This window comes from Meles meles, unplaced genomic scaffold (assembly GCF_922984935.1).
Source record: "Meles meles unplaced genomic scaffold, mMelMel3.1 paternal haplotype, whole genome shotgun sequence".
Classification (NCBI taxonomy): domain Eukaryota; kingdom Metazoa; phylum Chordata; class Mammalia; order Carnivora; family Mustelidae; genus Meles; species Meles meles.
Window position 1 is genome coordinate 428,376 of NW_025721118.1, and position 288,358 is coordinate 716,733.

Here is a 288,358-nt window from a genome sequence, read left to right on the forward strand (position 1 = left end):
AGAAAGAATCCCAAGTATAAGATTTATATACTATCAGGACAAACACAAATACACAGAAACACAGGTAGAAGGAAAAGTTTGGAAAGTGGTTATAAATTCTCAGTGTGCGCGAGGAAGGTTACTTTGATTCTTCCTGAATATATCTTGATGTTTTTGTTAAGGGACTCAACTTTCCTAAGATATAGGGAGATTAAAAATTGGTTTGTCTATAGGGTAGCATTGATTGGGGAAAGGGGATTACCTTGAAGTTTAACTCTATATGTATATTAGAAAATAAAAATTAAAAAAGAAACCTGACTAAACTAAGAAAAAATTTTAAAATATTAAAAAAATAGAAAAGCAAAAGAAAAACACGGGTGTATGTATCTAAAAGTTCAGTTTAGAAGGTTATTAAGGAATTTGATGTACTGGACATCTCAGTGTGATAGTAAATAGGTTAAAAATTATCTGTTTGTATATAAAAAAAAAAGAACCAGAATGTTGGTAAAGAGTTAAAATTAAAAGTTGTATTTATGAAGTAGTGGTGGTTGTTCTCTTGTAGTCTTCTTCTTCTTTTTTTTTTTTTTCTTCCGTCCTGGTTGGTTTTCTGGGGGAGGGTCCTGACACTTGTGTTTTCATACTATGATGTTCCCTGAGTTAGGTCCTCCCACCCCCCTCAAGGGGGTGGGCTCTGAGGAAACCATTTTTTTCATGCTTTTGTTCTCTAGAGGTTTTTATGTTCTTTCATCTGTTTTGTCTTGCTTTGACAGCTTTTGATGGTTTTTGGAGGTTTAGAGGAGAGCAAACTGCACCCCGACCTCCCTCTCAGAGAGAAGCCTCAGAATGCTCTGCAGAGCTGCTGGCAGAGTAGGTTCTGACTCATGGTCCCTGGGGATGCAGGATCTCCTCGTGGTAGCCAATACCAGGGCAGCGTCGGCTGTCTGGGCAGCTCCAGACTGCCAGAGAGGTTCCAAGCATCAATCGCATACTGAGATTTTCCCGCTGGCCCAGGCTAGGAATGTCTGTTTTTTCTGGATGCCAGACCTCCAGGCTAGCACCTTTGAGCACCTCTCCCAGGGGAGGATGTGGGACGCATGCATTTCAGGATTGCTGTCTGGCCAGGCTCCCAGCTCCTCATGGGAGCCGGACTCCAGGCCTTCACGGACATGGAGCTGGTTGCTCAGGCCAGCTGGCAGGTCAGGGACAAAGACCTGGTTTCTCTGCTGCACTCTCTCTGGCTCAGCGCCAGGGGAGGTTGTCCTGGGTCCAGGGACTTAAGCCCCTGTTCCTAACCGCCCAGAATCCCACTATTTCCCCCCACGGTCCTTTGCTCTTTCTTTCTTTCTTTCTTTCTTTCTTTCTTTCTTTCTTTCTTTCTTTCTTTCTTTATTTTTTGTGCTTTCACCCAGGCTCCAAGTTAATGCTGGTCCCCAGATGCAGGGCACACTCGTATTGGGGTATTACTTTCCAATCGGTCACCTCTGGTGGCCCCCTCCCCCTTTTGTTTATCTTCCGATATCAGTCCAACGTTCCCACTCTGCTTTACCTGCCACTGGTGTCTTCTGCTCCTGTAGAGATCCAGACGTCTATTCTGATCTCAGGCTGATTTTGTGGGTGATCAGAGTTATTTGGTTGATAATCAGCTCACTTTAGGGTACAGGTTGAAACGGCGCCTCCTCCTACTTCCCTGCCATCTTGACTCCACCCAATGCTTTTCTGTTATTAATTGCTATTTTAATTCTCCTGTTATTGGATAACATACTCTGTATGATTTCTTCAAATTACTAGGATTCTGAATATGTAGATCAATCAGGGTAGAACTCATATTTTAATCATTCGGAGTCTTCCAACTCAACATGAACAAAATGGATGTCTCATTTATTTAGGTCTTCTTTATTTTTCCTCAGCGGTGTTTTATCTTTTTTGGTGTACTCATATTTTACATATTTTATCATATTTACCCTAAGCATTTCATATTAACTGCTATTTGTAAACAGAGTTTTTTTTTTTTTAAGAGTTTGTTGGTTGTATGCAGAAATACAGCTGGTTGTTGTTCTTTGTATGTTTTGTATCCTGTACCTTTGAAAAACTCACTTATTACTGTTATTAGATTTTTTTTTTTGCTTGTTGTATTGAACTTTCCACATAGATGATCATTTGTCTATAAACAAGGGTAGTTCTACTTCTTCGTTCCAATCTAGATTCCCTTTATTTCCCATTTTGTCCTGATTTCTCTGGCTGAAGTCTAAATATATTGTGGAAAAGAAGTGGTGATGATAAACATCATTCTCCTACACTTGCTATTAAGAGGACAGGGGAATTTCCCTTCTATTCCTCGCCTGCTGAATTTATCACGAATACTGAATTTTGTCAATTTTTCTATTGTCAATTGAAATAACCATATGATTTTTTTTATTATCAATTTGTTAATATGTAAATTCTGTTCATTGGTTTTAGAATGTTAAAGCAACCTGGATTCTTGAGATCAACCCCACTCTGTCATGATGTAACATCCTTTTTCATGTATTGTTGAATTCAATTTGCCAAAGAGTATTTTTAGAATTTTGGCATCTGTATTCCTGAGGGATACTGGTCTGTAATTTTCTTTTCTTATAATGTCTTTGTCTGCCTCTGGTAATCAGATTAATACCAGCTTCTATGAATGAGTTTCTGTGTCTTCCCTTTAGGTTTATGGAGCAGGTTATGTAGGGTTAGGTTGTTTGTTTGTTTGTTTTTCCTATCGTCCTTTCTTCCTTTTTTCTTTTCCTATCCTTTCCTTTCCCTTCATTCCTTCCTTCTTTACTTCTTGTTTTAGAATTCAGCTGTGATTGCTGTATGGGATTTGAGTTTTATTTTGGGGGAAGGCTTTAACTATATACTCAATGTCCCTTATAGGACTATTCAGGTTATTTGTTTGTTTCTGAGTAAACTGTGATAGATTGCATAGGTTATGGATTTTTTTCAATGTCCTCAACATTGTCAAATTTATAGCCATATAATTATTCATAATAATTCCTTATTGTCCTGTTAATATCTATAGAATTTGTAGTCATATTTTGTCACAAACTTTTGATAGTAGTAATTCTAATATTAGTATATTATATAGCAGTAGTGTTAGCATCTTTTTTTTTTAATGGTTGGCCAATCTACCAAAGGTTTAATAGTTTTATTTTTTTAATATTTCATTTCATTTATTTATTTGAGAGAGAGAGAGAGAGACAGCATGAGCATGGTGGAGGGGCAGAAGGAAGAGAAGCAGACTCCTTACTGTCCAGGGAGCCTGACTCAGGGCTTGATCACAAAACCCACACATCATGACCTGAGCCAAAGGCAGACACTCAGGATCCCAAAAGATTGAGATGATTCCCTCCAAATTATCAGAGTACAATGCTTTGAAACTGGAACTCACCCACAAGAAAATTAATGGAAACTAATGAGAATGCAGACACATTGTTCTAAACCCATGCGATACAGCAAAGGCAGTCCTTAGTCCTAAGTCCAAAAGAGGAAATATATAGCCACCCAAGCCTCACTCAAAAGAAAAAAAAAAGTGAAAAACCCCAAATACACCAAATCTCTTTATACCTTAAAGAACTAGATTCTTTCCATAGTCTGGCTATTGATATGAGGACATGGAGAAGCAACATGGGGGAGTAGGGGGATAGGAGAAGAGTAAATGAAACAAGATGGGATTGGGAGGGAGACAAACCATAAATGACTCTTAATCTCACAAAACAAACTGGGGGTTGCTGGGGGGAGGTGGGATTGGGAGAGGGGGAGCGGGCTATGGACATTGGGGAGGGGAGGTGAACCATAAGAGACTATGTACTCTGAAAAACAACCTGAGGGTTTTCAAGGGTCAGGGGTGGGAGGTTGGGGCAACCTGAGGGTTTTGAAGGGTCAGGGGTGGGAGGTTGGGGGACCAGGTGGTGGGTAATGGGGAGGGCACGTTTTGCATGGAGCACTGGGTGTTGTGCAAAAAGAATGAATACTGTTACACAGAAAAAAATAAATAAAATGAAAAAAAAAAAGAACTAGAAAATCAACCACAAATTAAGTCAAACCCACCTGTTGCCAGCTTTTTCCTGTGTTCCCCTTTGGTTGGTGTGGTGTGTGGCCAGGCCACACACTCTCTTCTTCTTTTCAAGGACCACATGGGGAAGCCCATCTGCTCCCGTTTCTTCCAGAGTACCTCTCTGTTCTCATTCTTCTCTCCCCTGAGCTCTAGAGCTTGTGTATCTTAACAGAGATGAGACGGCTCCATCTGACATCTCACTCGTTCAACAAGTACTTTATTGGAACTTCTTACGTGCTGGTGGGGAAGAGCTATGGAATGCCCCTGAAAATATTCTTTATTTTTTAAGTTTTGGGGGTTCAATTTAGTGATGCATCAGTTGGATATAATATGTGGTGCTCATTTCATCAAATGCCATCCATGATGCCCACAATTCAGTCACCCCATGTCCCAGCTTACCTCTTCTCCAGCAACCCTCAGTTTGTTCCCTAATGTTGAGTCTCTTATGGTTGGCCTCCCTCTCTATATGCATCTTTTTTTTTTCTCCCCCTCCCCTATGTTCATTGGTTTTGTTTCTTATAATATGCTTATGATAGAAATCATATGGCATTTGGCTTTCTGTGACTGACTTCTTTCCCTTAGCGTTAATACCCTCTGGTTCCATCCTCCTTCTTACAAATGACAAGGTGTCAATCTTTTGGTGTCTGAGTAATATAACAAGGTATCTAGGTACCACCTCTTCATTATCCAGACTTGAAAAAGTTCTGCTTTTGCACCCAGCTCTTTATATTATTTTGTGGTATCTTCCTGAAACAGACTGCCTCCCCTCCATGGTATCGTCAGCTCTACTACACCTGATTCAAATCTCCATCCTCCTGCCTTCCCAATGGCGGTCATGTTTCTACTTGTATACTTGGAGAAAGTATATGATCACACCTTTGATTGATTTCTTGAGTGTACAGAATGATTTGAAAAGTATGAACTTGTATTTGAGGGAGGAGAGCAATGTAATTCTTCCCCCCAGAATTTCCTGATTGGATGCTCGACATGAAGACTATGAACCCGGTGACAGGGTGTATTTTGTTGCCCCCCTTCTATGAGAGCTAAAGGACACTATGATATGGGCAAGCAGGTACTTCCTGGTGACACCACTTCATCCGCTCCAGGTTGACGTTTATTGTGGGAAGATGTCCTACACGTAATGCCTACCATTTTCTCCACGTATTATTTAAGCTTTGATGGACAAGCTGAGAGTAGCATTTTCTATGGACATGTGGTCTGACTTAAGTACAACTGTGACCTTTCATGGTGTCTAATGCTCCATATCTTTATTAATATCCACCTTAGTGTTCTAATTAATGGTGCCTCTGTGTGGCAGATTAACCTTTGTAGTCTTTGAATCTTTCAGCCTCGCTGTGCCCATCAGTCTAAATATAACTCAAATATTAATTTTTCCTCTTGAAGGACTTTTTGCCTCTTTTCCTTTTAAAACATGGTTTCCATGTGATGATATCAGTCAGGGGTGTCACTGAGAAAGCCATCAGTAATTGGCCAGCTGACCTGCTTGGTGATTGGTCACCAGTATGAGGCCAATCTGAGAAATCCCAGGTGATTGGCCAGCACACATTGGTGACACCACATGGTGGTGACATCACATGAAGAAGGCATTGTGATGTCCCAGGGCAGTTATAAAAGCTTGGCAACGGCCCAGGCTGCAGTGAGAAGAGAGATGGCGGTTCGCTCACAGCTCTTCCTGCTGCTCTTCCTCGACTTCTATGTCCTGTTCCCTGTCCCTGCCCATGGCAAGCCCCCTGCCCACTCCACCTGCCCCGGGCCTCTCTCCAATACGCTACACACCACCTTCATGTTAGCACCTACTTTTGCGCCCCTCTGTGGTCCGGATAGTCCCCGAACCCGTACACGCCGACTCGCTGACCCATTTCGCACTCGCAGGCTGGCCCAGGCCCTCAGGGAGACATTCTCATTTGGCACGTGGGAGTGGGACACTGTCTACCGGAGTACCATGGATTCTCAGCCAGCTGGGCCCCACACCTCTCGGGTCACAGGCGTGTTCAGTACAGGAAAGCTGGTTCCACATCCTGAGGGAACACTGGACACACTACTACTCTGGAGCCCTCCAACCTGGCCCAGCACAGGGCACATGAATGCTCTGAACATCCAGCCGACCCAGATGTGCACAGTGTGTGGAATGTCTGGAGACACCAGGCAGAGAGGGAATTTTACGAAACAAGTAGGTACTGGGAAAAGGAATCACCACATCTCTGTATGCAGTGTTAGTCATTGCAATAGTGACCCTCCATCCATGGACTGTCTGAAACAAATCATCAGTGGACAAAATAATTCCCCAGAAACCTGGCTAACCTGGAGCCTACAGACCATCAATCCTCAAACACAGCCTAAGAAAGAGAAAGTCAGGCCTCAGAGCAGAGCACCTGCCAAGATCCCAGAGACTGGGAGGCTTCTGATCCCATTTGAAACTGGGCCGATGAGTCACACAGACACTTGGTGGACAAGGAGCCTCCATACCTCAAGTTGGCCAGCCCAATGTAGCACAAGGCAAGTAAGCCCCGAGAACAGGTTTGCCAAGAGCCATGAAACCATGATTCCTGCATCCCAGCACTGTATCGGGAAAGCGACTCCACTCACCAGAAGCATGACCATGGGCCTTTGTACCCAGTGTACAAAAAATCAGCTCTCCCCTAGGCCAAGCAGGCACCTGGACAGCCCACTGACCAGGTGCTCTTGGACCAGGAGACCAACAACTGAGCTGTCTGACAAGCTAAGTAGGCACGTTGTCAGGGGGCTCCCCATGTACGCTTGGCCCTGGACCGCAACAACTCAGCTCTCTGCTTGGTCAAGCAAGCACCATGACCGTGGGTTCACTATGTGCCCATCGACTTGGAGAGCCACGGCTCAGCAGTCTGATAGACTGAGGAGAAACCTTGACACTGGGCTCAACATGTGTTCTTTGTCCTTGAGACCAACAAATCAGCTCTTTGTATGGCCACAGAGGCAACTTGACAGCAGGCTCACCATGTGCCCATGGACCTGGACACCAACAAGTGAGCTGTCTGGTAAGCCCAGCAGGCACCTTGAGAGTGGGATCACCATGGGACCTTGGATACTGAGCCCAAGAAAAGAGCTCTCGGGTAGGCCAAGCAGACAACTGGACTTGATGCTCACCATGTGCCCTTGGACCAGGCAACCAACAATGCCTCTCATTGCTTGGCCAAGCAGGCACCAGGACAATGTGCTCACCATATGCCCTTGGACCTGGAGACCAGCAATGCAGCTCCATGATAAGCCAAGTAGGCTACTTCAAAGCTGGATCACCATGGGCCCATGGACCTGGAAACCACAACATCAGGTCTCTACTAGGCCAAGCATGCACCTGGACATCTGGCTCACTATGTGCCCATGGACATGGAGACCAACAAGTGAGCTGTCTGGTAAGCCCATCAGGCACCTTGAGAGTCGGCTCACCATGGGCCCTTGGATACTGAGCCCAAGAAAAGAGCTCATGGCTAGACCAAGCAGACAACTGGACTTGAGGCTCACCATGTGTCCTTGGACCTGGCAACCAACAACGCCTCTCATTGCTTGGCCAAGCAGGCACCATGACAATGGGCTCACCATGTGCCCTTGGACCTGTCAATCAACAACACATCTCATTGCTTGGCCAAGCAGGCACCAGGAGAGTGGGCTCACCATGTGCCCTTGGACCTGGAGACCAACAATGCAGCTCCATGATAAGCCAAGCAGGCTACTTCAAAGCTGGATCACCATGGGCCCATGGACCTGGAAACCACAACATCAGGTCTCTACTAGGCCAAGCATGCACCTGGACATCTGGCTGACTATGTGCCCATGGACATGGAGACCAACAAGTGAGCTGTCTGGTAAGCCCAGCAGGCACCTTGAGAGTCAGCTCACCATGGTCCTTGGATACTGAGCCCAAGAAAAGAGCTCATGGCTAGACCAAGCAGACAACTGGACTTGAGGCTCACCATGTGTCCTTGGACCTGGCAACCAACAACGCCTCTCATTGCTTGGCCAAGCAGGCACCAGGACAGTGGGCTCACCATGTGCTGGACCTGGAGACCAACAATGCAGCTCCATGATAAGCCAAGCAGGCTACTTCAAAGCTGGATCACCTTAGGCCCATGGACCTGGAAACCACAACATCAGGTCTCTAATAGGCTAAGCATGCACCTGGACAGCAGGCTCACTATGTGCCCATGGACATGGAGACCAACAAGTGAGCTGTCTGATAAGCCCAGCAGGCAACTTGAGAGTGGGCTCACCATGGGCCCTTGGATACTGAGCCAAAAAGAGCTCTCGGCTAGGCCAAGCAGACAACTGGACTTGAGGCTCATCATGTGTCCTTGGACCTGGCAACCAACAATGCCTCTCATTGCTTGGCCAAACAGGCACCAGGACAATGGGCTCACCATGTGCCCTTGGACTTGGAGACCAACAATGCAGCTCCATGATAAGCCAAGCAGGCTACTTCAAAGCTGGACCACCATGGGCCCATGGACCTGGAAACCACAACATCACGTCTCTACTAGGCCAAGCATGCACCTGGACAGCTGGCTCACTATGTGCCCATGGACATGGAGACCAACAAAGGACCTCTGGGCTAAGCCAAGCAGACCCCTAGACATGTGGCTTACCATGTGCCCTAGAACCCTGAGACCAACAACTCAGCTCTTTGCCTGGCCAAGGGGGCACCTTGACAAAAGGTTCACGGAGTGCCCTTGGACCTGGAGACCAAAAATGGAGCTGTCTGGTGGCTTAGGCAGGCACCGGGATAGTGGGCTAAATGCGTTCCCTTGGACCTTGAGCCAAAGCAATGAGATCTGGGCTAGGACAAGCAGACACCTAGATAGGAGGCTCACCCTGTACCCCTGGACTGGGAGACCAGCAACTCAGCTCTTGGCTTGGCCGAGTGGCCACCTTGGCAACAGGCTTCCCATGTGTCCTTGGACTTGGAAAACAAGAACTGTGCTGTCTAATGGGATAAGCAGGCATTTTGACTGTCATTATGCCTGGTGCCCTTCAACCTGGAGAGCAACAATCCACCTCTGTGACCAGCCAAGGAGGCAGCTTTACAGCTGGCTCACCATGGGCCCATGGACATGGAAACCACAAAATCAGGTCTGTACTAGGCCAAGAAGGCACCTGGACAGCAGGCTCACCATGTGCCCTTGGACCTGGAGACCGACAAAAGAGTTCTGCACGAGGTCAAGAACGCACCAGGACAGCGAGTTCAGCATGTTTCCATGGACAGAGATCCTTCCTTCTCCCCAGAGGACAGGGCACTCAAACACTGGGCTTTCCAGCTGGCGGCAGATTAGGAGACCTGCAAACCTGATCAGCATTTCGCCGATTTGTCCAATGCAGCCATGGAGACCTGGGAGCCTCCAAACCATGAGCCCTCCATCCCAGGACAGCACGGGACTAAGAAGCCACTGGCACACCAACTTGACCCCCAAATCTACGACTGCATGCTTTTCACCTCTGCAGGGAAGGGAGCATTCGAGTCTCTTCTCACTTTCAATGTACTTCAGCCTAAGGTCCTTGTGGCCTGCTATCTCTGCATTATTCATTTTGTGGGGAGGTCTCCTCCTGATGAGAAAACTATGCCATGCCGTAGAAGGTGAATCAGGCCAGTGGTTTCAACACTTTGTTTTCGAATTCATGGCAGGAAATGAAGAGGGGCAATGGGAGGAAGTAGTGCAGGAGACCCAGGCACTGAACTATGTGGAGTCATTGGCAGAAATCCTCCAGTTGAAGGAGCAGTGTTCCATCCTCAAGGGAGAAGTGCAGGCCTTAAGGCAAGAAGCCAAGCAGTGCACTGAGACGCTGGCCCAGCTCCATGAGGTGGAGAGCTTCTTTATTCAAATGAAGGTCTTTCTCGATGTGTCTGCCTTACGCGCAGTGCCCAAGGGTTAGTGTTTGTGTACCTACCCACTATGGCATTGAAGGGGAGTTGGAAAATAGGTGTTCGTCTCCCCAATTGATGGTATGTTGTGAATTTAAATATTAGGCAAATAAACCGTTTAAAATAAAAAATTTAAAAGAAAAACAACCAAAATTGATGATTTCTAAATAACTGGTTTACAGAAAGCAAACCCTGGGTGATTATAAAGGGCAGCCTGTCTTACAGTCACTACTATCCCTTATGATCCATTGCATTCTTCTGAGGTTGGGGTGTCCATGGCTCTGAGAATATGTCGATTAAGTATGCAGAGTTGACATTGAGCACAACCTGCCTGTCTTCATCAACACGTTCAGACACACTGAACTCTAGAAGCAAAGCAGAGGACCTAAGTTCAGCAGCATTCTGATCGGAAGGAATAGAGAATCTGTGTGTCTGTTCACAGGTATTTCTGCCTAAAGCATTGGCAGAGACCATTTTTGTCAGATTTTTGCTAAGTGGGAGGTTGGCCCCTGATGTTATGGCTTCAGATTGTTGCCAGGAAAACAGCTGTTGGTTGGGGACAGATTCGTCTATGATGCAGTCCTTGGAAGAACAAGTGTGACAAGACCAGGCAGGAAGGGTAGAGTGACTCCAGAGGTGGGGGACGATGCCCTGTCTCTGGGTGAATAGGTTTGGGGTCAGAGCAGGAGGCAGAATGGTGGCCAGGCTGGTGGGCTCCATTCTGACCAAAAGGCACTGCAGGAATTGGGGGGACATGTGGGATTCACTTTGGGTGCTTTAGGTTTGCCCAGAGTAAGGTGCAGTGGGACAGAGGTGGGAACAGGGGCACCTTGGAGACTCTAGGGTCTGCTTGGGTATGAGGAATGGGGCCACTCCAGAGAGTCAGTGCTGATCTTCTGATAAATTGGACATTGGGGGTCAGAATGGAGTTGGAAGGTGAGATTCCTGGCTGACTCCTCCTGGGCTATGCTCCATCTTAGCTCCAGGGATGTGGAGTGGGAATGCAGGTGGGGTGCCACTAGCGTAATTTGGCATCTACATTTGACACCAACTGAGATTGTAGGGGAAATGCCTAGAGCTGTGTCTCCTGGGCTGACCTCCGTAATGAGAGTGTGCTCATAGCAACTGGGCATACACAGAAGGGAACCATGAGGAAGTTTCCTTTGGGGCTGTATTGAACTTCAAGGGAACTTGGAAAGTGGGAGACTTGCAATCATAAGATGGATGATGTCTGGGCTGATTGGAGGGGCTGCTTCCAGGAGCCTGGGTGGATGCTAGTTGAGTCCAGATCACTTAAATGTAAGGCAGGTATGGGTTGCTTATGTGATGCTAGCCCTCAGAAACTCCTGTGATTAGCTGCTCAGATCATGCTCACTGAACCAATGGTTCCACAAACATCAGGCCCCTGGGTGGGCTGGCACCCAAGAGCTGCTCATCTCTTCAGTCCCTCTTGCTTCATATGGAAAATGAGGGTAACTTTCGTAGGAGGTGATTGTGTGAGCAGGAGGCAGGAGAAGTCAGGTTTGGGGAGGGGATCTACAAGGGCAGGGACAGAGGCAGTCTAGAGGAGGGAGGGAAGATTGCATGGTAGACAGTGAGCTGGGTCCTTTTCCTGGCCTTTTCTCCCCAAAGGCAAAATATCACCTTTGGGAAGGTAGTTCGTGAGATGACTCTGTCCCATAACCAACCTTCTCTGCCCCTATGGGCTACAGGAAATCACAGGACAGCATCTGCCAAGTCACAGGCCAGCACCAGACCCACCCTGTCTCCTTCATTGTTGCTTGACAGCCACACCTTATGGTTCTGAGGCCTTCAGGGGCATTTCCAACTCCAGTGAGCCAGGGTGGCACTACTAGGCTTAGGGATATGCTGACAGGTAGAGCACTACTACATATAGGATGAGGGAGGTAGAGAGGTAGATTTCTAGATGACCAGAAGCCACAGGTATTTCAGAAGGTCCCTTCACAGAGGCAATCTTCACTCATTTTGGCTGCTTCCATTCTTTTCAGCAGTTACAAATGAATCTGAAGTGAAACATTGTGCACTGTGTTTCATGGCATCTCAAATTTTCATTCTCTGGGTTCAGGAAAGTGCTTGCTAGGTTACATGGTTTAGGTTTTGTTTCTTTAGAACCCATCACATGTTCTTACCAGAACGGCTCTTCCATTGACCTTCCCACCTTCAGTGTAGGAGAGCTGGCTCTTTCCAACATTTGATATTTGTACTGTGTTTTATATTAGCCAGCTAACCTAAAAGGCGGGTAGTACTGGTAAGTCCGTCAGGTTTTCAGTGGCATTTTTCTCATGGCTAGAGAGGTTGAACTTTTTTCCCCTTAGCTTTATGTGATATCTGCATGTTCTTTTTGGTATAATGTCTGTCCACATACTTCTGTCCATTTTCTCTTTAGTTTGTTTTTTTTTCCTATTAAACACTGAGAGTTCTTTACATGCACTCCATAGAAATTCTTTGTCAGATATGTGGTTTGCCAATATGTTCACCTGGTCTATAACTTGTATTTTTGTGACCCTAATAAGAACAAAGTTCTTAGTAGCATAAAAGTTTTTGATATTGGTAAAGTCCTGTCTATCAAATGTTTTCTTTTATGCAGTGTGCTTTTAGGGCCAGACAGAGATCACCAGTGGGCAGAGAGGCAGGCAGGGGGGGTGGGGTGGAAGCAGGTTCCCTGCTGAGGAGAGAGCCCGATATGGGGCTCGATCCCAGGACCCTGGGATCATGACCTGATCCAAAGGCAGAGGCTTAACCATTGAGCCACCCAGGCGCCTCCGTTCTGGTGTTCTACATGCAGCATCATGTCTTCTCATGAGGACAGAAATGTAAATATGTTAATTCCTTCATTGCTGACTTGGTCGCCTCTTATTTCCTTTTGTTGTCTGATTGTTGATGATAGGATTTCCGGTACAATGTGGAACAGCAGTGTTGAGAGTGGACAGTCCCTTTGTGTTCCTGACCTTAGTGGAAAAGTTCCAAGTGTTTTCTCATTGAAAATGATATCCCCTCTCAGCCTATCCTCAGGATATTGAGGTGTTTTCCCTCTATTCCGACACACAGTGGGATCTTTTCAAGAAAGATGGTGTGTGTTTTTTTCATGTGCCATTTCAGCATCCGTGGAGAGGATCATATGGTTGTTGTTCTTTCTTATGTTAATGTGGTGTATCACGTGGATCGGCGTGCAGATATTGAAACACTTCTGCAGAAGTGCAGGAATTAAACCCCCTTGGTCCTGTTGAAGAATCCTTCTAATGTACTCTTGGATCATCTTGGCTAGTATCTTTGTGAGAAGTTCTACACCCATATTCATCAGGCATATTGGCCTATAATGCTCCTTTCTGGTGGAGTATTCATCTGCATTGGGGATCCAGGTTATGCTGGCCTCTTAGAATGACTTTGGAAGGTGTGTTGTCACAAAATTGGTCATCATATTCTCTTACATTTTTTTCTATTTCTTTGGGGTTGGTTGTGATCTCTTTTCCTCCATTCCTGATTATGGTTTCTCAATCTTGTTAGTTCTTTCAAGGAACCAGCTCTTTGTTTCAGTGATCTATATTTTTAACTTCTGTATGTTGTGTAGTACTTTAATCTTTTTTTTTTTAAGATTTACTTATTTATTTGACAGACAGAGATCACAAGCAGGCAGAGAGGCAGGCAGAGAGAGAGGAGGAAGCAGGCCCCCTGCCAAGCAGAGAGCCCGACGTGGAGCTCCATCCCAGGACCCTGGGATCATGACCTGAGCCAAGGCAGAGGCTTTAACTCACTGAGCCACCCAGGCGCCCCTAGTGCTTTCATCTTTATCATTTCTCTCCACCTGCTGGATTTTGGCTTTCTTTGCTGTCATTTTTCCTGCTCCTTTATGTTACATTTTGTATTTCAGACTTGTTTTGTTTCTAAAAGAAGGCCTGTCCTGCTGTATACTTCCCTCTTTAGACACACTTTGCTGCACCCAAAAGCTTTTGCACTGTCGTGGTTTTACTTTTCCTTTCCTTCCAAGTATTTCAAATAGTCTTCTTAATTTCCTGGTTCTCCCATTCACACTTTGGTAAGACGTTCTTTGGCTTCCATGTATTTGTGGCCTTTCTACATGTTTCTTTTTGGTTGACTTCAGGTATCTATGCCATGTGGTCTGAAAAATGCATGGGTATGAAATCAATCTTTGTGAACCAGAGGAGAACTGATTTTTGACTTGGTACATGATCTATTCTGGAGAACATTCCTTGTGCACTCGAGAAAGTGGTATACTCCTTTGCTTTAGGGTGAAATGCTCTGGACATCTCTTTGAAGTTCATCAGGTCCAATGTGTCACTTAAAGCCCTTTGTTGCCTTGGTGATCTCCTTAGACAACATGTCCCTTGCTGTGGGTGGGGTGTTAAAGTACCCCACTATCCTTGAATTACTATCAATGTGTGCCTTCATTTGGTGATTAATCAGTTTATATTTTGGTTTCTCTAAAGATAGGGGCATCAGCAATGGCAATTGAATCATCTTCTTATTTCATAGACACCTTTATTATTATAGAGGGTCTTCCTTTAACTCTCACTACACTTTTGGCTTTACGGGTGACTACTCCAGCAGTCACTTGATGTCCACTACCATTATAAATAGTTCCTCAACTCTCATGTTGAATCTGGAAGTGTCTTTTGTCTAAAACGAGTCTCTTGTGCAGACCACATCAATGGGCCTTCTTCTCTTTTTTGTAAAGTTTTTATGTATTTATTTGCCAGACATAGATCACAAGTAGGCAGAGAGGCAGGCAGAGAAAGAGAGGGGGTTTGGGGAAACAGGCCTTCTGCCCAGCAGAGAGCCCAACCTGAGGCTCGATCCCAGGACCTGGGGATCATGTCCTGAGCTGAAGGCAGAAGGTATAGCCACCTGAGCCCCCCAGGTGTCTCTCAGTGGGTCTTCTTGTTTCATTTTGGTTTGTTTCATTCCATTCTGATACCCTATGTCTTTCAGTAGTTGCATTTTGCCTGTTTACATTCTGAGTAATTATTGAAAGATATGAAGTTAGTGCCTTTTAGAATGTGTAATGTCACTGTTTCTGTACCTCGTCTGTGTTCTCTCTCTCTCTCTTTTTTGATATGGCTCCCTCTCTCTGGACTCAAAGGATCTCCTTTAATGCTTCTTGCAGTGAGGGTTTATTGTTCAGAAATTCCTTTCATTTTTGTTTGTCCTAGACGCTCTCTACCCCTCCTTTCACTTTGAAAGATAGCCTTGGGGTATACACTTATTTGTGGCTGCATATTCTTTTCCTCCACTTAGTACATTTCCTATACCCTACCTGTCCTTTCTAGCCTGGTAAGTCTCTGTGGACAGGTCTGCTGCCAGCCTCATGTGCCTACCCTTAGGGGTGAAGAAACTCTTGGCCCTAGTTTCTTACAGGATTTTCTAGTTGCCTTTGAATTTCATACTTCAGGATTATATTTTTATACATTGACATATTTTTACTGATTTTGAGGGGTATTCTCTGTGCCTCCTGGACTTGTTTCCTTCCCCATATTTGGGAGATTCTCAACTCACTACAATTTGTTGAAATAAACCTTCTGCTCTTTTCTCCTAACCCTCATCTTCTGGGACCCCTCTAATAATAAGGATATCATTTCAGTTTATGGAATTCCCAAGCACTCGAAGTCTCCCTTTGTGACCCAGTAGCTTTGTTTCTCTCATTTTTTCAGCATTTTGATCCATCCTTTGATCTTCTATAATCACTGATTCATACTTCTCCCTCATTCATCCCCTTTGTATAGCCTCCACTTGAACTATATCTCAGTAATAGCATTTTTAAGGTGGACCTGAGTAGATATTAGTTCTTTTATGTCTATAGTGAGGGTTTCTCTTGGGCCTTCTATGCTTGTTTCAAGCCCAGTTACTATCTTTATAATCATTGGTTTTAATTCTAGTGCAGAGATCTTACTTATATCCATATTGATGCAATCCCTGGGAGTGGGGACTGCCTCCTGGACATTCTTTTGGGGTGAATTTCTCCATCTCCTCATTTCGCCCAGAAAATAATTATGAAAGCAAAATCAGCCATGACAGCCAGAGCAGAAAAAACAGGAATAACAAAAAATGGAAAACAAAGGGGCGCCTGGGTGGCTCAGTGGGTTGGGCCACTGCCTTCGGCTCAGGTCATGGTCTCAGGGTCCTGGGATCGAGTCCCGCGTTGGGCTCTCTGCTCAGCGGGGAGCCTGCTTCCCTCTCTCTCTCTCTGCCTGCTTCTCTGTCTACTTGTGATCTCTCTCTGTCAAATAACTAAATGGAATCTTTAAAAAAAAATGGAAAACAAAATAAACAACAAAAAATACAAAAAACTGGACCCAGTACCTGTTTTGGACTGTTCATGAAAAGAAACTAGATGCCAAAATAAGGAGAAAAAGAAAAAGAAAGAAAAAAAGAAAATCTTAGAAATATAAAACAATTTAATGAAAAGGACTAGAAAAAGATATACATGTACATAACTTATATGTAAAAATAAACATCAAAAATAATAAAAAGTTTAAAAAGAAAAAAAGTAAAGCACTAAAGAATACAAATGGATCTTTTCAAATGCACTTGCTGTCTCAATTCAGAAGACCTTGTGTTTCTTCTCTCTTTCTTATTGATTTGTTCTAACACATTGATTTGTGAATGTCGACCCACCCTTGTGTCCCAGGGAAAAATCCCACGTGTTCATGGTGGATAATGTTTTTCTGTGCTCTTTGATCCTATTAGCTAGGATCTTGTTGAGAACCGTGGCCTTCATTTCATCAGGACTATTGGTCTGAAATTCTCGTTTTGGATGGCATCTTTGCCTGGTTGCAGATCAGGATAATGTGGGCTTCATAGGAAGATTCTAGAGGTTTTCAGCATTCATTCCTGATTAAAACGCATCAAAGTACAGAAATAAAGGGACCATTCCTCAACTTCATAAAATCTGTCTATGAAAAACCCATAGCAAATAATCATTCTCAATGGGGAAACGCTGACAGTCTTTCCTTTGAGATCAGGAACATGAAAAGGATGTCCACTCTCACCAATTTTGATCAATATGATATTTTCCTCTGTGACCTTACAATCCCTTTTTTTTTTTACTTTCTCTTATTAGACACCCCGCAGCCCTGCCCTTATACCTAGTTTTATGTAAGTGTATCTCATTAAATTGGGAGCTCTTTAAAGGCAGGAAAACCTTAATGACATTGTATGTCCAGTCCTGACCTTACTTCATTCACGTAGATTTGCACATTCATGGAATTTGTATTATTAGGGGCTCGATAAATAAAATGTTGAACTGAATTTAATGCCCTATTTGCCCATCAGCTACCACTTCCTACTGGGAGTATCTAGATTGAGCAAAGCAGGATAGCTCGCGTAAGTGTGAATCTGGAGTAGATTCTAGTCAGAGTTTAGGATACAGCTGAAGCAGTAAACCGCAAGATTGGAGGAATTGTGTCTCTCATGGCCTTCTGGACAGGCTGAGGGTATATAGTCAAATTCAAACATTTGAGCCATGTTTCTGATACCAGTAATGGTCTTCTTACCTAGATGTCCCCCAAGAAGATTCTTTCAATGATTCTATTTGCCAAAACTTATTTCTCTACTTCTGGGCCCAGGGTGTTATCTCTTTAAGAAAACTGAACTCCAATGGGTAGGAAAAGAAAGATTAGAAATGACTTTAGAAGTGATAAGTGAATTTGTATCTTCCCCTTAATACTTATTTTTATATTACACATTTTAAAGAAAGATATCCACCCTTTATTTCTGACAGGTGGATTAGGAGATAATGTATTGGATAGAATATTTGACAACTTCAAAAGACTATGCCACATGAAGCTATTCTTCTAACAATAAAAATGCAGCCAGCTTCAGTTGCCTCTGTCCATGTCTTTTAATGCAAGGAATTTGTAAACTTGGATTCATATCCTGGAGCCAGCTCCTAAGTCCACCTGTCAGGAATGTCATAATTGAGTCATTGTGTTTGGGGGGAACCATCCTCCCATCCCCAGAAACTCCTCTCCAGTGCTCCATTAGTTGGACCTTTGCCTGCCTCATATCAATTATGCTCTTGAGCTTAGGAAAAATATAAACCATGTTTATACTCACTGGGGATGAACAGTTAATTCTGCATTGTGCTCCAGAAAGAAAAAGAGAAAGAAAGGAAAAAAGGGTGTGAGAAAAGTCCAGAAAAGTCCAGTAGGTATTAATCCCAATAATTGAAAATTCTCTCAATACAGTGGTTACTTGTACAGAATCTACTAGGAATATAGCATTATATAAGGGGTCAAATGAATATTAACCTTAATATCACCAGGTCCTTGTGTCTAGACATATACAAGCTTGCTGAGGAGTAAAAATTGTACCCATAAAATTGTTAGAAGTCCATCATTAAGTGCCAAATGCATCAAGTCACAAGAAATGCAATAGAAGGTAAAAGAAGGGATCCGGAAAGATAGATAGTCACAAAGAAGTTCATGGGGATAGGACCTCATTATATGTGTTTTGTGCCATAGACTTACGATGGCTCCAACTTATTTACCTACCCTTCTTTCCTTTATTTGGGATTTGTCCTTTTTTAATTTTTCCCATTTTGTTACATTTCCATTTTTTATGCCAACTTAAATCTTTTTGTTTCGTTGTTGATAAAAGGGTAAGGAAATGGAAGGAAAGAAAGAGGGAGGGGAGAATGGCAAGTATCTCCATTAACCCTTGGAGCTTACTATGCTCTAAGCTATGTAGTCCTGAGGCATACTATTATGTAGACACTACATAACTCTCAGCTCTACCACTCATAGGCATGTGACCTTGGACAAGTTGTTTCTTGAAAAAAAAACCTTGAAAGGAAAGTTTGGAAGTACTTTCTATACTGAGATTTTGAAAGTTTTGGTACATTGCTTTTCTGTGACCCTTATTTCATAAACCACATACTGAGGCCTCAGGTTCCTCCTCTATATAATGGAAATTAAAAATAAAAACTTTCTTCAATAGGTTTTTGGGAGAAAAAAGTGAGTGAATTGCATTAAAATGTTCCGGGAAGCCTCTACACATAATTATTCATTAGTCATTCAACAGCTATTTCCTGAATAGTTGCTATATTCCAAGAATGGAGCTAAATCCTGGGAATATATAAATAAAGAATTTATAGTCCCTATGTTCAAATATTTCATAGTCTAATGGAAAAACACTAAGCAAATCATTTTAATATAGCTTGGTATTTGATAAGTGAGGAGTTTGTACAAGCATATCTTCATGATATACTTTTCTAGCAGAGCATACGAATGCCTTCACTTTTTACTAGCTATATCAAACCACTGGCTAAAATTCAACTTGTGGTCAACTAAAATGTACAGATTTTGTCCTAGGAACCACTGATTATTGGTATAACACGTAATCAAATTTATATATATATATGTATATATATATATATATATATATATATATATATATATATATTACTGCATTATATCTCATCTGCTTTAAGCACATTGTTTTAACTTTTCAGGATGGTTTGAAATCTAAGTGTCCTTGTGGACCCTAGCTCCCCCCAACAAGGTTTGCCTCTTCTGTAGATTCAACAAGCATTCCTTCCACATTGTTTCTAGGTTTACTGAACAGTCATGAACAGGAACTCATAGTACCATGAAAGACACCCTTTTATGTAAATACCTAGTTATTAGTTACCCTTTTGAAATGGAACCAACTCTAAATTTTACCTCCCTGTGCTATCAGTCAATCCATGTTTTTCAGTTTTGCTCACCAGAATATTTCACTGAGGAACCATGTTAGGTAAGAAGGAACCAGGGTGTTTTGTTAAAATTAAGGTATATTCTCTGTACAGTACTCCCTGGTCTACAATGAAGGAACATAAACCCTTTTTTATGGTTCATTCTGCCTCCTGACAATCACAATTTTCTTTTCTAGTTTTAAAATGCCTAGTGATTATCCCACCTCTCCAACTCCGCATCCCTCCCCTTCCTACCTCCTAAATTGTGAGCTCTTCTAGGTCAGGACCACATAACTTTTTGTCCATAGTGCTTAGCATAATTCCTGACATGGAACAGATAATCAATAAATAGTTGTTGAATAAATGAGTGAAACCATCTGCCCTCTTTGGTTTTTGTACAAGTTATATCCAGGATAATTCTTTGTTTAATTGCAATAAGTGCTCCATGTGTACTCCAATGTGATCACATTTTGGAATTTATTAAGTTATGGGTTATTAATAAAAATACTAAATACTACTTTTAATAATAATAATTTCAGACATTAACTTAAGAATGACGGTGAAATATTAATGGATAACAAATGAAAAAATAGAGTGCAATTCCTGTTTTACTTCTTCCTTTTCAGGCAAAATTATCTCTCTATTGAAAAAGAGTGAATAAAATGGGTGAGGGAGATATAGAGATTGTAAGAAATCATCGGCCATTCCCAGTGAGTTCAAGTTCCCCAGTGGACTAAAACCAGGGGACTCAGAAATCTGCAGGCAAAATCATTGTATCAATACTAGTGAACTCTAAAGTAGAGATGGATCTTAGCAGATAGAAGAAGTAAAGGTAAATAGAACTCTAATTTTCTAAAGGGGAAAGAAAGTGGATTGGAATTTTATTCATTCAATCTCTTTCTTTGGTATTTTATTTAATTTATTCTCTTTGCCCAGATTTGGTCATTATGATTGTAAAGGTCATTTAATATTATAAAATGAGTTGGGAACTTTTTTCAATTGTTTTTTACTGTTGTTTTGATCCTCCCCCCTGCACTCTATTGCCTCTGTCTCTGTCAAAGAAATATATAACTCTTTAAAGATGTTAATTCACTATATTGTACACCTGAAACTAATATAATACTATGATCCTAGCTATCCTGAAATTTTTAAAAAAGTGCTAAATGTTCTAGGAAAAATTAAATAAGAACTAAATAAAGGTAAAGATACACCATGTTCATGGTTGGAAAGAATAGAGACTATGAAAAGATCAACTCTAAACTCCTTAATTGATCTATATGTCCGATGCAGTCTTAATTAAAATCAAAGGAGAGGTTATTGGTTTGTTCGAAAATTAAAAGCTAATTCTCAAATTTTGAGGAAATTCAAAAGACTTTTGAATAGCTAATACAATCTTGAAAATTGGGCACCTGGGTGGCTCAGTTGCTTAGGCCTCCAAATCTTGGTTTCAGCTTGCATCATGATCTCATGATTCACAGGACTGCATCCTGTGTTGGACTCCCCACTCAATGGGAGCGTTCCTCCCTGCTATTCCTCCTCCTACTTGCATTCTCTCTCTCTCTCTCTCTCTATCTCTCTTTCCCTCAGTGTTTTTTCCTTAGTGTTTTTTTGGAAACACTAATCTTGGAATTAGTCAGAATGAAAAATTTATCCATAAGACTTTAAAATTTCCTATAAAGGCGGAGTAATCAAGATAGTGTTCTGTTGACATAAAGATGGAGACATAGATCAATGTAACCAATTAAAGAATGAAGAAATAGGGCCACATACACATAATAATTGATTTAAGCAACAATATTAAAAAAGAGTTAAAAAGTAGTTAAAAAGAGGGAAATTTTTCACACAATTGGATATATAGATAGATAGATAGATCTAGATATATCTATATATAGATCTAGATATCTATCTATATATCTATATCTATCTATAGAAATAGATATCTATATATCTATATCTATATCTGTATCTATATCTATCTATCTATCTATCTATCTATCTATCTATCTATCTATTTAAATTACCCTCAGTTCCTCCATCTTATACCATATACGTAATTAATTTCAGGGATGCCTGGGTGGCTCGGTCAGCTGAGTGTCTGACTCTTGGTTTCATCTCAGGTTGTAAGCTCTGTGTCTAGATTTTTTTCCTTTGGTGGGGGCCAGAGTGAGTCTAGTTGTTCCAACACTGTTACTAAAGAAACTATCTTTGCTCCAGTATATTGCCTTTGCAATTTGATCAAAGATCAGTTTGCTGTATTCATGAGGGTCTATTTCTGGGATCTGTATTCTGTCCCATCAATGTATTTTTATTTATCAATATTACCCTCTCTTGATTACTGAATCTTTACAGTAAGTCTTGAAATCAGGTAACATCAGTCCTCCAACTTTATTCTTCACATTCGGTATTGTGTTGGGTCTTCTGGTTCTTTTGCCTCTCTGTGTAAACTTTAGAATAAGTTTATCAAAATTCATAAAATAACTTGCTGGGATTTTGATTGGGATTGTACTGAATCCATAGATAAATTTGGGGATAATTGACACCTTGACAATATTAAGTCTTCCTATAAACTAATAAGGAATATCACTTCATTTGGTTAGCTCCACTTTAATATCACTTATCAAAATTTTACAGTTTTCCTCATATGGATCTTGTGTATATATATATATATTTAATGTTAGAATTCTACTATGTATGTCATTTTTTTCTTTTTTCTTTTTTTAATTACTTTATTTATTTTCAGCTTAAGAGTAGTCATTGTTTTTGCACCACACCCAGTGCTCCATGCTATATATGCCCTCTCTGTTACCCACCACCTGGTTCCCCAACCTCCCACCCCCCGCCCCTTCAAAACCCTCGGGTTGCTTTTCAGAATCCATAGTCTCTCATGGTTCATCTCCCCTTCCAATTTCCCAGAACTCCCTTCTCCTCTCCATCTCCCCATGTCCTCCATGTTCTTTGTTATGCTCCACAAATAAGTGAGACCATATGATACGTGACTCTCTCTGCTTGACTTATTTCAGTCAGCATAATCTCTTCCAGTCCCATCCATGTTGCTACAAAAGTTGGGTATTCATCCTTTCTGATGGAGGCATAATACTCCCTCGTGTATATGTACCACATCTTCCTTATCCATTCGTCCATTGAAGGGCATCTTGTTTCTTTCCACAGTTTGGCGACCGTGGCCATTGCTGCTATGAACATTGGGGTACAGATGGCTCTTCTTTTCACTACATCTGTATCTTTGGGGTAAATACCCAGCAGTGCAATTTCAGGGTTATAGGGAAGCTCTATTTTTAATTTCTTGAGGAATCTCTACACTGTTCTCCAGAGTGGCTGCATATACCTAAGTATTTCATTTTTCTTTGGATGGTAATGGAAATGTTACTGTGTTTCTAGTTTCAAATTTCACATGTTCATTGTTGGGACATAAGAAATCAATTGACTTTTGTACATTAACTGTTTATTGTACACCCTTGCTATAATAACTTATTGGGTCCACAAGTTAGCTGACTGATTTTTTTTTCAATACTCTGCATAGACGATTGTGCCACTTGAAAAGAAAGAGAGAGAAAGAAGGAAAAATTATGTCTTCCTTCCAATTTGTATACCTTTTTTCTTTTCTGCCTGAACGCATTAGCAAAACTTCCAGTATAATGTTGAAAATGTGTGGTGAGATGGAACATCCTTGTCTTTTATGTGATCTTAGTGGGACCTCTGAGTTTCTCACCATTAATGTTCATATTAACTGTATTTTTTGTGGATATGCATATATGAATATATATATGCTTATGCATATGCCATATATATAGCATATGCATAGGCATACATAACTGTGTACATCACTACTATTATTTTTTTAACAAACTGTTATGCCAGATTAGTTAAAAATAAGTAAAAAGAATTTATTTTATCTTCACTTCTTCTGTTTGATTTTTTTCCTTTCTCTATGTAGCTCTGAGTTTCTGATCTGCATTATATTCTTTCTGTCTAAAGAATTTCTTTTAACATTTCTTGTAAGGCATGTCTTTTGTCAAGAAATTCCCTTAATTTTTGTTTGTCTTTTTATTTCTCCTTCACTTTTTAATAAAATATTTTCAGGGTGCACAATTCTATGTTGGCATTTTCTTTTCTCTCAATACCTTAAATATTCCACTCCACTGTCTCCAGAGTAGCATGGTTCCTGAGAAATCACATGTAATTATCTTGGCTTTGCTTTAAGTAAGGTGTCTTTTTCCTCTGGCTTCATTTTCTATTTTTTCTCCATCTTTTATGTTCTGTGATTTGAGAAGGATACACTTAGGTATAGTCTGTTGGTATTTATCGTCCTTGGTGATGGATCTGTGGTTTCATGTCTGACATTATTTTGGGGCAATTCTGTGATTATTGTTTCAAACATTTCTTCTGTTCCATTCTATTTTTGTTCTCCTTCCCACTGGGTTTTCTGATGGGTATCCTCATTATGTGTATGTTACACTTTTACAGTTGTCCCACAGTCCTTAGAAACTACATTCTTCTTCAGCCACTGTTCTCTTTCTTTATTGATTTTCAGGTATTCTGTTAATATATCCTCTAACTAAGAGTGTTTTTCCTCAGCCATGCCTAATCTACTAATGAGCCCATCAAAGACATCCTTTCTGTTTTTTGTTTGTTTTGTTTTGTTTGCCTCTAGCATTTCTTTTGGTTCTTTCTTAGGATTTCCATCTTTTGGCTTACATTGTCCATCCATTCATGCATTGTCTGCTTTATCCAGTAGAGCTGTTCCTAAATAACTCATAGATGTTTTAAATTCCCCGGCTGATAATTCAATGCCCCTACCATGTCTGGATGTGATACAAACTCTGTGTCTCCAGGTTGTGTGTGTGTATGTGTGGTGGAGGTTGTTTTGTTTCCAATTTTTTAATGCCTTATAATTCCATCTTGATAGCTAGACATGCTGTACTGAGTAAAAGAACTGCAGTAAGTAGGCCTTTAATAATGTGCTGGTGAGGGGCACCTGGGTGTCTCAGTGGGTTAACGCCTCTGCCTTCATCTCAGGTCATGATCCCAGGGTTCTGGGATCAAACGTGGCCTGGACTCTCTGCTCAGTGGGAGCCTGCTTCCTCCTCTCTCTCTTCCTGCCTCTCTGCCTACTTGTGATCTCTCTCTATCAAAAAAAGAAATTAAATCTTTAATAAAAATAATGTGCTGGTGAGGTGTTGGAAAGGGAAAACATTCTATATTTCTACTATGAGTCCTGTGTTTTAGTGTGCCTGTGCTTCTGGACTGTGAACTTCACAAGTGTTTCACAGGGATTTTTTCTCCCCCCCACCCCACTAGCTTCACTCCTGTGGGCTGGGCCTATCTACTAGAGTCACAAACTTTTAAGGTAGGTAGGTCACCTGTCCCTTAGTAGATCTCTGCAAGACGAGATAGAAGCCAGTCCTACCAGCGTCACAGTCCTAGGAAGCCCCTCTGAGCACCATGGTCCAAGGAGGGCCACGGGGGAAGGTCCAGGCATGGAATGTCCTGCGTGGAGGGGGCACGTCTGAGCAGGGTGGGCCTCAGAGACCTCTGGTGGTCATGGCCACATTCCCTTGCAGCCTGTGGTGCCCAGCATGGGGTGGTGAATGGCAGCAATGGTACGCGCGCCATCAGCACCAGGAGCCCAGCTCCCTACCTGGTAGGGACAGCAGCCTAGGGTCCCGTGTCCTCACCTGACCCACGGGCTCCCCCAGGACACAACTGTGTAGCCTTCTCTTGGGCTGGGATTTGTGGGAAAGTCTTCTTCATGGAAGCAATGTCCCCCCAGAAGAAGACTCTAGGGGGCAGTGGGGGCAGCTCCTCTTCTCTCACAGGCTTGTCTCAGCTAGCAGGCCCAGACACCAAGAATGTGAGGATGCTGAGTGGTGCCCTGCCCCTGCTGCCTCCATTGCCCCACCCCCCAATCCCTGCCCAAAATCGCCAACCCTCTGAATCTTCACTGCCTTGCCTGAGCCAGCTGTGACAGGTATTTAAGGCTCTAGGCTCATGGCCTGCTGCGTGTTCTCTGATCTTCCTGCCTACCCTGTCCTCACAGGACAAAGGCTTGAAGTCACACCCTGATCCCAGGTTTCCCATCTAGAGTCCTAGAGGGTCTCTGAGCAGACCCACAAGCTCCCTCCCCTTCTCCATTCACCAGGGCTTGCCTCCTGTGGCCAGGATCCCCCTTCATTCAGGGCCCATGGGCAGGCATTGGGTCCTTGCCTTTCTCGGGCACCACCCCTCCCCAAGAGCTTGGCCTCTTGGGTGCCTCCGAGGTCCCTGGGCACTCACTGTCTGGGAACACGTTCCCCTCCAAGTCCTCAGGGCCCCTGGCATCAGCCAGGGAGTGGCAACACATGCTAAGGAAGTTAGGTGGGGGGGGGGGTGCTGTGGTGATGTGCCTTGCACCTGGACGCTGAGGGACAGCCACTGGGTACTTTTTTCTGGTGGATGGCATGTGACGGTGATGTTCCTGACCCCGCACCTCGCTTCCAACAGACTCAGGGGCTCCTAGGTAGTGGTCAGACTCTCAGGTGTGCTTAGATGTTCAAGTAATACATATCCTAAGCTTTTGGATGTTGTAACAATGTATATGTTTTATTTCTGACAGCTCAGCATTTTCCCCCAAAAAAGTCATTTATTTATTCAAAGACTGCCCACCATGAGGAAAGCACTCTTACTAGATAAGAGTTTCTCAATACTAGCCTTCAAGTAGTTAAGGGAAAAAAAAAAGGTCAGAAATAAATTACTTTAATAGACTATAAGTGCTATCATGCAGGTAGAAAAAACAACAACAAAGCAAATGCCTTAGGCCTTGAGGGAAAGTCTCCTAGAGGTGATATAGTCTATGCTAGGGTTTGATGGATAAGTAGGAGACTTTTAGCAGAGGGAACAGGTGACATAGTGTACTATTAGAATGCTCAACGTTCATAGGAAGGAATGACAGGTGATGAGGATAGCAAAACAAAGTCCAGATGGGGAATCACCTTTGTCAGCTCAGAACTCAGGATTTCTTGATAGTAGAGCTATAATCTAAGAAAACCAGAGTTAATCATGTGATTTAATTTTTGTTTTTAGAAAGACAGTTCTCTCAAAGAACTGATGGGAAGAGAGATGGTCCAGACAGGTAGGAGATAGTTGAAAAATATTCAATCAAATGTTAATGAACAGCTTGCATGTTGAAGGGGAAAATTTAGAGAGTGAGAATTAGATGTGGATGAAAGAAAGAAGGAATTAAGAATGAAGTTTTAGCTTTTGAAGCCTGGATAATTATGGTGACATTAACAGATTGGCCAGTTGAGCAAATTTTTAACATGGTGAATTTTAATGGTATAGGATAAAGTATTAGTATTAGCAATACAATGAAAGTTACAATTTAAATTGAATGCTAACCATTTACCAGGTTCCCAGTTAAGCATTTGTGTGTGTGTGTATGTGTGTAGGTATATATGTATATGTATATATAAACATTTTAATTTAATTTTATTTTTTCATGTTTCCAATGTTCATTGTATATTCATTGTTTATGCACCACACCCAGTGCTCCATGCAATTTGTGCCCTCCTTAATACCCACCTCCAGGCTCGCCCAACTCCCACAACCCCCTCACTCCTCCACCCCCTCACCTCCAGAAATCTCAGTTTCTCTGTGATCTTACATTTTGTGACCTTACCCAATGTACTTTATATTACCTCAATATAATCATTTCAATTTTGAGAATTTCCTATCTCATATGATAAAGAACATTTTTAGAATCTAGATTTATGAAACTGCATTATCACTATTATAATCTCTTTGTGGCCATTAGATTCTGTCTGATGTAGTTGCACATGACAGATGAGAGACCATCACTTAAATGAAATTATAGAATGGCTTTGAAATGATTCAGTGACTTTTATCTCCAACTTAAAGAGCCTAAAAATTACATTGTGTAATGGAATTAGTTACTTAGCTCTCAGAATTTTCTATTATAAAGTAGGGAAGTTGAAATGTGTATTTTGCATTTATAGTTCTTGGGTTTATTTTCACTTTTTACTGTAATTTTTAATGTTACCATCTAAGTTTCTGGCCTATGCCAGAGAATATGATTGCATGGTATATGATTTATAACTTTCTTTGTGACTTGTTGCAAACTCAGATATTGAGAAGTATGGCATGTGTTTTGAAAAGGATATTACCAGTTATGTGAATCATCAGTCCCTTCCTAATATTGTGTCCTCTTCTTCTGTCCCTCACTAAGAGAGCTGTGTGTTGTTTTCCACTTCAGTTGTGGGCATATCAATTTCTTCTTGTTAATTGATTAGTTTGAAACCTATATTGTGATGTCCATAAAGCTCAGGATAGTTCTACTTTTTATCAAGTAGAAATATGTTTCTTTTGTCCGATTTTTGTTTTTCGTCTCTGTCTCCCTTGGCTCAGTAGAATGTGTCTGAGATTCTTCCATGTTACATGCATCAGAAGTTTGTTCCTTTTTATTTCCAGGCAGTATGCCATTTGTGGATATACCACAGTTAGCTTCTTCATTCGCCTGTCAATAGACATTTGAGTTGTTTGCACTTTAGGGCTATTATGAAGGAAACTGCAGTGAATGTTTGTATCCAAGTCTTTTCTGTTTTCACTCTTTTGGGTAAATGCAACAGAGTTAAATTACCGGATCATATAGTAAGTGTTTCTGTACCTTTAAAATAAACTGTCAGACAATATTCTAAGGTGTTCATACTATTTTGCATACCCAGCAACAATGCATGAGATCTCCAGTTGTTCCCCATCTTGGCCAAAACTTAGTAAATGAATGACAATTTAAAAAATATATATGCTTTCTATTGGGTATATAGTGGTATCTCAGTGCAGTTTTCATTGCCATTTTCCTGAAGACTAAGATATTGGACATCATCTCATGTAATCATTGCCCATTTCCTTCGTGAAGTGAACTTTTGTGCATTTCTTTACATGCCAACCTAGGGAATTATAGGAGTTCATTCCATATTCTGAATATATAGGTCCTTTGTCAGATGTATATAGTGAAAATATTTCCTCTAAATCTGTCTTTTCATTTTCTTTAGTACTCGTTTTTGAGGGATAAAACTTTTTAGTTATGATAAAGTCCAATTGGACAAGATTTCTCTTTCATAGCTTACATGTCTGTGCCTTAAATAATAAATATTTGAGTATTTGAAAGTTCCACATATAGTATCCTATGTTTTCTTCTGTGCTAAGACTATGATAGATTGGATTTCATTTTTGTGTATGGCATAAAGTAAAGGTAGAGGTTTCTTGTTTATCCTTACAGATATCCAGTTGTTGCAATACCAATGACTGTGTAGAGTTTCTTTTGCCAATTGGATAAATAGGGTCTGTCTTCCTTCTGGAAACTCTGTCCAAAACCAGCTCACCATATTTGTATAGGTCTACTTCTGAACTCCATTCTCTTCCATCACTCTATATGTCTATTCTTGCCAATAACATCATATTTCCTTACTGAACTTTCTAATAAGATGTTCATGTTTTTTTGTTGATATTGAGACTTTTTATTGCATGTTCCATTTGATAGTTGCTAATATGTAGAAATACAACTGAGACTTTTTTATTGACCTTTAATCTTTGATCTTTCTAAATTCACTTGTTAGTTTTCTTTAAAAAGCGCTTTTAGTTTCATGTAGATTTCTCAGAGTATTCTATGTACACATTCATTTCCTTTATGAATAAAGTCAGTTTTACTTCTTCCTTTCTGACCTGTTCAATTTTCCTTTTCTTTTCTTAATTTAATGTACTAGCTAGAACCTCCACTATATTGTTTAATAGAATTGGTGTGAAGAGACTTAACTTTTTTAGTTCCTTAGTTTAGACAGGAAAATAATCTTCCACCATAACGTATGATGTTAGCTGACTATAGAGTTTTTCTGTAGATGTCCAGTATGAAATTGAGGAATTGTCTTTTTAGTTTTGTAGGGTTTTGTCGGTATGGGTGTTGAAGTTTGACAAATACGTCTCTTGCAACTTTGGAATTATCATATGTTCTTGCTGCTTCCTTTTTTTAGTATTAATATAGTAACTAGAGTGATTTTTTTTTAAATAAACTTTTAGGGGCACCTGGGTGGCTCAGTGGGTTAAAGCCTCTCCCTTTGGCTCAGGTCATGATCCCAGGGTCCTGGGATCGGGCCCCATCTCGGGTTCTCTGCTCAAGGGTGTGTCTTCTTCCCCCTCTCTCTTTGCTGGCCTCTCTACCTACTTGTGATCTCTCTCTGTCAAACAAATAAATAAAATTTTAATAAATGAACATTTATTTTTTAAATGTTTATTTTAGAATAGATTCAGATATACAGGAAAGTTGCAAAATGTTTGTAGAGTTTCTGAGTACCATCTACCAGTATACCTTATAAACATCTTAAAATACTGTAACACAATTGTCACAACTAATGAACCAGCATTAATCATTGTTATTGACTGAAGACTGTAATTACCAGACTTTTACCTAATGTCCTTTTTCTATCTCTAGATCTTATCCCAAGTACAATATTAGATTCAGTCATTATATCTTCGTTAAGCTCCTCTACAGTATGACAGCTGTTCAGACCTTTCCTATTTTTGATGACCATGACAATTTTGAGGCATTTAGTAGAATGACCTTCATTTGGGTTTGTCTGATGTTTCCTTACAGTTAGAGTAGTGTTATGTGTGGGTTTATTAAGTATTTTCAGTCCATACACATTAGGGATAGGTTTGCAGTTTTCCTGTCCTGTCTATGTTTGGTCTTGGAACCAGGATAATGGTGGACTCATATATTGAGCTGGGGGGGGGGTGTTCCCTCTTCCGTCAAGAAGGGCATAGAGGGAATGCCAGTATTTCCTCCTAAAATGCTTTGTTGAATTCACTAGAAAAGTGATCTAAGATTTGAGGGGTTTCTTTTCTGGAATGGTTTTAAACTATGATTTTAATTCCTTAACAAGAATAAAACACTCCTTCTTGAGTTAGTGTTGGTAATTAGTTTATTTCAAGGAATGTGCACACTTCATCTCAGTTGTAAACATAATCACCACAAAATTAATCATAATATTTTTATGAGTTTAGTATATATATGAACTGTCATTTTAGTTATTTCTTTCATTTATTCTTTTATTTTGGATATCAGTAATTTCTGAATTCTTTTTTCTTCCTAGATCAGTCTATGGATGAATCAGTTTCATTTATTATTTTTAATTAACTAATTTATTTTTTCAGCAAAACAGTATTCATTGTTTCTGCACAACACACAGTGCTCCATGCAATACGTGCCCTCCCTACTACCCACACCTGGTTCCCCCAACCTCCCACCCCCGCCCCTTCAAAACCCGTTCAAATAATCTTTGACAAAGCAGGAAAAATATACAATAGAAAAAAGACAGTCTCTTCAATAAATGGTGCTGGGAAAACTGGACAGCGATATGTAGAAGAATGAAACTCGACCATTCTCTTACACCGTACACAGCGATAAACTCGAAATGGATAAAAGACCTCAACGTGAGACAGGAATCTATCAGAATCCTAGAGGAGAACATAGGCAGTAACCTCTTCGATATCAGCCACAGCAACTTCTTTCAAGATATGTCTCCAAAGGCCAAGGAAACAAAAGCAAAAATGAACTTTTGGGACTTCATCAAGATCAAAAGCTTCTGCACAGCAAAGGAAAGAGTCAACAAAACAAAAAGGCAACCCACGGAATGGGAGAAGATATTTGCAAATGACAGTACAGACAAAAGGTTGATATCCAGCATCTATAAAGAACTTCTCAAACTCAACACACACAAAACAGATAATCATATCAAAAAATGGGCAGAAGATATGAACAGACCCTTCTCCAACAAAGACATACAAATGGCTATCAGACACATAAAAAAATGTTCATCATCACTAGCCATCAGGGAGATTCAAATTAAAACCACATTGAGACACCACCTGACACCAGTTAGAATGGCCAAAATTAGCAAGACAGGAAACAACGTGTGTTGGAGAGGATGTGGAGAAAGGGGAACTCTCTTACACTGTTGTTGGGAATGCAAGTTGGTGCAGCCACTTTGGAGAACAGTGTGGAGATTCCTGAAGAAATTAAGAATAGAGCTTCCCTATGACCCTGCAATTGCACTGCTGGGTATTTACCCCAAAGATACAGATGTAGTGAAAAGAAGGGCCATCTGTACCCCAGTGTTTATTGCAGCAATGGCTACGGTCGCCAAACTGTGGAAAGAACCAAGATGCCCTTCAACGGATGAATGGATAAGGAAGATGTGGTCCATATACACAATGGAGTATTATGCCTCCATCAGAAAGGATGAATACCCAACTTTTGTAGCAACATGGACAGGACTGGAAGAAATTATGCTGAGCGAAATAAGTCAAGCAGAGAGAGTCAAGTATCATATGGTCTCACTTATTTGTGGAGCATAACAAATAACATGGAGGACATGGGAAGATGGAGAGGAGAGGGAGTTGAGGGAAACTGGAAGGGGAGATGATCCATGAGAGTCTATGGACTCTGAAAAACAACCAGAGGGTTTTGAAGGGGCGGGGGGGGTGGGGGTTGAGGAACAAGGTGGTGGGTAATAGGGAGGGCACGTACTGCATGGAGCACTGAGTGTGATGCCAAAACAATGAACACTGTTATGCTGTAAATAAACAAATTAAAAAATTTAAAAAATTTTAAAAAAAAGACTGTTTAGGCTATCAGGATCCCTTCCATTTCCAAATGAATTATAGGATTTGGTTGTCAGTTTCTGCAACAAACGAACAAACAAACAAACACAGCGAGGATTCTGAAAGGTGCTGTGTTGAATCTGTAGAACAATTTGGATAGTATTATCATATTACTAATATTAAATCTCTGAGCCATGAATATGGAATATCTTTCTATTTATTTAGGTCCTTAGATTCTTTCATCAACATTTTATACTTTTTAGTATACAAGACTTCTTGTACTTCATTTTTAAAATTTATTCCTGAGTATTTACTCTTTTTGATACTATTCCAGATAAGAATTTTTCTTAACTTAGAGTTCAAATTATTCATTGCTAGTGTACAGAAATACCATTAGTTCTTTATAGATTTTAAATCCTATAAACTTTATGAATTTATAACTAGATTCTAAGTAATTCTTTTTTTAAAGATTTATTTATTTGACAGACAGAGATCACAAAGAGGCTGAGAGAGCAGAGGAAGCAGGCTCCAAGCTGAACTGAGAGCCTAATGCAGGGCTTGATCCCATCACCCTGGGACCATGACCCAAGCTGAAGGCAGAGGCTTTAACCCACTGAGTCACCCAGGCACCCCTAAGTAATTCATTTTTAATGGTTCTATTTATTTGGCAGGAGAGAGAAAGAGCAAAGACAAGCAGGAGAAAACCAGGCAAGGGAAAGCAGGCTTCCCGCCCAGGAAGAAGCCTGATGCAGGACTTAATCCCAGGACCTGGGGGATCACAACCAGAGCTTAAGGCAGATGCCCAACTGACAGAGACACCCGGTGTCCTGAGTCTATGTGATTTTATCTCTAACCCTCACAACAATGATATATAAAGGATGTTATTATTATGTTTTACAGATGTTGCTAAGAATAGGAAAGAAGAATTATGAGACTAATAGAAATTAAGAATAAATTTTGACAAAATATAATACATTGTAAAGACTATAAACAAATCGACAGGTGAAATGAACTCTAATATCAAATGCTTTCTAATATGCCACGTGCCCTCCAGTGACCCTGGCTCTCCTTAACCTTAGTAATTTATTCTTAACACCACCTTATGAACAAATAATCATTTTGCCTATCTGCGCACCTCAAGTATGCCTTATCTTTCTGTTTCACTCTGTAAATCTGCAAAATGAAAACCATTTGTATTTTCTAAAATGACTTCATCCTTAGTAACATATCCTACTGTGATTCATTACTCAAGAGTAAAAACTACCTGCTATGTCTTAAGAAAGACATTTGTTTTACAATAATTTAAGCCTCTTTGAAAGGCTAAAATTACATTATGCTTGAAAATGAGGGAAAATAGATGAAAGAAATCATTTAAAATGTTCACAGAATCTTTAATGTTATTGATTTCATTTGCTTCAGATTAAACCAGGAAGTTTGTAGGACTGTGGGAGTATGGCATGCCAGAAACACCAAAAATTAATGAAAGGTCAAATTATAATCTTGATAGGAGTTACATAAAACTTCTGCTTTCTCGGTTTTTATTTCAGGCAACTGGCTGTCTCAGACTTCAAAGTCCAGATAGTGATGTAGACTCAATATAATGAAACCAGATTCCAAGTAATATTTTATTTTACTGGACGTTAAAGTAACCTCTTTTATCTGGAATCCATGTGAGAAAGATAGCCTGCCACTGCTCAGAATAACAAACAAATACCCTGGCTATACCCACCTCTATGCTGTATACTGCCTAAAGTCCCTTGGAAAAGGAAATGGGCTGCATTACAGTTTCAAAAATAGCCAGAGATTGAAAATCAATGCACCACAGAGCACTTTGTTTTGACCCTTTGTCTAAAGGGCAAATGCAGACCGATCAGATTCTAGAACTGAGTGCCATATACAGGGATTTGTTTCCTGCACAAAACCTCAAAGAAAACAGTGCATTCAAATGGTAATGAAGAGAGGGCCTGAGTGCATACAGTGGTATATTAAACTTGGAGGAGCTAATGTACATTTTCCTGTGAATCAGCCTCCCCATAGGACTCATTAGGAATGCACATTAAAGATACAGACAAGTGTGCCATTTTTAAATCAAGTGTCTTATTTCTTACAGCACTATTAGTATTGTACGCATTCTGGTAAGTGGCATTTTTGACTGCAATTTAATTGTGCAGCTGGGAAATCTGATTCCATTTCCAAGCTGTAAAAATATCTTCCTATTTTCAACATTTTGAGGAACCTCCATGCTGTTTTCCAGAGTGGTTGGACCAGCTTGCATTCCCACCAACAGTGGAGGAGGGTTCCCCTTTCTCCACATCCTCTCCAGCATCTGTCATTTCCTGACTTGTTAATTTTAGCCATTCTGACTGGTGTGAGGTGATATCTCATTGTGGTTTTGATTTGTATTTCCCTGATGCCGAGTGACGTGGAGCACTTTTTCATGTGTCTGTTGGCCATCTGGATGTCTTCTTTGCAGAAATGTCTGTTCATGTCCTCTGCCCATTTCTTGATTGGATTGTTTGTTCTTTGGGTGTTGAGTTTGCTAAGTTCCTTATAGATTTTGGATACTAGCCCTTTATCTGATATGTCGTTTGCAAATATCTTCTCCCATTCTGTCAGCTGTCTTTTGGTTTTGTTAACTGTTTCCTTTGCTGTGCAAAAGCTTTTGATCTTGATGAAATCCCAATAGTTCATTTTCGCCCTTGCTTCCCTTGCCTTTGCCGTTGTTCCTAGGAAGATGTTGCTGCGGCTGAGGTCGAAGAGGTTGCTGCCTGCATTCTCCTCAAGGATTTTGATGGATTCCTTTCTCACATTGAGGTCCTTCATCCATTTGGAGTCTATTTTCGTGTGTGGTGTAAGGAAGTGGTCCAATTTCATTTTTCTGCATGTGGCTGTCCAATTTTCCCAGCACCATTTATTGAAGAGGCTGTCTTTTTTCCATTGGACATTCTTTCCTGCTTTGTCGAAGATTAGTTGACCATAGAGTTGAGGGTCGATTTCTGGGCTCTCTATTCTGTTCCACTGGTCTATGCGTCTGTTTTTGTGCCAGTACCATGCTGTCTTGATGATGACAGCTTTGTAATAGAGCTTGAAGTCCGGAATTGTGATGTCACCAACTTTGACTTTGTTCTTCAATATTCCTTTGGCTATTCGAGGTCTTTTCTGGTTCCATATAAATTTTAGGATTATTTGTTCCATTTCTTTGAAAAAAATGGATGGTATTTTGATAGGGATTGCATTAAATGTGTAGATTGCTTTAGGTAGCATAGACATTTTCACAATATTTATTCTTCCAATCCAGGAGCATGGAACATTTTTCCATTTCTTTGTGTCTTCCTCAATTTCTTTCATGAGTACTTTATAATTTTCTGTGTATAGATTCTTAGTCTCTTTGGTTAGGTTTATTCCTAGGTATCTTATAGTTTTGGGTACAATTGTGAATGGGATTGACTCCTTAATTTCTCTTTCTTCAGTCTTGTTGTTGGTGTACAGAAATGCAACTGATTTCTGTGCATTGATTTTATATCCTGACACTTTACTGAATTCCTGTACAAGTTCTAGCAGTTTTGGAGTGGAGTCTTTTGGGTTTTCCACATATAGTATCATATCATCTGCGAAGAGTGATAGTTTGACTTCTTCTTTACCAATTTGGATGCCTTTAATTTCTTTTTGTTGTCTGATTGCTGAGGCTAGGACTTCTAATACTATGTTGAATAGCAGTGGTGATAATGGACATCCCTGCCGTGTTCCTGACCTTAATGGAAAAGCTTTCAGTTTTTCTCCATTGAGAATGATATTTGCGGTGGGTTTTTCATAGATGGCTTTGATAATATTGAGGTATGTGCCCTCTATCCCTACACTTTGAAGAGTTTTGATCAGGAAGGGATGCTGTACTTTGTCAAATGCTTTTTCAGCATCTATTGAGAGTATCATATGGTTCTTGTTCTTTCTTTTATTAATGTGTTGTATCACATTGATTGATTTGTGGATGCTGAACCAACCCTGCAGCCCTGGAATAAATCCCACTTGATCGTGGTGAATAATCCTTTTAATGTACTGTTGAATCCTATTGGCTAGTATTTTGGCGAGAATTTTTGCGTCTGTGTTCATCAAGGATATTGGTCTGTAGTTCTCTTTTTTGGTGGGATCCTTGTCTGTTTTTGGGATCAAGGTGATGCTGGCCTCATAGAATGAGTTTGGAAGTTTTCCTTCCATTTCTATTTTTTGGAACAGTTTCAGGAGAATAGGAATGAGTTCTTCTTTAAATGTTTGGTAGAATTCCCCTGGGAAGCCGTCTGGCCCTGGGCTTTTGTTTGTTTGGAGATTTTTGATGACTGTTTCAATCTCCTTACTGGTTATGGGCCTGTTCAGGTTTTCTATTTCTTCCTGGTTCAGTTGTGGTAGTTTATATGTCTCTAAGAATGCGTCCATTTCTTCCAGATTGGCCAATTTGTTGGCGTAGAGTTGCTCATAGTATGTTCTTATAATTGTCTGTATTTCTTTGGTGTTAGTTGTGATCTCTCCTCTTTCATTCATGATTTTATTGATTTGGGTCCTACCCTATGACCCAGCAATTGCACTACTGGGTATTTACCTTAAAGATACAAACATAGTGATCCGAAGGGGCACGTGTACCCGAATGTTTATAGCAGCAATGTCTACAATAGCCAGACTATGGAAAGAACCTAGATGCCCATCAACAGATGAATGGATCAAGAAGATGTGGTATATATACACAATGGAATACTATGCAGCCATCAAAAGAAATGAAATCTTGCCATTTGCGACGACGTGGATGGAACTAGAGCGTATCATGCTTAGTGAAATAAGTCAATCGGAGAAAGACAACTATCATATGATCTCCCTGATATGAGGACATGGAGAAGCAACATGGGGGGGTAGGGGGATAGGAGAAGAGTAAATGAAACAAGATGGGATTGGGAGGGAGACAAACCATAAATGACTCTTAATCTCACAAAACAAACTGGGGGTTGCTGGTGGAGGTGGGATTGGGAGAGGGGGAGCGGGCTATGGACATTGGGGAGGGGAGGCGAACCATAAGAGACTATGGACTCTGAAAAACAACCTGAGGGTTTTGAAGGGTCAGGGGTGGGAGGTTGGGGGAACAGGTGGTGGGTGATGGGGAGGGCACGTTTTGCATGGAGCACTGGGTGCTGTGCAAAAAGAATGAATACTGTTACGCTGAAAAAAAATAAATAAATAAATAAAAAGGGAAAAAAAGAATTCAAAAGGGTAAAAAAAAAAACTAATGGCTAAATGAACGTAATAAAAAATCATAACAACTAAAAAAAAAAAAATATCTTCCTGAGAGGGTAGAATGGGGAGAAGTGTGGGGGGGGGCATAAAGAGAGTGGATTAGAATAGGAAGTGATCGATTACTTCCTTTTCTTTTAAAAACTAAATATGCTGGTCTTTTGAGCTCAATTCTTACTTAGAATCCATACGAATTCCCACAAAATAGCAGTCTACAAATGGTGCTGAGGAAATGACAGCTGCGACCACACCAGCAATGCTTAGGAAAAGTTGAGAGGCACTTCTGCAAGAGGGTGATTGAACCCATGGGGAGTTTCAGATGGAAAGATGTCACATACGGGGCAATCTGCATGGAGAAGAGCAGAAAAATACTCATATGATTATGATTAGACATGTAGCAGGAAAGCAAAACATAATTTAGCTTATGAAGAAACTGAAATTCAAGTGGGTCAGCCTTGAAGTTCTAAAATTCCTTGCAGGGGCACCTGGGTGACTCTGTGGGTTAAGCCTCTGCCTTTGGCTCAGATCATGATCTCAGGGTCCTGGAATTAAGCCCCACATCAGACTCTCTGCTCAGTGGGGAGCCTGCTTCTCCCTCTCTCTCTGCCTGCCTCTCTGCCTACTTGTGATCTCTGACTGTCAAATAAATAAAATAAAAATCTTTTAAAAATTCCTTGAAGAACAATATCCACTTTTTTTTTTCAGTTCTTATTATACCATGCTTGTAAGAGGCAAACACTTAAAATCTGGTTGCATTTAATTCCAAAGTGTGTTAAAGGGATAAAAAAAAAAAAAAAACACAAAAAAAAAAACAACAAAAAAAAAACAAGCATAAAAGACTTCTTTATCTTACAAAGATATGTCTAAACACTGAAGTCATTCCTCCAGGATTCTAGGGCAATGGCATGCTGGTCACATAGCACTACTCCAACTTCATTGTCAATATCCTCTTTCTAGAGAAGGTGATAGACTCAGATAAGCATGTTGTTGGTTAATCATGAGGGTCCAAGGACACAAGTCCTGCTGGGATTTATTTTTTTTTTTTTAAGATTTATTTATTTGACAGATAGAGATTACAAGTAGGCAGAGAGAGAGAGAGGAGGAAGCAGGCTCCCACCCTGCTGGGATTTCTGAGGAAGGAATTTAAGGCATGGTTTCCTTCTCCAAGGGATCTGAAACAAAGGACAAGGTTTGTCTCTCTTCAGTCTGAGGAGAACACTTCATGAGTGATCTCAGATGACTGGATCTTGGGATAAGAGGCAGTACATGTCTATTTCTTGTGATCATTAGAATGGCTACTCAACTGTGTAAACCTTTATGAGCTCTGGTGGAAGCAGTGCTGAGGGCCAGGGCTGTCATCTGGGACATGGTAGCAACCCCTTAGAAAAAGAAAGCAGAGTGGGATCCTCCCCAGCCATAAAAGAATGGTTAGAGTCTACAGCTTACTCAGAGCTGCAAGAAACTGCCAGGCATTCCATCACCTGCTAATTTGCCACAGTAAAAGAGAATGTGTATGTCAAGGGATATAATTAAAGGGATATACAACCATGAGTAGGTTTAGGAATGCACAGATCATCTGTCATATGACTTTAAAAAAGAGATAAACTGAAGGTACATAAAGGTGGGTTTATAGAAAACAAGGTATCAGAAGGATTTAAGATATAAGAGCAACTGTGAGACACCAAATGAAATCTTGAGGAAAACTATGAAATTTGATCCAGGAGATGAATAATCTTCATGGACACACAATCACAGAATGGGCCATTAATTAAAAATCTACCTTTCAGATGACCTCACTCCAGTGGGTTTTATAGCTGATTCTACCAAATTTTAAATATTTTACCCTTTCTTTCTAGGTCATAGGAAAATATGGAAAGAATTTCAATTTGTCCTATAAAGCCAACCTTTGTGCTAATGATATTAAAGGAAACTTAGCCTTGGTCTCAAAGTATAAAAATAAACTTCACAATAAAAAAGTATGACAGTTGTTTTAGAGAAAAAAAATTTGTAACAGACTGTAGTAGTCAGTATTCTCCACAAAACTAGAGCCAGAAGTATAGACAGTAATATCTATAAGAGATTTGTTATAGGAATCTGCTCAGGCAGTTATGGAGGCAAGGAGGCCCACAATCTGCATCTGCAAGCTGGAAATCCAGGAAAGGTGGTGGTATAATTCAGTCCGAGTCCAAAGGCCAAAGATTCAGGCTGCTGTTCTAAGCCCTGGGCTGAGTCTGAATGCCCAAGGGAGTCCAAGGGCAGGAGAAGATGGATGTCTCAGTTCAAGCACAGAAAGAAGTTGCCCTTCCCCTGCCTTTTTGTTCTGTTCAGGCCCTCAACAGATTGGATGATGACCACCTGTAATCTTCTTTACTCCTCCTATCAGAAATGTCTTCTGGAGAAATCCTCAAAAACACAGGCAGAAATAATATTGTGCTAGTGTCTGGACATCCTTTAGCCTTGTCATGATGACACATAAAATGAACCATCACACATACTGAAGGGATCTTCCTAAGCAAACTCTATTTTATGACAGAAAATAATTATTTGCCAAAACTTCTATGAAAAATGTAAAAGATAATAGATTGGGAAAAGTATTTATTCTGAATGAATATGACCAACAAAAAGGTAGTACTTTTTAAAGATTATATGTATTTATTTTAGATATGAGGAGGGGCAGAGAGAGATGGAGAGAAAGAATCTCAAACAGACTCACCACTGAACTGTGTGCCCCCCAATGGGCTTGATCCCACAACCATGACATCATGACATGGCACTTAACTGAATGACCCATCTAGTTGCCCCCCAAAATAATATTTTTAATATATACAAGTTCTTCTAATTAATAAGAGTAAACTAAAAAATAAAAAGCAATAGAAAATTTAGTGAAGGATATTAACAGACAAGCCACAAAGGACATATAATGGTCCTTATAATTACATTATATAGTTTTATAATTCAACATATAAACATATGTTTAAACAGAAAAAGATTTTCAGCATCACTAGACATCCAAATTATGCATCATGAGGGCACCTGGGTGCCTTAATTGTTAAGTGTCTGCCTTTGGCTCAAGTCATGATTCCAGAGTCCTGGGATCAAGCCCTGCCTGAGGGTCATAGCTTGGTGGGGAGCCTGATTCTCCCCCTTCCTCTACCCCTGCTTGTGTTCCCTCTCTCACTGTGTCACTCTCTGTCAAATAAATAAATAAAATCTTTTAAAATTTTTGCATCATAAATGGCATACAGTTTTTCACTCAACAGATTAGCCAAAGTTTAAAAACTTTATGGTATCCCGTGATTTTGAGGAGAAAAGGCATGTCCACCATTGATTTGCAAGTATGAATTGCAAAACTGTTTTGAAAAATAATCAACCTCTGTAAATTTAAAAGGCACCTCTTATTTAAACAAGTTATCCTATACTTTGGATGTCAATTCCCTCCTCTGTCACTCATGAATAAACAAAATCGTTTTTAAAAAGTCTAAAAAAATAAAAATGAAAGAATAAAAAATAGAAAAAAGAAAAACATGTGAGGACAAAGAAAAGAATACTTGCATATTCCTCAAATTATCAAGAGACCTGGGGGAGGGTAAGGGAATACTGCAAAGGTGATTATTACATTTATTTTTAAACACTTCTACTTTTTTCTCTAAGCATTTCTATTTACAACTATGAAATTGTACTTTTTTCTTTGTGATAAAAAAGTATTATATATATAAACCTAAACATAAGTATATCTTGTATAAGTCATATATATCACTATATCATATAAATATATTGTATATACCATGCATATTATACATGAATTTTGTGCTAAATCTCTGTCATTCATTTATTAATTATAGTTCTTAATCACTGAAATAAACAGTCACAAAAACTTACAATAAAATGTTCCTTGGACTCAACTAAAGATTTGGGAAGTATGAAGATGCCTTGATGTATCCTTTCTTGACTGCTGACAAGGCAACTTCCCACTCTGTCCCATGCGAGATGAGACATAACGAAACTGCCTCTTCTAGTGATCTGCCTCTTGATCTTGATTTAAAACAGTTTCCCCAAAATTATACTATCTAAGCGAGGATCGTTTGGATTATTTCTACAACCCAAAGATCAACTGTTTTAAAAGGACCCAGAATTTACATAATGCACTTTACCAGGAATAATACAGTTAATAATAAGGCATGTGCTTGCAATTTGTTTAAAGGAGCATAGATAGTAAAGGAACCAGGATTTATGGTCAGACCTGAATCTGGGTCAGGTTGGGCCCCTAAAGTAAGTGACAGCACCTCTGTCAACTGCCAAACTTAGAGAATAACAGTAATTCCCCTGTTGGTTGCACAAATGCTTCACATTGTTGGTTTCATGTACACATTAGGGGAAAAAAATCTAAGTAAAATCCCTAGTCCAGGATTTTGTGGTTGCTCAATGACTCAATACATGGTGGTTACTTGATTATTATTAGGTCGTGGCTGTACAGCTATGGGGTGATACCTAATAATGTCATCTCATCGAGGTAAAAACTGATTATATTTTATTTCAGTTTTATGGTATTTTCACTTTTATTTAAAGAAATGTTGGGCAGAAGGAAGATTAGACATGTCCTATGATGGCTATGTTGGGTAGAATTAGGAATCTTGCTGACAGTCACCAACCTGATTTCTAACTCAGTAAAAAGAAAACTTGGATTCACCTAAGAATGTAATGAGTGATTCTAGAACTCAAGGATTTTCTTTAATGGAAGGTACAGAACCAGATGAGGTACTAGTGTCTTTCTCTTCCTGAGATTCTGATTCTATGTCTTACTCTCTCCCAGCATCTAGTCAGGGAGGCAGCTCAGACAGAAGGTATAACATAAAGGCAAGACTGGTATAACACAATGTTCCTAAACGAAAAGATTATAGTCTCAGAGAAAATGTGAACGACAATTAAATATAGCTGGCTACTAGTTACCATATATTGGTGTTTGGATCTCATTAAATCTCATAGTCCCATTTGAAACTTAATCTTTTATAGACTTCTGTTTACACTTTCTTCAGCACTTTTAGCACTTTCAATAGGATTTCCTTTTTAAAAAAATTATTTTTATTTATTTGACAGAGAGAGAGAGAGAAAGATCACAAGTAGTCAGAAAGGCAGGCAGAGAGAAAGAGGGGGAAGTGGGCTTTCTGTAGCCAGCCCAATGAAGGGCTCGATCCCAGGACCCTGAGATCATGACTTGAGCTGAAGGCAGAGGCTTAACCCTCTGAGCCACCCAGGAACCCCTCAATGGGATTTCCTAAAAGCAGCTCACTCATTTGTTTCTCTAAATCCCTTTGTGTTAGTCTAGACTTTTGTGAACATTCATAACACAACCATAAAAGCTAAAGTTATGGTTTATTCCCCATCTCAAGAAATGAATTTACCTACATTTTTAAAATTTCTTTTCAGAGTAACAGAATTCATTGTTTTTGCACCACACACAGTGCTCCATGCAATACCTGCCCTCCCCAATACCCACCACCTGGTTCCCCTAACCTCCCAACCCCCACCCCTTCAAAACCATCAGGTGGTTTTTCAGAGTCCATAGTCTCTCATGGTTCACCTCCCCTTCCAATGTCCCTGACCTCCCTTCTCCTCTCCATCTCCCCATGTCCTCCATGTTATTTGTTATGCTCCACAAATAAGTGAAACCATATGATACTTGACTCTCTCTGCTTGACTTATTTCAGTCAGCATAATCTCTTCCAGTCCCATCCATGTTGCTACAAAAGTTGGGTATTCATCCTTTCTGATGGAGGCATAATGCTCCATAGTATCTTTTCTTTCACATTTTCAAAAATTCCAAGTCTGCTTTGTTGATTCTTCCCACAAGACACAAGACACTTGTGTTTTAATAGAAAATACAAACAGCAAGAATGAGAATGGAATGCTCATTGTTCTTCATAATGAGTTTCATTATCATAAAGCTTGTTCATGCTGTGTCCTCTCAGTAAAGGCAAGTCAAGGCTATCATCTTTTCTTAACTCACGCTGTGTCAGAACTGAGTATCATGAGACTCTAGTAACTAGACGCTAAGAAATGGGAAATCAGAATAATCATAATGACTTGTTAACTTAGAAATTTTCTATGTGGGGACACCTGGGTAGCTCAGTCTATTAAGCATATGACTCTTGATTTCAGCATCTGACTCATAATTTCAGCGTTGTGAGATTGAGCCCCATGCCAGACTCCACAGTAGACCTGCTTATATTCTCTCTCCCTCTCCCCTCATCTTACACTCTCCCTCTCATTGATTAATTAATTAATTAATTAAAACACAATAAAATAAAATACATAAAAGTTCTCTATGTGAAGTAGCAAACTGAATGGGACATGGATACAGTATAATCAATAAACTAGAACAAAATTAGGACTTCTAATTCAAGGAAGCAAGTCTACTATCGAAATCGCTCCTTAACTTCTTTGAAGTTAGAATAATTCTTAATTTCAATACTAAGAAGCCAAAAACTCCTTACTGAGACCTTTATCTTGGTTCTAAATTTTATAGGAAATGTTCATCTAGGACCTAAAGGTATTGGAGAACAATTAACACTCCTGACAATATCTTCAATGGCAGATCTATAAAAAACATTTAAATTTTTAAAATTTATTTATTTATTTTTTCAGGGTAACAATATTCATTGTTTTTGCACAGCACCCAGTGCTCCATGCAATATGTGCCCTCCCTATTACCCAACCACCTGGTTCCCCCAACTTCCCACCCCCACCCCTTCAAAGCCCTCAGGTTGTTTTTCAGAGTCCATAGTCTCTTATGGTTCACCTCCCCTTCCAATTTCCCTCAACTTCCTTCTCCTCTCCATCTCCCAATGTCCTCCATGTCATTTATTATGCTCCACAAATAAGTGAAACCATATGATACTTGACTCTCTCTGCTTGACTTATTTCACTCACCATAATCTTTTCCAGTCCCGTCCATGTTGCTACAAAAGTTGGGTATTCATCCTTTCTTTTCTTTTTTTTTTTTTTTAATAAACATATAATGTATTTTTATCCCCACGGGTACAGGTCTGTGAATCACCAGGTTTGCACACTTCACAGCACTCATGATAGCACATACCTTCCCCAGTGTCCATAAACCCCTCCCCCTCTCCCAACCCCACCTCCCCCCAGCAACCCTCAATTTGTTTTGTGAGATTAAGAGTCATTTATGGTTTGTCTCCCTCCCAATCCCATCTTATTTCATTTATTCTTCTCTTATTCCCCTAACCCCCCATGTTGCATCTCCATGTCCTCATATCAGGGAGATCATATGACAGTTGTCTTTCTCTGATTGACTTATTTCAATAAGCATGATACGCTCTAGTTCCATCCACGTCGTCGCAAATGGCAAGATTTCATTTCTTTTGATGGCTGCATAGTATTCCATTGTGTATATATACCACATCTTCTTTATCCATTCATCTGTTGATGGACATCTAGGTTCTTTCCATAGTCTGGCTATTGTAGACATTGCTGCTATAAACATTCGGGTACACGTGCCCCTTCGGATCACTATGTTTGTATCTTTAGGGTAAATACCCAGTAGTGCAATTGCTGGGTCATAGGGTAGTTCTATTTTCAACATTTTGAGGAACCTCCATGCTGTTTTCCAGAGTGGTTGCACCAGCTTGCATTCCCACCAACAGTGGAGGAGGGTTCCCCTTTCTCCGCATCCTCGCCAGCATCTGTCATTTCCTGACTTGTTCATTTTAGCCATTCTGACTGGTGTGAGGTGATATCTCATTGTGGTTTTGATTTGTATTTCCCTGATGCCGAGTGATGTGGAGCACTTTTTCATGTGTCTGTTGGCCATCTGGATGTCTTCTTTGCAGAAATGTCTGTTCATGTCCTCTGCCCATTTCTTTTTTTTTTTCATTTTATTTATATTTTCAGTGTAACAGTATTCATTCTTTTTGCACAACACCCAGCGCTCCATGCAAAACGTGCCCTCCCCATTACCCACCACCTGTTCCCCCAACCTCCCACCCCTGACCCTTCAAAACCCTCAGGTTGCCCCAACCTCCCACCCCTGACCCTTCAAAACCCTCAGGTTGTTTTTCAGAGTCCATAGTCTCTTATGGTTCACCTCCCCTCCCCAATGTCCATAGCCCGCTCCCCCTCTCCCAATCCCACCTCCCCCCAGCAACCCCCAGTTTGTTTTGTGAGATTAAGAGTCATTTATGGTTCGTCTCCCTCCCAATCCCATCTTGTTTCATTTACTCTTCTCCTATCCCCCTACCCCCCCATGTTGCTTCTCCATGTCCTCATATCAGGGAGATCATATGATAGTTGTCTTTCTCTGATTGACTTATTTCACTAAGCATGATACGCTCTAGTTCCATCCACATCGTCGCAAATGGCATGATTTCATTTCTTTTGATGGCTGCATAGTATTCCATTGTGTATATATACCACATCTTCTTTATCCATTCATCTGTTGATGGACATCTAGGTTCTTTCCATAGTCTGGCTATTGTAGACATTGCTGCTATAAACACAGGGTATCAGAATGGATAAAAAAACAAAACCCATCAGTATGTTGCCTACAAGAAACTCATTTTAGACGCGAAGACACCTCCACATTTAAAGTGAGGGGGTGGAAAACAATTTACCATGCTAATGGGCATCAGAAGAAAGCTGGGGTGGCAATCCTTATATCAGATCAATTAGATTTTAAGCCAAAGACTATAATAAGAGATGAGGAAGGACACTATATCCTACTCAAAGGGTCTGTCCAACAAGAAGATCTAACAATTTTAAATATCTATGCCCCTAACGTGGGAGCAGCCAGCTATATCAACCAATTAATAACAAAATCAAAGAAACACATCAATAATAATACAATAATAGTAGGGGACTTTAACACTCCCCTCACTGAAATGGACAGATCATCCAAGCAAAAGATCAACAAGGAAATAAAGGCCTTAAATGACACACTGGACCAGATGGACATCACAGATATATTCAGAATATTTCATCCCAAAGCAACAGAATACACATTCTTCTCTACTGCACATGGAACCTTCTCCAGAATAGATCACATCCTGGGTCACAAATCAGGTCTCAACCGGTATCAAAAGATTAGGATTATTCCCTGCATATTTTCAGACCACAATGCTCTGAAGCTAGAACTCAATCACAAGAGGAAAGCTGGATAGAACCCAAATACATGGAGACTAAACAGCATCCTTCTAAAGAATGAATGGGTTAACCAGGAAATTAAAGAAGAATTGAAAAAATTCATGGAAACAAATGATAATGAAAACACAACAGTTCAAAATCTGTGGGACACAGCAAAGGCAGTCCTGAGAGGAAAATATATAGCAGTACAAGCCTTTCTCAAGAAACAAGAAAGGTCTCAAGTACACAACCTAACCCTACACGTAAAGGAGCTGGAGAAAGAACAAGAAAGAAATCCTCTGCCCATTTCTTGATTGGATTGTTTGTTCTTTGGGTGTTGAGTTTGCTAAGTTCCTTATAGATTTTGGATACTAGCCCTTTATCTGACATGTCGTTTGCAAATATCTTCTCCCATTCTGTCAGTTGTCTCTTGGTTTTGTTAACTGTTTCCTTTGCTGTGCAAAAGCTTTGATCTTGATGAAATCCCAATAGTTCATTTTTGCCCTTGCTTCCCTTGCCTTTACCGATGTTCCTAGGAAGATGTTGCTGTGGCTGAGGTCGAAGAGGTTGCTGCCTGTGTTCTCCTCAAGGATTTGGATGGATTTCTTTCTCACATTGAGGTCCTTCATCCATTTGGAGTCTATTTTCGTGTGTGGTGTAAGGAAGTGGTCCAATTTCATTTTTCTGCATGTGGCTGTCCAATTTTCCCAGAACCATTTATTGAAGAGGCTGTCTTTTTTCCATTGGACATTCTTTCCTGCTTTGTCGAAGATTAGTTGACCATAGAGTTGAGGTTCAAAAACATTTAAATTTTAAAAATTATGTTTCTTTATTTTAACTTCTCTTCATTTACTTTTTATTTGAGTTCCAACAGTTTTGTTTCTCTGTCGGCTCAAAAAATCTATGGATATGCTTTAGTAGAGCCAGTTTTTCAACAACAGAACACACAGTATATAAAATGCAGTGATTATGCATCTATAACTTACAAGGAGGGAAAATCTCATTTGTGTTTTTGTTTATAACCTTATGCAAGAGTCATTACACTTTTTGCAAAAGTATCCTTTAGTAAGTATCAGAATGGAAGAATGAAACAGTGGCTTTTAAGGATCATTGGTCTCAAGGTTATAATTTATAATGAATCACATAAAACCCCACCATCACTAAAATAACAATCCTGTGATCAGGAAAAGGAGATAGGGGATTGCTATCATAATTGGTGCTTAGATTTTGAATTCCACTAGTTTCTCACTAATGATACAACAAATTCCAAACTCACTATATATAAAAAAAGCCTCATTCTATCATAGGCATATCTGTTCCTCCAAATACATTAATCTTGCTGTAGCCAACTTTATGTTACTGTGACATGCACAGAGAAACCTCCCATCATATCAATTATCTTTATTAAGAACTTATATGGATTTGTGCTTCTTTTACTCAATATCTGACTCACCAATAGGCAGTAATAGCTACATCTATTTTTTTGCCCATCGTAGTAGCCACAATACCTGATTTCTTGTAGGTACCTCGTGTATATTTAAAACAAATCAGTGAATTAATAAATCTTGTGTTTTCACCACCTTCTTTCAGTTACCATTTTTATTTCCTTCATAATTTTTCATGTTACAAAAGCTCCAGTAATCTTTAGTTTCACATTCCTCAAATCGTCCTAAACTCTGCTGACGGACAGTTAAATTTACCCCAAACATAGCTTTATCATGTCACACTTAAAATCACATGTTTTCCACGGCTCCTCATTACCTAGAATCTAGACTACACTTTCTCACTTGAGGTTCTCAGAAGGAATTAAATTAAATCCAACCACCCCAGGCACCCATTATATGTAATGAATTAACTTCTCTCCTATGCCTCTAAATTGATGGTATCTATGCAGTAATTTTCAGAGAGTTGAGAAAATAATTGCTCAATTTAATTTATGTAAGGCTTTATTGTCTTGTGGAACCTCAGTTGAGAAGGACTTGCTCCAGGAAAACAATGTACACCTGCCTTAATTTTCTGATCTACTCTCCCATAACTACTCCTCACATTCCCTTGGCGTTATTCAAGTTGAACTCTTCCACAGTCATCAGGCATTTCTGTCTCCACCAGTTAGTGTTCTGCAGTCCTCACATATCCACTGTGCATCTCTTTGGATGAAATCTTGACCAGTCTTTAAGATTACTCACCAACAGCCCATGGATAGTTCTTTGGCCTTCCAGCATAGTGTTGCACGTATTACCTTTAATTTAACATTATTGATAGTTTTGCATTTTTTAAACGTCTCTTATGAGTTCCTTGGAAGCTGAACTTCTGCCCACAAAAGAGAACATCATGTCTTTTGCAGAGTGAATGCCAGATTTAGAGGGTAGACCATTATGCTGCTGAAGGAAAAGATCTAAGCAAAGCAGCCGAATCAGGAAAAAATATAAGATAAAGAGCAAGTGTCCTCTGATACAAAGTGTCAGTTTTCCACCACTGCCTGACATAAAGAACCAGTCCTGAGAATGAGCACCAGCATGACAAGGAATTAAACACCAGAAGAAAATATCCAAAAGTTATTACTCACTCTTTCTTTGCAAGTGTGTGTTCTTAAATTAAAATACCAGGATCCAGTCAGGATGGCAGAGAAGTAGCAGGCGGAGACTACATCAGGTAGCAGGAGATCAAACATTTCAAACAAGTAAAAATCCAACAGGAGATCGAAGAGAAGAAGAATAGCAATTCTAGAAACAGAAAATAAACCACTTTCTGAAAGGTAGGACTGGCGAAGTGAATCCAAAGCGACAGAAAGATAGACAGCGGGGTGAGGGTCTGGCTCCCGGCAAATGGCAGAGCAATGGAGCACAAAATTGGGACTTTTAAAAGTCTGTTCCACTGAGGGACATTGCTCCAGAGGCTAAATCAGGGTGAAGCCCACGCAGGGTCAGCGTGGTCTCAGGTCCCGCAGGGTCACAGAAGGATCAGGGGTGTCGGAGTGTTGCAGAGCTTGCAGGTATTAAAACAGGGAAGCCGGCTACAGAGACAGAGCTGAGGAGTGAGCTCTCAGCTCGGGGTTACCTTGAACTGGTCGCAGGTTGCTTGAGCATGGAGTGCGGCTGGAGGCTGGGGATATGGGAGTGATTAGGCACTGTTCTCTGGGGGCGCACTGAGGAGTGGGGCCCCAGGCTCTTGCCCCCTCCAGGCCGGAGATGGGAGGCTGCCATTTTCAATCCCATCCTCTGGAACTCTACGGAAAGCGTTCAGGGAACAACAGCTCCCAAAGCGAACCCAAGCAGATTATTTAGCCCGGCCTCTGGTAAGTGCGGTTCAATTCCACCTTGGGCAAAGACACTTGAGAATCACTACAACAGGCCCCTCCCCCAGAAGATCAACAAGAAATCCAGCCAGGACCAAGTTCACCAAGGAGAGTAGGTGCAATACCAAGGACAGCAGTGGAATTCCAGAGGAGGAGAATGCAAAGCACGGAACTCATGGCTTTCTCCCCATGATTCTTTAGTCTTGTGGTTAATTTTTTTTTCAATTTTTTTCTTCTTCTACTAAATTTTTTTTAACTTTTACCCGTCTCTTTTTTAACGTTTTAATTAGTTTATCTAATATATCATATATATATATATATATATATATATGTTTTCTTTTTTATATTTTTTATTCGTTTGTTTTCTTTTTTTAATTTTTCCTTTCTTTATTTCTGAACCTCTTTTTATCCCCTTTCTCCAGCCCACGATTTGGGATCGCTTCTGATTTGGTTAAAGTGCATTTTCCTGGGGTCTTTGCTACCCTTTTAGTATTTTACTTGCTCCTTCATATACTCTTATCTGGACAAAATGACAAGGTGGAAAAATTCACCACAAAAAAAAAAAGAACAAGAGGCAGTACCAAAGGCTTGGGACCTAATCAATACAGACATTGGTAATATGTCAGATCTAGAGTTCAGAATGACGTTTCTCAAGGTTCTAGCCAGGCTCAAAAAAGGCATGGAAGATATTAGAGAAACCCTCTGTGGAGATATAAAATGCCTTTCTGGAGAAATGAAAGAAGTAAAATCTAACCAAATTGAAATCAAAAAATTTATTAATGAGATGCAATAAAAAATGGAGGCTCTCACTGTTAGGATAAATGAGGCAGAAGAAAGAATTAGTTATATAGAAGACCAAATGGCAGAGAATAAAGAAGCTGAGCAAAAGAGGGACAAACATCAAATGGACCACGAGGGGAGAATTTAAGAGATAAGTGACACCATAAAACGAAACAACATTAGAATAATTGGGATTCCAGAAGAAGAAGAAAGAGAGAGGGGAGCAGAAAATCTATTGGAGAGAGTTATTGGAGAGAATTTCCCAAATATGGCAAAGGGAACAAGCATCAGAATCCAGGGGTACAGAGAACCCCCCTCAAAGTCAACAAGAATAGGCCCACACCCCGTCACCTAATAGTAAAATTTACAAGCCTTAGTGACAAAGAGAAAATTCTGAATGCAGCCTGGGAAAAGAAGTCTATAACATACAATGGTGAAAATATTAGATTGGCAGCAGACTTACCCACAGAGACCTGGCAGGCCAGAAAGAGCTGGCATGATATGTTCAGAGCACTAAATGAGAAAAACATACAGCCAAGAATACTATATCCAGCTAGGCTATCATTGAAAATAGAAGGAGAGATAAAAAGCTTTCAGGACAAACAAAAACTGAAAGAATTTGCAAACACCAAACCAGCTCTACAGGAAATATTGAAAGGGGTGCTCTAAGCAAAGAGAGAGCCTAAAAGTAGTAGATCAGAAACAAACAGAGATGATATACAGTAATAGTCACCTTACAGGCAATACAATGGCACTAAATTCTTATCTCTCAATAGTTACCTGGAATGTTAATGGGCTAATGCCCCAATCAAAAGACACAGGATATCAGAATGGATAAAAAAAACAAAACCCATATATATGTTGCCTACAAGAAACTCATTTTAGACCCAAAGACACCTCCAGATTTAATGTGAGGGGGTGGAAATCAATTTACCATGCTAATGGACATCAGAAGAAAGCTGGGGTGGAAATCTTTATATCAGATCAATTAGATTTTAAGCCAAATCCTATAATAAGAGAAGAGGAAGGACACTATATGATACTCAAAGGGTCTGTCCAACAAGAAAATCTAACAATTATAAATATCTATGCCTCTCACATGGGAGCAGCCACCTCTATAAACCAATTAGTAAGAAAATCAAAGAAACACATCAATAATAATACAATAATAGTAGGGGACTTGAACACTCCCCTCACTTAAATGGACAGATCATCCAAGCAAAAGACCAACAAGGAAATAAAGACTTAAATGACACACTGGACCAGATGGACATCACAGATATATTCAGAACATTTCATCCCAAAGCAACAGAATACACATTCTTCTCTAGTGCACATGGAACCTTCTCCAAAATAGATCACATCCTGGGTCATAAAAAAGGTCTCAAACAGTATCAAAAGATTGGGATCATTCCCTGCATATTTTTGAACCACAATGTTCTGAAGCTAGAACTCAATCACAAGAGGAAATTTGGAAAGAACCCAAACACATGGAGACTAAAAAGCATCCTTCTAAAGAATGAATGGGTCAACCAGGAAATTAAAGAAGAATTGAAAAAATTCATGGAAACAAATGATATTGAAAACACAATGGTTCAAAATCTGCGGGACACAGCAAAGGGAGTCCTGAGAGGAAAATATATAGTGGTACAAGCCTTTCTCAAGAAAGGTCCCAAATACACAACCTAACCCTACAGCTAAAGGAGCTGGAGAAAGAACAAGAAAGAAACCCTAACCCAGCAGGAGAAGAGAAGTCATAAAGATCAGAGCTGAAACCAATGAAATAGAAATGAAAAAAAAAAAAAAAATAGAACAAATCAACAAAACTAGAAGCTGGTTCTTTGAAAGAATAAGATTGAAAAACCCCTGGCCAGACTTATCCAAAAGAAAAGAGAAAGGACCCAAATAAATAAATTCATGAATGATAGAGGAGAGATCACAACTAACACCAAAAAATACAGACAATTATAAGAACATATTATGAGCAACTCTACGCCAACAAATTTGACAATCTGGAAGAAAGGGATGTATTCCTAGAGACATGTAAACTACCACAACTGAACCAGGAAGAAATAGAAAACCTGAACAGACTCATAACCAGTAAGGAGACTGAAAGAGTCATCGAAAATCTCCAAACAAACAAAAGCCCAGGGCCAGATGGCTTTCCAGGGGAATTATACCAAACAGTTAAAGAAAAACTAATTCCTATTCTCCTGAAACTGTCCCAAAAAAATAGAAATGGAAGGAAAACTTCCAAACTCATTTTATGAGGTCAGCATCACCTTGATCCCAAAACCAGACAAGGATCCCACCAAAAAAGAGAACTACAGATCAATATCCTTGATGAACACAGATGCAAAAATTCTCACCAAAATACTAGCCAATAGAATTCAACAGTATATTAAGGCCTGGTGAGAGAGTATGTATAACTGCATGTCTCAATCCAGACACTGTAAATAATCTTCCTTCACTCTAAATGAATCATATCCTTCCCTGAGAGGCATGAAGCTCCCTCCTCTGTCCTAGGCTCCCCTGCCTGTTCTTAATTCTCCCAGGGAATCTGTTCAATGTTCACTCCTCAAGACTCAGCCCACAACCCAACTCTGTGTCCTCTTCTGGTCAGTCCACAAACCCCTGAGCACTGACTCCTTCACCTGTTGGCATTTTAGCAAAGATTGCCATAGTCTCCAATCCCACTTATTAGTTCCTTGTCACATAATTCTGTTGGTTTGCTTTGCATGCTTTATGTCCTGAAAGCAGTGATACCTCATGTTTTTAGTGGTTGGTCTAGGAAGGTATGAGCATACATAGTAGATCATTTGTTACACAATTGACAATTTTCTTAGGAAAAGTAAAGATAAATTTAAGTGTAACTTAAACCATAATTCACACAAGTATTGCAATGAAATACATAGGTGGTAGGGCTCACCTTGGATTCATGCCATGAACTTAAAAATACACTTATTTCTCCTTAAGGTGAAAATTGAGGCAATTCTTCAATTTTCCTTCATTGTATCTTGACAAGATCACCTTCTCACCAGTATCCTTCCTTAGAAAACAGATTGAGAGCTCATTGTCAAGGTATAGCAATATTTTCTAGCAACATCTAGTTAACATCACAACCCTCAATAACTATTAGCAACATAAGCTCCCCAATGTACCTTAAATGTGAAAGAAAACACAATAGCAGAGCTTTTTTGTAAATTTAATTTATTTAATTTCAAATATAACGTATTATTACTTTCAGAGGTAGAATTCAGTGAATCAAAATTTGCAAATAACACCCAGTGCTCATTATGTCAAGCTCCCTCCTTAATGCCCATCACACAGTTACCTTTTCCCCAATGACCTCTCCCTCCAGCAACCCTCCGTTTCTTCCCTAATGTTAAGAGTCTCTTATGGTTTGCCTTCCTCTGTGACTTCCTTTTGTATTATTTTTTCCTTTCCTTCCCCTAGATTTCCTTCCCCCCTTTTTTTTCCTAAATAGTGTTTCGAAATACCATATGAGTGAAATAATCAGATATTTCACTTTCCCTTATGGACTTATTTCACCTAACAACACCTCTATTTTCATCCATGTTGTTGCTAATGGCAATGTGTCATTCTTTTTATGGTATAGTAATACTCTATTGTGTATGAACAAATGGCCAACAGACATATGAGAAAATGTTCAACATCACTCAGCATCACGGAAATACAGATCAAACCTCAATGAAATAGCACCTTACACTGGTCAGACTGGCTAAAATTAGTAAGATTGGAAACAACACATGATGGTGAGGATTAAGAGAAAGGAGAACCTTCTTACAGTGTTGGTCTGAATGCCAGTTGGTACAGACACTCTGGAAATGGTATGGAGATTCCTCTAAATGTCAAAAATAGAACTACTCAGGGCTCCCAAGAAGTAATCCTAACAAGTACTCAGTGACTCAGTTAGTTAAAAAACCTCCCTTTGGCTCAGGTCATGATCCCAGATTGAACAATGCCATGGATTTCATGCTCAGCAGTGACTATGCTTCATCCTCTTCCCGCTCATGGTGTCTTTATCAAATAAATAAAGTAAAAGATAAAAAATATAACTACCCTATGGCCCATCAACTGCTCTAACATGTATTTATCCAAAGGATAGAAGGATAGTGATTCAAAGGGGCACTTGTTTCCCCAATGTTTATAGGAGAAGTGTCCACAATTATCTAAGTATGTAAAGAACTCTGATGTCCATAATCACATGAATGGAGAACAATGATGTTGTATATACATTTAATAGCGTTTTAAGCTCATCTTTTCTACTTATAAATTACATTCCACTTAGTACAGCAGAATCCAATCCATTTGGATGCCACAGAGATCTTTCCACTTTCAACCCTTTCTCCTGATTATAGGGTTCCAGGAGGACCAAGTGAAGTTTGCATTTTTAGCATCTGGTGAAGGGTCCAAAGTATTCATAGTCTCTATTACCAAGACCCAGGAACAGACTCCAATCACTACCCCCTGTTTGCCACTTTACCCTTTTTTTAAGTTAAGATCGGGATCTAGAGAACACCAGCAGATGCCCCGCTCCACTTATTTCAGATAAGGACTGAAACTGGAGCTTGTCCCCAGCACTTTCTACAATAGCTCCAACCAGAAGATAGTGGCAAACCTATCGGCGACCAAACAACTCTGAAGTATGAGTCCTGCGCATGGAAGTGGCTCTGTCTCCTCCACTCACCAGACTGACTGCATCTGGTTATGACAGGCAGTATTCTCAGCAGTAATAATGACAAGACCTTCGATTTATTCATTTTTTCACCTGAAGTTATATATAGAATTATAATGTCTTCAAGTCGATAAAGGCATAGATGAGGGAAAGCACATTCCATGAACTTTAATCAGTGACTAGGGGCTGTAAAAGGTAGAGGACAACCCTAAGATAGTTCTCCCACCACTAGAAAATGCTTGCACCAATCAGACAGGTAACTGTGGTGCTGGCCCAGGTGTACTGAGTTTCTTTCTCTTCTTGCTCATCCCATCTCCATAGAGGACAGGATTTGATGTTTTTGCTAGTGCATCCCTGGTGCAGATTCTGGTGTGGGGTGTGAGTTATTTTAAGCCCTCAGTTACTAGGGAAATCCACTTTCCCTTTGAGCATTTCCTCTGATCAGGTTTGGGCACTGATGAGAACTTGGGGGTTGGATCATGGAGAAACTGGTGGGTGGGATAATGAATTGCTCCTGGGAGTAGGTCGGATCCCTGTCTGCTGTGCATGAAGTTTGTCTCCATGGGGAGAAGAGGAAGATGGGAGATACCTGCCCTGATATGAAACAAATCCAAATGTCCACTGAAAGCCATTCTTTCCTGAGGTTCATTTGAGACCCCCCAGAGTTCCTACCTGATCCCTGACCTGTACCTGGGATGACAGGACTCCTATCAGCAGGGGACACCCACCATACCTAAGGAGGCAACAATTTGGGCAGCAAAGGCATAGTGAACCTGGTGCACCAGTAGGAAAGAGAGAGAAGGAATGGGTGATGACCCCATTCCCACCATCCCCTTGCCCTGGGGGCCCCTTAAGGCTATGTCCAGAACCCTTGTCCAGCAGTGTCCCAGTCTCTGACATCATTCGTGAATGCTTAGTCCAGTGCACATTCATGTCACCAGCCACGTTGTCCTCCTCACTCCAGCAAAGCCACTCAAGGCCACAGGCCTAGCAGTGTGAGACCTGGCCACGGCAGCTCAGAGGCCCATCCTGGGGAGCCACTGGCCATGGTCCTTGCTGGGGGGCTTAGGGTCTCCTATAATGGGTTCTCAGGAGCCTCCATGACTCTCCCAGGGCTCGTGTCCCTGTGGCACCTGCTGCTCTCCTCCCACCCCAGAGCTCTTGCTCAGCTGGACTTACTTTGCTACTTGCCAGCAGGACTATTGAGCTTGCATATGGGAGGGACATGGCTGTTGCTCTTTTTCTAAGTGATCGTTCTCTTTATTTGTTCTATGGGAAGGAATCCCAGGAGTCTTGTCAGCTTCCTGCCAGACCCTTTCCCACTCCCACACTGCTGTCCGAGCTGAGGGGCGACCTTCCAACTGCTTTTCTCTCTCTGCACTCCTCTCTGTCCTGCTTCCTTCTGGTTCTGCAACCCCCCTGTGGTGACCTTTTCTGGCTCTTGACTTTGCTCCTTGCACATCTTTGGGGACAAGTTCAAAATAAAGAAAAATAAATACATAAAATACATATATATGATGCATACACATCCTTTCCCAGCTGGGAGAACTAGTATCTATTGAACTGCTCTACGTACTGGAGATTGATTGGGAAGCAGCAGCCGTTGAGCTCCTGCTCTCCTGAATCTCCCAGGCTTCCTGATTCATGCTCGACTTTCACAAAACTTGGTTCCCACATTACAGAACCACTTATGAAGTCACTTACTTTGGTTTACAATTACAAATAGCTGGTAATTGAAGGCAATATATTTTATTTTTTAAATAATATTAATTTCTTGGAGGTGGCTTTTGTATAAACTCAAGTCTGCAAAGAATACCTGGAAGGTACAAAATATCAATGTGCTGTTTCCAGGAAGAAATTCAGTAATTAAACATGGTTAGCAATTATCACTTCCAAAATGATCTTTTTGGTTTGCTATTGAATAACATAAACTAGGAAATGACTTAGTTTTGTTTATTAGGTTACACTGTTTCTTTGGTAGAAACTTATTTTGATGTTACCCTCTGAGTGAGAAATACAAAACACTTTGTTAAAGCAGTTTTTCAGTTAGGTTCCATGACCACACGAAAATATAAAACCAGCACAAACACAATCTGTGTCAGATGCTCCAATCAGATAGGAACAGTGATATGGGGCGAAGGGAAAAAGGAAGGGAAGCAAGAGGCATCTGCATAGAGGAGACATTAAAACACATCTAAGGAAAAGGTGCACTTAGTACCATCCCCTTTTCACATGTTTATGCTCAAAACTTTACAGCCTTGTGGTGTGTTTCTGTGACAACAGCACATTCAAGGGACCCCTTGGCATACCTGTCCATCCCAAATGTAGGAAACTCAAGTGGGACCCAGTGGGTGGATGAGAACTCCCATTTCTGTTCTTCTCTGAGTACAGGCTGCATTTCTGGTGAAGAGCAAGTGCTTCAGTTACTGCCCTGTAACCCCAGTCTTTCCTACTGGTGATCATCATGAAAACTTCTCATTCTCAGGGATCTAAATTTTAAAAGTGTTCTCAGCATGGAAAGAGTGAAGGGCATTTCTGGTTTCAGCGGGTCCTTAGAAAAATCACTCTTAATAAGACTCTAACTCAAATTTCTGGGCTGAAAGCCATATAGAGTAATTTATATGACCTTTTCATCCTTTTCTATATGAAATTATTATAATATTTTTATTGAATATATTTGGCTTACATTTATGAAAATGGGAACAGTGTTTTCCTGGGCTAGGTCTAAATAAAGGAGAAGATGTTCCAATAAAACCGGTGACCAGGCTGGGTAACCTCATCCTGAATTACTGAAATGGACATCTATGGCTTGCTAGCACTGAAAACAACATAGGGTTATATGCAAAGCTGGCATCCCTTTAAAATGATACAGGTTTTTTTTGTTTTTTTTTTTTACTATATAAAGAATATAAAAATATGTACACATGTTAGTTTTTATTTATTTATTTATTTATTTACTTTTAGGGGACTAGGGAGAAGGGAAGAGGGAGAGGGAGTGAGTATCTTAATCTCATACCACACAAACCTTGGAGCTCAATATTGCAGTCACATCTCACAAGACCTGAGATGAAATCAAGAGTTGGATGCTTTACCCACTGAGTCACCCAGGGAAACCAATCATTGGTAGACTTATATTAAAAAAATGTTGGAAATGCTGTTGTACTAAATCCCTTTTATGTGTATGGCTGCAGATGACAATGACTTAGCCACATTGGTGAGTATCATAAGGTGACCATTGGTATATTAAGAGCAATGGGCTTTAGAATTCTGATGGCTACTAGTTATTTTCTATTTATAATTCTACTGAATTAACAAACTCTAAGCAGCAATGTTGATGTTGTCCAGACAAATAAGGATGGTTATTATTAGGATAGGAACCACTGGTGGCATGAAGAACAGAGAATAACCCCTTTCTGAAGGTCATCAAAATAGAACAGAACCACCACAGTTCTATAACATGTCCATCTACTGTAGGTGGAAATGGAAACTCACAAAACCATAGCTATGATAGGGATTGGCTATAATCCAGGAATGCTCCACTTTTAAGAGTGCTAAATTAATCCTTTCAATATGATTCAGTGTTTTGTATTTTATGTTCATATGTTTTATGTTTGTGTGTGTGTGTGATTTTTATGGCTATATATGTTCATTTTTCAAAGGAAAGTTAAGCTATATTTCTTTATTAATTGATCAATAGTAGGATTGGTCATTGATCTAGAACTTTTTTCTTAAACCCCTGTTTCCAAGCATAAACAGTGAGAACCAATTGCAACAATTAAATGCAAAATGAACTGCATTATACACTTCAGTGTCATTGAAGGGGGTTATTTTGGAAACATTCTATGCTTGCTAAACAAATTGTCCATTGTAGCTAAAGTTTTGTCATTAGTCACCACTTAACATGTTTTTTTTTTAATTTGTTTATTTTCAACATACCAGTGTTCATAGTTTTTGCATCACACCCAGTGCTCCATGCAGTACGTGCCCTCCCTATTACCCACCACCTGACATGTTTTTAAGATTTTATTTTAATTCCACTTAGATAATACACAACATAATGTTAGTTGAAGATATATAATATGGTGATTCAACACTTCCATACAACACCTGGTACTCATCACAAGTGTACTTGTTAATCCCTATCCCCTATTTAATACCTTCCCAACACCCTCCCCTAGGTGATCATCTCTTCCTTCGTTGGAGTTATGGGTCTGTTTATCGGTTTGCCTCTCTCTCTTTTTTCCCCTTTGCTCCTTTCTTTTTTGAATTCACATACGAGTAAAAACTTAATGGTATTTGTCTTTCTGTGGTTTATTTCACTTGTCATAATACTCTCTAGATTCATTCATGTCACTGCAAATGGCAAGAATTCATTGTATTTATGGCTTAGTAATATTATATTATATACCTATATCTGATGTCTAATATGTATTACATATCTATATATCTATACATATCTCTATATATGACATATATTATATATCTATAGATTGTTTATCTATATAAATATCTATACACATGTATAGATATAATTTATATACCTATTTATACACATATATATATATATTTATACATCTGTATAGATTTATATAATGGTATAAACACCTTTTCTTCTTTAGTCATTTATCTGTTGATGGACAACTGGACTCCTTCCATATTTTGGGTACTGTGGTCAAATATACAGTATTGCTTATGTATGCAAACTATTGAGAATGTCTGTGGCTTTTAGACATCAACTTACATTTTATAAGTTACTTATAAGAAAAAAAGAAAAATTACCACAAAAATAGAGTGACTGGTACTATATAATTATTTTGTCAAATCCCTATTATTTATTTTTCTGAATTAATGGAACCTTTGTCTTAAATCCTGAAATAGGATGGAATGGCATTGTTCTTAAAGAGTTCACAAGGTGAAATTAATGGACTCCTAAGAAGCAGGACTAGTGGGAACTTTGTTACATTTCTACAGAGCAGATCCTCTGAATTACTCTTATTATGGTCCCCATCATCTTGTTTCTCAGGCTGTAAATGATGGGGTTGACTACTGGGATCAGGATAGTGCAGGAGACAGCAAGGACCTTAACCTCTCTGGAGTTTGGAAGGATCTTGGGCATAAGTAAGTGTAAACAAAGATCCATGCAGGCCAGAGTCAACATGACTGGAACATCACAAAAGAAATGGTTGATGGTTTTGGATCTATTCTAAGGGATTTGGAAGTCATATGCAGTGTGGGCATAGGAGTTGATTGAGCACAGGATCAAAGATCCTCTTATGGTCACCACACAAACTCTTTTGCTCATACAAACAGCATAGTGGAGAGGAAAGCAAATTTGCTGCATAATGATCATAGGCCACAGACGTCAATAAAAATCCATCTGCATCAGATAAATTAATGAAAAAGAAACTCTGAGTTGCACATTTGTTTCCAGAGAGATAATCAGAAACCATCTTGGGGACATTCCTGGAGATATAGTTCAGGTCCATGAGGGAGTTGACTAAGTAGAAAATACATGGGTGTGTGGAGGTGGGTGTCCAGGATGATCATGGACAGGTTACCAAACAGAGCGACCATTAGGAAAAGGAGAAAACTGAGAATGAAGAAAAACAGGACAATTCTTCATGGTGAGAATAACCCCAATAAGAATAAATCAGTTGATGTTTGGTTAATATTTTCTGTGTGTCATTAATTTAGTTTCCCCTAAAGGGAGACACATAATAAGTACAGAAAAAACAATCTCTTATTAATTCATTATTTTAGTTCCACTCTGACTTATTCAGGACACATTGCCTCTCTTAAAAAAATTAGCACATATCTTGAAAAAAATCTCCTCATAGTTAAAAATCTTGATGTCATACGAATATCAAACTCCAAAATATTTCATAGAAATGTGTAAATTTGTAAGGATAATATATTTCTGTGACTTTATTAAGATACCCATATTTTATTTTTCTGTATAAGTTTAGTTATTATCAATGGCAGTCTTAGTACTTGTTATATATGCATTGTAAGGCAGTGTAAATGCATAAATTATAGACCTGTACATAAATATAATTTATGACACACAGGCAGTGATTTTTTTTTCTCTAATTAAGCCCTAAGATTTCTGAAATTATAGTAGTCTATCAGGACACGGTGTAGATATATATCCTTTTGGTTTGTTCATTTGTTTGTTTTGGTGCCAAGACAATTATCTACTTCATTTTCCCCCAGAAATCTACAATGAAGAGTTATTGACAACTATAAGTTATAAGAAGCCGATTTGGTCCTCCTCACTCTATATTCAAATGCTTTAAAGAAACTCCTTTCCTGACAGTTTTCTCTAAAGTTTTATTTTAGCTCCTTGGTTCTGCTTACGCTCTCTGAAAATATCTGTATTATTCTTCTGCTTCTCAATAATTATATAACAGTTAGCATTGCTTTATGGCACCTCTTCTTATTCTGTTTGACCTTTTGATTTTGTGTATTTAAAACACTTTCAATTTTTTGATAAGTGTGAGTTTAGCTCCTATATGTATCAATCTCTGTCATAAAAATCAACTAACATAATACAGAAGTAAATCTACATAACTTTAAATGAAGTGGGAAACAGAGTAGAGGGTGGAATCAGAGATAGAAAGGTTACGGACATATTGGGTGAAGAGGTTTTAAGGAACAGACACTTAAAAAGAGTAGGGGAAATGGCATTTTGAGAATATTCTAAGTAGGAAGGAGTGGAGAGAATCTTCTCCAGAAGGAATACCATCAGTGAGTAAAGCCCAGCATGCTGTGCCTACAAAGGATTGTAGTGCTTCACTCTCTCATACTTTTCTAGGATCAAAGCCATCAGAATATTGAGGAATTCTTTGTATGAAAGATAGACACACACCCATATAGTTATACTGAATTAAAAATGACCTACATAAATGCCTGGTTGTGGATATTAAGGAGGTACGTATTGCATGGAGCACTTGGTGTGGTGCATAAACAATGAAACTTGGAACACAGAAAAAATAAAATTAAATTTAAAAAAAGATAAAGGCAAGACCCTTTTGCAACAAAAATGAGAGAATTTGTTAAATCCATACTAAAAATGTCATGTGTTATTTAAAATGAAGGGTCAAATAATAACCTTTTTTAAAATAAATGATAATAATTAATGTAATAAATGTAATGAAAGTTTGAAAATATAAATTGGTGAAAATCGACCAGAAAGCACAGTAAAACACAAAATTTGACACTTAGGACAGAAAATAGAGTGAGAGGAATAATAAAAGATGACCCAACATATATTTATGGGCATTTCTGTAAATGTGTATGACATTCATTTTTTTTGACACAATATTTATTTATTTTTAATTTAATATTACAAAAAGACCTTTTTTCTTTCTTTTTTTGTATCTATGAAAGAATCATGTTTATTTAAAATTAACACAATTTAACAATTGTCAAATGGGAAGAAAGAAATTACAGAAAAAAAAATATAATCATCTATATATGCCTGGTTTGCTTATTTCTTTCAAAGTGAATGGGAGTCTTAAAATTGGGCTAAAGGTCACTTTACATGTTATTTTCTGTATCTTTTGAAGTACACCATCTATAATCTAATCATTTCTGGAAAGTTTTGTTATTTTTCAGGAAACATTAGAAATATAGTTTCATGAACAATAAAGATATACATCAGGCTCCATATTCTGTTATTTGGTGTTGTTTTTGTTTTTTTGCGGGTTTTTTTTTTATTTTTTCAAATTTTTAAAATTTTTTTTCAACATAACAGTATTCAGTGTTTTTGCACCACACCCAGTGTTCCATGCAATATGTGCCCTCCCTATTACCCACCACCTGGTTCCCCCAACAACCCAACCCCCACCCCTTCAAAACCCTCAGGTTGTTTTTCAGAGTCCATAGTCTCTCATGGTTCATCTCCCCTTCCAATTTCCCTCAACTTCCTTCTCCTCTCCATCTCCCCATGTCCTTCATGTTTTTTGTTATGCTCCACAAATAAGTGAAACCATATGATACTTGACTCTCTCTGCTTGATTTATTTCACTCAGCATAATCTCTTCCAGTCCTGTCCATGTTGCTACAAAAGTTGGGTATTCATCCTTTCTGATGGAGGCATAATACTCCATCATGTATATGGACCACATCTTCCTTATCCATTCATCTGTTGAAGGGCATCTTGGTTCTTTCCACAGTTTGACGACTGTGGTCATTGCTGCAATAAACATTGGGGTACAGATGGTGCTTCTTTTCACTACATCTGTATAAAAGAACTTTTTTCTAAACCAATATATGATTTACAATATTGAATGATGATATAATGAACACAGAAAATTAGCATAAATAATCATTAAATGGTATTTTCTTGAAAATACTCAATATTGGGGTGCTTGGGTGGTTCAGTGGATTAAGCCTCAGCCTTCAGCTCAGGTCATGGTCTCAGGGTCCTCGGATGGAGCCCAGCATCAGGCTCTCTGCTCAGCAGGGAGCCTGCTTCCTCCTCTGTCTCTGCCTGTCTCTGCCTACTTGTGATCTCTGTCAAATAAATACATTAAAAATCTTAAAAAAAAGAAAATACTCAATATTGTCTTGAAAACAATTTCTTGATAATCCTCAAAATGAGGTAGACTGGTATTCTAAATTCACCTTGAGAGAAATTATGATAATATGCGAAGAAATCTAGACAGCCATGCATATAAAATAACATCACGTTTCAAATACTGTTATATATTTTATATGTGAACAATAAATTCTAGGAGATGGAATAAAGCTCTAGATGCATATCCTCAAACATAACATGGTATGTAGCCACGTTGACAGAATGGGAAGGGGAGGCAAAAACGATGATGTAGGAATGGGATGACTCATCATTCACAGTGGCCTGAGTTACAAATCATGGCCTGGTATTTTGGATATTTAGAAATCAAATATTAGAGATGAGCATATTGTTTTAAAAACTGAGAAAGTATTGGGAATAATTGTAAATGAATTTGAAGTATTTTCCCTGGGTGTCAAGAGGCACAGGTTATAGGATCATAATTTTATCCTGTGGTTTGCTGATGCCATTCCATACATTCTTGGGATAATACACTAAAGTGATAAAAAAGTTATTTCAGTTAGTAATTTCCACGTACTCAAATTATTGCAGATGTTCATTTCCTAAACTACCTTGAAATACCTACATCATGGATCTGGGTCTATGTGAAGCAACTGATTTTCAGTTATTGGGTGGTCATGGTCAACTTGTAGAGGAAAAACTGGGAGAGCTGGTTGTGTTCATAAGTTAAATAGATATTGCATTTGACACAGAAGCCACATTAGATATTGAATATCTGTTTATAAATTCTGATCTGTAGAATTATATTTTTTATTAAAATACTTAGATTATTTCCCCATTAATTTTACTCAACGATGTAAAGAAAACCATTCTATTTACTTTGCAAAAGATTTGCACCTGCTTCAATCTTTTAAACTTCACTAGAACTTTTGGGTCTAGCATCGGCATTACTGACAATAGACAGTGGAGAAAAAGGGAAAGAGATGGTTTCTTAATGAGTTGGAGAACTAAGGCTTGAACCTGAAGGAGGTTCATACATGGCAGAGAAAATAGGACTATACGCTTCCATTGACCATGTCAAGATTGGTGCCAGGAGTTAATTTTATTTAATCCTGACCAAAGTCTCTTGAGGTTGAGACTACATCAATATGAGTGCAGATAGTCGCTGTTGATAAATCAAGTTTCAGAGATTTAAAGGGAATTCTTTGGATTTCTTGTATTAACATTGGTGGTAAATAGATGCAGATATTTATATGTGAAATTTCTATTTAAAAAGAATACTATCATAACACTAAATATTTTAGGCAACAATTAGGAAATAACAAATGGTTATTTTTAACTACGCAGTACTAAATAGAAATTAAAAGAAAATTTAAAAGCTATTAATTAAAAATGCACTATTGATGAAAGAGTGTGAAGAATACATACATGTTATTTAAGCCTAAGTAGCTTGGTTTAGTGCTTCTATATTGTCATTTCAAGAAATTTCTTGTTTAAAGAAGAACTAATTCCTATTCTCCTGAAACTGTTCCAAAAAATAGAAATGGAAGGAAAACTTCCAAACTCATTTCATGAGGGCAGCATCACCTTGATCCAAAAACCAGACAAGGATCCCACCAAAAAAGAGAACTACAGACCAATATCCTTGATGAACACAGATGCAAAAATTCTCACCAAAATACTAACCAATAGGATTCAACAGTACATTAAAAGGATTATTCACCACGATCAAGTGGGATTTATTCCAGGGCTGCAGGGTTGGTTCAACATCCACAAATCAATCAATGTGATACAACACATTAATAAAAGAAAGAACAAGAACCATATGATACTCTCAATAGATGCTGAAAAAGCATTTGACAAAGTACAGCATCCCTTCCTGATCAAAACTCTTCAAAGTGTAGGGATAGAGGGCACATACCTCAATATTATCAAAGCCATCTATGAAAAACCCACCACAAATATCATTCTCAATGGAGAAAAACTGAAAGCTTTTCCGCTAAGGTCAGGAACATGGCAGGGATGTCCATTATCACCACTGCTATTCAACATAGTACTACACATCCTAGCCTCAGCAATCAGACAACAAAAAGAAATTAAAGGCATCCAAATTGGCAAAGAAGAAGTCAAACTATCACTCCTCACAGATGATATGATACTATATGTGGAAAACTGAAAAGACTCCACTCCAAAAGTGCTAGAACTTGTACAGGAATTCAGTAAAGTGTCAGGATATAAAATCAATGCACAGAAATCAGTTGCAATTCTGTACACCAACAACAAGACAGAAGAAAGAGAAATTCAGGAGTCAATCCCATTTACAATTGCACCCAAAACTATAAGATACCTAGGAATAAACCTAACCAAAGAAGCTAAGAATCTATATGCAGAAAACTATAAAGTACTCATGAAAGAAATTGAGGAAGACACAAAGAAATGGAAAAATGTTCCATGCTCCTGGATTGGAAGAATAAATGTTGTGAAAATGTCTATGCTACGTAAAGCAATCTACACATTTAATGCAATCCCTATCAAAATACCATCCATTTTTTTTCAAAATGGAACAAATGATCCTAAAATTTATATGGAACCAGAAAAGATATTGAATAGCAAAGGAATATTGAAAAAGAAAGCCAAAGTGGGTGGCATCACAATTCCGGACTTCAAGCTCTATTACAAAGCTGTCATCATCAAGACAGCGTGGTACTGGCACAAAAACAGACACATAGATCAGTGGAACAGAATAGAGAGCCCAGAAATAGACCCTCAACTCTATGGTCAACTAATCTTCGACAAAGCAGGAAAGAATGTCCAATGGAAAAAAGACAGCCTCTTCAATAAATGGTGCTGGGAAAATTGGACAGCCACATGCAGAAAAATGAAATTGGACCACTTCCTTACACCACACACGAAAATAGACTCCAAATGGATGAAGGACCACAATGTGAGAAAGGAATCCATCAAAATCCTTGAGGAGAACGCAGGCAGCAACCTCTTCGACCTCAGCTGCAGCAACATCTTCCTAGGAACATCGGCAAAGGCAGATTTCAGAGATTTAAAGGGAATTCTTTGGATTTCTTGTATTAACATAGGCGGTAAATAGATGCAGATATTTATATGTGAAATTTCTATTTTAAAAGAATACTATCATAACACTAAATATTTTAGGCAACAATTAGGAAATAACAAATGCTTATTTTTAACTACTCAGTACTAAATAGGAATTAAAAGAAAATTTAAAAGCTATTAATTAAAAATGCACTATTGATGAAACAGCATGGAAAATACATACACGTTATTTAAGCCTAAGTAGCTTGGTTTAGTGCTTCTATATTGTCATTTCAAGAAATTTCTTGTTTCCTCTCATTTTCAGTCTGAATCATATTTTCTCTTGTTCTTGGCAACCATAAAACTTTAATCAACAGTGTAGAAAATACACACATCACTTCCAGATCCTCTCAGTGAACTCTGACCCATGTCCTGCTCCCATACCAAAGTTGCCCTAGGTGGGTTTGCTTACAAAGATCAACCTTCTCTTTATTACCTCCTCTGTAAATTGCTTTGTAAATGTATATATTCAGTTTATTCCTCCATCATAATGAGAAAGTTCCTCTAAATAATGGTATTTATAAATAATTTGCGTATTACCATTTTTATTTTAGTTTAAGAATATTTAATAAGCATTATATTACATATGTTATTTTCCTTGTTTTCCATGTTTGTATTCAATTGCAAATAAAATTTGAAAAACCTCTCACTTTATTGATGCACATATTTACAGAATAAAGCGATTTTTCAAATATAAGATCATTATGATAAAGATTAAATGTGGATTCCAGGTGATGAGACGTAATTTAGTTAAAACTGTATAGTGATCCAATGTCAGATCTGGAAATGTGTCCTCTAGATACCAGACAATGAGGAATTTTCTTCTGAAGCAGACAAATCTCAAAGAAGGATCATTGGGATCTCTAAATAAGTGTGGTCGCAATCATTTTTGTTGATTGCATAGTTGGAAAAAGAATGTGCATTTAACAAAGAAATTTCTAGTTTTTGCCTAAAATGTTTTAAGAATTCTCAGACTAATCTTTTATAATCTTTTATAATCATCTGAATGTAAAAAAAAAAATAGCCAGCAGTTTTCATATAAATTTGGATTGCTTCTTCTCATTTCAAGAACCCTGTCATACTTTTATGTGAACTTTACCAAATTAAGGTTCTTTATGGACCTATAGGGGAAGAGTTCTCTAAAAGACCCATCAGATCTTTTTCCCCAGGACTTCCTTAAAAGTACTGGCTGCATGAAGTCCACCTTGGTTCTTTGGAAAATGTGTTCATACTTGTATCTGTATGTCCATAGATAATTATTTTGCATTGCTATTAGTTATCCAGATTTTACAGTATCGTGAAATGACTTTCCTAGAATGAATCAGATTACTGAGAGGAGAATCCACTGGAATCTAGCCCAGCACAGGTCCCTACAGTATCTCTGCAATTTCATATATGGACTTTTTCATGCCTTCTAATATTTCACAACAGTTTCTATTAAAATGGACAAACAGTACAGAGTTCAAAATGCTTTAGTGACTTAGGAATTAATGTGCTTCTTAAATATTTAAGTAATGTGTATTTTCATTTGTTTAGATAGATATAGAGCTTGTAATCTTAAGAATTTTATTGTACACAGAGATCTAAAATGCACAGTATTTGTATGTGCATACATCTGTGTGCTTCTATATATACCTTCATGAAATATCACAATAGCAAATCAGCACTGAAAAATAGGTAGGTAGGTAGACAGATGTATGGAGTTATATCTGATTCACCAGTATATACTTTGACTTTGGATTCAGATTGAAAAGAAGTTTATTTTGCTTTATTGCAAAACAAGCTGCAGATTTTTGGAGTCAATGCTAAATCTAATGCTAGCTGTCACTTACTAGAAATGTAAACACGGATTAGTGAATCCAACTCTCTGACCTTTACCTCATAAAGGTCATAAAGTGTGAGATATGATCTCACACTTCCTAGAATGCCTGTAATTAATAATTGAAAAAATTATGAATTGAAAAAATAATGAGTTTTGGAGAGAATGTGGCGAAAACACAACACTTGAGCACTATTGATTGGACTATATATTACTACAGCCTTTATGGAAATTGGTATAGAAGTTCTTCAAAAAGTTAAAAGTAAAACTCCCATAGTCCCACCTCTGGCTATATACCCAAAGGAAGTAAAATGATATGAAATCAAATTTGAAGCTATACTTTACTCTTGTAATCATTATTGCGGTGTGACTCATAATGGATAAAATATGGAAATTAATTTTACATGTTCATTGACAAATAAATGGAAAAATGAAATAAGAGCAACATTTATGAACCTGAAGGACATTAAAAGGAGTGAAATAAGCCAAACACAGAAAGACAGACACTTACAATAATTACAATTGTATATGAAATCTAGTAGTCCATCTTTAAAAGTAAAGAGTAGAATGGCCATTGTCAGTGACTGAAGGCAGGGAGAAATGGGAAGATGTGGGTGAAATGCTAAGTTTCCAGTGTACATGTTGAATAAGTTCTATTTAGAGCAATTTATATGTAGTTAACAAAATTGTATATTGGAAATTTTCTGTTACTATGGATCTCACCAGTTGGTAGTATTCATACACATACACACACACACACACACACAGACACACAGACACACACACACAAGCTAAGTGAATTTGTGGATATGTGCTTTGTAGTGATTATTGGAAAGTGTAGTGTAGTGATTATTGGAAAGTGTAAGTATCTTAAATAAAGCTGTGCACCATATATATGTGTGTGTGTGTGTGTGTGTGTGTGTATTATATCTATATCTATATCTATATCTATATCTATATCTATATCTATATATATTTGTCTATTATTCCTAAACAAATCTGAAGAAAAAAAAACAAAGAAATGACAAGACTGAATTATATAATTTATACTGGATACGTCAAATCTGAGTGGCATGAGTGACCCATGCACACTAATTGTGACATTTTTTACTATCTTCACTATTGCCACTAAAATCAACATAGTTACCATCATACATTTTTATCCATACACATATCATCTTTGGATTTCTCAGGGACATTGTTCCCAAAAAGTTTCAAAACACTCATTGATTTTCACAAAGCATCCTACTTTGCTATCACAGATGTAATTATTACTCCACTGGAGACTTAGTGATAGGCAAATAAATTTTTATTTTATGTCTTTATTATTACTTATTTTTTAAGTTAACTTTAAAAAAAAGATTGTATTTATTTATTTGACAGAAAGCACAAGCAAAGGGAGCAGGAGAGGTATAAGCAGGCACCCCTCCAACCAGGGAGGCAGATGCACGGCTCACTATCAGGGGCCTGGGATCATGAGCAGAGCCTAAGGCAGAAGTTTAACTCACTTAGCCACCCAGGCGCCCCAAAGACAATTTTTTTAATACCATAGTTAAATACAGAAAGCAGTAAAATCGGTCAAAATTTGTGTTAAAAAAATAATCCTATCCCTTTGGGCCCACCCATTTCCTTCATATATGGACCTGCACATAGAAAAAGTTTACATTTTTGAATAAAGATGCAAAGTATGTAAAAAACTTTAAACTGATGCAAACAAAAACAAAAACAAAGGAAAACCAAGGCAGAGGAAGGTGTTTAAACTTTCCTTGACTTGTTGGAATGGTGGTAACAGAGAGCTTTATGAGGGAATCTGTAGGGAAGGAGGGCAAACAAATTCTCCACTTAATAAAAAGTAAAAAAAAAACAAACCAAACCAAACCAAAAGAAAACAAAGCTTTAAAATCGATCCCTGGTTGTAGACAAGTTCTCCAAAACCAGTAGCTGGCACCCCTGCAACAAAGAGGGAGAAAATTTCCTGGGTTATCTCAACAATCAGGTCCTTTTCCTCTGCTGAGGGTACTGGGGGGTTTCCGGACTGTACTCAGTTGGGTCGCCAGTGCAGGGGCTGGGCAGGCTGACCAAGCTGACCAGTCGGCTCCCTTCCTGATGTTGGGCTCCTGTGGGTCGCCCCAGCTGCTCCCTCCTACCCCGCTGCCCCCTCCCGCCTGGCCTGCCACCTGCTCCACCCAGAGGGCAGCCCCATCTCTGTGGCAGCTGAAGCTGTGCCCCTGCCCCTGGAGGCCTGGTCCATCTGGCCTTCAGTGGAGGGTCTCCTGGCCCCCGAGGCCTCTCCCGCTCTCCTGTGGCCTCGCTGCTCTTCCTGAAGGAGAAGCCCCTCCACCAGAAAGACTTCTGAAAGGAAAAGTGCTTCTTCCTATTTCTAGGGCTCTCTCGCTACTGGGTTAGTGCAGGGCTGGTCCCTGGCCTTTGGGGGAGACATCCAGCAGGGGACCAAGGCGGCCTCCCTGTCAAAGGGCGCAGCCTAGCATGTCTTGGCGGCCTCCCCACTCCCAGGGCTCCTCCTTCTCGGCGAGGTAGCCTGACTTCAGGGGTAACCATGGAGGCTCCTACTTCTGGGCCATGGGTGGGACCCCGCCGTGCTCCCAGCAGCCATGGGCTCCTCCAGGTCTGGGCTCCAGCACTGCCCTTGGCCTGCAGCTCATCCTTTGGAGCCTGGCTAGGCCGGGATTGGGAGAGGTGGCGCCTTTACCTGCGGGTGATGGGACTGGTGGGGAAATGGAAGGGGTGCATGACAGCGCCAGGAATAATGGGACACTGGAAATAACAGGGGGAGGCTTAGTGTTTTTTTTTTGTTGTTGTTGTTGTTTTGTTTTGTTTTGTTTTTGTTTTTGTTTTTTTAATAAACATTCTTAGGATGTATTTTGTGAGGCAGATTTACAACACTACTGTCTTGATTAAGAAGGAAAGGGGGAAAAAACACACAGAAAAAACCAATACCCACATTTTTAAAAAGATCATAGTCTTAGGAGTTAATTTAAACCACAGGAACTTTTCACCTATCTCATCTTAGCTGTACCAGTCAGTGATAATATGCCTCTTTCAAATTCAATTATTTTACTAAAAATACCTTGGTTTGGACAAATTCTCACATTTGCAGGTCCATTACCATTCATACATGTGCTGTGTATTTTGTCAGAGAATTATAATTATTTAGTGACCGTATTTACGTGAATATGGTATTAAGTGTAGACCTTAGTTTAATTTACCATAGAGAAAAGAAGTGCATTGATGATTGTAGATGTCAGCCATTGATTAAAATATCAATTCCACTATATTTACTACCATTTTACAGTAGAATACAAGGTACAACAACAATTCTTTCAAGAATTCTATAATGTTTTGTCTAAGGCTTAAAGAGAGTTTCATTTTTTTTAAACACACAAGTATGTAAAAATTTATTTACTTTTTTTTTTTATTTGACAGAGAGAGATCACAAGTAGGCAGAGAGGCAGGCAGAGAGAGTGAGAGGGAAGCAGGCTCCCTGCTGAGCAGAGAGCCCGATGCGGGACTCGATCCCAGGACCCTGAGATCATGACCTGAGCCGAAGGCAGCGGCTTAAACCATTGAGCCACCCAGGCGCCCGGCCATTGTTAATTAAATGCTTAAATCTATCCATTGTTGGGGTCGCTGGGTGGCTCAGTGGGTTAGGCCTCTGCCTTCAGCTTGGGTCATAATCTCAGGGTCCTGAGACAGAGCCATGAATTGGGCTCTCTGCTCAGCGGAGAGCCTGCTTCTCCCTCTCTCTATGCCTGTCTCTCTGTCTATTTGTGATCGCTCTCTGTCAAATAAAAAAAATTCTTTAAAAAAATCTATCAATTGTTAATTCTAATATTTTATTAAATAGTTTCTTTATTGATTCTAATCAAAATTATCTTAAGCATTTAAATGATAAGTAACAATAAAAATACCCATAAGACATGTACCCTTTGTTATCATGCATAGTTACAAACATACTGGTTTCTCAAGCTGATATTGGTCCTCCCATCATCCTATCAATGAAGTCATTTTTCTGAATAGAGTATTTTTCAAACCACTGTGTATACTTTGCTCTCATCCCTGCTCTTGCCATTTTAGATAACTCCATAAAGACTCATGATCTGGGGACATCTTTGGAGATTAAGAAGAATACTTGATGTTTTATGAGTGTATTTACTCATAAACTCACTCAGTGTGAGAAGTGAATACAATTCTCATGTGTCATTCACTGAGATATGAGTAACATTAAAATAGCAATTGCTCATCATATCTCTAGGACAAAATTTAGAAACAAGTTCTGATAATTTGTGTAGCTGTTTTAATAGTTGAGTTCAAGTTTATTCAGTGGGTAAACAAATATATTTATTCAGATCTTGAATATTATGTCTCTCATGTATAACTTCTTTCTTTATTGTGGCTATTAATTCCTTATTGAATATATCATTTGCAAATATCTTCTCCCAATCAGAAGTTATGTTGATTGTTCGCTTGGCTGTGCAGAAGCTTTTTATCTTGAGAAACAGTAGTTCATTTTTCTTTTGATTCCCTTGCCTTTAGAGACCTGTGTTGCAGGAAGTTACTGTGGCTGAGGTTGAAGAGGTTGCTGCCTGGGGTTCTCCTCTAGGATTTTGAAGGATCCCTCTCTCCCACTGGGGTTTTTCATCCATTTTGGATTTTTTGTTACATGTGGTAGAAGAGAATGGGCCAGTGTCGTCCTTCTGCATGTGACTGTCCAATTTTCCCAGCATCATTTATCAAAGACATTGCCTTTTTTTCCATTGGATATCCTTCCCTGCTTTATTAAAGATCAGTTGGCCTTAGAGTCAAGGGGTTTTTTTCTGGGCTCTCTGTTCTATTCCATTGAGTGATACGTCTGTTTTTGTGTCACTAACATGCTGTCTCGATGATCACAGCTTTGTAAACTTGCTTGCAAACAGAAATTGTGATGCCCCAAGCTTTGGTATTCTTTTTCAACAATCCCCGGGCAATTAGGGGTATTTCTGGCTACATGCAAATTTTAGGATTGCTTGTTTTAGCTCTGGGAAGAATATCAAGTTTATTTTGATAGGGATTGCATTGAATGTGTAGATTGGTCTGGGCAGCTTAGACGTTTTCACAATGTTTTTCTTCCAATCTATGAGCATAGAAGTTGTTCCACCTCTTTGTGTCTTCCTCAGTTTCCTTCATAAATCTTCTGTAGTTTCTATGGTACAGATCCTTGACCTCTTAGATTAGGTTTATTCATAGGTATCTTATGGTTTTGAATGCTATAGTAAATGGAATTGAAACCTTACTCTTTCTCCATTCAGATTGTTAGTATATAGAAAAGCAACTGATTTCTGTGCATTCGTTTTGAGTCCTTCATGTTGCTGAATTGCTGTTATTTCATGTAATTTAGGGGTGGAGTCTTTTGGGATTTTCTCATAAAGTATATTGTCATATGCAAAGAGAGAGTTTGACTTCTTTGCCAGTTTGAATCCATTATCTTTTTGTTGTACAAATGCTGAGGCTAAGACTTCTAATACTCTGTTGAACAAAAGTGGTGAGAATGGGAATCCCTGTCATGTTCCTGACCCAAAGGGAAAAGCTCTCAGATTTTTCCCATTGAGAATGACATTTGCTGTGCGTTGTTCAGAGATGGCTTTGATGAAACATGTGCCTTCTAACCCTATATTTTGAGGAGTTTTCATCTGGAAAGGATGTTGTATTTTGCCAAATGATTTTTCTGCATCAGTTGAGAGGATGATATGGTTCTTGTCATTCTTTTGTTAATATGATCTATCACATCGATGCACTTGTCTATGTTGAACCTTCCTTGCATCTCAGGAATTGATCTCCCTTCATCATGAATAGCTCTTTTAACATTCCATGGGATCTTGCTGGCTAGTATCTTGCTGAGTATTCTGGCATTCTTGTTCATCAAGACTATTGGTCTGTAATTCTCCTTTCCAGTGGGGTGTCTGCTTTTGGATCAAGCTAATGGTCGCCTCATAAAATGAGTTTGGACACTATCCATCCCTTCCTTCCTTGCTTGCTTTCTTTCTTTTTTTTGAAACAGCTTCAGTAGAAGAGGTATGATTTATTCTTTCAATGTTTGGTAGAATTTCCCTGGGAAGCTATCTCACCCTGGAATCTAGATTTTTTGGAAGCTTTGTGATCACTGCTTCAATTTCCATGCTGGTTATGGGTCGGCTCAGATTATCTATTCTTTCCTGTTTTGGACTTGGTAGATTACAAGTTTCCATGAATGCATCTATTTCTTCCAGATGGCCTAATTTGTTGCTGTATAGTTGCTGATGATATGTTCTAAGAATTCTCTGTTTCTCTTACATTGGTCATGATCTCTCCCTTTTATTATTACTATGAATCAAACATAATGCCTGTTATTTTCTACACTTACATTTAAGCCGTGATGGATGAGTTGAGAGTAGCATTTGCTCTATTGCCACGTGGTCTGAGTTACCCGCAACTGTGACCTTCATGGGGTCTAATGGCCAATGTCTTCATTAATATCCATGTAAGTGTTTTAATTAACGGTGCCTCTAAGTGGCACATTTAGCTTTGCGTTGGTTGAGACTTTCAGCCTCACCATGACCTTCAGTATAAATACAGCTCAAATATTATCTTTTCATCTTGTAGGACAGTTTACTTGTTTTCCTTTAAAACATGGTTTCCAGGTGATAATATCAGTCAGGGGTGAAACTGAGAAAGCCAACAATAACTGATCAGCTGACCTGTATGTTGCTTGGTCACCAGAATGAGGCTAATCTGAGAAATCCCCAATGATTGGCCAGGGCATAGTGATTACTTTGCATAGTGGTGACATCACATGAAGATGGCATTGTGATGTCCTGGGGCAGTTATAAAAGCTTGGCAACAGCACAGGCTGCAGTGTGGAGAGAGATGGCAGTTCAGTCACTGCTCTTCCTGCTCTTCCTTGACTTCTCTGCCCTGTTCCCTGCCCCTGCCCATAGCAAGCCCCTGCTCATTCCTCCTGTCCTGGGCCTCTCTCCGATACTCTACACACCACCTTCATATCAGCACCTATGTCTGTGCCCCTCTGTGGTCCTGAGAGGCCTCAAATCTGTGCATTGTGTTTCGTAGACACATTTATCTTGGCATTGGATGAGTTATAAATCATGGCATGGTATTTCGGATTTAGGAATCAAGATGAGAGATGAGTGTATTATTTTAAAAAACTGAGGAAGGGGACGCTGGGTGGCTCAGTGGTTTAAAGCCTCTGCCTTTGGCTCAGGTCATGATCTCAGGGTCCTGGGATCGAGCCCAACATTGGGCTCTCCGCTCAGTGGGAGCCTGCTTCTCCCTCTTCCTCTGCCTGCCTCTCTGGCTACTTGTGATCTCCGTCTGTCAAATAAATAAATAAAATCTTTAAAAAATGAGGAAGTACTGGTAAAAATTGTAAGTGGGTTTGAAGTATCTGCCTTGGGTGTCAAGAGGCATAGGTTGTGGGACCAACAATTTATCCTATGGTCTGTTGATGCAATGTCCATGCATTCTTGGAATAATATCCTAAAGTCATAAAAAAGTTATTTCACTTAGTAATTTACATGTTCTCAAATTATTGCAGATGTTCATCTCCTAATCTACTGGGAAATACCTACATCAGGGTTCTGGGTTTATGTGAAGGAGTTTATTTTCAATTATTGGGTGGTCACTGTCAACTCGCAGAGGAAAACCTGGGAAAGCTGGTTGTGTTTATAGTTAAAGAGCTATTGCATCTGACACGGAAGTCACTTTAGATATTGAATATCTGGTTCAAAACTCTAATATGAAGAATTATATTTTCATGTAAAAATAATTAGATTATTTCTCCATTATTTTAATTTTACCCAATGGCATTATGGAAGCCAGTCTACTTACTTTGCAAAAGATTTGCATCTGCTTCAATCATTGAAACTTCACTCGAAGTTTTGGGTCTAGCCTCAGCATTACTGTCAATAGGGAGTGGAGTAAAAGGGAAAGAGATGGTTTCTTAGTCAGGTGGAGAATGAAGGCTTGAACCTGAAGAAGGTCCATACATGGCAGAGAGGATAGGACTATACACTTCTATTGACCATCTCCTCAGGGTGGAACCTACCATATGTGAGATTGATGCCAGGAATTTATTTTATTTATTCCTGACCAAAGTCTCTTCAGTTTGATACAACCATCAATATGAATACAGAGAGTTGCTGATGATAAATCAAGTTTCAGAAATTTAAGGGAATTCATTGGATTTCCTGTCTTAACACAGATAGTAAATAGATGCAGGTATTTATATTTTTAATTTGTATTTTAAAAGAATCCTATCTTAGCACTAAATATTTTAGGCAACAATTATGAAATAAAATTGGTCGTTTTTAACTGCTCAAAAGTAAATAGAAATTAAAAGAAAAGTATTAAACCTATTAATTAAACATGTTCCAGAGATGAAAGAGAGTCAAGAATTTATACAAGTTATCTATGCCTCAATAAATTGCTTTGTTTCTTCTATATTGTCATTTCAAGATATTTCTTGTTTCCTATCTATTTCAGTCTTAATCTTATTTTCTCTTGTTCCCTGCAATAATACAGCTTTGATCAATAGTGTAGAGAATACACACATCACTTCCAGATCCTCTCAATGAACTCTGATCCATGTCCTGCCCCAATACCAAAGTTGCCCTACGTGGTTGTGCTTACAAAGATCAAACTCCTCTTTATTATCTCCCCTGTAAATTGCTTTGTAAATGTATATATTCAGTTTATTCCTACTTCACAATGAGAAAAGTCCTCGAAATAATGTAACTTATACATAATTTGCATATTACCATTTTGAATTTAGCTTAATATAATTTAATAAGCATTATCAATATTACAGATATTCTTTTTCCTAGGTTTCAAATGTTCCTATTCAATTGCAAATAAGACTTGAAAAACCTCTCACTTTATTGATTCACATATTTACAGAATAAAGTGATTTTTCAAATATAGGATCATTATAAAGATTAAATGTGGATCCCATGTGATGAGAATTAATTTGGTTCAAACTATATATGATCCGTTGGCAAATCTAGAAATGTGTTCTCTAGATACCGGACAATGTAGAATTTTATTCAGAAGCAAACGAATCTCAAAAAAAGATCATTCAGATCACTAAATAAGTCTGGTCACAATCCATTTTGTCTGATTATTGCATAGTTGCAACCAGAATGCGCCTTTAACAAAGAAATTTCTATCATTTTCCCTAAAATTTTATAAGAAATATCAGGCTAAATTTTAATAAGCATCTGAATTTAAAAAACAAAAATCAATTTTCATATAAATTTGGGTTATTTCTTCTCTTTTCAAGAACTCTGTCATAATTTTGTGTGAACTTTATCAAAATAAACTTCTTTACCCACCTATGGGGGAAGAGTTCTCTAAAAGACCTAGCAGACTTTTTCCACAGGACTTCCATGAACCTACTGGCTGCTCAAAGCATACCTCCGTTCTTTGAAAACTTTGTTCATACTTGTATCTGCATGCCCATAGATATTAATTATTTTGCATTGCTATCCGTTACCTAGATTTCATGGTATTATGAAATGACTTCCCTAGAATGTATCAGGTTGCCGAGAGGACAATCCTCTGGAGTCCAGCCAAGCACAGTTCCCTGCAGTATCTCTGCAATGAGTCATACATGAAATTTTTCATGCCTTCTAATGTTTCCACAACAGTTTCTGTTAAAAAGAAAACAACTTATTTGTGAAGCATAACAAATAACATGGAGGACATGGGGAGATGGAGAGAAGGGAGTTGAGGGAAACTGGAAGGGGAGATGAACCATGAGAGACTATGGACTCTGAAAAACAACCTGAGGGTTTTGAAGGGGCAGGGGGGGGGGGGTGGGAGGTTTGGGAACCAGGTGGTGGGTAATAGGGAGGGCACATATTGCATGGAGCACTGGGTGTGGTGCAAGAACAATGAATACTGTTACGCTGAAAGGAAATTTTAAAAAAAGTAAAAAAAAAAAAAAAGCAAGAAGACAAACAGCAGAGTTCAGAAAGCTTTCATGACTTAGGGATTAAGACTCATTTAAAATAGTTAACCAATGTGTATTTTTCATTTGTTTAGATGGTTATAAAGCTTGTGATCGTAAGGATTTCATTGTACACAGAGATCTAAAATGTATAGTATTCGTATGTGCCTATATCTGTGTGTTTCTGTATATATATCATCATGAAATATCACATCAGAGAAGCAGTACTGATAAATAGGTAAGTAGGTAGAGAGATATATGGAGAGATATCTGATTTATCAGCATATACTTTGTCTTTAGATTCAGACTGAAGAGAAGTTTATTTTGCTTTATTGTAAAACATGCTGCAGATTTTTGGAGCCAATGTTAGATCTAATGCTAGCTGTCACTTACTAGAAATGTAAACATGGATTAATGAATTCAACTCTTTGAGCCTTTAACTCATCAGAAGAGCAGATCAGAATCATGAGATATGATCTCACATTTCTTGGAATGATTGTTATCAATAATTGAACAAAATGATGTCTGTTGGAGTGGATGCAGATAAAAAACAACACTTGAGAACTATTGATGGGAATATAAATTAGTACAGCCATTATGGAAAATAGTATAGAAGTTTTTCAAACAGTTGAAAGTAAAACTATCCTAAGTTCCAACAATCCCACTTCTGGATATCTATGCAAAGGACATAAAATGATATGAAATCAAATTTGAAGCTATACTTTACTCGTGTAATCATTATTGCAGTGTGACTCACAATAGCTAAAATGTGGAAATTAATTTGACATATTCATTGACAAATGAATGGAAAAATGAAATAAAAGTATCATGGATGAACCTGGAGGTCATTGAGAGAAGTGAAATAAGCCAAACATAGAAAGACAAACACTTTATAATTACAATTGTAAATGAAATCTAAAAGTCAATCTTTAGAAGAGTTGAATGGCAATTGTCAGTGACTAAAGGCAGGGAAAATTGGGAAGATGTGGGTCAAATGCTAAGTTTCCAGTATACATGTTGAATAAGTTATATTTACAGCAATTTATATATAGTTAACAACATGGTATATTGGAAATTTCCTGTTACTGGAGATCTCCCCAGTTGGTGGTATTCTTACACACACACACACACACACACACACCACATACACAAGCTAAGTGAATTGGTGGATATGCACTTTGTAGTTATTAGGAAGCGTAATTCTTTTTTTTAATATTTTATTTATTTGACAGAGAGAAATCACAACTAGGCAGAGAGGCAGGCAGAGAGAGAGGAGGAAGCAGGCTCCCCGCAGAGTAGAGAGCCTGATGTGGGCCTCAATCCCAGGACTCTGGGATCATGACCTGAGCCGAGGGCAGAGGCTTTAACCCACTGAGCCACCCAGGTGCCCCAGGAAGTGTAATTCTTAAATGAAACTGTGGACCTTATATATATGGAATATTTGTCAATTATACCTAAATAAATCTGAAGAAAAGGCAAAAAAAAAATGACAAGACTAAATGGGATAGTTTATACTGGATGTGTCAAATCTGAGTGGCATGAGTGACCCATGCACAGTAGCTGTGATATTTTTTTTACCATCTTCACCATTGCCACTAAAATCAGCATAGTAACCATCATACATTTTTTATCCATACACATGTCATCCTTTCATTTCTCAGGGACTTTGTTCCCGAAAAATTTCAGTACACTCATTGGTTTTAATGAAGTATCCAACTTTGCTCTATTATTATTGCTGTCACTATGACTGCACTGGAAAATTAGTGACAGGCAAAGAAAATTATATTTCATTTTCTTATTTTTGCTTATTCTTAAAATTAACTTAAAAAAAGAAAAAGATTGTCTTTGTTTCACAGAAAGCACAAGCAAAGGGAGCAGGAGAGGAGTAAGCAGGCACCGCACCAACCAGGAAGCCAGATGCAGGGCACATTATCAGGACCCTGGCATCATGAGCTGAGCCTAAGGCAGAAGTTTAACCAACTTAGCCAACCAGGGCCCCAAGGACATTTTTTTAAATATTCTAGCTAAGTACAGAAAGTAGTACAACTAGGTAAATTTTATAAGAAATCATCCTATCACTTTGGGCACACCCATCTCCTTCATATATAGGCATGTCCATAGATTGACAAAGTTTATATTTTAGAACAAAGATGCAAAATATGCAAAAAAATTAATAATGATTCAAAATTTAAAAACAAAAAAGAATCACAGCAGAGGAAGTTGTTTAAGTTCTCCCGGACCTGTTGGAATGGGGTAACAGTGTGATTTAGGATGGGATCTGTGGGGAAGGAGGGGGAACCAAATCTGTCACTTAAAAAAGAAAAAAGAAAAAAAAAAAGACATCCTTGAAATCAATCCCTGATTGTAGACAAGTTCTCCAAAACCGGTATCTGGCACCCCTGCAACAAACTTGAGAAAAGTTCTTGGATTATCTCAACAATTGGGCCCTTTTCCTTGCTGCATCCACCATGGGGCTTCTGGACTGCAGTTGGATGGGCCTCCTGTGTGGGGGGCTGTGAAGGCTGACCAGAATCACCTGACTCTCCCCGCCTTTTGGGGCTGGAACTCCTGTGGGTCACCCCCGCAGCCCTCATTCTGCACAGCCCACCCCATGCCCAGCACCAATGCCAGCTCCCCCAGGCCAGACCCATCTCTGAAGCAGATGGAGCAGTGCCTCTGGAAGTCAAGTCCACACCACGCCCTCCCAGATCTGCCGCCACCTGCTCCCAGAGGCAGTGCCCATCTCTGTGGAGGCTGGAGTGGTGCCCCTGGAGGTCTGGTCCTCAGAGACTCTGGCCTCACCGGTGGCTCCCCCTCCCCAGCCACTTTCCCGCAGTCTTCCTGCTCTGCCTGAAGGAGAAGCTGCTCCCCTGGAAAGACTCCTGGAAGGAAAAGCACTTCTTCCAATTTCTCGGGGTCTTATTGCTGGGTGAGCCCCAATCCATTCCACAGCCTTGTGGGGAGACTTCGAGGAGGCGGCTCAGGTGGTCTCCCCATCAGCGGCACAGCCTAGCCCGTCTTGCTGGCCTCACCCTAGGGCATCACAATGCCTTCTTGTGATGTCACCACCATGCCCTGGTGAATCACCCAGGCACTCACAAATTGGTCTCATTCAGGTGGCCAGTCACCATGTAGCTCAGCTGGCCAATGACCAAGGGCTTTTTCAGTGCCCCTTCTGACATCATCGAATGGAAAACAGGTTAACTTTCTTTCAGGATGAAAAATTCATCTTTGGGATGTATTTATAGTGAAATTCATGGTGAGGCCGAAAGACTCAACCAGTATAAAGCAAAATGTGTCACTCAGCGTCACCATTCCCTGAAATGCTATCGCCAGTATTCATGAAGACATGGACCATTAAACCCCATGAACTGTCACACTTCATGGGTAAGTTCATAATATGATGCTACTTTCCACTCCTCCATTAAAGCTTAAATATAAATGTAGAAAATGGTAGCTATTATGTTTGCTACGTCTTCCCAAAATAAACTTAAACCAAGAAAGGATGATGCTGTGTCCCAAGTCATTACCTTCTGCCAAAACAATATTTAGCTCTCATAGACGGGGGAGAACAAAATCCAGCCTGTCAGCAGGTTCACTGTCTTCATGTCTAGCTTCCAACACAAAGCAGTGGGAGGAGGACTTAAGTTTGTCTCCTCCCTCAAATACAAGTCAATATTTATCAGGTCATTCAGAACACACAATAAATGAATCAGAGATCTGAGAAAAAAAATGCTGCAGGTCTATAAGTAGAAAAGGGCCCACCATTCGGAAGGGAGGTGGTGTTCAGATTTGAATCTGGTGTTATATAGCTTAGGGGTGGGAACCTGCCTGGGGAAGCTACCACAAAGTCTTCTTAGCAGCAGATCAGAAAATGGTAACATTTAGAAGTCTGCTGCTGTGGGGGTGTGCCTGGCTTAAAAATGCTCAGGTAAGGAAGCCAGGTGGAATCCTGAGTGTGACAAGATTGGTCTCAGGATCCCTGGGGTGACATGAAAATGGGTGCTGCCTGAGTATGGCAGAGTTCCCAGACTTAAAAAAGTTAAAAACAAACAAACAAAAACAAAACAGAAAAACAAAACAAAACAAAACAAAAAACAAAACAAAACGAAACAACAACAAAAAAACCCTACCTTACCACCGAGCTTTAGGAGCAGGAAACCTGCCTGAGAAGAGAGTGTCTAGATGCCAGTTTTCTGCTCTGTGTTGACATAAACTGCTTGCTACTGCATGGTTGTAGGATTGTTTTCCAGGGATAGGGAGGCAAAAGGCAGAAGCGTAGGAGATCTGCTATGAGAGGAACCACACATTTCCATGCTAAACATTTGGACATCGGTGGTGAGAGTGGACAAACCTGGTGTGTTCCCGAACGTAGGGGAAAATCAGTCTTTCTCTGTTGAGGATTATATCTATTGTGGGTCTTTCATATATAGTCTTTATGATGTTGAGTTATATTCCCTCTCTTTCTACGTGGTAGCGAGTTTTTTCAAAGAAGATGCAGTATTTTGTGAAATGCTTTTTCTGCATCTATGGAGAATGTCATATGGTTCTTGCGTTTGTTTTTTATTTTATTTTTTGTCCATTTTTTAATGTGGTCTATCCCATTGATTGACTTGCTGAGGTTGAGTCACTTTTCAGTGCAGGAATAAATCCCTCATGGTCATGTTGAATAATCCTTTAAATGTACCATTGGATCCTGTTGGCTAGTATCTTGGTGAGACTATATGCATGCTTGTTCATCAGGGATACTGGTCTGTAATTCTTTTTAGGGGGCATTCTTCTGTGGTTTTGGCCTCAAGGCAATGCTGGTCTCATAGAAGGAGTTTGCTGTTTTCCTTTTTTCTATTTTTTTTTATACTTTCAGAAATATGGGCATTAATTCTTATTTTATTACTTGGCAGAATTCCCCTGGGAAGCCATTTGTCTCTGGATACTTTTTGGGAAACTTGGTAACTAATTCAGTTTTTTCCCCTTTTTGCTGGTTTTGGGTCTGCTTAGGTTTTCTGTTTCTTCCTCATTGAATTTTGGTAGATTATGTTTCAAGGACTGTATCCATTTATTTCAGCTTGCCCAGCTTTTTTGGCATGTATTCGCTCATAATATTTCCATATGATTGTTGCATTTATTGGGTTTTGCTGTGTTTTCTCCTCTCTTGTTTATGCTTTTATTTATCTGGGTCCTTTCTCTTTTATTTTTGGTAAACCTGATTAGAGGATTAACAATCTTATTAATTCTTTCAAAGAACCAGTTCCTAGTCACATTTCTCTGTTCTTTTCTTTAATTTCTGTTTCTTTGCTTTCTGCTCAGATCTTTTTTTTAAGGTTTTATTTATTTATTTGACAGAGATCACAAGTAGGCAGAGAGGCAGGCAGAGAGAAAGGAAGGGAAGCAGACTCCCTGTTGAGCAGAAAGCCCGATGTAGAACTCAGTACCAGGACCCTCGGATCATGACCCGAGCTGAAGGCAGAGGCTTTAATCCACTGAGCCATCCAGGTGCCCCTTTGCTCTAATCTTTATTATTTCTTATCTCCCACTGGATTTATGGTTTATGTCCTTTTTATCTCCAGTATCTTTAAGCATAAGATTAGGTTGTGCATTTGATACATTTCTTGTCTCTTGGTGGGGGGGAGGGGCTTGTATTGCTATATACTTACCTCTTAGAACTGCCATTGCTGCTTCCCAATGGTTCACAACTGTCATGTATTCAATTTCATTTGCTTCCATGAATTTTTAAAGTTCTTCTTTAATTTTCTGGTTGACCCATTCATTCTGAAATAGGATTCCTTTTAACCTCCATGAATTTTTGGTCCTTCTATGTTTTCATATGTTAGATTTCAAGTTTCATAGCATTGTGGTCTGAAAATATGTATGACATGATCTCAATCTTTTTCAAAAAGTTGAGGTCTGATTTATGATCCAGTATGTAATCCGTTCTGGAAAACTTTCCATGTGCACAGAAGAAGAATGTATTTCTGAATGCTTTAGGATGAAATGCTCTGACTATCTGTTAAGTCCAGCTGGTCCAGTGTGTCAAAGCCCTTGTTTCCTTGGTTATCTTCCGCTTAGACGATTTGTCCATTGCTATGATTAGGGTGTTAAAGCCCACCATTATTGTAGTATTTTCAATGAAATCCTTTAAGTTTATTATTAATTAATTTATACATTTGACTACTCCTATATTATGGGCATAAATATTTACATTTGTTAGATCTTCCTTTTATATAGACCCCTTTATAATCATATACTGTCCTTCTTCATCTCTTATTGTCATCTTTGGTCTAATACTTATTTTCTCTGGCAAAAGGATGGTTCCTCCGACTTTCTTTTGATGTCCATTAGTATGATAAATCATTCTCTACACCTTCATTTGAAATCTGGAGGTGTCTTTCTGTCTGAAATGAATCTCCTGTAGGCAGTGTACATGAGTCTTTTTTAAAATTTTTTAATCAATTATGTTATCCTTTGTCTTTTAATTGGAACATTTTATCCATTTATATTTAGAGAATTATTAAAATATAAATTTAGTGTCATTTTATTACATGTAAGGTTGCCATATCTGTGGATTATCTCTGTTCCTTTATGGATTTTTTTACTTTTGGGATCTCTTTTTGCTTTATGTGTCCCTTTAATATTTCTTGCAAGGCTGGGTTAGGGTTCATGAATTCCTTTATTTATTTATTTGGTCTGAATGACAGCCTAGCTGGATATAGTGTTCTTGGCTACATATTTTTCCAACTTAGCATATTGAATATGCCAGTCTTTTCTGGCCTGCTAGGTCTCTGTGGACAGGTCAGCTGCCAGCCTTATGTGCCTCCATGTGTAGGTAAGTACATCTTGTCTCAGGGTGATTTTAGGATGTTCTCTTTATCTTTGAAATTTCACTTTGAATTTTCACTCTAGTATGTCGTGGTGTTGACTTATTTCTGTTGATTTGGGGGGAGTTCTCTGTGCCTCTTGTACCTGAATACCTGTTTCCTTTTTTGGTTTAGGTAAGTTCTCAACTATAATTTCTTCAACTAAACCTGCTGCTTCTTTTCTACTCTTCTTCTGAGACTCCTACAATACAGATATTCTTTCACTAATGGAATGCTGAATTCCCTAAGTCTACCTTCATTATCTAAGAGTCGTCTATCTTTCCTCTGATCAGCTTCATTAGTTTCCATAACTTTGTCTTCTATATCACTAAATTCCTCTTCTATTTCGTTCATCCTCACTTATATGGTCTCCACTTGGGACTGGACCTCAGTGATAGCATTTTTAATTTCAGCATGTCTATATTGTAGTCCTTGTATGTCTATAGTGATGGATTTTCTAGTACCTTCTATGTATTTGTTTTTCAAACAAAGCTAGTATGTTTATAATCTTTGCTTTAAATTCTAGTTCAGACTTCTTACTTGTAACTGTATGATTAAATCTGTGGCTATGAGAACCACTTCCTTACTCTTGTGATAAATTTCTCCATCTCATTATTTTTTTTTCAAGATGAGAAAAGAATAAGGAAGAAAAAAACACAAGAAAAACAACAACCAAAACAAGAAACTAGATATCTTTGTGTCCTCATCTGCTTGTTTAGAGAAACTAAATCCCAACATGTTAAAAAAAAATAAGAATTAAAATATAGTAAAAGCAAAAAATAATAAAACATATATAAAAATTAAAATTAGAAAATTGTTCTGATTTTATGCTCCACTACTTCTAGTACTTTGCAATAGTATCTCTAGGAGGACTTCTTTCCATCCCCTGTATCTTTAGCTGTATCACAGCATTTTCAAGTCTCTGCACCTTCTACCTTCCAAAAGGAGGTCACTTTCCTACCTGTAGCCCTGCAGCATTTCTTTTCTCAGATCTCTACTTGATTTATGAGGTTTCAGAATGATTTGATAGGTATCTAACTCTATTCAAGAAATGAGAAAAACTTAGAATCCCTTCTCCTCTGCCCTCCTGTCTCCTATTTATCCTTTTCTTGAAGAGAAAGTGTGTTCACTTTGGTTTCTAGTGAAGAAATTTTGAGAATTTGTGTTCTTAGCTGAATCTCAGAATGCAATTGCTGTAGTAAAACATTGCTCTATAATCACCTGATATTAATGATTTTATAAGGTGGGGCACCTTGGTGGCTTAGAGGGTTACGCTGCTGCCTTCGGCTCAGGTCAGGATCCGGGGTCCTGGGATCAAGTCCTGCATTGGGCTCTCTGCTCAGTGGGGAGCCTGCTTTCCTTTCTTTCTGCCTGATTCTCTGCTTACTTGTAATCTCTGACTGTCAAATAAATAAAAATAAACTTATATGGTCTTTATTGAGGTTTGTTCCCTCTAAACTTACTTTATTGAGGCTTTTTATCATAACTGGATGCTGTCTCTTTTCCAAATATATTGTTTTCATTTAATCAAATGATCATACAGTCCTTATCCTTTCTTTTATTATGTGGTGTATCAAATTGATTGATTTGTAAATACTAAACAATCATTACAACACAGGAATAAATCCCACTTACGTATGGTAAATGTTTTAAGGACTTTATTTATTTATTTGATAGAAAGACTGTGAGAGAAATCATGAGTAGCTGAAGAGGCAGATGGAGAGGGAGATGCAGACTTCCCTGTTAAGCAGGGAGCCCAAAGCAGGGCTTGATCCCAGGTCCCCGAGATCATGACCTAAGCTGAAGGCAGAGGCTTTACCCACTGAGCCACCCAGTGCCCCTAAATCAACAATTTTAAGGATACTAGCTGGGCTTAAATAATGCTAATAAGATCTAAACAATGCCTTACTGAAGAGACCAATGAACTAAGTACCAGTCATGCTAAAATGAAAAAGAATTTTATAATTAAGTCACAAAACCAACTGTATGTAATGACACTGAGGATGGATGAAACAGGAATGAATCGTTGACATGAAGATAACATTATGGAAAATAAGGAAGCTGAAAAGAAGAGGGAAAGTAAAGTATTGGCTCACCAATGTGGACTTAGGAAACTCAGGCAATTCACAAAACACAGTAACATTCATTTCAAAGGAATCCAAGAATATGAAGAAAGGGACAGAAGGCTTATTTGATCAAAGGGTATCTGGAAACATTCTCAAATTTAGGAAGACATAAACATCAAAATCCAAGTGGCACAAATAAGGAAGGAATCCTGAAAGTAGCAAGTGGAAACAAACAAACAAAAATTCTACAAGGACAACCAAACCAGGTCTATAGAAGAGATGTCCACAGAAATATGATAGGCCAGAAGAAAGTGACATGATATATTCAAAATGCAGAATAGCAACACTATTCATCCAAGAATACTTTATCCAGAAAAGCTGTCATGTAAAATAGGACTGACAAAAAAGTCCCAGAAAACAAAATTAAAGAAGTTCATGAGTACTCCAGTCCTGTAAGAAATAATATGGGGGACTCTTTGAGAGGGGAAGACCAAGAACATCAAAGACTAGAAAAGGAACAGGGAAAATCCCCAGAAACACTAAATTAGAGGCAATGAAATGGCACTAATTTCTTTTATTTTTAAATTTTATTAATTTATTTGAGACAGAGAGCAGGAAGAAGGGGAGGGGATAGAGAAAGGAAGAAGCAGACTCTGTGCAGAACAGAGAGTCCAACGTGGGGCTCAATCTCAGGACCCTGAAATCATGACCTGAAGTAAAGTCAGACACTTAACTGACTGAGCCACCCAGGGGCTCTTTGGTGACATGAAATTCTTATCAAATATTCCTCTGAATGTAAATGGAATAAATGTTATAATAAAAAGGCACTGGTATCAGAATGGATTTAAAAAACAGATCTATATACTTCTTACAAGAGACTCATTTTAGATATAAAGATACCACCAGATTGAAAGTGACTGGATAGAGAAAATCTACCATGATAATGAATGTGAAAAGAAAATCAGAGTAACCATATTTATATCAGAATAACTAGATTTTAAACCCAGGATTGTAATGAAAGATGAATGAGGACACTATTTCCTGATTAAGGAGCCTCTCCAACAAGAAGATCTGACAAATGTACATTTTTTTGCTACAAACATGTAAACATCCAGATATATAAGCAATAAGTCACATAAAGAAACTGATTGAAACCAGTATGATAAGAGTGAGTGTCTTAGAAGAGCGAGGTGTGAGGTGACTGGATGATGGACAGTGTGGAAGGTGTATGCTATGGAGAGTGCTGTGAATTGTGTAAGACTGATGAATCAAAGACCTATACTCCTGAAACAAATAATACATTATCATTAATAAAAATATAAATTAAATAAAAACCCCTCAACAACATTGTTATAGAAAGAATATAAACCAACATGATAAAAGTCATATGTAAAGACCCACAGTCAATATAATCTTCAAAGCAGAAAAACTGCTTCACCGTTACAGTTAGGAATAAGACTCTGTCATAAATGTTATTTAACATAGTACTGCAAGTATCAGACTTAGCAGTCAGGTAACAAAAAGAAAAGAAAAAGCACAAAATAAAACATCCAAATTGACAAGGACCAAGTCCAAACTTCAGTGTATGCAGATGACATGATACTCTATGGAGAAAACATAAAAGACTCAGTGCTGCAGGATATAAAATCTGCATACAGACATCTGTTGCATTTCCAACAATGAAGCAGCAGAAAGGGAAATCAAGGAGTCAGTCTCATTCACAATGGAACCAGACACAAGATACCTAAGAATAAACCTGATGAAAGAGGTAAATGTCTCTACATTGAAAACTATAGAACACGTAAAGAAATTGTAGAGTATACACAAAGAAATGGAAAAACACTCCATGCTAATGGATGGGAAGAATAAATATTGTTAAAATGTCTATGCTACCAAAACCAATCTACCCATTTAATGCAGTCCATATAAAAAACCACCAGCACTTTGAGCAGAACTAGATCCTAAACTTTTTAAAGAACTACAAAAGACTCTGATAGTCAAAATAATTCTCAAATTCCATAAAGAATGAATCAAACTCAGCATGCCAAAATTTAATATTCCATTTAAGAAATGGGCAGAAGATATGAACACACATTTGTTTGTTTGTTTGTTTGTTTTTCCCAAGGAAGACATACAGAAGACTAACAGCCAGAGGAAAATATTCTCAACATCATTCAGCATCATGTAAATGCAAATAAACACCAGGATAAGATACCACCTCACAACTATCAAAATGCTAAAATTAACAAAACAGAAAATGACGAATTTCAGTGATGATGTGGAGCTACAAGAAGCCTCTGTCATGTTTTGTGGTTATGCAAACTTGTACAGTCACTCTGGAAAAGTGTATGGAGGTTTGACCGCAGTTAAAAATTGAACTACCCAATGACACAGCAATCACAGTGCTAGGTATTTACCTGAAGGACAGAAAATTACTGGTTCATAGGGGTACATACATCTCAATGTTTATAGTAGCATTATCAACAGTAGTGAAATTATAGAAAAAGACATATGTATGTGTAATATAAACACACACACACACACTACACACCCACCCAAAAGAATGAAATCTTGTCATTTCCCATGACATTGACACAGCAAGTGTTTGTTATGATAATGAAATGTTGTAGTCACAGAAAAGCAAATACCATATGATGTCACTCATATATGGAATTTAAAAACAAGACAGATAAAAATAGGGATATTAAACACCACCAACAACAACAAAAGGGAAGCAAGCCATAAGGAAATCCAAAATGTAGAAAAAGAGACTGAGGGTTGATGGAGGAAGTTTGAGGAGGATGTGTTATGTGGGTAATGTGTATTAAGGAATATATGTGCTGCGATGAGCTCTGGGTGATATGTGTAAGTGATAAATCATTAACTTCTACACCTGAAATCAATTTCACCATATATATTACCTAACTAGAATTTAAATAAATATTTGGAATAATAATTTTAAAAATCTGCATAATGAACATGTATAGACATATTCCAATATCATCAACTCATATATTATTTCATACTTATATGGATTATACACCAAAATAGGTCACATTCTGAGCTGTGAAATACACCTTTACAAATGTTAATAGAAGTCATATAATGTCTGTTCTCAGAATATAGTGCAATGCAACTAGAAAGGGAGTACTGGGTGTGGTGCATAAACAATGAATTTACTGAAAAGAAATAAAAAAAAATGAAAAGGTAAAAAAAGAAATCAATGTTGAAACCTAAAGTAAACATTTCAACATGTAAGGATTAAACAACATACATTTAAATAACACAGGCAAACACATAAATCTCAAGAAAATTGTATTTTTTAAAGTTTATTACTTATAATCTATACAACCAGATGAGGGATTGAACTCATGACCCCAATGTCAAAAGCCACATGTTCTTCTAAGTGAGCCACCCAGTTTCACCTCAACTGTAGCAACACATAAAAAAGAAAAAAAAAACTTAGTGAATTTTATTGAATGCGGAGACATACAGCTTACATGTAAATATGTTGTGTTGAACGCATATATTAAGAAAGAAAAGTCTAATATCAATAATTTACATTCATTTCTAAGGAATTATAAATACTAGATCAATAAATACAATGCAACAAAAACTAAATTAATGACAATGTAACAAAAGATAAAGAAATGATAGGAATAATAAATACTAGAGCAAAATCAGTTAAATCAATAGAGAAAAATCAAGAAAAGGAAAAAAATAATTCAAAATTAAGTGATTTGATTAAAAAATGCACTTTTTTGGTGATGAGCACTAGGTGATGTATAAAAGTATTGAATCACTGTATTATACACCTGAAACTAATATTATGCTGTATCTTAACTAAGTGGAATTTAAATAAATCCTTATAAAATGATTAATGAAATTGATAAAACTCTAATCAGGCTAATGAAATAATAAGAGAGGGAGAAGACACAATTGATTAATATCACAAATGAAAGAGGGGAACATGAATACTGATCCCACTGAAATTAAATGAATAGAAAAGGAATACTATAAATAACTCAAAGGTGACAGGTTTGATAACTTAGTGGAAATCGAGAAATTTTTGAAAGACACAGTTTGCTAAAGCTCATTAAGAAGAAAGAGACAAAATGAATAGGACTTTATCTATTGAATAAATTGAATAATCATTAATAAACTTCCAAAACAGAAACTACAGGCCCAGGTGGGTTCACTGGTGAATTTAATTAAACATTGAAAGAACAGATTAAATTAATTACCTACAATTACTTTCAGGGCATAAAAGCAATTGGAATACTTCTGATTCCTTCGATGGTATCATCATTACCCTATTATAGTTAAAACAATGCTATAAAAAAGACACATCAGATTCTCTTATGAACATAGTTACAAACATCCTCAAAATGCTATAAATTGATTACGTAATGTATAAAAGAATTATATATCACAATTAAGTAGATATATTGCAATTATGTGAGATTGAACATTCAAAATCACTTAATGCAGTTCATTATATCAAAAGAATAAATAAGAAAATAATCACCTCCCATATAAATACATACTTAAAGAGCATTGTACAATATATGACACCCACTCACAATTAAACCTCTTAATATACTAGAAATAGAGGTAACAGTTCATCGTGACAAAAAATATCTACAAGAAACCTACTGTGAAATTTATAGTTAATAGTGGGAAACTAGAAACTTTCACACTAAGATCGGGAACAATACAAGTATGTTCCCTCTCATTAGTCCTTTTCAACATTGTGCAGAAAGTGTTAGGAAATTCAATTAGAAAAGCAAAAGAAATGGAATATATATAAATTGAGAAGGAAAAATTAAAAACACTTTTGTTCATACATGATCTATTTATTGGGTAGAAAATCTAAGAGTAGACAAAAGCTCTCATGAAATAATAAGAAATTTAGCAAATTTGCAAGGCAAAATTTTAATATAGAAACTGCAACCTTGCCCTATGCCATATGGCATCAATGAACAAGTGTAATAGGAAATATTAAAAACAATATCATTTACTTTAGCACCAGGAAAGAAAGAAGAATGAAAGAGAAGAAAAGAGGGAAAGAAAGAGAAAAACATTGTTAGGAACAAATAAAATAAAATAAAATATGTATCATACCTCTAAGGAATATGCCACAAAATTCTGATGAATGCAGTTAGAACTAAATAAATGTTTAGATGATCCAGTTTCATGGATAGGAAGATTTAAAGTTGTGAACGTACTAATTTTGCTAATTTAGATTTATAGATTTAATGAAATCCAAATCAAAATTATATCAAGTTATTTGTGGACATTGACAAATTGATTATAAACTTTATGTGAGAGGAAAAAATAAGCCTAGAATAGCCAACATTATATTGAAAAGGAAGAAAGTAGAAAGACGGATGATGTCCAAATTGAAGAATTTATACAAAGTTGGAGAAATCATGACTGGTAGTTTGGTGTGATACTAGATGAAGATATCAACGGAAAAAAAGAAGACTAGAAGAAACCCAACATAAGTGTAGTTAACTGAATTTTGTCAAAAACAAAGACAACATGATGAAGCAAATACTGTCTTTTAAAAATGATGCTGGAACAACAGTGTCCTGTTGCAAATAAAAAATCTAGAAAAACACATAAACTAAAAAGCATTGTAGAACTAACTGTAAAACTACAATGTTTGTAGACAATAACACAGGAGAAACCTAGATGATGTCGAGTGTGAAAATGATCATTAGATACAATGCCAACACATAACTTATTTTTTTCAAGAAATCTCTACACCCAAAATGGGGCTCAAACTTAAAACCCTGAAATCAAGTGCCATGTACTACACTGATTGAGATAGCATAGATCACAAGGCATAATTTATTAAAAAAAAATCAATATACTGCATTTACTAAAAATAAATAAAAAATAAAATAAAAAAAATAAAGATTTACTAAAAATAAATCTTTTGTTCTATGAAAGAAAGAATTAAAAACAAACAGGAAACCCCAGATTCAGAGAATTTTGAAAGAATCACTTCCTAAAACATATATGTGATAATTTTTTTTGTAAATATACAGAAAACTCTTGGAATCAGCAATGGAGAAAATAACTTGATTAAGAAAACAGAGGGGGTACCTGGGTGGCTCAGCAGGTTAAGCCTCTGCCTTCAGCTCAGGTCATGATCTCAGGGTCCTGGGATCGAGTCCTGCATCGGGCTCTCTACTCAGCAGGGAGCCTGCTTCCCCTTCTCTCTCTGCCTGCCTCTCTGCCTACTTGTGATCTCTCTCTCTCTCTCTGTCAAATAAATAAATAAAATCTTAAAAAAAGAGAAAACAGAGGAGTCCCAAAGACCCATCACTAAAGAAGATAGATGGCAAATAAGCATAGCATACAATGTTTCACATTACATGTCATCTGTTTTATGCAAATTAAAACATAAATAAGATATTACTACATATCTCTTGAGTGGTCAAAGTCCAGGCAACAACAAGACTAAATGCTGATGATGATGTGGCAAAGCAGAAGTGATATTTTTACTGACAGGATTGCAAAATGACACAACCACTTTGGAAGATAGTTTGACAGTTTTTTAATAAAATAAACTTATCTTAACCATGCAATCCAGCAGTCCACAACACATGAAAACATATCCACGTAAAAACTACACTTCAGGATGCCTGGGTGGCTCAGAAGTTAGGTATCTGACTTTTGATCCAGTAATGGTCCCAGAATCCTGGAATCCAATCCAGCTTCTTGCACAATGGAGAACCTGCTTCTCCCTCCAACAGCATCTCTCCCTGCTTGTGCTCTCCCTCTCTCTGACAAATAAAATATTTTTAAAAAAATCATTACATAGATATTTATCATAGTTTTATTTATAATTGCAAAACTTGGAAGCTAACAAGATGTTAGCTTATCAGTCCATGTTAAGGCATGGAGGAATTTCATACACATATTTTTAAGTGAAGGAAGCCAATCTGAAAACCCTATATACTGTCTAATTCCAGCTACAACATATTCTGGAATGAGCAGACTATGAAGACACTGGAAGTTCAGTAGCTCTCAGGATCATGTGTTGGGGAGAAATAAATTGGCAGAGCACAGAGGAGTTTGAAGGCAGTAAAACTACTTGCATGGCTCTTTGATAATGGACATAAGTCTGCAAAAAATGGGAGAGAAGGCAATTTTTTTTTATTTCCAATGCCTATTTTTTGGCCAGTAGCAACAACAACAACAAAATCTCAAGGATCACAAAGAAGTAGGAAAACCTAGTCCTTATGTTGATATAAGGACTATATTGATAAAAACTGTCCTTTAGGAAACACAAAGATGAGAATTGCTAGATCAAAAAAAAAAAAAAAATGAATACAATCAAATGAGTAAATAAAAAAAACAGTAAAATACCTAAAGGAATTTTGTTTCAAATATCAGGTAAATAAAATGAGAATATCACCAAAGAGCTATGAATTCTAAAACAAAACAACAACAACAAAAAGAAAGCAATCAGAAATTCTAAAGTTGAAAACTACAAAACCTACAGTAAAAAAGTTACTAGGGAGATTCAATGGGACATTTGAACAGTCAGAAAAAAAAATCACTAATGAAAATGAAGGCAGGCCCATATTTGTAGATTCTGATGAGCAAAAACAAAAAAGCAAAAGAGCAAAAAGACAAAAAGACAAAGGAGATGTGAAGATAGCCAATGGTATAACTGGATCATCATGAAGTAGAACAATATATGTGTTATAGGAATCCCAGAAGAATATTAAAGTGAAAGAGGCAGAGAGACCATCTATATGAAAAAACTGGCTAAATTTCAAAATTGATGATAGATATAATTATACAATTCAAAAAAACTTAACAAAATCCAAGCTGGATACCCTTAGAAAGATCCACAAAAAGACACAAAGTATCAAAATATGAAATAAGATATTGCAAGCAGCAAGAAAAATGCAACTTGTCATGTAAAAGAGAACATCAGTAAAATTATCTTCTGAGTTCTCAGCAGAAATTGAGAACTGAGCACAGGGAAAAATACATTCAAAGTGATGGCAGAATAAAAACTGTTAACTGAAAATATTGTGACTGTAAAGTTATCCTTCAAAAGAAAAGAAAAGAAAAGAAAAGAAACTAAGACATACATACAATCAGTGAAAGGTTTTTATTACGAGGCCTTTCTTACAGGAAGTGTGAAAGGAACACTTTATTTCAGGTTGAAATAAAATGAAGTAATATGGATTTGTAAACTTAATTTAAATTTCCTAAAGAGATTAGAAGACATACATATGAGATTATTATTAGTCTGTACATGAAAAATGAGGAATTAGTGTGTGAGGAAGAAATTAATACCTAAAGTGAGGAGAAATTAGGTATACTAACAGAGTTTATAGATGTGATTAAATTTAAGAAACAAACCAGATGCATATAGGGGAAGCTAAGAAAGAGAGAGATGGAAGCAAAGCATAAAAGATTCTTAAATATAGTTAATCAACTGAGGGTTAATGGAGAAGTGGGTTGGGGTTGGGCTCAATGAGTGACAGGAATTAAGAAGGGCACTTGTGATCAGCATTAGCTGTTATATATAAGAGATGAATCAGTAAATTTACTCCTGAAACCAAAATTGCCCAATATGTTAACGAACTAGAATTCAAATAAATAATTGAAACAAAATTTAAGTATCAATTAAAATTCAATTTTTTTTTATACTTTATTTATTTGACAGAGAGAAATCACAAGTAGGCAAGCAGAGAGAGAGGAGGAAGCAGGCTTCCCGTGGAGCAGAGAGCCTGATGTGGGGCTCGATCCCAGGACTCTGGGATCATGACCTGAGCCGAAGGCAGAGGCTTTAACCCACTGAGCCACCCAGGCGCCCCTAAAATTCAAATTTTAAATCTGTAGTATGTTATATGTAATCCCCATTATAACTTTAAAGAACATATCTTTTCTTAATTCTTATTTTGTTATTATCATGTTCAATTAGCCAACGTTTGGTACCTCATTAGTTTTTGATGTAGTGTTCCAAGATTCATCAGTTGAGTATATCACCCTGTGCTCATCACATCACGCACCCTCTTTAAGGTCCATCACCCAGTTACCCCATCTCTACTATGTATTTTATAAAACACTACCTCTGAAACAAATACTACACTATATCTTAATTAAATTTAATTTAAATTAAAAATGCAATATATTATAAATATAATGATTACCAATATGGTATATATTTTGTTCACCATTTTAAGATTTTATTTATTTGGCAGAGAGACCCTGAGAGAGGGACACAAGCAGGGGGAGTGGGATAGGGAGAAGCAGGCTTCCCACTGAGCAGGGAGCATTATGAGGGGCTCAATCCCAGGACTATGGGATCATGACCTGAGCTGAAGGCAGACGCTTAGTGACTGAGCCACCCAGGTGCTGCTGTTTTATTCATTCTCTGTGCTTTACTTAATAAGACCATTTCTACTTCAAGGTCATAAACACATTTCCCTTTTATATAAGAAGGAAAAGAAAGGGAATTTGACCATGCCATTACAAAATAAAATCAACTGCACACACACACACACACACACACACACACAAAATACTGGGGAAGTTAAGAAACAAATTATATGACGTACAGAAAACAAATGGCAAAATAGCAAAATATATTCCATATTTATCAGAAATTACCTTAAGTGTAAGTTGGCTAAATATCCTAGTTACATCATACGTTGTCAGAATGGAATAGGTATAGATGATATAGATATAGATATATATACACACACTATAAGACATTCAGTGTACATGGATGAAGTTTCAATACTGTGAAAAATAAAAGGATATGAATAAAAGATAACCCATGCAAAGGATAGTCAGAAAATATGAAGTTGTAGTAATATGAGAGAAAGTGGACTACAAGTCAAAAATTATTCATAAGAGTTGAGTATTCCAATTTTCCGATAAAGATGTAGGAGTCCATTATACATAGGGACCATATCTTCTTTATCCATGCATCTGTTGAAGGGCCTCTTGGATCTTTCCACAGTTTCGTGATTGTGACCATTGCTGTTATGAACATCTTATTTTATTCTTATGTATTTTTAAGTTAACTTTTTTTAAAATATCATATTTATGTATTTGGCAGAAAGCACAAGCAAAGGGAGCAGGAGAGGGGTAAGCAGGCACCGCACCAACCAGGAAGCCAGATGCAGGGCTATCAGGACCCTGGGATCATGAGCTGAGCCTAGGGCAGAAATTTAACCAACTTAGCCACCCAGGAGTCCCAAAGACATTTTTTTTAATACTATAGTGAAATACAGAAAGCAGTACAACTAGGTAAAACTTGTGTTAAGAAATAATCCTATCACTTTGGGCCCACCCAACTCCTTCATATATGGGTATGTCCATAAGTTGACAAAGTTTATATTTTTGAATAAAGATGCAAAGTATGCAAAAACCATTAATACTGATGAAAAAAAAATAAAAACAAAAGAGAACTACAGGCGAGGAAGGTGTTTAAGCTCCACTGGACCGGTTGGAATGGGGTAACAGTGATTTAGGATGGGATCTGTGGGGAAGGAAGGGGAACCAAATTTGTTGCTTACAAAAGAGGAAAAAAAAAAGAAAAAAAAAAAGACATCTTTGAAATCAATCCCTGGATCCCTGGTTGTAGACAAGTTTTCCAAAACCAGTATCTGGCACCCCTGCAACAAACTTGGAGAAAACTCTTAGATTATCTCAACAATTGGGCCCTTTTCCTTGCTGCCTCCGCCAGGGGGCTTCCGGACTGCACTTGGCCTGGCCCCCGCGTGGGGGCTGTGCAGGCTGACCAGGCTGACCTGGAGCTGGGCCTCCTGTGGGTCGCCCCCGCAGCCCCTCCTCCCGCGCCACCCCTTCCTCCCACGAGGCCTCCTCCCCGCCCAGCCCAATGCCTGCTCCCTCGAGCAGCGCCCATCTCTGCAGAGGCTGGAGTGGCGCCCCTGGAGGCCCGGTCATCCCGGCCTTCAGGGGAGGCTCCAGGCTCGCCGGCGGCCTCCCGTCGCTCTCCCGCGGCCTCAGCCTCCCCGCTCTTGCTGAAGGAGAAGCCGCTCCCCAGGAAAGACTTCGGAAGGAAAAGCGCTTCTTCCTGTTTCTCCTGGTCTCGCTGCTGGGCCAGCACATGGCCGGGTCCCGTCCGCGGCCTTCTGGGGAGATGGGGAGGAGGCCTCCGAGGCGGCCTACCCTTCAGGGGTCAGGGCCCAGCCCGTCTTGGCGGCCTCGCTGCCCTGGGGGCCTCTGTCTCTGCGGGGCGCCAGGCCTCCAGGAGGGCAGCAGCGGCTCTTCCTTCTGGGCCCCAGCGGGTGGAGCAGTTCGACGCCCAGCTCCAGGCAGCTGCGGGCTCCTCTGGTCCCCGCCAGGGCGCTGCCCTTGGCCTCCAGCTCCTCATTGGAGCCAGGCTGGGAGGCCTCCGGAGAGCGGGTGCCTTTACCTGCTGGTGATGAGACCTGTGTGGAAAGCAAGGGGTGCGTGACCGCTCCAAGAATAATGCATCACTAGAAATGACAGGGGAGGCTTAGTCTTTTTTATTTTATTTTATTTTTAAGAAAAGTTATTATGATGTATTTTGTGAGGGAGATTTACAACAGTACGGGTCTTAATTAAGAAGGAAAGAGGGGGAAAATGCGTATCACCAAACCCAATTTTTAAAAAGATCATGATCTCAGGAGTTAATTTAACTTATAGGAAATTGTCACTTGCCTCCTATTAGCTGTACCAGTCAGGGATAATCTGTCTGTTTTGAAATGAATTGTTTTTCTAATTATCTCTGGATTCAGACAAATTCTCATATTTGCAGTTTCATTTGATTTATTTACTACCTATTTTATCAGAGATAATTATTGGTATTTTAAAGTGATCATATTTACATGAATATAGTATCATTTAGTGTAGACCTTAGTTTGATTTACCATAAATTAAGAAAATAAGTACATTGATGCTTGTAGATATCACCGTTGATCAAGAAAACACTTTCAGCACATTTACTACCATTTCATAAGAGATAAGAAGGTACAACACGAATTCTTTCAAGAATTCTATCATGATTTGTTTTAAATTTAGAGAGCTTCGTGTTGTTTTTTTTTTTTTAAAGCACACAGGTATGTAAGTAATTGACTTACTTTTTAACATTTGATTATGTATCTATATGAAAGTTGAAATATATAAAATATACCCTTAAATTGACTTTGACAAATAAGAGTTTCCTTCGGACTTCTGTAGTTAATTAAATACTGGAATGTACCAATGGTTAATTCTAATACTTCATTAGAACAATTTTTTATTAGTACTAGTTAAAATCATCTTAAGGATTTGGAGAAATATATCAACCTTAAACAATAAATAAAACTAAAAATACCACAAGACATATACCATTTATAATCTTGCATATTAACAAACGTATTGGTTTGGAGAGCTGACATTGGTGCTCCTACCATCCTATGAACTCATTTTTCTGAATAGGCTTCTTTGAATATTTTTCTGCCAGTGCATATACTTTTCTCTCATCCCTGACCTTTTTAGATAACTCCATAAAAACCTAACAGCCGTCATGAATTCAAGACATCTTTGTGGATTAAGGAGAATACCTGTTGTTTTATGTGTGTACTCACTTGAGAATGTCCACAGAGACATGAATAACGTGAAAATACCAATTGCTCAGCATGTCCCTAGGACAAAGTTTAGAAATGAGTTCTGATACTTTGTGGAGCTGTCTTCATAGTGGAGTTAAAGGTTAATTCATTGGGCAAAGAGATATATTTATTCAGACTTTTTGAATATTATGTCTCTTGCATATAAGCTGTTTCTATATCTTGGACATTAATCCCTTATTGGATATATCATTTGCAAACATCTTCTCCCAAACAGAAGTTCTATTGATTGGCCCCAGTGCTGTGCAGATGATTTTTATCTTGAGAAAGAGTAGTTCATTTTTGCTTTTGTTTCCCTTGCCTTTAGAGACACGTGTTGCAAGAAGTTGCTGTGGCTGAGGTTGAAGAGGTTGCTGCCAGGGTTCTCTAGGACTTTGAAGGATTCCTGTCTCACACTGAGGGACTTAATCCATTTTGAATGCACCATTGCAGATGGTGTAAGAGAAGGTCCAGTGTCATCCTTCCGTATGTGATTCCAATTTTCCCAGCACCACTTATTGAAGACACTGTCCTTTTTTCCATTGCATATTCTTTCCTGCTTTGTCAAAGAATAGTTCTCCATAGACATGAGGGTCCATTTATGGGGTCTCTAATTTGTTGCATTGAGCGATGGGTGTGTTTTTATGCCAGAACCATGCCTTCCTGATGATCACAGCTTTATTAACTGGCTTGAAGTCAGGCATTGTGATGTCCCCAGCTTTGGATTTCTTATGCAACAATGCCCTGGCTATTTGGGATCCTTTATGGCTACATGCAGATTTTAGGATTGTTTGTTTTAGGGCTGTGAATAATTTTGAGGGTATTTTGATAGGGATTGCATTGAATGTGTAGATTGCTCTGGACAGCATATGCATTTTTACAATGTTAATTCTTCCAATCCAGGAGCATTGAATGACTTTCCATCTTTTTGCGTCTTCCTCAATGTTTTGTAGTTTATACTGTGGAGATCATTTACCTCTTTGATTAAGTTTATTCCTAGGTATCTTATGGGTTTGGGTGCTATGGTTAAGGGGATTGACACCTGAATTTCTCTTTCTCCATTCCCATTATTAGAGGATAGAAAAGCAAGAGAATCTTGTGCTTTGATTTTGGAATCCTGCACATTGCTGAATTCATGTATGAGTTCAAACAATTTAGGGGTGGAGTCTTTTGTGTTTTCATATAAAGTATATCGTCATATGCAAAGAGAGATGATTTAACTACTTCTATGACAACTTGAATGCCTTTTACATGTTATTGTCCAAATGCTGAGGCTAAGACTTCTAATGCTGTGTTCAATAAAGTGGCAAGAGTGGGCTTCCCTGTCATGTTCCTGACCTTAAGGGAAGAGCTGTCAGTTTTTCCCCATTGAGAATGAAATTTGCTGTGGGCTCTTCATAGATGGTTTTTATAATATGAGATATGGTCCCTCTATCCCTCTATTTTGAGGAGTTTTAATAATTAATAATAATAACATTATTATTAATAATAATAATGAGAGGAGTGTTGTATTTTGCCAAATGCTTTTTATGCATCAAATGAGAGGATGTTATGGTCCTTGTCTTTCTTTTGTTTATATGACTAATCACATCACTTGATTTGGGAATATTGAACCTCCCTTACATCCCAGAAATGAAACTCACCTGGTGGTGGTGAATAACCCTTTTAATGTACCTTGGAATCCTACCGGCTTTTATCTTGTTGAATATTTTTGTATTAGGGCTCACTAGGGTTATTCATCTATAATTCTTTTTCACAGGGTCTTTGTCTGCTTATGCATCAATGTAATGCTCTGCCTCAGAAAATGAGTGTGGAAGCTTTCCATTTATTTCCATTTTTTGGAAGAAGCTTCTATAGAATAGGTAGGACTTATTCTTAAAATCTTTGGTAGAATTCCACTGGGAAGGTATCTGGTCCTGGACTCTTGTTTTTCTGGGGGAGGTTTTTGATTCCTGATTCAATTTCCTTGCTGGTTATTAGTCTCTTCAGATTGTTTATTTCTTCCTGTTTCAGACTTGGTACATTACAAGTTTCCAGGAATGCATCTATTTCTTCCAGATGGCCGAATTTTTTGGCATATAGTTGTTGATAATATGTTCTAACATGTCCCTGTTTATTTTGCATTGGTCATGATCTCTCCCCTTTCTTTCCTGGTTTTGTTAACTTAAGTCTTTTATCTTTACTTTTGGCTAAATCTAGCCAGAGGTTTATTGATCTCATTAATTTGTTCTGAGAAACAGCTTCTAGTTTGTTGGTGGGTTCTGCTATTCTACTAGTTTCTGTTTCATTGATTTCTGCTCTCATCTTTATTCCTTCTTCTCTCCTGCTTGGTTTCAGCTCTATGGGCTGTTCTTTTTTCCAGGTGTAAGGTTAGCATGTGCATTTGGATTTTTCTAATTTTTTGAGACAGTCTTGGATGGCTAAGCAATTCCCTCTAAAGACCAAATTTCAGTATCACATAGATTCTGAACCAATGTGTTTTCATTTTCATTAGTTGCATTGAATTGTTTAAGTTCTTTAATTTCCTGGTTGTCCCAACCATTTCTTGGCAGGATGCTCTTTGACCTACAAATGTTTGAATTCCTTCCAAAATTCCTCTTCTGATTCAGTTCCACTTTCAAAGCACTATTGTCTGAAAAAATGCAGGGGAAAATCTCAGAAATTTGGTATTGTTTGAGATCTGATTGGTGACCCAGTATGTAATCCTTTTTTTTTTTTTAAATTTTTGAGTATGTAATGTTAGTCACCCTAACTATGAAATATGTTCATAACTACTAACTATGAACTATGAGTTCATAGACTCATGGTTTAAGTATAACAACCAGTGTTTCATTCAGTACATGTCCTCCTTAATAACCACCACCAGCCTCACCAATCTCCCTAACCTCTTTGCCTCTAAAACCCTCTGTTTCTTTGAGTTTACATTCTCTTGTGGTTCATCTCTCCCTCCAATTCCCCCAGCTTCACTTTTCCCTTCCTTCCCCTAATGTGGTCTCTGTTATTCTTTATTTTCCCAAGTAAGTGAAACCGTGTGATAATTGACTTTCTCTGCTTGACACCTTATAATCATTATAATTTCCAGCAATCCCTTCCATATTGATGCAAAAGTGGGGTATTCCTCCTTTCTGATGGCTGAGTATTATTCCATTGTATATATGGACCACATCTTCTTTATCCATTCGTCTGTTGATGGGCACTTGACTCTTTCCACAGTTTGGCTTTTGTGGCCATAGCTGCTATGAACACTGAGGTTCATATGACCCTTCATTTCAATATATCTGTAGCTTTGTTGTAAATAACCAGTAGTGCAATTGCAGGGTCAGAGGGTAGCTCTATTTTTAATATTTGGAGGACTCTCCACACTGTTTTCCAAGGTGACTACACCAACTGGCATTCCCACCAACAGTGTAAGAGGGTTCCCCTTCCTCCACATCCTCTCCGGTACTTAGGGTTTCTGGCCTTATAATTGTCATTCTAACTGGTAAAATGTGGTTTTGATTGGAATTTCCGTGATGGCTAATGATGATGAACATGTTCTCATGTGTCTGTTAGCCATTTCTATGTCTTCTTTGGAGAAGTCTCTGTTCATGTCTTCTTCCCGTTTTGGGACTTGATTATCTGCTTTCTTGGTGTGGAGTTTGAGAAGTTCTTTATAGATCTTGGATACCAGCCTTTTGTCTGTAGTGTCATTTGGGAATATCTTCACCCAATCCATGGGTTGTCTCTTTGTTCTGTTGACAGTTTCCTTTGCAGTGTAGAAGCTTTTTGTCTTAATGATGACCCAAATGTTCATATTTTACTTTTCTTACTTTTCTTTCCCTTGCCTATGGAGATGTGCCTTGAGAGAAGTTGCTATGGCTGATGTCGAAGTGCTTACTGCCTATGTTCTCCTCCAAGATCTTGATGGATTCCTGTCTCACACTGAGGTCATTTATCAATTTACAGTTTATATTTGTGTCTGATGAAAGAGATTGGTGGACTTTCATTCTTCTGAACATAGCTGCCCAGTTTTCCCATCAGCATTAATTGAGGAGACAGTTTTTTCCACTGGATATTTTTTTCCTGCTTTGTTAAATTTTAGTTGACTGTAGATTTGACCATCTATATCTGGGCTCTCCACACTCTTCCATTGGTATATGTGTCCGTTTTCATGCCAGTACCATGCTGTCTTAGTGATCACAGTTTGTTATACCTTGGAAGAAACCTAACCAAAGAGGTAAAGGATACATACTTGTGGAAGCACCTAACACTCAAGAAAGAAAATAAAGACACACAAAATGGAAAAACCATCCATGCTCTTGGATCAGAAGAATAAACATTGATAAAATCTCTATGCTGCCCAGAGAAATCTGTACTTTCACCCCCATCCTGATCAAAATATCATCAGCATTTTCCAAAGTGTTGAAACAAGCAATCCTAAAATGCACATGGAACAAGAAAAGACCCTGAATCACCAACAAAATGTGGAAAAAGAAAACAAAGCTCAGGGCATTTCATTGCCTGATTTCAAGGTTTATGGCAAAGCTCTGATCAAGCAGTATGTAATCTATTTTGAAGAAAGTTATATTTGTACTTGACAGCAATGACAGTCTCTGTTTTTAGGACTGAATGTTCTGTTTTTATCTTTGAAGTCCAGCTGTTCCTGTGTGTCCTTCAAAGCTCTTGTTTCTTTTTGAACAGTCTTCTACTTAGGTGATCTATTTCTGTGTGTGGGAAGTTGTGATCTCTGCCTATTCATGTATTATTATGAATAGGATTCTTTATTTTGTTTAATAGTTGGGTGATGTAGTTAGCTACTCCCATGTAGGGGGCAGAGATATTTATAGTTGCTAGATTTTCATGTTGGATAGACCCTTGAGGTATGATACTGTATCCCTCTACAACTCTTACTACAGTTTTTTAAAATATTTTAGATTTTAGATTTTAAAATTTTAGATTGTAAATTTTAGATTTTAAAAATCTAACGTCTGATATGAGAATTGCTACTCCAGCTTTCCCTTGATTCTTTGGGATGAAGAATAGGTTTCAGTCCCCTTTCTTTCAGTCTGGAGGTATCTTTAGGTTCAAAATGAGTGTTTTATATACAACATGTGGACGTGTCCTGTCTTTTTCTTCAAATCGGAAACCCTACTATGTTTCATGGGACCATGTAGCCTGTTCACGTTTTCAGTAACTGTTGGGAGATAGGACTTTCTTGCCATCATGTTGCCTGTGAAGTCCCGGTTTCTATAGATTGCTTCTGTAAGTGTCTGATCCATATTACTCTTGGGGTCTTTCATCTTTTAAAGAAACCCCCTTAATCGTTCTGCAGCACTGGCTTGGTTTTCACGTATTCGTTCAGTGTCTAGGAGTCCTGGAAGTCCCTTGTCTCTCCATCCATTCTGAATGGCAGCCTTGATGGATAACATATTTTTAGTTAGCATGTCTCCTATAGTACCCTAAATATGCCTTGCCAGACCTTTCTGGCTTGTCAGGTCTCTGTGGATGGGTCTGATGTTATTCTAATGCTCCTCTCACTGTGTGGAATACATCTCTTCTCTGTAGCAACTTTCAAGGTAGCCTCTTTGGCTCTAAGATTCACAAGTTTCACTATTATATGCCAGGACTTTGGCCTATTTTTATTGATCTTTGGGTGGGTCCTCTCTGCTTTATGGAGAGGAAGGCTTGTTTCCTTCCACAATGGAAGGAAGTTCCCTGCTATGATTTACTCAAATATATCTTCTACTGTCTCCCTACATTCCCACATGGATCCCAATAATTCTGACACTGGGCCAAATTTATGGTGTCATTGTTCTCTCTATGTCTGTTCTCATGAGCTTCTAACTGTTTGTCACTCTCCTCCTCAGCTTCCTTTCTTTCTATCAGTTTACCTTTTAGCTCACTAATTCGTTCTTCTGCCTCTTTTACCCTGGCTGTTTGAGTTTCCACTTTAGACTGCATCTCATTCATAGCACTTTAATGTCATCCCGATTAGATCTCATTCTGCCCTTGTAGATTTTATGTTGTCTCGAATGCTTTTCTCAAGCCTAGCTATGGACTTTGTGATTGCTCCTCTGAAGTCCATCTCTGATATCTTGCTTATAACCACAGCCATTAGATCTGTGGCAGGGACCAGTGTCTCTGGTTCTTTTCATGACTAGACGTTCTTTCCCCTTGTCATTCTGCTAAGGGCTGGTTGAGGGAATATACAGAGTCCAAAATATCAATCACAACCCAACGAAGTGCACCTATGAAAAAATCCAAAGTGGTCAATACTATGTTGAATAAAAGGGTGAGATTGAACATCCTTGTCTTCTTCTTCTTCTTAGAGTCTAAGCTCTTAGTTTTTCACCATTGAGTATAATGTTTCCTGTAGGTTTTTTATAGATAGACTTTATTATGTTGAGGTATGTTCCCTCTAAACCTACTTTGTTGAGGGATTTTGTCATGAGTTGATGCTGTACTTTGTCAAAAGCTTTTCCTGCACTATTGAAATGATCATATGGTTGATGTGATATATCATGTATAATATGTACTCTTGAAACACCCTTGCATTTCATGAATAAATCCCACTTGATTGTGGTGAATGATATTTAAAAAAATATACATTGTTAGATGCAGTTTGCTAACATTTTTGTTCAGAAGTTTCCATCTATGTTCGTCAGAGATATTGGCCTGTAATTCTCTCTATTTCTTTCTTACTTTCTTTCTTTCTTTCCTTTCCTCATAGTGTCTTTATCTGGGTGGGTTTTTGTTGTTATTGTTGTTGTTGTTTGTTTGTTTGTTTTGTATTTTTGTTTCTTTGCTTGTTTGTTTGCTTTTGGCATCTGCGTAATTTTGGCATCATGGAATAAATTTGGAATCTTTCCTTATACTATTTTTTGGAATAGTTTGAGAAGAATAGGTGTTCAGTCTTCTATAATATGTGGTAGAAATTGGCTATGTAGCCATTTGGTTCTGGTTTTCTGTTTGTTATGTGTTTTTTGATTATTGATTCAATTTCATTGCTGCTAATAGGTCTGTTCAAATTTTCTATTTCTTCTGGATTCGGTTTTGGGAAATGATATGTTTCTAGGAATTTATCCATTGTTTTTAAAGTTGTCCAACTGGTTGGCATATAATTTTTCATGATAATCTTATAATCCTTTGCATTTCTCTGGTGTTAGTTGTTATTCTTCCTCTCTCATTTCTAATTTTGCTTGAGACTTCTGGCTCTCTCTTCCTCTTTCTCTCCCTTTTGCACTCTCTCTGGCTAAAGGTTTTTAGTCTGTGGCTGGCTAAAGGTTGATCATTTGTTTTTAAATCTTTTCAGAGAAACAGCTCCTGGTTTCATTGATGTTCTCAATTGGTTTTTATTTGTTTTGTTTTTTAGTTTCTGTTCCATTTATTTCTGCTCTAATCTTTTTTTTTTTTTTTTTGCACATCTCTCATTTTATTTATTTATTTTTTTCAGCGTAACAGTATTCATTCTTTTTGCACAACACCCAGTGCTCCATGCAAAACGTGCCCTCTCCATTTTATTTATTTATTTGACAGAGAGAGAGGTCACAAGTAGGCAGAGAGGCAGGCAGAGAGAGAGGGAGAAACAGGCTCCTCACTGAGCAGAGAGCCTGTTGCGGGGCTCGATCCCAGGACTCTGAGACCATGACCTGAGCCGAAGGCAGAGGCTTAAACCACTGAGCCACCCGGGTGCCCCTATTTCTACTCTAATCTTTATTATTTCCTTCTTTCTACTGGTTTGGGGTCTTGTTTGTTCCTTCTCTAGCTCCTTTTGGTGTAAAGTTCGGTTGTTTAATTGAGATTTTTCTAGCATCTGAAGGTAGGTGTGTATAGCTATTAACTTCCCTTTTAGAATAACTTTTGTTGCATCTCTAAAATTTTGGAGCATTGTGTTTTCATTTTCATTTGTCTCTATGTCTTTATTGATTTTCTTCTTGATTTCTTGATCCATTTGTTGTTTAGTAGCATATTATTTAACCTCCTCATATTTCTGTTATTTCTAGATTTTTTTCTTTGTGGTTAATTTCTACTTTCACAGCTTTGTGGTAGGGAAAGATGCATAGTATGAGTTCAATCTTTTTGAATTTGTTGAGACTTGTTTTGTAGCCTAAAATGTGATCTAATCACTAGAAGGTTCCATGTGCACTTGAAATGGATGTGTATTTTGCTGATCCAGGATGGAATGTTCTGACTATATCTGCTAGTTCCATCTTGTCCAATGTGTTATTCAAAGCCACACTTTCCTTGTTGATCTACTGATTGGATGATCTATCCATTGATGTCAGTGTGGTGTTAAAATCTCCTACTATTATTGTAGTATTTCTCTTATGTTTACTATTGGTTACTTTATGTATTTGAGTGCTCACAGATTCTGTGCATCAATATTTGCAATCATTTTATATCTTCTTTTTGAATTGTTACCTTTATGATTATATTGTGTCCTTCTTTGTCTGTTATTACAGTCTTTGTTTTAAAGTCTATTACTTCCAATATAAGTATTGCTGTCTCAGCCTTCTTTTAACTTCCATTTGTATGACAAATGAATTTCCATCCCTCATTTTCAATTCACATGTATTTTTAGATCTGAAGTGAATCACATGTAGGCAGCATGTTGATAGGTCTTGCTTTTTTATCCATTCCTTTTTACCTGTGTCTCTTGATTGGAGTATTTAGCTCATTTCCATTCAGGATAATTATTCTTTCTTTCTTTTTTTAAATTTGTTGATTTTCAGCGTAACACTGTTCATTGATTTTGCACCACACTCAGTGCTCCATGCAGTACGTGCCCTCCCTATTACCCACCACCTGGTTCCTCAACCTCCCACCCCCCAGCCCCTTCAAAACACTCTGGTTGTTTTCAGAGTCCATGGTCTCTCATGGTTCATCTCCCCTTCCAGTTTCCCTCAACTCCATCTCCTCCCCATCTCCTCATGTCCTCCATGTTCTTTGTTATGCTCCACAAATACGTGAGACCATATGATACTTGACTCTCTCTGCTTGACTTATTTTGCTCAGCATAATCTCTTCCAGTCCCATCCATGTTGCTACAAAAGTTGGGTATTCATCCTTTCTGATGGAGGCATAATACTCCATTGTGTATATGTACCACATCTTCCATATCCATTCATCCATTGAAGGGCATCTTGGTTCTTTCCACAGTTTGGCGACCGTGGCCATTGCTGCAATAAACATTGGGGTACAGATGGCTCTTCTTTTCACTACATCTGTATCGTTGGGGTAAATACCCAGCAGTGCAATTGCAGGTCATAGGGAAGCTCTATTCTTAATTTCTTGAGGAATCTCCACACTGTTCTTCAAAGTGGTTGCACCAATTTGCATTCCCACCAACAGTGGAAGAGGGTTCCCCTTTCTCCACATCCTCTCCAACACACGTTGTTTCCTGTCATGCTAATTTTGGCCATTCTAAATTGTATAAGGTGGTATCTCAATGTAGTTTTAATTTGAATCTCCCTGATGGCTAGTGATGATGAACATATTTTCATGTGTCTGATAGCCATTTGTATGTCCTCATTGGAGAAGTGTCTGTTCATATCTTCTGCCCATTTTTTGATATGATTATCTGTTTTGTGTGTGTTGAGTTTGAGATGTCCTTTATAGATCGTGGATATCAACCTTTTGTCTGTACTGTCATTTGAAAATATTTTCTCCCATTCCGTGGGTTGCCTTTTTGTTTTGTTGACTGTTCCCTTTGCTGTGCTGAAGCTTTTGATTTTGAGGAATTCCCAAAAGTTCATTTTTGCTTTTGTTTCCTTGGCCTTTGGAGACATATCTTGAAAGAAGTTGCTGTGGCTGATATCGAAGAGGTTACTGCCAATGTTCTCCTCTAGGGTTCTGATAGATTCCTGTCCCACGTTGAGGTCTTTTATCCATTTCGAGTTTATCTTTGTGTATGGTGTAAGAGAATGGTCGAGTTTCATTCTTCTACATATTGATGTCCATTTTTCCCAGCGCCATTTATTGAAGAGACTGTCTTTTTTCCATTGTACATTTTTTCCTGTTTGTCAAAGATTATTTGATAATAAAGTTGAGGGTCCATATCTGGGCTCTCCACTCGGTTCCACTGATCAATGTCTGTTTTTATGCCAGTACCATGCTGTCTTGGTGATCACAGCTTTGTAGTAAAGCTTGAAATCGGATAATGTGATGCTGCCAGTCTTCTTTTTGTTTTTCAACATTTCCTTAGCAATTTGGGGTTTCTTCTCTTCTGATTCCATACAAATTTTAGAATTATTTGCTCTAGCTCCTTGAAAAATATCGGTGGAATTTTGATCAGAATGACATTAAAAGTATAGATTTCTCTAGACATTATAGACATTTTAACAATGTTTATTCTTCCAATCCAAGAGCATGGAACGGTCTTCCATCTTTTTGTGTCTTCAATGTCGTTCATGAGTGTTCTGTAGTTCCTCGAGTACAGGTCCTTTACTTCTTTGGTGAGGTTTATGCCCAGGTATCTTATGGTTCTTGGTGCTATAATAGTAAATGGAATTGATTCTCTCATTTCCCTTTCTGTATTTTCATTGTTAGTGTATAAGAAAGCCACTGATTTCTGTACATTGACTTTGTATCCTGCCACGTTACTGAATTGCTGTATGAGTTCTAGTAGTTTGGGGTGGAGTCTTTGGGGTTTTCCATATAAAGAATCATGTCATCTGCGAAGAGAGACAGTTTGACTTCTTCCTTGCCAATTTGGAAACCTTTTATTTCTCTTTGTTGTCTGATTGCCGTTGCTAGAACTTCTAATACTATGTTGAACAAGAGTGGTGAGAGTGGGCATCGTTGTCGTGTTCCTGATCTCAACAGGAAGGCTGCAAGCTTTTTCCCATTGAGGATGATATTTGCTGTGGGTTTTTTCATAGATAGATTTTATGAAGTTCAGGAATGTTCCCTCTATCCCTATACTTTGAAGCGTTTTCATCAGGAGTGGATGCTGGATTTTGTCAAATGCTTTTTCTGCATCAATTGAGAGGACCATGTGGTTCTTCTCTCTTCCCTTATTGATTTGTTCTATCACATTGATTGATTTGCAAATGTTGAACCAACCTTGTAACCCAGGAATGAATCCCACCAGGTCATGGTGGATAATCTTTTTAATGTGCTGCTGGATCCTGTTTGCTAGGATCTTGTTGAGAATCTTAGCATCCATATTCATCAGTGATATTGGTCTGACATTCTCCTTTTTGGTAGGATCTTTGCTTGGTTTGGGGATCAGGGTAGTGCTGGCTGCATAAAACGAATCTGGATGTTTTCGTTCTGCTTCTATTTTGTGGAAAAGCTTCAGGAGAATTGGTGTTATTTCTTCTTTGAAAGTTTGGTAGAATTCCCCAGGAAATCCATCAGGTCCTGGCCTCTTGTTTTTTGGCAGGTTTTTGGTCACTGCTTCAATCTCATTACTAGATATTGATCTATTCAGGTTGTCAATTGTGTCCTGGTTCAATTTTGGGAGTGTATAGTTTTCCAGGAGTGCATCCACTTCATCTAGGTTGCTTAGCTTATTGGCATAAAACTGTTGGTAATAATTTCTGATGATTGTTTCTATTTCTTTGGTGTTAGTTGTGATCTCTCCCATTTCATTCATAATTTTATTAATTTGGGCTTTCTCTTTTTTCTTTTGGATTAGTGTGGCCAATGGTTTATAGATCTTATTGATTCTTTCAAAAAGCCACCTTCTAGTTTCATTGATATGTTCTACTGTATCTTTGGTTTCTACCTCATTGATCTCTGCTCTATTCTTGATTATTTCCCTTCTTGCATGTGGAGTTGGTTTAATTTGTTGTTGATTCTCCAGTTCTTTAAGGTGTAGAGACAGCTGGTGTATTCTGGATTTTTCAATTTTTTTGAGGGAGGCTTGGATGGCTATGTATTTCCCCTTAGAACCGCCTTTGCTGTATCCCATATGTTTTGGACCAAAGTGTCTTCATTCTCATTGGTTTCCATGAATTGTTTAAGTTCATCTTGGATCTCCTGGTTGATCCAAGCATTCTTCAGCAAGGTGGTATTTAGCTACAGGTGTTTGAGTTCCTCCTGAACTTTTCCTTCTGATTGAGTTCCAGTTTCAAAGCATTGTGATCTGAGAATATGCAGGGAATAATGTCAGTCTTTTGGTATTGGTTGAGTCCTGCTTTGTGACCCAGTATGTGGTCTATTCTGGAGAAGGTTCCATGTGCAATTGAGAAGAATGTGTATTCTGTTGTTTCAGGGTAGAATGTTCTGTATATGTCTAGAGGTCCATCTGGTCCAATGTTTCATTCAATGCTCTTATTTCTTATTAATTTTCTGCTTCGATGAGCTGTCTATTTCTGAGAGAGGCGTATTAAGATCTCCTCCTATTATTGTATTCATATCAATATGACTCTTTATCTTGACTAATAGTTTTCTTATGTAATTGACTGCTCTCATATTGGGGCGTAGATATTTACAATTGTTAGATCATCTTGGTAGATAGTCCCTTTAAGAATGATGTAGCGTCCTTCTATATCTCTGACTACAGTCTTTAGTTTAAAATCTAATTTATCTGATATGAGAATCGCTACTCCGGCCTTCTTTTGAGGTCCATTGGCATGAAAGGTGCTTCTCCATCCCTTCACTTTTAGTCTGGGTGTATCCTTAGGTTCAAAATGGGTCTCTTGTAGACAACATATGGATGGGTCCTGTCGTTTTTTCCAATCTGCAATCCTATGTCATTTTATGGGTGCATTTAGGCCATTCACATTTTGAGAGATATTGAGAGATAGGTTTTTATTGACATCATGTTACCTTTGAAGTCTTTCTGTCTGTAGATTGTTTCTATATTTCTGTTCAATGATATTCTTAGGATTTTTTCTCTTTTAAAGGCCCCCCCTTAGTATTTTCTTCAGTGTTGGCTTGGTGGTTGCATAGTCTTTTAAGCCTTGCCGGTCTTGGAAACTCTTTCTCTCTCCATCCATTTTGAATGTCAGTCTTGCTGGATAGAGTATTCTTGACTGTATGTTCTTCTCATTTAGTACTCTGAATATATTTTGCCAGCCCTTCCTGGCTAGCCAGGTCTCTGTGGACAGGTCTGATGTTATTCTAATGGGCTTTCCTCTGTATGTAAGGAGCTTCTTTGCCCTAGCTGCTTTTAAGAGGGTCTGTCTTGATACATAATTCCTCATATTAACTATAAGGTGTCGTGAGGACTTTGAGAATCTAAAATCTTGGGGGGAAATCTCTCTGCCTCTAGTACATGAATGTTGTTTCCATTTGTGAGATTGGGAAAATTTTCATAGACAACTTCTTCCACTATATCTTCTAGACTTCTTTCTTTTTCCTCCCTTCAGGGATTCCAATAATTCTGACGTTGGAATGTTTCATGGTATCATTTATTTCCCTGATTCTGTTTCCGTGGCTTCTGAACTGTTTGTTCCAGGCTTCCACCTGATCCTTTCTCTCTATCTGTTTGTCCTCCAGATCACTAATTCTATCTTCTGTCTCAGTTACCCTCGCTTTTAGAGAATTTAGATTAGATTGGAACACATTGAGACCATTTTGAACATCATCCCTGTTGGCTTTCAGTTCTGCCCTAATCAATTCTGTTTGGTCATCCATGGCTTTCTCCAACCTAGCTATTGCCTGGATAATTGTTAGTCTGAATTCCTTTTCTGACATATTGTCTTTGTCGATAGCCATTAGCTCTGTTGCAGAAGGTCCATCCTCTGTATTTTCCTTCTGTTGGGTATTCCTCCTCCTAGTCATTTTGGTAAGAGATGACTGAACAGATGCAGCTGGATGTATTGATTGTGGTGCAGTCAAGGTCCACTATGGAACACTTCTGTGCAATCAGGGTTCCACACCCAAATGAGAGAAAAAGGAAGTGAAAAAGAAATAGAGAAGAAAAAAGAAAAAAAAATGGAAAAGAGAAAAGGCAAAAAAAGAGAGAGAGAGAGACGGGGGGGCGGAAAGGGACGATAAAAGAGAAGGCTCAGCCCAAATGGGCCCCAAGGTAAGATTTATGAATTATACAAACAAAAACAGACAAACAAAAGACTGATAAAAGTATATGACAAGAGAAAAAAATATATATATAAGCAAAAAAAAGGAAGAACCTCATCAGAAAGAACCCCAAGTATAAGATTTATATACTATCAGGACAAACACAAATTCACAGAAACACTGGCAGAAGGAAAAATTGGGAGAGTGGTTTTAAATTCTCATTGTGGGTGAGGAAGGTTATTTTGATTCTTCCTGGATGTATCTTGATGTTTTTGTTAAGGGACTCAACTTTCCTAAGTTACAGGGGGATTAGAAACTGGTTTGCCTATAGGGGTAACATTGATTGGGGAAAGGGGATTACCTTGATGTTTAAATCTATATGTGTATTAGAAAATAAAAATTAAAAGAGAAGAAACTAGACTAAACTGAGTTAAAATTTAAAAAAAATAGAAAAGCAAAAGAAAAACACGGGTGTATGTATCAAAAAGTTCAGGTTAGAAGGTTATTAAGGAATTTGATGTACTGGACATCTCAGTGTGATGGTAAATAGGTTAAAAATTATCTGTATGTATTAAAAAAAAGAACCAGAATATTGGTAAAGAGTTAAAAATAAAAGTTGTATTTATGAAGTAGTGGTGGTTGTTCTCCTGTAGTCTTCTTCTTTTTTTTTTTTTCTTCCTTCCTGGTTGTTTTTCTGGGGGAGGGGCCTGCCACGTGGGTTTTCAGACAATGATGTTCCCTGAGTTAGGTCCTCCCGCTCCACTCAAGGGGGTGGGCTCTGAGGAAACTGTTTTTTTCAGGCTTTTTGTTCTCTGGAGGTTTTTATGTTCTTTCATCTGTTTTCTCTTGCCTTGACAGTTTTTGATGGTTTTTGGAGGTTTAGAGGAGAGCAAACTGCACCCCGACCTCCCTCTCAGAGAGAAGCCTCAGAATGCTCTGCAGAGCTGCTGGGAGAGCCGGTTCTGAGTCACTGTCCCTGGGGATGCAGGAGTTTCTTCGTTGTACCCAATACCAGGACAGCGTAGGCTGTCTTGGCAGCTCCAGACCGCCAGAGAGGTTCCAAGCAGAGATCGCACACAGAGATTTTCCCGCTGTCCTGGGCTGGTAATGTCTGGTTTTTCCAGATACCAGAGCTCCAGGCTAGCACCTATGAGCACCTCTCCCAGGGGAGGGTGTGGGAGGCGCGCGTTTCAGGATTGCAGTCTGGCCAGGCTCCCAGCCCCTCATGGGAGGCAAGTGTCCCTGGACCTAGGCTGGGTCTATCTCTGCAGGTATCCAGGGATCTAGGTTCCCCTATCTCTGCATGGTCTGCTGTTATGCTGTCTCTTTAAGGGTGAAAACTCATTTTCCTCTTGCTCTCCCACTCTCCCAAAGCCAAGCACCAACTGAATTTTAAAGTTCCAGTTGCAAAACACCACTGATTGTAAGAACTCAGGTAGCCAGGCCCCTCCAATTCTCAAAACCAAATGTTATGGGGATTCGTTTTCCCCGTGTGGGTACCCTACATTTGTGAGCTACATGTGGGGATCTGTACCTCTCCCCTCTCCTTACCACCATGTCCTGCCCTTACATGAGCAGTCCTATGGGTCTGTTTGGCTCCCAGGTGTGTCCTCACACCTCCTACCCTTGTTTACTTGGGCTATTCTCTACATTTATCTGTGGAGATTGTGTTCTTCCAGTCTTCCAGTCATTTTCTAGGTTTTTTACACTAATGTGGCTGTAATCTAGTTGTGTGCATGGGAGAAGGTGAGCTTAGGATCGTCCTACTCTGTCATCTCCCCCAGAAGTTCCTCAATGATGATTTACATTAATCAACTCAATAAATTTTATCCACTCTTGAATTTTGAGGTTAAGGTGACCGGCTTGTTGTATAGTGTTCTTTTAATATTTTCTTAAGGATTTTGCATTGACATTCATGAATTGTATTTTCTTTATTAATGTAATCTTTGTTGTTGTTGTGAATCAATGTTATAGTAGTTTAAAGCAGAGGACTGAAAGTCTTCTTTATCCTTCCCTGATGTAGAATAGTTTGAAAGTACAGTGGCATTATCTGTTTCTTAAAGGAATGATAGAATTCCCTTGTCAAATCATCTAAACTCACTGATTTAGGGAGCCGTCAACAGTATCAATTTTTTGTATTTCCTCTAGAGTAATTGATTTGAATTTCCACTTCTTATATAAGTTTTGGCAATTTATATTTTGAAGAAAATGATTTCTTCAGATTTTTAAAGTCACATTAAGTTCAGGCTTAGGATTCCTAAAGTTCCTCCCCTTATAATTTCATAGATTGTTTATTTGTGCTTTCTTGTTTGTTGAAATTAGACTAGGTAACAGTAGGTGTCTGTATGCCTGTATATATGTACTGAAATTCTTGGACTTATCATTACTATCATTTTCACTTTTCTGTTTGTTTTCAGTTTATGCTTACTAATTCTCCCATTACTCTTGGTTTTCTTTTCTTATCTATTTTCTAATAATTTTTCTATAATTTCTATTTTCAACCATTTGATAATCTACATGTAAACCCTGCATGTAATGAAAGATGGTCAACATGTAAAAATACATGTATTTTTATCTTTTCTGTTTATCATATACATATAAGACTATGCATTTTTCCTTGAGCTCTGCTTTAGATGTAACCCATAGGTTCTTCTAGGCATCCTTTTAATTACTGCTGTTTTGTAGTTATAGCAAAAATTTAGTTTTTATTTCTTCTTTGAATATGAACTGAGTCTTTAAGTTTCCAAGTGGTAGAGACTTTGTTAGTTTTTATTTTTATGTTTTGGTTTCATTATTAATTTCTTTGTTCATTGTGATCAAGGCATTTTGTCTTATTATTTCTACTTTTGGGAATGACTTGAGGTTATCTTTGAGGCCTGGTGTTTTGGTATGTGTATATTTCTTTCAATATTTTCCAAGATTTGTATTTTTATTCTAATGTTCCTTTATAAAATATACTTACTACTTTCTTTTTTCAGTATGCATGTTGCATCTGTCAGTTTTTCCTGAGACATGTCTTTTGATTCTGCAGATTAAAATCTTTTATTTCTGGAATGTTTCCTTAGTATATCTATCTAACTTATGTATTTGAGGGGCACCTGGGTGGCTCAGAGGGTTAAGCCTCTGCCTTCAGCTCAGGTCATGGTCCCAGGATGCTGGGATGGAGCCCTGCATCAGGGTCTCCACTCAGTGGGGAGCCTGCTTCTCCCTCTCTCTCTGGCTGCTGCTCTGCCTACTTGTGATCTCTTTCTGTCAAATAAATAAATAAAATCTTTAAAAATAAATAAATAAATGGATAAAAGACCTCAACGTGAGACAGGAATCCATCAGAATCCTAGAGGAGAATATAGGCAGTAACCTCTTTGATATCAGCCACAGCAACTTCTTTCAAGATATGTCTCCAAAGGCAAAGGAAACAAAAGTGAAAATGAACTTCTGGGACTTCATCAAGATCAAAAGCTTCTGCACAGCAAAGGAAACAGTCAACAAAACAAAGAGGCAACCCATGGAATGGGAGAAGATATTTGCAAATGACAGTACAGACAAAAGGTTGATTTCCAGGATCTATAAAGAACTCCTCAAACTCAACACACAAAAAAACAGATAATCATATTTAAAAAAAAAATGGGCAGAAGATATGAACAGACACTTCTCCAATGAAGACATACAAATGGCCATCAGACACATGAAAAAATGTTCACCATCACTGGCCATCAGGGAGATTCAAATTAAAACCACATTGAGATATCACCTTACACCAGTTAGAATGGCCAAAATTAGCAAGGCAGGAAATAACCTGTGTTGGAGAGGATGTGGAGAAAGGGGAACCCTCTTCCACTGTTGGTGGGAATGCAAGTTGGTGCAGCCACTTTGGAGAACAGTGTGGAGATTCCTCAAGAAATTACAAATAGAGCTTCCTTATGACCCTGCAATTGCACTGCTGGGTATTTACCCCAAAGATACAGATGTAGTGAAAGGAAGAGCCATCTGTACCCCAATGTTTATTGCAGCAATAGCCACAGTCGCCAAACTGTGGAAAGAACCAAGATGCCCTTCAACGGACAAATGGATAAGGAAGATCTGGTCCATATACACTATGGAGTATTATGCCTCCATCAGAAAGGATGAATACCCAACTTTTGTAGCAACATGGATGGCACTGGAAGAGATTATGCTGAGTGAAATAATTCAAGGAGAGAGAGTCAAGTATCATATGGTTTCACTTATTTGTGGAGCATAACAAAGAACATGGAGGTTATGGGAATATGTAGAGGAGAAGGGAGTTAAGGGAAACTGGAAGTGGCTATGAACCATGAGAGTCTATGGACTCTGAAAAACAATCGAGGGTTTTGAAGTGGTGGGGGTTGGGAGCTTGGGGAACCAGGTGGTAGGTAATAGGGAGGGCTGTACTTCATGGAGCACTGGGTTTGGTGCAAAAACAATGAATACTGTTACACTGAAAAGAAATTAAAAAAAAAGTGAAAAAAAAAGACTCAAAGCTTAAAATACCAGCAATGGTAAGAGATTTGTTAATCATTCATTCATTCAGCTTTGAACTTTCTCTTTTATCAAGCTCTCTGACACTGGTTTCTAGGCACCTACCTGCCCTTTTAAAACTTCTAAAAATAAAATATGTTTATTTCATTGGTACAGAAAAAAAAGAAATTTAAAAAATAAAAACTTTTAAGAAATCATGTTGTTTTGGGAAAAATAATAATGTAATGAAATGTTTATTATATAGTAATTATAAAACGTTTTGAAGACAAAAAAATCTTAAATTGAAAAGAAAATCCAAAAGGAAAAAAAATCACCCTATGCTCAGTCTATGTACAATATGGACATTTCCAGAGGACTTTTATTAGAAAACATTGTTTCTTGGGCAAGAGGGCAGCTGAGTAGGGAGGTCGTTTAATCTGGCCTCAAATTTAGCTGGATATCTATGAAGCCATTCTGAACAGACACAAATTCATCCTGAGGTGGAAGATTTATCTGGATCTCCACAAGCAGAGAATTAGGTGTGGAAAGTGGAGTCTTCTGAGGAAATAACTGAAGATAAATGGAATGTTGGGGCACCAGATAAGCTGGCTACCCGAAAGTGATATAACACAGGAGAATACAAATGGAGACATTGGAAATCTGCTCTGGTTAGTGACACCTCCTTCTGAAAAGAGCATAGGGAACAAGTAGGGCAGAACTCTTTGTGGTAAGAAGATTTTTAGCATGAGATCTACCCTATTAACATGACTTTAAGTGCACAACATTTTATGGTTAATATAGCTTCCAAAGTTACAGTTACGCAAGATGAATAAGCTCTGGAGACCTGTACAACATAGAGTTATATATATTTTTTTAAATATTTTTTTATTTATTTGAGAGAGAGAGAGAGAGATCATGAGTCAGGGAGGGGCAGAGAGAGAGGGAGAAGCAGACTCCCCTCTGACCAGGGAGCCTGATGGAGGGCTCAGTCTCAGGATCCTGAGATCATGACCTGAACCAGTCAGAGGCTTAGCCAACTGAACCACTCAGGTGGCCCCATGTTGTATGATTTTTAAAAAAATGATGGTAATTCACTGTAGTGTGCTTTGATGGGGCCAGTTGATCCAAGTGTAATGTACTAGGAAGGAAAGAACATTAAGAGTCGTGACCTTAAAACAAACAAACAAACAAAAAAAAAAAAAAAAAAAAAAAAAACACCGGGTGCCTGGGTGTCTCAGTTGGTTAAGCATCTGCCTTTGCCTCAGGTCATGATCCTGGAGTCCTGGCATTGAGTTCCATATTGGACTCCTGCTTGCCAGGGTGTTTGCTTCTCCCTTTGCCCTTCATCTCATTCATGGTCTCTCTCTCTTTCTCACAAATAAATAAAGAAAATTTTAAAAAAAATCAGAAACATGGAAGGTTGGTAAGAACCTTAGATGAACACAAAAAACAACCACTACAGCAAAACAGAATGTGGAATGGAATAAAAAATACAGCAAAAAAATTATACCATTATAGTTTCATTCACATCATAAATATTTGAAAACTGATATTAATGTTTCTTAAAATTTCCATAGTTCTTTCTGCCAAAGTAATTTAAAAAGTTACTTTTATAGTGTCCTTCATTTATTGAGCTTCATTTATTGAGAACAAGCAATGTGGCAGACAGTATTCAATCTTACAGTGAATAAAACTAGAGCTTTAAATGTTTAAATAAAACATCTTGGGGGCACCTGGGTGGCTCAGTTGGTTGGGCATCTGCTTTGGGCTCAGGTCATGATCCCTGGGCCCTGGCATCAAGCCTCACATCAGGCTCCCTGCTCAGCAGGAGTCTGCTTCTCCCTCTCCCTCTCCCTCTCCCTCTGCCTGTGCTCATGTTCTCTCTCTTGATCACTCTCTCAAATACATAAATAAAATACTTAAAAAATTTAGGTGGGGCAAACGGGGACAGTAAACAAACACACAGTATGCTTATAGACACTGGGAAGTACTATGATGGCAAACAAAGGGCTTAGAGGTTACTAAGGGGTACTGGTCTGTTGGAGATATGCTGAAGGCATATCTCAGGAAGGCCTCCCTGAGGAGGTGACATTGGAGACAAACCTAAATTAAGTAAAGGATGAAGGCATATGGAGTCCTGGAGGAAGAACATTCTAGATACAAAGAACAGGAAAAACAAAGAAATGGCATTTTTGCAGATAGGAAGGAGCATGTCACATACCCAGAACAAGAAGCCCAAGTGGTTCAAAGAAAGGATAAGGGGAGAGCAGAAATGTAGAAAGAGACCTATAGGCCATAGGTTTTTGTTCTGAATTTTTGAAGCTGTCATTGTTAATTTTATGTGTGAACTTCACAAGTCTACAGTGCCCTATTGTTTGGACAAACACCAGTATAGACGTTGCTATGAAGGTGCTTTTTAAAATATGATGAACATTTAAATCAGTAGACTTTAGGTAAAGCAGATTACCCTCCTTTCTGTAGGCAGGCCTCATTTAATCAGTTGAAGGCCTCAAGAGAAAAGAATGAAGAGGAGGGAATTCTTTCTCTAGCCTGAAACACAGTAATTCTTCCTGAGCTTTCAGTCTAGAGATGGCAGACTACTACATTACCTCTAGCTGGTATTTTTAGGCTGCTGGCCCACTCTTCAGATTTTGAACTTGCCAGTATCCAAAAATGCATTAGTCAACTTCTTTCTTACCTTCCTCCCACTCCGCATGATTTTATTTATTTATCTGACAGAAAGAGAGAGAGAGTGATGGAAAGGAGAACAAGCAGGCAGAGTGACAGACAGAAGGAGGCTTCCATCCAAGCACAGAGCCCAACGTGGTGCTTGATCCTAGGACCCTGGGATCATGACATGAACCAAAGGCAGAGGCTTAACCAACTGGACCACCCAGGCATCCTGCCAATTTCTTGAAATAAATAAATCTCTGTCTCTCTGTCTCTTGTTGTCTCTCTGTGTCTCTTTCCATCCTATTGTTGTTTCTCTGGAGAGCCCTGACTCATAGAGAAATTGTCAGATTGACTTGAACAAGGGGATGATATGATCTAATTTGCATTTTGAAAGATCTCTCATACTTGGAAGAGGGAGAATTGACTCTTGGTAGCAAGAGGGAAGTAGAGAGTCTAGCCAGAAGGCTGTTCTGTCTTGTGGGTGATACCTGACAGCAGTCTAGAAGTGACTGGAGATTGCGGGATATGAGAAATATTTTGCAGGATTTTCAGACATATCAGATGAAGGCTGTGAGAGAGACAGATAAATCAGAGCTTATGTTTTGGGCCTGAGCAGCTGTGTGAAGGGTATGCAATTTATAAAGACAGTCCTGGGAGCCTGAGTGAGGAGCAGGTGTGCAGAGGTGGAAAAGGTAGGGAGGGAAGATGTATTAAATATCCGAAGTTTTACTTTAAGCACAATAAGTTCATGTTGCCCGTTTGCTGTCCACGTGGAGATAATGGGAAGATTGTTAGCCGCAGGCCCATGACTCTGTACAGCCGTAGTTAAGTTCTGGAGCTGCAACATCTGGTGTGGAATCCCAAGTCCACATTTCATGTGAACCTCAATGTCTTGGTCTTCTTCTTTTGGAAAACGGGTTGATAATTAATATAGTTTATTGAAGTGACGTGAGCCACTGAATCACTCAACACTTGTAAACTCTTAGAATGTGCCTGGATAATCACAGAAAATGTTATATAATTATTAGCTATTATTACAGTGAGAGTTTTATTTTTCTGGCCCATCAAATAAATTTCCAGATGGAGACAAGGGCCTGGGAAATGTCTGCTTTGCATAGTTTTTGGTTGCCACCTTGGAGGTCAAACTGTAAACTGAATTTGAGTGAATCCCAGGGATTTTCTTCCCTTTGCCTGGACAGTGAACATTGATGGTGTTACTGAGAGTGGTGGCATCTGAAAATTGTGCTTTGATATCATATTTTGTAGCTGATTGCAACATGGATTGCTCTGATGCAGCCCTACTCCCCCCAGATTACTTCCCTGCCTTTACTGTTTTGGTTTTTCCATTGTGCTTATCATTTTCCCATATACTATGTATGACATGCTTATTTATTTCTTTATTTTCTGTCTCCTCTTGGTGGAGTATGAGCTCCAGGAAACAGGGATTTTTAACTTTTGCTCACTGTTAGCACCTGCAAGAGTGCCTGGAGGAATGAATGATGTTTCCTGGTGCTTACAGTTCCCCTTGTCTGTTTCTTATTCTATTTTGTCAAGTATTTTTTCCCATGAGAAAACCATATCAGAAAGAATGCCAGACATTGGCATGATTCTCTGGACCTTTCCAACTTGGACAGAATGCTATTTTAATTGAGACAAACGTCTTCCATGAAATGGAATTTCAGAGGTAGCCTCTGATGGCAGTTTCAATTTTGACTTTGGAAATCAGTTTCAGAATTAACATAGTCTCCTGAAAATGATGGTACTTTTTGCTGTTGGTTGTCCATTCGGTTTCTCAGCCAGTCTATGTGTGGGCACTATTCCACTCCGATTGTAGATTCTGATCACACATTTTTATTCAGCAATGCTTGTCGATGAGGGGCATTGAAACCTATGCAGGGCGGAGGTTGATACATGGCCCAGTCAATGTATGACTTATGAAACCTATTGCAAGTCCAAGGCACTGTATTGATTCTGCTGAATGGACTGGAAAATGACCTTCATTGCACAGAACCCTCAAACTTGCTCCTTGTCTGTTTCTACCCAGTGGAGCACTTGCATCATGCAGCTTTGTTCCAGGATCATTACCAGTTATTTCCTTTAACGTTGCATCCTGATTTTACCATAAGTGTGAAGAGTGGACAAACTGATGTCTTTATTTAGCACAAAAACTGAAGTCCTGTTTCAGTGTCAGCTTTTCAGAGACAATTGCTTTTATCTTCTCTGACTGCATAGTTATGGCACATATATAGTTTTTTCTTGGACATGCAGGCCTTGTGTCAATATAAATTAGAGTTAATCATTATTCTGTTTATACCACCACTTATTATCACCCTGATCATATTGTATTGGATGGAGTATTTAAAGAATATTTTTTCATTTGTCCTGATCATATTAGTGTTAGAACTGTTTCCTTATTTCTCATGGTGGTTAAACCAACCAATGCATCATGGCACATGGTTGGAGTTCCACAAATGGTGGTTGAAGCGAGTTAATTATTCATTCCTGTGGCTGTATGGGAAGCGACACACAGTTTGCTCTCAAGTCTTCCTTTATCATTAGAATGAATTATAGTATGAAATAGGACATTCCTCATCAGCCATTATCTTTGCTCTTGAGAATGGATGTGGACTGGACCTCAAGATACCACAAGGAAAAAATAACTTCTTCCAGGATTAGGTTACAGTTCTTTGTGCCTTTGCATTCCAAGCATGTTTTATTTCATTAGAGAATGGTTATTCTGTTCTAATGACTAAAATTATAGGGATTTCTAGATGGAAGGAAGCTTACCGATCTTCTACCAGAGAATGTTCATTATACAGTTAAGTAGTTGGGACTGAGAATTTAGGGACAGACTCCAGGCCACGGGCCATCAGCTCATGTAAGAAGGAAATGGATGTCTTCTGAGCTCCACCATGATATTTGAGTTTGGTTTGGTGGTAGTTAATAAACTTATCTGAGGCAGAACATTACCATTCTAAGTATACTGATGTGCCTTATTTTTAATTGAGTATAGTTGATACACAATGTTATGTTAGTTTCAGGTATACAACATAGTGATTCAGCTTCTCTGTATGTTATACTGTGCTTGCCACAAGTGTAGGTACTGTCACCAAACCATGCCATTACAATATAGCCTGTATTCCCTATACAGTGCCTTTTATTCCATAACTTATTCATTTTATAATTGGAAGCCCATTTCTCCCTTTCATCTTCACAGATTTTTACCTGTCTCCCTGCCCTCTTCCTTCTAGCAACCATCAGTTTGTTCTTTATATTTATGAGTCTGATTCTGCTTTTTGTTTGTTTATTTATTTCAAACGTGCATTCTTTTGCAGAGATGACATGATGTGCCCACTGAAAGTGGTCAGGCAGGGACATTAGTCTAAGAGTTTGGTTTCTGCAGAACACATGCTCGCTCACATTCTTGTGGGTGTTGTTACTCAGAATTGTCCTGTCATCACCTAGGTCTTTGCTGTTATAGTTCAGTTGACCCTAGGGGAAGAAAATTGAATTGAGCAACAGAAGATGTGCAGACAGTAAGATAAATCAGATAAACACCACTACTCCGCAACACACCCTCAAGTGAGAAGGAAAGAGAAGAATTCAAATAAAGACTTCTAAGAATAATGATTCATTCATACTAAATGTCATATTCCTTGCCTTGGACCTATGATGTCATCATCATATAACATTCTAGACTGTAAAACTCATACTGTTTGATAGTGCATCAAAGGGCAAGGAGCCTCATGGCTGTTGTTATATGTTTGGAGTATAATCATTTCAAATGGAGTATAATCACTTATTTATGCACCAATAAATGGGCCTTTTATATGGAATATTGAATCGTAAGTGGTAGAGAGAAAACGAAAGTGAAGGAAGGGAGGTAACCTTGATGGATGGCCAACCTTGGACAAGTATAGGAACATCCTATATTATTAAATTAAATTAAATTAAATCTTTATTTTTTGAATATTTTATTCATTTGACACAGAGAGAGTGAGAGCACACATATAAGCAGGAAGAGTGGCAGGCAAAGGGAGAGGGAGAAGCAGGTTGCCCACTGAGCAGAGAGCCTGATGGGGGTTTGATACCAGGACCCTGTTATCATGACCAGATTGGAAGGCAAATGTTCAATGGACTGAGCCATCCAGGTTCCCCATGAACATTGTATTTTAAAAACACTTCCCAGGTTTGCAAGCTATATCCCAAATAGTCCATATGGAGCAGATATGGGCAAAGACACTGGCACTAAGAAAATGGGGTCATAACCATGAAGATGAGGTATTGGCCTTTTTGACATGCCCTTAGTCTTGTGCAGATTATTCAAAAGTAAATGAATTCATACTAGAAACCATTTTCTTTAAATGTACTGAATTTTAACATTCATTTTCATTTGCATCTAGAAAGATTTCAGCCATGTGAATGGATATGTTAGCTTTATTTTTCCAATACAAAAGCCAAATATTTGGAGATAATTTTTTTAAAGATTTTATTTATTCATTTGACACACAGAGAGAGATCACAAGTAGGCAAAGAGACAGGCAGAGAGAGAGGAGGATGCAGGCTCCCAGCTAAGCAGAGAGCCTGATGCGGGAGTCCATCCCAGGTCCCTGAGCTGAAGGCAGAGGCTTAACCCACTGAGCCACCTAGGCACCCTGGAGATGATTTTGATAGCGATTCAAGTAGTAGCTCAGTTAAGAAATTATTATATTTAAATTCATTTACATTTAAAGAGGAATCTTTTCTTTCCCACTTTTTATTTTTTAAAGTTCATCTAGGCATTATAATTTTTTTTTGGTCCTAATTGAAAACATTTTTGAAGCACCTTCCCTGGAAGTAGTCTAAACCAAGTTATTGCTTGCTTCTCTCATGTTTTTTGCATTTTATGGTTCTTAAAAAGGGTGTGTTCTGAAGGTATTGAATATGCATATTAGAAAATATAAATATAGCCTTGGGTCCTTTGTGGAGAATCTGCAACTGGATGGTGGCAAAGACTGGTCTTTATTAAGTGACACCATTTGCGTATCCACCAAATCTGAGAGGCTGAAAATCCAGTGCAAGTGAAAATGATAGTCCTTGTGCATTGTGCCATGACTTTCTCTGCATGACAGTGAGGAGAGGAGAAAGCCTGAATGTGCTACAGTAGTAGGATGCCCAGTCTGTGGACCACAGAGTTTCTTGCAGTAGTGTGGCAGACTGAATAATGGTCTTCTCAAATATGTCCACACTCTGTTCTCAGGAACCTGTGAATATGTTACCTCCCATGGTAAAAGGAATTTTGAAAATGTGATTAAGAGGATGCACCTAGAGATACATGGGGACCTTATCCTTAATGATCCAGATGGACCCAATATTATCTGGCTTGGGCATTGAGGGATGTAATGGAAGAAGAGGGAAGAATTCAAAATGTGAGAGTGTTGCATTTAAAGAAGGAGGAGTGGGCAATGAGCCAAGGAATGTGGGTGTCCTACAGAGGTTGCAAAATGCCTTCAGCTGCTTTCCAGGAAGGAGACAGAGATCTCAGTCCTGCAACTACAGGAACTGAATTCTGCCAATAACCTGTATGAGCAAGGAAAACGGTCCTCCCCTAGAGGCTCCAGAAAGGGACACAGTCCTTCCAGTACCTTTATTGTAGTCTAATGAGACCCTCACCAAATGTCTGACCTACAAAACCGTAAGTTGTTAATTTTGTGGTGATTTGCTACAGCAGTAATAAGAAACTAATAAAAATGTTATGGATCAAATGAAAAAGATTGAGAGAACACCCTCATTTGGGTAGGTCACTTTCAGCACTTGGAAGGAACTGCCACCGGGAATGAGGCAAAACGTTAATGACAACTCAGGCAAACACACAAGTCTGTTAAAATAATGAATAAAGACCCCATGCACATAAGAAACAGATGTTTTTTTTTTTTAATTATTTTTTTTCCATTTTATTTATTTTTTCAGCGTAACAGTATTCATTCTTTTTGCACAACACCCAGTGCTCCATGCAAAACGTGCCCTCCCCATTACCCACCACCTGTTCCCCCAACCTCCCACCCCTGACCCTTCAAAACCCTCAGGTTGTTTTTCAGAGTCCATAGTCTCTTATGGTTCGCCTCCCCTTCCAAATAAAAAAAAAAAAGCAAAAACTAAATAAATACATGAAAAGGCACTAAACCCCACTAATATATATAAATTAAAAGAGCGAAAAAAAAAAAAAAAGAAACAGATGTGTTACATTTTATTGTGGAATACAGGTTTTCATTTTCAGACCAGCCTAGGAGATAGGAAACATCCATATTGGTTAGATATGTATAAAAACTAATTTCATATTATATCAGTGAACTATTTCTTGTGTCTCGGTAAAAGTCATACGTAAATGTGTCCATTGTAGTTACTCAAACTAACAATAATTTGTCATGGAAAAATGGTGTGCCTAACAATTAGGTGAAGTTTTTTGTTTTGTTTTGTTATTTATTTATTTAAGTCAAGTGCTTGTTCTTTTTCTTTTTCTTTTTTTTTTTTAGGAATATAATCAATGGTATTATGTTTATTTATTTATTTAAATTTGTTTTCAGTGTTCCAGAATTCATTGTTTATGCACTGCACCCAGTGCTCCATGCAATACATGCCCTCCACAATACCCACCACCAGGCTGGCGAAACCTCCCAACCCCTGCCCCTTCAAAACCCTCAGCTTGTTTTTCAGAGTCCATAGTCTCTCATGGTTCATCCCCTTCTCCAATTTCCCTCAACTCCCTTCTCCTCTCCATCTCTGCCTATCTTCCATGCTATTTGTTATTCTCTGCAAATAAGTGAAACCATATGATAATTGACTCTCACTGCTTGACTTATTTCACTCAGCATAATCTCTTCCAGTCCCATCCATGTTGCTACAAAAGTTGGGTATTCATCCTTTCTGATGAAGGCATAATACTCCATAGTGTATACAGACAATATCATCCTTAACCATTCGTCCGTTGAAGGGCATCTTGGTTCTTTCCATAGTTTGGAGACCGTGGCCATTGCTGCGATAAATATTGGGGTACAGATGGCCCTTCTTTTCACTACATCTGTATCTTTGGGGTAAATACCCAGCAGTGCAATTGCAGGGTCATAGGGAAGCTCTATTCTTAATATCTTTGGGAATCTCCACACTGTTCTCCAAAGTGGCTGCACTAACTTGCATTCCCACCAACAGTGGACAAGGGTTCCCCTTTATCCACATCCTCTCCAAAACATGTTGTTTCCTGTCTTGCTAATTTTGGCCATTCTAACTGGTGTCAGGTGGTATCTCAATGTGGTTTTAATTTGAATCTCCCTGATGGCTAGTGATGATGAACATTTTTTCATGTGTCTGCCCAACATTTCTTTAAATAAAAGTGAAAATAACATAAAACTGAAATAAAATATAATCTGTTTTTCCTCGATGAGATGACATTATAAGGTATCACCCCATACCTGTACAGTCACGACCTAATAATAATCAAGTAACCACCATGTATTGAGTCATTGAGCAACCACAAAATCCTGGACTAGGGATTTTACTTAGATGTCTTTTCCCTAATGTGTACATGAAACCAACAATGTGAAGCATTTGTGCAACCAACAGGGGAATTACAGTTATTCTCTAAGTTTGGCAGTTGACAGAGGTGCTGTCACTTACTTTAGGGGCCCAGCCTGACCCAGATTCAGGTCTGACCATAAATTCTGGTTCCTTTACTATCTATGCTCCTTTATACAAATTGCAAGCACGTGCCTTATTATTAACTGTATTATTCCTGGTAAATTGCATTATGTAAATTCTGGGTCCTTTTAAAACAGTTGATCTTTGGGTTGTAGAAATAACCCATACGATCCTCGCTGGGATAGTATAATTTTGGGGAAACTGTTTTAAATCAAGATCAAGAGGCAGATCACTAGAAGAGGCAGTTTGGGTAAGTCTCATCTCGCATCGGACAGAGTGGGAAGTTGCCTTGTCAGCAGTCAAGAAAGGATACATCAATGCATCTTCATACTTCCCAAATCTTTAGTTGAGTCCAAGGAACATTTTATTGTAAGTTTTTTGTGACTGTTTATTTTTGTGATTAAGAACTATAATTTATAAATGAATGATAGAGATTTAGCACAAAATTCATGTATAATATGCATGGTATATACAATATATTTATATGATATAGTGATATATATGACTTATACAAGATATACTTATGTTTAGGTTTATATATATAATATTTTTCATCACAAAGAAAAAAGTACAAATTCATAGTTGTAAATAGAAATGCTTAGAGAAAAAAGTAGAAGTGTTTAAAAATAAATGTAATAATCACCTTTGCAGTATTCCCTTACCCTCCCCCAGGTCTCTTGATAATTTGAGGAATATGCAAGTATTCTTTTCTTTGTCCTCACATGTTTTTCTTTTTTCTATTTTTTATTCTTTCATTTTTATTTTTTTAGACTTTTTAAAAATGATTTTGTTTATTCATGAGTGACAGAGGAGGGAATTGACATCCAAAGTATAGGATAACTTGTTTAAATAAGAGGTGCCTTTTAAATTTACAGAGATTGATTATTTTTCAAAACAGTTTTGCAATTCATACTTGCAAATCAATGGTGGACATGCCTTTTCTCCTCAAAATCATGGGATACCATAAAGTTTTTAAACTTCGGCTAATCTGATGAGTGAAAAAGTGTATGTCATTTATGATCCAAAATTTTTTAAAGATTTTATTTATTTATTTGACAGAGAGTGACACAGTGAGAGAGGGAACACAAGCAGGGGCAGAGGAAGAGGGAGAATCAGGCTCCCCACCAAACTATGACCCTCAGGCAGGGCTTGAACCCAGGACTCTGGAATCATGACTTGAGCCAAAGGCAGACACTTAACAATTAAGGCGCCCAGGTGACCTCATGATGCATAATTTGGATGTCTAGTGATGCTGAAAATCTTTTTCTGTTTAAACATATGCTTATATGTTGAATTATAAAACTATATAATGTAATTATAAGGACCATTATATGTCCTTTGTGGCTTGTCTATTAATATCCTTCACTAAATTTTCTATTGCTTTTTTTTTTAGTTTACTCTTATTAATTAGAAGAACTTGTATATATTAAAAATATTATTTTGGGGGCAACTAGATGGCTCATTCAGTTAAGTGCCGTGTCATGATGTCATGGTTGTGGGATCAAGCCCATTGTGGGGCACACAGTTCAGTGGTGAGTCTGTTTGAGATTCTTTCTCTCCATCTCTCTCTGCCCCTCCTCATATCTAAAATATTGGGAGGGTGACAAACCATGAATGACTCTTAATCTCACAAAACAAACTGGGGGTTGCTGGGGGGAGGTGGGATTGGGAGAGGGGGAGCGGGCTATGGACATTGGGGAGGGGAGGCGAACCATAAGAGACTATGGACTCTGAAAAACAACCTGAGGGTTTTGAAGGGTCAGGGGTGGGAGGTTGGGGGAACAGGTGGTGGGTCATGGGGAGGGCACGTTTTGCATGGAGCACTGGGTGTTGTGCAAAAAGAATGAATACTGTTACACTGAAAAAATTAATAAAAAGGGAAAAAAAATTAAAAAAAAATAAAATAAAATAAATACATATAATCTTTAAAAAGTACTACCTTTTTGTTGGTCATATTCATTCAGAATAAATACTTTTTCCAATCTATTATCTTTTACATTTTTCATAGAAGCTTTGGCAAATGATTATTTTCTGTCATAAAATAGGGTTTGCTTAGGAAGATCCCTTCAGTATATGTGATGGTTCATTTTATGTGTCATCATGACAAGGCTAAAGGATGTCCAGACACTAGCACAATATTATTTCTGCCTGTGTTTTTGAGGATTTCTCCAGAAGACATTTCTGGTAGGAGGAGTAAAGAAGATTACAGGTGGTCATCATCCAATCTGTTGAGGGCCTGAACAGAACAAAAAGGCAGGGGAAGGGCAACTTCTTTCTGTGCTTGAACTGAGACACCCATATTCCCCTGCCCTTGGACTCTCTTGAGCATTCAGACTCAGACCAGGGTTTAGAACATCAGCCTGAATCTTTGGCCTTTGAACTTGGACTGAATTATACCACCACCTTTCCTGGTTTTCCAGCTTGCAGATGCAGATTGTGGGCCTTCTTGCATCCATAACTGCCTGAACAGATTCCTATAACAAATCTCTTATAGATATTACTGTCTATCCTACTGGCTCTAGTTTTATGGAGAATACTGACTAATAAAATCTGTTACAAAATTTTTCTCTAAAACAACTGTCATACTTTTTTATTGTGAAGTTTATTTTTATACTTTGAGACCAGGGCTAAGTTTCCTTTAATATCATTAGCAAAAACGTTAGCTTTATAGGGCAAATTGAAATTCTTTCCATATTTTCCTATGACCTAGAAAGAAATGATAAAATATTTAAAATTTGGTAGAATCAGCTATAAAACACACTGGAGTGAGGTCATCTGAAAGGTAGATTTTTAATTAATGGCCCATTCTGTGATTATGTGTCTGTCAAGATTATTCATCTCTTGGATCAAATTTCATAGTTTTCCTCAAGATTTCATTTGGTGTCTCACAGTTGCTCTTATATCTTAAATCCTTCTGATACCATGTTTTCTATTAACCCAACTTTATGTATCTTGAGTTTATCTCTTTTTGAAAGTTATATGACAGATGATCTGTTCCCTGTGGCAAATTAGCAGGTGATGGAATGCCTGGCAGTTTCTTGCAGCTCTGAGTAAGCTGTAGACTCTAACCATTCTTTTATTGTTGGGGAGGATCCCACTATGCTTTCTTTTTCTAAGGGGTTGGCTACCATGTCCCAGATGACAGCTCTGGCCCTCAGCACTGCTTCCACCAGAGCCCCCAAAGGTTTACACGGTGGAGTAGCCGTTCTAATGATCACAAGAAATAAATAGACATGTGCTGCCTCTTATCCCAAGATCCAGTCATCTGAGACCACTCATGAACTGTTCTCCTCAGACTGAAGAGAGACAAACCTTGTCTTTTGTTTCAGATCCCTTGGAGAAGGAAACCATGCCTTAAATTCCTTCCTCAGAAATCCCAGCAGGGTGAGAGCCTGCTTCCTCCTCTCTCTCTCTCTCTGCCTGCCTCTCTGCCTACTTGTAATCTCTATCTGTCAAATAAATAAATCTTAAAAAAAAAAAAGTATGGAGCACTGGGTGTTGTGTGCAAAAAGAATGAATACTGTTACGCTGAAAAAATAAATAAAATGGAAAAAAAAAAAAAAGAAATCCCAGCAGGACTTGTGTCCTTGGACCCTCATGATTAACCAACAACATGCTTATCTGAGTCTATCACCTTCTCTAGAAAGAGGATATTGACAATGAAGTTGGAGTAGTGCTATGTGACCAGCATGCCATTGCCATAGAATCCTGGAGGAATGACTTCAGTGTTTAGGCATATCTTTGTAAGATAAAGAAGTCTTTTATGCTGTGTTTTTTTTTTTTTTTAATCCCTTTAACACACTTTGGAATTAAATGCAACCAGATTTTAAGTGTTTGCCTCTTACAAGCATGGTATAATAAGAACTGGAAAAAAAAAAGTGGATATTGTTCTTCAAGGAATTTTTAAAAGATTTTTATTTTATTTATTTGACAGTCAGAGATCACAAGTAGGCAGAGAGGCAGGCAGAGAGAGAGGGAGAAGCAGGCTCCCCACTGAGCAGAGAGTCAGATGTGGGGCTTAATTCCAGGACCCTGAGATCATGATCTGAGCCAAAGGCAGAGGCTTAACCCACAGAGTCACCCAGGTGCCCCTGCAAGGAATTTTAGAACTTCAAGGCTGACCCACTTGAATTTCAGTTTCTTCATAAGCTAAATTGTGTTTTGCTTTCCTGCTACATGTCTAATCATAATCATATGAGTATTTTTCTGCTCTTCTCCATGCAGATTGCCCCGTATGTGACATCTTTCCATCTGAAGCTCCCCATGGGTTCAATCACCCTCTTGCAGAAGTGCCTCTCAACTTTTCCTAAGCATTGCTGGTGTGGTCGCAGCTGTCATTTCCTCAGCACCATTTGTAGACTGCTATTTTGTGGGAATTTGTATGGATTCTAAGTAAGAATTGAGCTCAAAAGACCAGCATATTTAGTTTTTAAAAGAAAAGGAAGTAATCGATCACTTCCTATTCTGATCCACTCTCTTTACGCCTCCCCCGACACACACTTCTCCCCATTCTACCCTCACAGGAAGATATTTTTACAGCTTGGAAATGGAATCAGATTTCCCAGCTGCACAATTAAATTGCAGTCAAAAATGCCACTTACCAGAATGCGTACAATACTAATAGTGCTGTAAGAAATAAGACACTTGATTTAAAAATGGCACACTTGTCTGTATCTTTAATGTGCATTCCTAATGAGTCCTATGGGGAGGCTGATTCACAGGAAAATGCACATTAGCTCCTCCAAGTTTAATATACCACTGTATGCACTCAGGCCCTCTCTTCATTACCATTTGAATGCACTGTTTTCTTTGAGGTTTTGTGCAGGAAACAAATCCCTGTATATGGCACTCAGTTCTAGAATCTGACCGGTCTGCATTTGCCCTTTAGACAAAGGGTCAAAACAAAGTGCTCTGTGGTGCATTGATTTTCAATCTCTGGCTATTTTTGAAACTGTAATGCAGCCCATTTCCTTTTCCAAGGGACTTTAGGCAGTATACAGCATAGAGGTGGGTATAGCCAGGGTATTTGTTTGTTATTCTGAGCAGTGGCAGGCTATCTTTCTCACATGGATTCCAGATAAAAGAGGTTACTTTAAAGAGCTGTTGACATCCAGTGAAATAAAATATTACTTGGAATCTGGTTTCACTATATTGAGTCTACATCACTATCTGGACTTTGAAGTCTGAGACAGCCAGTTGCCTGAAACAAAAACTGAGAAAACAGAAGTTTTATGTAACTCCTATCAAGATTATAATTTGACCTTTCATTAATTTTTGGTGTTTCTGGCATGCCATACTCCCACAGTCCTACAAACTTCCTGGTAGTCAGAATTCTGTTTAATCTGGAGCAAATGAAATCAATAACATCAAAGATACTGTGAACATTTTAAAGGATTTCTTTCCTCTTTTTTCCCCTCATTATCAAGCATAATGTAATCTTAGCCTTTCAATGAGACTTAAATTACTGTAAAAAGAAAAAAAAAAAACGTCTTTCTTATGACATAGCAGGTAGTTTTTACTCTTGAGTAATGAATCACTAGGATATGCTACTAAGGATTAAGTCATTTTAGAAAATACAAATGGTTGATATTTTGCAGATTTACAGAGTCAAAGAAAAAGATAAGTCATACTTGAGGTGCGCCGATAGGCAAAATGATTATTTGTTCATAAGGTGGTGTTAAGAATAAATTACTAAGGTTAAGGAGAGCCAGGGTCACTGGAGGGCACATGGCATATTAGAAAGTAGATGATATTAGAGTACATTTTAACCTGTCGATTGTTTTATAGTCTTTACAATGTATTATTTTTGTCAAAATTTATTCTTAATTTCCCTTAGTCTCATAATTCTTCTTTCCTATTCTTAGCAACATCTGTAAAAAATAATAATAACATCCTTTGTATATCACTGTTGTGAGGGTTAGAGATAAAATCACATAGACTCAGGACACCTGGGTGTCTCTGTCAGTTGGGCATCTGCCTTAAGCTCTGGTTGTGATCCCTGGGTCCTGGGATTAAGTCCTGCCTCAGGCTTCTTGCTGGGCAGGAAGCCTGCTTTCCCTTGCCTGCGTTTACTCCAGCTTGTCTGTGCTCTTTCTCTCTCCTGCCAAATAAATAAAATCTTTAAAAATGAACTACTTAGGTGCGCTGGGGTAGCTCAGTGGGTTAAAGCCTCTGCCTCCAGCTTGGGTCATGGTCCCAGGGTCCATGGTCCCATTGGGCTCTCAGCTCAGCGAGGAGCCTGCTTCCTCTGCTCTCTCTGCCTACTTATGATCTCTGTCTGTCAAATAAATAAATAAATCTTTAAAAAAAAAAAGAATTACTTAGGATCTGTAAGGACCTATTTAGAAACTGTCCCTGCTCCCCTTCCCCCAGGGGATTTACTTGGAGACAAGTCCCAGAAACCAGCTCCAGGTAACAAAGCCCAGATACAGGGGTGGGTCAGGCCAGGTGGAGACATCTGATCAGTGGGGGGGTTGCATACTGTCTCCCTAGCTACCAAGGAGTAGGGACTCCAGCTCTCTGGGAGCCTTTTTGGCACCAATCCTAATCAAGGTGTAATAAGCTGGTTCAAATGTCTGCTAGGGTAAATTGTAACTCAACTGGTCACCTAGTATCACTGTGGAGATTCCTGTGTGTGTTACAATCTCATTGGCCACCTGTGCGTGGCCAGGCCTGACTGCATGGCCTTTGCCCTTAAAAGCTAGTCTGTGAAACAGAGAAGGGTCGCCCTCTCTTGTAAGAGGTGCATCCCTGAATGTTCGGTTAGATTCTGGATGCTTGGCGTGAAATAAAGCTTTGCTTGTCCTTTGCTTTATATCAGTCTCCCTCCTTTAATCACGGACCCATTATTGGGACATAACAGAATCTAGTTATAAATTCATAAAGTTTATAGGATTTAAGATCTATAAAAAACTAACGGTATTTCTGTACACTAGCGATGAATAATTTGAACTCTAAGTTAAGAAAAATTCTTATCTGGAATAGTATCAAAAAGAATACTCAGGAATAAATTTTAAAAATGAAGTACAACAAGTCTTGTACACTAAAAACAACAAAACATTGATGAAAGAATCTAAGGACCTAAATAAATAGAAAGATATTCCATAGTCATGGCTCGGAGATTTAATATTAGTAATATGATAATACTATCCAAATTGATCTACAGATTCAACACAGCACCTTTCAGAATCCTAGCTGTGTTTTTTTGCAGAAACTGACAATCAGATCCTATAATTCATTTGGAAATGGAAGGGATCCTGATAGCCTAAACAGTCTTTAAAAAAAAAAAAAGACCAAATTTAGTGGACTTACATTTCCTGATTTACAACAAAGCCATGGTAATTGACTTTGTGGTACTGGCATAAAGACAGAGCTTTAGAACAATGGAACAGAATCAAGAATGAAGAAAGATATCCATGCATCTATACATCTAGTGGAGGTCAGGCAGTTGCCATTGTGAGCACTTTAAAGAAGTAACTGGTAAAAAAGTACCTTGGGGGAAGATGGTGCAGTGAGGACCCTAAGCTCACCTTGTCCCCTGGACACAACTAGATAACACTTTTCTCAGTGTCAATACCCAGAAAATGACCAAAATACTGGCAGAACAAATCCACAATTAAAGGTAGGAACAACAACAACAACAACAAAAAACAAACAAAACTACAACAAAAAAGAGGTCACACTGAAAAGGATAGGAAGGTCAGAGTCCTAGTGGGGACCTAAAAAGATGCTAAGGCCGTCATCGGAGGGAGACACCCCCAGGCCAAGAGAAGGGAGAGAAACAGACTATCTCACTGGGGTGCCTAACATTCCTCTTTGAAAGCAAGAGGGACTGACTCATCAAAAGAGAGAGAGAATGAACTCAAATAAACAAAATCACAAAAGAGAGAATTAACAACCAACACCACAGATTCAAACAATTAGAAGAGAATATTATGAAAAATTACCTGCCAACAAATTGGACAACCTAGAGGAAATAGATAAATTTCTATAAACAACAACCTACCAAACCTGAAGTAGGAAGCTTTAAGAAGAAAATTTGGACAGACTGATTACCAGCAATGAAATTGAATCAGTAATCAAAATAAAAGTCCAAGATCATATGGCTTCACAGGTGAATTGTACCAAACATTTATTTTTTTATTTTTTATTACATTCAATTAGCCAAAATATAGTACATTAATTTTTAATGTAGTGTTCAGCAATTCATTAGTTGCTTTTAACAGCCAGTGCTCATCTACCAAACATTTAAAGAAGAGTTAATATCTACTTTTCTAAAACTTTTCCCAAAAAAAGAAAAGGAAGGAAAACTTTCAAATTTGTTCTTTGAAGCCAGTATTACCCTGATATGAAACCAGATAAAGACACCATGAAAAAAGAGAACTACAGGTCAATAATTCTGATGAACACAGTTGCAAAAATCCTCAACTGACTATTACAAATTGAATCCAACAACACATTAAAAAAATCACTTACCTTGATTGAGTGAGATTTATTCCTGGGAGGCATGTGTGGTTCAGAATTTACAAGTCAATCAACATGGTATATATCATCAACCTGCAGAAGGAACTCAATGAAGAGGGTTTACTTATTGTGTCCCTCTGCTCTTTGTTCTCTCAGCAGAACACTGTGAGATCCACTTGCCAAATGGGAGAACTGGCATCCAAGATCAAGGAATGAGAACTCCAGCTGAGCTATTCCACAGATGAATCCAGGAATGCTCAAGGTCCAAGTGGATATAACCATGGATACTGACAGAATCAGTTAATTCCTCATGATTCTTGATGACTTGAGGAACATGCAATGTGGGAAGAACAGACAGAAGCTGTATGTGTGTGTGTTAGAGATTCAACTACTCAATTTGTGTCTGGAACTCCCCTCAAAGTTCACCTCTGGTGACCATTACTAGCAGGTGAATGTGGGACAAAGCAAGGAACAGGATCTGGGTGTTTGCTGAGAATCTTTTTACCAACAAAGAGAGATCCAGTGGTCGGCAGAGCTCAGTTCTGCACCTTAAGTTTGAGATAAGAAAGCTACTTGTCTGCCAGCACTAAGCTACGGAATCCCCTCCGGGTAAATGCCCAGTTATGCTACGTGGGAATTTTCCTGGGAATGGATTTTTGAAAATTTCCTTTTGTGACATTAGTGATGGAACCCATATCTTTACATTTACCATAATTTCAATTTCTGAGTTACTGTGCTGATCGTTTTAGTTTCTGAGCCCTCGTAATGGTGATCAAAGCTCTCTGAATGTCTTGTGAGAAACATTTTCCTCCTCCATCATGATGAGACATAGGCCAATAAATCCAAATAACAAAACACTTTTATAACAAATGCCTTTGTGCTCATAGCTATGATCTTTTTCAGTTAATTCACATATTGGACAAAGTATTAGTATAAAACTATGGAACATTCATGAGTCATGGACACAGATTCGGTTAATTGGAACATAAGTTGAATTTGAAGTGTTAAAGATCATGGTCAGAAAGTTAAAAATAGCATTAGTAGTACAATGAAAACACAACAAGTGCCAGAATAAGTGTGCTGAAGCTTACATAGACCATCTAAAAGAAAATTATGTAAACTGAGTAGTTACAGAAGAACACAAAGGGTGGGATATACCATGGCAAAGGGTTGGAAGATTTAATATTATAAAGTAGTATTTAAAGAGAACTATATAGATTTAATCAATCCACCATCAAAATTATTGATAGAATTTAACATGTTGATTTCAAAATATTGTTAAAATTGCAAAGGGTCATGCATTAATAAGAGAGTCTCAGAGAAGAATAAAGTTGGAAGAATTATTCTATCAAATACAATAGTCACAATAAAGCTATTCTAAATGATATAGTTTGGTATTGGTGCTACTCTAGACAATTAGAATTGAGATAAAACAGAATCCAAAAAGGAACCCACACTTATTTGTGCTATAGATAAAATTTACTCTGCCGTGACAATGGAAAATCTTTTCAGAAGATGGTATTGGGTCATTTGGACGTCCAAATGGAAAAAAAAAAAAAGTATTCCTATGTGACATTATAATCCAAAATCAATTTGGGATGGATCATGGATCATAAAATGAAAATGAAAACAAGAATATCTCTAGAATAGAGCATGTGAAAATATCTTTTTGAGCTATAATTATATGCAATATGATACGTACATCACATAAACAGAGTAAGTTTACCTTATTTTTTTAATATTTTATTTATTTGACAGAGAGAAATCACAACAAGGCAGAGAGGCAGGCAGAGAGAGAGGAGGAAGCAGGCTCCCTGCAGAGCAGAAAGCCCAATGTGGGGCTCGATCCCAGGACCCTGAGATCATGACCTGAGCCGAAGGCAGAGGCTTTAACCCACTGAACCACCCAGGTGCCCCAGTTTACCTTATTATTACCTTGTGATTATTCCTCTTGGCATATAGCTTATAAAGTCTTATTCCAAATATCATGAGTACTTCCTTCCCAGAAGGTGCTCTCTTCTTGGAATCAGTTGTATAACATCATGTACTTTTACATCATGAGATATTTTGCTTTGGAAATCTACTAACTCCTAACTTGAAGTGCATCATTTCCATACTTCTCATTTTATTTTGCAAGTAATTCAAGAAGCAATATCAATATACATTTGTAGGGAGGTATTAGTACTTTGGAAGCAAATATTTACATTTTATAACCTAGTATTTGCAATTTTTTCTTATCTGCCCCATTCAAAAGTAAAAGAGGGAGAGATAGCTCAAGATTCAGAAATCAATCCTTTCACAATTGTTTCATGATAGTTTTAGGGTGTACCGTTATCCTTAAACTCAATAAGTTGTGTACATTAAATATGGGCAGCTTTTCTATGTCAACTATACCTTAATAAAGTGGTTTAAAAATTGTGTCATGGAATCGGGATAAATATTTCATTTGCTCATCAGATCATACATGATGACTGAGCTAGGATAACTGGTTGAAGGGATAGGTTATAAGCAGGTCTTGGGAGAGAATATGTTTGTCACCTAGAAAAACTGCATGATATTAGTTATATATCCTTATTGTGCTTTCCTTTGTACTGATATGATGTAGCAGTACACTCTTCAGTTTATTTTGAGGGGAGTTTTTTCCTGGGAATGTATTTCTGTTTTGATGGAAAAAGAGGTCCTGAGCTGCGCTTGAGGGTAGCCTGTTCCAAAGAGGGACATTATGACGTCTTTTCAATAAGCTTTGAACAAAACTTAAAAGTTTTAAAAAGAAGTGCTAAGGGAACCTAAAACCATAATTTTTACTCCTGCAGAACATAGAACTATATTTTGTTTATTAGAAAATAACAGCTTAAGAGATGTCTTTGTGCGCAAAAGAATGCTATTTTGGGTGCCTGGGTTAAAGCCTCTGCCTTCAGCTCAGGTCATGATCCCAGGGTCCTGGGATCGAGCCCCAGGTCAGGCTCTCTGCTCAGCAGGGAGCCTGCTTCCCCTTCTCTCTCTCTGCCTGCCTCTCTGCCTACTTGTGATCTCTGTCTGTAAAATAAATGAATAAAATCTTTAAAAAAAGAATGCTATGTTTGGTGGATGCTGGGTTAAAATAATACACAAAATGTGTTCCCACCTTGCTATACCAGTTATTAATGCATAAAACAGGCTCTACCCTGGTTCATGATCTTATAACATGTCATAAAACTATACAGAATTTTGCAACACTAAAACCCAAAAGTTTTATTCATTTGAAGGTTCTATGACCAGGAAAGTCTAGGACTCTGCCTAACCTACATTCATACAGTGGATAGTCAGTAAATACATTTGAATGAATGGAGGTTAAATCTCTTCCCTAAGAGAAAGTTCCAGTTAGTGTCTGATCTAGAAGTAGTTGTCAAATCCAGCTTTCTGTTACATTAGACGGTTATGAATAAGGTGTTTGACTAAGATAAAAGGACAAAGAAACATAGTTTCTCGATGTATTTATTTTCAGGAACATTTGTCCTTTGATGAAATTATTTTAAAGTGGTCATTGGACCCTTAGCGTTTCTCTGACATACTTTATAGGTCAGAGCAGACTACAATCTGGTTATAGGGCCCCGATAGCAAACAAGTTTGCCATATACAACACTAGGTCAAAAATCAGTTTTGACTTCAGGCTCGATCCAGTTATGAGATTTCTTGGCATTTTTCCTGAAACTAGAAATGAGTCTGAGATCACTAGCTGGGCAGACTGGCTGATGTGAATACAATGCTAAGTTTCCTGCTCTGGAAATAAGGACAACCCATGGAAAGTGTGCATGTGCCTGCTCATTACCCAGGGCAGGGACTCTGTTACATATGTCAGGAGAGCTCTTGCAAGAAAGAAGAGACGTGAATTCTATCCAGAAAACGAATCTTTGACAGCCACCACAAACTCCACATTCGAGTCATCTGTGTTTTAATTTGGAGGGCACTATATTGTACAGTATAATTCAACCAGATTAGAGGGAGGGGTAAAGACAATTACTCTTGATGTTACTATTACTATACTAAGCACTATATTTACTACATAAATTTATGAAAATATTATTCTGCCTGAATCAAATCTTCTTTAAACGGTAAATAGATGTAGTATATCAAAGATCACAATAATCATCAGCAGCTATATAAAGCTGCCCCTCATCCAAAATACCCTTTACTTTCTTAAAATATTCTTTGGAATATAGTGAATAGAGCCGATTATTCTATAGGAAGCACATAAAAGAATAGAGAGTTAATGAGACAAGGAAGACAGACACATGTTATTGGGAAATTGAATAGTAAAAATAGACATTTGGATAATTGCAACAGATTGGCTTGACATAAAAGAGAACAGTGCCAATGTAGAGATTGCTGCATTTTCACGAACAGTACATAGAACTGTATTTATTTATTCAAAATATTCTATTTATATGTAGACAGACAAATGTTCAACAAAGTCATTTTGTTCAATACCATACTTACATAAGATAACCTAATGTATATGTGTTTGAAAATAAACACAATTATAAAAACAGAATTACGTGTGTATGTACCAAGGAATTACTACAAAAGATTTATAATTTATAGAAGGTTGTATCCTTTCCAAAGGTCAAATTGTATGTTTGTAAATATTTATATTTGCCTCAAATATGTGTGTGTGTAAATGCATATATTCTCTCTCTCTCTCTCTCTCTCTCTCTCTCTCTCTATTCTTTTAATTTTAATGTCAAATGACTTCTCTATGTCCAAGGTGACCCTGGGCTCTGGAGAACCAGTCAGTGGTTTTAGTTTTATCATTACAAAGCATGCTTGTTCTTTGGCCTATTCTTTTTTTTTTTTAAGATTTTATTTATCCATTTGACAGACAGAGATCACAAATAGGCAGAGAGGCAGGCAGAGAGAGAAGAGGAAGCAAGCTCCCTGCTGAGCAGAGAGCCAAATGCAGGGCTGGATCCCAGGACCCTGGGATCATGACCTGAGCTGAAGGCAGAGGCTTTAGCCCACTGAGCCACCCAGGCACCCGAACCCCATTCTTTATGTTTATATCTTCCTGGCCCCAGTTCCTGGCTTTGACTAGGGCCTTGTGTTGACCTTCACTTTTCTATACTTCCTCCTAACTCCTTGTGTGGTTCTGAGCCACTCCCTGCCTCATCTCTGCTGCAGAGTAACTTGTGAATCTGTACCATACTTCAGTCCTAATTCTTTGGAGGATCACTATGAATTGTTAATTTCACAACTAAGACATGAGTTGCCAATAACACTTATTGCTTTTTAGGCTGCACTTAGCAATATGGAGGTCATTTTTGAGCATAACAAGAGTGGTGTCTTTCGAGAAGTGGGGATGCAGGCTCGACTGTCCTGGGTTGGATGTTAGGAATTGGGCAACTTCTAGGGGTAACTCTGTTGAGACTTTTTGCTGTAAGGGGACAAAAAAGAACAAAAACATGTAAAAGCATATGTGTGCATATAGCTATCTCTCTATGTAATTTTATGTTGCTATTTTAATTTAGTTTAATTTATTTTTAGGTAATAGAAACTTAAGTGAGCTTGTTTGCAAATATAACCCAGTTTAAAGAGAAGGTGGAGATAACCACATGAGTGGAGGGTTTGGATGGGTCCAGGAAGTAGGTTTTGAGGTATTAAGTATTCTGTGCCGATATGAGGCACTTACTGCCCTGCAATAGGAAGGAAGGAGGAAATGGATTCAAGAACAGGTAGATACACAGATTGGTTGTTGGAAAATTGAGTGTGTTCATGTATGATTATTTTTGTTATCTCAATGAAATAGAAGGCAAGAAAAATCATTAATCATTTGTGAGGAGGATAAGTGAAATGGTATTAACAGGTAAGAGAATGTATGAAGTATTCCTCTAAGGGATGGGAAAGTAAGCTTATTAGTAAATAGCAGCATTAGTGAGTAGTACTAAGTTCACTCACAACTTGAGACTCACAATCATGATGATAAAGGGAACACATCACCTGGATTGTTGGTTGAGGTGCTCTGTAGGTTGATATTCTTCAAATAAGTTGTGGTTATTCCCAACACAGTGAAAAAAAAAAAAAAGTGTAGAGCACAAAGTCAAAGGCATTTTAAAGGAGTGATTGTAATCATGCACCAAGGAAAGAAGTTGGACAAGAAAGTGGGTGGGACCTGTTAAGGTGGGACCAAAAGCTGTGGGATTGCTATTGGGGGGTGTGTCAATGGATTGGAGGTATCAGGCGGTCATGGAATGTGCCTTTGATAGGGGTATACCTGAGCAAGTGAACTGGTGTGTTCAGAAATCCAGTTTTCAGAAGTGTTGTAAAGTCTGGTGAAGACAAGGTGCAGGGAGGTAGTGTGTAGGAGGTGGAGGTTCAAGGAAAAGGAGACCAAAGAACCAAAAGTGTAAACTGTTAGCCCACCAATGTGAATATTATCAATGCCGAGAATACTGGCGAGAAGCTGGGGGAATGAGGAAGACCCTGAGTCAGGACCTACCTAGAGTGTTTCGTTGATGAAGTATGTCTAGGAGATTAGCAGGAAGTACAATGAAAGAGGGGGTAGTAGTTATAGAGAGGATGCTGTAGCCAGAAGGATGAATTCCAAGGATCAGAACAAAGGGAAGTATGGACTGGAAAAAGCACAGGAAATGAGGAGGACCTCTAAATCTCCCAGATGGAGGTATGCAGAGTGTGAGACAGAAAAAAACTGTCCCTGGAAGACAGTCTTGCAGAGGAGTCCCAGTGAGGACCTGGGTTTCAGTAAGAAGAAATCATTCTTTAAGAGTTTCAGACATGAAGGAAGAGTACTGATCACAGAGAGGAAGTTGGAGAGCAGTGCATGAGTAGAAAGTTTTATAGGCAAAGGTCAATAGGGAATTAGATTAAGGAGAGGACAATGTGTTACATTCTCTCCCAATAATGCTTGTCTTGTCTACCAAGTTGTAGACGAAATACCATGCCCCTTTAATAAGGTGCTTGATAAGCAAAGTACTGTGCTATTTCTAAGCTGGACTCTGGCTCCTTTACAGAAGTTGGGTGGTAAAACAAATGTCTTTGAACTACTTCAAATATGAACTCAGAACAATTGCCATCCCACACTGAGATCAATACCTGTAAACAACTGGGGATTAAGGGACTCTGAATACTTATGGCACTAAACTATTCTCTACCTTGACCATTGCCTCAGCTTCCTAATTGGAAATGGATTCAGTTATGAGATGCTTATCTTCAACTATGGGGCAGATGGCATCCCAAGAATTCATGGAGTCACTTGTAACATAAATACCTGCAAAAATAATGAGAAGGGCAGAGTAACTAAAATGGTTTAGACCACTGTGTTTACCATAAAAAGTACATTATTTTTTACTGGGTAGATCAATATTAATGTTGGAATCAACACTTTGTGATTATATTTCTTTTGGTGGAGCAAATAAATGGATTTTTTTTTAATTAACAAAGTCGTCAAGGCTCAGTTTTGAGATTTTAAAAATAAAGACAGATTTTTTTCCAGCATTTTTTGTCAATAGCTATAGTTACATATCATCCTGGAGCCTGTTTTATGCCATATACCTGATCAATGAGATAGTGATAGTAAATTAAAGCTAAAACTAACTGTATGTATTAGGATATAACTTTCACTTTTTTCCCATAGCTTTCTAAAGTACCCTAGGGGAGAAAATTAGTAGGGATACAATGTCAAGCAAGGAAAATGATCAGACTTGTATGTGAAGTGGGGAGAAGCATTTGAAGGAGATGATATCTTCATATTCATTTAACTTATTTAATTCATTAGAAAAAGTCACTTTTCCAATCAATTTAAGGAATGAAGATCACATTTGCTTAGGATTAGTGGACAGGCATTTTGTGAAGTTGCAAAGATTCTGAATCTGGTTTCATCATTCTGTTTTGGTGGGGACTTGGAGTTAATGGTACTGCAAATGTGGGGAGAAAGAGAGGTTTATTGTTGCTTAAAGCTTTGGAAATAAATTTAGAGCAGTCTCAAAGGAAAACCCTTCCACGAGTGACCTGCTCTCTTTTGTACTTGCCTGTTGTTATTTCAAGATTCTGTTTTGTTATTGCTAAGAGTCAGTCAAATCTGATCCACAGAGGATTCTCTAGAGAATGTGGGTGTGCTTTTTATCTTTGGAACTATTCAGTTTATCTTTAACTTTAAACTGTCTCTGAGTAATTAGTCTGATTTGATGTTTTAACAGAAAGTAATCTTCAAAACCTTAATAGAGTAAAATACTGATAACAGCAAAAAAGGGAAAGATAATGAAATATTGCTCTTAATTTTCTCATTTTTAAAGAGTACAAAGTAATAGCTTTTACATACTCATAGAATTGTTATCGGTATGTGGAATACATACAGGAATGTGGATATAAACAAAAAGATTTTAAAAAACCAATAACAATAATGCTGAAGTATTAGCATGATTTTATATGTGTTGAAAATGTAATCATATGGTTTATGAACTTTTAAAAGCATTTTTCTTTTTGCTTATTCTTGCCACATCAACAATTGTCCAAACTGTACCTTGGATGTATATCGATTAGAGGGAGAGATACTAACTTATAAATTACTAAAATCAAGCTAATGTTTTAATTGAAGAAAAGTTGACACACACTGTTGCCTTTGTTTTAGGCATATGACATTATGATTCGAACACTCTAATTGTGATGCTATGTTCACCACAAGGCTAGCTGCCATCTGTCATCATACAACACTGTTATAGTACCACTGACTATATGCTCTGTGTTTTATCTTTCATCCCAGTGACTTACTCATTCTGTAACTGGAAGCCTGTATCTCCCACTTCCTTCACCCATATTGTCCATGCCACTACTCCCCTTCCCTGGGTCAATCAGTTTGTTCTCTGTATTTATAGGTCTGTTTCTGTGTTTTTTTTTTTTTTTTGACATTTGCTTTCTTTCTTTAGAAAAAAAATATATTAAATGATTTGTCTTTCTCTGCCTTATTTCACTTAGCATAATACCTTCTAGGTCCTTTCATATCATCACAATGGCAAGATCTCATTTTTTAAAGGATTATTTTATTTTATTTATTTATTTTAATTTTTTTAAGATTTTATTTATTTATTTGACAGAGATCACAAGTAGGCAGAGGCAGGCAGAGAGAGAGGAAGGGAAGCAGGCTCCCTGCTGAGCAGAGTGCCTGATGTGGGGCTCCATCCCAGAACCCTGAGATCATGACCTGAGCTGAAGGCAGAGGCTTTAACCACTGAGCCACCCAGGTGCCCAAGGTTTATTTGTTTTAGAGAGAATGGGAGAGACAGAGAGATTTAGTGAGCACAGCAGGGAGGGTCAGAAGGAGAGGGAGGCAGAGAATCTCCACCAGACTTCTTGCTGAGCAAGGAGCCCAGCACAGGGCTTGATGCTAGGACCCTGAGGTCATGCCCTGAGCTGATACTGAGAGTCAGATGCTTAACTGAATGAGCTGCCCAGGTGCTCCTAATTCTCTTTTTATGGCTGACTTATAGTCCACTGTGTGTGTATGTGTGTGTGTGTGTGTGTGTGTGTGTGTGTGTGTACACTAAATTTTCTTCAACCATTCATTCATCAGTGGACACTTGGGTTGATGAAGCTGATTTTTTTAATAGTAATAGAATTTTCATGTCATGTAAAACAATATTCCTTTTGTTGTTTTTAAAATGACTGATTATTCAGATAAGGGTTGATGGTATTAGGCATTAGGTATTAGTTAACCAAAGAAGAATCATCCCCATTCCTGCAGCCTGAGGTTTGCCAAACTCATCCCTTGGAGGTTGACCAATCTTTAAAGATGGAAACCACCTTATTCTGTGTTTTTCTAATGCTTTGGAGTTCTAGTGGATATCTGACTTTGCACAATCACTCTGGCGATCTCAGGGCAGAGAGAAATAAGTAGATTTTACTCATCACTTATTAGCGTCAACAACTTTTAAACAATTTGTTTATAAATTGTATTTGTATTATTTGAAGACATTTCCCACAGAAACTGAACAAGGGCATATGGAGGTTCCTGATTGTCTATAGCTCCCCAGTTACAAGCCAGTATATATGGCAGAATCAGGACCAGGTATTTGTTTGTATACATTATCCATCTTCACCTCTTTTTTTTTTAATTTTTGACTCCATTTACCTACCTGAGAGAGAATGAAAGAGAGCACCAGAAGGGGGAGGTCCAAAGGGAGACGCAGACTCCCCACTGAGCAGAGACACAGATGCGAATCTTGGGACTCCATGATCATGAGACCCAAGGAGAAGGCAGTCACTCAACTGACTAAGCCACCCAGGCATCCTCATCTCTTTCTCTTCTTACTCCTATTTCTTTATTCCTTTCCATATACCCTTCCCCTGTCCCTCCCTTCCTTGACTTCATTTGCCAAATAATGGACTCTGACAGTCACATTGCTTGCCCTAGAGGGCACTGAGATCTACTTAAAAAAAAAAAACAAAAAACAAAAAAAACACACACACATGATAGCGGCACCAGGGTGGCTCAGTGGATTAAGCCTCTGCCTTAGGCTGAGGCCATGAGTGCATGATCTAAGGGTCCTTGGATGGAACCCCACATAGGGCTTTCTACTCCGAGGGGAGCCTGCTCCCCCCACCCCTGCCTGCATCTCTGCCTACTTGTGATCTCTCTCTGTCAAATAATAAATAAAATCTCTCTCTCTCTCTGTCAAATAATAAATACAATCTTATAAAAATAAAAAGACACATGATAAGTAAGTCAATCACAAAACAATATGGCGAGCAGTAGAGCAAAAATATGAAGGAGATGAATATGCAGTTGACCGGGTTACTGTAAGACAAACAGTTGCCTTTCCTGAGTCCTGGTACAATACTTAGCATTTGAATTCTGCAATCAGATTTACTTTCAAGTCTTTTCTCAATCGCTGATTAATTGTGTGACCTTTGATAACTTTCTTATTGTGGATTGCTCAGGGAAAGACTTATGTCTATTGTTTTATTATAAAGGATATGAAAAAAGATACAGATGAACAGCAAGATAAAGAGGTAGTAGGGCAAGGTCTGGGAGCATCTCAAGTACAGGGACTTCTGTCCCCTTGATGTTGGGGTGTGCCAACATCCCAGCATGTGAATGTAGTCTCCAACCTAGAAGTTCTTAGTTTAGGTACTTTCATGGAGGCTTTTCACATAATCATGATTGATTTATTAACTTAATCTCCAGCTCTTCTTTCTTCCTTGGAGGATGGGGGATGGGGCAGAAAGTTCCAAGCTTCTAATCATGCTTGGTCTTTCTAATGACAACTCACCATCCAGGAGCACTCCAAGGGTTGCCTAATTTGAAATATAATCCTATCATAAATGATTTCTAAATGACTTGGAGCTCTTCATCTGGAACCAGGGACAGAGACCAAATAGACATTCCTTACTATGTCACAGTCCATACTCTGGTCTCAGGCCATGGTCCCCTTAGAGCAAAGTCATTAGATTTTTCAGAGCATTTATATTTGCTGTAGAACAGATACACCAGCGGTAGCAACATGGATATGCCTAATACTTGGAGAAGTCATTGTGAGAAAAGAGATGAATTGAGAGACAACTAATTTGCCTTACAAAACTATTGCATTTTCATATTCTTATACAATTTGATTATTCTCTCAGGCACCAACCTACTGCTCTTTGTACCTCATGATAATCTAATTCCGAACTATTGAGCACAGAAATCAGCTAGTGGTTAGCTAGATTCAGTTATTCCCCAGGCAAGTCATTTTCTAAGGGTATCACATCCTGAGGAGACTTTAATTCATTCTCTCAATACACTTGATTGTCAATATTGGTATTATCATAAGACCTATTTACATGAGGTGGTTGAATCTTACTAACTCTAATATTGTAACACATCACAGTGTGATCATAGTACAATGCAGTTTCATTACAGAACAAATCAATAAGAATTGCAGAGGTACTTGCTTTGCTGTTCCAATAAATCTGCCTTTCCCTGTATATAAGGTCTTATAAAGGACAAACATCATTGCTGTTGGCTATCACTCATTTATGTCTGGGTTCTAAGTTAATTAGATACAAAGCCAATCACTTTGTGTCATCTCAGAGGCTTATATGAAGACTGTTTTCCATTGTCTGTAGTTAAATAGCAGGACCCACCTCTGTCTTATGGGGAGGCCATGAACAGTACTTTGAAAAAGAAAAAAAAAAAAACAAATCATTATGCTGAAAAATATGCCTGAATTCACTCTGCGGCTCATCAGGTCACAATCTCTGCTCTAGAATATTCTGATACACTACAATGATTCTAATGTCCATCTTAGGGCTTACGAGCATGACAGCTGTGGACTCAACCTGACTATACTCGAAGTGCCTGGCACAGTGCCTGGCACATGGCAGACACAATAAATATACATTGGACAAATGAGTTGTGCAGACATCCCCTTTCATAGTTAAATTTATTCCCTATTTCTCAATCTAATGGTTGGCCAAACATTTTGGTTTCATTCTTAGAGGAGTTCCTGTTAAAGGTCTGGTGTTGGTATTTCCCAGCTGTTAATCTCTGCTATTCTTAGTACTTTACTTTACAGTTTATTTCAAAATATTCTGGATGCATCCTGCTTGTGTCAGACGTGGTCATCACACCCCTCCAGTTGCCTTTTTTATCAGTATTGCTTTCTGGCTTCACATTTTCTACAAGCTAAGATTCCCAGTGCAGGGAAAATGCTTTCACTGTCTAAGGAATGAGAGGACTAGTCTACCAATAATTCTCCCACATCAGAGCATCTTCATTAACCTGTATAGAGAATGAAAATGGTTATTTTTACTACTTCACTCATTCATTCAAAGCTAACTCACGGGGGGGGGGGTTGAATCATTGAGAGTCTAACTCTGTGCTTGTCACAAAATAGAGAGAAGAGAGGGAAGACAAAACATAACCTTTAATTTCAAGGAGCTTAAAGTCAAGTCAACCAGATGGTAACAGCCTAGTGTAATGTGTGCTGTAAGGAGAAGGAAGCACACAGGAGAGGCAGGATGGACAAGGGGTTAAGAGCACTGATTCTGGAGCAGACTCCCAGGTTCCAACTTTGGCTTCACTACTTACCAGCTGTTGGAACAAGTTATCTAACATCATTGTGACTTGGGTTTTTCCATGGTTAAAATGGGGTGTAAGGGACTCTAGCTTGTAGTTAAGATTTAAATGAATTAAAATGGGTAAAATGCTTAGATTAGTACCTGGCATAAAGCGACTCAATAAATTTTGTTACTAATACAGAAGGTGCACTTAACCTTGCGTGTGTGGTTGGTGTGTGGTGGAAGCTAGGTAAAAAGAAAGACAGAAAGAGTTTCTTGAGGTACTTATAGATATAAGCCTTAAAGATTTCTTTCCTCAACAAATGCATACCAGGTATTTGCTATGCAGCAGGCCCTAGAGGAATCCATGTAAAACAACAGGTTGAAATATATAGAAGGGAAACTTCCTAGGCAACAAGAACAGCAGGTTCAAAGCCATGACCATGGGCTAGATCAAGCCATTCCTGGAAGTGCACATAGTTCAGTGTGAGGGAGAACAGGGCTAGAGTTGAAGTAGAGCAGGTGATAACACAAGGGAGTGGGAGTGAGGTATCAGATTGTAGAGAGTCTTGTCTATCACACTGTAGCATTTGATATTTATCCCATAGACATAGGAGCCAAGGAAGATTTTAAGTCCAGGAGTGACTGTGATCTTATTTGTGTTCTTTCCAATATGACTCTGGTGATAATATTAATCTGAGCAAACACAATGTTCCTTAGGAAGTGAGTTCTCCCTCAAAGCTCCTTACAGGAGATGGGTGAGATGGGTCTTTTTATGCAAATCAAAACTTGGAATTTGAAATAAAAGCACTTACAAATTCTAAAGTGAAAGTGAGTTTTCCACATGTGATTAGAGCATGATGTATCATCTCCAAAAGAAAGCTTATAATCCATGAGGCTCTCAGCACAAAATAACCATCCAGGGTTGGTCCTTCTGGAACCGATCCCATATCCTTTTTGTGTCTCATTCATTCATTTAATCAAGAAACATTTATTGTGCCAGGCACAACTCTAAACAACAATAATAAAAATATTTCTGACCGCTGGAAGACAGACAGATAATAAATATTAAAGATAATAAGTTAATCACATGAAATATTAAAAAGAGATGAGTATAATTGAAATTTAAAAAATGAACCAGTGTAAGGAACCTGGGATTGTCCATTCATGATCGGAAACATAATAGCATGATTTCAGCCCAGATGAAAGGAACTGCAAAGCCATCTGCAGTATACAATCCTTGATAAACTCTGTAGTGGGTGCAAAGTCCTCTCAGTACACTTGGGTCTAAGCTGCAGAAAGACAGCTACCCCTGAAAAATTGCATCTGAACACATATACATACATATACATTGGAATAATTTAAGATTTTTACAGCCTGTGTAAGTTTGTTTTGAACAATGTGTGGACAAGGCTTAAAAATGGGCTGGAACATTTCATTTCTTTTGATGGCTGCATAGTATTCACAGACCTGTACGCCTGGGGATAAAAATACATTATATGTTTATTAAAAAAAAAAAATTTGGAAGGGGAGGTGAACCATAAGAGACTATGGATTCTGAAAAACAACCTGAGGGTTTTGAAGGGTCAGGGGTGGGAGGTTGGGGGAACAGGTGGTGGGTAATGGGGAGGGCACGTTTTGCATGGAGCACTGGGTGTTGTGCAAAAAGAATGAATACTGTTACGCTGAAAAAATAAATAAAATGGAAAAAAAAATGGGCTGGAACATTTTCTACCCATTACTTGCACAATAAACATTGCCAGTGACTGGGGGTGGGGGTTGTATGTAAATGTGTGTATGTGTGTATGTGTGTGTTTGTGTGTGTGTGTGTGTGTGTGTGTGTGTGTGTGTGTGTGTTGGATAGCATCTCTTGCTGGGAACCGAGTCTGCCAGAGCCCTATTCTTGTACAGCTTGTCTTGATAACAGCTGAACCCCACAGGAACCTCAATTAAAAAAAAAAATGACAAAAACAAACAAACGTCCTTCAACAACATAGTATCATGGAGGGTGTGTCCTTTGTCACTCATCTACCCTTCATGTAGACCTGACTCCAAGGAGGAAGGCCACCTATGGAATCATCTGCACCCATCAGTCAGTTCTGCAAAGTACAACACTCAACTCAACCTGGTTTGGTTCCAAATCCCCTTCCTGATTATTCTCTGGCAAAAACAAACAAACAAACAACAACAACAACAACAAACACCCACTATTGGGGCTGTCCGAAGTCATGCTCTCAGCGCAGATATCTGATAAACACTCCCACATATCATAGCCTTCTCAATGGCTAAGCCATATTTCAGAGTCCTTCTTGCCTGCATTTTCCCTAATTGCACTTTGAGGATTGGAATGCCCTTGTCTTTGCAGCCTCAGACAGCTGAAACCACTGGGGCAAATGGTGCAGAGGCTGCTGACCTGCAGCTGCAGAAATCGAGGAGGGCTACACAAATGTTCAGGATTGCTCAGGAGGCCAGGTGATGCCTGGGGCTTCCCAATTTGCACAGCCCTGGCACCCTGCCATGCTCAGCTCCAACCTAAGACCTCCTGAGTGGGGGCCCCGGGTCCGGGTTGGGGGGGTGGTTCTTTGGGAGGGCGGGCAGGGACGCGGCCAGGAGCTCTTGGGCTGGTCAGCGGGAGAGGCGCGCGTTGGTGCCCTAGAGGTTCCCATTCGTGACACGGGCCCCTGAGTCGCAGGCTAGCAAGGTCCGTGGGCTGCCTGTCCCCCAGCAGATCTCTGCAAGCAGAGAAAGACACCCAGCCTGGCTGCGCCCCAGTCGGAGGAAGCGGCCAGGACCACTGAAGCCGCAGAACGGGGGGCGTGTCCTGGCGATGGGCGCCCTGTGCAGAATAGGGACGCCCGAAGCCGGGCGGTCCCGGCGCCAACAGGCGGTCGCCGCTGCAAAGGCCTGCAGCCCATGGTGCCAAGCACAGCGGCGGTGCATGGTCCCGATGGGAGGCACGCCGGTAGCACCCGGAACCCGGCTCCCAGCCTGAGCGCGACAGCAGCCTAGACCCGCGCGTCCTCGCCTGTTTGGCCAGCTTCCCCCGGACATGACTGTGCGGCCTCTTCCTGGGCTGGGATTTGCGGGAAAGTCTTCTTCATGCAAGCGATGTCCCCCCAGCAGGACACTTTAGGGGAGCAGCCAGGGCCCTCCTCTTCTCTGACAGGCGAGTCTGGGACCTCAGGAGGCCCGGGCACCAAGAACGTGAGGATATGGAGCTGCTCCTGCTGCCGCTGCCGCTGCCGCCCCCACCCTCTCCACGCGGGAGCCCTCTGCGTCGCAACTGGCGCGCTGGAGATCGCCGCCTGGGGGATTTTATGCTCTGGACTAGAGGCTCCGAGCCTGCAGCCTGAGTTCCCCGATGTTCCGCCATCCCCGCCCTCCAGCGCCCAGGTCTGGCAAGTCACCCCGAGTCCCCGGGTTTCCAGTCTAGAGTCTTAAAGGCTCTCGGAGGGACCCCCAGTCTGGCTCCTCATCTCCGTCTGCCGCCGGACTGATGGCCGGGCCCCTCCTTCAATCTGGGCCCGCGGACGGACACTGGGGCTTCGCCTTTCCCCGGCCCCCTCCCTCCCTGAGGGTTTGGCCTCTGGGTGCCCCCGAGGTCTCCCTGGCGCTCACCATCTGCAGACAGGGTCCCCTCCAAGTCGTCAGGGCCCGCGGCTTCCGCTGGCCTCTACAACCGGCGCTGAGGAAAGTAGGCGGAGGGGCTGAGGCGCTGGGCCTCCCACCTGGAGGCTGAGGTATGGCCCCTGAGAGGTTTTTTTTGGTGGGTGGGGTGGGGGGAGGTTCCGGCGCCCGCACCGCGCTTTCGCCAAGGCTCCCGGGTGCGGAGGTGGTGGTCTGACTCTCAGGTGTGCTTGGGATGCTCACGGTCCATCCCGCAGGGGCACGGAGGTTTGGTTAGGCTGGAACCGGCCTGGCTGACCGGTGGACTGCGGCGGAGGGTCCCAGGCCGGCACAGGGGCCTTCGCCCTGCGCCCTGCGGGGTCCCTTGGTCCCCAGGCCAATGCGTGCTCCGTAGGGGCCCGGGCGGGGGCATGGGGCAGCCCGCGGGTGCTCTGTCAGAGTCTGGAGCGGGGACTCTGGCGACCACTTGGAGCATTTGGTCCCGGTGCACAGGGCGGCCCGGTCTGTGGCGTGCTGGTGCGGACCAGCCAGGTGTCTGGAAAGGGTCCCCTGAGCAAGAATACATGGCGCAGAGTCGCAGACCTCTGCAGCCCTGCTGTGTGCTGGCGGCCTTGTGGGCTTTCTGGCCCTGTCCACTCCTCCTCCACCCCTCCCCCAAAGACCTACTATTTGGACCCCCTATTTTGCCCTGTGTCCTGGTGGTGCCCCTCCAGTTTCTCTGGAAACCAACTGGGATTAGAGGAGTCACTGAACTGTTGCATAAGAAATGTCTGGAGGTACTGGGTGTGTCTATTGTGAGAACCTGGAGGGGCGATGGGGCGCTTCTGATGGTCCAGACCTCACAGCCTTTTCTGAGTCCACGCACCAGGATCCCAGGTTGGCAAGAGGTCATTTGAGGAGAGGGGAGATGCTGTTCTGAGTATGGAAGGGAATGGGCCTCCCTGGGATCTTGACTGTGTTGCGGGGCACCTAGGGATGCCTGTGCACTTGATGATGTATAGGCCTAAGTGCTGGTGTCCTTTGATATATTGAGACTGTGGAGTGTCCTTGTGGCTTTTCCCCTTCTGAGATGAGATGCGGGGATAAACGTGTGTGTGTGTGTGTGTGTGTGTGTGTGTGTGTGTGTGTGTGAGAGAGAGAGAGAGAGAGAGAGAAAATTCACCAAGTTAGCACCACATTCAGGAATGTTCGGAGTAATTGACATGGACTTTAAAGCACTTTTCTTTTATTCTTGTAAACTTAAGCATTTGGGGGAAAATCAAAGATTGATACTCCTGAGCAGTTTTCTTCCTTTCCTAAGGGAAATTAAGCATTCTGGCAAAGGATATTTGAGTAGCTTTATCATTTAGCAAGTAGTACTTATCCAATAAATGAAAGATTGCCTTGCATCTTAAGCCGTTGTCCTCAAGATGCTGTCTTTCATTATATATCTTAATGGGCTGCCACATTATCACCAGTCTCCTCTCTCTCTCTCTCTCTCTCTCTCTCTCTTTCTTTCCAAAGGAAATAGATATTGCTAATCTGGGCATTCTGTAGCTCTTTACTACCTTTGGGGCAAAGACAAGGTGAAGCACTTTTTTTTGTTGTTGTTTTTAATTTTTTTTTTCCATAATGCACCTCTCTCATTTTATTTTATTTTTTTTTTAGATTTTATTTATTTATTTGACAGAGAGAGATACAAGTAGGCAGAGAGGCAGGCAGAGAGAGTGAGAGGGAAGCAGGCTCCCTGCCGAGCAGAGAGCCCGATGCGGGACTCGATCCCAGGACCCCGAGATCATGACCTGAGCCGAAGGCAGCGGCTTAAACCACTGAGCCACCCAGGCGCCCCCCTCTCTCATTTTAAATATTAGCAGGCATGCCTTGATTTCAGACCTCCATATTAGAGATAGGAAATAATCATAATAAAGAATTTTTCTAAACTGTAGTTCATGCAATCATTGCCATTTATACTCTTACAGACACTAGTCCTCAGGTAACCCAAATACTCAGCAAACTCATCTATATGTTCCATCTTGCCCTTTTGGGTTTTGATAGTTTTTGTGAGCCCTGAGACTTATTTCCTAAAAAGTCTACCATGTGATTGCAGTATGTGTTGTAGTGTTAATACCAAAGTGTGGATCAATGTTGTTTAAATTGCTAGTTACAATCAAAATTATAAAAAAAAGAAAAAGAAATCCTAACAAATTAGTAATGGTGAGAACCGTTTTGTATTACTTCTTTTTCTCCATTTCACATATGTATCCGTATTTGGGGTAGTGATATAAAACACATTTTTGTTTGTTTGTTTGTTTGTTTTTCTGAACGGTCTGAATTTTTAAAGACACACTTATTGGCCAGATCACTACATAGAGTCAGTTCATCTGGCTTTTAGTTCTGGTTCTGTTACAATCTTGATGATCTTAAGGAAATCACTGGACTTGTTTCAGTTTCCTCCTCTGTAAATGGGAATCAAAGGGATAATGCTGCAGGAAGTGCTTTGAAAAATGCATAGATGCCAATTATTTCTTTTATTCTAAGAATACAGGGTGATGTTTAAGAGATAAAGCAGAACAGTAGCATCTTTCAAACTAGTCATTCTGAGAGACTGTTAATCCAGTGGTACCGCCATTGCCTCTAATGAAGTTCATATTCCCCGAAATTACTGTTAAGGAGGCTATTACATACAATGTGGTGAAATTTCGAGTGCGGTGACCCAGGTTCAAGTCTTCACTGTGTTGGTCCTATTTTTCTGACCTTCACCTTCAGTTTCCTATTTATACAATGAACATGACAGTAGTACCTATTATTCAAGATGGTTGGGAGTATTAACTGTGAAATGGAGTGAATACTGTCATAGAATAAGCACACAGTATTAGGTCTTACAGTTAGTAGTTTCTCCCATATTTGCGGTTCATACTGTTGTCCCACTCGTTCAAGCTAAAATCTATGGTTCATTTTTAACTCCTTCATTTCCTTACTCTACCACAACCACCAGAAAGGCCAGTTAACTATTACTTCACAACATAACTTTACTTTCTCCACTTCCTCTGTACTGCTGCCACGTAGCCCAAGCCAGACCACCACCGTCAATCACGTGTACCTTTCCAGAAACTCCGTAACTTTTCTAACACCTTCCTTGCTCTTGCCTGGCCCGGTTTTCACTTCACAGCACCAGAGTGATCTGTAAAAATGTGCACTGATCAGATTTCTCCCTGCCTTGAAGTCCTATAGTGGCTTTCCATCATACTTAGATAAAATTCAGACACCTTTTCTTAGCCTTCTCTATTTCTCTCTCCTTACCTACCTTTTCCACCTTGTGTATTCTCCAGCCACATGGGCCTTCTTTTGCACACATCAGGTCTTCCAATTAATTCCTGTCCTGAGGCCTTGGGTGTTGCTCCTCCCTCGGCTTCCGCCACAGGTCTCTGCAGTGTTGGCTCTCTCATGTTCAGGTGTCTGGTCCTCTCAGAGTTCTGTCCTGACTACCTAAGTGGAAGTTGCTGCCCTCACTCATGCTCCATACTTCTGTTTGATTTTCATCTTTTCTTATTTACTTCTCATGTGACCTGAACCCTTTGCCAGATTGTGAAAACCATGAGAATTGTGATCTTATTTTCTGTATTGTTGAAGACTGCCTCTCTAGTGCTTAGGACAGTGCATTCATGAGGTACTCCATAAACACCGCTTGGGTTATACAGCAGTGAACAGGACAGATGTAGCCCATGTTCAGAGTGTTTTATTTAGACCAGGATCAGCAAATCCTTTCTTAAAGGGACAGATAGCAAATTATCTAGATTTGTAGACAATAAGGTCTCTATTGCAACTATCGACTTTGCCCTGGTAGCACCATAGCAGCCACTGACAGTATGTAAATGACTGGGCATAAGTGTGTTCCAATAAAAAATGGGTTTAGAAGAACAGGCAGTGTGTCCCTGGTATATAGTTTGCTCACCCCCTGCTTTAGAGCATTGCTGTTGACTAGAACTATCTGTGCTGATAGTACTGCTCTTTATCTACAATGTCCAGTCTGATAGCCACTGGCTACATGTGGCTCTTGAGCACTTGACTTGTGGCTGGTACAACTGAGGAACAGCTTCATTGAGGTATAATTGACATACAGGAAACTGTACATATTTAAGGTCTATACACCAGGAAGCTTTGGCACATGTATGTATTGATGAAACCATCATGGTCAAGACAGTGAACATACTTATAATCTCCCAAATTTTATGTCCCTTGCAAATCAGGTGTTGCTCCCCATTCCTAGGAAACCACCAGTCTGTTTTCTGTCATTGAAGATTATTTTGCATTTTCAAGAATTATATATAAATAGAATCATACTATGTATTTTTTAACATCTTTAATTCAATATAATTATTTCAAGATTCACCCATGTATTTGCACTTATCAGTGGTTCATTTCATTGCTGAGTAGTATTCCATCATGCAAAGAAGCCATAGCTTGTTTATCCATTCACCTAGTAGTGGATATTCGTGTTGTTTCCAGGTTTTGGCTACTATACATAAGGTTACTATGAACATACATGTATAAGTCTTTGTCTGGACCAACACTTTCATTTCTTTTGGGTAAACACTTAGGGGTTGAATGGCTGGGTCATATTTTATCTGTAAATTTAACTTTTTTTTTTTTTAAAGATTTATTTATTTGACAGAGAGAAATCACAAGAGAGGCAGGAAGAGAGAGAGGAAGGGAAGCAGGCTCTCCGCTGAGCAGAGAGCCCGATGTGGGACTCGATCCCAGGACCCCGAGATCATGACCCGAGCTGAAGGCAGCGGCTTAACCCACTGAGCCACCCAGGTGCCCCTGTAAATTTAACTTTTTAAGAAAATATCCAGTTGTTTTCCAAAGTGGTTTTATATTCTCACCAACAGTAGTGTAAGAGTACAATTTCTCCACATCTTCACCCAGACTTACTGTCCTTTTGATTATAGCCATATAATCAGGAATGGTGTGGCAGTTCAATGTGGCTTTGATTGGCATTTTCCTAATGACTAGTGATGGTGAAAATCTTTTTATGTGCTTATCATCCATATGTTAAGTTGAGTGAAGTTCGTATTCAAAGATTTTGCCCAATTTAGTTGGATTTTTAGTTTTTATATTACTGAGTTTTGAGAGTTTTATATTCTGATTCAAATTCTTTATCATATATGTGATTTACAAATACTTTTTCCCATTATGTGGCTAGTCATTTTATTCTTCTCACAGTGTTTTTAAAGGAACAGAGTTCTCAATTTTAATGAAATCAAAGTCATCATTTTTCTGTAATTTTACTTAATTATAATTTATTTGAATTTAAATTGGAATTGCCACATGTGTCTATTGGATACTAGACTGGACAGTGTATGTTGGGAGAAAGAGACAAATGTTATATTAACAAGAATTAATAAATGGTGATAACTCTTATTTAAAAAAAAAACATGGAAATGGAGCTAGGCCACTCTCATTAAGGTTTCCAGGAAGGCCTCTTTTAAGTGAGGATTTACTCTTTTGTGAGTGAAAACAAGATGCTGTAAAAAAGATTTCAAGAAGTAGGAGTAATTATTCAAGGATCCTGTGGTAGGAAAGGAGCCAGTGTGTGGAGGCCATATAAGAAGCTATTCTCTTTATTTTATAGCCACATTTAGTATTTTAACCTGAAGCAGAATCACATACCTGGTTCATCCGCATTTATTCACTCGTCAGATGATTTGATTATTTCTAGAAATCAAGGATATTCTGTCACTTAGACTCTACAGAATAATGCACAAGAGATTTTTCTAGTCATTTCTAAACATATGGATCTAAAAGATAATAGGAACGTAGAGATAATGCTTTGGGATAATGCATTCTGGATAGAATCCTGGATTAATCCTTCTGGATAATGTATCCTTGAAGATATCCACATTTGGCTAGAACAGTTTTTTATAGAATGAAATGGAAGCACGTATTAGAGCAATTTCGGTTAGGGATCATTTGTGTCAAACTCAGTCACTCTGACCCTCTGGTTTCCCATAGTAATTGAAAACCCCTTGAATAAGATGGGTGCTGGGATGGGAAAGAAAGACTTAAAGGCAAAGAAAGTCAGTTGGAGCAATGGGATTTTGAAATAGCTCCAACATATTAAAATGTAGCAGCTGTTGTTGAAAACGTCATTCTGTCTAGTCTTTCTGCACTCTTTGGGTCCATATTTCTTTATAGCTGTTCATGGTAGAATACCCCCAAGAGCCAGCTTTGGCCATGTGTGTGTCTTATGCTGGGGTTTGAAGGAAACATCTTGGTGAGTAAGCTTTAGTTTTAGTCTATAATACTGAGAAAATATTATGCTTGTGGATAAACTGATATTTTCCTGAATTCTTTTCTTGTGTTAAATTCACAAAATGACTTGATAAAATCAGGCACATTTCTTGTATTGTCTCAGAGGAGTCTGAAGTGATCAAAATCTGAATTAGATTAGTCAGAAATGGCCTCTGTTCTCACTGGTGTGATCTCCAAACTTGTGAGTGTACTTTTTTTCTTTGTGAAATGGTGGTAATAATCGATATCTTGTATAGTTCACATTTGTTTCTTATGGGTCAGAAGAAGAATGTATATTCTGCACTTTTAGGTAGAGAAGCCAAATCATTATCTTTTACCTAGTGAAAGAAGGTGTAAACCAATAAAAAGAGTTTTATTTCTTTGAATTTGATAAGGGAACATTGACATGCAAATGAATGGATGCTATCTGTCTCATTCAGCTCAGGCTGCCATAACAAAATACCCTAAACTGTATGGTTTATACATCAGACATTGATTTCTTACAGCTCTGGAGGTGGTGGATGCCTATGATCTGGGCGCAATCCAGTTCCTGGTAGAGGGCTCCCCTGGCTTGTGGTTGGCCATCTTCTTCTGTGTCTCCATGGGACTGGGAGGATATCGGCAAATGGAGAAGAAAGGGAGAGAGGTGGAGATGGAACTAGATACCTCTGTTCTCTTCTTTTAAGGGCACAAGTCTTATCCTAGGGGGCCTCACTTTCATGACTTCATCCAAACCTAAATCAGCTCCCCAAACCCCTGCCTCCTAATACAATGCATTTAAAATTAGACCTTCGTCATATGAATTTAGGTGGGATAAGCATCAGTCCCTAGCACTATGCTCCAAGTGGTCAACTTTGAAGGAAAGAAATATCAAATAATGTAGAAACTTGAACAGAAAGATAACAATTAATGTTTATATTTTATGGGATAATAAGAGGAAATTTTAAAACTTCTTTAAGTGAATACCTAACTACATATAATCCACATCAATTAAATGAGGTAAGTTTTATTAACTTAATTCTTTTTTTTTGACGTTTCTTTTTTTTAAGATTTTATTTATTTATTTGACAGACAGAGATCACAAGTAGGCAGAGAGGCAGGCAGATATAGATTGAGAGAGAAGGAAACAGGCTCTCTGCTGAACAGAGAGCCCCATGCGGAGCTCAATCCCAGGACCCTGGGATCATGACCTGAGCCAAAGGCAGAGGCTTTAACCCACTGAACCACCCAGGTGCCCCATAACCTTTGGACTCTTAAAAAAAAAAAGAGTCCGAAGGTTAACCACTAAACCACCCCAGTGCAGCTACGACTTCTAATTACTTCCAAGAAGAATGAATCCCTTGAATCTTAAATTGGATCGTATAATGTTTATTTATTTTCTTGCATGCCCAGGGTATATCTTTGGTGGACATTCAACATGAGAATATCAGAAATAGAAGGGCTCTAAGAGACTGTGTAGTTCAAATTCTCTCATTTCCTAGATTAGTAGATGAAAGCCCAGAGAAGTGACTGAACTGCCTTGGGTTGCATATCTCAATAGTGGTGAGACTTACTGCAAACAGTAGGATCTCAAATAAAAATAACATTCTTCCTGTAGTTTGATTACATTCTGTTGCATGTGACTCCAAAAGATGAGGTAGGTACACTCTTCATTTCATTCCTTGTTCATCTGATAATTTTGTAACTAAGGAAACATGGTGAACTTAGCCTGGATATGGACCTCTGTGTTAGGTCTCCATGAGAAAATCCATGAGATTCTCCATGAAAAACTCCTATTTTAAAGACACTTTTACAGAAGAAGATTGGTGACCCTTACTTGATTATTCATTCTCATGTTTACCAGCCTTCGCTCTAAAGAAGATTTCTTTGTCCAAAGGTTTCAAATTTGGGGTCCATGAATCCCTAAGGAATCCATGTTATGCAGGTCTCTGAACCCTTTGGAGTTACATGCACAATGTAATTCACAGCTTTTTAAATTTTTCAGAGAACCTCTCCCCTAGGTTTCAATGTAGTTTCTCAGTCTACAGATTAGCAATGATTCTTTTTGTGTTGCCTTCCTTGGAAGACACTTTCTATCCTCCATATTATGACTCAGCATTAAAGTGAAGATTATTTCTCCTTCCAAATGAAGAACTTCAGATCATATTAGCGTTTCTCACAGACTCTTCTTCCCCCAACACTTTCAATACTATCTATGGTTGTCTTTTGAACATTTCTAAATTCTTTGTAAACCTGAAAGGTGAGGAGTGCAGAATTAGAAATCCTCTATGAATGAAGCTGCAGTGAGGAGCACGGATCTGCTGCATATGATGTCAGAGTTTTAGGGGCCACATAAGCAAGGCTGCTGAGATAGAACCAGGAATGTGGTTCTACTAAGATGGACTAGGCATATCCTAATCTAGCTCAACACGGAGTAAGGAACCCAGGGAAGACTTAAAGGATTCGCACATTTCAAAGTTCAAAGCGTGGTAAATAGATGCTGAATAAAGGGAATTTGGAGGATTGGTGTAAGGAATCTAGCACAGGCTCAAAGGTGAAACAGAATTATAAGAATATGTGCCTGTGAACAAACCGCTATCCTTCTTAGGAACATTAACCTGTCTTTTACAGTTGACATTCTTCACATGGGGACAAGCCACTGGACCTCATAGTGCAAGTAATTGTCTCCCAGATTTTCTTCTCCCCGCCACCTCTGCAGTCACACTAGACTCAGAATGGTGGATTGAGGAGAGTTATGTCCCCAAGAGATGTGAGTAATGGCAACAGTGGGATGGAGCTGACCATCTGTAAGATAGAACGTAGGTTATCAAACCCACAGACTTTTCTGGGAGTCTGATGAAAACTGTGGGTTCTCTCTCCAAAAAGAAGGCATAAGTACATACCATCTAAAAAGGAGAAGTACACAATTGAACCATCCCTGAAACTCATTCCTGGTTAATAATTCCTGACCGAGAAGTATGGTATTGTCTATTTCTCACCCATTTGCTTCCTGTCTTTTACTCATGGTTTATGTAATTGTGTCAGTTGCCCTCTGAGCTGTACTAAGGAGGTTGGGGCATAGAATTTCCATATGTGAGCTACAAGATTAAGGTGGGGATAGCAACACTGAGGCACTATGCTAGTGACAGTAACTATGGAGAGATCCTGAGGACACAGTGAATTTAGGGGATAAGAATTGTGCCAAAGAAGTCCAGTATCCCTTTCCAATGGAATGATGGTTCCCCTGTTCCTGTGCTAGGATCTAGGTTTGATTTTACTAGAAGCAGTTCCCTTATGAATAATGTAATGATGTGTGCTGATACTGAGCCAGTTAGTTTTCTCTAGTTCCCCCTAAAGCAACACCCAGTTCCCAGGATTGCTGACCTAGGCCCTCTGGTGGTAGGGGAGACCTCTGGCCAGTATAAGGTGAGAGAGTAGAGCAGGAAAAATGGCCAGAGCTTGAACTTCAGCACTGGCCATTGAGAAGCATATTGGTGATTTTACTTATTTGTTTCCAGTGGCAGGTCCGCTGACTCTATCTAGAATGGTAAATCTATAAGGTGTAATTTAGAGAGTGATTTATCTGGAATATACAAGTCAAATAATTCTCCACTTATCAAAAATCAGAGGTCCTCTGAAACAAAGTACTTGAATTATAGTTAATCCTATGTGTATATACCACTAAGAAAAAGAAAAAAAATATCTTTTTTTTTAAGTTACAGCAAGAAAAAAAATCTGTTTGGAAGATGGGATCCTAAATATGTAAGTATTTAAATCTATTAAATATGTAAGATAGTCTCTTTTGCTGTAGAGGATCTTTTGTCTCCCTTTACTTGATCTCTTCAAATCCTGACTTATTTTGAAGCCCAGTTTATGTTCTGTCCTGCCTATGAAAGAGAGATAATAGAGCTACTCAATGGCATTTTGGAATATAAATGAGATAATCCACTTCTGCCTTTAGCAGAGTGGCTGGAACATAGTAAACCATCTACGTATCTATTAGCTCCAGTTCATGATAATAGGTATGATACTACTTTTCCCAAATGCTCTGATCAACTTTTAACCTCCTTATTCTCTTTCCATAAAATATTTAAAGCCTCTTCCACTTTTGGACCCTTACTATCCTAGTGAAAATGTTAAGTTATCTCCACAGTGAGATTGGGGTCTCTTTGAGAGGTAAGGGCAGGCAATACAAAATTTGCTGAGTTGGTTTCAAAATTGGCACTTACTCACTTTACAAGTCACATGGTCTTCATTTTATTTAATTAGTTTTTTTTTTCTCTCAACAGAAAATGAAAACACTTGCAGAAAGGAGGAGGAGTGCCCCATCTCTTACCCTGGAATAAGCCCTACAGAAAAGGCCAAATAATACTTGTGCCTGGGCATGAGGCAAATTTTTCCTGTTTTAAATATGAAGAAAGATAACCAAAATGAGATTATAAAAAATGGAATGCTGATTTCTTATATGCATTATTAAATTAATTAATGAATGTATCAGGAAATTTGAAGTGGGAAAACAGGCTAACTTTCTATGGAAATGACCATTTTACCCATGAAGACTAAATATCATTTTGATAGACATTTTCAACAAGTCTTTCATAATATGTAGAAATTGAATGAATATTCAGTCATTAACTTATTCATTAATTTTTCAATGGCATTTTACACAGGAGGAGTTTTTATGTTCAAAGGAATCCTGTGATGATTTTCCTCTAATCTGTGAATCATTTTATATAAAGTGAAATCCTTATCACATTTTCTTAAAATAAGAGTATAACTGAAATTTCTGTGAATGATGTGCTAATTGAACATAAAATCAGTATGAAGTCGTGGTGGTCTTTTTTTTCAGTGCCAAAAATAAATTATAGAACCAAATCCCAATTAGTGAAACTTCTAGAGTACTGTGGCCACTCTCTTAGTACTCAGTATGTTCTCAGCTCTGGCAGTTCCCACACGTGTCCCTAGAAGACACATTAGGCATTAGGTTGAACAGGAAATATAAATTACTTTTGATTGAAGCCGAATCAAAATGTAATTAGAAAGATACTCTTCTTCCAAATAAATAATACTTTTCGGTGTTTATAGAAATGACTTCTGGATCATTGGCATTAATTTACCTTGGCCTTTGTGTGGAAAAAGATAACAGTAATATTTTCACAGTTTGACCATGATTATCTAGAAAACTCAAGAGTAAGTGTTGTTCGATAGAGGCAGACAGAAGAGGCAGAATTATTAGTACAACTGTATATATGGATATATTGTTAATACAAAAATAGCTTTATTATCTACTTTATAAAAACAGTGTTAGGTATAATTGCTTATTGGAAGCTTCTATGATAGATATGTTTCAGGCTTTTCAATGATAAGGAGTCCTTTTATCAGTGGAATTTTAGCCCAAGATCAGGGGTCATACTGGCCTACTTACCCCCAAGCTTGTGAGACTCTGTAATCGCAGGCATGTAGATACTTAAAGTTTGTGTTTGGAAGTTTGGAATATTGTGGAGCATTTGCATTGATCTCAGCGATTTAGTGGGCAATGGCCAGAGATGGTAGGCATCATGTAATGCACAGGGTATCCTGCACATCAACGATTTGTGGGAACCTCCATGGCTTTGAGGGTCCCATGCATGGCATGTTGTGTTCAGCTCCATGTTCAGCATGGAGCTGAAAAACTTTATGTGATTGTTTCTGTCTATAACTTCACTTTGTTTGAGGTATAAAGACAAAGTATTTTTATATGCTTTTGTTTTAATAATCACTAAATTTTCCAAAAGTGCCACTACCTCGCCTATCAAAAGTTAGTTGTACCTTATATTGTTTGGGACGATTTCAGGAAATCATTTGACTTCATTTTCCTGTACTTGTGTGGTATGGCTTCTTACCCTCTGTCTATTCTTAAACTTAAATGTATCATTTGAAAGTTCTATAACCATATGGGTCTGTCATTGTGTTTTAGTATAGTCCTGCGAGAGCATATACCTATTGAAATATATAATTTAGTAGTGATTACATTTATTTTAATTTCTTTGTATTGCTATTAGGAATTGTATTGATATTTTTGAAATTCTTTTAAATATGCCTGAATTTCATTTCATGGTAGAAAAGAAGGAATGGAAATGAATACATACATGTAGACATCACTATCCCATTAGGGATCTGGGTCTCATAGGGTTGAGAAGGAAGAGGCAGTTGAAGTACTGGGTCAATAATGCTGAAAACACCTACCCACCTTTGTGAAATTGTGGTGCGTTAGAGAACCAATGCACTAAGACACAACCGTGTCCTTCCCTATCCTACCTTCCCATTACCTCTGCAATAATTAGGGCTTACATTAGACCCAGTTCCTAAATTTCTGTCTCAGGAATAATGAAATATGGAGAACTTGTGTCAAGATAACCACAGGAAATAAAAGTATATTTAAGTTGAGGTTGTATATGTTTTAATCTTCAATTTATTTCTTACGAGTTTCTCCAGGTCAGGAAAGTGAGTGCATAGCACAGGGGAATAGGGTCTTCATCTATTGTACAGAAACAGTGTTTTTACTCTGTGCAGTGCTGGGCAGTCAATGTGTACAAAAAGAAAGCTGTTGGGTGTTGAATGTGTACAAGGTTTTTGTACATAATGTAGTCTCTGCATCGGAAAGAACCATAAATGTCTTCTAATCTGGTGGTTTCCAGAGCTTTCTAGTTAGTGTTCTGCAGTGAGATCCAGAGAATTGCACAATTGTCAGAGACTCCTCATGGTTGATTTCAATACACCCTTGGTGGAGAACCACTATGACAAGCTACAAAAGAATCCCTTTTATTCAAAGAGTAGTTTTAGGGAAGCCTGGATGGATTGGTCATTTAAGTGTCTGACTCTTGATTTCCACTTAGAAACATGGTCTAAGTAAGGGTTGTGAGATCAAGCCCTGTGTTTTGCTCCATGCTCAGTACTGAGTCTGCATGAGATCCTCTCTCTTCCTCTGCACCTCCCCACCCCCTCACACATGTGCTTGTTCTCTCTCTCTCTTAAATAAATCAATGAATACATTATTAAAAAAAAGAATTTTGCTTTACTGTCAATTGCACCCAGGAAACATGAAAACTTTACAAATGCTAAGCCGATAGCACACTTGTTTTAAGTCAAATTATGTAGAGTAAAATCTAGAACCTAGAAAGAAAGAAAAATAATATTTACTATTTCTTTATGAGTAATATCATGGGAATGATCCTGTAAGAGAAATAGACTTCTCTAGCACTTCATATTTCTTTTTTTTCTTTCTTTTCAGCATAACAGAATTCATTGTTTTTGCACCACACCCAGTGTTCCATGCAATATGAGCCCTGCATAATACACACCACCTGGCTCCCCCAACCTCTCACCCACTCCGTCCCTTCAAAACCCTCAGGTTGTTTTTCAGCGTCCATAGTCTCTCATGGTTCATCTCCCCCCTCCAATTTCCCTCAACTCCCTTCTCCTTTCCATCTCCCCATGTCCTCCATGTTATTTGTTATTTTCCACAAATAAGTGAAACCATATGATACTTGACTCTCTCTGCTTGACTTATTTCAGTCAGCATAATCTCTTCCAGTCCTGTCCATATTGATACAAAAGTTCCGTATTCATCATTTGTGATGGAGGCATAATACTCCATCGTGTATATGGACCACATCTTCCTTATCCATTCATCCATTGAAGGGCATCTTGTTTCTTTCCACAGTTTGGTGACCATGGCCATTACTGCTATAAACATTGGGGTACAGATGGCCCTTCTTTTCACTACATCTGTATCTTTGGGGTAAATACCCAGTAGTGCAATTGCAGGGTCATAGGGAACCACATGGTCCTCTCAATTGATGCAGAAAAAGAATTTGACATAATCCAGAATCTGTTCCTGATTAAAACGCTTCAAAGTATAGGGATAGAGGGAACATTCCTGAACTTCATAAAATCTATCTATGAAAGACTCACAGCAAATATCATCCTCAATGGGAAAAAGCTCACAGTCTTCCAGTTGAGATCAGGAACACGACAAGGATGTCCACTCTCACCACTCTTGTTCAACATAGTATTAGAAGTCCTAGCAATGGCAATCAGACAACAAAGAGAAATAAAAGGTATCCAAATTGGCAAGGAAGATGCCAAACTCTCTCTCTTCACAGATGACATGATTCTTGATATGAAATACCCCAAAGACTCCACCCCCAAACTACTAGAACTCATACAGCAATTCAGTAACGTGGCAGGATACAAAGTCAATGGACAGAAATCAGTGGCTTTCTTATACACTAACAATGAAAATACAGAAAGGGAAATTAGAGAATCGATTCAATTTACTATAGCACCAAGAACCATAAGATACCTGGGAATAAACCTCACCAAAGAAGTAAAGGATCTTTACTCGAGGAACTACAGAACACTCATGAAAGAAATTAAAGAAGACACAAAAAGATGGATGACCATTCCATGCTCTTGGATTGGAAGAATAAACATTGTTAAAATGTCTATACTGCCTAGAGCAATCTGTACTTTTAATGTCATTCCGATCAAAATTCCACCGGTATTTTTCAAAGAGGTGGAGCAAATAATCCTAAAACTTATATGGAATCAGAAGAGACCCCAAATTGCTAAGAAAATGTTGAAAAACAAAATAAATTGGCAGCCTCACATTGCCTGATTTCAAGCTTTCCTACAAAGCTGTGATCACCAAGACAGCATGGTACTGTTGTAGAAACAGACACATAGACAGTGGAACAGAGTAGAGAACCCAGATATGGACCCTCAACTCTGTGTTCAAATAATCTTTGACAAAGCAGGAAAAGATATCCAGTGGAAAAAAAGACAGTCTCTTCAATCAATGGTGCTGTGAAAACTGGACAGCTATATGTAGAAAATGATACTAGATCATTCTCTTACACTGTACTCAAAGATAAACTCGAAATGGATAAAAGACCTTAGTGTGAGACAGGAATCCATCAGAAACCTAGAGGAGAACATAGGCAGTAACCTCTTTGATATCAGCCACAGAAACTTCTTTCAAGTTATGTCTCCAAAGGCAAAGGAAACAAAAACGAAAATGAAATTTTGACCTTCATCAACAAAACAAAGAGGTAACCCACAGAATGGGAGAAGATATTTGCAAATGACAGTACAGACAAAAGGTTGATATCTAGGATCTATAAAGAACTCCTCAAACTCAACACGCACAAAACATATAATTATATCAAAAAAATGGGCAGAAGATATGAACAGACACTTCTCCAATGAAGACATACAAATGGCCATCAGACACATAAAATGTTCATCATCAATAGCCATCAGGAGATTGAAATTAAAACCACATTGAGATACCATCTTACACCAGAAAGAGTGGCCAAAATTAGCAAGACAGGAAACAACGTGTGTTGGAGAGGATGTGGAGAATGGGCAACCCGCTTACACTGTTGGTGGGAATGCAAGTTGGTGCAGCCACTTTGGAGAACAGTGTGGAGATTCCTTAAGAAATTAAAAGTAGAACTTCCCTATGACCCTGCACAGTCACCATAACATTGCATATTTCTTGTACTGTATGTTACTTAATTTTGGCTTTGTGACAGGGTATTGCTCTTTCTAATGTTTCCCAGTAATGCGTTGCTTAGTAATTAATGATGGTAAAATTATTGTCCAAGGTTTAGCAAACATGCACATGGGATTTATAAGAATCACTTCATTTGATAGCTGTTGCACCTCAATTTTTATTGAATGTAACGAATAAGATCTCATTTTATTTATGTTTTTAATAAGACAGTATGTTTGTTTATTTTTTGTATTTAATTTTTTTAACTTTATTTTTCCACTTACCAAGATTCATTGTTTATGCATCACACCCCATGTTCCATGAAACACCTGTCCTCCTTAATACCCACCAGCAGCTAGTTTTAAAAGACAGGAAGACTTAGGTTGATTGGTGAGTTAACTGTGTTGAAGTGTTATCTCCAGTGTTCTTCGATTAGCCTTTACAGTACATAAGGAGTGGTCATTTATAGATCTTTAACTTTTCTTTTTTGTATGTGGATACATTTCAGTTCAGCTAGAGGTGATTTCTGTAAGTAATTATTTTAGTTAAGTGTCATCGTGGTTCTCCAATGTGGCTGCATTCAGCTCTTTTTACTCTCAAATGTAACGGCTTCAGTTCTGTCTTTGAGAACAGCCTCACTTCATGTGCTAGCGTCCTCAGTAAAATACTGGGCACCTAATGAGAGGGATTAGTTTCCCTAAACATAAAATGAGAGTGTGTAGAACTTATCATGTCATAAAACCCTTCTACCTCCAGTTCTGTGGCTACATAATTATGATTTGTGAAAATAAGTGCATAGACTTCCTTACGCATACTCTGAATCCTAGTCATTCTTAATTACTTGCAGTGTCCTGGGAATACTGTACTCTCACGTTGGCTCAGCTGTCACTTCCTTCAGGTGCGCCTCTAACCCATTAGAGATAACATCCAGGCTTCTAGAGCATTTCATTGTAAGCACTCCTGCCCCTGATTTGACATCACCATCTACGCCATGCTCACTGGTGGGTCCCTGTCACTTAAAATGACATTTTGTACATAACTTGTGTTCAATTATGATTTGTTGGCTGAATTAGTGACTGAATAAGTGAGTCCATTTCCAGACCAGAACAGATCTTAGTAAGTTTGCACAATTTAGTAGTTTCTTAAGTTTCTGCCTTTCCTACCCTCCTGTAGGTAGTCAACACATGAGAGACTTTCCTTGTTCATCGGTATTATTGGTGAATTCTGGCTAGAGAGAAAGGCAGAGTCCTTTTGACAAAGTGACTCTGAGTTATTGTTAGGAAGTTTTTTTCATGCAGCAAAATACCCCACGAACTCATATATCTGATCTAGAAATACCACATTTATTGACATTCTCATCGTATTTCTTCACTGTTTACTCAGGGCGAGATTCAAGTTATACAGATTCAAATCATACAGAGATTCAAGTCATACAAAGTTTTCCCCCAGAAAATCACTTGTTTTGTTTTGATAGGTACCACCCTGTAGAAGTTACAGAGAAATGTCTCTGCTTTTGTTTGAAGTTGCCATCTGTTAGCACTTTTCAGTTGATATTCACCTATTACCATCCCCACATCCAAATTACTTGATTGTGTGTGTGCTCTTTGCAAGACTTTATGCTAGAGACTTAAATAGTTTCCCTTTTTGATCTAGCCTCCCTGCTCCTCCCTGCTGCTAAGAGGACAGGCAGGGAAGCATTGTGGTGTCACAGGAAGTGCTGGGGCTTTAGCTGCATTCCCATGCCCGCTGTCCATCCTTTGTGTGACCTTGGAAAAATCACCTAATCTCTGAGTCTCAGTGGTTTCCTCTGTAAGGTTTAAATCTAATGCTTGCATCACAAAATACAAAGTGGGAAAATTCTTAGAAGATTGACTTTGTTATTATTCGTTGCCTCTTTCCTTCCCTGAGATACATTTCATTTTCAGGCCTTAAACCTCCTGACTCATCCAGCAAAGTCAAATTTGTTAGTGAAGAGTCCCTACTTCATCATTATAGCATTGTGTAACCAGAAGAAAATCATTGAGCCTGGCTTCTTATGTGATGAACATTGAGTCAAAGATTGTCTCTAGGTCACATGCTTGATTAATAGACTTAGAGATGGGATTGGAAATGACAGTCCTCTGGTTTTGATGGTGTATTCTTTGAATCGTTCAAACAGAAGGACTATGGTCTAGAGTGTGAGAGCATGGATTCTTGAGCCAGATTGCCACGTGTGACTCGTGATACTGGTCCTTACTAGCTTTATGATATTGTAAGGTTCTAAACCAGGGATACTTAGCTATCTCTTAATATGGTAAGGAAGGCTCAGTGGGTCTTCCATATGAAAATTCCTTAGTGGAATCACCAGCATGTGATCAGTGCTCTGTGTATGAAGGTTATTGTTAGTAGTAGTAGTAGTAGTAGTAGTAGTGCTAGTAGTAGCAGTAGTAATAACAGAAGTAGAAGTAAATAGAACGCTCATAGGAAAACTGTCTGAGCCCCGGGGCAAATTAGAAATTAAAAAGGATGAAAGATGCAATCTAGAAGCTAAACTGAACTCTAATATTAATTTTTTTTTATTTATTTGACAGAGAGAGAGAGATCACAAGCAGGCAGAGAGGCAGGCAGAGAGAGAGGAGGAAGCAGGCTCCCTGCTGAGCAGAGAGCCTGATGCGGGGCTCGATCCCAGGAACCTGGGATCATGACCTGAGCCGAAGGCAGAGGCTTTAACCCACTGAGCCACCCAGGCGCCCCTCTAATATTAAATTTATTTTAAAAGATAATTATATTTCTGGATCTGGCCTGATGCAATATTGACTCAGGACATCTGGTATTTATTCTTGGTAGACCCTGTCAACTCCTCAGATCTCCCTAAGCAGAAGTTCAAAGTATGTGTGGAATGATTCTGGGAAATAAGGTGCTAAGACAAGGGGATTGACGTGATTTGCTTGACCCCTCCAGAATAGGGTCTCTAGGAGAGCCATATGTGCCAAAGCTATGAATCAAGATGAGACACATATAGAATTGGCCACTTTGGGATAAGGATGCTAAGATGAGTGAGCCACATCGGAACGTGTTGGATATCTAGGACAAGCAGCTGTTTGCTGGCTGGCTTCTGCTTCCTTTTGGCCTGATCACTCCTGTCGTGTATGACTACACACACACACACACACACACACACACACACACACACACCACACAAAAGCACATACACTAACATTACCTTACCTAGAATATCCCATATTGTGTTCTATACACTTCTCATTACCCCATTTCCTTTTCTTCTACGTTATGTTAGCATTACAACTTTAATACTCATCTAATGTAGCTGATAATACATCATCCTTCCATATGCAAGGAGTAGAGTGCATTTGTACCCTGGAGTGTTTTACTAAGAAGAGTGGCCACGTCTACTTTCATAACAGAATGAAAAACCACCTCCACTTGTGATTATTCAGTGTGAAATTCCCAGACATGATAACTGGAATGAATTGAATGACCTCAAAAAGGCCATTCTCATACCGAGGAGCCTAAGACAGTTATGGTAACAGTTAGATATAATTTACAGGAATGGTTAGTTACTAGACTTTCTTTTGGAACTCTGTATACCTTCTGTATCATTATACAGTTTCTTTGTACAAGATTTTGAAAAAAAAAATTTTGAATTTTAGAGGAATTATTTAAAAATCCTTAATAGCTTTTCAAAGTCACAAATAAACTACATAGACACATTGTCTTAGAAGAAAACCTGTGTGGATGCTCATCATTGTGCAGCCTTGTACTCTGTGCCAGCCGGCTCTGCAGGAGGCCTCTTTCTACAATTAGGGACCATGCATCCATTGGTTTTCATGGAGAGACACATAGATAATTCAGGGTGTGTGATGAGAAGAACACTAAGTAGGATTAGATACATGAAGATTGCCAGTGGCCTGCAAGGCCTTTCCTTGTGAAGGACATTTTCCAAAGGTGTAAAATTTGATTGCAATGGAAAGAGATACCGATTGCTTTATGACATGACAAAGTTGGCAAATTTTTACCAAAATAGAAGTTACTGCTTTTTTTGTAAGGAAAAATGCTTTCAGACCCACAGGTCACCTTATTCTTTTCAAACTACTTTTCATCTTCTTGAAAAATAATCTGATATATCTGTTCCTGGTATGTTGTGCTGTTTTCCTATGTCATGATGCTGTGAAGGCATCATTAGAAGATTATATTAAGAATCTCCACTTTCTAGTGGATATTGATAGTCAAATTAATTTATTTTTGCACTTGCAGATCAATGTATCCATTTAATTTCTTCTTTGCAACTATAGCTTAATTTCCTAACTACAGTTATGATTCAGTTTCATCTTTCATATTGGCACCAGGAAAGCACTGACTGCCTCAATAGTGATATTTACTTCCCCTTCCACACCCCTCTCCACAGGGATGGCCACTGTCCCCAAACATCCTTACTCTATGGGACTAGATCCTCCCTTCCCCTGTGCCCCTTGAAAGCTAGGATTCCTCAGAGGAGCTTTAAAATTCCATTGCTGACCTTCCCTCAAACCCTGAAAAAGGACTTAGGAGGTAGATGGGAGAATAATTGTCCCTATGATGAAGAAGATTCATAGAATGTTGGTTAAGAAAATATAAACCTTGTAGCCATCCTACCAGGGTAAAATCTGGCCCTGCTTCTTAACAAGACAGAGAACTTTGACAAGTTCTTTAACCTCTGCAGGGCCTGCTTTCCTCATCTATAAAATGAGTATAAGCTCATAGGGACTTCAGAGAATTGATAATATAATGTATCTGGATCACTGTAAGTATTATGTAAGATTTTTATTAAATAAAACTGTTGAAATACATAAATCCTTGCTCTGCCCTGTCACATGGGGCATCATTTTCTTAGCGTTCCATGTTTAGGTCTTGTTTTATCAACCTGACTATCTGCTTTGTGAGTGAAGGAACCATGTCTTCTGTTCTTCACATCTCCATGTTCAGTAGTGGGTATAGAACAGAGACTCTGTAATATTCACTGAGCTGAAAGAGTGAGTCGTTTCACTTCCAGCTAAGTAGGACAGCTCTCAGTTGGAGTGGAAATAAGGGTAAGAGTCCACTACTGCCTGGGAAAGTAACAAAGCCAGTATCAGAAAACCACAAAAAGAAGTATCATTTCTGGAGTGACTGGCCATTTAATGCATGTGATGTAATGCTCACGTGTATACAATATCATCTGTACTATGAGTTCCTGCCACTGGTTCTCTGATGTATAGCTTCTGGTGTATTGAGAGGACACAGAGAATCGGATCTTGTTCCTGTTCAATCAGCGTTTGACCTTGGTAGAGTCACCCAGCCTTTCTGCAACAAGGGCTGTTTGCTCATCTGTCAGTGGTAGGGAGGAGGGGAGAGTGAGTTTGACCACATCATTTATGTACTTCTCCCATCAGTCGTCAACTTCTCAGTTTTGTTTTATACGAATTGTAGCTTCATCACATGGAGAACAGAAAATGGCATGACTGTTCCTTGCAAAACTTTTTATCACAAGGCTTGCATCCCCAGGAGTGTGTCTGTGGTCCTACTAAGGACTCCGAATCCCATCTATCCTTTCATTGAAAAGGTCAAGCATTCACTTGTTTGGGATCTTTAGGTTCCGTTATTTTGGTAGCTGGCCTCCATAATGACCCTAGTGATTCCCACCTCCTGGTAGTCACACTCTTGTCCAATGCCTTCCCACACTGATCAGAACTGATCTGTGTAACCAGTAGAATATTGCAAAAGTGATGGTGTATCACTTGTAAGATTAAGGCCGAGCTTCTGACTTAATTGTTGTCATACTCTGTCTCTCTGATCTCTCGTTCTGTGGGAAACAGTGTCCTGAACAGTCCTATGTAGAGGCCGATAGGGGAGGAACTGAAGCCTCCAACCTGCAGCCATATGACTGAGCTTGGAATCCGGTATTCCAACCCCAGCCAAGTTTTCAGCGATTGCAGCCCCAACTTGACTGCAGCCTCCTAAGGGATCTGAGCCAGGACTAGCCAGCTAAGCCACTCACTCTTTCCTGACCAGTACAAACTGTGTGAGACAATACGTGCTTGTTTTAAGCTGCTATGTTTGGGGGTATTTGTTAGGCATCAATAGATAACCAACAGTCATCTTCACTTTACTGAACTAGATTTCTAGAATGTTTTTGCCATGTACTTTTTATGTCCTCTTACAGCTAGAGGTGGACAGAGGGGAACACATACTGTTTCCATTTGCAAATGAAAATGCTCACTTCCCAGATCATGTATTTTGTTGGAAAGGGGGCCAGATGGCATTCTTCCTTTCTTTAAACAGTTTTACTGAGATACAGTTTATGCCATAGAATTCATCCACTTAAAGTATACAATTCAGGAGCACCTGGGTGGCTCAGTGGGTTAAAACTCTGCCTTCGGCTCAGGTCACGGTATCAGGGTCCTGAGATTTAGCCCCACATCAGGAATCTCTGCTAAACAGGAGCCTGCTTCCCCCTCTCTCTCTGTCTGCTTCTCTGTCTACTTGTGATCTCTCTCTCTCTCTCTGTCAAATAAATAAATAAAATCTCAAAAAAATATTGCAAGTATACAATTCAATTATTTTTAGTATAGTCACAGAATTGTGCCACTATTCCCACAGTCATCTTCTTTTAAGATTTTATTTATTTATTTAAGTTGAGAGCCTTGGCACAAGTGATGGGAGGAGCAGAGGGAGAGGAAGATGGGATCTGAAGCAGACTTCCTGCTGCGCAGGGAGCCTGACAGGACATAAGGCTCTACCCCAGTACTGCAAGATCATGACCCGAGCCGAAACCAAGAGTCCAACGCTTAACTAACTGAAGCCATCCCGGCGCCCCCTATTACCATAGACTTAGAGAGTTATCATCCCTCCTAGAGGAAACCCATAGCCATTAGCTGTCCTTCCGCTTTGTCTCGCATGTCCCTTCTTCCCCATGTGCAGTTCTAAGCAGCCACTCTTCTCTTTTTGGTTCCTATGGCTTCAGCTCTTCTAGACATTTTGTATAAACACAGTCATGCACGGGTGGTCTTTTTTGACTGGCTTCTTCCAGTTGGTGTAACGTTTTCATGGTTCTTCCGTGTTGTACCTTACATTAGTCCTTCATTACTTTCAATTGTAAAATAAGATTTCATTAGGTGGTAGATACACCACATTTGGTTTATTTGCTGATCGGTTCATGGGCATTTGGATAATTTCCACTTTGTAGCTATTATGAATAATGCTGCTGTGAAAATCCACATACAAGTTTTTGTGTGGACATATGTTTTATTTCTCTTGGGTATAGACCTGTGGTGGAATTGTTGGGCCCTGTGATAATCCTCTGTTTAGCTCATTGAGGAGCTGCCGAACTGTTTTCCAGCACAGCTGTACTGTCATACACTCCCGCCAGCAACATGGAAGAGCTCCGCTTTTACCATGCCCTTAAGCACCCTTGTGATTTTCTGGCTTTTTGACTATATCTGCCTCAGCCAGCATGAAGAGGCGACTCTTTTTGCTTCTCATTTCATTATGACATTGATCATCTTTTCATGTGTTTACCTGCCAGTTGTATCTTTTGGGGGAAAGGTTCTATTTAAAACTTAGAGCATTTTTAATTCGGTTGTCTTTTTATTAATGAGTTTATTAATGAAAGAGTTTTTTATGTGTTGCCAAACAGCATTGTTAGTATTATGTGCATATAAACACAAAGCAAAGAACAGGATTGTGGCACTAATTTGAGGCTTGTGAGGCCCCCCAAAGCACCTGAGCCTGAAACACCTGGATAACTAAAGACCAACCAAGCTTCAGTTGTCCACTTCATTTTGCAATTGTGTATCTTTGGTTTTGGTTGCTTTTTTCCTCCTTCATTAAAACTAACCCTTCCGTTTTGGGGGAAAAATTAATTTCTATAAGCATGGTCTTCAGCAGATTTCTGAGATACATTCTCTATAATTAAGAGATTTAATCATCTTAAACTTTTGGATAACCATGGCTTTTCAGAGTATTTTCTTGTTTGTTTGTTCAATACATAGTTGTTAGAAAGTTAAATATGTGCATTTTAGAAAATCTAAAAAAATACAAGGGTTAAAAATGAAATTTTGGTCTGTATTCATGGATATCCACCTTGAAACCTTTTTCTGTCAGTTGGCTTCAAAGTTTCTGTATGTAATTTTATGATTGAATCACAAACACCATGTATGATGCTGTGCCTGATAGAAATACTCTCTACTTACTGTATTTATAGATCATGTATGCAAATGTATTAAAAATAAATACAATTCTATGGGTTTGCTTTAACTTATAACATGAAGAATGGAGTTGAGGAATAAATATGCTCCTCTTTTGGTAGTTGTAACAATGTATATGTTTTATTTCTGAGATCTTGCATTTTCCTGCAAAAATGTCATTTATTTACTCAATGGCTGCCCACCCTGAGGGAAGCACCCTTACTAGATAAGAGTTTTTCTATACTAGCCTTCAGGGAGCTCACAGTCAAGTAGCTAAGGAAATAAGGTCAGAAATAAATTACTTTAATAGACTATAAGTGCTATCATGCAGGTAGAAATAAAACAACAAAGTGAATGCCTTAGGCCTTGAGGGAAAGTGTCCTAGAGGTGACATTGTCCATGCTGGGGTTTGATGGATAAGTAGGAGACTTTTAGCAGAGGGAACAGGTGACATAGTGTACTATTCAAATGCTCAAAGTTCTTAGGAAAGAATGACAGGTGATGAGGATAGCAAAACAAAGACCAGATTGGTAACCACCTTTGTCAGGTCAGGACTTTGGATTTCTAGATAGTAGAGCTATAATCTAAGAAAATCAGAGTTAATCATGTGATTTAATTTTTGTTTTTAGAAAGACTGCTCTATCAAAGAATTGATGGGAAGAGAGATGGTCCAGACAGGTAGGCTATTCAGGAGACAGCTGAAAAAAATTCAGGCAAGTGTTATTGAAGAGCTAGCATGCTGAAGGGGAAAACTTTAGAGTGTGACAATTAGATGTGGATGTTAGAAAGAAGGAAGTACGCATGAAGATTCTAGCTTTTGAAGACTGGATAAATATGGTGACATTAACATATTGGCCAATTGAGCAAATTTTCAACATGGTGAATTCTAATGGTATAGGACAAAGTGTTTGTATTAACAACACTAATAAAAGCTACAAATTAAATTGAGTGCTTATTATTTACCATGTTCCTAGTTATGTATTTTTGTGTGTGTGTGTACACATACATATGTATATGTATATATTAACGTCTTAATTTAATTTTTTTTCCATTTCCAAGGTTCATTGTTTATTCATTGTTTATGCACCACACCAAGAGCTCCATGCAATATGTGCCCTCCTTAATACCCACCACCAGGCTCACCCAAGACACCCACTCTCCCACTCACCCACCCTCTCCCCTCCAAAACTCTCATTTCTCTATGATCTTACATTTTGTGACCTTACCAAATGTACTATATACTATCTCAATAAAATCATTTCAAGTTTTAGGATTTCCTATCTCATACAATAAAGAACATTTTTAGAAGCTAGGTTTATGAAACTGCATTATTACTATTATAACCTTTTTGTGGCCATTAGATTCTGTCCGAAGTAGTTGCACACAACAGATGAGAGATCATCACTTAAACGAAATTATAGAATGGCTCTGAAATGATTCAGCTACTTTTATCTCCAACTTACAGAGGCTAAAAATTACATTGTTTAATGGAATTAGTTACTTAGCTCTGGGTATTTTCTAGTATAAAGTAGGGAAGTTGAAATGTTGTATATTGCATTTTGTAGTTCTTGGGTTTATTTTCACTTTTTACTCTAATTTTTAAATTTTTTTAAAATTTATTTCTTATTTTTTTATAAACATATATTTTTATCCCCAGGGGTACAGGTATGTGAATCACCAGGTTTACACACTCCACAGCACTCACCATAGCACATACCCTCCCCAATGTTTACTGTAATTTTTAATGTTACCATCTAAGTTTCTGGCCTCTGCCAGGGAATATAATTGTATGTTATATGATTTATGACTTTTCTTTATGACTTGTTGCAAAATCAGATATTTGGAAGTATGACATGTATGTTGAAAAGGATGTTATCAGTTATGTGAATCATCAGTCCCTTTTTTTTTTTAAGATTTTATTTATTTATTTGACAGAGAGAGATCACAAGTAGGCAGAGAGGCAAGCAGAGAGAGAGAGGAGGAAGCAGGCTCCCCGCCAAGCAGAGAGCCCAACGCGGGACTCGATCCCAGGACCCTGGGATCATGACCTGAGCCGAAGGCAGAGGCTTAAACCACTGAGCCACCCAGGCGCCCCTCATCAGTCCCTTCTTAATATTTTGTCCTCTTCTATCCCTCACTAAGAGAGCTGTGTATTGTTTTCCACTTCAGTTGTGCGCATGTCAATTTCTTCTTCTTAATCGATTAGTTTGAAACCTAGATTGTGAGGTCCATAAAGCTCAGGATAGTTCTACTTTTTATCAAGTGGAAATATTTTTCTTTTGTCCGATTTTTGTTTTTTGTCTCGGTCTCCCTTGGCTCAGTAGAATGTGTCTGAGATTCTTCCATGTTACATGCATCAGAAGTTTGTTCCTTTTTATTTCCAGGCAGTATGCCATTTGTGGATATACCACAGTTAGCTTCTTCATTTGCCTGTCAATAGACATTTGAGTTGTTTTCACTTTAGGGCTATTATGAAGGAAACTGCAGTGAATGTTTGTATCCAAGTCTTTTCTGTTTTCACTCTTTTGGGTAAATGCAACAGAGTTAAATTATTGGATCCTATAGTAAGTGTTTCTGTACCTTTAAAATAAACTGTCAGACAATATTCTAAGGTGTTCATACTATTTTGCATACCCACCAACAATGCATGAGATCTCCAGTTGTTCCCCATTTTGGCCAAAACTTAGTAAATGAATGACAATTAAAAAAAATATATATATATGCTTTCTATTGGGTATATAGTGGTATCTCAGTGCAGTCTTCATTGGCATTTCCTGAAGACTAAGATACTGGACATCATCTCATGTAATCATTGCCCATTTCCTTTGTGTAGTGAATTTTTGTGCATTTCTTTACATGCCAACCTAGCGAATTATATGAGTTCTTTCCATATTCTGAATATATAGGTCCTTTGACAGATGTATATAGTGAAAATATTTCCTCTAAATCTGTCTTTTCATTTTCTTTAGTACTTGTTTTTGAGGAATAAAAATTTTTAGTTATGATAAAGTCCAATTGGACAAGATTTCTCTTTCATAGCTTGTATGTCTGTGCCTTAAATAAGAAATATTTGAGTATTTGAAAGCTCCACATATAGTATTCTATGTTTTCTTCTGTACTAAGACTATGATAGATTGGATTTCATTTTTGTGTATGGCATAAAGTAAAGGTAGAGGTTTATTATTTATCCTTACAGATATCCAGTTGTTGCAATACCAATGACTGTGTAGAGTTTCTTTTGCCAATTGGATAAATAGGGTCTTTCTTCCTTCTGGAAACTTTGTCCAAAACCAGCTCACCATATTTGTATAGGTCTACTTCTGAATTCCATTCTCTTCCATCACTCTATATGTCTATTCTTGCCAATAACATCATATTTCCTTACTGAACTTTCTAATAAGATGCTCATGTTTTTTTGTTGATATTGAAACTTTTTATTGCATGTTCCATTTGATAATTGCTAATATGTAGAAATACAACTGAGACATTTTTTATTGACCTTTAATCTTTGATCTTTCTAAATTCACTTGTTAGTTTTCTTTAAAAAGCGCTTTTAGTTTAATGTAGATTTCTCAGAGTATTCTATGTACACATTCATTTCCTTTATGAATAAAGTCAGTTTTACTTCTTCCATTCTGACCTGTTCAATTTTCCTTTTCTTTTCTTACTTTAATGTACTAGCTAGAACCTCCACTATATTGTTTAATAGAATCGGTGTGAAGAGACTTAACTTTTTTCATTCCTCAGTTTAGACAGGAAAATAATCTTCCACCATAATGTATGATGTTAGCTGGCTATAGAGTTTTTCTGTAGATGTCCAGTATTAAATTGAGCAATTGTCTTTTTAGTTTTGTAGGGTTTTGTCTGGTATGGGTGTTGAATTTTGACAAATATGTCTCTTGCAACTTTGGAATTATCATATGTTCTTGCTGCTTTCTTTTTTTAGTATTAACTAAATTAACTAGAGTGATTTTTTTTTTAAATAAACTTTTAGGGGTGCCTGGGTGGCTCAGTGGGTTAAAGCCTCTCCCTTTGGCTCAGGTCATGATCCCAGGGTCCTGGGATTGAGCCCCACCTCGGGTTCTCTGCTCACAAGGGTGTCTTCTTCCCCTCTCTCTTCGCCTGCCTCTCTACCTACTTGTGATCTCTCTCTGTCAAACAAATAAATAAAATTTTGAAAAAAATGAACATTTATTAAAAAATGAACATTTATTTTTAAATGTTTATTTTAGAATAGATTCAGATATACAGGAAAGTTGCAAAACATTTGTAGAGTTTCTGAGTACCATCTACCAGTATACCTTATAAACATCTTAAAATACTGTAACACAATTGTCACAACTAATGAACCAGCATTAATACATTGTTATTGACTGAAGACTGTAATTACCAGATTTTTACCTAATGTCCTTTTTCTATCTCTAGATTTTATCCCAAGTACAATATTAGATTCAGTCATTATATCTTCCTTAAGCTCCTCTACAGTATGACAGCTGTTCAGACCTTTCCTATTTTTGATGACCATGACAATTTTGAGGCATTTAGTAGAATGACCTTCATTTGGGTTTGTCTGATGTTTTCTTACAGTTAGAGTAGCATTATGTGTGGGTTTATTAAGTATTTGCAGTCCATACACATTAGGGATAGGGTTGCAGTTTTCCTGTCCTGTCTATGTTTGGTCTTGGCACTAGGATAATGGTGGACTCATATATTGAGCTGGGGGGGTGTTCCCTCTTCCTTCCAGAAGGGCATATAGGGAATGCCAGTATTTCCTCCTAAAATGCTTTGTTGAATTCACTAGAAAAGTGATCTAAGTTTTGAGGGGTTTCTTTTCCGGAACAGTTTTAAACTATGATTTTAATTCTTTAACAGGAATAAAACACTCCTTCTTGAGTTAGTGTTGGTAATTAGTTTATTTCAAGGAATGTGCACACTTCATCCCAGTTGTCAACTTAATCACCACAAAGTTATTCATAATATTTTTTTATGAGTTTAGTATATATATGAACTATCATTTTAGTTATTGCTTTCATTTATTCTTTTATTTTGGATATCAGTAATTTCTGAATTCTTTTTTCTTCCTAGATCAGTCTATGGATGAATCAGTTTCATTTATTATTATTAGTTCTTTTCAACAAACTAGCTTTTGGTTTGGTTGGTTTGGTTGCTTTTCACCATTGTGTGTTCATTTTTTATTTCATCAATCTTTGTTTGTTTGTTTGTTTTTTTAAGGATTTTTAAGGATTTATTCTAGTATAATTGTGGACAGTAAAGTACTCATATTTAAAATATGCAGTTTGATGAATTTTATGCATTATGTTCATGAACCCACCACAACAATCAAGATAATGAACGTTTTCATAATTCCGAAAGTTTCCCCATGTGCCTTTTTGATTCATTCTTTCTTGCTGCCCTACCAACCTGTCCTCAGGTGATCAGTGATCTGTTTGGGGTCAGTATAGGTTAGTTTGGGTTTCTGAGAATTTCATATAAATATGCCATGTTACATTTTATTGCTGAGCAGTATTCTACAGTGTGGGTATACCACAATTTTGTTATCCCTTTTACCTACTGGTAGGGCTTTTGACAATTTTGAGATTAAAAATAAAGCTCCTTTGTACATTCATATGCATCATTTGTGTGTAATTTTACATCATATGTTTTTATTTTTTGTAGAGTTCAAGTTTCAAGGCTAGAAAAAAAGTAATGAAATTTATGAATTTGCTTATTCAGATTTAAGCATTTATCATTTTGTGGCTGTCTATTCAATTTTGTTAACAATAAGCTGCTTCTTTCTTGTCTTCCCAAAACTTGTGTAATATTTAATTTGTGGAGACATACCTCAGGGACACTGGCTCTGCAAGGAAACAAGAAAATTAGTTTTAAGCTTGCACCTTGCTTCTGCATCCTATTATCACAACCAGATTTTGATGGCTGGGTGAGCTGAAGCTTCTCACTACTGTCATTTTGGTCTGGGATGTGTGTGATCCTCTATTTATTCATAAACATCCTAACCAGAATCAATGTGAACATTTCATTAACAAAAATGTCACCACACCAGACCGTTGTAAAAGTTTATAAATACTTTTCTGAGATTAAGAAAGAAATACTTTGACTTTTGACTGTCTTTCCTCTTTCTATGAGACAAACATTTTGAAATAAAACAATAAATGTGAAAATATATGTAACATAGGAGTGTATATATATATATATATACATATACTTCCGAGCCCAGTATGTGTGTGTGTGTGTGTGTGTGTGTGTGTGTACACACACAATTTTGGTGTTAGTAATATATCCAGATATTTCTGTGATATTTTATAGTTTACAAACCTGCATTAGTGGCAATTTAAACTGAAATCTAGTATATTTTCAGATACTAATAAGTTCTAGGAAGGCAAGCTTTATAATCACATATTTCTGTTAAGATGTTATGTGGTTCTAAAGATGTCTTTACTTTGAAAAGAACAACCACCATGTCCTGGATGGCAGGATAAGAACTTTGAAAGGATTCAGACACCTCAGGACTATAGTCTCCTTTACTATAAGTGCCATCAAGTTGTGTCACCTCTCCCAGTTTACAGAACACTGTGGGGAATTGGAGGATTGCTTCTGGATATTGTCCAACTTTTGTTCTGCAGACCTTTCCCAGAGTCAAAACCTGGGACAAAGAGAAATCACAAAGAGTGACAGATTGTTCCACAGCCATCTTCCCTTGGAAGCAAGAGCAACAACTGCACTATTTAGTATATATGACTTGTGAATTTTCAGTCTCTGAGTTACAGTTACTCTATTTTAACTATTTACTTTAAACTGATCACTAATTTTTTATACAAATGTGTAAACATATGATTGTCCTTATGTCTTTTTTTTATAAAAAATACAATTTAGTTGTGTCTGCTTGGTTCAGTGGTTAAGCATCTGCCTTCAGCACTGGTCATGATCTCAGGGTCCTAGGATGAAGCCCCACATTGTGCTCCTGGCTCTACAGATAGCCTGCTTCTCATTCTCCCATTCCCCCAGCTTTTGTTCCCTCTCTCGCTGTCTATCTCTCTGTCAAATAAATAAAATCTTAAGAAAAAATTCGTTCTCTTCTAACACATGAATGTTAGAGTCATAAATTAATTTTTCTTTGCCCTGTTAAAACACAGTTGTATTCACATTGTAAGTAAATATAACTAGGGATGCAAGAGTTTTTCCCTATACTCAAGATTCATGACATAAAATGTTTTCTGAATTCAGAGAGTTTCAACTGGAAGTGCCAATCATGTGACTGTCCATAGAGGCACAGAATTCAAAGCCCCCACATGTAGCTCTGAAATACAATTCTCTAAGTTTGTGGAAGATGCCAAGCTTTCCGACAGCAAGTAAGACTGAGATACCAGCCTAGAAAGCAGACATGGCTAAGGAACACCAGAAGGATGATGAGTGCCTTGTATAACACTTCTGATAATGACAGATACCAAGGCATAAAAATCAACCATTTCCAAGGTAATCACCTAGAATTTGCGTATTTTATTGTCACTATTAGTTAATATTTACTGTGATGATTAATTTTATTGGCCAAGTTGACTGCCCACAAGGTGCCCGGATGAAACATTTCTAGGTGTGTCTGTGAGGTATTTCTAGATGAGATTGCCATTTATATCACTGGATTCAATAGGACAGATGATCCTTCTCAAAGTGAGTGGGCATCAGTCCATCCTCTTGAGGGCCTTCACAGAACAGAGTAGAGGAAGGAGAAATTTGCCCCCCCCTTTTTTTCCTGCCTCACTATTGAGCTGGGACATCTCATCTCATCTTGCCTTAGGGAATGATGGACATGAATTGAACTACCAGGTTTCCTGGGTCTTCAATGTACACTCGGCAGATCACAGGACTGTCATTGGTCTCTTTCTCTAGAGAACCCTGACTAAAGCAGTTACCTAAAATTTACCTAATGAATGGCAGGAGTGAACATAACATTCAATGGTAGAAGGAGAAAGTAGAGGTTCTGCTGCCCAAAGAAGAAAATTTCCTCTCAGGAGAAAAACCTCTCATATGTGCTTTTCTCAATAGGTATGGAAAACATACCTATTCTCTTCTATACCTGATGTCATAAATAGCAACAAAAGCATCTATAATCTAGTTAGAAAAAGAAACAGAGTTGGGAGATCTGGTCCAAATTCTAGCTTTACTGCTTGCTACAATTGTTCTTGGCAGGGCTCAATCTCTTCTTCTTTAGAAATAAGTTAATAATACTTACCTCATCTAATTGATGTGTATTATATGTAGTTAGGTATTCACCTAACGAGGTTTTAAAATTTCCTGTTATTATCCCGTAAATTATAAACATGAAATTCTTATCTTTCTGTTCAAGTCTCTATGTTATTTGTTATTTCTTTCCTTCAAAGATGACTACTTGAAAGTATAGTGCTATGGACTGATGCCTGTGTCCCACCTAAAGTCATGTGCTGAAGGTCTAATTTCCAATGCATGGCATTAGGAGGTAGGAGTCTTTGGGAGTTGATTTAGGTTTGGATGAGGTCATGAAAGTGAAGTCCCCTAGGATGGGATTAGTGCCTTTATAAGAAGAGAACAGAGTTATCGAGTTCCATCTCCACCTCTCTCCCTCTCTTCTCCATTCCCTGGTCTTCTCCCACTCCCATGGAGACACAGAAGAAGATGGCCAACCACAAGCCAAGGGAACCCTCAACCAGGAACTGAACTGGTTTGCACCCAGATCTTAGGCATCCACAGCCTCCAGAAGTGTTAGGGATCAATGACTGATGTTTAAACCACCCAATTCAGGGTATTTTGTTATGGCAGCAAGAGCTGAGTGAGACAGATAGCATCCATTCTTTTGCATGTCAATGTCCCCTTAACAAATTCAAAGAAATAAAACTCTTTTTATTGCTTTACACCTCCTTTCACGTGGTAAAACATAACTAATTGGCTTCTGTACCTGAAAGTGCAGAGAATACTTTCTTCTTCTGACCCATAACAAACTACTTGTGAACTATTTGAGATATGGTTTCTGACCACCATTTTACAGACAAAGAAACAGAGTACACTCACAAGTGTGGAGATCACACCAGAGAGAACAGAGGCTATTTCTGATTAATCTGATTCAGATTTTATTCATTTCAGACTCCTCTGAGACAAAACAAAAAATGGGCCTGATTTTATCAAGTCACTTTGTGAATAACACAAGAACAGAATTCAGGAAAATATTGGTTTATCCACAGGCATAATATTTTCTCAGTATTACAGAGTATAACTAAAGCTTACTCACCAAGATGTTTCCTTCACATCCCAGCATATGACACACAGGTGGTCAAAGTTGTCTCTCGAGGGTTTTGTGCCATGAGCTGCTATAAACGGATTTGGACCCAGAGAATGCAGAAAGATGAGACAGAATGAAGTGGTCAACAACAGCTGCTACATTTTAATATGTTGCAGCTATTTTAAAATCCCATTGCTCCAACTGACTGTCTGTGTCTTTAAGTCTTTCTTTCCCAACCCAACACCCATCTTATTCAAGGAGTTTTCAATTACTATGGGAAACAAAAGGGTCACAGTGACTGAGTATGACAGAAATCATCCCTAACCGAAATTACTCTAATATGTCTTTCCATTTCATTCTATAAAAACTGTTCTATCCAAGTGTGGATATCCTCAAGGACGCCTTATCCAGAAGGATTAATCCAGGATTATATCCAGAATGCATTATCCAGAAGCATTATCTTTACGTTCCTATTATCTTTTAGATCCATATTTTTACACATTACTAGATAAATCTATTGTGCATTATTCTGAAGAGTGTAAGTGGCAGAAAATCCTTGATTTCTAGAAATAATCAAAATCATCTGACTAGTGAATTTGGATGAACCAGTCAGATGATTATGCTTCAGATGAAAATACTAAATGTGGCTATAAAATAAAGAGAATAGCTTCTTATACAGCCTCTACACACTGGCTCCTCAAACACATCATGTCCTTTCCTACCACAGGATCCTTGAATAATTACTCCTACTGGTTTTGAATAATTGCTCCTACTGCTTGAAATCTTTTTACAGCATCTTGTAACCCATGAAAGAGGAAGGACTCACTTAAAAGAGGTCTTCCCGGAAACCTTAATGCCAGAGTGACCTTGATCTATATCCATGTTTGCTCTTTTAATAATAGTTATCACCATTTATTAATCCTTGTTAATATCGCATTTGTCTCTTTCTCTCAACCTCTGCTGTCCAGACTAGTATCCAATAGACAATTATGGCAACTTAAATTTAAATTCAGATAAATTATAATTAAATATAATTACAGAAAGAATGATGAATTGGATATCAACAAAATTGAAAACATTGTTCTTTGAAAAACACTGTTAAAAGAATAAAATGGATGGGGTGCCTGGGTGGCTCAGTGGGTTAAGCCTCTGCCTTTGGCTCAGGTCATGATCTCAGGATCCTGGGTTCCAGCCCTGCATCAGGCTCTTTGTTCAGAGGGGAGACTGTTTCCCCCTTTCTCTCTGATTCCCTCTCGGCCTACCTGTGATCTGTCTGTCAAATAAATAAATGAAGTCTTAAAAAAAAAGGAACAAAATGGCCAGCCACATAATGGGAGAAATATTCATAGATCACATATATGATAAGGAACTTGAATCAGAATATACAAATAACCCTCAAAACTCAATAATACAAACACTAAAAATCCAACTCATTTTGGGCAAAATCTTTGAATACGAACTTCACTCAACATAACACATGGACGATAAGCACATAAAAAGATGCTCACCATCATGGTCATTAGGAAAAGGCAAATCAAAGCCACAGTGAAATACCATATTATTCCTTCTAAGATGGCTATAATCAAAAAGATAGTAAGTGTGAGTGAAGATGTGGAGAAATGGGACCTTACACTACTGTTGGAATGAATGTAAAACCACTTTGGAAAACAACTGGATAGCTTCTTCAAAAGTTAAATATACAGCTAAAATATGACCCTGTCATTCAACCTCTAGGTGTATACCAAAAAGAAATGAGAGCATAGGTCCAAACGAAGACCTATATACAAATGTTCAAAGCAACTTTATCTGTAGTAGTCAAAATGTGGAAACAATGCAAATATTTACTACTAGCTGAATGGATAAACAAGCTGTGGCTTCTCTGCATAATTGAATACTACTCAGCATTGAAAGGAACCACTGATAGATGCAAAAACATGGATGAATCCTAAAATAATTATATTGATATAAAGATGTTAGAAAAAGTACATAGTATGATTCTATTTATATATAATTCTCAATGTGCAAAATAATCTACAGTGACAGAAAACAGACCAGTGGTTGCCTTGGAACGGGGAGAAAACCAAGCGATTCGCAAGGGACATAAAAGTTGGGACATTATAAGCATGACCATTCTCTTGACTGTGATGGTCTCATCAGTATATATATGTGCCAGAGTTTACAGATTTATTGACCTTAAATATATACACTTTCCTGTATGTCAATTATACCTCAGTGAAGCTGCTCAGAATGTTTTTGTTCCTCACTTGTACCAGCCACACATCAAGTGCTCAACACCACATGTAGCTAGTGGCTATCAGACTGGATATTGTAGATAAAGAGCAGTACCATCAACACAGAAAGTTCTAGTCAACAGCAATGCTCTAAAGCAGGGGATGAGCAAACTATACACCAGGGACACACTTCCTATTCTTCCAAGCCCAGTTTTATTGGAACAAACTTATGCCCAGTCATTTACATAATATCAGTGGCTGCTATAGCACTACCAGGGCAAAGTGGGTAGTTGCAATAGAGACCTTATGGTCTACAAATCTAGATTATCTATTATCTGGAATCTTTAAGAAAAGATTTGCTGATTCTGGTCTAAATCAAACACTCTGAACATCTGTCCTATTCACTGTCCTGTTCAAGCAGTATTTACGGAGTACCTCATAGGTGCACTGTCCTAAGCTCTAGAGAGGCAGCCTACAACCATACAGAAATTAATAACAATACAGAAAATAATATCCCAATTCCCGTGGTTTTCAAAATCTGGCAAAGGGCTCAGGTCACATGAGAAGTAAATAAGAAAAGAGGCAAGGATGAATGCTAAGATGAAAATCAAACAAAGGTATGGAGCATGACTGAGGGCAGCAACTTCCACTTAGGTAGTCAGGAAGGCCTCAGAGATGGCCAGATATCTGAACATGAGAGAGTCAACACTGCAAAGACCTGTGGCGGAAGCCGAGGGAGGAGCAACACCCAAGGCCTCAAAATAGGAATGAATCAGAAGACCTGATACATGCAAGGGAATGCCCATGTGGCTGGAGAATACACAAGGTGGAAAAGGTAGGTAAGAAGGGAGAAATAGAGAAGGCTAAGAAATGGCGTCTGATTTTTATCTAAGTATAATGGAAAGCCACTATAGGACTTTAAGGAAGGGAGAAGTCTGATCAGTGTACATTTTTACAGATCACTCTGGTGCTACCAATTGAAAACCAGGCCAGGCAAGAGGAAGAAAGGTGTTAGACAAGTTACAGAGCTTCTGGAAAGGTATCAGTGAGAGATGGTGGTGGTCTCGCTTGGGCCACAGTGGCAGCAGTACAGAGGAAGTGGAGAAATTAAAGTTGTGTTGTGAAGTAATAGTTGACCGGCCTTTCTAATGGTTGTGATAGAGTAAGCAAATGAAGGAGTTAAAAATGAAACCCATATTTTAGCTTGAACAAGTGGGAGAAAAGTATGAACCACAAATATGGAGAAACTACACACAGTAAGAGCTAATACTTATTGAGTGCTTTTTCTATTACAGTATTCACTCCATTTCACAGTTAATGCTCCTAACCATCTTGAATAATAGGTACTACTGTTATATTCATTTTAGAAATAGGAAACTGAAGGTGAAGATGAAGGTCAGAAAAATAGGACCAACTCAGTGAAGACTTGAAACTGGGTGATCACACTCCAAATTTCACAACATTGTATGCAATTGCCTCCTTAACAGTAATTTTGGGGAATACAAACTACTTTAGAGGCAATGGCGGTACCACTGGATTAACAGTCTCTCAGGATGACGAGCTTGAAAGGTGCTGTTTTGCTTTTTCTATTAATCATCACCTTGTTATCTTAGAATAAAAGAAGTAATTGGGCACGTACTGCATGGAGCCCTGGGTGTGATGCCAAAACAATGAACACTGTTATGCTGTAAATAAACAAAAAAAAATTAATAAAATTTAAAAAAAGAAGTAATTGTCATCCATGCACTTTTCAAAGCACATTCTGCAACAGTATCCCTTTGATTCCCATTTACAAAGGAAGAAACTGAAACAAGTCAAGTGATTCCTCAAGACCATCAAGATAGTATCAGACTAAAAGCCAGATGAACTGTCTCCATATAGTGATCTGGCCAATAAAATTATCTTTAAAAATTAAGCCCATTCAGAAGAAAAACATGTTTTACATCACTAGCCAAAATAGAGACACATATTTGAAACAGAGAAAAGAAGTAATACAAAACTGTTCTCACCATTACTAATTTGTTAGGATTTATTTTTCCATTTAATTTTTATAATTTTGATTGAAACTGGCAATTCAAACAACATTGATCTACACCTTGGTAGTTAACACTACAACATATAGTATAATCACATAGTAGACTTTTTAGGAAATAAGTCTCATGACTCACGAAAACTACCAAAGGCCAAAAGGTCAAGACGGAACATAAAGATGAGTCTGCTGAGTATTTGGGTTACCTGAAGACTAGTGTCCATAAGAGTATAAATGGCAATGATGCATGAATTACAGTTTGTAAAAATATATATATATATATATATATATATATATAATCATTAATTTCTATTCTTAATATGGAGGAGTGGAATCAAGGCATGGCTGCTAATATTTAAAATGACCAAGGAGCACTTTTATGGAAAGAAAATATTAAAAGCAAAAGAAAAAAATTATTCATTCTCGTCTTGGCCCCAAAGGTATTAAAAAGCGACAGAACACCCAGATTAGCAAAATTTCCTTTGAAAAGAAAGAAAAATAGAAATAGAAATAGAAGCAGAAATAGAAAGAGCGACAGAGTGGTGATAATGTGACAGCCCATTAGGATATATAATGAAAGACAGCATCTTAAGAACAACGGCTTAAGATGTGAGGCAATCTTTCATTTATTGGAGAAGTACTACTTGATAAATGATCAAGCTACACAAATGTCCTGCCAGTATGCTTAATTCCCCTTAGTAAAGGAAGAAAACTGCCCAGGAGTATCAATCTTTCATTTTTCCCAATTCCTTAAGTTTACAAGAATTAAAAAAAAATGCTTTAAAGTCCATGTCAATTACTCTGAACATTCATTTATCTTCCTGAATGTGGCCCTAGCTTGGTGAATTCTCTCTCTCTCTCTCTCTCTCTCTCTCTCACACACACACACACACACACACACACAAACACACACCCCTATCCGTGCATTCTCATCTCAGAAGGGGAAAAGCCACAAGGTCACACCACAGCCTCAATACATCAGAGACTGGCCAGCACTTAGGCCCATATATCACCAAGTTCACAGGCATCCCTAGGTGCCCCGGGACATGGTCAAGATCCTGGGGAACACCCTTTCCTTTCCATATTCAGAGCAGCATCTCACCTCTCCTCAAATGTCTTCTTGCCAACCCAGGATCCTGGTGTGCAGACTCAGGAAAGGCTGTGACGTCTGGACCATCAAAAGGCCCACACAGCCCCTCCAGGTTCTCATTATAGAAACCCAGTACCTCCAGACATTTCTTAGGCAAGAGTTCCATGATCCTTCTAATTTCAGTTTGCTTCCAGAGAAACTGGAGGGGCACCACCAGGACACAGGGAATAAAGGGGGGGGGCAAATAGGAGAAGGTCTTGGGGGAAGGAGTGGAGGAGAAGTGAAAGGGCCAGAAAGTCCCAATTGCTGTCTGCACATAGCAGGGTGGCAGATGCCCTGACTCTTGGCTGGCCAAGTGCACTTGCTCAGGGGACCCTTTCCCAGACACCTGGCCAGTAAGCACCAGCATGCCAAAGGGCTGCTCTGTGCACCTGTAGGGAATGCTCCAAGTTGTCTCTTGAGCTTCAGCTGCCCCATGCCCCCGGCCCCAGGCCCGGCCCTCTCTGACCCAGCACTCCCACCATGGTACCAGGGGACCCCACAGGGCTAAGGTCCTTGTGTCTGGTCCTCCATGGCCCTCATGATCCTCCACGGCAGTCCACGCCCTGCTGCAGCTGGGTTCCAGCCAAACCAAACCTCCGTGCCCCTGTGGATGGACCATAAGCATCCCAAGGTCATCTGTGAGTCTGATCACCACCTTTGAGCCCCCAGAATCATGGCGGGAGCATGGTGTGGATGGAGTAACTTCCCCCCAGCCCGACCCACTAGAAAAAAGATGCCCAGTGGCAGCGCCTCAGTGTCCAGTTGTGAGGCCCAGGGCCACAGCCCACCTGCCCTCCTACCTTCCTTTGTGCCTGCTACCACTCCCTGGATGATGCCAGGGTCCCTGACTACTTGGAGGGGACCTTATTCTCAGATAGCGAATGCCAGGGGAACTTGGAGGCACCCAAGGGTGCGAGCCCTAGGGGAGGCGTGGTGCAAAGAGAGGCGAGGCCCCAGTGCCTGCAACATGCACCTGGACTGAAGGAGGATCCCTGCCACAAGAACCACAGCAACTGGAGATTGGGAGGGAGCTTGCAGGGCTTCTCAGAGAGACTCAAAGACCCTAGATGGGAAACCTGGGGATAACATAATAGCTTCTGGCCTTGGCGCTGTGAGGGCAGGGAAGGCAGGAAGGTCACAGAACTCACACAGCAGGCCACACAAGACTCCAGCATTAAATCCTTGACATGGGTGCCTGGGTGCCTCAGTGGATTAAAGCCTCTGCCTTTGCTCAGGTCATGATGCCAGGGACCTGGGATTGAGACCCACGTAGGGCTCTCTGCTCTGCTGGGAGACTCCTCCCTCCTCTCTCCGCCTGCCTATCTTCCTACTTGTGATCTATATCTGTCAAATAAATAAATAAATAAATAAATAAATAAATAAATAAATATCTTAAAAAAAAATCCTTGACACAGCCAGCTCTTGCAGGGTAGTGGCAGTATGGAGGGCATACGTGGGGAGATGGGGGCTGTGGTCTGGGCAGGGCACTGTTCAACATCCTCATGTTCTTGGTTCCTGGGCTTCTCACTGAGACATGCCTGTCAGAGAAGAGGAGTGCCCCAACTGCATCCCTAGAGTCTTCTTCTGGAGGAACATTGTTTCCATGGAGAAGACTTTCCCACAAATCCCAACCCAGGAGGAGGCTACACAGTCATGTCCTGAGGGTGCTGGTGGATCTGGCGAGGACACTGGAACACTGGAGGCTGTTGCCCTCAGACAGGGAGACAGGCTCCTGGTGTTGCGGGCCCCCTCCCTTTGGGGACATTCACCACAGTGCTGGGCACCATGGGCTGCAGGCCATTGAGGCCAAAATCACCAGAGTGCTCCATGTCCTGCCAGCCTTGGACCTGCCCCCTCCAAACAGGGCACTCTATGACCGGACCAACCCCCAGCGGCCCTCCTTGGGCGGAGGCGCTCAGAGGAGCATCCTTGGACTGTGTCAAGGTGGGGAAGGTGTCTTTCTCTGCTTGCAGAGATCTGCTAGGGGACAGGCAACCCACTGACCATGCCAGCGTATGACTCTGAGCAGGCAGACCCAGCCCCCAGGAGCACAGCTAAGGGGGGAGGAGAAAATCCCCATGAAACCCTTGTGAAGTTCAAAGTCCAGAAGCATAGGCACACTAAAACACAGACCTCATAGTAGCACTATAGAATATTTTCCCTCTCCAACACCTCACCAGCACATTATTAAAGGCCTATTTACTGCAGTTCCTTTTACCCAGTATGGCATGTCTAGGTATCAAGATGGAGTTATAAGGCATTACAAAAAGGAAACAAAACAACCCCCCTCACACACACACACAATTTGAAGAGAAAGCATATGCATCACTTCCAGACATGGCAGGGACATTACATTATCAGACTGGGAATTTAAAACAGCTTTGAGTTATATAGGAAGGGCTCTATAGGATAAAGTAGACAATGCAAGAGTAAATGGACAATGTAAGTGGAAAGATGGAAATCCTAAGAAAGAACAAAAAGAAATGTTAGAGGTAAAACAGACACACACACACACATACACACACACACACACACTCACACACACAGAAAGAATGTTTTGATGGGCTCATTAGTAGATTAGATATGGCTGAAGAAAAACTCTCTGAGCTAGAGGATATATTAACTGAATACCTGAAAACCAAAAAGGAAAGAGAACAGAGGCTGAAACAGAATGTAGTTTTAAGGACTATGGGGAATTTTAAAAGTATTACATACATATCCCCCTCTCACTCTCCCTGCTGCTTTGCCTACTTGTGATCTCTCTCTCTCTCTGTCAAATAAAGAAATAAAATCTTTTTAAAAAGGGGGAGGAGGTGCCTGTGTTGCTCAGTGGGGTAAGCCTCTGCCTTCAGCTCAGATCATGATCTCAGGGTCCTGGGATCGAGCCCTGCATCGGGCTCTCTGCTCAGTGGAGAACCTGCTTCCCCCTCTCACACTGCCTGCTGCTCTGCTTACTTGTGATCCCTTGCTCTGTGTCAAATAAATGAATAAAATCTTTAAAAAAAGAATAAAATGTGTAACATATGCAAAATGAGGATACCCATTGGAATACCCAGTGGGAGGGAGAACAAAAAGAGAAAGGAAGAGAAGAAATGTTTGAAACAATGACTGAGATTTGCCCCCAAATAATGTCATACACGAAACCACAGATCCAAGAAGCCTAACAACACCAAGGAAGATAAATACCAACAGACTACACCTACGTGTATCCTTCTCAAATCACAGAAAATAAAAGGAGAAAAAAAGAAAGAAAGAAAGAAAGAAAATGAAGCCAGAGGAAAAAGACACCTTACCTAAAGAGAAGCCAAGATAATTACATGTGACTTCTTAGAAACCAAGAAGATAGTGGAGTGAAATATTTAAGGTACTGAGAGGGAAAAAAATGCCATCTTAGAATCCTGCACCCTGCAAATATTTTATTAAAAAGTGAAGGAGAGGGGCACCTGAGTGGCTCAGTGTGTTAAAGCCTCTGCCTTCGGCTCAGGTCATGATCCCATGTTCCTGGGATCGAGCCCACATCAGGCTCTCTGCTCAGTGGGGATCCTGCTTCCCCCTCTCACTCTCTCTCTGCCTACTTCTCTGCCTGCTTGTGATCTCTGTCTGTCACATGAATAAATTTTGAAAAAAAAAGTGAAGGAGAAATAAAAACTTAGACAAACAAAAACCAAGGAAATTTCTTGCCAGAAGACTTGCCTTACAAGAAATGTTAAAAGAAATTCTTTAGACAGAAGAAATATAATGCAGATAAGAAAATCAGAGCTACATAGAGAAAGGAAAAAAATCAAACAGAAGTGAAGATAAAATAAAACGTTTTTACTTATTTTTAACTAATCTGACATAACGGTTTGTTAAAAAAATAATAGTAGTGATGTATTCAGCTATATATGCTTATGCATATGCTACACACACACACACACACACATATGTGCATACCCACACACATACACAGTTAACATCATACTTAATGGTGAGAAACTAAATCCTCCCATGAAGATCACGTAAAAGACAAGGATAACAGGATGTTCCATCTCACCACATGTTTTCAACATTATACTGGAAGTTTTGCTAATGCGTTCAGGCAGAAAAGAAAAAAGGTATACAAATTGGAAGGAAGACATAATTTTTCTTTCTTTCTCTCTCTCTTTCTTTTCAAGTGGCACAATCGTCTATGCAGAACATTGGAAAAAAATCAGTCAGCTAACTCCTGGACCCAGTAAGTTATTAAAGCAAGGGTGTAAAATACACAGTTAATATACAAAAGTCAATTGATTTCTTATGTCCCAACAATGAACATGTGAAATTTGAAACTAGAAACACAGTAACATTTCCATTACCATCCAAAGAAAAATGAAATACTTAGGTATATCAAAATATATACAAGATCCATATGAGGAAAACTGTAAAATTTTGATAAGTGATATTAAAGTGGAGCTAACCAAATGAAGTGATATTCCTTATTAGTTTATAGGAAGACTTAATATTGTCAAGGTGTCAATTATCCCCAAATTGATCTATGGATTCAGTACAATCCCAATCAAAATCCCAGCAAGTTATTTTATGAATATTGATAAACTTATTCTAAAGTTGCACAGAGAGGCAAAAGAGCCAGAAGACCCAACACAATACCGAAGGTGAAGAATAAATTTGGAGGACTGATGTTACCTGATTTCAAGACTTACTGTAAAGATTCAGTAATCAAGAGAGGGTAATATTGATAAATAAAAAATAGATTGATGGAACAGAATACAGATCCCAGAAAAAGACCCTCATGAATACAGAAAACTGATCTTTGATCAAATTGCAAAGGCAAGGGGGGCGGTCAAGATGGCGGGGAAGTAGGAGGAGGCACCATTTCAACCTGTACCCTAAAGTGAGCTGATTACCTACCAAAGAACTCCGACCACCCATGAAATCAGCCTGAGATCAGAATTATACACGTCTGGATCTCTACAGGAGCAGAAGACGCCAGTGGCAGGTAAAGCAGACTGGGAGCATCGGACTGATATGGGAAGATAAACAAAAGGGGGAGGGAGCCACCAGAGGTCACCGATTGGAAAGTAATACCCCAACACGAGAGTGCTCTGCGTCTGGGAACCAGCATTAACTTGGAGTCTGGTTGAAAGCACTCAAAAAACAAAGAGCAAAGGATCCCGGGGGGGTAATAGTGGGAACCTGGGCGGTTAGGGTCAGGGACCTAAGTCCCTGGACCCAGGACAGCCTCCCCTGGCATGGAGCCAGAGAAAGTGCAGCGGAGAAATCAGGTCTCCGTCCCTGAGGCGCCAGTGCGCCTGAATGCCAGCACGCCCGAGAACGAGTGCGGTCTGGCTCCCGTGAGGGGCTGGGAGCCTGGCCAGACGGCAATCCTGAAACGCTCGTGTCCCACACCCTCCCTTGGGATACATGCTCATAGGCACTAGCCTGGAGCTCTTGCATCCGGAAAAACCAGACATTCCCAGCCTGGGACAGCGGGAAAATCTCAGTGTGCGATCTCTGCTTGGAACCTCTCTGGCGGTCTGGAGCTGCCTAGACAGCCACCGCTGCCCTGGTTTTGGGTACAACGAGGAGCTCCTGCATCCCCAGGGACAGTGACTCATAACCGACTCAGCCAGCAGCTTTTCCAAAACATTCTGGGGCTTCTCTCTGAGAGGGAGGTCGGGGTGCAGTTTGCTCTCCTCTAAACCTCCAAAAACCATCAAAAGCTGTCAAGGCAAGAGAAAGCAGATGAAAGAACATAAAAACCCCCAGAGAACAAAAGCCTGAAAAAAAACAGTTTCCTCAGAGCTCACCCCCTTGAGGGGAGCGGGAGGACATAACTCAGGGAACATCACTGTCTGAAAACCCACGTGGCAGGCCCCTCCCCCAGAAAACCAATCAGGAAGGAAGAAAAAAAAAAAAAAGACTACAAGAGAACAACCACCACTACTTCATAAATACAACTTTTATTTTTAACTCTTTACCAATATTCTGGTTCTTTTTTTTTATACATACAGATAATTTTTTAACCTATTTACCACCACACTGAGATGACCAGTACATCAAATTATTTAATAACCTTCTAACCTGAACTTTTTGATACATACACCCGTGTTTTACTTTTGCTTTTCTATTTGTTTAATTCTTTTTTAATTTTAACTTAGTTTAGTCCAGTTTATTCTTTTTTAATTTTTATTTTCTACTATTCATATAGAGTTAAACTTCAAGGTAATCCCCTTTTCCCAATCAATGCTACCCCTATAGGAAAACCAGTTTCTAATCCCCCTGTAACTTAGGAAAGTTGAGTCCCTTAACAAAAACATCAAGATACCTTCAGGAAGAATCAAAATAAACTTCCTCACCCACACTGAGAATTTATAACCACTCTCCCAATTTTTCCTTCCTCCAGTGTTTCTGTGAATTTGTGTTTGTCCTGATAATATATAAATCTTATACTTGGGGTTCTTTCTGATGAGGTTCTTCCCTTTTTTTTGCATATATATATATTTCTCTTGTCATGTTCTTTTATCATTCTTTTTGTTTGTCTGTATACTTCATAAATCTTACCTTATGGCCCATTTGGGCTGAGCCTTCTCTTTTATCTTCCTTTTTTTCCTATCTCTCTCTCTCTCTCTCTTTTTTCCTTTTTTTCTTTCCCTTTTTTTTTTCTTTCTTCTTCTTTATTTCTTTTTCTTTTCTTTTTACTCTCATTTGGGTGGGGAATCCTGATTGCACAGAAGCGTTCCAGGGTGCACATTGACTGCACCACAATCGATAAGTCCAGCTGCATCTGTTCAGTCATCTCTTTCCAAAATGACTAGGAGGAGGAATACCCAACAGAAGAAAAATACAGAGGATGGGCCTTCTGCAACAGAGCTAATGGCTATTGACATAGACAATATGTCAGAAAAGGAATTCAGACTAACAATTATCCAGGCAATAGCTAGGTTGGAGAAAGCTATGGATGACCAAACAGACTTGATTAGGGCAGAACTGAAAGCCACCAGGGATGATGTTCATAATGTTAGGGCAGAACTGAAAGCCACCAGGGATGATGTTCAAAATGCTCTCAATGAGTTCCAATCTAATCTAAATTCTCTAAAAGCTAGGGTAACTGAGACAGAAGATAGAATTAGTGATCTGGGGGACAAACAGATAGAGAGAAAGGATCAGGAGGAAGTCTGGAACAAACAGCTCAGAAGCCACGAAAACAGAATCAGGGAAATAAACAATGCCATGAAACGTTCCAACGTCAGAATTATTGGAATCCCTGAAGGGGAGGAAAAAGAAAGAAGTCTAGAAGATATAGTGGAAGAAGTTGTCTATGAAAATTTTCCCAATCTCACGAATGGAAACAACATTCATGTACTAGAGGCAGAGAGATTTCCTCCCAAGATTTTAAATTCTCGAAAGTCCTCACGACACCTTATAGTTAGAATGAGGAATTATGTTTCAAGAGAGACCCTCTTAAAAGCAGCTAGGACAAAAAAGCTCCTTATGTACAGAGGAAAGCCCATTAGAATAACGTCAGACCTTTCCACAGAGAACTGGCAAGCCAGAAAGGGCTGGCAAAATATATTCTGAGTACTAAATGAGAAGAACATGCAGCCAAGAATACTCTATCAAAGATCAAAGATCAAAGATGAACTTAAACAATTCATGGAAACCAATGAGAATGAAGACACTTCGGTCCAAAACAAGTGGGATACAGCAAAGGCAATTCTAAGGGGGAAATACATAGCCATCCAAGCCTACTCAAAAACATTGAAAAATCCAGAATACACCAGCTGTCTCTACACCTTGAAGAACTGGAGAATCAACAACAAATCAAACAAACTCCACATGCAAGAAGGGAAATAATCAAGATTAGAGCAGAGATCAATGAGGTAGAAACCAGAGATACAGTAGAATGTATCAATGAAACTAAAAGCTGGTTTTTTGAAAGAATCAATAAGATCAATAAACCATTTCCCACACTAATCCAAATGAAAAAAGAGAAAGCCCAAATTAATAAAATTATGAATGAAAAGGGAGAGATCACAACTAACACCAAGGAAATAGAAACAATCATCAGAAATTATTACCAACAGTTATATGCCAATAAGCTAAGCAACCTAGATGAAATGGATGCGTTCCTGGAAAACTACAAACTCCCAAAATTGAACCAGGAAGAAATGGACAACCTGAATTGACCGATATCTAGTAACAAGATTGAAGCAGTGATCAAAAATATCCCAAAAAACAAGAGCCCAGGACCTGATGGATTTCCTGGGGAATTCTACCAAACTTTCAAAGAAGAAATAACACCAATTATCCTGAAGCTGTTCCAAAAAATTGATGCAGAAGGAAAACTTCCAGACTCTTTTTAGGAAGCCAGCATTACCCTGATCCCCAAACCAGGCAAAGACCCTACCAAAAAGGAGAATTTCAGACCATCTGTACCCCAATGTTTATTGCAGCAATGGCTACGGTCACCAAACTGTGGAAAGAACCAAGATGCCCTTCAACCGATGAATGGATAAGGAAGATGTGGTACATATACACAATGGAGTATTATGCCTCCATCAGAAAGGATGAATACTCAACTTTTGTAGCAACATGGATGGGACTGGAAGAGATTATGCTGAGTGAAATAAGTCAAGCAGAGAGAGTCAAGGATCATATGGTCTCACTTATTTGTGGAGCATAACAAATAACATGGAGGACATGGGGAGATGGAGAGGAGAGGGAGTTGAGGGAACCTGGAAGGGGAGATGAACCATGAGAGACTATGGACTCTGAAAAACAACGAGAGGGTTTTGAAGGGGCGGGGGGGGTGGCAGGTTGAGGAACCAGGTGGTGGGTAATGGGGAGGGCACGTACTGCATGGAGCACTGAGTGTGATGCCAAAACAATGAACACTGTTATGCTGTAAATAAACAAATTTAAACAAAATAAATAAATAAATGTAAAATTCTCTCTCTTTGCAGAAGTCCTGATACTCTTTGTGGAAAACCCCAAAGACTTCACCCCAATATTGCTAGAACGCTACAGGAATTCAGCAACGTGACAGGACATAAAATCAATGCACAGAAATCAGTTGCATTTCTATACACTCACAATGATACAGATGAGAAATTCAGGAGTTGATCCCATTTTCAATTGCTCAAAAATCCATAAGATACCTAGGAATACACCTAACCAAAGAGGTAAAGGATCTGTACTCAGAAAACTATAGAACACTCCTGAAGTAAACTGAGGCAGACACAAAGAAATGGGGAGGGGAGTTCCTCATTCATGGATTACAAGAACAAACATTGTTGAAATGTCTCTGCTACCTTTAGGAATCGAAATATTCAATAGAATCCCTATCAAAATATCATCAATTTTATTCACAGAGCTGAAATAAATAATCTAAAATTTCTATGGAACCATAAAAGACCCTGAATCTCCAGACAAATGGTGAAAAAGAAAACCAAACCTTGGGGCATCACAATGTCTGACTTCAAACTTTACTACAAAGCTGTGATCATCAAGACAGCATGGTACTGGCACAAAAACAGACATATAGATCAATGGAACAAAATAGAGTCCCCAGAAATGGACCCTCAACTCTATGGTCAACTAATGTTTGAGAAATCAGTAAGGAATATCCAATTGAAAAAAGAAAATATCTTCAAGAAATGTTGGTGGAAGAATTGGACAGCCACATGCAGAAAAATGAAACTGGGAAATTTTCTTACACCACACACAAAAATAAACTCAAAATGGGTGAAAGACCTCAGTGTGAGACAGTAATCCATCAAAATCCTAAAGGAGAACACAGGCAATAACCTCTGTGACCTTGGTTGTGTAATTTCTTGCTAAATACCTATCCAAAGGCAAGGAAACAAAGGCAAAAATGAACTATTGGGACTTCATCAAGATGAAAACCTTTTGCACAGCAAAAGAAACCAAAGACAACTAAAGGAATGACTGAAGATATATGCAAATATCTCATCAGATAAAGGGCTAGGATCCAAAATCTACAGGGGCCTTATCAAACTCCACACTCAAAGAACAAATAATCCAATTAAGAAATGGGCAGAAGACACAAACAGACATTTCTACAAATAACATAGAAATAACAGGCACATGAAAAAATGCTCAAAATCACTGTGCATCAGATAAATACAAATCAAAACCACAATGAGATACCACCTCACACAGGTCATAATAGGAAAATAATAACCAGTTCAGGAAACAACAGATATTGGAGAGTATGTGGAGAGGGGGGAACCCTCTTACACTGCTGGTGTGAATGCAAATTGGTTTGGCCACTCCGGAAAATAGTATGGAGGTCCCTCAAAAGGTTGAAAATAGAACTACACTATGACCTAGCAATTTCACTACTATTTACTTACAGAGAGACAGAGAGAGCACAAATAGGCAGAGAGGCAGGTAGAGAGAGAGGAAGGGAAAGCAGGCTCCTGCTGAGCAGAGAGCCGGATGCGGGGCTTGATCCCAGGACCTTGAGATCATGCCCTGAGCCGAAGGCAGAGGTTTAACCCACTGAGCCACCCAGGTGCCCCAAAACAAATGTAGTTTTTGAACAGTTCCAGATTCATGGAGCAGTTGACAAATTTACAAAATTTCCATAAATCCTTCATTCATTTTTCTCTATTGCTAACATCATACATTATTATGGAATGAACATTGGTTCTTTCATAAAACTAAGAAACCAATATCTGTACATTAACTAAATTCTATCTTTTATTCAGATTTCACTCATTTTGCCTAATGTCCTTCTCTTCTTTCAGACTGCTTTTTGAAAGATCACATTGGCCGGCACATCTCCTTAGACCCTTCCGGGCTGTGAAAGACATTCAGGCTTTGTTTTCAATGACCTTGGCAATTTTGAGGAGCACTAATAGGTATATTGTAGAATATCCTCCAAACTGTTTTTGTCTGATTTTTTTCCCCTCATTAGACTAAGGTTATAGGTTTGGGGGAAGAAGATTTCAGAGGTGAAGTGCCTTTATTTTCAAGTCTTGTAGAGGTACATAATAGCTACATGACTTATCTCTGATGATGTTAATCCTGACCACTTGGCTGAGGTAGTGTTTGCCAGATTTCTCTAGGGTAAAGTTATTCCCCCCTCCCTTTTTATATGCCCTGCTTTTTGGAAGCAAGACAATGAGTGCAGCTTACACTCAAGGTAGGAGGAAGGTTAATCTTAACCTTCATGATGCGTGGAGTATCTACATAAATTATTTGGAATTATCCTAAACAGGAATTTGTTTTGTTTTGTTTTCCCTTCCTCCCTCTCTCCCTTTCTCTTTTTTTTTTTGTTTTTCTTCTTTCCTTCTTATATTTTCATTAATTTATGTCAATATCAGCCACATTTTTTTTTTTTGGAAAAAAATCTATCAAATTTTGACTCTCCCTCTCCTGAAAACATCACAAGTAATACATGTAGCTCTCAATTACCTTTTTTAACTTTAAATTTTAACATGTAGATTTACATGCAGTTATGAGAAATAGCATAGAATGATCCCTTCTATGCTTTACACAATTTCTTCCAATTACAGTCAGGAATTGGTGTGAACTGCTGACCTTATTCAAATTTCACCCATTTTTTAATATGCAATTTTCTCACATGTGTGAATCTGTGTCACCACTAAAACCGGCAAGATGCAGAATGATTCCATCACAGTGATCCCTTGTACTATTTATTTATAGTAACAATGATCTTACTTCTTATACTCTTTCTTATCCCCTGACCCACCAATGTGCTCTCCATTTCTATAGTTTTATTTTGATAATGTTATATACCTTGGTTAATACGTTATGTTGACCCTTTGATATTTATCTTGCTTCTTTCAGTATAATTTCTGAACATATATGAGATATATGAAAGTTGTGCAATATATCACTCATTATTTTTATTGCTAAGTAATATTTCATGCTGGGGTTGTATTACACTTTTTTTTTTAACTATTCAACTATTGAAGGATACTTAGTTTATCTCTAGTTTTGGCCATTATGACTAAATTCACTGTAAGTATATATAGATTTTGTTTTTTGGGTTTTGATTGTTTGTTTGTTTTTCTTGTGTGTGTGTGAGTGTGTGTGTGTACATAAGTACTTATTCTCTAGGATATGTGCTCAGGAGTGCAATTATGAAATGATATATCCAGAATAGTGAAATTGTGAGAGAATATTTCCAGAATGGCTGTTATCATCTTACATTCCCTAAACCAATGTATGAGATACGTGAATTCTCTGCAACCTCTCCAGCTTTTGTTGTAACTATTGTTTCTATTAGTCCTTCTGATAGGTGTACAGTGTACACAATACCTTGTGATTTTAATTTGCATTTCTGTACTGGCTAAGGATGTTAAACATGTTTTCCTGTGTTTGCTTGTCATATATGTATATTTTGTTGTTTTTGTTGTTCTGTTAGTCACCATACAGTCCATCATTAGTTTTTGATGGAGTGCTCCAAGATTCATGATTTATACATAACACCCAGGGCTCCATGCAATGAGTTCTTTTTCATTAAAATGCCTGCTTATGTTTTTTGTTTATTTTCTAATTACATTATTACTATTGAATTAAATGTCTGTTATATGCTTTCATATAGTCCATGGTCAGATAGGTAGTTTACACATATTGTCTCCCAGTCTGTAACTGTCTTTTCACCCTCTTAAGAAAGTCTCTTTTATTATAGTAAGAATATATAACTAAGATCTATGCTTTCAAGAAATTTCTTTTTTTAAAGATTTTATTTATTTATCTGACAAAGATACCAAGTAGGCAGAGAAAGAGGAAGGGAAGCAGGCTCCCCGCTGAGCAGAGAGGTAGATGCTGGCTGGATCCCAGGACCCTTAGAACATGACCCGAGCCAAAGGCAGAGGCTTTAACCCACTGAGCCACCCAGGCATCCTCAACAAATTTCTAACTGCAAAATACAGTATTGTGAACTTCAGACACACTGTTGCATAACAGATACCTAATTCACCTTATGTAACTGAAACTTTGTGTCTATTGAAGAGCATCTGTTTTCCCCATAGTTGTCAGCCACTGACAACCAAAATTCTGCTACTTGTTTCCATGAGTTTGACAATTTTAGATACTGAATATAATTGGAATTAAAAAGTATTTGTTCTTATGTTAGTGGCTTATTTCACATAGTGTATGTCCTCCAGTTTCATGTGCATTGTCATACCAAAGAATTTCCCGAGTATTTAAAACTGAGTAAATTCTAATGTATTTATATGCCATATTCTATTTTTCTGTTCATTGACTGAGGGACATTTAGGTTCTTTCCATTTCTTAGCTGCCTTGAATAATGCCACTTCCCATGATTATGAGAGTTCATATCTTTCTACAAGACTCTCTGTCAAGTTTTTTGGATAAATACCCAGAAGTGGGATGGGTAATCATATGGGAGTTCTTTTTTTTTTTTTAAATTGTTTTGAGGAACTTCCATAATGTTTTATGTGAAAACTACAACATTTTGCATTACACTTAACTAACAGTGTACAAGGGTTTCAACTTATTCAGTTCCTCACCAAGATATTATTTTCTGTTGTTATTTTGGATACTGGCCACCTTAATGGGGATGAGGTGATATCTTGTGGGTTTGATTTGCATTTCCCTGGTGATTAGGGATGTTGAGCATCTCTTATATAATTGATACTATGTCTTCTTGGAGAAATGTTTATTCCATCCCATGGCTATTTTTAATTGGGTTATTCGTGGAGAATTTTATATGGAATGTAAGAACATTTTATATATTTGGATACTAATGTCTCATCAGATATATCATCTGAACATATTTTCTCCCAGTCTGTAGCTTGCCCTTTAATCTGTTGATTTTTTTTTTCTTTTTGGTGCAGAAGCCATTACTTGAAGTGATCTTACTTGTCTATTATTATTTATGTAATTATTTATGCAATTATTTACATATTGATTTCTGTATTTATGTATGTATTTTGCTTAGTCATACACAAGAAATAATTTCCAAGAAAAGTGTTATGAACATTTTCGTTATGTTTTCTTCTAGGGAGTTCATAAATTTGGGTCATAAAATAAAAATTTTAATACATTTAGAGTTGGTTTTTGTGGATGATGTGAGATAAGGATCTAATTTCACTCTTTCCTAGTTTTTCAATATCATTTATTGAAAATACTTTATTTCTATATTTTGTACTGTAGACATTCTAGTCAAAGATCAGATGACTGTATGTGTTTGTGTATATTTAAGAGCTATATTCTGTTTCATTGATCTATATGTCTGTTTTTCTTCTTGATTGTTTGTTCATTTTGGGTTGCTTTGTTTATTTATGTTTTTGCCAGCACCATACTGTAATTTTAATTTACTCTAGTTTTGTAATATATTGTGAAATCAGAAAATATAAATTTAGTTTTATTCTTCTTCTTAAGATTGCTTTGTTTATTCAGTGTCTTTTGTGACTCCATACAAATTTTAGCATTTTTTCTACTTTTGTAAAAAATAATTCATTAAGATTCTGAGAGAAATTACATTCACTATATGTATTGCTTTGGGTAATATGGACATTTTTATAATATCATTCTTCAAATTCATAAACATGAACAATTTCTCATTTATTTGTTTCTTCTAAATTCTATCATTGATGTATAGTTTTCAGTACTTAGTTTTATAGTTTTCATCTCCTTGGTTACACTTATTTCTATTTGTATTTTATATTTGATTTTTTTTAAGTTCCATCTATTTTTCTTAAGTGTTCCAGAATTCATTGTTTATGCACCACACCTAGTGCTCCATGCAATACATGCCCTCCATAATACCCACCACCAGGCTTACCCAACCTCCCACCACCTCCCCTCCAAAACCTTCAGTTTGTTTCTCAGAATCCACAGTGTCTAATGGTTTGATTTCCCCTCCTATTTCTCCCAACTCACTTCTCTCCTTCTCCTAAGGTCTTCTGTGTTATTCCTTATGCTCCACAACTAAGCAAAAACATATGATAATTGACTCTCTCTGCTTGACTTATTTCACTTAGCATAAACTCTTCCAGTACTTCCCAAGTTGATATAAAAGTTGAGTATTCATCCTTTCTGATGGAGGCAAAATACTCCATAGTGTATATGGACCATAATGTCTTTATCTGTTCATCCATTGAAGGGAATCTTTGCTCTTTCCACAGTTTGAAAACTGTGGCCATTGATGCAATGAACGTTGGGGTAAAGATGGCCCTTTCTTTCACTACATCTGTATCTTTGGGGTAAATACCCAGTAGTGCAATTGCAGGGTCCTAGGGAAGCTCTATTTTTAATTTCTTAAGGAATCTCCACACTGTTCTCCAAAATGGTTGCACCAAATTGCATTCCCACCAACAGTGTAAGAGCGTTCCCTGTTCTTCATATCCTTTCCAACACATGTTATTTCCTGTCTTGTTAATTTTGGCCATTTTAAGTAGTGTAAGGCAGTATCTCAACGTGGTTTTGATTTGAATCTCCCTGATGGCAAATGATGATGAACATTTTTTCATGTGTCTGTTAGCCAGTTGTGTGTCTCCTTTGGAGAAGTGTCTGTTCATATCTTCTGCCCATTTTTGAAGTGATTATGGTTTTTTGTGTGTTGTGTTTAAGGAGTTCTTTATAGATCTTTGACATCAGCCTTTTGTCTGTATTGTCATTTGTGAATATTTTCTCCCATTCCTTGAATTACCTCTTTTTTTTGTTGACTGTTTCCTTTGCTGTGCAGAAGCTTTTGATCTTGATGAAGTCCCAAAAGATCATTCTTGCTTTTGTTTCTTTTGTCTTTGGAGACATATTTTGAAAGAAGTTGCTGAGGCCAATGTCAAAGAGGTTACTGCCTATGTTCTCCTCTAGGATTCTGATGGATTCCTGTCTCATGTATGGTCTTTTATCAATTTCTAGTTTATCTTTATATATTGTGTAAGAGAATTGTCAAGTTTCATTCTTCTATAAATATCTGTCCAATTTTACCAGCACCATTTATTGAAGAGACTTTTTTCCACTGTATATTTTTTCCTGCTTGTTCAAATATTATTTGACCATAGAGTTGAGGGTCCATATCTGGGCTTTCTACTCAGTTCCACTGGTCTATGTGACTATTTTTGTGACAGTACCATGCAGTCTTGGTGATCACAGCCTTGTAGTAAACCTTGAAATCAGGCAAAGTTATGCCCCAGTTTTTTATTTTTTATTTTTTAACATTTCCTTAGCAATTCAGGGTCTGTTCTAATTACAAACAAATTTAGGATTGTTTGTTCCACCTCTTTGAAAAATGCTGGTGTAATTTTGATCTGAATGGCATTGAAAGTATAGATTTCTCTGGGAACTTAGACATTTTAACCATGTTTATTCTTCCAATCCATGAACATGGAATGGTCTTCCTTCTTTGTGCTTTTTTCAAATTTTTTTCATGAGCATTCTGTAGACCCTTGAGTACAGATCTTTGGCCTCTTTGGTTAGGTTTATTCCAAGGTATCTTATTGTTCTTCTTGCTATAGTAAATGGAATTGATTCTGTAATTTCCTTTTCTATATTTTCATTGTTAGTGTATAATAATGCAATCCTGCCATATTACTGAATTGCTGTATGAGTTCTAGTAGTTTGGGGTGGAAACTTTATGTTTTCCACATAAAATATCATGTCATCAGCATCGAGAGAGAGTTTGACTCCTTCTTTGCCAATTTGAATATTTTTATTTCTTTTTGATGTCTGATTGCTGTTGCTAGGACTTCTAGTACTATGTTGAACAACATTGACAAAAGTGAGCATCCTTGTGATCTTTATCTCAAAGGGAAGGCTGTCAGCTTCTCCCCACTGAGGATATTCACTTTGGGTTTTTCATAGATGGATTTTATTAAGTTGAGGAATGTTCCCTTTATCCCTATACTTTGAAGAGTTTTAAGCAAGAACATATGCTGTATTTTGTCCAAAGATTTTTATTCATCAACTGAGAGGGCCATGTGGTTCTTCTCTCTTCTCTTTTTGATTTGTTTTATCACATTGATTTCCAAATATTGAACTATCCCATCCCAGGGATAAATCCTACCTGGTCATGGTTGATAATCCTTTTAATGTGCTGTTGGATCCTATTTGCTAGAATTTTGTTTACAATCTTGGCATCTATATTCCTCAGGGATATTGGTCTGAAATTCTCCTTTCTGATGGGGTCTTTTCCTGGTTTGGGGATCAAGGTAATGCCGGCTTAATAGAATGTGTCTGGAAGTTTTTCTTCTGTTTCTGTTTTTTGAAACAGCTTGAGAAGAATAGGTAGTATTTCTTCTTTGAATCTTTGGTAGAATTCCCCAGGAAATCTGTCAGGTTGTGGGCTCTTGTTTTTTGGGAGGCTTTTGATCACTGCTTCAGTCTTGTTATTAGACATTTGTCTATTTAGATTGTCAATTTCTTCCTGTTTCAGTCTTGGAAGTTTCTAGGTTTCCAGCAATGCATCTATTTCTTTTAGGTTGCTTAACTTATTAGCATATAACTGTTGACAATACTTTCAGAAAATTCTTTGTATTTCATTGGTGTTAGTCATGATCTCTCTCATTTAATTCATGATTTTTTTTTTTAATTTGGGACCTCTCTCTTTTCTTTTGGATTTGTTTGGCCAGTGGTTTATTGATCTTATTAAGTCTCTCAAGGAACCATTTGCTAGTTTTCTACTGTATCTCTAGATTCTACTTTATCTCTAGTTCTAACTCCTTGATCTCAACTCTAATCTTAATTATTTCCCTTCTAGTGCACGGGGTTGGCTTAATTTATTCTTGATTTTGCAGTTCTTTAAGTTATTTAGAGAGGCAATGTATTTGGGATATTTTAAAATTTTTGAGTGAGGTCTGGATGACTATGTATCTCCCCCTTAGGACTGCCTTTGTCGTATCCCATAGGTTTTGGAATGATGTGTCTTCATTTTCTTTGGTTTCCATTAGTTGTTTATTTTTTCTTGGATTTCCTGGTTTATCTAAATATTCTTTTGTTGTGACTAAGTTTCAATTTCAAAGTATTGTGGTCTGGGATGAATACCCAACTTTGGTAGAAACATGGATGGGACTGGAAGAGATTATGCTGAGTAAAACAAGTCAAGCAGAGAGAAAGTCAATTATCATATGGTTTCACTTATTTGTGGAGCATAACAAATAACACGGAGGACATGTGGAGATGGAGAGAAGGGAGGGAGGGAAATTGGAAAGGGAGGTGAACCATGAGAGACTATGGACTCTGAAAAGCAACCTGAGGGTTTTGAAGGGGTGGAGGGTGGGAGGTTGGGGGAACCAGGTGGTGGGCATTAGGGACTGGGTGGAGCACTGGGTGTGGTGCAAAAACAATGAATACTGTTACCCTGAAAAGAAATAAAAAAAAAGTATTGTGGTCTGATAATATGCAGGAAATAATCTCAATCTATTGGTATCAGTTGAGCCCTGATTTTTGACCTGCTATGTGGTCTATTCTGCAGAAAGTTCCTTGTGTGCTCAAGAAGAATCAGTATTCTCTTGTTTTAGGGTAGAATGTTCTGTATATGTGAGGTCCATTGAGTCCAGTTTTTCATTCAAAGCTATTGTTTCTTTGTTGATTTTCTGCTTGGATGATCTCTCTATTGATGAGAGTGTCATGTTATGATCACCTACTCTCAATGTATTCATATTGATATGAATCTTTAGTTTGATTTACAGTTGGCTTATGTATTTGGCTGCTCCCATATCGGAGGCATAAATATTTATAATTGTTAGATCTTTTTGGTGGATAGACCATTTAAGAATGATGCAGTATTATGTGTCTCTGATCTCAGCCTTTAGCTTAAAAATCTAATTTATCTGATATGAGAATCACCATCTCAGCCTTCTTTTGAGGGCCATTGGCATGAAAGATGCTTCTCCATCCCTTAACTTTCATCTGGATGTATCTTTAGGTTCCAAATGCACCTTTTGTAGACAGCATTGGAATGGGTGCTGTCATTTTATCCAGTCTGCAACCCTGTGCCATTTTATGGGAATATTTAGGCCATTCATATTGAGAGTTATTATTGAAAGAGAAGTTTTTATTGACATCATGTTGCCTGTGAAGTCCATGTTTTTACAGACTGTTTCTATAAATTTCTGTGCTATGTCACTCTTGGGTTCTTCTTTTATATAATCCCCCTTAATATTTCTTATAGTGCCAGCTTGGAGGTCACATACTGTTTTAAACCTTGCTGATCTTATAAGCTCTTTATCTCTCGATCCATTTTGAATGTCAGCCTTGCTGGATAAAGCATTCTTGTATGAATGTTCTTCTCTTTTAGTGCCCTGAATATGTCTTGCCAGCCCTTTCTGTCTTGCAGGTTTCTGTACACAGAATTGATGTTATTCTGATGGTCCTTCCTCTGTAAGTAAGGAATATCTTCCCCTTGGCTGCCCTTAAGCCCTCTTGCCAGAAGGAGCGCCTGCGTGGCTCAGTGGGTTAAAGCCTCTGCCTTCAGCTCAGGTCATGATCTCAGGGTACTGGGATTGAGCCCCATATCAGGCCTCTGCTCAGCAGGGAGCCTGCTTCCTCCTCTCTCTCAACCTGCTCTCTGCCTACTTGTGGCCTCTGTCTGTCAAATAAATAAATAAAATCTTAAAAAAAAAAGACCTCTTGCCAGAAATTATGATTTGTGAACTTCACAATCTAGTTTCTGGATGTCTTTCTACACTCCTTGATCTGGGGGGGGGGGGTGTCCTCTCTGCCATGAATACTTGTTACATTCTCCATACTGAGGAAATTTCCATCCAGTATTTGGTCAACTATATCTTCCAGTCTTCTTTATTTCTCCATCCCCTTAGGGATCTCAGTAATTTTGATACTGGAATATTTCATGGCAACAACTATTTCCCTAATTCTCTTTTCATGGCTTCTAAACTGTTTGTTCCATTCCTCCTCCTGATTCTTTTCTTCTATCATTTTGTCCCCAAGATCACTAATTATATCTTCTGCCTTTGTTATCCTAGCTATTATAGTAATTATATTAGATTTCATCTCATTGATAGCATTTTTAACATCTACCAGTTTGGCTGTCACTTCTGCCTTTCAAGATTCTATGTTGTCACTAATGGTTTTCTCCAACGTAGCCATTGCTTGGATATTTGTTACCCTGAATTCCCTCTCTGACATACTGTTTATGTCCATATCCAGTAGTTCTGTGAGAGAGGACACAGTCTGAATTTTTCCTCATTGGGTGTTCTTTCTCCTAGTCATTTTGATGAGAGGTTATTGAGGGGATGTATATCTGCATATACCAAGCACGATAGAGTCAAGGTGCCCCCTGGAAAGTTTCAGAGCAATTGGAAGCCAACACCAAAAGAGAGAGAAAGAGAGAGAGAAAAGGGGGGGGGAGAAAACAGCCAAAATGAGCCCAACAGTAAGATTTATAGGGCACCTGACTCGCTCAGTGTGTTAAAGCCTCTGCCTTCGGCTCAGATCATGACCCCAGGGTCCTGGGATAAAGCCACACATTAGGTTCTCTGCTCAGCAGGGATCTTGCTTCCTCCTCTCTCTCTGCCTGTCTCTCTGCAAACTTGAGATCCCTGTAAAATAAATAAATAAAAGCTTAAAAAAAACAGTAAGATGTATAAAGTACATATACAAAAATGAACAAAAAGACTGACAAAACTAAAAGAGAAGGGAGGGGCGCCTGGGTGGCTCAGTGGGTTAAAGCCTCTGCCTTCGGCTCAGGTCATGATCCCGGGGTTCTGGGATTGAGCCCTGCATTGGGCTCTCTGCTTAGCAGAGACCCTACTTCCTCCTCTCTCTCTGCCTGCCTCTCTGCCTGCTTGTGATCTCTCTCTCTCTGTGTCAGATAAATAAATAAAATCTTAAAAAAAAAAAACTAAAAGAGAAGGGAAAAAAAGTCAAAAAGATAAACCCAGCCAAGATGAACTTCAAGAATAAGATTTACATAGTACAAAAGCAGAAACAAATACATAGAAACACTGACACAAATTAAGATGGGAAGGTGGTTATATATCCTCGATGTGGACACGGAAGGTTATTTCAGTTCCTCCTTGGTGTAACTTGATATCAAATCTCTAGAGATAAAGGGAAAATAAAATTGGTTTATATATAGCAGTAGTATTGAATAGGGGAAAGGATTACCTTGAAGCTTATATCTATATGTATATTAAAAAACAGAAAGAAAAAGAAAAAGAAACAGGTATATGTATGAAAAAAAATTAAGTTAATAAGTGATTATGTAATATGTTGTAACAGACATCTAGCTATAATGATAAGAAGGTTAAAAAATGAAAGAACAGGGGGAGTCAAGAAGGCAGGGAAGTAGGAGGAGGCGCCTTTTCAACCTGTACCCTAAAGTGAGCTGATTACCTACCAAAGAACTCTGATCACCCATGAAATCAGCTGGAGATCAGAAATATATATATCTGGATCTCTACAGGAGCAAAAGACACCAATGGCAGGTAAAGCAGAGTGGGAACATCGGACTGATAATGGAAGATAAACACAAGGGGGAGGAAGGCACCAGAGGTAACAGATTGGAATGGAAACAACATTCATGTACTAGAGGCAGAGTAGTTTCCCCCCAAGATTTTAGTTCTCGAAAGTCATCAAGACACCTGAGAGTTAGAATGAAGAATTATGCTTCTAGACAGACCCTCTTAAAAGCAGCTAGGACAAAGAAGCTCCTTACATACAGAGGAAAGCCCATTAGAATAGAGTCAGACCTGTCCACAGAGACTGGGCAAGCCAGGAAGGGCTGGCAAAATATATTCAGAGTACTAAATGAGAAGAACATGCTGCCAAGAATACTTTATCCAGCAAGACTGACATTCAAAATGGATGGAGAGATAAAGAGTTTCCAAGACCAGCAATGCTTAAAAGACTATGCAACCACCAAGCCAACACTGCAGGAAATATTAAGGGGGGTTCTATAAATGAGAAAAAATCCAAAGAATATCATTGAACAGAAATATAGAGACAACTGATGAACAGAAAGACTTCAAAGGTAACACGATGTCAATCAAAACGTATCTATCAATAATCACTCTCAATGTGAATGGCCTAAATGCCCCATAAAATGACACAGAGTTGGAGATTGGATGAAACGACAGGATCCATCCATACGATGTATACAAGAGACCCATTTTGAACCTAAGGATACACACAGACTGAAAGTGAAGGGATGGAGAAGCATCTTTCATGGCAATGGGCCTCAAAAGAAGGCCAGGGTAACGATTCTCATATCAGATAAATTATATTTTAATCTAAAGACTGTAGACAGAGATACAGAAGGACACTACATCATTCTTAAAGGGACTATCCACCCAGATGATCTAACAATTATAACTATCTATGCCCCAAATATGGGAGCACCCAATTACATAAGAAAACTATTAATCAAGATAAAGAGTCATATTTATATGAATACATTGATAGTAGGAGATCTTAATAGACCTCGCTCAGTAATAGATGGATTGTCAATGCTTTGAACCTGGAGCTCAATCACAAGGAAAAGTTCAGAAGGAACTCAAACACCTGGAAGCTAAAGACACATGGATGGGACTGGAAAAGATTATGCTGAGTGAAATAAGTCAAGCAGAGAGTGTCAAGTTTCATATGGTTTCACTTATTTGTGGAGCATAACAAAGAACATGGAGGACATGGGGAGATGGAGAGGAGAAAGGAGTTGAGGGAAATTGGAAGGGGAGATGAACCATGAGAGACTATGGACTCTGAAAAACAACCTGACGATTTTGAAGGGGCGGGGGGTGGGAAGTTGGAGAATCAGGTGGTGGGTAATTGGGAGGGCACGCATTGCATGGAGTACTGGGTGTGTTACAAAAACAATTAATACTGGGGGCGCCTGGGTGGCTCAGCGGGTTAAAGCCTCTGCCTTCAGCTCAGGTCATGATCCCAGGGTCCTGGGATCGAGCCCCGCATCGGGCTCTCTGCTTGGCTGGGAGCCTGCTTCCTCCTCTCTCTCTTTCTGCCTGCCTCTCTGCCTACTTGTAATCTCTATCTGTCAAGTAAATAAATAAAAAAAAAAAAAAAACAATACTGTTACGCTAAAAGAAATTTTTAAAAAAGTGAAAAAAAATTTAAAAAAATGAAAGAACAATTGTGAGAACAAATTAAACAAAATTTGTATCTATGAAATCTACAGTTTTGGGGGCAATACTGGGAGCTTAACATATTGTTTTTCCCTGATGATGGGGTATTAGAGTTTTATGGGGACCCTGCTATTGTCCTCTTACTCTTTTGCCTTGTCATCAGGGGAACAGGCCTACCCTATTGTTTTTCAGTCAATATTGCTTGGGCTGAGCTGTCCTGCCCTCTATCAGGGGACTGAGCTCTGTGGAAACTGGCTTTTTGGGCTTTTGTTCTGTGGAGGTTTTTGTTCTTTGTTGGTTCTTTGCGTTTTGTTTGTTTGTTTATTTGTTTGTTTTTGTGGCTTTTCAGAGTGTCAGTATAAATTGTTCTCACCCAGTTGTTAGCCTCAGAGAGAAGCCTCACTCTTCTCCCTTCTGAATGGTCCAGAACACAGGCACCACCCCCTGCCACCAAATCTGCTGAACACTACAGCCTCCCACCAGTGGTGTTACACTCCCAGCCACTCTCTCTGTGGTCGCCTGAGTCCTCAATTGTCACTGCACCCCCTTGCCTTTAAACTGCAAGTGATACTGGTCCAGGGGATCCCTATCCTGGTGATGCTTTTGTGGGGACTGTTCTCTGAGGTCCACACCATGACCTGGCAGCGGTGGAGTTCTGGGAAGGCTGCAGGTCCAGGGTCCTCCAGCAGGAGTCTGAGCCAGGCTATCTTGGGCAGGGGCAGGTGTGCACACAGTCTCAGTGGTGGTACAAGCAGCAGAAAGCCGTGGGTACAGGGACCACCAACCGGAGACCCTGTCAGGCTCTCTCAGACATGTGTGGGCACCAGCTGTGACTGCCCTGGATTGTGGGCTTATATCCGTGTCTGCAGTTGCCTGATTCCTCAAGCTGCCCCTTAACACCCATCTTCTTTTTGAGTGCTGTTAACTAGAATCCAGGTTAATGCTAGTCCTCAAGCACAGGACACTTTTGTATTGGGGTATTACTTTCCAATGGGTCACTTTTGGTGGCTCCCTTTGCCCCCTTTTTTTAAGATTTTGTTTATCTATTTGACAGAGATCACAAGTAGGTGGGAGGGGAGCAGATTCCCCGCTGAGCAGAAAGCCCAATGTGGAACTTGATCCCAGGACCCTGGGATCATGACCTGAGCCAAAGGCCGAGGCTTTAACCCACTGAGCCACCCAGGTGCCCCTCCCTTCCCCTTCTGATATCCTCTCCAGTATCAGTCGAAGTGCTCTCACTCCAGTGTAAATTTCCACTGAGGATCTCCTGCCCATGTAGAGATCCAGAAGTGTATAATCTTACATCTCAGGCTGATTTCATGGGTGTTCAGAGTATACTGGTAGATATTTAGCTCCATTCAGGGGACCTGTTGAAATAGGGTCTCCTACTTCACCATCTTGCCAACCTCCTTGATTTTTGTATCTATATTAATCAAGGATATTTGTCTGTAGTTTTCTTTTGTTGTGGTGTCTTTATTTGGTTATGTTACATGAGTAATGTTGGGCTTTTAATGAAATTTGGGGTACTCCTTGTTTTAAAATTTCTTGAAAATGTTTGAGAAGGAATGGTCTTAATTCTGCTTTAAGTATTTGGTAAAATTGCCCAGTGAAGCCATCTGGTTCTGTGCTTTATTTTATTTGGAGATTTTAAGGTATCAAGTCAATGTTTTTAGTCATTTTTGGTCTGTGCAGATTTTCCATTTCTTCATGATTCACTCTTGTTTCAAAAATTCATCCATTAAATGAAACAAGATGGGATTGGGAGGGAGACAAACCATAAATGACTCTTAATCTCACAAAACAAACTGGGGGTTGCTGGGGGGAGGTGGGATTGGGAGAGGGGGAGAGGGCTATGGACATCGGGGAGGGGAGGCGAACCATAAGAGACTATGGACTCTGAAAAACAACCTGAGGGTTTTGAAGGGTCAGGGGTGGGAGGTTGGGGGAACAGGTGGTGGGTGATGGGGATGGCACGTTTTGCATGGAGCACTGGGTGTTGTGCAAAAAGAATGAATACTGTTACGCTGAAAAAATTAATAAAAAGGGAAAAAAAAATTCATCCATTTATTTTAGATGATCTGATAGCTTGGTATGAAATTGTTCATGGTAGTCTCTTAAAGTTCTTTGTATCACTGTGGTATCAATTGTAGTCTCTCCTCTTTTACTTCTGCTTTTTATAACTTGAGTCTTATCTTTATAGCTAGTTTGACTAAGGGCTAACGAATTTTGTTTATCTTTTAAAGAACCCAACTTTAAAATTTCATTAATCTTTTCTATTGTATTTCCATTTCCATTTTTGTTCATTTCTGCTTTAATCTTTATTATTCCCTTGCTGCTAGAACCTTGGAGTAAATTTTGTCTTACTTTTCTAAACCTTTGAGGTATAAGGTTAGGTTATTTAAATATATTTTTAATGTAAGGATTTATACTTGACTTGTAAATCTCCATTTCTGTACTGCTATTGTTGCATCATGTAACTTTGGTACGTTGTTTTAATTTTTTTTTGTCTCAAGATATTTACTAACATCAATTTTGATTTCTTTTTTGACTCATTCTTGTTTAGAAATGTGTTATTTAATTCTTACATTTTCTTGTTCATTAATATCTAGTTACATTACATGTGACATATTTACTAACTTCAATTTTGATTTCTTTTGTGATTCGTTCTTGTTTAGAAATGTGTTATTTAATTCTTACATTTTCTTGTTTATTACTATCTAGTTCAATTACATGTGATTGGAAAATATACTTAGTAGATTTCAATCCTTTCATATTTTTAAAGCTGCTTTTTGCCTTAAAATGTGTTTTCTATGCTTGAAAATGTTCCAAGAGCACTTGTAAAAAATATGTATTCCTTTGCTGTTGGGAGAATGCCTTGTGTATATCTGTTAGGTTTATTTTTTCTATAATGTGTTAAAATCTGCTGTTTCCTCATTGATTTTTCTGTTGGTTATTCAAACCATAAGAGACTCTTAATCTCACAAAATAAACTGAGGGTTGCTGGGGGGAGAGAGGTATGGAGAGGGTGCTTGGATTATGGACATTGGTGAAGGTATGTGATATGGTGAGTGGAGAGGGTATGTGATATGGTGAGTGCTGTAAGTGTGCAAACCTGATGGTTCACAGACTTGTACTCATGGGGCAAATAATACATTATATGTTAATGAAAATAATTTTAAAAAATGAGACACTTAATTTTCCTACTATTTGTTTTGTTATTTATTTTACCATTATGTCTTTCAATATTTACTATATACCATTAGATGCACCTATTTTAAATGAAAACATATTCATAATTTTATATCTGCCCTCATGAACTAATCATCATTAAATAATGACCTTATTTATATCATGCGACAGTTTTTCAAAAAGCCTATCTTGTCTAATAAGTATACTTATTGTCTAATAAGTATAGATATCCTTGTCTAATTTGGTTATCATTTGCAAAAAAAAAAAATCTTTTGGCATCCCTTTATTTTCAGCCTATGTGTGCCTTGCAGATAGCATAAAGTTGTATCATTTTTTCCCTTTCATACATTTAGCCATTATTTTAATTGGAGAGCTTAATCGATTTGTTTGAAAATCATTTAAATAAAATTATTAATAATTATGAAATTGCTATTATTATTTTGTTAAGTGATAGCCACCTGTCTTTTAGATTGTTTCTCTTTTCCTTTCTCACTGTCTTCTTTTAAAACTCATAGCCCTGGGGAAAATAATACATTATATGTTAATAAAAATAATTAATAAAAAAAGAATATTAAAAAAACCCTACTTCTTTTTTTAATTTTTATTTATTTATTTTTCAGCATAACAGTATTTATTGTTTTTGCACAACACCCAGTGCTCCATGCAATATGTACCCTCCCTATTACCCACCACCTGGTTCCCCCAACCTCTCACCCTTCTCCCCTTCAAAACCCTCAGGTTCTTTTTCAAAAACCCTACTTCTTGATTTGTGTAATGATAAATTTTTTTCTCATTCTTTTGTGTATTCTCTAAGGATATTTTCTTCATGGTTACAATGAAAATTAAGTGCCACTGCAAACAGTTGTAACAATCTGTTTTAAGTTAATAGCAATTTACTTTAATTACAAATAAAAACTCTACAATCCTCCCTTCCACAATTTGTGTTAATGATATCACCAATTACATATTTTATTGTGTATCCAATAACATAGATTTAGTTGTTGTTGTTAACGCATTTGTTACTGACTTTGTATTAATTTAAAAATGAATTACACACCACCATTGTAGTAATGCAGTAGTATGTATTTTTCTACAGATTTACCTTAACGAATGAGTCTAACACTTCCATACATTAATGTGTGTGTGTTTTTAAGCTTGTTTCTATTTCAAGTTTAACAATTCCTAGAGAAAGTTTGGGTGGAAGATGACAGATTAGCAGAGTACCCATGGGCACAATGAGATAACATGTGAACATATGCAACTAATTCTGAATACACTCTAAAGACTGGAAGAATAGATAATTTGAAGTTAATCATAAAGGGAAGTCCAGATATAAAAGATTAAAAGAGGAAGAGATATGGTTGCGAACTAAACCCAAGCCCAACTAACCACAGACAGAAGAGACATCACAAGCACAGAGATTGAGAGAATAAGACCCTACACCAAAAAACCTCTGGGAATGGAGACTTATGCAGAGAATATGACTTCCCACAATTTCTGGTTTTAAAACTCAACAAGGCTTAACCCCAGGAACTTTAAAATTTAGTGGGTCCTGACCCCAGGAGTTCAAAAAATCAGTGGGCTTAAGGAAGCAAAGATGGTGGTACAGTAGGAGGGCACTAGGTTTGTCTCATCCTTTGCACACAACTAGATAATTATCAAATAATTAAGGATACCCAAGAAATAAACCTGAGGACTGATAGAATAAAGTCCACAACTATAGGGAGAGTAGAGGCCACGTTTAGGAAGGTAGGAAATACAGAGAAAAAGTCTGTGGGAGAAATGGATCATGGGTACTACAGAAGAGAGGGAGCCCTTTTAATGGAGAAAGGTGAAAGAGAGAGAGGAGAATACAGGGAAATACATAAGACGAAGAGTTCCCCCAAAGTCATTGGCTGGAAAATGAGAGAAGCTGATTTTCATGTTTTTACAACCAGCAGTATTTGAACTCTATAATTGTAAGTGTCAGCAAACTTGGCTGGATTGGAGCCCTAAGGGTGCTGTCCTACCCCTGAAGAGAAGACAAGCAACCACCCAGGAACAGGTTTCATGATCTGAGGAACACCCAGGGCACACAGTGGAGAGATTATTCACTTTTCTTGGAGCACACCCCTGAGAAGTAACATTCCTGGGGAATCCTCTCAAGGGACAAAGGAGACACCAGGTGCCATTGTCTCCCATCCCACAACATAAATGCAGAGCTACCTACAAAGGGCAAAGGGCAACTTGGTCTTCACATTGGCTGCATAGCCTACTTACTCGAAGACCCATGCCTCTGCACTCTGGCAATACTATGCTTACTGGTCAAGCCTCCCTGAGTCACATCACAATGAGAGCCTCCCCAAGGAATCTGCACAGACTCCTGCCCACAACACATCCCTAGTGCCTAGAGATTTGAAAGACAGTACAGTTGGCTGGGATAGAGCATGAAAAGTTATGTGTTATTCCTGGAAAGAAGGCAGGTAACCAGCCCCAGAAGTAGACATCGTGTCGGTAATAATCTGGAGCAGTTGCCTGAGATACATGAGGGGATGGTTTGCTCTATGTGGGGTCATTGCTTCAAAACAGCAAGTACAGAGACTCTGCTCTAGGAACAAAACATATAGCTGAGAATAACTCCTTCCCCTGTACCACAGTATAAATGCAAAACCACCTTGGTGCAACAATGTCAGCACTGACTGCCTAATGTGCTTATACCAGGTCCCATACCCTTGCACTCTGCCAGTACTGCCCTTAACAGTGAAGTTTGCCTCAGTCCCAGGGAGGCAGACCACTTCCCCAGAAGACCAGCAGAAACCTCTCCCACACCTAGTCTCTTAAATAGAGTCTTTCAAGTAATCAGATCTAGTGGAAGTAGCATCAGGTCTCATTTCACAAGCCAACAAGAGTGCACCTTGTTAAAACTCACAACTCTCTACTCAAGGAAGGGACACTGCCCACTACAGCCAAGGAGAACTTCTATAGAAAACTTCCCTGAAGGAAATAGCAGTCAAAACACAGCAGAATGTACTTGGAACATATCAGAGACCCTTCCCAGGACACCAGTCCCATGATACTATATAGCTTCTTTTTCATAAAGCCATTACTTTCAGGAGCAAGAAACATAACAGGCATTCCTAAGACAGAGACATAACAAAATGCCAAGACAGAGGACTTCATCCTAAAAGAAAGAAAAACAAATGGTCACAGCCAGGGATCTAAAGAAAGATATACATAATATGCCTCATGGATAATTTAAAACAACAATCATAAAGATGCTATTTGACTTGGGAAAAGAATGGAGACATCAAGAAGACCTTTAGTGTAGAGCTAAAGAGCTAAGGAGTGTACATGTTGTGATGAGCACTGGGTGTTATATGCAACTAATGTATCAGTGAACACTACACCAAAAACTAATGATGTACTATATGGTGGGTAACTGAACATAATTTAAAGATATATAAATAAATCAGTCAAAAAAGAAAAATTTAATAACAGATTTGAAACTGACAGGATGCAGTGAACACAAGTTTCACTTGGATGGAAGAGGCAGAGGAACAAGTGAGTGATTTCGAAGATAAAATAATGTAACATAACTAAGCTGAACAAAACAGAGAAAGAAGAATAATTCAACATGAGATTTGACTTAGAGAACAGAGTGACTATCAAACACAATAACATTAATATCATAGGAGTCCTGGAAGAAGTAAAGAGAAAAGGGGGTAGGAAATTTATTTGAGGAAATAATAGCCAAAAAAATTCTCTAATCTAGAGAAGGAATCAGACATCCAAATCCAGGAAGCACAGAGAATTCACATCAAAATCAACAAAATCAAACTGACATCAAGATATATTGTAATTAAACTTGCAAAATATCCCAATAAAGAAGTCTTAAAAGAAGTCCTTAATTTACAAGAAAATACATTACAATAAGACTAGTTGGATATTTCTTAACATAAATTTGGCAGCCCAGAAGAGAGTGGCATAATATATCAATCTGCTGAATGACGATAATGTGCAGACTAGAATAATCTATCCAAAAAGGGTATAATTCAGTTAGTTACTGAATTATAATTCAATAGTTACTCTGATTGTAAATGGGATTAACGTTCCAATCCAAACATATAGATATATTGAGAAAGAGAGGGGAGGGATCTATCTAAATGTGATCTACAAGAGACTAATTTTAGAGCAAAAGTCATCTGAAGATTGAAAGTAAAATGGAGAGACATTTGTCATACAAATGGCCATCAAATGAAAGTTAGTAGCAACACATACACAAAAAAGATTTTAAACCAAGGACTGTAACAGGAAATGTAGAAGGATACTATGTCATAATAAAGGGGACTATCTAACAAGAAGATGTAACAACTGTAAATATTTGCAACCAACCTGGGATAACCCAGATATATAAAACAATTAATAATAAACATACAGAAACTAATGAATGATAATACAATAACAATAGGTGACAATAACACTCCAATTACATCAATGCACAGATCATCTAAGCAGAAAATCAACAAGGAATTAATGAAAGATACATTGGATCAGATGGACATAAAAGATATATTCAGAAAATTTATCCCAAAGCAGCAGAATAGATATTCTTTTTCAAGTTCACAAGGGGCATTCTCCAGAAAATCTCACATACTAGGTCACAAATCCAGTCTCAAAATATACACAAAGATTGAGGTCAAAATATGTGTTTTCTCTGACCACAATGCTATTAGACTTGAAGTGAACTACAAGAAAAAAATTGGAAAGACTGCAAATATATGGAGGTTGAACAACATGCTACTAAACAATGAAAGTTTCAAATAAGAAATCAAAGTGGAAATTTAAAAAATGCATAGAAACAAATGAAAATGAAAATATGCAACGGTCCAAAACCTTTGGGATGCAACAAAGCAATCCAAGATATAAGTATATAAAAATACAGGCTTAGCAAAAAGCAAGAAAAATCTGAAATGAACAATGTAACCTTACACCTAAAAAGCAAGAAAAAGACAAACAAATAAAATCTAAAGCCAGCAGAAGTAAGGAAATAATAAATATCTGAACAGAAATAAATGACACAGAAACAAATAATCAAATAATAAAACAAACAAATATTAATGAAGTCACAAAAGTTCATTTTAGCATTTGTTTCCTTTGTCTTTGGAGACATATCTTTTTTTTTCCATTTTATTTATTTTTTCAGCGTAACAGTATTCATTCTTTTTGCACAACACCCAGTGCTCCATGCAAAACGTGCCCTCCCCATTACCCACCACCTGTTCCCCCAACCTCCCACCCCTGACCCTTCAAAACCCTCAGGTTGCCCCAACCTCCCACCCCTGACCCTTCAAAACCCTCAGGTTGTTTTTCAGAGTCCATAGTCTCTTATGGTTCGCCTCCCCTCCCCAATGTCCATAGCCCCCTCCCCCTCTCATAATCCCACCTCCCCCCAGCAACCCCCAGTTTGTTTTGTGAGATTAAGAGTCATTTATGGTTTGTCTCCCTCCCAATCCCATCTTGTTTCATTTATTCTTCTCCTATCCCCCTAACCCCCCATGTTGCTTCTCCATGTCCTCATATCAGGGAGATCATATGATAGTTGTCTTTCTCCGATTGACTTATTTCACTAAGCATGATACGCTCTAGTTCCATCCACGTCGTCGCAAATGGCAAGATTTCATTTCTTTTGATGGCTGCATAGTATTCCATTGTGTATATATACCACATCTTCTGTATCCATTCATCTGTTGATGGACATCTAGGTTCTTTCCATAGTTTGGCTATTGTAGACATTGCTGCTATAAACATTCGGGTACACGTGCCCCTTCGGATCACTATGTTTGTATCTTTAGGGTAAATACCCAGTAGTGCAATTGCTGGGTCATAGGGTAGTTCTATTTTCAACATTTTGAGGAACCTCCATGCTGTTTTCCAGAGTGGTTGCACCAGCTTGCATTCTCACCAACAGTGGAGGAGGGTTCCCCTTTCTCCACATCCTCGCCAGCATCTGTCATTTCCTGACTTGTTCATTTTAGCCATTCTGACTGGTGTGAGGTGATATCTCATTGTGGTTTTGATTTGTATTTCCCTGATGCCAAGTGAGGTGGAGCACTTTTTCATGTGTCTGTAGGCCATCTGGATGTCTTCTTTGCAGAAATGTCTGTTCATGTCCTCTGCCCATTTCTTGATTGGATTGTTTGTTCTTTGGGTGTTGAGTTTGCTAAGTTCCTTATAGATTTTGGATACTAGCCCTTTTTATCTGACATGTCGTTTGCAAATATCTTCTCCCATTCTGTCAGTTGTCTTTTGGTTTTGTGAACTGTTTCCTTTGCTGTGCAAAAGCTTTTGATCTTGATGAAATCCCAATAGTTCATTTTTGCCCTCGCTTCCCTTGCATTTGCCGTTGTTCCTAGGAAGATGTTGCTACGGCTGAGGTCGAAGAGGTTGCTGCCTGCATTCTCCTCAAGGATTTTGATGGATTCCTTTCTCACATTGAGGTCCTTCATCCATTTGGAGTCTATTTTCGTGTGTGGTGTAAGGAAGTGGTCCAATTTCATTTTTCTGCATGTGGCTGTCCAATTTTCCCAGCACCATTTATTGAAGAGGTTGTCTTTTTTCCATTGAACATTCTTTCCTGCTTTGTCAAAGGTTAGTTGACCATAGAGTTGAGGGTCAATTTCTGGGCTCTCTATTCTGTTCCACTGATCTATGTGTCTGTTTTTGTGCCAGTACCATGCTGTCTTGATGATGACAGCTTTGTAATAGAGCTTGAAGTCCGGAATTGTGATGCCACCAACTTTGCCTTTCTTTTTCAATATTCCTTTGGCTATTCGAGGTCTTTTCTGGTTCCATATAAATTTGAGGATTATTTGTTCCATTTCTTTGAAAAAAATGGATGGTATTTTGATAGGGATTGCATTAAATGTGTAGATTGCTTTAGGTAGCATAGACATTTTCACAATATTTATTCTTCCAATCCAGGAGCACGGAACATTTTTCCATTTTTTTGTGTCTTCCTCAATTTCTTTCATGAGTACTTTATAATTTTCTGTGTATAGATTCTTAGTCTCTTTGGTTAGGTTTATTCCTAGGTATCTTCTAGTTTTGGGTACAATTGTAAATGGGATTGACTCCTTAATTTCTCTTTCTTCAGTCTTGTTGTTGGTGTACAGAAATGCAACTGATTTCTGTGCATTGATTTTATATCCTGACACTTTACTGAATTCCTGTACAAGTTCTAGCAGTTTTGGAGTGGAGTCTTTTGGGTTTTCCACATATAGTATCATATCATCTGCGAAGAGTGATAGTTTGACTTCTTCTTTACCAATTTGGATGCCTTTAATTTCTTTTTGTTGTCTGATTGCTGAGGCTAGGACTTCTAGTACTATGTTGAATAGCAGTGGTGATAATGGACATCCCTGCCGTGTTCCTGACCTTAACGGAAAACCTTTCAGTTTTTCTCCATTGAGAATGATATTTGCGGTGGGTTTTTCATAGATGGCTTTGATAATATTGAGGTGTGTGCCCTCTATCCCTACACTTTGAAGAGTTTTGATCAGGAAGGGATGCTGTACTTTGTCAAATGCTTTTTCAGCATCTATTGAGAGTATCATATGGTTCTTGTTCTTTCTTTTATTAATGTGTTCTATCACATTGATTGATTTGTGGATGTTGAACCAACCCTGCAGCCCTGTAATAAATCCCACTTGATCGTGGTGAATAATCCTTTTAATGTACTGTTGAATCCTAGTGGCTAGTATTTTGGCGAGAATTTTTGCGTCTGTGTTCATCAAGGATATTGGTCTGTAGTTCTCTTTTTTGGTGGGATCCTTGTCTGGTTTTGGGATCAAGGTTATGCTGGCCTCATGAAATGAGTTTGGAAGTTTTCCTTCCATTTCTATTTTTTGGAACAGTTTCAGGAGAATAGGAATGAGTTCTTCTTTAAATGTTTGGTAGAATTCCCCTGGGAAGCCTTCTGGCCCTGGGCTTTTGTTTGTTTGGAGATTTTTGATGAGTGTTTCAATCTCCTTACTGGTTATGGGCCTGTTCAGGTTTTCTATTTCTTCCTGGTTCAGTTGTGGTAGTTTCTATGTCTCTAGGAATGCATCCATTTCTTCCAGATTGTCCAATTTGTTGGCGTAGAGTTGCTCATAGTATGTTCTTATAATTGTCTGTATTTCTTTGGTGTTAGTTGTGATCTCTCCTCTTTCATTCATGGTTTTATTTATTTGGGTCGTTTCTCTTTTCTTTTTGATGAGTCTGGCCAGGGGTTTATCAATCTTATTGATTCTTTCAAAGAACCAGCTCCTAGTTTCATTGATTTTTCTATTTTTTTTTTTTTTTTTGGTTTCTATTTCATTGATTTCTGCTCTGATCTTTATGATTTCTCTTCTCCTGCTGGGTTTAGGGTTTCTTTCTTGTTCTTTCTCCAGCTCCTTTACGTGTAGAGTTAGGTTGTGTACTTGAGACCTTTCTTGTTTCTTGAGAAAGGCTTGTACCACTATATATTTTCCTCTCAGGACTGCCTTTGCTGTGTCCCACAGATTTTGAACTGTTGTGTTTTCATTATCATTTGTTTCCATGAATTTTTTCAATTCTTTTTAATTTCCTGGTTGACCCATTCATTCTTTAGAAGGATGCTGTTTAGTCTCCATGTATTTGGGTTCTTTCCAGCTTTCCTCTTGTGATTGAGTTCTAGCTTCAGAGCATTGTGGTCTGAAAATATGCAGGGAAGGATCCTAATCTTTTGATACCAGTTGAGACCTGATTTGTGACCCAGGATGTGATCTATTCTGGAGAAGGTTCCATGTGCACTAGAGAAGAATGTGTATTCTGTTCCTTTGGAATGAAATGTTCTGAATATATCTGTGATGTCCATCTGGTCCAGTGTGTCATTTAAGGCCTTTATTTCCTTGTTGATCTTTTGCTTGGATGATCTGTCCATTTCAGTGAGGGGAGTGTTCAAGTCCCCTACTATTATTGTATTATTATTGATGTGTTTCTTTGATTTTGTTATTAATTGGTTGATATAGTTGGCTGCTCCCACGTGAGGGGCATAGATATTTAAAATTGTTAGATCTTCTTGTTGGACAGACCCTTTGAGTAGGATATAGTGTCCTTCCTCATCTCTTATTATAGTCTTTGGCTTAAAATCTAATTGATCTGATATAAAGATTGGCACCCCAGCTTTCTTCTGATGCCCATTAGCATGGTAAATTGTTTTCCACCCCCCTCACTTTAAATCTGGAGGTGTCTTCGCGTCTAAAATGAGTTTCTTGTAGGCAACATACTGATGGGTTTTGTTTTTTTATCCATTCTGATACCCTGTGTCTTTTGATTGGGGCATTTAGCCCATTAACATTCAGGGTAACTATTGAGAGATATGAATTTAGTGCCATTATTAGCTTGTAAGGTGACTGTTACTGTACATTGTCTCTGTACCTTTCTGATCTACTACTTTTAGGCTCTCTCTTTGCTTAGAGGACCCCTTTCAATATTTCCTGTAGAGCTGGTTTGGTGTTTGCAAATTCTTTCAGTTTTTGTTTGTCCTGGAAGCTTTTGATATCTCCTTCTATTTTCAATGATAGTCTAGCTGGATAGAGTATTCTTGGCTGCATGTTTTTCTCGTTGAGTGCTCTGAATATATCATGCCAGCTCTTTCTGGCCTGCCAGGTCTCTGTGGATAAGTCGGCCACCAATCTAATATTTTTACCATTGTATGTTACAGACTTTTTTTCTCGGGCTGCTTTCAGGATTTTCTCTTTGTCACTAAGACTTGTAAATTTTACTATTAGGTGATGGGGTGTGGACCTATTCTTGTTGACTTTGAGGGGGGTTCTCTGCATCTCCTGGATTTTAATGCTTGTTCCCTTTGCCATATTAGGGAAATTCTCTCCAATGATTCTCTCCAATAGACCTTCTGCTCCCCTCTCTGTTTCTTCTTCTTCTGGAATCCCAATTATTCTAATGTTGTTTCATCTTATGGTGTCACTTATCTCTCGAATTCTCCCCTCATGGTCCAGTAGCTGTTTGTCCCTCTTTTGCTTGGCTTCCTTATTCTCTGTCATTTGGTCTTCTATATCACTAATTCTTTCTTCTGCCTCATTTATCCTAGCAGTGAGAGCCTCCATTTTTGATTGCACCTCATTAATAGCTTTTTTGATTTCAACTTGGTTAGATTTTAGTTCTTTAATTTCTCCAGAAAGGGCTTTAATATCTCCAGAGAGGGTTTCTCTAATATCTTCCATGCCTTTTTCGAGCCCAGCTAGAATGTTCAGAATCATCATTCTGAACTCTTGATCTGACATATTACCAATGTCTGTGTTGATTAGGTCCCTAGCCTTCGGTATTGTCTCTTGTTCTTTTGTTTGTGGTGATTTTTTCCGCCTTGTCATTTTGTCCAGATAAGAGGATATGAAGGAGCAAATAAACTACTAAAAGGGTGGCAAAGACCCCAGAAAAATGCGCTGTAACCAAATGAGAAGAGACCCCAAATTGTGGGGGGGAGAAAGGGGATAAAAACAGGTTCTGAAAAAAAAAGAAAAAAAAAAGAAAAAAATTTAAAAAATAAAACAAATAAAAAAATATAAAAAAGAAAGAAAAAATATATATATTTGGAGGAACTAGTCAAAAAACGTTAAAAAAGAAAAGGGTAAAAGTTTTAAAAAATTTAGCAGAAGAAGAAAAAAGAAAAAAGAAAAAAAATTGAAAAAAGAGAAAAAAATTGAAGTAGCCGCAAGACTAAAGAATCATGGGGAGAAAGCCATGAGTTCCGTGCTTTGCTTTCTCCTCCTCTGGAATTGCTCTGCTGTCTTAGGAATTGAACCTGCTTTCTCCTTGATAGATGAACTTCGTCCTGGCTGGATATTTTGTTGATCTTCTGGGGAAGGGGCCTGTTGTAGTGACTCTCAAGTGTCTTTGCCCGAGGCGGGATTTCACCGCCCTTACCGGCGGCCGGACTAAGTAATCCGCTCGGGTTCGCTTTTGGGAGCTTCTGTTCTCTGAACGCTTTCCATAGAGTTCTGGAGGACGGGAATGAAAATGGCGGCCTCCCAGTCTCCGGCCCAGAGGAGCTGAGAGCCTGGGGCCCCACTCCTCAGTGCGCCCCCAGAGGACAGCACCCAATCACTCCCGTATCCCCAGCCTCTAGCAGCGCTCCGAGCTCACCCAGCCCGCGACCAGTTCAAGGTAACCCCGAGCTGAGAGTTCAGTCCTCGGCTCTGTCTCTGCAGCCGGCTTCTCCGTTCTAATACCTGCAAGCTCTCCGACACTCTGACACCCCCGATCCTTTTGTGACCCTGCGGGGCCTGGGGCCACGCTGACCCTGCGTGGGCTTCACCCTGGTTTAGCCTCTGGAGCAATGTCCCTCAGTGGAACAGACTTTTAAAAGTCCTGATTTTGTGCTCCATTGCTCCGCCGCTTGCCGGGAGCCGGCCCCTCCCCCCGCGGTCTATCTTCCCGTTGTTTTAGATTCACTTCTCCGCCAGTCCTACCTTTCAGAAAGTGGTTGATTTTCTGTTTCTAGAGTTGCTGTTCTTCTTCTCTTCGCTCTCCTGTTGGATTTGTAGGTGTTTGCAATGTTTAGATAAGCTATCGAGCTGATCTCCTGCTACCTGATGTAGTCTCAGGCTGCTACTTCTCCGCCATCTTGACTCTCCCCCTCTTTGGAGACATATCTTGAAAGAAGTTGCTGTGGCTGATATTGAAGAGGTCACTGTCTATGTTCTCCTCTATTCCTGTCTCACGTTGAGGTCTTTTATCCATTTCGAGTTTATCTTTGTGTACGGTGTAAGAGAATAGTTGAGTTTCATTCTTCTACCTATAGCTGTCCAGTTTTCCCAGCACCATTTATTAAAGGACTGTCTTTTTTCCACTGTATATTTTCTCCTGTTTTGTCGAAGATTATTTGACCATAGAGTTGAGGGTCCATATCTGGGCTCTCTACTCTGTTACACTGGTCTATGTGTCTGTTTTTATGCCAGTACCACACTGTCTTGGTGATCACAGCTTTGTAGTAAAACTTGAAATCAGGTAACATGATGCCACCAGTTTTGTTTTTGTTTTTCAACATTTCCTTAGCAATTCGGGGTCTCTTCTGATTCCATACAAATTTTAGGATTATTTGCCCCAGCTCTTTGAAAAATACTCGTGGAATTTTGATCAGAATGGCATTAAAAGTATAGATTGCTCTAGGCAGTATAGACATTTTAACAATGTTTATTCTACCGATCCAAGAGCATAGAATGGTCTTCCATCTTTTTGTGTCTTCATTTTCTTTCATGAGTGTTCTTTTTTTTTTAAAGAGACTTCAGGCCTTACCTATTTTTTAAAGATTTTTTTATTTTATTTATTTGATAGACAGAGATCACAAGTAGGCAGAGAGGCAGGCAGAGAGAGAGGAAGGGAAGCAGGCTCCCTGCTGAGCAGAGAGCCCGATGCGGGGCTTGATCTAAGGAACCTGGGATCATGACCTGAGCCAAAGGCAGAGGCTTTAAGCCACTGAACCACCCAGGCACCCATCATGAGTGTTCTATAGTTCCTTGAGTACAGATCCTTTACCTCTTTGGTTAGGTTTATTAACAGGTATCTTACGGTTATTGATGCTATAGTAAATGGAATCAATTCTCTAATTTCCCTTTCTGTATTTTCATTGTTAGTGTATAAGAAATCCACTGATTTCTGTACTTTAACTTTGTATCCTGTCTCGTTACTGAATTGCTGTATGAGTTCTAGTGGTTCGGGGGTGGAGTTTTTTGGGGTTTCCGTATAAAGTATCATGTCATCAGTGAAGAGAGTCTTCATTGCCAATGTGGATACCATTTATTTCTCTTTGTTGTCTGATTGCTATTGCTTGGACTTCTAATACTATGTTGAACAAGAGTGGTGAGAGTTGGCATCCTTGTCGTGTGCCTGATTTCAATGGGAAGGCTGTGAGCTTTTTCCCATTGAGGATGATATTCGCTGTGGGTCTTTCATAGATAGAATTTATGAAGTTCAGGAATGTTTCCCCATCCCTATACTTTGAAGCATTTTAATCAGGAACAGATACTGGATTTTGTCAAATGCTTTTTCTGTATTCATTGAGGGGACCTTGTGGTTCATCTCACTTCTTTTATTGATTTGTTCTATCACATTGATTGATCTGTGAACATTGAACTATTCTTGTAACCCAGGGATGAACCCCACCTGGTCATGGTGGATAATCTTTTTAATGTGCTGTTGTATCCTATTTGCTAGGTTCTTGTTGAGAATCTTAGCATCCATATACATCAATGATATTTGTCTGAAAGTCTCTTTTTTGGTTGTGCTCTTTGCCTGGTTTGGGGATCAGGGTAATGCTGGCTTCATAAAAAGAGTCTGGAAGTTTTCCATCTGTTTCAATTTTTGAAACAACTTCAGGAGAATAGGTGTTATTTCTTCTTTGAATGTTTGGTAGAATTCCCCAGGGAATCCGTCAAGTCCTGGCTCTTGTGTTTTGGGAGGCTTTTGATCACTGTTTTAATATTGTTACTAGACATTTGTCTATTCATGTTGTCAGTTGCTTCCTTGTTCAATTTTGGAAGTTTATAGTTTTCCAAGAATAGACAACCCATGGAATGGGAGAAGATATTTGCAAATGACAATACAGACAAAGGATTGATATCCAGGATCTATAAAGAACTTCTCACACTCAACACACACAAATCAGATAATCATGTCAAAAAAAAAATGGACGGAAGACATGAACAGACAGTTCTCCAATGAAGACATACAAATGGCTATCAGACACATGAAAAAAAATGTTCATTATCACTAGCCATCAGAGATATTCAAATTAAAACCACACTGAGATACCAACTTACACCAGTTAGAATGGCCAAAATTAGCAAGACAGGAAACAACATGTGTTGGAGAGGATGTGGAGAAAGGGGAACCCTCTTACACTGTTGGTGGGAATGCAAGTTGGTGCAGCCACTTTAGAGAACAGTGTGGAGATTCCTCAAGAAATTAAAAATAGAGCTTCCCTATGACCCTGCAATTGCACTGCTGGGTATTTACCCCAAAGATACAGATGTAGTGAAAAGAAGGGGCATCTGTACCCCAATGTTTATAGCAGCAATGGCCACGGTCACCAAACTGTGGATAATACCAAGATGCACTTCAACAGACGAATGGATAAGGAAGATATAGTCCATATACACTATGGAGTATTATGCCTCCATCAGAAAGGATGAATTCCCAACCTTTGTAGCAACATGGACGGGACTGGAAGAGATTATGCTGAGTGAAATAAGTCAAGCAGAGAGAGTCATGTATCATATGGTTTCACTTATTTGTGGAGCATAACAAAGAACATGGAGGACATGGGGAGATGGAGAGGAGAAGGGAGTTGTGGGAAATTGGAAGGGGAGATGAACCATGAGAGACTATAGACTCTGAAAAACAATCTGAGGGTTTTGAAAGGGCTGGGGGTGGGAGGTTGGGGGAGCCAGGTGGTGGGTATTATGGCGGCACGTGTAGCATGGAGCACTGGGTGTGGTGAATAAACAATGAATTCGGTTATGCTGAAAAGAAATTAATAAAATAAAATGCAGTGGAAAACAAAACAAAACAAAAACAAAAACAAACAAAAAAAAAAACCAAAACAACAATAACAACCACAAATCAATGAAACCAGAAGCTGGTTCTTTGAAATGTTAATAAAGTTTATAAATCGCTATCCAGACTTATTAAAAAGAAAAGAGAAAGGCCAAAAATAGATAATGTAACAAGCAAGAGAGGAGATATAGTAAAAAACACCACAGAAATATAATTATAAGATCATTTTATGAAAAATTATATTCCAAGAAAATGGTCCACCTCCAAGAAATGGATAAAGTTCTAGAAACATAAATTATATCAAAACTGTAATAAGAAGAAACAGAAAACTAGAACACACCAATAACCATTGTAATTAATTCAGTAACCAAAAAAGTCCCAGCAACGTCCAGGACCACATGACTTTGCAAGTAAATTGTGCCAAACATTTAAAGAAGAGTTAACATCTCTTCTTCTAAAACTATTCCAAAAAATAGAAAAGGAAGGAAAACTTACAATATAATTTGAGGCTATCATTATTCTTATTGTTTATAACATTATCCTTATTAACAATATCCAGAAAAGGACTACATTAACAAAAAGGAAACTGTAGGCCAATATACCTGGTGAAAATGAATGCAAAAATTTTGAGACGCCTGGGTGGCTCAGTTGGTTTGGCTGCTCCCTTTGGCTCAGGTCATGATCCCAGTGTCCTGGGATCCAGTCCCGCATTGGACTCCTTGCTCAGCGGGGAGCCTGCTCCTCTCTCTGCCTCTGCCTGCCGCTCTGCCTGCTTGTGTTCTCTCTCTCTGACAAATAAATAAATAAAATCTTTAAAAAAAAAGAAAATGAATGCAAAAAGTTTTAAAAATAAAATGTTATCAAATCAAAGCCAATAGTACATTAAAAGAATCATTCACTGCAATCAAGTGGGAAGTATTCTCTGGATCCTAGGGTGGTTCACACTTGCAAATCAAACAATGTGGCACTTAATATTAATAAAAAAAAATGTTAAGAATAACTCATACCCAAAAACTAAATAATTAAGCTAAAATAGGCCGAAGACATGAAAAATATTTTTCCAAAGAAATCATGGAGATGGCCAACAGACACAGGAAAAGATGCTCAACATCAGTCAACATCAGGGAGAAAACAGGTCAAAACTGCCATGAGATCTCACCTCATCCCTGTCAGAATGGCTAATATTAACAACACAGGTAACCAATGGGTTTGGCAAGGACGAGGAGTAAGGGGAACATTTTTCTAATGTTGGTGGGAATCCAGACTGATGCAACTACTCTGGACAACAGTATGGAGGTCCCCCAAAACACTAAAATATATTACTGCTCTATGATTCAGCAATTACACTACCAGGTATTTACCCAAAGGATTAAAAAAAATAGTGATTCAAGGGAAACATTCACCCTGATGTTTATAGCAGCATTATCAACAACAGGCAAATTATGGAAAAAAACAAAATGTCCATCAACTGATGAATGAATAAAGAAAAGGTCACACACACACACACACACACACACACACACACACACACACACATGCACATACACACACACAATGGACTACTACTCATCCATTAAAAATAATGAAATTTTGCCACTTACAAGATGTGGATGGAGCTAGAGACAATTATGCTAAGTGAAATAAGTCAGTTGAGGAAAATACAAATATCATTAATTTCATTCATAGGTGGAATTTAAGAAATAAAACAAACAAATATGGGGCGAAGAGAGTAAGCCAAGAAATAACTCTTAACTATAGAGAAAAAACTGATGGTTACTCTAGCAGAGGTGGATGGGATGTGATGGGTTTAATAATTGATGGGTACTAAGGTGGACCTTTATTGTGATGAGCACTAGGAGATATATGTAAGTGATTAATCATTAAATTCTACACCTGGAATTAATATTGCACTGTTGGTTAACTAATTGGAATTTAATTTAATTTAATTTAATTTAAATTTTGAGAAATAATAAGGATATGTCACATATACACGGTGAAACATTACTCAGCTCTAAACAAAAACAAACAACAATAACAACAACAAAAACCACAATCTTGTGACAATTTAGATGGACCTACAGGGTATTACCCTAAACCAAACAAAGAAAAATACCATATAATTTTACTTCTTTGTGGAATCTAGAAAACAAAACAAATGAACAAATAAATAAAACAAGCAATAAATAAATAAAATCTTAAAAAAAAGGGGGCGCCTGGGTGGCTCAATAGGTTAAGCCTCTGCCTTCAGCTCAGGTCATGATCTCAGGGTCCTGGCGTCAAGCCCCGCATGGGGCTCTCTGCTCAGTGGGGAGCCCGCTTCGCCTTCTCTCTCTGCCTGCCTCTCTGCCCACTTGTGATCTCTCTCTCTGTCAAATAAATAAATAAAATCTTTAAAAAAATAAAAAAATAAAACAAGCAAAATAAACTCATTGATACAGAAAACAAATTGAAGGTTATCAAGTGATGGAGGATGGGGAGATAAGTCAAGTAGGTTAATGTGATTCAAAGGCACCCAATTTCAGCTAGGAATTAAATATGTCATAGGAATTAAGAGTCCAGCAACTGGAGTATAGTTAGTAACATTATAATAACTTTGTAAGGTTACAGACTACAGGCACACTTACCGTGTTGAAGATTTTGTAATTTATATAATTGTCAAATTAATATGGTATATCTTCAGCTAAAATAATATTGTATGTCAATTTTATTTCAATTAAAAAAGTAAACAGCATTTAAATACTAAATACAAATAAATAGAATACTAATCTATAAAAAATCATTTAAGTGAGGAAAAAAAAACCAGAATGTCTATTAGCCTTTATTATAATGAACCAGGTCTACATACAATGAACTTCCTTAAGTTTTGTTTTTCTGGGAAAGTCTTTGTCTCTTCCTCACTTCATTTTTTTAAAAAAATATTTATTTATTCAAGATTGAAAGTGAGAGAGAGAGCAGGAGCAAGGGAGAGTGACAGAGGGAAAGGGGGAGGGAGAAGCTCAAGCAGGATTCCTGCTGGATGTGGAGCCTGAGAGAACCCTGAGATCACAACCTGACACAAAATCAAGAGTTGGATACACAATAGACTGAACCACCCAGGTGCTCCTCTTCTTCACTTTCTTAAGGATAATTTTGCCAAGCACTATATTCTTGGTTGCTAGGTGTTTGTTTGTTTTTCTTTCTGCAGTGTTTGTTTGTTTTTCTTTCAGCACTTTTAGTAATAGCATCCCTTTCACTTCTAGCCTGAATGATTTTTGATGAGAAACCCACCAATAGTGATATAGAGATTCCCATGTATGTGATAAATTGCTTTCCTAATTCTCCTTTCAAAATTATCTCTATGAATTTTGACAATTTGATTTTGATACATGTTTTAGTGTAGTCCTTTTTGAGTGTATCATATTTGGGATCCTATGGTTTTCATGAATTTCCTTCCCATATTTTAGACATATGAAATATGTTAAATTATTTATTTTAATTTTTAAAATTATTTTTAAAGATTTTATTTATTCATTTTAGAAATAGAGAGAGAGAGGAAGCACAACCAGGAGGGAGAGACAGAGGGAGAAACAGAATCCGTGCTGAGCCAGTAGCCAGATAAGGGGCTTAATCCCAGAACCTGGTTATCATGACTGAGCCAAAGGCAGACATTTAACCATTGAGCCACCCAGGTTCCCCATCATGTAATTATTTAAGAAAGTTTTGTGTCTCCCTCTTTCTTCTCCTACCTCTTCCTCCTATTCTTCTCCACCTATTCCTCCTCCTATAATGCCTTCTTCACTCTTTTTCATTCTGTTTTTCCTTTTGTACTTCTGACCGAATAATTTCAAATAACCTGTTTTTTTTAGTTCACATACTCGTTCTTCTGTTTTCAAGTGTGCTGTTGAAAAGTTTTTTTTGTTGTTGTTGTTAGTTCTGTTTTGTTTTGTTTCAGCTTTGTTATTTCTGTTTTGTTTGTTGTTTAGCTTCCAAATTTGTTTAGTTATTTTTTACAGTTTCCCTCTCTTTGTTGATTATCCCATTTTGGTCAGGCATTTTTTTCTGATTTGTTTAATTATCTGTATCCTTTATAATTCACTGACGCTTCTTCAAGACAACCATTTTTGAATTTATTACTAAGCATTTTACTGATCTCCCATTCTTTTAGCTTAAATACTGTTTTTTTTTTTTAATTTATTGTCTTGGGTTTTTTTTTTTCCCTGATTCCTCATGTTTCTTTCAGCATTTGATGTCTATACATTTAAAGAAATAGTTATCTCTTACAGTCTTTACTAAGTGATTCTAAATCCAAAAGAACTTCAACAATCAGACTAAGAGATTCTGGCAACCCTTAAACAGAAAACTTCTCTACTTTTCCTTTGTTCTTAGCTGCACCCACAAAATTATGCCTGGTCAAACAGTTATCCTGGTGACATAAGATAAAATCTGGTTTCTTGGGGCACAAAGAGGAAGGATGGGATTTAAGAGGCCCAGATAACTCTTTTTCCTTCATCCCTGGGGATAAGCTTCAGGCTATGTAACTTCTCTGAATCTCAAGGGGCTTTTCTGGGCTGCTTGAATTTTTTTTTTGGTCCCATCTCCGTTATTCTTTAATATCTTAGTAGTGTAAAATATGCTGACTCATCAGTACTTTATGTGGGATGAAACAGAAAAATCTCCACTATTCAATACATTCAAAATTATAGGGATGCTAGATGGTTGGCCCAGTTTTTCTTCCTTTCTGAAAAGGAGAAATCATGGGCTGATAGTATCATTTTCAGACTTCATCTGTGCTGACTTAAGGATGGGGTTAATGCAGGTAACATAAAATTGCCCTTAGTACCTGGTTCCATGCACTTTTCTCAATTTTGTGCTCATTCGAGGTACTACAGTTCCTTAACTGTATCCTGAGCTTTTAATGAAAATAATTTGAACAAAATATTGTTATTGAATTGATGTTTCCTGAGGGAATAGGGTTTCCTAACCATAAATCTTGCTAATGTCACATTTTTTAAAAGATTTTATTAATTTATTTGACAGATAAAGAGATCACAAGTAGGCAGAGAGTCAGGCAGAGAGAGAGAGAGATGGGGAAACAGGCTCCCTGCTAAGCAGAGAGCCAGATGAGGGCCTTGATCCCAGGACCCTGATATCATGACCTGAGCCAAAGGCAGAGGCTTAACCCACTGAGCCACCCAGGTGCCTCCTAATGTCACTCTTTAGGAATATTTCAGGCTACTCAGTGTAGAAAATGTGCATTCCAAATTCCAGACTTTGGTTTGGTATGTCTCCCTCTCTGCTTTTTTCCCATTCAATTTTCCTCCCCTGCCCCCGTAATCCTCCACACTATCCTTTATGTTCCACATATGAATGAAACCATATGATAAATGACTCTCGGCTTGACTCATTTCACTTAGCATAATTCCCTCAATCCCCATCCATGTTGAGTAAAAGTGGAGTATCCATCCTTCATGATGGCTGAGTAATATTCCACTGTGTATATCTTCTTTATCCATTCATCTGTTGGAGGGCATCTCAGCTCCTTCCACTGTTTGGCTATTGTGGATATTGCTGCTATGAACATTGGAGTGCATATGGCCCTTCTTTTCACTACATCTGTATCTTTGGAGCAAATACCAAGTAGTGCAATTGCTGAGTTGCAGCTTACCTCTGTTGTTAACATCTTGAGGAACCTCCATACAGTTTTACAGGGTAGTTGTACCAGCTTGCATTCTAACCAATAGTTCAGGAGGGTTCCGCTTTCTCCACATCTTCTCCAACCTTTGTTGTTTCTTGTTAATTTTTTTTTTGTTTTTTTTTGTTTTGTTTTGTTTTCTTTTCTGAAGCTCGCTCTTTTTATTTGTTTTTCGATACACTTAAGAATTACTTGTGGCAAGCAGTTTGCATGCATTTTTCTTTTTTATTTTAATTTGCTTATTTTCAGCGTAACAGTATTCATTGTTTTTGCACCACACCCAGTGCTCCATGCAATATGTGCCCTATCTATTACCCACCACCCTCTTCCCCAACCTTCCACCCCCCGCCCCTTTAAAGCCCTCAGGTTGTTTTTCAGAGTCCATAGTCTCTCACGGTTCATCTCCCCTTCCAATTTCTCTCAACTCTTTTCTCCTGTCCATCTCCCATGTCCTCCATGTTTTATGTTATGCTCCACAAATAAGTGAACCATATGATACTTGACTCTCTCTGCTTGACATATTTCACTCAGCATAATGTCTTCCAGTCCCGTCCATGTTGCTACAAAAGTTTGGTATTCATCCTTTCTGATAGAGGCATAATACTCCATCGTGCATATATACCACATCTTCCTTATCCATTCGTCCATTGAAGGACATCTTGGTTCTTTCCACGACCTTGACCGTGGTCATGGCTGCAATAAACTTTGGGGTACTGATGGCTCTTCTTTTCACTACACCTGTATCTTTGGAGTAAATACCCAGCAGAGCAATTGCAGGGTCATAGGGAAGCTCTATTTGTAATTTCTTGAGGAATATCCACACTGTTCTCCAAAGTGGCTGCACAAAATTGCATTCCAACCAACAGTAAAAGAGGGATCCCATTTCTCCACAACCTCTCCAACCCATGTTGTTTCCTGTATTGCTATTTTGGCCATTCTAAGTGGTGTCAGGTGGTATCTCAATGTGGTTTTAATTTGAAACTCCCTGATGGCTAGTGATGATGAACATTTTTTCATGTGTCTGATAGCCATTTGTATGTCTTCATTGGAGAAGTGTCTGTTCATAACTTCTGCCAATTTTTGATATGATTATCTGTTTTGTGTGTGTTGAGTTTGAGGAGTTCTTTATAAAACTTGGATATCAACCTTTTGTCTGTACTCTCATTTGTAAATATCTTAGCCCATTCCATGGGCTGTCTCTTTGTTTTGTTGACTGTTTCCTTTGCTGTGCGAAGCTTTTGATCTTGATGAAGTCCCAAAAGTTCACTTTTGTTTTTGTTTCCTTTGCCTTTGGAGACATATCTTGAAAGAAGTTGCTGTGGCTGATATCAAAGACGTTTCTGCCTATGTTCTCCTCTAGGATTCTGATGGATTCCTGTCTCACATTGAGGTCTCTTATCCATTTTGAGTTAAACATTGTGTACAGTGTAAGAGAATGGTCGAGTTTCATTCTACATATCGCTGTCCAGTTTTCCCAGCACCATTTATTGAAGAGACTGTCTCTTTTACATTATATATTTTTCCCAGTTTTGTCGAAGATTATTTGACCATAGAGTTGAGGGTCCATATCTGGGCTATCCACTCTGTTTCACTGTTCAAAGTGTCTGTTTTTATCCAGTACCATGCTGTCTTGGTCATCACAGCTATGTAGTAAAGCTTGAAATCAGGTAACGTGATGCAACCAGTTTTGTTTTTCTTTTCAACATTTCTTTCGCAATTCGGGGTCTCTTCTGATTCCATACAAATTTTAGGATTATTTGCTCCAGCTCTTTGAAAAATACCAGTGGAATTTTGATCGGAATGGCAGTAAAAGTATAGATTGCTCTAGGCAGTATAGACATTTTAACAATGTTTATTCTTCCAATCCAAGAGCATGGAACAGTCTTCCATCTTTTTGTGTCTTCTTCAATTTCTTTCATGAGTGTTCTGTAGTTCCTCGAGTACAGATCCTTTACCTCTTTGGTTAGGTTTATTCCCAGGTATCTTATGGTTCTTGGTGCTATACTAAATGGAATCGATTCTCTAATTTCCCTTTCTGTATTTTCGTTGTTAGTGTATAAGAAAGCCACTGATTTCTGTCCATTGACTTTGTATCCTGCCACGTTACTGAATTGCTGTATGAGTTCTAGTAGTTTGGGGGTGGAGTCTTTGGGGTTTTCCATATCAAGAATCATGTCATCTGTGAAGAGAGAGAGTTTGACTTCTTCCTTGACAATTTGGATACCTTTTATTTCTCTTTGTTGTCTGATTGCCATTGCTAGAACTTCAGATACTATGTTGAACAAGAGTGGTGAGAGTCGACATCCTTGTCATGTTCCTGATCTCAACGGGAAGGCTGCAAGCTTTTTGCCATAGAGGATGATATTTGCTGTGGGTCTTTCATAGATAGATTATATGAAGTTCAGGAATGTTCCCTCTATCCCTATACTTTGAATTGTTTTCAACAGGAACGGATGCTGGATTTTGTCAAATGCTTTTTCTGCATCAATTGAGAGGACCATGTGGTTCTTCTCTCTTCTCTTATTGATTTGTTCTATCATTTTTATTGATTTGCGAATGTTGAACCATCCTTGTAACCCTGGGATTAATCCCACCTGGTCATGGTGGATAATCTTTTTAATGTGTTGCTGGATCCTGTTTGCTAGGAGCTTGTTGAGAATCTTAGCATCCATATTCATCAGTAATATTGGACTGAAATTCTCCATTATGGTAGGGTCTTTGCCTGGTTTGGGGATCAGGGTAATGCTGGCTTCATAAAAAGAGTCTGGATGTTGTTCTTCTGCTTGAATTATTTGAAACTCCTTAAGGGAAATTGGTGTTATTTCTTCTTTGAAAGTTTGGTAGAATTCCCCAGGGAATCCATCAGGTCCTGGGCTCTTGTTGTTTGGGAGGTTTTTGATCATTGCTTCAATCTCATTACTAGATATTGGTCTATTCAGGTTGTCAATTTCTTCCTGGTTCAATTTTGTGTTTTTAGTTTTCCAGGAATGGATCCATTTCATCTAGGTTGCTTAGCTTATTGGCATATACTGTTGGTAATAATTTCTGATGATTGTTTCTATTTCCTTGGTGTTAGTTGTGATCTCTCCCTTTTCATTCATAATTTTATTAATTTGGACTTTCTCTCTTTTCTTTTGGATTAGTGTGGCCTATGGTTTATCAATCTTATTGATTCTTTCCAAGAACCAGCTTCTAGTTTCATTGATACATTCTACTGTGTCTCTGGTGTCTACCTCATTGATCTCTGCTCTAATCTTGATCATTTCCCTTCTTGCGTGTGGAGTTGGTTTGATTTGTTGTTGATTCTCCAGTTCTTTAAGGTGTAGAGAGAGCTGGTGTATTCTGGATTTTTCAATTTTTTTGAGGGAGGCTTGGATGGCTATGAATTTCCACCTTAGAACCGCGTTTGCTGTATCTCATAGGTTTTGGAACGAAGTGTCTTCATTCTCGTTAGTTTCCTTGAATTTTTAAGTTCTTCTTTGATCTCCTGGTTGATTCAAGCATTGTTAAGCAAGGTGGTCTTTAGCTTCCAGGTGTTTGAGTTCCTTCTGAACTTTTCCTTGTGATTGAGCTCCAGTTTCAAAGCATTATGATCTGAGAATATGCAGGGAATAATGTCAGTCTTTTGGTATCGGTTGAGTCCTGCTTTGTGACCCAGTATGTGCTCTATTCTGGAGAAGGTTCCATGTGCACTTGAGAAGAATGAGTGTTCTGTTGATTTAGGGTGGAATGTTCTGTATATGTCTATGAGGTCCATCTGGTCCAATGTTTCATTCAATGCTCTTATTTCTTTATTAATTTTCTGCTTCAATGATCTGTCTATTACTGAGAGAGGCATATTAAGATCTCCTACTATAAATATATTCATATCAATGTGACTCTTTTTTTTGATTAATAGTTTTCTTATCTAATTTGTTCCTCCCATATTGGTTGCATAGATATTTACAATTGTTAGATCGTCTGGGTGAATAGTCCCTTTAAGAATGATGGAGTGTCCTTCTGTATCTCTGACTACAGTCTTTAGCTTAAAATCTAATTTATCTGATATGAAAATCACTACCCCATCCTTCTTTTGGCCCACTGGCATGAAACTTGCTTCTCTATCCCTTCACTTTCAGTCTGGGTGTATCCTTAGGTTCAAAATGGGTCTCTTGAAGACAGCATATGGATGTGTCCTATCGTTTTATCCAATCTGCAGCCCTGTGTCATTTTATGGGCACATTTAGGCCATTCACTTTGAGAGTGATTATTGATAGATACGTTTTGATTGACATCATGTTACCTTTGAAGTTTTCTTCCGTAGATTGTCTCCATATTTCTGTTCAGTGATATTCTTCAGATTTTTTCTCTTTTATAGAACCCCTCTTAAAATTTCCTGCAGTGTCAGCTTGCTAGTTGCATTGTCTTTTAAGCATTGCCGGTCTTGGAAACTCTTTATCTCTCCATCCATTTTGAATGTCAGTCTTGCTGGATAAAGTATTCTTGGCTGCATTTTCTTCTCATTTCATCCTCTGAATATATCTTTCCAGCCCTTCCTGGCTTGCCAGGTCTCTGTCACAGGTCTGACATTATTCTAATGGGTTTTCCTCTGTATGTAAGGTGCCTCTTTGTCCTAGCTGCTTTTAAGAGGGTCTGTCTAGAAGCATAATTCTTCATTTAACTATTAGGTGTCATGAGGACTTTCGAGAATCTAAAATCTTGGGGGGAAACGGTTCTGCCTCTAGTACATGAATGTTGTTTCCATTTGTGAGATTGGGAGAATTTTCATAGACAACTTGTCCCATTATATCCTCTAGACTTCTTTCTTTTTCCTCCCTTCAGTGATTCCAATAATTCTGACATTGGAACGTTCCATGGCATCATTTATTTCCCTCATTCTGTGTTCGTGGCTTCTGAGCTGTTTGTTCCAGGCTTCCTCCTGATCCTTTCTCTCTATCTGTTTGTCCTCCAGATCACTAATTCTATCTTCTGCCTCAGTTACCCTTGCTTTTAGAGAATTTAGATTAGATTGGAATTCATTGAGAACATTTTGGACATCATCCCTGGTGGCTTTCAGTTCTGCCCTAACATTGTGAGCATCATCCCTGGTGGCTTTCAGGTCTGCCCTAATCAATTCCATTTGGTCATCCATGGCTTTTTCCAACCTAGCTATTGCCTGGATAATTGTTAGCCTGAATTCCATTTCCAACATATTGTCTATGTCGATAGCCATTAGCTCTGTTGCAGAAGGTCCATCCTCTGTATTTTTCTTCTGTTGGTCATTCCTCCTCCTACTTATGTTGGTAAGAGATGAATGAACAGATGCAGCTGGATGTATTGATTGTGGTGCAGTCAAGGTGCACCCTGGAACGCTTCTGTGCAGTCAGGATTCCCCAACCAAATGAGAGAAATAAAAAAAGGAAAAGAAATAGAAAAGAAGAAAAAAAAAGAAAAGAAAAAGAGAGAGAGAGAGAGAGAGAGAGCGAGCGAGAGAGAGACAGGAAAAAAGGGAAAATAGAAGAGAAGGCTCAGCCCAAATGGGCCCCAAGGTAAGATTTATGAAGTATACAAATAAAAACAGACAAACAAAAAGACTGATAAAAGTATATGGCAATGAGGAAGAAGCTCATCAGAAAGAACCCCAAGTATAAGTTTTATATCCTATCAGGACAAACACAAATACACAGAAACAGTGGTGGAAGGAAAAGATGGGAGAGTGGTTATAAATTCTCAGTGTGGGCGAGGAAGGTTATTTTGATTCTTCCTGGATGTATCTTGATGTTTTTGTAAAGGGACTCAACTTTCCTAAGATAAAGAGCAATTCAAAATTGGTTTACCTCTTTCTCCAAGAGAAGCCTCAGAATGCTCTGCAGAGCTGCTGGCAGAGTAGGTTCTGAGTCACGGTCCCTGGGGATGCAAAATCTCCTCCTTGTATCCAATACCACGGCAGCGGTGGCTGTCTGGGCATTTCCAGACTGCCAGAGCGGTTCCAAGCAGTGATCGCACACTGAGATTTTCTCGCTGGCCCAGTCTTGGAATGCCTGGTTTTTCAGGATGTCAGAGCTCCTGGCTAGCAACTGTGTGCACCTCTCCCAGGGGAGAGTGTGGGACGCGTGAGTTTCAGGAATGCCTTCTCGCCAGGTTCCCAGCCCCTCATGGGAGCCAGACCCCACTCGTTCTCAGATGCATTGGCGGCTCAGGTGTGCTGGAGGTTGAGGGACCAAGACCTGGTTTCACCACAGTACTCTCTCTGGCTCAGCGCCAGGGGAGGCTGTCCTGGGTCCGGGGACTTAAGCCCCTGTCCCTAAATGCCCCGATTCCCACAATTTCTCCACCTGATGCTTTGCTTTTTTTTTTTTTTTTTTTTTTTTTTTGAGTGCTTTCAACCAGACTCCAAGGTAATGCTGGTCCCCAGACGCAGGGCACTCTCCTATTGGGGTATTACTTTCCAATTGGTAGCCTCTGGTGGCTCCCTCCCCCTTTTGTTTATCTTCTGATATCAGTCTGACGTTCCCACTCTGCTTTACCTGCCACTGGTGTCTTTTGCTCCTGTAGAGATCCAGACGTGTGTAATTCTGCTCTCAGGCTGATTTCATGGGTGATTGGAGTGCTTTGGTAGGTAATCAGCTCACTTTAGGATACAGGTTGAAATGGCGCCTCCTCCTACGTCCCCAACATCTTGACTCTCCTCTCGTTTCTTGTTAAATTTTTGCCATTAGAAATGGTGTAAGGAGGTACCTCATTGTGTTTTTGATTTATAGTTCCCTGAAAACTAGGGATGCTGAACATTTTTTTTTTATGTGTTAGTGAGCTATTTGTATGCATTCTTTGGAGAAGTGACTGTTCAGGTCTTCTCCCCATTTCCTGGCTAGAATGATTGCTTTTTGTGCATGCTAAGTTTGAAAAGTTCACTACAGATCTTGGGTATGAGCCCTTTATCTGAAATGTCATTTACATTTATCTTCTCTGATTCTGTGGGTTGCATCTTAGTTTTATGGCTTGTTTTCTTTGTTGTGGAAAAGCTTTTTATCTTGATGAGGTCCCAATAGTTCATTTTTCCTTTTGTTTTCTTTGCCTTTAGAAACCTACATTGAAAGACGTTGCTGTGGCCAGTGTTGAAGAGGTTACTGCCTATGTTCTCCTCTAGGATTTTGATAGATTCCTGTCTCACCTAGAGGTCTTTCAACCACTTTTTTTTTACATAAAGAAGTTATTATATTACAAAGTGATTCTAAATATTGTAAAAAAATATTCATCTTAGGAATCCATTTTTTAATTTATATTTATTTTTTCAGCATAACAGTATTTATTGTTTTTTGCATGACACCCAGTCCTCCATGCAATACGTGCCCTCCCTATTACCCACCACCTTGTTCCCCCAACCTCCCACCCTCCACCCCTTCAAAATCCTCAGGCTCTTTTTCAGAGTCCATAGTCTCTCATGGTTCACCCTCCCCTTCCAAATTCCCTCAACTCCCTCTCCTCTCCATCTCCCCATGTCCTCCAGGTTATCTGTTATGCTCCACAAATAAGTGAAACCATATGATACTTGACTCTCTCTGCTTGACTTATTTCACTCAGCATAATCTCTTCCAGTCCCATCCATGTTGCTACAAAAGTTGGGTATTCATCCTTTCTGATGGAGGCATAATACTCCATTGTGTATATGGACCACATCTTCCTTATCCATTCATCCGTTGAAGGGCATCCTGGTTCTTTCCACAGTTTGGCGACCGTGGCCATTGCTGCAATAAACATTGGGGTACAGATGGCCCTTCTTTTCACTACATCTGTATCTTTGGGGTAAATACCCAGCAGTGCAATTGCAGGGTCATAGGGAAGCTCTATATTTAATTTCTTGAGGAATCTCCACACTGTTCTCCAAAGTGGCTACACCAACTTGCATTCCCACCAACAGTGGAAGAGGGTTCCCCTTTCTCGACATCCATTCCAACACATGTTGTTTCCTGTCATACTAATTTTGGACATTCTAACTGGTGTCAGGTGGTATCTCAATATGGTTTTAATTTGAATCTCCCTGATGGCTAGTGATGATGAGCATTTTTTCATGTGTCTGATAGCCATTTGTATGTCTTCATTGGAGAAGTGTCTGTTCATATCTTCTGCCCATTTTTTGATATGATTATCTGTTTTGTTTGTGTTGAGTTTGAGATGTTCTTTATAGATCCTGGATATCAACCTTATGTCTGTACTGTCATTTTCAAATACCTTCTCCTATTCCGTGGGTTACCTTTTTGTTTTGTTGACTGTTTCCTTTGCTGTGCAGAAGCTTTTGATCTTGATGAAGTCCCAAAAGTTCATTTTTGCTTTTGTTTCCTTGGACTTTGGACACATAACTTGAAAGAATTTGCTGTGGCTGATATCGAAGAGGTTACTGCCTATATTCTCCTCTAGGATTCTGATAGATTCCTGTCTCATGTTGAGGTCTTTTATACATTTTGAGTTTATCTTTGTGTACGGTGTAAGAGAATGGTCGAGTTTCATTCTTCTACATATCGCTGTCTAGTTTTCCCAGCACCATTTATTGAAGGGACTGTCTTTTTTCCATTGACTATTTTTTCCTGTTTTGTCAAAGATTATTTGACCATAGAGTTGAGGGTCCATATCTGGGCTCTACACTCTGTTCCAGTGCTCAATGTGACTGTTTTTATGCCAGTACCACGCTGTCTTGGTGATCACAGCTTTGTAGTAAAGCTTGAAATCGGGTAACGTGATGCCGCCAGTTTTCTTTTTGTTTTTCAACATTTCCTTAGCAATTCGGGGTCTCTTCTGATTCCATACAAATTTTAGGATTATTTGCTCCAGCTCTTTGAAAAATACCAGTGGAATTTTGATCAGAATGGCATTAAAAGTATAGATTGCTCTAGGCAGTATAGACACTTTAACAATGTTTATTCTTCCAATCCACGAGCATGGAACAGTCTTCCATCTTTTTGTGTCTTCTTCAATTTCTTTCATGAGTGTTCTGTAGTTCCTCGAGTACAGGTCCTTTACCTCTTTGGTTACGTTTATTCCCAGGTATCTTATGGTTCTTGGTGCTATAGTAAATGGAATCGATTCTCTAATTTCCCTTTCTGTATTTTCATTGTTAGTGTATAAGAAAGCCACTGATGAGGGGGAGGAGTCAAGACGGTGGAGAAGTAGCAGGCTGAGACTACATCAGGTAGCAGGAGATCAGCTCGATAGCTTATCTAAACATTGCAAACACCTACAAATCCAACGGGAGAGCGAAGAGAAGAAGAACATCAACTCTAGAAACAAAATCAACCACTTTCTGAAAGGTAGGACTGGCGGAGAAGTGAATTTAAAACGACGGGAAGATAGACCGTGGGGGGAGGGGCCAGCTCCCGGCAAGTGGCAGAGGAACGGAGCACAAAATCAGGACTTTTAAAAGTCTGTTCCACTGAGGGACATTGCTCCAGAGGCTAAACCAGGGTGAAGCCCACGCGGGGTCAGTGTGGCCCCAGGTCCCGCAGGGTAACAGAAGGATCGGGGGTGTCGCAGTGTCACAGAGCTCGCAGGTATTAGAACAGAGAAGCCAGCTACAGAGACTGAGCCGCGGACTGAACTCTCAGCTCGGGGTTACCTTGAACCGGTCACGGGCTGGGTGAGCTCGGAGCGTGGCTAGAGGCTGGGGATACGGGAGTGATTGGGTGCTGTCCTCTGGGGGTGCACTGAGGAGTGGGGTCCCAGGCTCTTGGCTCCTCTGGGCCGGAGACTGGGAGGCCGCCATTTTCATTCCCATCCTCCAGAACTCTATGGAAAGCGTTCAGGGAACAGAAGCTCCCAAAAGCGAACCCGAGCCGATTACTTAGTCCGGCCGCCGGTTAGGGCGGTGCAATCCCGCCTCAGGCAAAGACACTTGAGAGTCACTACAACAGGCCCCTCCCCAGAAGATCAACAAAATATCCAGCCAGGACGAGGTTCATCTATCAAGGAAAAGTAGGTTCAATTACTAAGACAGCAGCGCAATTCCAGAGGAGGAGAAAGCAAAGCGTGGAACTCATGGCTTTCTCCCCATGATTCTTTAGTCTTGCGGCTACTTCAATTTTTTTTTCTTTTTTCAATTTTTTTCTTTTTTCTTCTTCTGCTAAATTTTTTAAAACTTTTACCCTTTTCTTTTTTAACGTTTTTTGACTAGTATATCTAAATATATATATTTTTTCTTTTTTATATTTTTTCTTTATTTGTTTTATTTTTTAAATTTTTTTTCTTTTTTTTTTCTGAACCTCTTTTTATCCCTTTTCTCCCCCCCACAATTTGGGGTCTCTTCTCATTTAGTTACTGCGCATTTTTCTTGGGTCTTTGCCACCCTTTTACTATTTTATTTGCTCCTTCATATCCTCTTATCTGGACAAAATGACGGAAAAAAGGCGGAAAAAATCACCACAAACAAAAGAACAAGAGACAGTACCGAAGGCTAGGGACCTAATCAGCACAGACATTGGTAATATGTCAGATCAAGAGTTCAGAATGACGATTCTGAACATTCTAGCCAGGCTCGAAAAAGGCATGGAAGATATTAGAGAAACCCTCTCTGGAGATATTAAAGCCCTTTCTGGAGAAATTAAAGAACTAAAATCTAACCAAGTTGAAATCAAAAAAGCTATTAATGAGGTGCAATCAAAAATGGAGGCTCTCACTGCTAGGATCAATGAGGCAGAAGAAAGAATTAGTGATATAGAAGACCAAATGACAGAGAATAAAGAAGCCGAACAAAAGAGGGACAAACAGCTACTGGACCATGAGGGGAGAATTCGAGAGATAAATGACGCCATAAGATGAAACAACATTAGAATAATTGGGATTCCAGAAGAAGAAGAAACAGAGAGAGGAGCAGAAGGTCTATTGGAGAGAATTATTGGAGAGAATTTCCCTAATATGGCAAAGGGAACAAGCATCAAAATCCAAGAGATGCAGATAACCCCCCTCAAAGTCAACAAGAATAGGTCCACACCCTGTCACCTAATAGTAGAATTTACAAGTCTTAGTGTCAAAGAGAAAATCCTGAAAGCAGCCCGAGAAAAGAAGTCTGTAACATACAACGGTAAAAATATTAGATTGGCAGCAGACTTATCCACAGAGACCTGGCAGGCCAGGAAGAGCTGGCATGATATATTCAGAGCACTCAACGAGAAAAAACATGCAGCCAAGAATACTCTGTCCAGCTAGGCTATCATTGAAAATAGAAGGAGAGATCAAAAGCTTCCAGGACAAACAAAAACTGAAAGAATTTGGAAACACCAAGCCAGCTTTATAGGAAATATTGAAAGGGGTCCTCTAAGCAAAGAGAGAGCCTAAAAGTAGTAGATCAGAAAGGTACAGAGACAATATACAGTAACAGTCACCTTACAAACTAATAATGGCACTAAATTCATATCTCTCAATAGTTATGCTGAATGTTAATGGGCTAAATGTGCCAATCAAAAGACACAGGGTATCAGAATGGATAAAAAACAAAACCCATCAGTATGTTGCCTACAAGAAACTCATTTTAGACACGAAGACACCTCCAGATTTAAAGTGAGGGGGTGGAAAACAATTTACCATGCTAATGGGCATCAGAAGAAAGCTGGGATGGCAATCCTTATATCTGATCAATTAGATTTTAAGCCAAAGACTATAATAAGAGATGAGGAAGGACACTATATCCTACTCAAAGGGTCTGTCCAACAAGAAGATCTAACAATTTTAAATATCTATGCCCCTCACGTGGGAGCAGCCAACTATATCAACCAATTAATAACAAAATCAAAGAAACACATCAATAATAATACAATAATAGTAGGGGACTTGAACACTCCCCTCACTGAAATAGACAGATCATCCAAGCAAAAGATCAACAAGGAAATAAAGGCTTTAAATGACACACTGGACCAGATGGACATCACAGATATATTCAGAACATTTCATCCCAAAGCAACAGAATACACATTCTTCTCTAGTGCACATAGAACCTTCTCCAGAATAGATCACATCCTGGGTCACAAATCAGGTCTCAACCGGTATCAAAAGATTAGGATCATTCCCTGCATATTTTCAGACCACAATGCTCTGAAGCTAGAACTCAATCACAAGAGGAAAGCTGGAAAGAACCCAAATACATGGAGACTAAACAGCATCCTTCTAAAGAATGAATGGGTTAACCAGGAAATTAAAGAAGAATTGAAAAAATTCATGGAAAGAAATGATAATGAAAACACAAAGGTTCAAAATCTGTGGGACACAGGAAAGGCAGTCCTGAGAGGAAAATATGTAGCGGTACAAGCCTTTTTCAAGAAACAAGAAAGGTCTCAAGTACACAACCTAACCATACACATAAAGGAGCTGGAGAAAGAACAAGAAAGAAACCCTAAACCCAGCAGGAGAAGAGAAATCATAAAGATCAGAGCAGAAATCAATGAAATAGGAACAACAACAACAACAAAAAAAAAACAATAGAAAAAATCAATGAAACTAGGAGCTGGTTCTTTGAAAGAATCAATAAGATTGATAAACCCCTGGCCAGACTCATCAAAAAGAAAAGAGAAAGGACCCAAATAAATAAAATCATGAATGAAAGAGGAGAGATCACAACTAACACCAAAGAAATACAGACAATTTTAAGAACATACTATGAGCAACTCTACGCCAACAAATTTGACAATCTGGAAGAAATGGATGCATTCCTAGAGACATATAAACTACCACAACTGACCCATGAAGAAATAGAAAATCTGAACAGGCCCATAACCAGTAAGGAGATTGAAACAGTCATCAAAAATCTCTAAACAGGGGCGCCTGGGTGGCTCAGTGCATTAAGCTGCTGCCTTCGTCCCGGGTCATGATCTCAGGGTCCTGGGATCGAGCCCTGCATCGGGCTCTCTGCTCTGCAGGGAGCCGGCTTCCTCCTCTCTCTCTGCCTGCCTCTCTGCCTACTTGTGATCTCTCTCTCTGTGTCAAATAAATGAATAAAATCTTAAAAAAAAATCTCCAAACAAACAAAAGCCCAGGGCCAGACGGCTTCCCAGGGGAATTCTACCAAACATTTAAAGAAGAACTAATTCCTATTCTCCTGAAACTGTTCCAAAAAATAGAAATGGAAGGAAAACTTCCAAACTCATTTTATGAGGCCAGCATCACCTTGATCCCAAAACCAGACAAGGATCCCACCAAAAAAGAGAACTACAGACCAATATCCTTGATGAATACAGATGCAAAAATTTTCCCAAAAATACTAGCTAATAGGATTCAACAGTACATTAAAAGGATTATTCACCACGATCAAGTGGCATTCATTCCAGGGCTGCAGGGTTGGTTCAACATCCGCAAATCAATCAATGTGATAGAACACATTAATAAAATAAAGAACCAGAACCATATGATACTCTCAATAGATGCTGAAAAAGCATTTGACAAAGTACAGCATCCCTTCCTGATCAAAACTCTTCAAAGTGTAGGGATAGAGGGCACATACCTCAATATTATCAAAGCCATCTATGAAAAACCCACCGCAAATATCATTCTCCATGGAGAAAAACTGAAAGCTTTTCTGCTAAGGTCAGGAACATGGCAGGGATGTCCATTATCACCACTGCTATTCAACATAGTACTAGAAGTCCTAACCTCAGCAATCAGACAACAAAAAGAAATTAAAGGCATCCAAATTGGCAAAGAAGAAGTCAAACTATCACTCTTCGCAGATGATATGATACTATATGTGGAAAACCCAAAAGACTCCACTCCAAAACTGCTAGAACTTGTACAGGAATTCAGTAAAGTGTCAGGATATAAAATCAATGCACAGAAATCAGTTGCATTTCTGTAGACCAACAACAAGACAGAAGAAAGAGTAATTAAGGAGTCAATCCCATTTACAACTGAACCCAAAACTATAAGATATCTAGGAATAAACCTAACCAAAGAGGCTATGAATCTATATGCAGAAAATTATAAAGTACTCATGAAAGAAATTGAGGAAGACACAAAGAAATGGAAAAATGTTCCATGCTCCTGGATTGGAAGAATAAATATTGTGAAAATTTCAATGCTACGTAAAGTAATCTACACATTTAATGCAATCCCTATCAAAATACCATCCATTTTTTTCAAAGAAATGGAACAAATAATCCTAAAATTTATATGAAACCAGAAAAGACCTCGAATAGCCAAAGGAATATTGAAAAAGAAAGGCAAAGTTGGTGGCATCACAATTCCGGACTTCAAGCTCTATTACAAAGCTGTCATCATCAAGACAAAATGGTACTGGCACAAAAACAGACACATAAATCAGTGGAACAGAATAGAGAGCCCAGAAATTGACCCTCAACTCTATGGTCAACTAATCTTCAACAAAGCAGGAAAGAATGTCCAATGGAAAAAAGACAGCCTCTTCAATAAATGGTGCTGGGAAAACTGGACAGCCACATGCAGAAAAATGAAATTGGACCACTTCCTTACACCACACACGAAAATAGACTCAAAATGGATGAAGGACCTCAATGTGAGAAAGGAATCCATCAAAATCCTTGAGGAGAACGCAGGCAGCAACCTCTTCGACCTCAGCCACAGCAACATCTTCCTAGGAACAACGGCAACGGCAAGGGAAGCAAGGGCAAAAATGAACTATTGGGATTTCATCAAGATCAAAAGCTTTTGCACAGCAAAGGAAACAGTTAACAAAACCAAAAGACAACTGACAGAATGGGAGAAGATATTTGCAAACGACATATCAGATAAAGGGCTAGTATCCAAAATCTATAAGGAACTTAGCAAACTCAACACCCAAAGAACAAACAATCCAATCAAGAAATGGGCAGAGGACATGAACAGACATTTCTGCAAAGAAGACATCCAGATGGCCAACAGACACATGAAAAAGTGCTCCACGTCACTTGGCATCAGGGAAATACAAATCAAAACCACAATGAGATATCACCTCACACCAGTCAGAATGGCTAAAATGAACAAGTCAGGAAATGACAGATGCTGGCGAGGATGTGGAGAAAGGGGAACCCTCCTTCACTGTTGGTGAGAATGCAAGCTGGTGCAACCACTCTGGAAAACAGCATGGAGGTTCCTCAAAATGTTGAAAATAGAACTACCCTATGACCCAGCAATTGCACTACTGGGTATTTACCCTAAAGATACAAACATAGTGATATGAAGGGGCACGTGTACCCGAATGTTTATAGTAGCAATGTCTACAATAGCCAGACTATGGAAAGAACCTAGATGTCCATCAACAGATGAATGGATCAAGAAGATGTGGTATATATACACAATGGAATACTATGCAGCCATCAAAAGAAATGAAATCTTGCCATTTGCGATGACGTGGATGGAACTAGAGCGTATCATGCTTAGTGAAATAAGTCAATCGGAGAAAGACAACTATCATATGATCTCCCTGATATGAGGACATGAAGAAGCAACATGGGGGGTTAGGGGGATAGGAGAAGAATAAATGAAACAAGATGGGATTGGGAGGGAGACACACCATAAATGACTCTTAAGCTCACAAAACAATCTGGGGGTTGCTGGGTGGAGGTGGGGTTGGGAGAGGGGGAGGGGGTTATGGACATTGGGGAGGGTATGTGCTATCATGAGTGCTCTGAAGTATGTAAACCTGGTGAATCACAGACCTGTACCCTGGGGATAAAAATACATTATATGTTTATAAAAAAAAAATTTAAGTGGAGGCTAACCATAAGAGACTATGGACTCTGAAAAACAACCTGAGGGTTTTGAAGGGTCAGGGGTGGGAGGTTGGGGGAACGGTGGTGGGTAATAGGGAGGGCACGTTTTGCGGGAGCACTGGTGTTGTGCAAAAACAATGAATACTGTTACGCTGAAAAATAAATAAATTAAAAGAAATATTAAAAAAAAAGACCCATATGAGACACAGGGAACTTTAAAAGTCCTAGAGAAATACAAGGCAGTAATCTCTTTGATGTCAGACTTAGCAACATCTTATATATCTATATCTCCTGAGACAAGAGATACAAAGGCAAAAGTAAATAATTGGGACTTCATTCAAACAGAATGTTTCTGCGCAACTAAGGAAACAATCCACAATAGTAAAAGCAAACTATGGAATCAGAGGACATAATTGAAAATGACATATTTGATAAAGAGTTAGTATCCAAAAATATAATGAACTTATAATACTCAATACCCATTAAAGAATAACTTAATTAAAAATGAGCAGAACACATGAACAGACATTTTTTTTCCCAAGGAAGACACCCTGAGGGGCAACAGACATGAAAAAATGCTCAACATCATTCATCATTAAGGAAATGTGAATTAAAACCAAGATGAGATTCCCCCTCATGAATCTGAAAAATACATATTTGGTTTCCCAGTAAATTGACCCTTAATACAGCTCTCAAAACTTGTAAATAAATTATAAGAACTCCTATCCCATCTTGCCCTGGGACCATATTGAACTATTTGTGACTTAAATTACAATATTCAAGTCTCTATGGACTTCCCCAGGTGAGCACGCATGAAAGAGAAGTCTTATCTTTAATCTCTAGGAAATGAAGAACAGCCAATATGCTTTTAGCTGAAGCCCATTCAAAATGTTACATTAGCCTTTCAGTATGCAAGCATTCAGGACAGTTGCCAGCACAAATTCCAAGTAACTCCTGCCCTGAGACAGGGAATGATAATGACATAGCTAAGGTAGATTGATGACAAGTGCCTCAGTAGTGGCCTGGTTCCTTAGAGTTGATCTGACTATAGGCCCTACCCGCCAGTGAATTCTTCTCAGAGGACAGTGCAGTTAAAGTAGTTTGGTACTACTTCATCTCTCTGAAAAGTCTGATATATTTCAATTCAAGCCCATGGAACACCCACACTTGGCCACTAACAACAGAGGGACCAAACAGTGCCCACAACTGGAAAGGGAGTCACTTCAGATAACTGAATCAAAGGCAAAAGTGGCTTAGCCACAATACCAGGTGCTAAAAACCCACACAGTGGATATGTTTGAAGCATCAGCTGACGGTGAAATGGCCACATTGCACTGCAAGGCATTACAGAACCTCTTCTTTATAAGGTCACTAGTTTCAAGAAGAGGAGACATAGATGACAGTCAAAACACCCAGAAACAAATACAGAGAGTGGAATAAAATGAGGAGACAAAGAAATGCATCCCAAATGAAAATCAGAAAAGAATTGCACAGACACCAAAATGAAACCAAGTTAATATGCCTGATAAATAATTTAAAGTAGTGATCATAAAGATATTCATGACCTTTGAGAGAAGAGTAGAGGATATCAGTAAGACCCTCAACAAACAGAGAGAAAAACAGAAAAAAAAACTACTTAGTAATAAAGAACATAATAAATGAAACTTAAAATACAATAGATGGAATAAATAGCAGGCAAGAAGAAGAAAAATGAATCAAGCGACCTGGAGGACATAAGAATAGAAATTAATCAAACTGAGCAGGTGAGAGAAAAAAAAAAGCAAAATGAGAACAGACTTAGGGGCTCCTGGGTGGCTTAGTCTATTAAGGATTCAAATCTTTATTTCATCTCAGGTCCTAATCTCAGAATCCTGGGATCAAGTCAAGTTGTGTTCCCTGCTCAGTGGAGAATCTGCTTCTCTCTTCTTCCTCTCCTTTTGTCCCTCCCCTGATCCCTCTTTCCCTCAGTCTCTCTCAAATAAATATATATTTAAAAAACTAAAAACTTAAAAAAAACACTTTATAATAAACTTAGGGAACTCAGCAATATCATCAAGTATAATGACATCTTCATAATGGGGATCTCAGAAAAAGAATATAAAGAAGTGGCAGAAAATGTATTTGATGAAATAATAGGTAACAATTTCACAAATAAGGGAAAGAAAACAAACCCAGACGCAGGAGGCACAAAAAGCACCTAACAAAATCATCCCCCTAAAGTCCACAGTAAGAATGCGGTAATAATGGGGCACCTGAGTGGATCAGTGGATTAAGGCCTCTGCCTTCCACTCAGGTCATGATCCCAAGGTCCTGAGATTGAGCCCCACATTGGGCCTGCTTCTCCGCGGGGGAGCCTGCTTCTGCCTCTCTCTCTCTCTGCCTGCCTTTCAGCCTACTTGTGATGTCTGTCAAATAAATAAATAAAATCCTTAAAAAAAAGAAATGTGGTATTAAAGTGGGAAAAAGTAGTAAAAATTAATAATTAAAATGTCAAAAATTAGTGATAGAAAATTTTAAATGGAGTAATCGCTATGTGATGTATATGTACGTGATGACTCCCTAAATCATATTAATGAAATCAATATTGAATTGTATATTAACCAACTAAAATTTAAATAAAAATTTGAACCAAACAATAAATAAGTAGAATAAATAAGTAGAATAAATAAATAAATAAATAGCAGTAAGAAGAAAGAAAGCAGTTACTCACCGGTGACACCCCTTCAGGCTATCAGTTGATATTTCAGCAGAAAAATTGTTGTCCAGAATGGAATGGCCTTTCAAAGAGCAGAAAAGGGGAAAAATATAGCCAAGAATACTGTAACCATGAAGGGTATCATTCGGATTACAAGGATAGATAAATAGTTCCCAGACAAGTAAATTTAAAGGAATCAATGACCATTGAAATAACCCTACCAGAAAAGTTAATGGGGACCTACTGAATGTGAATGAAAAACCATAATTAAAAGTAAAAAAAAAAAAAGTAGAAAGCATAAAAGCATGAAAAAATAAGTATGTTTCAAAATATCAGTCAGCGGTGTCAGAAAGTTAAAGAATGTAAAACATGACCCCATACACCTAAATTGTAGATTGAAGGGAGGTAAAGAATGTATTTACCTGCATTACCTCACCTTCATATAGACTGTTATATGCTGACCAAGTTAGAGAAAAACCAAATGGTAACCACATATAAAAAGACAATAATCAATATGCTAAAAATATAGAAAATGAATTCACTGAAGAAAACCAGCAAACTATGAAAGGAGCAAAAGAAAAAGATCGGAAAAGAACTGCAAAAAAATAAGATGACAGTGGAGTAGGAGGACACTAAACTTGCTTTGTCCCAGGAAACACAAAGATAACTATAAAATCATCATAAATACCCCAGAAATAGACATGAAGACTGAGAAAACAAAATCCATGTCTAAAAGGAAAGAGGAAACATTAGACATTGTTTGGTGGAGAAGTGGATCCTGAGTGCTGTGTAGGAAAGGAACCTATGATCATAAACAAAGGTGAGAGAGGCGCTCACAGGATAACTCACAGAAATATTTCCCCCAAAGCTCTGGCTTGCAAAATGAGGGGACTGAATACCTTGATTTCCTTCAACCAGCGAGACTTAAAGCCTGGAGTTTTAAAGGTCAGTGGGCTTGGATGGGATGGAGCCCTGAGTGCACTGGACTGCCCCTCAAAGGAAGGTGGAAAAACAGCATAGGACAAACAGACTCAGAGGCGACATTCACAGAGATGCTTCTCCAGGAAGAAAGGAGCTGCCTGGCACCACCTTCACATAAATACTGAGCACCTGCAAAAAGCAGTGCAACCCCAAAACAGGTTGCCTAACTTGCTTACACTAAGCTCCACACCCATGCGTTCTGCTGTGATGCTCATCTTTGTCCTGTTTTTCTGTTTCAGCATCATTGCTCCTCAAGCAGAAGACAAGCCCATGCTCCTGCCCACACCATGTTTCTTTACAACAGGGTTCCTCAGTTCCTCAGTTTTTAAAGAAGTGGTATCAGTTCTCATCTCACAAGTGGACAAGGGCACACCTAGTTAAAACTCACCACATTCAGGCCCAGTACCAAACACTGCCCATCGCAGACAAGGAAGTCCTCTGGAGATGACTGGTCTGAAAGAAGGATCAGCCAAAACAAAAGAGCAACGTTCACAAAAAACACAACTGTATATGATGGCACCAAAAACCATGAGAATAACCTTAACTGATAGGGTGAAACACCTGTACTCTGAAAACTACAAAACATTGATGAAGGAAATTGAAGAAAACACAAAGAATTGGAAAGATACTCCATGCTCATACATAGGAAGCAATAAAATTATTTTTACTTTCTCAAGATTTTACTGAAATTCTAGTTAGTTAACATATAATGTAATATTGGTTTTAAGAGTAGAATTTAGTAATTCATCCCTTATATTTTGCACCCAGTGCTCATAACAAAAAGTGCCCTCCCTAATAATCTATTATACTCTTTTCACATCTCCTGTCCACCTCCTTTCCAGAAACCCTCAGTATGCTCTCTATAGTTAAGTCCATCTTTTTTTTTTTTTTTACCCCACCCCTATGTTCATCTTTTTCTTTCTTTAATTACACCTATGGGTGAGATCCTATGTATTTATCTTTCTATTTCACTTAGCATAATGCACTCCAGCTTCATCCATGTTGTGGCAAATGGCAAGATTTCTTTCTTTCTTTCTTTCTTTGGATGGCTGAGTAACATTTCATTGTGTACATATACACCACATCTTCCTTAACCATTCACCAGTTGAAGGACATTTGGGCTTTCTCCATAATTTGGCTATTTTTGATAATGTTGCTATAAACATCGGGGTACATGGACACCTTTGAATCTGCATTTTTGTATACTTGGGTAAATACCTAGTAGTGCAATTGTTGGATTGCAGGGTAGTCCTGTTTTTAATTGTCTGAGGAACCTTCATACTGTTCTTCAGAGTGGAAAAGCCACTTTGCATTCACACCAATGGAGTAACATGGTTCCCTTTTCTCTGCATCCTTGCCAACATCTGTTGTTTATTATGTTGTTCATTTTCGCCATTCTGACAGGTGTGAGGTGGTATCTCATTGTGGTTTTCATTTGTATTTCCCTGATGATGAGTGATGTTGAGTATCTTTTCATGGGTCTTAAGATATCTGGATGTCTTCTTTGCAAAAATGTCTATTCATGTCCTTTGCCCATTTCTCACTTGGATTATTTTGGGGGGACTGTTGAGTTTTATAATTTCTTTATAGATTGTGGATACTAACCCTTTATCAGGTATGTCATTTGCAAATGTCTTCTCCCATTCTACAGATTGCTATGAAGTTTTGTTGATTGCTTGCTTTGCTGTACAGACATGTATTTTTTTGCTGTTGTTGTTTTATTTTTTGTTTGTTTGTTTGTTTGTTTCTGAAGAACTTTCAATAGATCATTTCTGGTTTGGTTTTCCTTGCCTCCGGAGAGGTGTCTAGTGAGAGTTGCAATGATCAATGTTAAAAATGTTTCTCTCCTTCCCTTTAACCCTGCAATTGCACTACTGGGCATTTACCCCAAAGATACAGATGGATTGAAAAAAATGACCATCTGTACCCCAATGTTTATAGCAGCAATGGCCATGGTCGCCAAACTGTGGAAAGAACCAAGATGCCCTTCAACGGACGAATGGTTAAGGAAGATGTGGTCCATATACACTATGGAGTATTATGCCTCCAACAGAAAGGATGAATACCCAACTTTTGTAGCAACATGGATGGGACTGGAAGAGATTATACTGAGTGAAATAAGTCAAGCAGAGAGTGTCAAGTATCATATGGTTTCACTTATTTGTGGAGCATAACAAAGAACATGGAGGACATGGGGAGATGGAGAATAGAAGGGAATTTAGGGAAATTGGAAGGGGAGATGAACCATGAGAGACTATGGACTCTGAAAATCAACCTTAGGGTTTTGAAGGGGCAGGAGTTGGGAGGTTGGGGGAACCAGGTGGTGGGTAATAGGGAGGGCACGTATTGCATGGAGCACTGGGTGTGGTGCAAAAATAATGAATACTGTTACGCTGAAAATAAATAAAATAAATAAATAAATCTTTAAAAAATGTTGCTCTCTTTGCTCTCCTCCTTTGATGGTTTCCTGTTGCATATTTATGCCTTTCCTCCATTTTGAATTTATTTTTGTGTACGCTGTAGGAAAGTGGTCCAGTTTCTTTTTTGTTTGAGGATTTTATTTATTTATTTGCCGGAGAGAGCATAATCAGGGATAGGAGCAGTCAGAGGGTGAAGCAGGCTCCCTGCTACATAAGGAACCCAAATCAGGACTCAATTCCTGGACCCTGGGATCATGACCTGAGCCAAAAGGCAGACGCTTAACCAAAAGAGCCACCAAGCCATCCCAAGTTTTTCTTTTTTAATGTATAATTGATTAATTTATTTGAGAGAGAGAGAGTGCATGGGGAGGAGCAGAGGAGAGGGACCAGCACACTCTGCGCTGTGCAGAGTGCCTGATGCAGGGCTTGATCTCAATATCATAACCTGAGCCAAAACCAAGAGTCAGATGCACAAGTGACTGAGCCACTCAGGTTCCCCAAGAAAATGGTCCAGTTTCATTCTTCAGCATGTTGCTGTTCAGTTTTCCCAACACTATTTGTTGTCTTATTTAGATTGGGTAGAATTTTCTGTGTTTTCGTAGATTAGTTGATCATAGAGTTGTGGGTCCATTTGTGGGTTTTAGTTCTGTTCCATTGATCTATGTGTCTGCTTTTGTGCAAGTACCATACTACTTTAATGACTACAACTTTGTGATATATCTTGAAGTCTGGAATCTCAATGCCTCTAGCTTCATTTTTCTTCTTAATGTTGCTTTCACTGTTAGTGGTCTTTTGTAGTTCCACACATGTTTTAGCAATGTTTCTTCTATCTTTAGGGAAAAATGATATTGGTAATCTGACATGGACTTTATTAAAAGTATTGTTGAGATTTGGTAATATAGAACATTTTAATAATATTTTTTCTTCAATGAATATGTGATTTTTTTTTCATTTCTTTGTGTCATCTTCAATTTCTTTCATGATTGTTCTACAGTTTTAGAGTACAATATTTTTACCTCTTTGGGTAGATTTATTTCTAGGTTTCTTATGGTTTTTGTTGCAAATGTAAATGGGATTGAATCCTTAATTTCTCAGTTTGCTGCTTCATTATTGGTGACTAGATACATAACAGATTTCTGTGTATTGATTTTGTGTCCCATGACTTTGCTGAATTCATGTGTTAGTTCTATCAATTGTTTGGTGGTGACATTTGGGTTATCTACATAGAGTAACTTGTCATATGTTTATAGTGGATATTTGACTTCATTCTTCCCAAATCAAGGCAATTTGCATCATTTTTGTCTGATTTCTGAAGTTAGGACATCTGTAATATGCTAAAAAATGGTGATAGTGGGCATCCCAGTATTGTTCTGTACTGTAGAGAAAAGGTCATAAAGTTTCCCCACTGAGGAGGAATTTAGTTATGAATTTTTCATATATCACCTTTGTGATATTGAGGCATATTCCCTCTATCTCTACTTTTGCAGGATTTTTATCAAGAATCAATGCTGTAATATTTCACACATTTTTCTGCATGGATTGTGTCATTCTTATCACTTTTTAAAAAATTAATGTGGTTTATCACATTATTTGATTCGGCAGTATTGAATGACACTTACACTCCAGGAATATATCCCACTTGAGCATGATGAATAAATCTTTAATTGTACTATTCGATGTAACTTGTTAGTGTCTTTTTGAGAATTTTTGCATCAGTGTTCTTCAGGGATACTGGCCTGTAATTTTCCTTTTTAGTGGGATCATTGTCTGCTTTGGGAATGAAAGTAATGCTGGCTTCACACAATGAGTTTGGAAGCTTATACATTTCTATATTATAAAACTATTTGGGAAGAAGAGTTATTAAGTCTTCTTTCAGTGTTTGGTAGAATTCTCCTGGTAAATCTCTGGCCCTGGACTTTTGTTTGATCAGAGATTTTTGATTACTGTTTCAATTTCTTTGCTGGTTATGGGCCTGTTCAAATTTTCTATTTCTTCCTCTTTCAGTTTTAATAGTTTATGTATTTTTAGGATTCTATCCATTTCTTCCAGATTGCCCAATCTGTTGGCAAAATTTTTTCCCTAATGTTCTCTTTGACTGTTTTGTTTCTCTGGTGTTGGCAGTGATCTCTCCTCTTTCATACATGACTTTATTTACCTGAGTCCATTTTTTTTTCTTTTTGATACATCTGGCTGTGTTTTACCAATTGTGTTAACCTTTTCAACTAACTAGCTCATAGTTGCATTGATTTGTCATTCTCTATTTTCTGTTTTTCTTTCATTTATTCCTGTTGTATTCTTATTTTTTTTTCTTCCTTCTCGTGGATATAGGCTTCATTTGCTGTTCTTCTTCTAGTTCCTTGAGGTATAAGTTGAAATTGTGTATTTGAGACTTTTCTTCCTTCTTCAGATAAGCATGCATTGCAATGTACTTCCTTCCTTAGACCACTCTTGCTGCATCCCAAATATTTATGGATGTTGTATTTTCCTCATTAATTTTTAAATGTAATCCTTTAAAGACTTCATTCATTCATTCATTCATCAGAGAGACCATAAGCAGAGGGAGCAACACACAGAGGGAGAAACAGGTTCTCTGCCTAGTGAGGAGCCTGATGTGGGACTCAAACACAGGACTCTGGGATCATAACCCCAGCCAAAAGTAGACCCTTAATGATCTGAGCCACCCAGGCATCCCGATTTTTTTATTTATTTCTTCTTAATTTCCTGGTTAATTCATTCATTCTTTTGTACTATGTCCATTGATGCTCATTTATTTGTGGTCTTGTGGTTGACCTTATATTTCATAGTGTTCTGGTCTGATAATGTGCATGGTATGATCTTAATATTTTTGTACATATTGAGAAATGATTTGTGATTGACTGTGCAATCTATTCTGGAGAATGTCCCATGTATAATGGAAAATAACGTGTATTCTCTTTTAGGAAGAAATGTTCTGAACATGTCTTATGAGTCCGTCTGTTCCAATGTGTGAGTCAAACAAGCATTTCCTTGTTGACTTTATGCTTAGATTATCTTTCTGTTGTTATAAGTGAGGTTTTAAAGTCCCCTACTGCTATTGTATTTTGATCCAGGACTTTAATTACATTTGTAATTAATTTTTTTTAAATTTGGGAGCTCCCTAGTTGGAGCATAAATATTTATAATTGTTAGATCTTCTCATTGGATAGGCCTCTTAATTATGAATAGTGCCCTTTTTCATCTCTTTATGCTCTTTCATTTAAAATCTAGTTTTTCCAACATAGGTATGGCTACTCCAGCTTTCCTTTGACATGCATTAGCATGATAAATTGTTCCCTATTCCTTCACATTCATTTTGCTGTTATATTTAGCTCTAAAAAGACTCTCTTCCAGGAAGCATTATAGATGGGTACGGCTTTTATATCTATTCTGACACACTATGTCTTTGATTGGAACATCATCCATTTCCATTCGGGCTGATTATTAATAGATCTGAATTTAGTAAGATTGTATTACCTGTAAATTCATTGTTTCTAGAGTTTTTCTTTGTTCTTTCTGACCATTGTTACTTTTGGTTTTTCTTTCCCACTCAAAGAGTCTCTTTTACTCTTACTTACACGACTGATTTAGTGGTCCTAGACTCCGTTGTAATTGTCTCAGAAACTCTTTATCTCTTATGCTATTCTGAGTGACAACATTGTTGCATAAGATATTCCTGGCTGTATATTTTTCCCCTTCAGCATGTTGAATATATTAGGCCACTCTCTCTTGGCCTGCCAAGTTTATGTGGACAGATCTGTTGCTACCTTTACTGGTTTTTCTTTGTGAGTTTGGGGCCTCTTCTGTCTTGCTACTTTCCTTCTCTCTGTATTTTGTAAATTTTACTAGAATATCATCTTGGTGTTGGTTTTCTTTTGTTGAATCTGATGGGAGATCTCTGTGCCTCCTGGATTGGGATGTCTTCCTTTTCCCAGACTAGAGAGGTTTTCAGCTATAATTTCCTCAAATAAACCTGTCCTTCCCCCCCCCTTCTTTTGGGATTCTTATCATACAACTATTAATGACTTTTATGGAGTTGCTGAGTTCTCTAAGTTTACCTTCACGATAATTTTTTTTTGCTTATTCTTTTCAGCTTCATGTTTTCCACAATGTTATCTTCTGTATCAATTGTCTTTTACTTATCTTTTTTCAATCCGTATGTTCATTACATCCCGTCAGGTTTGCATCTGAGTTACAACATTTTTATTTCAACCTGACTTATTTTTGAGTCTTATAGTTCTTTAATAAGGGCCTCCTGGTATCTTCTATGCTTTTATAAAGCCAGATTATATGCTTATGATTGTTCCTTTAAATTCTGCCTCACACATATTACTTATATCTATTTTGTTTAGATCCCCATCTGTGACCTTTTATTCTTTCTACTGGGATGAATTCTTCCATCTCGTAATTTTGTATAGGTGTTGGTCTTCTTCTCTGTGTTAGATAATATATTATGTTTCTAGCTCTGTGAATAACAGTTATATAAAGAAGAGGTCATATAATGTCTAGGACCTGACACTGGTGACTCCAATATTTCTGGTGTATGTTCTGTGCATGGTGTTTCTGTGTTTTGATTGCTCTTTCCCTCAGGTCAGTCCTCTTCAGAATTCCTCCTTCCTATATTCAGAAGTGTTTGACTGTTGCAAGTTTTAACTAAGTGCCTTTTGGTCTTCCTGCTAAGAGACATTAGATCCTATTTCCCCTAGAGCCACAGTTCAAACAGCAGTCTTGGTCAGTACACATGGTACCAGAGTGGAGGGGGGTGTTGTGTTCTTCTTCTTAGGTGGGGCTTCTCTGACTTTTAGGAACACTTGCCTAGTAAAAATTCTCCTGCAGACCACAAGGGTCAGGGCTTGTTGTAAGGGACCCAAGCCTCCAATGTGTGTGCTGTTCTGGCCCCTGAAGTTTGTCCTACTGATACATAAGGGTAAAAATGACATCACCCAGCTATATTGTCCCTAGAGAGGGGTGTTTGTGAACCCTGCTGTTCAAGAAGGCCTCGCAGAACAGTGAACAATCTCACCTTGTTCCTCCTAGGCTTCCCTCAAATTCCTGCCTGTGTCCCAAATTACTGCCCATCCAGTGGTCTAGTGTTACCATGTTTTATCTCAGGTTTTCTGTATGGATTTACTCTCCAAGTTTGAAGGACCCTTCATGGTGAGGATCCATGCTGATCCTCTTGGGGATCGTGCTCTGACATATGCCAGATTTTCCCAGAAGGGCAGTCATCTGAACATACAGGGGATCAGACTTTATGGTAAAGCAGAGAAAAAAGCTTGTGTCCAGTTTAGCTGTCCCCAGTAGCTGCTTCTATTACTGTGCTATTGGACTGGTCAGCTCAATGGTGTCCGTTGGTTACTTTGTCACTGGAGAAACAGTCCCACCCCTCTCAAATGCACACTAAGAAGGGGAGTTATGTCTCCCAGTGTGACACAGGATACTTCAGACCACACAGTGCAATCCCTGGCCTCTGTCTTACTTCTCCACTATAGTACCCCTAGCACCACTAAACTCCACATATTTGATTGTTGCAAGCAATTTGCAAAACTATGGAGGTTCCTTAAAAAGTTAAAATTAGAATGGCCCCACTATCTAATCATTGAACTACTAGGTGCTTATGCAAGAATACAAAAGTACTAATTCAAGGGAATACAGTCATCAAGAAATTTATGACATCATTATCTACTGTAACCAAATTCTGGAGATAGTCTACCTGTCCACTGACTGATGAATGGACAAATAATATGTCATACAGAGGGATATTACTCACTGTAAAAAGAAAGACATCTTTCCATTTACAACTGCATTTACAGTCTCCCATGTAACTATGGATTAGAGAGTATAATGTTAAGCAAATAAGTCAGTCAGAGAATACAACTATCATACCATTTCACTCATACAGACTATTGAAGGGGGAAAATGAGCAAACTGGAGAGAGAGAGAGAGAGAGAGAGAGCGAGAGGAGGGAAGGAAAACCAAGAAACAGACACTTAACTGTGAGTGAATAGATAACAAAAGGGAGTTGGTTCATGTGATGGTAATCATAGGTGATAGAGAGTAGCAAATGTACTTGCTGTGATGAATAATTTTTTTTAAATTTTAATTTATTCTTTCACTGTTTCAAGATTCATTGTTTATGCATCACACACAACACTAGATGTTTTATGGAAGTGTTCAAACCCTGTATTGCACACCTTAAACAAATTACACTGCTTATTAACTAACCACAATTTAAATGAAACTTAAAAAAGGAACAGTACTACAAATCCAGCCACAAAGCAATTAACAAAATGGCAATAAACACATATATATCAATAATTACTTTGAATTTAAATGAACTGAATGCTTCAGTCAAAAAACATGATGATGGAATGGATTTTTAAAACAAGAAAACTCATCTATCTTCTGTTTATAATAGTCTGATTTTAGATCTAAAGACTCATGCAAATTTAAGCTGTTGGGATTAAGAATCATTTACTATGAGAATGTGTGTTATAAGAAAGCAATGTTGGAATTTGTTATAACGACAAAGGGCATAAAAGAAAAACTGTAAAAAGAGGGATAGAAGGAAACTATATAATTATGAAAGGGACAATCCAACGAGAGGATAAAAAAATTGTAAACATTCATGTACTCAACATGGGCATACCAAATGCATAAAGTAATTAATGACAAACATAAATAAACAATGAAGAGTAACATAAAAATAATGAGGACATTAAATGCCCATTTACATCAGAGGATAGATCATCCAAACAGAAAATGAACAAGGAACCAGTAGGTTTTATTTTTGGACTAGATAGATTTAACATATATTCAGAAATTTACATCCTAAAACAGCAGAATGCACATTTTTTTCAAGAGCATATGGAATATTCTCCAGAAATGATCACATGTTATGCCACATTATCTCCAAAATTTTTAAAAGATCAAAGTTATACCATGGAACCTTTAAGACCACTAGAAATCAAGCAAAGAAGAATTCCAGGAAGAGCTCAAGTAAATGGAGATTTAATAATGTGATTCTAAACAATGAATGGTTCTACCAAGAAATCAAGGAGGAAGTCATAAAACACATGGCCACAAATGAAAATGAAAAGATAATGTCCCAAAATCTTTGGGGGGGGGGTAGGAAAACTGTTCTAAGTGGAAAGTATATAGCAATACAGGCCTACATCATATAGCATGAATAAATCTCAAGTACAAAAGATTACGTATGAAGGAGGTAAAAGAGCAAAACAAACAACTAAAAAACAGTGGAAAGAAATAAAAGGGGACACCTGGGTTGCTCATTGGGTTAGGCCTCTGGCTTTAGCTCAGGTTATGATCTCAGGGTCCTGGGATGGAGCCCCACATCAGGCTCTCTGCTCAGTGGGGAGCATGCTTTCCCTCTCTCTCTCTGCCTGTCTCTCTTCCTACTTGTAATCTCTGTCTCTCAAATAAATAAATAAAATCTTTAAAAAATATATAAAAATGTAAAAAAGAAATTAAAGGATTAGAACAGAAATAAAGACAGAGAAAATAAAATTTTAGAAAGGAAAATAGGGACAGAACTGTAAAAGTAGAGCATAGTACTTTGAAAAGATCAAGAAAATTGATAAATCTTTACCAAACTCAAAAAAAATATAAAGGACTCAAATGAATGAAATCATAAATTAAAGAGAAGAAGTAACAACTGACATCACATATATACAAAGGGTAACAAGAGAATATAATGAAAAATTCTATACCAAGAAGTTGGACAACCTAGAAAAAATTGATAAATTCCTAAAGAGACAAAACCTTCCAAAACTGAATCAGGATGAAATAGAAAAATCGACAGACTGATTACTAGCAATAGAATTGAATGAGGAATCAAGAAACTCACAAAGAACAAAAATCCAGGACCATATGGCTTCAAGATGAATTCTACCAGAACTTATAGAAAAGTTAAAACCTAGCCTTCTAAAACTATGCCAGAAATACAAGAGGAAGTGAAATCTCCACATTCATTTTATGAGGCTATCATTACCTTGATACCAAAACCAGATGAAGATACAGTGAAAAATTAAAAATAAATTTTAAAGAAGTAAGAGAGAGAGAAGGAGAAATCGATCTACAGGGCAATGATTCTGATGAACCTATATGCAAATATCCTCAATAAAATATTAATGAAGAGAATCTAAAAATACTTCTAAAAACTAATTCATCACTATCAGGTTGGATTTATTTATGAACCACAAAGGTAGTACAATGGTTTCAAATCACTCAGCGTGCTACATTACATCAGTAAGAAAGCAAAAAGCCCTATGATTATTTCAATAGATGCAGGAAAAGTGTTTGACAGAAAATCACCCCATACAAAGGACGTTTTGAGGAAATATAACAGTAGCTAATAAAGGCTGTATATGAAAAAAGAAAATAAAATAAATAAAAACACAGCTAATATCATACTCTTTTTTTTTTTGGATTTTTATTTATTTATTTTTTTTCAGCGTAACAGTATTCATTCTTTTTGCACAACACCCAGTGCTCCATGCAAAACATGCCCTCCCCATCACCCACCACCTGTTCCCCCAACCTCCCACCCCTGACCCTTCAAAACCCTCAGTTTGTTTTTCAGAGTCCATAGTCTCTTATGGTTCGCCTCCCCTCCCTAATGTCCATAGCCCGCTCCCCCTCTCCCAATCCCACCTCCCCCCAGCAACCCCCAGTTTGTTTTGTGAGATTAAGAGTCATTTATGGTTTGTCTCCCTCCCAATCCCATCTTGTTTCATTTAATATCATACTCTACTGAAAAACTGAGAGCTTTTACCCTACAATCAGGAATAAGACAAAGAAATCCACTCTAAACACTTTGATTCAATGCAGGACATAAATCCCTAGACACAGCAATGAGAGAATAAAAATAAATAAAGGCATCAAAATTAGTAAGGAAAGAGTAAAATTTTAAACATTCACTGGAGACATAATTACATAGGAAATCATAAGGACCTCAGCAAAACATCACTATAAAACCACTAAACATCACAAAAAATGAAAAAGGAATTCAAGAAGGTTGTAGGACACAAAATAACCACACATATATCCATTTCATTTCCATAAACTAATAATAAGTAAGAAGGAAGCAAAAATTAAGAAAAAAAAATTGCATTTGTGATTGCACCAAAAATCATAAAATACCTAGGAATGTATTTAAACAAGGCAGTGAAACACCTGTAATCTGAAAGCTATAAAATATATGTGAAAGGAATTAAAGATGACACAAACATAGGGAAAAACATTCCATGTTCATGGATTAGAAAAACTAATATTGTTAAAATGTACACTACCCAAAACATCTACACATGCAATGCAATCCCTATCAAAATGTCAAAAGCTTTTTCTTTCCCAGAATTTGAACAACCTTCAAATTTATATGGGACTAGGAAAAAGGATGCAGGGCAGGCAAAGCTGTCTTGAAAAAGAAGAACTGAGTTGGAGGTACCACAATTCCAGATTTGAAGTTATCTTATAAAGCTATAGTAATTAAATGAGCATGGCACAGTTGGTCTGTAGTTCTCCTTTTTGACGGTGTCTTTGCCTGGTTTAGGGACCAAGGCAAGGGTATGGACATTTTCCTTCTGTTCACATTTTTTTAGATATTTATTGAAGATTAGGTATTATTTCTTCTTTAAATGTTTGGTAGAACTCCCCTGGGATGACATGTGGGCCTGGACTCTTTTTTTCAGGGAGGTTTTTGATTACTGTCTCAATTTTCTTACTGGTTATTGTTCTAGTCAGATTGTCAGTTTTTTCCTCTTTCAGTCTTGGTAGTTTATAAATTTCCAGGCAGGCATTCACTTCCTCCAGGTAGCTTAATTCATTGGAATATAGTTGCTGATAATAATTTCTAACAATTGTTCTATTTTCTTGGTGTTAGTCGTGAACTCTCCATTTTCATTCCAAATTTCATTAATTTGGATCCTTTCCATTTTCTTTTGGAAGAGTCTGGCTAGAGGTTTCTTGATCTTATTAATTCTTTCAAAAAAACAGTTTCAGGTCTTGTTGATCTACTCTAATGTTTCCTTTTTCTGGTTTCTATTTCATTATTTTCTGCTCTCTTTATTATTTCTCTCCTGCTTCCTTTGGGTTTAATTTTTTGTTCTTTCTCCAGTTCCTTTAGGTGTAAGGTTAGCTTGTGCAGTTGGGATCTTTCTAGTTTTTTTTGAGTGAGACTTGCATGGCTATGTACTTCCCCCTTGGGACTGCCTTTGCAATATCCCAAAGGTTTTTGACCAATGTGTTTCTGTTCTCCTTGGTTTCCAAGAATTATTTAAATTCTTCCTTAAATCCCTGGTTAACCCAAACATTCTTTAGTAGGATGGTCTTTACCTTCCATCTGTTTGAATTCCTTCCTTTTTTTGGGGGGGGGGATTTAGTTTCAGTTTCAAAACACTGTGGTCTGAAAATAGACAGGGGATATTCTCAATCTTTTGGTATTGGTTGAGACCTGATTTGTGACCTAGTGTCTGCTCTATTCTGGAGAAGGTTCTATGTGTATTTGAGAAGAATGTGCATTCTGTTCTTTTAGGGTGGAATGCCCTGTATATATCTATGTAGTCCATCTGGTTCCACTTTTGGGACATAAATATTTTCAATTGTTAAATATTCTTGTTAGAGCAATCCTTTAAGAATGATATAGTGTCCTTCTGTATCTACAGTCTTTAGTATAAATCTAATTTGTTTGATATGGAAATTGCTGCCCTAGCCTTCTTTTGAGGTCTATTGGCATAAAAAAAATGGTTCTGTATCCCCTTACTTACAGTCTGGATGTATCTTTAAGTTCAAAATGGGTCTCTTGTAGACATCAAATGGACAGGTCCTGTCATTTTATCCAATCTGCAACCCTGTGTCATTTCATGGGAGCATTTAGTCTGTTCACATTGACAGTGACTGTGAAAAATATGGTTTTAGTGCCATCATGTTGTCTGTGAAGTCCCTGTTTCTACATATTGCCTCTGTAATTTCGGATCTATATTACTCCTGGAGTCTTTTTTCTTTCAGTCAACCCCTCTCACCTTAATATTTCTTGCAGGCCCAGCTTGGTGGTCACATATCCTTTCAGTATCTGCCAGTCCTGGAAGCTCTTTTATCTTTTGTTCCATTCTAAATGACAGCCTTCCTGGACAAAATATCCTTGGCTGCATGTTCTTCTCATTTAGTAACCTCAATATGTCTTGTGAGCCTTTTTTGGCATATCAGGTCACTGTGAACAGGCCTGATGCTTTTCTAATGTTCCTCCTTCTGTACATAAGAAATCTCTTCCCCCTAGTAGCTTTTAGGATTGCTTCCTTGGTTCTAAGATTTGTGAGATTTACTATTATACATCAGGGCATTGATCTGTTCTCATTAATTTGGGGAGTGGTCCTCTCAGCCTCTTGGACAGGAATGCTTGTTTCCTTCCCCAGATGAGGGAAATTTTCAGCTATGATTTTCTCAAATACATCTTCCTGTCCTCTCGCCCACCCCAGGGATCCCAATAATTCTGACACTGGAATGTTTACTGTTGTTATTAATCTCTCAGTCTGATCTCTTTGGCTTTTAGGTGTTTATCTTAGGCCTCCACAGTTTCCTTTTTTTTCTATGATCTTACCTTTTTGTTCACTGACTCGTTCTTCTGGCCCATTTATTCTGGCTGTCAGAGTATTAATTTTAGACTGAATCTCATTAATATATATATATTTTTAGATTTTATTTCTTTATTTGACAGAGAGAGATCACAAGTATGCAGAGATGCAGGCAGAAAGAGAGAGAGAGAGGATGAAGCAGGCTCCCCGCCGAGCAGAGAGCCTGATGTGGGGCTTGATCCCAGGAGCATGGGATCATGACCTGAGCCGAAAGCAGAGGCTTTACCCCACTGAGCCACCCAGGCGCCCCAACACATAAATCATTGCTAAGGAGAATTGCAGTAAAAATTTACATTTAATAAACAAAAAATTTCTCAAATCAATAAACAAATGTTATAATTTAATCAACTAGAAAAAGAAAATAAAATTTAAACCCAAAGCTTGAAAAGGGAGAAATATTAAAGATTACAGCAGAGATGATAACAGTATAGAAAACGCAGCATAGAAAGACATCAAAACTAATCAAGATTCTTTGAAAATCGACAAAACCTTAACTATATCAAACACAACAACAACAAAAACAAAAACAAAGGCTCATGGGTGTCTGGGTGGCTCACATGGCTAAGTATCTGCCTTCGGCTCAGGTCATGATATCCAGGTCCTGGGATTCAGTCTGACATCTGACTTCCAGATCAATGAGGAGTCTGCTTCTTTTCCCCTCTCCCTCTGTCTCTGCCCTCCCCAGGCTTGTACACTCTCTGTCTCTCTATCAAACAAACAAATAAATAAATCTTTAAAAAAGACGTCTCAAAATAGCAATATCAACAATTCTGTTGGTTAAATTATCATAAATTTTATAGATAGAAAACAAATATGAGTGGGATTTGAATAATTGTATGTTAACAAATTGGATAACCAAAAATAAATTCCTAGAAGCAGGCACATGACCAAGACTGAGTTATGATGAAATGTAAAATTTGAGAAGACCTACAATTTGTAAGAAAATTGAACAAGTAGTTAAATCTATGCAACTGAAAAGATCATTGGGCCAAAATTACTTTACTGGTAATTTTTCCAAGTGTACTAACTATATTGACACATTTTCCTCAAACTCTTGCAAAAACCAGAGAATAGAATACATACTAGCTCATTCTTTGAGGTCAACATTGTCCTGATGCCAAAGCCATAAGTGATATCAGTCTGGATATCTGTCTTTATATAACAGTTTCATAAAACACTGGCACTCTTAATTCATCAGTACATGAAAATTATTGTGCACTATTTGTAAATAGTTGGATTTATCCCTGGAATGCCAGGATTGTTCAACATATGAAAGTGAATATATACAATGCACCACAGGAACATAATATAGGAACATTCATGCACCAAAACAACTTTGAAAAAGAGTAAGATAGGAAGACTTAGAGTTCCTGCTTAGAGAAATAAATGTAAGGCAATAGTAGTCAAATAAGAATGGTACCCCATTAGCTAAGGTCTTCTTGAGAAAAAAGAACAAAGCTGGAGGTATCACAATCCCAGATTTCAAGCTACCACAAAGTTAAATTAATAAAAGAAAACAAACAAATAAACAAACAAAAGTATGGTGCTGGAACAGAAACTCACACATAGGTCAATACAACAAAATATCTCAGAGATAAACCTACACTTATATCGTCAATTAATCTACAAAAGAGTGGATATAAATGCATGATGGGAGAAAGGATAGTCTCTTCAGTAAATGGTGCTGTAAAACCTGAACAGCTTAATACAAAAGAATTAAACTGAACCACTTCATACACCATATACAAATATAAACCCAAAATGGATATTCTTAGGTCTTCCTTAAAAGACTTGCCTTGAAATTGACCATAAAAACATATTTCTAAATGTGACTTATCTGGAAAGAGAAGCAAATATCCACACTAAATTCTTAGGACTACAGCATTTTTTTTCCTAAATGCAAAGTGAAAGAAACCATAAACAAAGGAAAAAGCCTAGCTTCTTATTTGCAAATCATATATTCAATAAACAGTTAACATCCAAAATTATAAAGAACTTACACATGAGAGACATAATATTCAAAAAGTCTGAATAAATATATTTGTTTGCCCACTGACTTGATGATTAACACAACTATTAAAACAGCCACAGAAATTATCAGAACCCATTTCTAAAACTTTGTCCTTAGGACATGCTGAGCTATTGGTGATTTAGCCTGCATTGTTCATGCCTCAGTGGACATTCCCAAGGAAATACACAGAAAACACCAAGTTTTATCCTTAATCTCCAAAGAGGTCCTGAAATCATGATTGCTGCTCAGTCTTTACGGAGTTATATAAAATGTCAAGTGCAGGGGTGAGACATAAGTATAAACAGATTTGAAAAATACTCAGATCTATTAAGATAAATGACTTCATTCATATGATGATGGGAGGACCAATGTCAGTTACTCAAGCCAGTAAGTTTGTAAATATGCATGTTAATAAAAGCACATGTCTTCCTTGTATTTTTATTTTTATTATCATTTAAAGTTGAGATACTTCTGTAATGGTTAAGATAATTTTGAGTAGAATTAATAATAAACTATTTGAATAAACTATTAGAATTAACAATTGATACATTCTAGCATTTAATTAACTGGAAATTCTGTGCTTGTTTTAGCAGCACATTACTAATTTACTATGGAAATTCAATGTGAAGTTTTATTTGACTGAAATCAATTTAAAAGATATATATATATTTATATATATATTTATATTTCATATGTATTAGATATATATTAAGACTTAAAATGTAAATATATTACTAACATACTGTGTACTTTTTTTTTTGTTTGTTTGTTTGTTTATTTACAACATAACAGTGTTCACTGTTTTGGCATCACACCCAGTGCTCCAGGCAGTACGTGCCCTCCCTATTACCCACCACCTGGTTCCTCAAAATCCCACCCCCCCACCCCTTCAAAACTCTCTGGTTGTTTTTCAGAGTCCATAGTCTCTCATGGTTCATCTCCCTTTCCAGTTTCCCTCAACACCCTCTCCTCTCCATCTCCCCATGTCCTCCATGTTCTTTGTTATGCTCCACAAATAAGTGAGACCATATGATACTTGACTCTCTCTGCTTGACTTATTTCACTTAGCATAATTTCTTCCAGTCCCGTCCATGTTGCTACAAAAGTTGGGTATTCGTCCTTTCTGATGGAGGCATAATACTCCATTGTGTATATGGACCACATCTTCCTTATCCATTCATCCGTTGAAGGGCATCTTGGTTCTTTCCACAGTTTGGCGACCGTAGCCATTGCTGCAATAAACATTGGGGTACAGATGGCCCTTCTTTTCACTACATCTGTATCTTTGGGGTAAATACCCAGCAGTGCAATTGCAGGGTCATAGGGAAGCTCTATTCTTAATATCTTGAGGAATCTCCACACTGTTCTCCAAAGTTGCTGCACTAACTTACATTCCCAGCAACAGTGTAAGAGGGTTCCACTTTCTCCACATCCTCTCCAACACACGGTGCTTCCTGTCTTGCTAATTTTGGCCATTCTAACTGGTGTCAGGTGGTATCTCAATGTGGTTTTAATTTGAATCTCCCTGATGGCTAGTGATGATGAACATTTTTTCATGTGTCTGATAGCCATTTGTATGTCTTCATTGGAGAAGTGACTGTTCATATCTTCTGCCCATTTTTTTGATATGATTATCTGTTTTGTGTGTGTTGAGTTTGAGAAGTTCTTTATAGATCCTGGATATCAACCTTTTGTCTGTACTCTCATTTACAAATATCTTCTCCCATTCCGTGGGTTGCCTTTTTGTCTTGTTGACTGTTTCCTTTGCTGTACAGAAGCTTTTGATCTTGATGAAGTCCCAAAAGTTCATTTTCGCTTTTGTTTCCCTGGCCTTTGGAGACATATCTTGAAAGAAGTTGCTGTGGCTGATATCGAAGAGGTTACTGCCTATGTTCTCCTCTAGGATTCTGATAGATTCCTGTCTCACGTTGAGGTCTTTTATCCATTTTGAGTTTATCTTTGTGTATGGTGTAAGAGAATGGTCGAGTTTCATTCTTCTACATATCGCTGTCCAGTTTTCCCAGCACCATTTATTGAAGAGACTGTCTTTTTTCCACTGTATATTTTTTCCTGTTTTGTCGAAGATTATTTCACCATAGAGTTGAGGGTCCATATCTGGGCTCTAAACTATATTCCACTGCTCTATGTGTCTGTTTTTATGCCAGTACCACACTGTCTTGGTGATCACAGCTTTGTAGTAAAGCTTGAAATCGGGTAACGTGATGCCGCCAGTTTCGTTTTTGTTTTTCAAAATTTCCTTAGCAATTTGGGGTCTCTTCTGATTCCATACAAATTTTAGGGTTATTTGCTCCAGCTCTTTGAAAAATATCGGTGGAATTTTGATCGGAATGGCATTAAAAGTATAGATTGCTCAAGGCAGTATAGTCATTTTAACAATGTTTATTCTTCCAATCGAAGAGCATGGAACAGTCTTCCATCTTTTTGTGTCTTCTTTGATTTCTTTCATGAGTGTTCTGTAGTTCCTCAAGTACAGGTCCTTTTCCTCTTTGGTTAGGTTTATTTCCAGGTATCATATGGTTCTTGGTGCTATAGTAAATGGAATCGATTCTCTAATTTCCCTTTCTCTATTTTCATTGTTAGTGTATAAGAAAGCCACTGATTTCTGTACATTGACTTTGTATCCTGCCATGTTACTGAATTGCTGTATGAGTTCTAGTAGTTTGCGGATGGAGTCTTTGGGGTTCTCCATATAAAGAATCATGTCATCTGCAAAGAGAGATTTTGACTTCTTCCTTGCCAATTTGGATACCTTTTATTTCTCTTTGTTGTCTGACTGCCATTGCTAGAACTTCTAATACTATGTTGAATAAGAGTGGTGAGAGTGGGCATCCTTGTCGTGTTCCTGATCTCAACGGGAAGGTTGCAAGATTTTTTCCATTGAGGATGACATTTGCTGTGGGTCTTTCATAGATAGATTTTATGAAGTTAAGGAATGTTCCCTCTATCCCTACACTTTGAAGCGTTTTCATCAGGAATGGATGCTGGATTTTGTCAAATGCTTTTTCTACATCAATTGAGAGCACCATGTGGTTCTTCTCTCTTCTCTTATTGATTTGTTCTATCACATTGATTGATTTGTGAATGTTGAACCATCCTTGCAATCCAGGGATGAATCCCACCTGGTCATGGTGGATAATCTTTTTAATGTGCTGCTGGATCCTGTTTGCTAGGATTTTGTTGAGAATCTTAGCATCCATATTCATCAGTGATAATGGTCTGAAATTCTTTTTTGTAGGGTTTTTGCCTGGTTTGGGGATCAGGGTAATGCTGGCTTCATAAAAAGAGTATGGAAGATTTCCTTCTGCTTCAGTTTTTTGGAACACCTTCAGGAGAATTGGTGTGATTTCTTCTTTGAAAGTTTTGTAGAATTCCCAAGGGAATCCATCAGGTCCTGGGCTCTTGTTTTTTGGGAGGTTTTTGATCATTGCTTCAATCTCATTACTAGATATCGGTCTATTCAGGTTGTCAATTTCTCCTGGTTCAATTTTGGGAGTTTGTAGTTTTACAGGAATGCATCCATTTCATCTAGGTTGCTTAGCTTATTGGCATATAACTGTTGGTAATAATTTCTGATGATTGTTTCTATTTCCTTGGTGTTAGTTCTGATCTCTCCCTTTTCATTCATAATTTTATTAATTTGGGCTTTCTCTTTTTTCATTTGGATTAGTGTGGCCAATGGTTTATCGATCTTATTGATTCTTTCAAAAAACCAGCTTCTAGGGGGCGCCTGGGTGGCTCAGTGTATTGAGCCGCTGCCTTCGGCTCAGGTCATGATCTCGGGGTCCTGGGATCGAGCCCCGCATCGGGCTCTCTGCTCTGCAGGGAGACTGCTTCCTCCTCTCTCTCTGCCTGCCTCTCTGCCTACTTGTGAGCTCTCTCTCTGTCAAATAAATAAATAAAATCTTAAAAAAAAAAAAACAGCTTCTAGTTTCATTGATACGTTCTACTGTATCTCTGGTTTCTACCTCATTGATCTCTGCTCTAATCTTGATTATTTCCCTTCTTGTGTGTGGAGTTGGTTTGATTTGCTGTTGATTCTCCAGTTCTTTAAGGTGTAGAGACAGCTGGTGTATTCTGGATTTTTCAATGTTTTTGAGGGAGGCTTGGATGGCTATGTATTTCCCCCTTAGAACCGCCTTTGCTGTATCCCATAGGTTTTGGACTGAAGTGTCTTCATTCTCATTGGTTTCCATGAATTGTTTAAGTTCATCTTTGATCTCCTGGTTGATCCAAGCTTTCTTAAGCAAGGTGGTCTTTAGCTTCCAGGTGTTTGAGTTCCTTCTGAGCTTTTCCTTATGATTGAGTTCCAGTTTCAAAGCATTGTGATCTGAGAATATGCAGGGAATAATGTCAGTCTTTTGCTATCGGTTGAGTCCTGCTTTGTGACCCAGTATGTGGTCTATTATGGAGAAGGTTCCATGTGCACTTGAGAAGAATGAGTATTCTGTTGTTTTAGGGTGGAAAGTTCTGTATACGTCGATGAGGTCCATCTGGTCCAATGTTTCATTCAATGCTCTTATTTCTTTATTAATTTTCTGCTTCGATGATCTGTCTATTTCTGAGAGAGGCGTATTAAGATCTCCTACTATTATTGTATTCATATCAATATGTCTCTTTATGTTGATTAATAGTTTTCTTATGTAATTGGGTGCTCCCATAATGGGGGCATAGATATTCACAATTGTTAGATCATCTTGGCGGATAGTCCCTTTAAGAATTATGTAGTGTCCTTCTGTATCTCTGACTACAGTCTTTAGTTTAAAATCTAATTTATCTGATATGAGAATCACTACTCCGGCCTTCTTTTGAAGCCCATTGGCATGAAAGATGCTTCTGCATCCCTTCACTTTCAGTCTGGGTGTATCCTTAGGTTCAAAATGGGTCTCTTGTAGACAACATATGGATGGGTCCTGTCGTGTTATCCAATCTGCAACCCTGTGTCATTTTATGGGCGCATTTAGGCCATTCACATTGAGAGTGATTATTGAGAGATAGGTTTTTATTGACATCGTGTTGCCTTTGAAGTCTTTCTGTCTGTAGATTGTTTCTATATTTCTGTTCAATGATATTCTTAGGATTTTTTTCTCTTTTATAGGACCCCCCTTAATATTTCCTGCAGCATCGGCTTGGTGGTTGCATAGTCTTTTAAGCCTTGCTGGTCTTGGAAACTCTTTATCTCTCCATCCATTTTAAATGTCAGTCTTGATGGATAGAGTATTCTTGGTAGCATGTTCTTCTCATTTAGTACTCTGAATATATTTTGCCAGCCCTTCCTGGCTTGCCAGGTCTCTGTGGAAAGGTCTGACGTTATTCTAATGGGCTTTCCTCTGTATGTAAGGAGCTTCTTTGTCCTAGCTGCTTTTAAGAGGGTCTCTCTTGAAACATAATTCCTCATTCTAACGATAAGGTGTCGTGAGGACTTTCGAGAATTAAAATCTTGGGAGGAAATCTCTCTGCCTCTAGTACATGAACGTTGTTTCCATTCGTGAGATTGGGAAAATTTTCATAGACAACTTCTTCCACTATATCTTCTAGACTTCTTTCTTTTTCCTCCCCTTCAGGGATTCCAATAATTCTGACGTTGGAGCGTTTCATGGCATCGTCTATTTCCCTGATTCTGTTTTCGTGGCTTCTGTGCTGTTTGTTCCAGGCTTCCTCCTGATCCTTTCTCTCTATCTGTTTGTCCTCCAGATCACTAATTCTATCTTCTGTCTCAGTTACCCTAGCTTTTAGAGAATTTAGATTAGATTGGAACTCATTGAGAGCATTTTGAACATCATCCCTGGTGGCTTTCAGTTCTGCCCTAACATTGTTTGTGAACATCATCCCTGGTGGCTTTCAGTTCTGCCCTAATCAATTCTCTTTGGTCACCCATGGCTTTCTGCAACCTAGCTATTGCCTGGAGAATTGTTAGTCTGAATTCCTTTTCTGACATATTGTCTATGTCGATAGCCATTAGCTCTGTTGGAGAAGGCCCAACCTCTGTATTTTTATTCTGTTGGGTATTCCTCCTCCTAGTCATTTTGGTAAGAGATGACTGAACAGATGCAGCTGAACTTAATCAATTGTAGTGTAGTCAATGTGCACCCTGGAATGCTTCTGTGCTGTCAGGATTCCCCACCCAAATGAGAGAAAAAAGAAAAGAAAAAGAAATAGAGAAGAAGAAAGAAAAAAAAAGGGAAAAGGAAAAAGGGAAAAAAAAGAGAGAGATAGGAAAGAAAGGGAAGATAAAAGAGAAGGCTCAGCCCAAATGGGCCACAAGGTAAGATTTGTGAAGTATACAGACAAAAACAGACAAACAAAAAGACTTATAAAAATATATGACAAGAGAAAAAAAAATATATATGTAAGCAAAAAAAAAAAGGGAAGAACCTCATCAGAAAGAACCCCAAGTATAAGATTTATATATTATCAGGGCAAACACAAATTCACAGAAACACTGACAGAAGGAAAAATTGGGAGAGTGGTTATAAATTCTCAGTGTGGGTAAGGAAGGTTGTTTTGATTCTTCCTGAATGTATCTTGATGTTTTTAAGGGACTCAACTTTCCTAAGTTACAGGGGGATTAGAAACTGGTTTGCCTATAGAGGTATCATTGATTGGGGAAAGGGGATTACCTTGAAGTTTAACTATATATGTATAGTAGAAAATAAAAATTAAAAAAGAATAAACTAGAGTAAACCCAAAATTAAAAAAGAATTAAAAAAATAGAAAAGCAAAAGAAAAACACGGGTGTATGTATCAAAAAGCTCAGGTTAGAAGGTTATTAAAGATTTTGATGTACTGGACATCTCAGTGTGGTGGTAAATAGGTTAAAAATTATCTGTATGTTTAAAAATAAGAACCAGAATATTGGTAAAGAGTTAAAAATAAAAGTTGTATTTATGAAGTAGTGGTGGTTGTTCTCTTGTAGTCTTTTTTTTTTTCTTCCTTCCTGGTTGGTTTTCTGGGGGAGGGGCCTGCCACGTGGGTTTTCAGACAATGATGTTCCCTGAGTTAGGTCCTCCCTCTCCCCTCAAGGGGGTGGGCTCTGAGGAAACTGTTTTTTTCACGCTTTTGTTCTCTGGGGGTTTTTATGTTCTTTCATCTGCTTTCTCTCTCCTTGACAGCTTTTGATGGTTTTTGGAGGTTTAGAGGAGAGCAAACTGCACCCCAACCTCCCTCTTAGAGAGAAGCCTCAGAATGTTTTGCAAGAGCTGCTGGCAGAGTCGTTTATTTTATTTTTAAAGTGTTCCAAGATTCATCGTTTATGCAACACATCCAATGCCCCATGTAATGTGTGTCCTCCTTAATACCCACCAGCAGACTCATTGAACTCCCCACTCCCTCTCCTCCAAAACCCCCAGTTTGTTTCTCAGTGGCTACAGTCTCTCATGGTTCCTCTCCCCTTCCGATTTCCTCCAACTCTCTATATAGCTTTTTTTTTTAAAGATTTTATTTATTTACTTGACAGAGAGATATCACAAGCAGACAGAGAGGCAGGCAGAGAGAGAGAGAAGGAAGCAGGCTTGCTGTTGAGCAGAGAGCCCGATGTGGGACTCGATCCCAGGACCCTGAGATCTTGACCTTATCCGAAGGCAGTGGCTTAAACCACTGAGCCACCCAGCCGCCCCTCTCCATATAGCTTTAAGCAATCTATTTCTCATCACATGGAATCCACTTTTCATCTTTATAATAATGATCTTATATTTGAAGAATCTCTTTATTCTGTAAATATGTGAATCACTACAGTGAGTTTTTTTATGTATTATTTGCGATTGAACAGGAACATGGGAAACATGGGAAAAATAATATCTACAATATTAATATTGCTTATTATATGTTATTAAACTAATTAAATATGGCAATATGTAAATTTAAAACTGGATACTATTTAGAGAATCCTCCTCATTATGATGTAGGAATGAATTGAATATTTGCATTAACAGACCAATTTACATTGGTGATAAGACAGAGGAGGATGCTTCTTTGTAAGCAAAACCACCAAGGGAAACTTTGATATTGGAGCAAAACACTGTTTTGAGTTCATCTAGAGGATCTCCGAGTGATGTGTGTATTCTCTACACCATTGATTAAAGTAGTATTGTTGCAGAGAACAAGAGAAGATATTAAGATTCCAAATAGGAGAAAACAAGAAGTATCTTGAAATGAAGAAAATATAAGCACTCACCTGATTTATTTAGGCATGAAGGAACTTAAATAAATTCTTGAATCTGTTTCATCTATAGTAAATTTTTAATTAATAGATTTTATGTATGTTTCATTTATAGTTAGGTTTGATTGTTAAGAATAATCATTTTTATTTCTTCAGAGTTGCCTAAACATATTTAGTGTTAAGTGAGGATTATTTTAAACACAAATTTAATACATAAAATCTGCATCTATCTAGCATCTAAGTTAGGATAGGAAATATAAAGAATTTCCTTAAATGTCTGAAACTTGATTTTATGTCTGCAAATATCTATAGCCATATTGATAGTTGTGTCAACATCAAGAGCATTGCTTCATATAGACACAGAGCACTGCTGTAGGTATTTCACAGTAGATTTGAAGATTCACATCTGCAATAATTTGGTACATGCACATTACTAACTGAAATAACTTTTTATCACTTTAATATATTATTCCAAGAATGCATGTACATGCCATCAAAAAACCACTGGGTAAAATAATTGTCCCATAATCTAGTAATCTAAACACCCAAGGCAATTACTTCAAATTCTTTCTCATTTTTTCCCAGAACTTCCTCAATATTTTTTTAAGATTTTATTTATTTATTTGAGAGAGTGACAGTGAAAGAGAGCATGAGCAAGGAGAAGGTCGGAGAGAGAAGCAGACTCCCCATGGAGATGGGAGCCCAATGCGGGACTCGATCCTGGGACTCTGGGATCATGACCTGAGGCAGTCATCCAACCAATCGAGCCACCCAGGCATCCCAAACTTCCTCAATATTTTAAACAATATGCTCATCTTCTAATGTTTTGTTCTTAAATCCCAAATATCAGGTCATGATTTGTAAGTCAGCCACTGTGGATGAAGTTCATTCACTCCCTATATCATCAACATTTTCTCCTCCCCTCCTTATTCTGTCAACATAGTTACATACCATGCTATGTTTGAGGACGTGCATTGATAGCTTTCTTCCATTTCCTAGAATTTATTGTTTGCATATAAAATATATAACCAATTTCAAAACATTATGTTATTGTATATACATTACTGCATATATTTATTCTCATATTACCATAATTTCCCTCAAGGAAAATTTAGGACATCTATCCACCTGATATTGGGAATTATGAACACATTGTTTTCAAGACAATACTTGGTATTTTTAAGGAAGCACCATTTTAAATTTTTTTAAGATTTAATTTATTTATTTAACAAACAGAGATCAGAAGTAGGCAGAGAGACAGAGAGAGGGTGAAACAGGCTTCCTGCTGAGCAGAGAGCCTGAGGTAGAGCACAGTCTCAGGACCCTGGGATCATGACCTGACCCAAAGGCAGAAGCTTTAAACCACTGAGCCCCTAAGGAAGCACCATTTAATAGATTATTTATTTTATTTTTCTGTGTTCTTTGCATCATATTTGAGTATTGTAGCTCATAAATACTGGTTCTGAGAAAAACTTTTTTAAAATTATTTATTTATTTTTTTAAAAACATATAATGTGTTTTTATCCCCTGGGGTACAGGTCTGTGAATCACCAGGTTTACACACTTCAGAGCACTTACCATAGCACATAACCTACCCAATGTCCATAACCTCACCACCCTCTCCCAAACTCCCCTCCCCCCAGGAACCCTCAGTTTGTTTTGTGAGATTAAGAGTCTCTTATGATTTGTCTCCCTCCCAATCCCATCTTGTTTCATTTATTCCTTTCCTACCCCCTAAGACCCTCCACGTTGCCTCTCCACTTCCTCACATCAGGAAGATCATATGACAATGGTCTTTCTCTGATTGACTTATTTTGCTCACCATAATACCCACTAGTTCCATCCATGTTGTCGCAAATGGCAAGATTTAATTTCTTTTGATGGCTGCATAGTATTCCATTATACACACCACATCTTCTTTATCCATTAATATGTTGATGTACATCTAGGTTCTTTTCATAGTTTGGCTATTGTGGACATTGCTGCTATAAACATTCAGGTGCATGGGCCCCTTTGGATCACTATGATTGTATGTTTGGGTAAATACCTGGTAGCGCAATTGCTGTGTCATAGGGTAGCTCTATTTTCAACTTTTTGAGGAACCTCCATGCTCTTTTTCAGAGTGGTGGCACCAGCTTGCATTCCCACCAAGAGTTCAGGAAGATTCCCCTTTCTCCTCATCCTCACCAGCATCTGTCATTTCCTGACTTGTTCATTTTAGCCATTCTGACTGGTGTGAGGTTGTATCTCATTGTGGTTTTGATTTGTGTTTCCCTGATGCCGAGTGATGTGGAGCATTTTTTCATGTGTCTGTTGGCCATCTGGATGTCTTCTTTGCAGAAATGACTGTTCATGTCCTCTGCCCATTTCTTGATTAGATTATTTGTTCTTTAGGTGTTGAGTTTGCTAAACTCTTTATAGATTTTGGACAATACCCTTTATCTGATATGTCATTTGCAAATATCTTCTCCCATACTGTCAGTTGTCTTTTGGTTTTGTTAACTGTTTACTTTGCTGTGCAAAAGATTTTGATCTTGAGGAAATTACAATAGTTCATTTTTGCCCTTACTATCCTTGCCTTTGGCGAACTCCCTAGGAAGAAGTTGCTGTGGCTGAGGTCGAAGAGGTTGCTGCCTGTATTCTCTTCAAAGATTTTGATGGATTCCTTTCTCACATTGACGTCCTTCATCCATTTTGAGTCTATTTTCGTGTGTGGTGTAAGAAGATGATCCAATTTCATTTTTCTGCACGTGGCTGTCCAATTTCCCCAACACCATTTGTTGAAGAGGCTGTCTTTTTTCCATTAGACATTCTTTCCTGATTTGTTAAAGATTAGTTGACCATAGAGTTGAAGGTCTCGTTCTGGGCTCTCTATTCTGTTCCATTGACCTATGTGTCTGTTTTTGTGTCAGTATCATACTGTCTAGATAATGACAGCTTTGTAATAGAGCTTGAAGTATGGAATTGTGATGCCACCAACTTTGTCTTTCTTTTTCAAAATTTCTTTGGTTATTCGAGGTCTTTTCGATTCCATATAAATTTTAGGATTATTTTTTCCATTTCTTTGAAAAAATGGATAGTATTTTGATAGAGATTACATTAAATGTGTACATTGATTTAGGTAGCATAGACATTTTCACAATATTTGTTCTTCCAATCCATGGGCATGGAACATTTTTCTATTTGTTTGTGTCTTCCTCAATTTCTTTCAGGAGTACTTTATAGTTTTCTGAGTACAGATACTTTGCCTCTTTGGTTAGGCTTATTCCTAGGTATCTTATGGGTTTGAATGCAATTGTATATGGAATTGACTCCTGAATTTCTTTTTCTTCTGTCTTGTTGTTGGTGTAAAAAAATGCAACTGATTTCTGTGCATTGATTTTATATCCTGACACTACTGAATTCCTGTAGGAGTTCTAGCAGTTTTGGAGTGGAATCTTTTGGGATTTCCACATAGAGTACCATATCATCTGCAAAGAATGATAGTTTGACTTCCTTTTTGCTGTTTTTGTGCCTTTAATTTCTTTTTGTTTTCTGATTGCTGAGGCTAGCACTTCTAGTCCTATATTGAATAGCAATGGTGATAATGGGCATCCCTGCCGTGTTCCTGACCTTAGCTAAAAGCTTTCAGTTTTTCTCCATTGAGAATGAATTTGTGGTGCGTTTTTTATAGATGGCTTTGATAATATTGTGCCCTCTATCCCTACACTCTGAAGAGTTTTGATCAGGAAGGGATGCTGTCAAATGCTTTTTCAACATCAAATATGGTTCTTGTTCTTTCTTTTATTAATGTATTGTATCACATTGATTGATTTGTGGATGTTGAACCAATCTTGCAACCCTGGATTAAATCCCATGTGGTCGTGATGAATAATCCTTTTAATGTACTGCTGGATCCTATTGGCTAGTAATTTGGTGAGAATTTCCGCATCTGTGTTCATCAAGGATATTGGTCTCTAATTCTCTTTTTGGATGGGATCCTTGTCTGTTATTGGGATCAAGGTGATGCAGGCCTGATAATTGGAAGTTTTTCTTCCATTTTTATTTTTTGGAACAGTTTCAGAAGAATAGGAATTAATACTTCTTTCAATGTTTGGTAGAATTGCCCTGGGAGGCTGACTGGCCCTGCGCTTTTGGGTTTTTTTTTTTGTTGTTTTTTTGTTTGTTTTTCTTTTCTTTTCTTTTTTTTTTTTTTTTTGAGATTTTTGATGACTATTTTAATCTCCTTCCTGGTTATGGGTCTGTTCAGGTTTTCTTTTTCCGTCTGGTTCAGTTGTGATAGTTTATATGTCCATAGGAATGCATCAATTTCTTCCAGATTCTCAAATTTGTTGGCATAGAGTTGCTCATAGTTTGTTCTTATAATTGTCTGTATTTCTTTGGTGTTAGTTTTGATCTCTCCTCTATCATTCATGAATTTATTTATTTGGGTCCTTTCCCTTTTCCTTTTGATAAGTCTGGCCAGGGGTTTTTCAATCTTATTAATTCTTTCAAAGAGCAAGCTCCTAGTTTCATTGATTGGTTCTATTGTTTTTGTTGTTTGTTTATTTCTATTTCATCGATTTCTTCTCTGATCTTTATGATTTCTCTTCTCCTGCTGGGTTTAGGCTTTCTCTGTTGTTCTTTCTCCAGATCCTTTAAGTGTAGGGTTAGGTTGTGTATTTGAGACCTTTCTTGTTTCCTGAGAAAGTCTCGTACCGCTATATATTTTCCTCTCAGGACTGCCTTTGTTGTGTCCCACAAATTTTGAGCTGTTGTGTTTTCATTAACATTTGTTTCCATGAATTTTTTCAATTCTTCTTTAATTTCCTGGTTGACCCATTCATTCTTTAGAAGGATGCTGTTTAGTCTCCATGTATTTGGGTTCTTTCCAAATTTCCTCTTGTGATTGAATTCTAGAATCAGAGAATTGTTGTCCGAAAACATGCAGGGAATGATCCCAATCTTTTGATACCAGTTGAGACCTGATTTATGACCGAGGATGTGATCTATTCTGGAGAATGTTCCATATGCACTAGAGAAGAATGTGTATTTGGTTGCTTTGAGAAGGAGTGTTCTGAATATATCTGTGATGTCCATCTGGTCCAGTGTGTCATTTAAGGCCTTTATTTCCTTGCTGATCTTTTGCTTGGATGATCTGTCCATTTCAGTGAAGGGAGTGTTAAAGTCCCCTACTATTGTTTTATTGCTGATGTGTTTCTTTGATTTTGTTATTAATTGGTTTAT